The sequence below is a fragment of the Dromiciops gliroides genome, chromosome 6 (genome assembly GCF_019393635.1).
Source record: "Dromiciops gliroides isolate mDroGli1 chromosome 6, mDroGli1.pri, whole genome shotgun sequence".
Lineage (NCBI taxonomy): Eukaryota > Metazoa > Chordata > Mammalia > Microbiotheria > Microbiotheriidae > Dromiciops > Dromiciops gliroides.
Genome location: NC_057866.1, coordinates 79592266 through 79880623, shown reverse-complemented (window position 1 = coordinate 79880623; position 288358 = coordinate 79592266). Strand labels below are relative to the sequence as shown.

Here is a 288358-nt window from a genome sequence, read left to right as displayed (position 1 = left end):
TTTAACACAATGTAAAGCCCCCCCTCCCCCCGAAGAGATCTGTGATCCTTCAAAGGAGTTTGGTCTGCCCATCCATACACAGAAGACCAAGGGCATTCAGAGCTCCTATTGTTCAGAGTGTAACAAAGATCTAAACGCATACCTGCTGGAACTTGTCCCACAAAACGAATATCTGAGATAGACGGCACAGATGGATAGTGATCTAGGCACAGAGTCAAAAAGTCAGAGGGAGGTAGTAAAGATGGGCATAAAACAGAGGACTGCAGAAACACATATGATGATTATGACCAGGCTTGAACACACAATCAACAAGGAACTATGAGAAAATAATGGGCTTTGAGATGCCAAGAGGCCCCCACTCTAAGGGATAATATTAAGATTGATTGAATTGACTTTGCTGATTAACTCACTTAAAGTTAACTTAATTAAAACCACACCTACCTGAAAGCCTGGCCCTCAGAGGGTGTGTTATCTGAACTCTGACCTCAGCATGTTCTGCTCATAGACCACCCTCTAGTCCAGTAAACCAATAGATTCCAATGATGCTATCCAATTAGGTTGGAGCAGTGTGGAAGAGCCACCTCTCCTCCAGACCAGGAGCTTACACACACACACACACACACACACACACACACACACACACACACACACGCACGCACGCACGCGTGCGCGCTCTCAGATGCGCTCATGGTGGGGGACTTGGAGAAAGAAGGAAGCCATGCTGAGCTCTCTCTCTCTCCTCTAGTCTAGATAGGCCTTAACTTTCTGAGCCACATGTTCTCTCTTTACTAATATTTGGTATGCTTTAATAAATGCTTAGTGCCCAAAACGGGTGCTAAAGCTTCTAATTGATACTTAGCAATATATTAAAAACCCCAGCTAATTTTCCCCAAACTTGGGACAGAAATAAGGCAACCACGTAGAATTTGAAACTACACAGTTCTCTGAAGAAGACCAGGAAGAAAGGATGTCATCAAGGGATTATATGACAGAAGGAAGCAGGCTGGTCTCACGGAGAGAGCAAGGGAGGACAAGTGGATGGTCTGATACCTGTTGGTCTTAGGAGGAAGCTAGAAAGGCCTCCAGCATGTTGGGTGGATCTTGAGGATAACCTTGAGGAGCATATGGACCACACAGGATGGGCAGGCATAGACAGGATGGGAACTTCATCACAGAAGGGAACTCCTGAATCAACAATGTCACAGAATTATTTGATTATTTTGAGACTATCTTCAATTTTGGGTCTTAATATAAATGTGCTATGTGTGTACACACTAAGATTTGTCTTAGGGGCAGCTAGGTGGCACAGTGGATAGAGCACCGGCCCTGGAGTCAGGAGTACCTGAGTTCAAATCTGGCCTCAGACACTTAACACTTACTAGCTGTGTGACCCCAGGCAAGTCACTTAACTCCAACTGCCTCACTTAAAAAAAAAAAAAAAAGATTTGTCTTAGATTGTAAATTTCTTTGGACAACATCTGATTAACTTAGTCATTCACTTATTCAACAATTGTCTTTAAGTACCTACTCTGTAATAATATTAATAATAATAACCAACATTAATAACCCATATATTAGCTTGAAATTTTGTGAAGCTTTTTATATACATACTCTTTTTTAGTACTTTGAGGTAGGTATCATTATCCCCACATTACAACTGAGGGAACTGAGTCTCAGAAGAATTGAATGATTTGTTTTTTGTTTTTTGTTTTTTGTTTTTTTTGGTTTTTTGCAGGGCAATGGGGGTTAAGTGACTTGCCTGGGGTCACACAGCTAGTAGGTGTTAAGTGTCTGAGGCCAGATTTGAACTCAGGTACTACTGAATCCAGGGCTGGTGCTTTATCCACTACACCACCTAGCTGCCCACAAATGATTTGTTCATTATCACATAGCTGGTGAATATCTTAAGCAAGATTTAATCCTAGATCTTCCTGATGAGAACATCTCCCTCCCTCTGCTCCCTCACCCCTTCTTAGCATTCCAGGGATAAGACCAGGCTTGGGATATGAAGACAATGAAACAGTCCCTGCCCACAGGGAATTTACACACTGGACTTGGGAGATACAGCATGTACTTGGATAAGAAAATACAAGGGAATTTGAGGAAAGTGAGAACATGGGTACCTATGGATCTGGAGAAAGACTGGGACATCTGAGTTGAACATTGAAGGAAGGAAGATAAGCTTTCTGAAAGGTTGAAAGGAAAGGGGAATGAATTCTAGATGTCTGGGACAGCTTGTTCCATTGCTAAGAGGTAAAAGCAGGGATGTCTAGTGATCGTTCAGTTTGCCTGCTATACTATGGGCAAATAAGTGATGGAGTAGACGAAATTTAGGAATGGAAGTTAGGAGACCTGGATTCTATCCTCTAAATCTGTCATGAATTCATTGTGTGACTTTGGACAAGTCACCCCCTCCTTGGGTCTCAGTTTCCTTACAGTATCTGTAAAATAAGAGGGTTGGATTGCCTGTGGTTCCTTCCAGTTCTAACATTAATTCTATGTTCTATAGCCTAGTCTTTACCAGTCTATGCTCACTCTTTCTCTCCTCTCCTCTTCTCTCTCTCCTTATATATGTGTATATATACACATACATATATATAATTAATTTATATGGAAGATATCAGACTAGGCTATAGAGCCTAGAACTATAATAATATAGCAATATGTTATTATATTACATACTACAATATATCATTATATTGTATATAGTATATATAACAGCAATACACTATTATAAATTATTGTGTTATATAATGTATAGTACATACATTGCTATGTTATTATGATTCTAGGCTCTATAGCCTAGTCTTTGATATTTTCCACTCTATGTTCCAAGGTCACTTCAGATTCTGACATCCTGTTTTCTATATTCAGAAAACTCTTCTAGCTTTAACATTTGACTATGTTCTAAGGTCCCTTTAAGCTAAAATATTCTAAGTTTTATGTTTCTGATAAAAGTTTTTGATGATAATGGGGGAAATCCCTTTATTTATTTACTCCCCAGCTCTCTCCCTTCTGAGTGTTTGGTTTTTAAGGTTCATGACCTCAATTTATTTTTTCCTTGTCTCAAACATTATGGTTTTGATTTTTTCATTCTTCAAATGCGCAATCCCCTCTTTATCTGCAGTTTTTTTTTATCTGCATGGTTTTTAAGCAACAATAAGCCACAGAAAGAGAGACCTGAAGAGAAAGTTATAATACTGTTCTAATTCACAGGAGCAGGATACAGTTTAAAGGGACTTTTCACCCTTTTTCAGTGTTATTTTAACTTGGCCACAGGGATCAAGAAAATGACTGACTTAAAGGTCACTTGAACCTTGTCATTTCCTTTACCTACCCCAAAAGTAAATAACATTGCATTTTAAAAAAAATCCAACATGGAATATTCTTTTCTTTGCTTAAGTTCTTGGTGGTTGTCAAATGCACATTACTTTAAGCAAAGACCTTTAAATCGATGTTCAGAACACAAGTTTCTTATTTTTGCTCGAGCATTCCAATTTTAAATTGGCTTCTTGAAACAAGAGCCCACCACTAAGCTTGGACAAGTGGGTGTAAATGAAGTCAAGTACATATTTGATCCTCCTCTGGGAACTGGTGGTTATTGGTACACTCTTGGGACAGGATAAAATTCACATACTACACAGCCAATTCCACAGAGAAAACTCGAGGCCACACAGAAGTTATTCCTGGAGTAAAATGACAGGCCAACTCATATCTCAGCTCTGTTCTACCATCATCACTAGGACAGAGGTGGACTGCGCTGGTGGTAGTTGAAATTGCCCCAGAGATTTGAAGCTCATTATTTCCAAATGAAAGTGCTTCACTAGAATGGCAAAGAAAAGCGAATGTTCTTTCAGCACGGTTTGTGAAATGAGATTGTTTTGGTACTCAAAAACACTGTCTAAGTTTCTAACTGAGCCTACTATTCAAGCAAAACAAGGTAAAAACCTAGCTAGGGAACACAGGGAGATAGATAGCCTTTGGCATGTTGAGTGAAGGAAAGGCAAGTGTTAGCAACCTCTCTTCCTTGTACCACAAAATATATTGCATTGTGGCTTAGTGGGGAAAGACTCTGATTTTTTCTGTCAATTGCTTTCCATGTGGCCTGGAACTGGAACAAAACTTGTCTCTTTTTCTGCATCTCCTTTTTCTCCAATGTGAATTGAGGTGCTTAAGGTAGAAGCTGGATGAAGTGCTTTTCAAGCACTTCCTCCGAAAACTGCAACATTCTGAATGTCCTGAAGGGGGTGCCCCCATCCTTCCAAAGGACAAGAGAATCCCGAGCCCTTTGAAGACTTGTTTATGGGGGGAAATGGAGCTTTCTCCAAAGTAAGACTAAACTGGGGCAGACTTAAAATCTTTCTCAAAGGATCACAATTCTTGGAATATTTAGAGATGAAAGGGACTTTGGAAATCATTTAATTTCATCCCCTAAATTTATGTTGTTGTTTTTTTAATTGAGATTTTTGTTTTTATATCACTTTCATTTTGAAATAGACCTATCCTTATCCTCCTCCCCTACCTAGAGAGACACTCCTTGTTACAAAGAATAACAAAGGAAAGGGGTAAATGAGATAAGTCAGCAAAACTAATGTTTCTTTTAAAAATTAAATTAAAAAAATTTTCCTGAACAAAAATTTATTTTCTCTCCCAACTCTCCCCATTAATAAAAAAGAAAACAAAACCCCTGTAACAAATATATGTAATCAAGCAGAATAAATTTCTACATCTTCCATGTCAATCCATCAGACATTCGATAAAAATGTACTAAATACCTCTTATGTTCTAGGCACTGCACAATGGGCTACGGATACAAAGATTGGTAAAAAAAAGATAGTCCCTGACCTCAAGTATAATGGGGGAGATATTCTTATGGGGGAGACAACATACAAACAATTATGTACAAACAAACTACATATAGAACAAATGGAGATAATCAACAGAAGAAAATCACTAGAATTAAGAGGGACCTTCATCTGTCTGTCAGGAGATAGGTGCAATAGATTCTCCAGAATGTTGGTCAGAAAACCAACAAACATTTCTATGTGATCTAAGAATATTTGTAGTGTTCCTGCATGTCTGCAAAGAAGGAAGGATGTAAATTTTCTCATCTCTTCTTTGGGGCCAACCTTAGTTGGTCATTAGGATTGCAGAACATCAACTCCCCTTATTTACAGATAAAGAAACTGAGGCCGAGAGTGGCTGGATGATTTGCTCAAGGTCATACTGCAGATCTTTTCAGTAATCACTTGCACATTTTAGGGGTGTTGAGAGCTGGGATCTGCTTTTGCTATTTGTCAAAGTCTGGAAAGCTCCATGTGTCTGGGAGCCTGAGAGACCCAGAGCAGATGGGATGGGAAACCCAGTGCAGAGCCCTTGGAAATATGTCTTTGCCCAAAGATTCCTTGTCAGCTGCACCGCTATTCTCTCATAGCCATTATTCTGACCCTTTTATAGGAATTGTGCAGATACTAGCTTCCCTCATTTCTCAGCTGGGAAATCATGGTATCCCTCTGTTTCTTTTCCTTCCCATCTGACGTCCAAGTCCTGAAAATCACCTTATAAACAGTTACTATTCCGCTCGCTCCCTGTGTGTCCTTTATGTCTCCTGCTGGCTCCTTCCTTCCTGCAATGTCAACCTCTATGAGTTCTCATGCTTCTCTGTCTTAGAGTTCTCCCTTCTCCACAGACAATTGGATCACGGGATTTAGAGTTGAAAGGGGCCTTGGAGAACATGGAGTCCAAACGTTTCATTTCATATACTTATTTGGCACACAGGAGAGTTTGATATAGGGAGTTTCTTCTTCCAAAGTTGCCCATACCAATGAAATCACAAAATACTTACACATACACATATCAGTTGTAAGCTCCTAGAGCACAGAGTCTATTTTTTGTCTCTTTTTGTATCCCCAGAACTTCGCATAGTGCCTGGTACATAGTAGGTGCTTAATAAATGTTTATTGAACTTATATATAATATCACATATATACATACATATATTGATCATATATATATACATACATGCATACATACATAAATACATATATATTTTTAAGGTTTATTTCATGCCTTTGGATTTTATACTGCAGATGTTACAAGCAACTCCACCAAACATTCTTGTAACAAAGCATGATGCTTTGGAGAAATCACTGCATCTGGAGTCATAGGACCTGGGTCCAAATTCCATCTTTTCTCCTTGCTACTAACACAACTTTTGGCAAGGCACAATTATAAATTAGGGGGAGGGGGGCCAGAAGAGATTACTTATGAGGTCCCTCCCAGCTCTAAAATTATGAAAGGCGTAAAGTGCTGGACCTGGAGTCAGGAAGCCTTGATACTAATTACTAGCTGGACAATTTTCCTGATCTCTTCCAGTTTTTGTTCTGTTATCTGTAAAATGGGGATAATCATAGCATCTACCTTGAAGGGGTTTTGTGAAGGTCAAAAGAGAAAACATATATGAAGTACTTTGCAAACCTCAAAGCATTATGTAAGTGCTACCGCTTATTAATGGAAATAATGAAAATTATACTTATTATTGATTATGATGACAATGATCATCATCATCAATGAATTACATGACAAAAAGAGAAGATGGTCTGGTCACATGGAAAGAATGAGGGATAATAATAATTGGAATAGAATGATATTCTATATTATGAATATTAGGTAATATATTAACACTATATTATCATTCTAGTTATTATTCTAAGTCCTGTGAAAGAAAAAATATTTCAGCAAAACCTACTGACCCAGAATCACTTAGAACACATGTAACATTCCACACTCATCCCTCTCACTCTTCCCCTACCCCCGTCATCTACCAAGATGAGAAGTGTGGAGTGTGCTCCATTGTCTATTCTCTATCAATCCTGTCATTTTACAGAGGAGTCAATAAGTCAAGTTGCGTCAATAAGCATTTATTAAGAACTTACTATGTATGTTCCAGGCACTCCACTAGGCACTAGAAATAGAGAGAAGGGCAAAATACAGTCCCTGTTCTCAAGGAGCTCACAGTCTAATGGGGAAAGCAACATGCAACTACGTTCAAAGAAGATACAGTTGAAATATATAAAAAAAAATAAACTCAAAGAAGATTCAGGCAGGATAAAGTGGAGGGAATCTCAGAGAGAAGTTACTAGGAATTAGGGGGACTAGGAAAGGCTTCAGATGAGGATAAGCTAGCAACATGCTGTCAGGCAGAGAGATGGCTGAGGTCTAAAGTAAAGTCTATCTGGGGCTGGCTAGATGTAGTGGACAATATGAAGCAGCCTCCATTTTTTGGGGGGTGAGGCAATTGGGGTTAAGTGTCTTGCCCAGGGTCACACAGCTAGTAAGTGTTAAGTGTCTGAGGCTGGATTTCAACTCAGGTCCTCCTGACACCAGGGCCGGTGCTCTATCCACTGTGCCACCTAGCTGCCCCTGCAGCCTCCATTGAAGATGATGCAGGACCTAAGATAAACCTGCCAGAACTGAAAGTGTTATGACCCCAGGGCACCATTTTTGGTCCAGGCAAAGAGAGGAGAGACAGAGAGAGACAGAGAGACAGAGAGACAGAGAGAAAGAGATATTTTGAAGTGGAATTGAATTCAATTCTTCATTCCTTTGTGAGAATGTAAGCTCCTTGATATCAGCAGTTATTTTAGCTTCGGCTTTGTTTTCTAGTCTATGGGCACCTAGATGGTATAATGAATAGAGTGTAGGACCTGGAGCCAGAAAGACTCCTCTTCCTGAGTTCAAATCTGGCTTCATAGTCTTACCAACTATGTGATCCTATGCAAGTCGCTTAACCCTGTTTGCCTCAGTTTCTTCCTTTGTGAAATGAGCGAACCACTACACAGTCTTTGCCAAGAAAACCCCAAATAGGGTCACAAAGAGTTGGACATGCATTGTACAACACTACCTATATCCATACATGCTTATCTTCTTTGATAGAATGAAAGCTCCTTTAAGGCAGGTACTATTTTGACTTTTGCACCTGGAATAATAAATCAATCACTAATACTTTATTCAGCCCAGAATAGACAGGCCCTGAACAAATGCTTGTTGACTGATTGGTTCATTAGTAGATGTCCAGAATGGCTTCTTGGGAAGCTCCTGTGTCTCTGACACTATTCAGAAGATCCCTGGGTGCCAGACACTTTCTAAAGTTTTGCAAAGGAGGAGAAGGAGAAGGAGAAGGAGAAGGAGAAGGAGAAGGAGAAGGAGAAGGAGAAGGAGAAGGAGAAGTTGTATTTAAAAGGCTAGGAGGGGTATGGCTTGGTAGATTACCTGAGGGAACTTGTTCTAAATATGGGTAATGGCCTACTTAGAGCAGAGGGGATGTGAGGAGAGAGGATAAACAACGGCACCAGAAACTTTGCCTGACTGGAACAGAGGTTGTTTGCATGGAAGTAATGGAATTCTTTTCCCATGGGAGAGGTAGGTGATAGGAGGAAGCTTATGCAAGTTAATTTTGCAGAAGATCAAAACTGACAATTTTAGGGGCCTGCATAAAAAATGCAAAACAGTGCTGTTTTAAGAACATCTTTAAAATGGCAATAAATTCCCCCTGACAGAAACTCAGTCAAGTCCAGCCTATAATCTCCAGATGTCAGGAAGAGTAATGCAGTATAGTACACAGTGCCCAGTCTTTGGCATTCAGAAAAAAATTAAGCTACCTGGCCCAATGAAATGGTGTTTAGCTTGCCTGAGCCAGTTGTGGAAGTGTGAAGCATCTGCTCTAGTAGGAACCCTCAATCTCCAACCTTCTGACAAAGGATCCTCACACAGATAACTTTCAATATCCAGAGAACTGCTTTGGTGAACATTCAAAAACAATATAATCTCCATGTTAAAGGAGGCAACCAAAAATAGAACAGAAAAAATATTGATTGTGGGGGTGGTGGAGGAAGATTTGCTTATGAGACAAGCTACTTACAAGTTATATGACTTTGGGGAAATTCCTTCTCTTCTCTGACCCTCATTTTCCTCATCTCTAAATTGAGGATACCGGAGAAAGTATTATCAACCTCCTCCACGAAAGTTCTGCTCTAAACTTCTCTCATTTGTCATGGAGGTTTTCAGCTTGGATTCTCAAAGGACAAGCTATCAGGTTCTACCAAAGCTGAAGTGATTTGGACCCAATGATCACTTGTGTGTCTTTTAATGTCAACACCATGTCACTAAACTGGAAGAGCTTCATCACCCAGTTGACCATATGGAAAAAAAAATATTTTGGCTATGACAACTCCCCCTTTCTTTTTTTTAATCTTCTTTTATTGATTTATTTTTTTAAATTTAGTGATTTATTGTTTTTACATGTTCCTCTTTTCCAAACACAACAAGAAATCCATATCTTATAACAAAGAAATAAAAAAGAGAAAGAGGAGACAAAAAGCAATTTAGCAAAATTAACCAAATCTACTGGTATATGCAATCTTCCTCATCAATTTTCTCCTACCTCTGCAAAGAACAGAGGAGAATGAAGTTTCTAATTCCTTTTTCAAGGCCAGGCTCAGCCATGATAATCTTATAGCATTCAGTTTCAGGGTTTTTTTCTTGGTTTCCATTTACATTGTTGTCATAATTGTGTGTATTGCATAATTTGCATAGTATTTCCCTGATTTTGTTTATTTCATGTTGCATCAGTTCATACAAGTCTTCCTGTGTCTCTTTGTATTCTTCATATTCATTGTTTTTCACAGTTCAGATACAACAATATATTTAGCCATTATCTAACTAAGGGACCTCTACTTTGTTCCCACTTCTTTGCTTCTACCAAAAAAAAAGTGTTGATATAAATAGATGGTGCAATGATCTGGCCACTGTATTCGTATCCCTAGCACTCAGAATAGTGCCTGATAAATAAGAAACTCTTAATATAAGTTTTTTCATTTATTCATATCATATATAAGGTCATACAAATATGAAATTTAAAAAGTCAATTGTTCTCACCTTCAAGGAACTTAAATTACACTGGGTCCAGTTATACCATGTACACAAATAAGTCTAATACAAGAAAGGGAAGGGAATGGAGGCAATATTGGAGCATGGAAATGACCAACAACTGGGAGATTAGGGAAGAGTAGGCTCTCCTTAGGACCTCAGATGCCTCAATGCCAATGCACTTTGTTAATAAACAAAGTAAACTTTCAATTTTAACACAAAAGGTAAAAATATGATTAAGGAGGTATCATGAAGACTTGCTGGGATGACTAAAGTGCAGAAATGAAAAGACATTCATACACACATATACACATATACATACATACATAGCCCAACTCCTCAATGTAGAACCTAGCTTCTTAAACTGTGAATCATGATCCCATATGGGGTCATGTAATTGAATATGGGATTGCAAAAAATTTGGCAACAGTAAAAGGTTATGCATAACAATTTTATATACTTATGTACACAGAGTCACATCAAAATTTCTCAAGAGAAAATGGGGTAACAAGTGGAAAAAGTTTAAGAAGCCTTGGTGTAGACTACAGGTTCTTAACCTTTTGGCTTATGTCATGAACCTCTTTGGCAATCCAGTGAAGCTTATGAACCTCTTTCCAGAATAATGTTTTGAAATCCATAAAAATCCATAGGATTACAGAGGAAATCAAAGGTTAATGAAGACAATGATGTGATTTTTTTTTCTTTTTGAGATAGCTACTATAAATAGTGAATGGAATGCTAGATTTGGAATTAGGAAGACCTGAGTTTAAGTCCTGCCTCAGATGCTTGCTAGGTGGCCTAGTCACCTAACAGCTGTCTGCCTCAGTTTCCTCCTCTGTAAAATAAGGCTAATAATAGCACCCACCTTCCATGGTTGTTGTGAGAATCAGATTAGATGATATTTGTAAAGTGCTTTGCAAATCTTAAAGTGTCATATAAATTCTAATTTATCATCATCATCTTCATCCCTATTCAAGTTCACAGACCCCGCGAAATTTATCCAAAGACTCCTTGGATGTCTGTGGACCCAGGTTTGGAACTCCTTGGCTTAGAGCTTCTCTAAAAGAAGCAGCATCACAAATTCCATAAAGCCAAAAAAAAAAAAATACAGGAGCAAGTGGAAGCAGCTGGGAGGAATCTCATACCAGCCCAGGAGAAATAGAAATATAGGAATGGTCGACAACTCCCTTCGAAAGGAATTTGTAAGTAATATCAAGGTGACAGCCAATGTGAGCCAGTGGACAGAGAAGAAAGAAGAGCATGCCTGGATCTGAGAAATGATAGGGAGCCTTCCAAGACTCTTCTACCCCAGGACTACTGAATTATGTTCAAGTAATGGTGCCAGAAGAAACCTGGAATATATCTATAGTGACTCTGAAGTCCAGGGTAGAAAATCAAAGGATCAGGGGACCTCGGTGGTGGTTTTGTCTCCTGGCAGATGAGTTACATGCTATCAGGAAAATGGAGAACAGGTTGGCCAACTTGACCAAAATTTTTTTAATTTTTTTTATCTGAAATTTGAGGTGAAGGGAGAAGAATGTTGATTTTTTTAAAAAATTGGGTACCATGGAAGATAACAAGCATGACCTAGAAAGAAAAACAATATTGGAGTTGATACCCAGGAATTCTCAGTAGAAAATTCCAAGAGAGAATGAAGAACAATTCAATTGAACAAATACTTATCAAGCACTTACTATATATTCTACAGGCTGAGATTTGTTATTGTTCAGTTGTTTTAGCCTTGTCCAACTCTTCATGACCCCATTCAGGCTTTTCTTGGCAAAAATACTAGAGTGCTTTGACATTTCCTTCTCCAGATTATTTTACAGAAGAGGAAACTCTGTCAAACAGGGTTAAGTGACTGTGCCAGGGTCACACAGATAGTAAGTATCTGAGGTCAGATTTGAACTCAGGAGGGTGAGCCTTCCTGACTCCAGGACTAGCGCTCTATCCACTGGGCCACCTAGCTGCCCATAGCCTGGAATGCAAGGACAAAACCAAAATAATTGCTGACCTCAAGGACTTTATGTTCTCACAAAGGAATAAATAATTGAATCCAACTCAATTCCTTAAAAACATTTATTAAACACACTGTCCTTTCTTTGTCTGCCTCCTTCCTCTTTTCCCTTTGGACCATAGATGGTGCCCTGGGGTCCTAACACTTTCAGTTCTGGCAGGTTTATCCTAGGTCCTGTGTTATCTTTAATGGAGGCTGTTTCATATAGTGGACTATATCTAGCCAGCCCCAGCCATACTGTACTTTAGACCTTAGCCATGTCTTCACCTGACAACATTCTGCTACCTTACCACCTTCCACTCTGGAATCCTAATCAAATCAATACTGCCCTCCCAACAGGAAAGGGTGTGCCAGTCTTCTCCCCTATGCTCCAGTCCCTATCCCTGGGACTTTCCAAACCAAAACACCCCATATGTGGCTACCTCTTCCATATCTCTATTGTCTTCCCTTTCTTTATTAGAATGTAAGCTCTTAAATATAAAATAAAATATAATAAAACCAAACTGCAAGTTTCTTTAGGGAAGCAATGATCATGTTACTATAATTGTATCCCTAGCATTCGGCATAGTGTCTGATAGATAAGACGCTCTTAAAATAAGCTTTTTCATTTATTCATAATATGTGCAAGGCCACAGGAATATGAGATTTTTAAAAAGTCAACTATCCTCACCTTCAAGGAACTTAAATTACATCATGTACACAAATAAGTCTAATACAAGAAAGGGAAGGGAAGGGGGCACATGGGAGATCAGTGTTCTGGCAATATTGGAGCATGGAAAGAGCCAATAACTGAGAGATTGGGGAAGGCTAGGCTCTCCTTAGGACCTCAGATGCCTCAATGCCAATGCACTTTGTTAATGCACAAAGTAAACTTTCAATTTTAACACAAGAAGGTAAAAAATGATCAAGGAGGTATGATGACCAGAGTGCAGAAATGGAAAGATGTACTATGGTCAAAATAAAGACATTTAATAAGATATATAGTTGTGGAGTATTTAAGAATCATAGCTTATATTTGGAAGGAAACTACAATTAACTATATATGTGTGTATATATATACATGCACGAATAATGTGCATATATGTATATATAAATATATGTTGTGTTGTATATGTGCTTGCACACATGTATTGTGTATTTTTCTTTTGTACATACAAATACATGTACTCTATACACATCAATACACATATATACATGTATGTGTATGTATTATGTATATACACACCACATATATTTATATACATATGAAATTTAGATTAAACATGGTCCTTGTTTTCACAGAGTTTATGTTCTAGGAGAGAAACATGTCAAAGATCTATGATTTCATTTACCTTACAAAGCTTCTAGGCGTCCCTAACATAGTAAATGCATTTTAAGGAGTTGCCTGAGGCTTAGAGGATTAAATGCTAGACTTCTGGACTCTGACATTGATGTCCACCCTTAAATCCAATACAATACTCCAAATTTGATTTGACAAGGGCAGAATACAGTGGCACCATTCCCTATTTCACATTACTCTCTGTGAATCGAAGATGAAATCAGATTTTTTGGTGATCATATCACATTTTTTATTTATATTGAACTTTTAATCTACAAAAAGTCCTCAGTATCTACTACACTGGGAGTCCTCTTTAAGGCTCAAACACAGATAACTGTAATATGGAATATTACATGATTATTGTTTTAGAGGGATGAAAAACAAAGTACATTGTAAGTGTCCAACCCCTCCCTGAAGTATGAATCATTCCCTCTACAATATTCCCAACAAGCTGTCATCCGGCCTTTATTTAACACCTCTGGGGATGGGGAACTCATTACCCAATGAGGTAGCTCATAATGTTTTTTGGACAGCTCTAGACAATAGGCAGTTCATCCTTTTCATACCAAGTCAGAGTCTGCACCCTCCCCCAATAATTTTCACCCATTGGTCCCAGTCCTATCTTCTGGCATAATCATACAAAATAAATATAATCCTTCTTCCACATGTAAACACTTAAAATATCTGAAGACACCTCCCATGCCCTTGTTCCATCTTTTCTTTTCCATTCTAAACAATCTCAGTTGATTCAACCAAGTTTCTACTTTAGTCCTATGATTCTAAACACTAAAGTCCCCAAACGGAATTATGTTGGACAATGAGGCAAAAGCCTCGGAGCCTTCCAAGGCAGAGGCAGTGAAAGTCCTAACACCAGGCATTGCCATACTTATAAGAAGCAGGAGTGCCAAAGCACTCCTTGATTACAAACACATTGGCTAGAAAGTGATCATTCGCTCCAGAATGACTTTAGTGAGAACATTAGGATGCAGACAGGCTGATATGATTATAGCCAAAAGAACATCTCCCTGGTGTAAGATCTAGCCCTGCTGATTCTAAACAGCCAGCCGCAGACCTCCTTAACAGGGAGCATTCTTATCATCTCTTACACCATCATCCCCCAAGTTTCCCAGTGGGACCTCATTTGGGTTAATAAAATCCTCTTCAGTAGGTCTCTTGGAAACTGATGCCATTTCCATGAATTTGGGGCACCAATTTCTATACCAAAATGCAGTAATATAACCAGGAACAAGAGTACAACCTGACCGCGGAACACAGAAGAGTCTTTTTAAAAAATGCTAAAATGATTTTTCAAAAAATCAGTTGGGGCTTTTTTTCTCTCCTTTCTTCTGAAAGATGAAATTTCCCCAACTGGCAAGAAGCAATGGGACACACGTAGCCTGTTATTATACACACATTTGGTCTCTTTACAAGTAATGGGGCTAAAACGGAAATAATCTGGGTAAGTCATCAACTCTCCTGGTACTGACCAAATTTCTAAAAAAAAAAAATTGCTTAGCATAATAAGAGGAGAGGTGGAGTAGCTTTCTAAGTTAGAACCACAAAACTTTAGGAAGGGAGCAAAGATGTTCTCAATTTAAAGAGAGGGGCAGCTAGGTGGCACAATGGATAAAGCACAGGTCCTGGATTCAGGAGGACCTGAGTTCAAATCTGACCACAGACACTTGACAATAGCTGTGTGACCCTGGGCAAATCACATAACCCACATTGCCCTGTCCCCCTCCCCCCAAAAAATTTATAGATGAGTAAACAGACTCTGGTAGAGTGGAAAGAGTATGGAGTTTTTAGAATGAGAGGGCCTGAGTTGAGTTCCCAGCTCTATCTCAGTGTGATCTAGGGCAAGTAACTTCCTATCTTTAGGCCTCAGGTTCCCCTAAGATACCTCCTGGATCCAATGGCTAGAGAATGTTAGGATCATCCAAAGTGATTTGCTTTTTCTATGCTAAATGTTAGCAATTCCTCAACTAATCCATGAATGAGAAAATCTGGAGCCCCTAAATCATTCTTGTTTCTCACTTTGGGAGAAACAAAGCTCTCAAGCCCACCCTAAAATTCAGCAAATCCTCCAAATGCAGTTTGACAAGGGCCAAATTCAGTGGAACCATTCCCTATATCTAGTTCTCACACTACTCTCTGTGAATCTGAGATCAAATCAGATTTTTTTGGTGGTCATATCACATTGTTGATTTATACTGAACTTTTAATCTACAAAAAATACACAGATATTTTCAGATAAACTGCCATCTTGGCATGTCTCCCTCACTTTTTTGCCCCCCTCCCATACATCTTACAGCACATTTATAAGTGTATACTGAATTGAACTGAATTACCTGGTGATCATCTTATATTTGTGATATTAATTTTTTTGAAACCAAGTATAGGACTTGACATTTATAAATTCCAACTTAATAGGGGGCAGCTAGGTGGTGCAGTGGATAGAGCACCAGCCCTGGATTCAGGAGTACCTGAGTTCAAATCCGGCCTCAGACGCTTAACACTTACTAGCTGTGTGACCCTGGGCAAGTCACTTAACTCCAATTGCCTCACTAAAAAAAACAAAAACAAAAACAAAAACAAATAAATTCCAACTTAATAGATTCAACCTGTTTAGACCTTTTTTTAACCTCCTACTTCTTTCATCTAACATGATAACTATCTCCTAATTTCATGGTCTCTCTGAATTTAATGAGAATTTAAATAAGTTCATCAAAATCACTAATAAAAATGTGAAGCAGCACAGGGACAAAGACATCTCCCTGGAGGTCTTCACTAGAGACTGTTCTCTGAGTTGACATTGACACTTTGGTTATTAATCTTTGGGCTATTCAATAAATAAATTCTGAATCTGTGAACTTTATTATTGTGCAACTCCTATTTCTCCACCTTGTAGACAAGGATGGTAGGAGGAATTGTTTTGTCAGCAAATTTGTCAGCAAATCATTTGCTGAAAGCTAAATAAACTTTATCTGGGATTTCCCTTATCTCTAAGTCTTGTTCCAGTTATGGAGGAAAACTGGGTTAGTCTGGTATGACTTGAATACAATGGCCTTCAGCATTGGCTTCCATCCAGATTCTCATGCAACTCAGTGTTCTCATCTCTGCCTAGCGCTGACTTCCATCTTCATCTCATGCAGCCACTGCCTCCAGTTCCATATCATTCAATCTTTAGAATGTCACAATAATTTAGTATTTCTCTAACTTAGGAGGGGACTAGGTGCCAGAAAAATTCCTGGGTCAATAGGACTCTTCCAGCCAAATGGGGAAGTTTGATCATTTTACTTACTCCAATTCTGCCACTTACATTCTGTGTGGCTTTGGGCAAGTCACTTAACCTCAATCTCCTCTTCTGTAAAATGAGGTTGGACTAGCTGACCCCCAAGGTCCTTACCAACTCTAAGTCTATGATCAACTGCCGCCTCATGGAGATTGATTATTTTACGAGAAGCAAAGTAATATTATTTTGTGTGTGTATGTGAGGCAATGGGGGTTAAGTGACTTGCCCAGGGTCACACAGCTAGTAAGTGGTAAGTGTCTGAGGCTGGATTTGAACTCAGGTCCTCCTGAATACAAGGCCAGTGCTCTATCCATTGCGCCATCTAGCTGCCCCAAAGTAATATTATCTTAAAAACTAGACAAAGGAAGTGGAAATTAGATGGAAGTATAACAAATAATAATACCAACAATAATTAATTTAGGGTATTAAGATTTACAAAGTGCTTTGCATGCCTTATTTCATTTGATCTTCACAACTATGCCATGAAGGAGAGAATTGCAAGTGGTATAATCTAAACGTTATAGATGAGGGAACTCTGAGGTTCAGAGAAAGTTAAACAATTTGTTCATGACCACATAGTAAATATTTGAGAAAAGGATTTGAACCCAGTTTTGTCCTTCCTGGATTCTCTTGTCTAAAAGTAATTTCTCCTTCATATTTTCAAAGAGCATTTTAATCTCCCCTTTGCTCATGTCATATTTTACCTTGCAGCATAATAATTTGGTTCACAAAGAGCTAGATAGGACCTAGGAAATTAACTAGTTCAACTCTTTCATTTCATAGATGAAGAAATCAGAGTCCAGGGAAATGAAGAGATTGTTCCACGGTCATAAAGCTAGCAAGCAAATAGAGTCAGGATTCAAACCCTGGTCCTTTTATTCTAAATTCAATACTACTTCTACTACATCTAATAACCTGGGTTCCTTGGAAAAAGAGATTGTTTTTCATTTTTGTGTTACCCTAACTTTCCCTCTCTTGTTCCCCTACACTCCCTCAGCACATTTCCTTTCCTTCCTTCCTTCCTTTCTTTCTTTCTCTCTCTTCCTTCCTTCCTTCATTTTTTCCTTCCTTCCTTCATTTTTTCCTTCCTTCCTTCCTTTCTTCCTCCTTCTCTCCCTTTCTTTCTTTCTTTCTTTCCTTCCTGCCTTCCTTCCTTCTTCCTGTAAATGACTCGCCCAGGGTCACACAGATAGCAAGTATTTGAGGCTGGATTTGAACTCTGTTCTTCCTAACTCTAGGGCTGGTGCTCTATCAACTGTGCCATCTAGCTGCCCCTACTAAGCACATTTCGTAGCACACATTGAGTGTTTTATAAATGTATATTTAATTGAATTATCTAGTGAACATAAATGCTTTCATTGTAGAGTCAGAAAACCTTGTTTTAAATCTTGGCTATCCACTTAGAGCTCATAGGACTTAGAGCTGAAAGGCATTTCAGAGATGGGAGAATCCAACCCTCTTATTTTAAAGATGAGAGAACTCAACCTAACTTAGAGAAGGTGAGTGAATTGCCTAAGGTCACACATGCATAGTGGGGAAAAATATTTGACTTGGAGTCAGGAAGCTATAGTTTTAAAGCCTCCCCCTGACATCTACTAGCTTCATGAGGTAATTGATAACACCAGCATAGGAACTGTGCCTGTGATATTACCATTATAGGGAACTACTAAGATGAGGGGACTCCACCTATCAATGCAAATCAACACATTGAGAGGTCTAGTGACTCGTGTCAGAGGTGAGACTTGAACCCAGGGTTTTCTTTGTTCTGAGGCCAGTTCTTTATCCACTGTAACATACTGCATCTCTCTAGCCATGTGATCATAGGCAAGTCATTGATCTCTTTTCGTCTGTTTCCTCGTCTGCAGAATGAGGCTATTAAGACCTGCACTACAGATGCTGCAGTGTTGTTACAATGCTCACATGAGATAATGGATTTAAAGCACTTCACAAAACTTCAAGTGCCATATAAATGCCAAAGGCTCCTCCTCTTTCTCTGCTTCCCTTCTTTTTTCTCCTTCTCCTCCTCATTGTTATTACTGGGATTATTACTATTTAGCAGAATGCCGATTCTCTCACTCCAACTGTGCTTCACCAAGAGATCTCTACTCCCTTGGTGACACTGGGAGTGCGACTTCACCTCCCTGAAATTCATTTTTCTTATTCATAAAAGGTCTGGACTACATGATTTCTGAGGACTCTTCCACCTCTAAATTCTAAGATCTTTGAGAAGGAAAACATGAAATTTCAGGATTTGGGTTTTTTTAATCACCACAAGGGGGTGGTGATGTGTCAATAATGTCATAGTAACTATACTGGTTTTGGGGGGTTGTGTGGATTTGGTTTTCTGTCTCTTTTTAGATTTAAAAGAACAATAGCAACAATATGAATTAGTGAAGATGATGATGATAAGGACATGTTTTTAGTTCTCTAGAAATTGTCCAGATGAAAAAGGAATTTCACAGATGCTTCCAAACCATTTTTTTTTTGAGATGTATGTTTTGCTACCTTGGCTCAGCATTGTCAAATGTCAGATCTGGAAGGAACATTGGAGATCCCCAAGTCTAGCCTCATCATTTTACATATGAAGAAAATGAAGCTCTATCTGCTGTGTCACCTCATTGCCTACTAAACCTTTTCTTCTCCTGGCTGAGAACCACCTCTTTGAAGTCATCCTTGGGTAGCACGTGTTTGAGTTCCCATATTAAAGAAATGACTTCCAGACCAGTTGCTGTTTTCATAAATAGGATTTCTGGTTGATTTATATTTAATTCCTATTCATCAACAGAATACAGATAACATGATCACTAGGGATGGAGGGGGAAGAGAGATGTTGATCAGGATATAGATTCTTGTACAAATGGAGTCCAAGGATGAGGTCATGGGATCCTAAGATTTATCACTGGAAAGAGACCTTAAATAGAATCTTACAAAATCCTTTCATAATTAAGAATGTTTGGTTGAGGGGCAGCTAGGTGGCACAGTGGATAGAGTACTGGTCCTAGATTCAGGAGGACCTGAGTTCAAATCTGGCCTTAGACACTTGACACTTACTAGCTGTGTGACCCTGGTCAAGTCACTTAACCCTCATTGCCCCACAAAAAAATTCTTTCACTTTACAAAGGAGGAAACTGATACCCAAAGAGGGAATGTGACTTGTCCAGGGTCCTAAAAGCAATGAGTGGCAACAAGACTATAGCAAAGGTTCATAGGACCATCATCTGGAGGTGGAAGGGACCTTAAAGACCATCAAGTCCAACTTACTCATTTTGCAGGTGAGAAAATTGATTCCCATGGTCAAGTGACTTACCCAAAGTCACACAGGGAATAAAGATCAGAGGCAGGATTTGAATCTTGGTCTTCAGACTCTAGAGCCAGCTTTCTTCCCGCTGTCCTTTCTCCTAACTTCAGATAGTATGAGAGGCACAAATTACTTCCTTCATCCCCATCCAGTCAGTCCCTTCTCCCACCTATTTCCCTCCTCAAAACCAATGAATTAATCCCAGAGGAAAGAATCAGGAACAGTGGGAAGAAGTCACCAAGAAACAAATTGAGGCTTGATATGAGATGGCTACCAACTAGAGCTGTCCAAAAGTGAGACTGGCTGCCTCAGCAGGTGGTGAGCTCCCCATTATAAGAGGTTTTTAAGCAAAAATCAGGATGACTTTTGTGTGATGGAGGGAATTCTTTTTTTTTTCTTTTCAGGTAAAGATTGGAGTGGGTGGAAGGGAAGAAATAAACATTTATTAAGTGCTTACTATATGCCAGGCACTGGGCTAAGGGCTTTACAAATATGATATCATTTGATCCTCATAACAAACCTGCGACTGGGTGCTATTATTATATCCATTTTACAATGGAGAAAACTGAGGCAGACAGAGTTAAAGTGACAGCTAGGAGGAGAATATGACTATGAATTCAGGTCTTCCTGACTCCAGCCCCAGGAGGACCTGAGTTCACTGTACCACCTCAAAGCCTCTGTGAACCTTTCCAATTCTGAACTTCTGTGGTTTTGTACTAACTAGAAGAATTTCCATACAGCCCTTTAAGGCATACAAAGCACTTTCCTCATAGAAACCCATTGATATCAATACTGCAAGTATGACCCCCATTTTACAGGTGAAGAAACTGAGGCTCTTAGAGGGTATCTATGATTCTTGCCCACAGTGACTAGAAGTCAGAAACCATGTCTTTAGACTCCTGTGTCCTTTCGACCATGTTTATGTTTACCTAGGAACACTGGGTAACCTTTTCTCCCCTTATAACACACTTCAAGTTTAACAAGTCATCAGGAAAGAGGGAATTGTGATAATGCTATAATTGTCTTAGTGTATGAAAAATATATCTACCTTGGCTGTTTTCCACCTCTGATTTGGGGTAATCTGCCAAGATCATTTTTATTTTCTGGGAGTCTGCAGCTGAAAAGATTGCATTAATTGGCCAAGAGACAATAAACTGGATGAAAGACCTGGAAATCCTGCTTCCTTCTTTCTGGGTATTGCATTGCTTGTTCTGGAGTGGAGGGAGGCGTGGGTGGACTCTCAGAGGCTCCACTATTCTAGTCTAAACCGGGCAATGAACTGTAGTTACCTTTCATCGAAGAAGAAAAATTGTCTGTGAAAATTGGTTTGGGACATTTTCTTCTCTTGGAGAACAGGGCTCCCATGTAAGCTTGAATTCAGAGCTCCCTTTGGAAGTCAGGAGAAGAAAAGAAAATGAAAGGAATGAGAAGTAAGGTGATCTTTTTCTTTTTTAAGCTGTGGATTTGGGTACACATACATGTCTCTTCCCCTCCCACTGCCCACCCCTTTCTAGCATACATCTCATTTCTCTTTCCCCCCCTTCATTGAATGTGTGGTACTTTCAGAGAGGGTGAGAATGAATAGCTGGAAATGGTGTCCCGTCCCTCATTATTCATAGGAGCCCCTACCCTCTCTCAGGAACCTCACTACCCCCAAATCCCAATGAATCTTCTCAAAGTTTCAGGAAATAAAAAGTTTCTAATAAAGAAACAGTGCTCAGGGGCAGCTAGGTGGCACAGTGGATAAAACACCGGCCCTAGAGTCAGGAGGACCTGAGTTCAAATTTGTACTCAGACACTTGACACTGGCTGTGTGACCCTGGGCAAGTCATTGCCCTGCAAACAAACAAACAAAAAAAGAAATAGTGTTCTATCAGTAGAGATGGGATCCATGAATAGTTCTTCCATCCTAGCCTGAATGAAATAGTGAAACTATTTACAGAACAGATGATGTAGTATGGTGTGGCATGGTGCATTGCAGTGCAATGTGCTGTTAATAGTGAATGAAACTCACTTAATTTTTTTAATAATTAAGGGTTAAAGAAAAACAAGCAAAAGTAGATTACAGCTTGTTGTTGTTTAGTTATGTCTGACCCTCTGTGTTCCCATTTGAGATTTTCTTGGCAAAGATACTAGAATGGTTTGCCATTTCCTTCTAGAGCCTTTTACAGATGAGGAAATTGAGGCAAACAAGGATAAGTAACTTGCATGGGTCACACAGCTAGTATGTGTCTGAGGCCAGATTTGAAATCAAGAAGATGCGTCTTCTTGACTCCAGGCCTGGCACTCTATCCACTGTGGCACCTTGCTTCCACATAACAGTTTCAAAAGCAGAGTTGCTAGTTGATTCAAATGTGACTTGCCCACTCTTCTCTACAACAAGTCTGAAGAGCTCTGAAGAGCTGGTGCTTCTGATTATTGTAATCGCAACTCATATTTCTATAATGTTTAAGGTTGACAGAAGGGCATTCTTTAAGACAGCCCTATAGGCTAAATAGTACAAGGCTTACGATTCCTCTTTGCCTGATGCAGAAGTTCAAATGGTTGTCTAATAATTCCACAGTAAGGTCATGGAAGAGCCTGGCTCTTCTTCTACACTTGATCTTAGCCAAAAGGCCGAGAAGCGATCTGGCTCTTCTTCTAACTCCAATTTATATCATGCTTTAAGGTTTGCAAAGGAGTATTCCTCCCAAGAAAGGGTACAAATCTTATTGCTTCTATTTAACTGATGAGGAAACTGAGGCACAGAGAAGTCAGGTATCTTTTCTTGATGTGCCACAGCTGCCAAGCCTGGGAGAGGGGGTTTAAACACAGATCTCATGATATAATCTCTGTCTTTCAATTATATTTCTCTAGTTACAACTGGCCATAGGCAGGAATAAGAACTAACTTAAAAGTTAGTAGCTCTTAAAAGTTTGCAAAACACTTTACCTATTGCCTCATTGGAACTTTGCAACAACACAGCAAGGTAGAAGCTATTATTATCTTCATTTTATAGATGAGGTTAGGTGACCCGCCCAGAGTCTCACAGCTATTCAGGGTCAGAGGTGAAATTTGAACCCCGGTCCAGCATTCTTTCCACTCTATGGGCAGAACCCATTTTACTGCGCTTCACTTTTTTGTATTTTGTAGATATTGCATTTTTTTTTACAAGTTGAAGGTTTGTGGCAACCCTGCATCAAGCAAGTCTATGAGCACCATTTTTCCAACAGCATGTGTTCACATCATCTCTCTGTGTCACATTTTGGTCATTCTCACAATATTTCAAACTTTTGTCATTATTATTATTATATCTGTTATGGTGATCTGTGATCAGTGATTTTTTATGTTACTATTGTAATTGTTTTGGGGGTGCCACAAACTACACCCATATAAAACAGTGAACTTAATTGATAAATATTGTGTGTGTTCTCTCTCCCTCTCCTCAGGCCTCCCTTTTCCTTGAGATACAACAATATTGAAATCAGGCTAACCAATAACGCAACAATGGCCTCTAAGTATTCAAGTGAAAGGAAAAGTCAATCAACGAGGCAAACTTCATTGTTGTTTTATTTTACCAAATTGCCACAGCCACATCAACCTTTAGCACCCACCACCCTGATCAGCCAGCAGCTATCAAACTGAGGCAAGACCCTCTACCGGCAAAGAGATCATGACTAGCTGAAGACTTAATTGATACTTAGCATTTTTAAGCAATGAAATATTTTAAAGTATGCACATTTTAAAAGACATAATACTATTGCATACTTAATAGACTATAATATAGTGTAAATATAACTTTTATATGTACTGAGAAACCAAAAAAAATCATGTTACTTGCTTTATTTCAATGGCCTGGAACCAAACCCACAAGATCTCTGATATAGGCCTGTACAATGTAACATCTCTTTTCAGTTCTGTTTTCAGTGTTAAAAATGGGAACCTCAGAGCAAGAATCTTCCTAACCCTTTCAGAACACACAGATTTAAACTCTTTTATCTCTTTATTGCCTTCTGTCTCTGTCACTGTCCCTGTTTCTGTCTCTGTCTGTCTTTGTCTCTCTGTTTCTATGTCTCTGTCATTCTCCATTTCTGTATCTGTCTCCCTCTCTCTGTTTAATTAATCATTCGAAAAGAAGCCCCACATGAAAAAATTTCACAACCACCGCATGTAGAGCCATCCTTAGCTGCAATACAAAGGATATCTTCCCCAGTGAATCACTGTTACTGACAGAAGGACCAACCAGTTTCTGGGGCAAAGCTGAGAGAGGGGCTTAAGAGTGATAACAGAGAGGCCAAGGGGAAGCATGTCTGGGCCTGTTCTGTCCCACCTCCTGGCCAGTCCCCAATTTTGTCCCTGGACAATCTGACCAGAGACCAGGCTGTGGGGCTGCTTCTTAGGACTGCCTGGTCAGCCCCTCAGCCTCCACTGGATGCAGAGGAGATGAGAGGCCCAATTACTGAATGGCAGGTGGGTGTTAAGTAATAATCGAACTGTGAACTGCATGTTAAGCTTGGTGTTTGGAGCCAATGTCCCTGGCATTCTCTCCTGCAATGCAAAAAGGGATTGGCTCTTTCTGAATTAATAAATTCCACTCTTAAAATCCTTCTCCAAGGAAAACTCTAATTTAGGAAGGTCATCTGTTGCAGCCACGGCCAAAAACAGCACAATCCCAAAGAACGGTACATATTTTGCCATAGAAATCATTGGGCTCAAGAGATGAAGGAGAGCAGTTGTTGGGTTTTTCCCTAAGATCCCCTTTATTTTAGTTGTAACAGGATATACTGGAAGACCAAAGCCACCCTGTTCTCTGGCCTCGAAGAAGTATTTATGAAGGTATTTAAGGAAAAGTTCTTCTTCTCCAACTCTGCCCTCCCTCCACCTCATTTTTTTTTCAGCAAGGAAGACTCTCCAGCAATAATTTTATACCACAAATGGAAAGATTTTAGGCTCTTTGAGACCAGTGGAAAGAGCACAGTGTTGCAGTACAAGGATGCAAATTCAAATTCTACCTGTGTGATCTTGGTCAGGTCACTTCCCCACTCCTGGGTTTCAGCTTTATCATCTGTAAAATGAGGGAGTTGAACCATATGATCTCTAAACACCCTTCTGCCTCTAGCTCTAAGATCCTAGGAGCATAAGAATTCTAGAAAAGGTAGTATTTTTCTGTGGCGTAGCAGAAGGAGAATTAGGTTTAGTCACAGGTCCTGGGTTCAAATCCCAGGCCTACTGTCTATATGACTTCCCCTCTCAGGACCTCAGTTTTCTCTTCTATAAAATGAAGAGTTTCTTATACAGGATCATAGATCTAGAATTGAAAGAGACATCAGAGTCTATTTAGTTTAACCTACTTCATTTTATATTTGAGGAAATTGAAGCCCTCAGTGTAAGGGAGATTGTTGCCTGCTAAGGAAGTAGAATTAAAAGTCTGCCTGGAGAGTCTAGTTAGAAGACGAGGATGGGGACCAAAATTGGGAAAGAATAGGGATGGACGTACATGATGAAAAGTGGAAGAGATGTCTCAAATGGGAGAAAATGGCCAATATGAAGATATCAAGTTAGGAAGAATCGAGAGACAAAGAATCAGATTTGTCTTCCTGGGGTAGAGTCCAACTTAAATGGTCTTGGGAGAGGAGAGCTATTTGTTGTTCAGTAGTTTCAGTCACGTCCGACTCTTTGTGATCCCATTTGGGGTTTTCTTGGCAAAGATAATGGAGGAGTTTGCCATTTCCTTCTCCAGCTCATTTTACAGAAGAGGAACTGAGCCCTTACACATAGTAAACACTTAATAAATGCTCTCTATGTATCTTTCTATCTGTCTACCTAGCTAGCAAGCTATATGTTTGTCGATCATCTATTTTTTTTTTTTTGTGGGCCAATGAGGGTTAAGTGACTTGCCGAGGGTTACACATCTAGTAAGTGTCAAGTGTCTGAGTCTGGATTTGAACTCAGGTCCTCCTGAATCCAGGGCCAGTGCTTAATCCACTGTGCCACCTAGATGCCCCACTATCATCTATCTCTTTACAACATTGAGAGGTTAAGCCACTTGCCCAAGGTCACACAGCCAGTACACATCAGAGGCATGATTCAAATCCAGGTTTTTCCTTGGATAAGTCATTTCAATTAATTAAACCTAAAATTCTTTATCTTTATGATGAGATATTGAGCTACATGACCTCTAGGTTCCCTTCCAGCTCTAAATTAATTCTTTCATAGCTAATATGCTAGCTTAAAAAGACAAAAGGCAAAAATCAACAAAAAAAATCCACTTTCTTTTCACATATAGAGAAGGGAATTTTCATTTCTTATTTTGCATAACCCCAGTAAATATTGTAAAAGACATCACTGTACCTAAAAACATGTTACTATACAAGGAGCCTCAAATTATTTCTAAATAAAGAAGTTGAGAGGGCAGTTAGGTGGAACAGTTGCTTGAACACTTGACACTTACTAGCTGTGTGACCCTGGACAAGTCATTTAACCCTCACTATCCCATGCAAAAGGAAAGAGAGAGAGAGAGAGAAGAGAGAAAGAGAGAGAGAAAGGAAGGAAGGAAGGAAGGAAGGAAGGAAGGAAGGAAGGAAGGAAGGAAGGAAGGAAGGAAGGAAGGAAGGAAGGAAGGAAGGAAGGAAGGAAGGAAGGAAGGAAGAAAAGAAAGAAAGAAAGAAAGAAAGAAAGAAAGAAAGAAAGAAAGAAAGAAAGAAAGAAAGAAAGAAAGAAAGAAAGAAAGAAAGAAAGAAAGAAAGAAAGGAAGAAAGGAAGAAAGAAAGAAAGAAAGAAAGGAAGAAAGGAAGGAAGGAAGGAAGAAAGAAAGAAAGGAAGAAAGGAAGAAAGGAAGAAAGAAAGAAAGGAAGAAAGGAAGAAAGGAAGAAAGGAAGAAAGGAAGGAAGGAAGGAAGGAAGGAAGGAAGGAAGGAAGGAAGGAAGGAAGGAAGGAAGGAAGGAAGGAAGGAAGGAAGGAAGGAAGGAAGGAAGGAAGGAAGAAAGGAAGAAAGGAAGAAAGGAAGAAAGAAAGAAAGAAAGGAAGAAAGGAAGGAAGGAAGGAAGGAAGGAAGGAAGGAAGGAAGGAAGGAAGGAAGGAAGGAAGGAAGGAAGGAAGGAAGGAAGGAAGGAAGGAAGGAAGGAAGGAAGGAAGGAAGGAAGGAAGGAAGGAAGAAAGGAAGAAAGGAAGAAAGGAAGAAAGGAAGAAAGGAAGAAAGGAAGAAAGGAAGAAAGGAAGAAAGGAAGAAAGGAAGAAAGGAAGAAAGAAAGAAAGAAAGAAAGAAAGAAAGAAAGAAAGAAAGAAAGAAAGAAAGAAAGAAAGAAAGAAAGAAAGAAAGAAAGAAAGAAAGAAAGAAAGAAAGAAAGAAAGAAAGAAAGAAGCTGAGTCTTAGAGAGGAAGAAAAATTTATCTGTCTGTCACCATACAGGTCCTGGAGCTCAGGTTGTGGAATATTCTGAGCTATTCACTTCTAGTTGTGACTCTCATCATATTAACTGTGTTTTGAAAAACATAGTTAATGCCTTTCATTTGCCATGTGATCTCTCATCTTGGCAGATGTTCATTTTTAAAATTTTTGTTTTCATGTTAAGAACTAACACCAGAGGGCACTATCCTGCCAACATCTAAAACATCTGGAAATGATGGACAAATATTTTGTCTAGTGCCAATGTAAACCTGGCCTGCCACAGATGTGCCGCATCTCCCTCCTTGGTGAAATCAGTCATATAATTATGGAATGCTCTGCCTTGAAGGAACAAACTTCATATAGCTCAATTTCTTCATTTAATAGATTTTTTAAAATAGTTTTTTCCCCTCCAGGTCACACAACTATTTAGTATTAAAGAACCCAGAGTTCTCAGTTGAGTCATTTTTAGTTCATTCTGCTCACCTTCAGATGTGACTTTCATTGTTCTCACAGTGTTAGATTTGACAACTGCATTTCATTTTTTTTAAAAGTACCCTTGTCTCATCTATGTCTGGTTTCATTTTTTATTATTTTCATCTTCATGTCTAAAATTAATTCCAGAGATGAATATCCTGCTGAGTTCTGAAACATATGTAACTCCTGGAGTAAATATTTTGACTAGTGCCAATGGGACATGGCACATCGCAAATGTGTCACATCGCTCTACAGATGTGTCACATCTCCTTGTTGGAAAGCATCTGTTGCTTCCAGCAAGGATTTCTTATCAGTGAATATGTGTGTGTGTGTGTGTGTGTGTGTGTGTGTGTGTGGAGAAAACATTCATTTCCCAGCTGACCTTTTAGGTAGAAAAATAAAGAACTCTCCCCCAAGGGCCTTGAATTCCTTTCAGTGGACATTTTCAAAGTCCTGGGAGCCATGAACTAGCATGTATTATTGGTTATTTCACTTGGATATGTCCCAAAATCTCAAAGGAGATATTTCTGGATTGTCCTTCAAACTAAAAATGAGATTCTTTCTTGAAATCTATCATCTGAGATTAATTTGGAGATTTAGATATATCAAGCACCATCTGTGAGTCCAGGGGCCATATTTAATTAAACTTCTGTCTATATCTTTGACAGAAGTTCTCTAAGTTACCCCAACTTTGTTCATATCTTGATGGAGATGGTATCTCTTCTCTCAATGGAAAGGGGACAGAGCTAGTCAACCTTTATTTTGTTTGTTTCATTTTTGTTTTTTATTTTTACCAAGAGAGATGTTCTTTGGACCAGAAAAAATAGATTAAAAATACCTAAGAAGGGGACAGCTAGGTGGTACAGTGGATAAAGCACAAGCCCTGGATTCAGGAAGACCTGAGTTCAAATCCAGCCTCATACAATTGACACTTACTAGCTGTGTGACCCTGGGCAAGTCACTTAACCCTGATTGCCCTGCAAAAACAAAAACAAAAACAAACCAAAAAAAATATGCCTAAGAAGGAATGAAAATCTGAGATAATAAGGAGATAGCAAAAGAGATACTTGCTATCCTTAAAAACTTTAAGTTGCCAAGCCCAGATGAACTAAATTCCAGGATATGGCTAGAACTGGCATATGGGGTTGCTAAGCAAAAGTCAATGATTTGGGGAAGATCAGAGAGAGCAGACAAAATTCCATAGAAATGGAGAAAAGAAGTTTTTAAAAGGAGGAAGTCCACAAACTATAAGTCAGTAAGCTTGAGTTTAATTTCTTAGAATATTCTATAACACATGTACTATTCACAGAATCTCAGAATTTGAGTTGAAAAAGACTTCACCTACCACCTAGTCCAACCTAGATGCAAGAAGAATGCCGTTTATCACATACATACAAGTGATTGACTCCTTTTGAAGACCCTCAGGGAGGAAAAATTTACCACCTCCTGAGGAAACTCATTGCATTCTACTTTTGGAAAGTTGTCATCATCAGGAAGTTTTTCCTAAAATTAAGTCATGCTGTGAAAGAAGAATCTGAACCAAAAAAAAAAAAAACTTCAAAAAAACTTCAAAAAAGAAAAACAACAACAAAAAAGTAGAAATAGTATGGTTCATTCTGCATCTAGATTCCACAGTTTTTTTTTTCTGGGTTTGGACAACAATTTCCATCATGAGTCCTTTGGAATTATCTTGGACCATTGTATTGCTTAGAAGAGTCAACTCTATCACAGTTGATCATCACACAATATTTCAACCAAATGTTCTTTGTGGGATTTTGTTTGTTTGTTTTTGGTGACGGGGCAATGAGAGTTAAGTGACTTGCCCAGGGTCACACAGCTGGTAAGTGTCAAGTGTCTGAGGCCAGATTTGAACTCAGGTCCTCCTGAATCCAGGACAGGTGCTTTATCCACTGTGCCATCTAGCTGCCTCTCAACCAAACATTCTTAATTATGCTTCCCCATTTTGGTTTCTGTATTTCCTTGCATAAGTATGCCTTCTTAATATACAATACTCTTGTATCCTCTTTTAATTATCTTGTTTCTTTTGAATAAAGAATTCATTCAGAGCCAAAGTCCAATCATGGTTTTGATCAAACCAAATCTAAAGTGATGCCTTAGTGGTTTGGTTTCACCAAAATGGTATCATCTTGATGAGTGAGATGAGCAGAACCAGAAGAACATTGTACACAGTATCATCAACATTGAGTGTTGATCTACTGTGATGGACTATATTCTTCTCACCAATGCAATGGTACAGAAGAGTTCCAGGGAACTCATGATAGAAGAGGATCTCCAAATCCAAGGGAAAAAAAAAAAAGAACTGTGGAGTATAGAGGCTGAATGAACCATACTATTTCTTTTGTTTTTGGTGCTGTTGTTTTTTTTTTTCTATTTTGAGGTTTTTCATCATTGCTCTGATTTTTTCTCTTATAACAGGACTAATGCAGAAATAGGATTAATGTTATTATGTGTATATATATATGTGTATATGTATATATATTTATATATATGTATATGTATATAGATATATAGATATAACCTATATCAGATTACCTGCTATCTAGGGGAGGGGGGAGGGAGGGGAGGGAGGGAGAAAAATCTGAAATTGTAAAGCTTGTATAAACAAAAGTTGAGAACTATCTTTACATGTAACGGAAAAAATAAAATACCATATAAATAAATAAATAAGTAAACAAGTAAATAAATAAATAAATAAATAAATAAATAAATGGTATCATCTTTCATCGCAAGGCAAAATTTGCCACCTCATTTTTTTTTGAGAGCCGCTTGCTTTATTCAGCTTATTTAATACACAACAACACAACTCTGGCCCCAAAGTGTGCAAAGTTAAAGCCTTCAGCCGTGGCTGGGGATGGAGAAGGGGCTATGGGCTGGAGCAGCAAGGGAATGAGACTGAATGAGTTGCCTTTCCTCCCAGCAGTCTCTGCTCCCCATCACCTTCGAGGAGGGCAGACTTAAGACCAAGTCCCTATGGGCAGCTGCAAGGACCAGGGGAAGGGGACATCAACCTCATGTTAAGACCTGCAGTACTTCTTTTTTCCTAAACTTTGGACATTTGTGAATAGATACTTGAAGCCATGTTTTTATTACTGATCCCTTTCTTGGATTTTGTCTCCTGTAAAATTGTTGATGATCCAGCTGTTTTTTCTTCCTTCCTACTTTGTGACTACTCTCTATAGTATTGAACTTGGGGAATGTTCTTAGGCAATATTTTCCCTTCTCTATCCTTTTTAGTTTAAGGTCCCTCTGATTAGGTTTGCAAGCCACATGGAAAAGACATTCTGACCAGACTTTGTGATATGCATTCCATTTCTAGACAGGAAGTGTCAACCCTATGTTGTAAACCATGATCCAGAAATCCCCTTCTTAGCCAGCTGCTCATTCCCCATATTAATTATAAAAGGAACCATTAATCAAAAAGCTCCAACAGAGCTTCATCAAGAACAGGTTACACAGTAAGAATAGTCCCATAGCCTTTTTTGAAACAGTTATTACATTGACAGATAAGAATCCTATAGTCATGATATAGTTAGATTTTTGCAACGCATTTGATAGTCTTTTATGCTATTCTTATGGACAAGATGGGCTGTGTGATAGTACCATTAGATGATTTAGGGATTGATTGAATAGACAAACATAATGAATGGCATTAATTAATGGATAGATAACAACTTGAACAACAATTTCTCTAATAGAGAGATCTAGAACTCTGTCAGATATAGAACTCTCTGTTTGATTCTATGCCATTTAGCATTTCCCTCAATGATTTTGAAAAAAAATAGATGTAACATGTTGACCACAGTGCAGGTGTGGGGGACAAAATCTATACATGTAGCACAGTATCTACTGCTAGGTATAGAGAAACTCATGTGAGTCTATCAGGACATGGTCCTTTGATTTTGGAGGACACTCAAAATATCATTTGATAGGGGCATTGTGGAAGTGTAGGGATGTGGGTGGGTAAGTATGTCTAGAGGATTGAACATTTATTTATTTTATTTTATTTTGGGGGCAGGGTGAGGCAATTGAGGTTAAGTGACTTGCCCAGGGTCACACAGCTAGTAAGTGTCAAGTGTCTGAGGCTGGATTTGAACTCAGGTCTTCCTGAATCCAGGGCCAGTACTCTATCCACTGTGCCACCTAGTTGCCCCTGAAATTTTATTTTTGATAATTTCTCTGTGTATATGTCTCTCTGTGTCCATATATATCTCTGTCTCTGTCTCACTCTCTGTCCCTCTCTCTTTTTCTGTCTCAGTGTCACTCTTTTCCTCTTCCTCCTTCTTCTTCTGCCTTCCCTCCCCCTCTCACCTTCTCCACTGCCTCTCTCTCTCCTTTTTTCTCCTCTATTTCTCCTGCTGATCACAGTGGTCTGACTTAGAAAGAAGTATCTGCTAGTTCCACTGGGTTTGTGAGTTCTCCAAGAAAACCCATTGTTCAATTTCACCTCCTGGTTCCTGCCTCTATGGGAGGTACTGGATGTGTATACTTCTTTCATTCCAGTTGTACTTTATACCTGATCTATCCATTCTGGAACAAAGCAACAACAAAAGGCCAGTATTCTCTTTTAAAAAAAACCTGATGTGGGGCAGCTAGGTGGTGCAGTGGATAAAACACTGGCTTGGATTCAGGAAGACCTGAGTTCAAATCCAGACTCAGACACTTAACATTTAACCAGCTGTGTGACCCTGGGCAAGTCACTTAACCCTCATTGCCCTGCAAAAACAATAACAAAAAAACCCCACAAAAAACAAAATAAAAAACCTGATAGTATGGTATCCAATTTAAAGGGAGATAGAGACCAAAAGTACACAGGGAAAGGAAGTATGGGGAGCTGGCCAGCATAGTTCATTGGAAACATCACAGCCATTGCTAACCTTATTACTGAAATGGCAGGCATATCTTTCCTGCTTAGATGTGGGAGAAGATGCAGCACAGTTGCTACCACAGAATGGAAAATAATGAAAGGACAATCTCACCAGGCCAGATCTGTTAAGCCTTACATACACCACCTTATTGTCATTTTTCCTAGCATCAGTCACATCTGAATGAAGTGTGGGGAGGGTACCAGCCTAGAGATCCCAGCATCTTCCCACATGTTCCCAAGATTGAAGATTCATCTGAACGCCGGATCTACCTCATTCTCCTTCTTTAAGCTCCATGAACAATATAAGATAAGGGTAAACAGTATGGTTAAAAACCTCAATATCACACAATACGAGGATCAGTTGTAGGTATTGGGAATATCTACCCTGAAGAAGAGAGAGATTTAGAGGGATACATGATAGTTCTCTTAAAGAATTTGAAAGTTGTCATCACTGAACAAAATACTCACATCAGTGAAACCACAGATAACTCAAAGTATTGGACAGACCCAGAAGATTCACACGTACACCTAATACATGCAGTGTGTGCGCACGCGCGCGCGCGCGCACACACACACACACACACACACACACACCTTGCCTCTATCAGGATAGAATGGTAACTTCTCTTTCTGCCCACCAGAAAAACTGCCCACCAGTTACAAAATGGCTAAAGTCAGGGAGAAAAAGAATTGTGACTAGGTACCCTTCAGCCTACCAGAAAAGAGAGAATAAGAAAGAGAAAAAATGGAAGTCCCTGTGTTTTCTTCCCATTGTGCCTAGTCAGGTGGAGTTACCAATCATTTCCCTCCCTCTTTCCTTCCCTCCTTCCTTCCTTCCTTCCTGTTTGAATCTTTTGGGCCTTCTCCTAAGCCAAATATTCCAAGCTACAGGCCAAATTTGAAGGTCACTGGAGCTGCAAACTCTTTAACAGATACCATGCATTTTTGAATCCTGAAGGTCCATCTGCTCCTATTTATAAGAAAAAGCTGAAAAAATGTAATGTCCATATTATTTAAATTATGTATAATCTATTGTATATGTAATAAAACATTATATCATAAAACATTATATATAATACATTGTGTGATATAATGTATATATTATAGAAATAATATATATAATTCTATATAGTTTTACAAATCATTTTGACCCTTTGTTCCTATAATCCTAAACTTCTCCCAGTATCTTTCTTTCTCTCAGAGAGACATCCATTTTAACAAAGATTAAAAAAAACAGGAAGAAAAGAAAAAATGAGCAAAACTGATTTTTTAAAATCCGATAATGCAATATTCCATACCCATGGACCTACAGTCTCTGTGAAGGAATGGGGGCAGGGGAAACATCATACCATATTTCAAAGAATGGTTTTCATACTCTATCTCAAGCAGTCTTCAAACAATTGAGGCATGCAATGCAAATATTACAATCTCCATTTTACAGAGAGGAAAGAAGTTCAGTGACTCATCCAAAAGAATGTAGCTATTGCATGTCAGGACTCAGATTTAAATCTATTACATCCTGACAATAATTCCCAGGGTCTTCCCACTATACTTCGAAGCGAAAGCCTGATTCCTCTACTCTTTCATGTTCCATCAATATGTGTGGCTATTTATTGACTAACCATTCAGCAATTCCAACCCTTACATGACCCTCTCAGTGAGCCAACTGATTTTTGACTGTTCAACATTCCCTCTTGTCAGCAAGTTTAAAACCAATATTTCCTTGCATATCATCTACATTTTCTCTAGTTGTTTTCAAGCATACATTGGATGTTTGTTCACAGCAGGGAACCATAAATCATCCTAGGAAATCCTGAAGCATTTCTCTCTAAGTCTGCTTTGAAAGATCTACCATGTCAGGATAGAGTCATTGAGAGCTGAGCCTGCTGATGATTTACAACAGTATACTGTGAAGAGAGAACCATCCTTGTGACATGGGAGTCTTACAGAAAATAAATGCTCCTTTTCACAGTTGCTGAATATTTGGGTTTTTCTTTCTTATAAAATACATGTAATTGTTCTAGTTTAGTACTTAGTAAAGGAAAGGTAAATCTCTCCAACCATAAATTGAGTTCTTTTTCTTCTATTTGACAAGACAAATATCATGTACCCCTCAGTTGTTTCTTTTATATTATGGGATTTTAACCTTTTTTGCATATCATGGATGCCTTTGGCAGTCTTGTGAAACTGTGGACTCCTCAAAATCATGTTTTTAAATGTATAAAATAAAATATATAAAATTACAAAGGAAGACGTAACTAGGTGGCACAGTGGATAGAGCACCGGCCCTGGAGTCAGGAGGACCTGAGTTCAAATCCGGCCTCAGACACTTAACACTTACTAGCTATGTGACCCTGGGCAAGTCACTTAACCCCAATTGCCTCACCAAAAACATAAAAAAAATTTTTTTTAAATGTCTCTCATGATATTCTTGTGGACAAGATATAAAGATGTAAGTTGGGTAATAGTGTATTTAAGAAAATTCAGAACTGGCTTGATGGTAGGACTCATTAATAGTCTGATATAAGCTTGGAAGGAGGTCTGTAGGAAAGCGTTCCTGGTGTCTGTGTTTGAAAATTTTTATCCATGCAAAGTTGCAGGTAACAAACCAAAAGGAGTGATAGTTTATCACATGGGCGACAACAAAACAGGATTCAAAAAACTCCTTATAAGCTAGAATGTTGGAGAGAATCTAATTCAGTGAAATTTAATAAAGAAATGAAAAGATTTAGACTTTGGTTCAAAAACTCACTCCCCCATGTATCATATGGGGGTTGTGGGGCCATAAGGAATTTTATTTAAAACAGATCTTGGAGGGTTTTCAGGCTACATGTTCATTGGGAGTCAACAGTATACTCCGGCATAGGTACTCTACATCACTGAAGACAAATCCAACAAAGGTTGGTTAGACACTGGTCAGGGATTTTGTAGAGGGGATTCCTATTGAAATACTGATTGGATTTTCCACCTATGAGATTCTGTAAGTGACTATGTGTGGAATACAGTGAACAATGTTAGTATAGAATGATTAAAGTTAAAGTCAATGTCCTTTCTTTCTTCAACAAGTAGTCTACTCTAAGAGCGGAGGGTGACATGTGCTATTGAATACAGCGATTCTTTTAGATGCTTGTTGGAGTCTGTTTTATGGAGTTATTGAGGATCTGACTATATAAGCTAGTTGGAGCTAAAATAGTCCTTTTTATTGGAGCATCTAAAGACACATGGCTTAACTGGAGACACACAAGGAGAGAGCCTAAAACAAGGAAAGAGAAATGTCTGTCTCCCAATTTGGGATAGAAGCTAACATCATTAAAACTTTGTTAGCATGGCAGCCTGCCTAGACACTACCACAGAACTGGGACAGACACCTCCAAAGCAGGACCCAAGAAAGGTCACCTGGTCTCTGTTTGCCACAGTTTCTTTATCTGAAAAATGGGGATAATAATAGCACTAACTTCCTAGGGTTACTGTGAAGATCAAATGAGATAACATTTATAAAGCTGCTTAGGACAGTGCCTGGAACATAGTAGGCACTTAATAAATGCTTTTTCCTTCTAACTATATGCAAAAATACACATTAATCTGTACAGATTTTTCTTCATGTCATGCCATGTCTCCCCCCTACTCAAACTCTTTCACTGGGTTCTCATGGCCTACCTAATAAAATTTGAGTTCCTTAATCTTGGCATTCATGACCCTACATAATTTGGCCCCATACTATTTTTTCCAGTCTTATTTCCTCCTGTTCTTCCAAAATAAGCAATTGTTGGAGAGTTTATAGTGGGGTTTTGTGTTTCAATGGCCAGTTAAGGCTAGGTAACCTCAGAGATCCCTTCCAATTCAGATTTTATGATTCTAGAATTCAAACTTTCTGCTCCATCCAAACTATTCTCCTAAGACTTGCCAACATACCCCCTGCTTTGTGGGTCCTCCACCCTCTCTTCAGCCATTGCCCTGCTTCTTCTCTATTATCCAAATTCTATCATCTCTTCAAAGCCCAAAGCGAAGTGAATAGAGCACTGGCCCTGGATTCAGGAGAAACTGAGTTCAAATCCGGCCTCAGACACTTTACACACTTACTAGCTGTGTGACCCTGGGCAAGTCACTTAACCCCAATTGCCTCACCAAAGCCATCTTCTCCATGATTCATCTTGCAGTCTTCCCAACCACAGGCATCTTTCATTCCTTTAAATTCCCCTGCTTAATGTCAGTGACACTGCTTATTTTTTTCTATATTGATTATTTATATAAATATATATGTATATATACTATAAATATATCTATTTAGATATTTAGTTAATATACTTTATATAGTTAATATATAAACATATTTTATATAGCTAATATAAATAAATGTATATAAATTTCCATAAAGTACATATGTCTATGTATATATACATATATACACACACACACATATATATATATATACATACATACATACATGCACAGAGAGAGAGTATTCAGTCCCTAATTATGCTGACTGTAAACTAATATGCCTCTAGATCTCCCTCCTTCTAGACCTTGCTCACCACTAACATATCCAGCAGGCATTCAGCTTTTAGTAAATGCTTACTGTTTACTAGGTACTGCTAAGCACTGGTGATACAAAGAAATGGAGGGAAAACCCAATCCCTGTACTGAAGAATCTCCTATTCTAGTTGTGGAGAAAACATGTAAATAACTAACTATACACAAATTGATACAGTGTAAATAGAAAGCAGTCTTGGAGAGAAGGTATTAGCAGCTGGGGAATGGAAAGTGATCTCATGCAGATAAAAAGAATTTGAGCAGAATCTTGAAGGAAGTCAGTCAGGGCAGCTAAGTGAGAGGTGGGAAAGAAGAGCATTTTAGACATGAGGGCCACCCAATGCAAAGGGCTACAGGGTCAGGATGTGGAGTATCCTGTGTGAGGAATGGCAAGTAAGCCAGTCTAGCAGGATGGTAGAGTAGATGGAAGGAAGTCAAGTGTATAAAGCCTGGTAGGGGGGAAATTCCAATATTCATTGATTAACTGATTTATGCAAAGCAGTTTAACAAATTTCAGGGAAGTAGTTGGTCATTAAAAGCAAATAGGATGTTACTGTTTATAATATTCTAGATAATTGTTTTGACAGTCTTCTTCACTTTTCAGCTGTAGACAGTGAGAAAAGCCAAAGAGATATTCTCCAAGCTAAGGACTAGCTAGAGATTCTTATGTGAAGACAAGAACAAAAAAATAGCAATGACATCATTACCTTTCTCATTTGGTTGCTGGAAAAGCAGATTTCTCTCACATCCGTTCTTCCCAAATTTGAACCCTATCCCAGTAAGACAGAGGCCTGAATTACCAATATAAAGTGGAATCCTTCCTTCCTCCATGCTCTCTGATGGAACTCAGTCTCCATTTTATTAGTGTCAGTGGGGTTGCAACCTTAAGATAACAAGGAAAGAAGAAATTCAAATTCAGGATGGAAAGCAGACTAAAATTTGGCCAGACTGGTTGAGTTGACACCCCTTTTTCTTGGGGGGTTGTGAGGAGGAGTTGAGGAATGTGGTCTGGAATCATTCATGATTAGAAAAGGCTAGAATTATTTTGTTTAATGACTCCCTGGAAAGATATTTAACAGTCCATTTATTCCATTGTCCTATATATAAAGTATCCAGGGATAAAGCTATGTAAATGTTAGAACACTGATTTATTGTTATAAAATGTAAATGGTACTTCTCTTAATCTCCTTTTAAAGCTACTTTTAAAAAATATTCTGAAATTGCAGTTCATAGATCTTTGAGAAAAGTGAGCATACAGAAGAGATCTTAGAACTAGATGTTCTAGTAAGTTAGTCAATAAGCATTTGCTAAACACCTACTCTGCTTTAGGCACTGTGCTAAGTGATGGGGATACAAAACAAGGCAAAACAAAGTCCGAGCTCTCAAGGATCTCACAGTCTGATGGCAAGTCTAATATGTAGCAGACAGCTATATATAAACAAAATATAGACAGAATAAATTGGAGACAATCAACATAGGGAAGCCACTTGAATTAAAGTAGGTCAGGAAAGCCTTCCTATAGAAGGGAAGATTTTCGCTGGGACTGGAAATTAGGAAGTGGAGACAAAGAAGGAGAATATTCCAGTCATGGGGGACTGCCAGTGAAAATTCAGGAGTAAAGAGATGAAAAGTCTTATTGGTGGATCAGCAATGAAGCCAGTGTCATTAAATCATAGAGTACATTGTTGGGAGATTGGAGAAGTGAGGTGTTAGAAGACTAGACAGGTAGGAGTAGAAAGAACAATTTGTGAAGAACTTTCAATGTGAAGTAGAGGATTTTATATTATGTCCTGGAGGAAATAGGGAGCCACCGGAATTGGTTAAAGAAGGGTTACGGGGAGGTGACATGGTCAGATTTTTTTTGCTCTAGGAAGATCTATCTGATAGCAGAGCAGAGGCTGTATTGTGGTAGGGAGAAGGAAAACTAACCAGAAGGCTATTAAAACAGTACAGGAATGAGTGAATGAGAGTCTGCACCAGAGTGATAGCAATGTCAGAGAAGGGGGAGTATATGAGAGAAGTTTCGAGGGTAAATTGCTAGGATTTCACAAGAGATTGGATATGGGCAGTGAGGGAAAGTAAGGAGTTAAAGATGACTCCTCGGTTGTCAGCCTGGATGCTGGTGCACTCAACAGCAACAGGAAAATTTGGAAATGGGGAGGGTTTGGGAAGAAAGATAATGGCTAATGCTTTCTTTTTATAGCTGAAGAAACTAAGGGTTACAGAAGAGAAGCAACTTGTCTGAGTTCACACAAGTGAATGGTAAAAATGAGACTAGAACCCAATTCCCTGGACACCTAGGGCAATGTTCTTCCTGCTACATCATGCTGCCTCTTACTTCAAGGAACTATAATTTGGAATTCCCTGGTGTGTGTGTGTGTGTGTGTGTGTGTGTGTGTGTGTGTGTGTGTGTGTGTGTGTATACTATGTGGTTCCTGGGCTCTGTGTGTGTATGGTTGGCGAGTTATGATATGTTCATAGCTTTAAGGTTTGATAAAACATTTCACTCACAACAACTCTATGAGGTAGGGAGTATGATCCCATTTTACAAATGAAGAAAATGAGGCTCACCTTGTATACCTTGCAATAGATTGCCGTTGCAATAATGCCAAGAGAATGAAGGAATTCTAAAATGAGCCCGGGAAGTCTGCATCTCATTTGAGGAGTACCTCGTAGAACACAAGCTACATCAATATTCAGATGTCATCACCAACTGCAGAAAACAAAATGAAAAGGTAAGAAAATCAACCCCTAAATTAAAGTCAGGTTGCTGAAAAGGGGAACCCTTGATGTGGTTGTGAACACCAGTTATTTCAACCTTAATGTGAAGTAAAAGTCTATTTTAAAGGCTCATGCCTTTTGAAAGCAGGATCCATAAATGGATGCTGCTAAATGCTCAGCTTTTCCAATTGCTGTGATTTTAAAGTTTAATTTCCGTTTATATAAGAAAATAATTGGAGCCAGAATCATCATATAAGAGTGGCTGGAGAACCAGCTCAGAGTTAAGAAGATGTGGGTTTCAGTACCTTCTCTGACACATATTGGCAAGTAAGACTGTAAGTTATAGTCCAGCATTGGTAGAAGGAATGCCTTATATCAATCACAGGTCCACCCTGTTGTCTATCTCCACCCACCATCCTCCTACTAAAGGATTATATAGAAAAAAGAACACTCAGCAACAGTCCATTTATTTGGGCTTAGTATTACTTTTTCAAATAAACTTTTAAAAATCATTATAGCTCCCATTTCTCTAGAGCTTTACGTTTATAAAGTGCTTCCCTCACAACAATCCTGAGAGATTATTGATTCCATCTTATAGATGGGGAAAGTGGACCTCAGAGAAGTAAAGTAACTTCCTCAAGGATCCAGTAGTTTCAGAGTTGCAATCCCAGCCCCAGTCATCAAACTCTTAAATCCTCTACTCTTCTTACTACCTCATACAACCAGATGACCTCTGAACTCCCTTCCATAGTCCTGTAATTCAGTGACTGCTACTGAGAAAGGTAAACCAATCAACAAACATTTATTAAGTGTTTGTAAGAGTGGGAGTCTGATTGAGTCAATCAATTCACCCAACCCTACTTAAAGAAACTGGCTAGATTCTTTAGCCTAATGCCATTGTCAGGTGCAAACACTTCCATTGAATCAATTAATCAATTTGAGGTGTGAAGGAATTGCAGATGTAGGGAGGAGGATGAGACCAACTTGGAGGCCAACGTCAGTCTTCTTTTCCTCCACCCCGCGCTCCAACTCCAATTGGTTTTTTTTTCTTGGAGGCTTGACTGAATGAGCTCTGCCTCTCCACTGTCAAATGCTTGAACTCTTGGGTATCAAATTGGTTTGTTATTTTTAAAATATATAGTATTTTATTTTTCCTCAATCATATGTAAAAAAATTTAATATTTTTAAAGTTTTGAGTTCTAAATTCTATCCTTCCCTCCATCCTTTCCTTCCCCTTTCTCTGAGATGGTAAGCAATCAGACATAGGTTGTACATGTGCACAATGATGTAAAAATGTCCATGTTAGTCATTTTGTACAAGAAAACTTTAATAAAAGAAAGAAAAAAGTGAAAATGGCATGCTTCAGTCTATATTCAAACAATATCAGTTCTTTCTCTGGAGGTGGATAGTTTGCTTTCATTAGTCTTTTGGGATTGTCTTGGATCTTTGTATTACTGATAACATAGCTGAGTCATTCACAATTCTTAATCACATAATATTTTTGTCACTATGTACAATGTTCTCCTGGTTCTGCTCACTTCACTCTGCATCAGTTTACTTAAGTCTTTACAGGTTTTTTCTGGCAACATCTATAACATATAACCAAGCTTCCTTAACCAATTCAAATATATTTCCAAGTAATGTTACTCCATTTCATCCAATAAACTTCAAGGACTTTTAAATTGATCAAGGACTTTTTGAATCTAGTCTAACATCTTTGGTTGATTAATTAAAAAGAGAATTCTAGGCTTAGCTCACACCAAGTTCACATCTCAGGTAGATTAATTGACTGAAGGTGTTCTTGGTGTCAACACTGGCTTCTTTCAAGTTCCTTCTAGTGAGGTGGGAGTAATTTAATTAATTGTCTCAATCACAGACACTTTTCACATTTACAATGTTTCAGACATTAAACTAAGCACTGGGGGTGCACAGAAATGAAACAGGCTATGCCTGCCAGGAGCTTACATTCTAATATAACTGGTTAGCATAGTCCCATAACTAGTGAGTGGTGGAGTCAAGTCTCATCTTCACTCCGAATTCAATGATCTTTCCACTACCTTCATATTATTTATCTAAAGCCCTTGGTAAATCATGACATTTCATACATGTCATAAGCTATTATCATTATTTGTGTGATCACCAAAACTAATAAAAACCCAGCACTCTGTTGCAACATTAACTGAACAATTGTATAATCCTTAACATCACATTCAATTTTAATAAAGAATGCTTTCCCTTATAAGTCCTCCTATCCATTTGTTCACATACTTAAAGTTGAATGGAACTCCATCAGTCATCTAGTCCTGTTTCCTTATTTTACAGACCAAGTACAGAGAGAGTGAGTTGCTCAAGGTCATTCATAGTAGTCAGCAGAGGCAGAATTACAACCCAGGTCCCTCTAACCCTTGACCCAGTACTTTTTCCACTTCATGGTAGACGTGGTGGCCAAAAGTAGCCCTAGTTTAGAATAGAAAACTCATTTACAAAACCTTATGGAGGAGGAGGATGAAAGGTTAAGATCAATATTGTTTCATAAAATAGCGAATGAACAGTGGAGGGGAAGATTAATTGACAGATAATTGAGGCTCAGCTGTAATAATCCCAAGAGTGTTTAACAACAAAACTAGAAGGAAGACAACAGACAGAAAATGGAACAGATCTCTCTCAATATTTCTATAATTAACTATTTTCATCATTGACATTAGAACCATCACATTTGGACTCTAACATTCTGGTCCCCAAAATACCTCATGAGGAAATGGAAATGAAACCAGAGAAATAACGATGAGTAAAGAAGGTAAACCAAAACAAAAGCACACAAGAAATCTATGCTCGAGATTGTTTCATTTTACATGCATCAAAGGACTAATTCTCCATATATCTGAAAGTGAAAGATATTGGACTACTGAGAGACGGAGAGAATTACAGGTGATATTATTACTAGTAGGGTAGCTAGGTAGTACAGTGGATAGAGTGTCAGGCCTGGAGTCGGGAAGACCTGTGTTCAAATTTTACCTCAGCCACTTGCTAGCTGAGTGATCCTAAGCAAGTCACTTACTCTTTGCCTCAGTTTTCTCATCTGTAAAATGAGCTGGAAAAGGAAATGGCAAGCCATTCTAGTATCTTTGCCAAGAAAACCCCAAATAAGGTTATGAAGAATTAGACATGACTAAAACAACTAAATGATGACAAATTACTACTAAGGGAAAAAAAGATGATCAAGCTGTCACTAATAAACACTAACCCTAGATGGTGCACTTAATGAAATGCTCGATTTGGAGTCAGGAAGGTCTGAGGTCAAATCCAGCTATAGATGCTTACTAGTTGTGTTACCCTATCCAAGTCATTTGACCTCTGTCTGCTTCAATTTCTTCAACTGTAAAATGAGCATAATAATTGTACCTGTCTCCTAGGGTTGTTGTGGGGATCATATGTGATAGTATCTGTAAAACACTTTGCAAACTTTAAAGCTACTATTTCTCATCTCTACAGAATCTTAGCAAAATGTCTCTATATACACTATATCAGTGATGTCAATGTGAAATAAAAAATAGGTCCTGCCAGGCAGTATTTTGACTTAGAAAACCACAAATTAATATTTTTGTTTATTTTTAAATGTACTTTACTTTTAATTTATGGAATAAAACAAGCATTTCTACAACATAGGATAATGAAAAAGATGATTGCACATTAAATTGCTAATCTACTATATACAACTTGTTATTCCTTTTAAATATACAACAATTATTATGTATATATTTTTTCTTACCTTCCTAAACCCTGGTCACTATTAGCCACAAATAGGTATATATGTGTGTATGTATATACATATATACATATATATATACATGTATATATACACTCATGTATATATGTGTGTATATATGTGAATTATTCCATACATACTTTTGTTTACCAGTTCTTTCTCTGGATGAATATAATGTCTTTCTTCACATGTACTTTATAGTCAATTTGGGTATTTATAATAATCAAAATTATTTATTTGTTCAAAGTTATTCTTAAAACTATATTGCTGTTACTGTATACAATGTTCTCTTGGTTCTACTCATTTTGCTCTTCATTATTTTGTTGAGCTCATCATTTCTTATAGCACAGTAGTATTCCATCACAATCATACACCACAACTTGTTCAGCCATTTCCCAATTGATGGACATCCCTGCAATTTCCAGTTCTTTGCTACCACAAAGAGAGCTACTATAAACATTTTTTTTTGTTTTTTTGTTTTTTTTTTGTTTTTGGTGAGGCAATTGGGGTTAAGTGACTTGCCCAGGGTCACACAGCTAGTAAGTGTTAAGTGTCTGAGACCGGATTTGAACTCAGGTCCTCCTGAATCCAAGGCCGGTGCTCTATCCACTGCGCCACCTAGCTGCCCCTAAACATTTTAAAATATATAGATTCTTTTCCTTTTCCCCTAATCATCTTTGGAATTAGACCTAGTATTATTGTTTATTTTATTAAAAGTTTCCCAATTAATTTTTAATTTGATTTGGGAGTTTTGTGGGCCTCAAGTTTAAGTTTGATACCTCTGACACACACACACATACACACACATACACATATCTTCAGCATGAATAAAATGGGCAGGCTTATGCAAACAATTCTTCATAATAGATCTCATCTTCATGTAATTAACTGAAAGGTATATAAAATTGTTGATTATAAAAAAAACATTTGACTAGGGAGAGTTGAATCAAAAGAAACTTAAATGTTTTTCTCCAAGTTTCCTTCTATAAATATATTTATATTATATGAGATTCCTTGATAGATTCAACGAAAGAGATAATTTTTAAAGTGATGCTTAACTTACTAATATCAAGCAAGACAGAGAATAATAGCCCAATGTATGTATGCTCCCCAAAGATGTTTGCCATGGAGATTATTCAGTATAGAGTCCAAATGGAAAAGGAAGTCTGTTCATAGTAAAGACTTCCAGATGCATTCATTTTCAGTTGACACTGTGCTGAATGTATCAAGCCTCAGAACACAGAACCTCTTTAATGAATTATAAAACCACTCAAAAGATATTGGCCTAAAATTCTAGGTAGAAAGAAATCCGAATGGCTCAAGGAAACACTGTCAAGACTAGGATATGCCTTGGTATGGCCAGAACATTTACTTAGTTCATCAACATGTGAATGAATGAAAGAAAGGGCCTTTATTAAGCACTACCTTTGTACCAGACTTTGTGCTCAGTACAAAAAGTGAGACAATTCCTGTCCTCGGGGGAACTTATATTCTAATAGTTGGAAACAATACATAGAAGGGAATGGCAGCCAGGTAAGGGGAGTCACAAGAATGGTGAGTCGATTTATAAGGCCAGTCAACTGACAAGATCCTTCAACCAATGAATCAATCAATCAACAAAAAAATATATGGAGTGCTGACTACGCACATGCGCTATACAGGAAATACAAAAAGAAAATAAAAACAGTTCCTTCCCTCAAGGAGTTTGCATTCTAATGAGGGAGATGACATGAGTGTGTGTGTGTGTGTGTGTGTGTGTGTGTGTGTACTTGAGTACAAGGTAGTGTGGGCTTTCTGTACAAGATGATGTTAGAAGTGAATCTTGAGGGGGGCAGCTAGGTAGTGTAGTGGATAGAGCACCGGCCCTGGATTCAGGAGGACCTGAGTTCAAATCCAGCCTCAGACACTTAACATTTACTAGCTGCGTGACCCTGGGCAAGTCACTTAACCCCAATTGCCTCACTAAAAAAAAAAAAAAAGAAGTGAATCTTGAGGGAGCGGCTAGGTGGTGCAGTGGATAAAGCACCGGCCCTGGATTCAGGAGTACCTGAGTTCAAGTCTGGCCTCAGACACTTGACACTTACTAGCTGTGTGACCTTGGGCAAATCACTTAACCCTCATTGCCCCACAAAAAAAACCCCACAAAAAACAAAAACAAAAACAAAACAAAACAAAAAAAAGTGAATCTTGGGGCAGCTAGGTGGCACAATGGATAAAGCACCGGCCCTGGATTCGGGAGGACCTGAGTTTAAATCCGGCCTCAGACACTTTACACACTTACTAGCTGTGTAACCCTGGGCAAGTCACTTAACCCCAATTGCCTCACTAAAAAAAAAAAGAAGAAGAAGAAGTGAATCTTGAAGGAATCCCAGTATTACAAGAGGCAGAGGTTGCCGGCTGGGGAAAGACCGGTGAATTCCAGGCACAGAAACCAGCCAGTACAAAGGCACATGGACTTTAGTCAGACACTAAAGATAGAAAACTGAGCTGGGCCCAGAACTGAATAGGAGGAAGAGAACAAGCCAAATTACATTGGGAAACTGAACAGTTCTTTCAATGTTCCTAAGCTTACTTCCTGAAACAAAGATCCATCTTTTTAAGATTGGTATACTTCTGGTGGTGACATATGACTGTGAATCATGGAATACTACAAGTTCTGAAGAGTAATAATTGTGATTGATCCTAAGAGCAAGAAGAAGGGTATTCTGGTCCCAAAAGGCTCCAGAACATCACTGATAATGACTTGTGCAAGAAATAGTATAAGGGATGTTATTTGTTGTTGTTCAGTCATCCCTAATTTTTGTGATCCCATTTGGGTTTGGGGATTTTTTTTTTTGCAAAGATACTGGAGTGGTTTGCCATTTCCTTCTCCAGCTCATTTTACAGACAAGGAAACTGAGGCAAATAGGGTTAAGTGACTTGCCCAGGATCATATAGCCAAGAGGTATCTGAAGCCTGATTTGAACTCAGGTCTTCCTAACTCCAGACACAGCACTCTATCCACTTTGGCACCTGGCTGCCTAATAAAAGGGATGTTATCTAGGAAATAAATGTATAAGAAGAAAAGGAGACAGGCTAATCACATAGCAAGAGAGAGGGTGAATGAAGATATAGTCTTAGTACTATATAGGAAACATTTAAAGGCCTAGGAGGGGTTTCATAGTGCACTGGGTGAGTCAGGAAGACCTGAATTAAAATCCAGGCTCAGACACTTATTAGCTGTGTGATCCTGGGCAAGTCACTTGACCTGTGTTTATCTCAGTTTCCTCAACTGTGGGGCTAATGATAGCACCAACCTCCCAAAGTCGTTGTCCCAGGGTCGTTGTGAGGATCAAATGAGATAATATCTGTAAAGTACTTAGCACAGTGTCTGGCATATAGCAAGCACTCTATAAATGTTTATTCCTTTCCCTTCCCCTAATGAATATACTACTGTTGGCTAGAGGAAGGAGGACTGAACACATTAAAATACAGAGGGTTCCAGCTGGGACTCTGGCCGCTGACAAGTCCTCCAATCTCTTTAAACAGTTTCCCCACCTCTCAAAAGGTAAAAATAACAATCTTTATCTTGAAGGGCTGCTGGAAGAACCACATATTATAACATACTGGTTTTAATTTCTTCTCACTGTTTGGGAAAGAAGAGAAAGCACCGAACCTGATGTAATAAATACTTCTATCTTTCAGAGTCTGAACCCAGTCCTACTCTGCCCACTCAAGTGCAAGAAGTAATGAAAGATGTTCAAGCAACATAGAGGCAGAAAATGAGGCAGGCTAGTTGTGCAGTAAGTTAGGAACAAAATAGATAGATGGTGACCCTGGTGCTGTATCGGTACCCATTAGAAGTTTAAAGACCTAGAGTCAGTTAGTCAATCAGTCAATAGGTATTTACTAAGCACCTGCTATATACCAGGCACCATGCTAAGCACCAGGGACACAAAGATAGTCAAAAGACAGTTCTTACCCTCAGGCCACTTAAAATTGAATATGGGAGACCACATGCAGATAGATACATACAAACATGTTATATATAGGATAAATAGGAAATAATCAACTGAAGGAAGGCACTGGAATTAATCGGGGTTTGGAGAGACTTCTTGTAGAAGGTGGGATTTTGGCTGGTACTTGAAGGAGGCTGGGGAAGTCAGGAAATAGAGTTAAAGAAGCAGAGCACTCCAGGAAATGGCGACAGCCAGAGCTGGGAAATGGAACCTCTTATTCGTGGAACATCAAGGAGGCCACCATCACTGGATTCAAGGGCATATAATGGAGTGCGGGATAACACAGAAGGTATAAGGTGATTGTAAAGATCCGGGTTGGGGCAGTTTATGAACAGCTTTGAATGACAAAGAGGGAGGTCTCCATGCATTTCCACTGTAAGGGTAGGTTTCCACCCCAAACCCCAATTAATATAATTGCAAATTATTAAGTGGATGGGAGGCCAAACACAATTAAGTTTTAAATGTGTGAATGACATGGTTTATGCCCTATTAATTCTCTCTTTACAAGATGGGAACTCCTCTTTGGTTAGCCAATCACATTCCTGACACAATTAAACAAGCTAAACACAACCATGTGACTTTAAATAGTGGATGGATTCCATCACTTGGTAGTGGAGGCCAGGATCTGGAATGACTTGAGAAGTCAGGCATGTGAGCCTGTTCCAGAGGGTAGCAAGGTAGTGGAGAGTGAGCCCAGAGGGAGTATTATCCCATCTATTCCCATCCCATCCACCATGTTACTGGAGAGAATAACAGACAACATATCTAGGTGGGAGCAGAGAAGGCCACACTGGAGACAAACATGGACAAATTTGGACATTAACAGATTAAGAAAGGAAGGCATCAGAAGGAGGAGGCAGCTTGAAGGAATTTCACTATGAACTGTACAGGGAAATTGATTCCTGGTGCTCGGCAGAGAACTGCACCTAAGAGGACTTCATGTAGTCTGTGAAGGAGGAAGAGGAAAATGGAGTTGTGTCACCTTTTTTACCTCTACTTTTGTCATTTTAATCATCCCTGAATAGAGATCCTATAAATGCAAGGGAAGAATGAATCCACAGTTTGGGGGGGGGGGTGGTAACTATTTTTGTACCAACTCTGCTCTCTATACTTATTTGTAAATACATTTAGTAAAATCTAATTGAGACTCCTGATGGATAATCAATGGGAAGCACCCTGGTAGGACTCATAAGTGATAGAACTAGGAAACCTAGATCTTCAGGGTTAAGCCTAGAACCCTAAGTTAGCCACTGGCCCTGAAGTTGAGAAGGACCTGGGTTCAAATGTCACCTGAGACACTTACTAGCTGTGTGGTCCTGGGCAAGTCACTTAACCCCAATGGCCTTAAACATCTAGGGCCTTTACCAGTCATCCTGATACATCTTGCCACTGGACCCAGATGGCTCTGGAGGAGAGAGTGTGGATGGTGACTTTGCACAGCCCTTCCTCACACTATTATTAATAATAATAATTATTATAATAACTATTATTATTAATTATTATTATTTTGTGGGGCAATGGGGGTTAAGTGACTTGCCCAGGGTCACACAGCTAGTAAGTGTCAAGTGTCTGAGGCCAGATTTGAACTCAGGTCCTCCTGAATCCAAGGCCAGTGCTTTATCCATTGCACCTGAGCCCTCCCTCACTTAAATCCAATTTACTGCAAATCATGACGTCACCCTGATGTCATGGTCCTCTTTGGGAATGAAAGATAAACAACAAGAAGATTCCTAAGTTATAGTGGTTACTTTCTAAGGTCTTATGCCTACAAATCAGAGATGTGACTCCAGAGGGTTGCTATCACAGGATACCACAATTCCCTTTTCCTTTCTCTATTTGTCCATTGAATGACATTGAACTTTGTTTTCTTTGTTTCTTTAAAAAAGCTACTGGGACTTCTCTGTCTTGCTTTCTGCTGAAACTTCCTAGTTATGCTGTCTTCTCTATTAGAATGTGAGGATCTTGAGACCAAGGCCTTCCTTGCTTTTCTATTTGTAACCCCAGCACTTAGCCCAGTGTGTTTTGTACATATTAAATGCTTTCAAATGCTTTGTTTTCATTCACAGAAGATGAGAGGAAATCTTAAGGTTTAATAATAAAACACAGCTACTATCATCTGAGTGCAGTGTGGTAAAAGGGAATGAAGATTAGATTTGTAATCAGAAAAAAATGAAATGGAAACCTATGTCTTCTATCGACCTTGGCCAATCACTTCACCCTCTTGACCTCGATTGGCTCATCTGTATGATGGGAGAGGGTTGACCTAAAATTCTCTGATTCTATCTTAATTCGGATGATAGAGCCTAAGGATGCTGACAGAGAGAGAACAGTCTGATGCTACAGGAGCATGCAGTAGAATCACAGCAGTCAGTTATGCCCTGGGCCTGTTGAAGAAGCATTACAATGGATGTACATGGAACATGGAATATTCTCAACAGATGACGTGAGCAGCCTGTAGCTGATCCAAAGGAATGTGCCCGTGTTATCTTTTAATTGTGTATGATTAGTGTACTCTTTGCTCTGATACCTCTGAGCCTTTGTTCATGCTTTTCTCCATACCCAGAATGTTCTCCTTCTCTTCACTCATTGGATAAATGCCCATCCTTTAAAGCACCACTCCAGGAAGCCTTCCCCTATTAAGGGGCAGTGTGATCTAGTGTGACGGACCTGGAATGAGAAAGACCTGGCTTTATAATCTGCCTCTGACTAGTTCTCTGACCATAAGCAAGTTGTTTAACCTCTTAGGCCCCAGTTTCCTCATCTATAAAAGGAGAATCTTGAACTTGATGGACCTGAAGATGTCTTCTAGCTCAAAATCTATATAGTTCTGTAAATATATAGGCTTATAAATCCTTTATCATAGAAATCTATATAGTCCTACCAGCTAACACATGCAAGTCATTAATGACTTTGAACCTCATAAGACATGTTGCGTTGTACTTTTCTGATTAACTTATTGTAAAATGGTTGTATATTATAGTTGTCTATGTATGTTTCTTATCTCCTGAATTGGATTCTATCTTCCATGAGGGCAGGTACTCTGACTTATCTAGACTTTGTACCTCTCTCACCACCTGGATGATGATGATCATCATCATTTATAATTACTTATAATATATAGAATTTTATATATTATATACAATATAATATATTGTATATATATATATATATTTATAGTTGTTATTTAGTTGTTCAGCCATATCTGATTCTTTGTGACCCTCATGGACCACATCACACCAATACTGTCCATGAGGTTTTCTTGGCAATGATACTGGAGTGGTTTGTCATTTCCTTCTTCAGAAGTGAGCAGAGTTTAAATGACTTGCCCAGGATCACACAGCTAGTAAGTATCTGAGACTAGATTTGACTCGGATCTTCTTGACTATATGTCTAGTGCTCTATTCAATGTGCCATCTAGCTGCATCACATACATATATGTATATATACACACATATATGTGTATATATATACACCATGTATTATATATTTTATATACATATATTATATAATATTCTATAATTTTACTATATACAATACTACATGTATATACTATATAATTATAATGATATAAGTATGATAGATAATATATAATGATAAATATTGTATACAAATTTAATATTATATACAACTATAGTATATTGCATGATAATGTACTACACAAAATTATATAATGAAAATAAACAATATATAAATATATAGCATGTATAATTATTAATAATGTTATAATGATTATAAAAATCACATTTGCATGGTACCTAATATGTACAGGCATTGTGCAAAGCACTGAAAGGTTCCAACACACACATCCCAAGCCATACCCACGTGCTCACTCTCTTTTCTGACTTCACTCACCCTCTCACACCATCCTCATAATGACTTCAGTCCTTAAGCTCTTTCTCTGTCACCCACTATTAAGCCAGCTCCAAATAATAGCTAATATTTATATAGTCCATACTATGTTCTGGGTATTTCATAATTATTATCTACTTTGATCCTCACAACAACTCTGAGAGGCAGGTGTTATTATCATCCCCTTTTTTAGCTGAGGAAACTGAGGCAACAGTTAAGTGACTTGCCCGGGATCACACAGCTAGTAAATATCTGAGGTCAAATTTGAACTCAGGTTTCCCTGACTCCAGGCCTAGTGTTCCATTCACTGCACCTCCTAGTTGCCAGTGCTTTGGTTAAGGTGGGTGCTTAATGAATTTCAGAGAATGAATGAATGGTTCTAAAGCTACAGATAGAGAATTTCCAGTGACTCCATTCATTATTATCTTCCTGAGTAAGTTGCTATGTGCTGCTGAGAGTCAATGAAAAGAGGGTGTTTATTCTGCCTCCTGCTACCCTCATTCTTATTTTTTCTTCCAAACATCATTGTGAAAAGGAAAACAGATAAAAGATCTGCCCCATACCCACTCCCTGGAGCTAATGGCCCTTTCCACTTGACTTTCTTTAAAGCCTAGGAATTGTCGGATTCCTTAATCTATTTCTCAGAACAATTTGGACAAGTAACAGTCACCAGAGGTCAATCTGACACCAAGAAGATTCAACATGGGGAAATGTCCTGGTTTGTATATTTGCTCCCAATTAGAGCTGTAACTAGCAGTGTGTGTATGTGTGTGTGCGCACATATGTCTGCAGGTACACAAACTGCTCCTAGAGGAAGTGAGAGAGGCTATGTGCACACTGGCTGGTGGAGGTAGGGGGCACGCAGTGGCCACCCCTGGGAGGAATGAAGTTAGCAGAAAAAGGAAGCAAATGGATTAATCAATAGCCTACCATTTTAATTCGTGGTACTTCCCAACTAGACGCTATATGTTGTTTTTCTTCTGCTGAAGAACTGTTAAGAGCTTTCAATATTTAGTACCCTGTGATAAGCCCCTATCATTCTATCTCAGTTATGGATCTATTCCAATTTTATATCATGTGTGTACGCATGTGTATATGTATACATTTATATATGTATACAAGTACATGCATATGTGTATATGTATCTATATATACACACACATATACACACATACATGATATAAAATAGGAATCGATCCTTAACTGGGGTAGAGTGATATAGATATATAGATATATGTGTCTGTGTGTATACATACTCACATATACATATATATATACACACATATAGTGTCCCCAAAGCCAATTCAGTTTCAAGATTTAATAGGTGGTATATCTACTACTATTACAGTTACCCAAGCATAAAATTGCACTGAAACTTTTGGGACACAGAATCCCCTGCGCTTTGCCATATTGTTTCTCTGATTCATTTGTAAGAGCCATGCTTTCTATTACCCAAGTTAGTAAAAGAATACAGTTTTGAGAATGTGTTCCTAAGCTTTCCTCCCTTTACTGGTTTGCTGCATATGGTACTTCCAGAATTCATAGAAGTCAGGCTTTTGATCACTGTGGCTGGTTATGAATTTGAGACCAGTGTGTTTTCCTATCCAAGTTTCTTAGCTGTGTGTTTATTGGATAATGGTTTGGGAAATGTCAGCAAGTAGGCATGGAGTCTTAATGGTTAAGCTCTCCCAGTGTTTTTAATGAACAGGGATTTATATTCTGGTCCCAAAGGGAGCCTGAAACAACCATTTGTTCTGCTCCTAATCCAAAAATGGAGGAAAATCAAGAATTGGCTGGAACTGCAAATCGCTTCCTCTCCCTCTCATTTGATAGAAACTCTCCAGGACAGATCTACAGGGCTTTCCCCCTTTTTATTAGAAAATTGGAATGCTTGTATTATTCATCAAACTCATATGAACACAATGGCTGGAAAGATTTTCCAAGAAGAAAAGTTCTTTCACAGGAAATGAATTACTCAGCTCCTCGCTGCCTCTGGTCACAAAAGTGCTGCCAGTTTCTCTCTTGAAAGAGCAAAGCTGAATTCGGCAGCTTTCAGTTTTATTAATTCAGCTCAGTTCAATTTGAAAAATATTAAGTACCTGCTCTGTGTAGTGAGGTGTTTTCACTTTGTTTCAGTTTGAGAGATACAAGATGCAAAGCAGTTCCTCACTTCAAGGATCTTGCTGCCTACTGGGGTTACATAGTACATACACAAATGCAAAACTAAAAAGGATGGAGGAAGGAGAAAACTTCCCCTTTATATCCTTCAAGCCAGACATTGAAGGGAGTTTATACAATAAAGGAAGAACAGCAGTTCTGAGATAATCAAAGGTTAATAGGAGGCAAAAATCCAAGGAGCAAATAGGAAAACCATGGACTCAAAGATCTATACACAAATGCTCAAATTTTAGGCAACAAATAAGGGAACCTAGAGGTCCTAAGACAAGGGGGAAAACTTGTCCTCACAAGTATTCCTGCGACCTGGAGGGATGAAACTTATGTGACTTTGGATAGATACATTTCATCCAAAAGAAACAGGGTAGAGAAGTGATTGGGTACTAAGAAAGTATACTCACAAAAGGGAAACTCCAAACTAGAGGCAGTATGCTGGTGAACATTTGGGGAAAGAAACAGGTGATTTTGATATCAGCATATGAGGAATTTGAGACACTGGACATAACCTTGGAAAAAAGATATGGAGGGGTGCAGTGGTAGGAGAGACTAATCCTTGATCTCTCTTTTCTCTTTTTTTCCTCTCTATCTCATTCTTTCTCTTCTCTTTCATTTCTCTCTCTAATGTGTCTCTCTTCTTTCTTATCACTCTCAGCCTCTGTCTCTCTTTCTGTCTCTGTCTCTGTCTCTCCCTCTCCCCATTTTCCTTTCCCCAGGCTAAAAATGTCCAATTCCCTCAACCAGTTATCCTATAACATGAACTCAAGGTGCTTCACCATCATGTTCACTCTCCTCTGGACAATCTCCAGCCTATTAATGTCCTGACTAAACCACTGTGCCCAGAACTGAACAACCTACTCCTTATGATGTCTGACAAGGGCAGAGAACAGTGAGCTTTTCCCCTCCCTACACCTGGAATCTATGCCTTTCTTATGAAGTCCAAGATCAAATTAGCTCTCTTGACTGCCACATTACACTGCTAATGCATATCGAGTTCAAAGTCCACTAAGATCCTTTGAAGAACAAATTGTGGCTCTTTTTTCTCCCTCATCTATACTTGGGAAGTTAATTTTTGTATCCAAGTACAATGCTGTACAATTATACCTAATGAATTCCATCTTAGTAGATTCATTCCAGGGCTCTAGCCTGTGGAGATTCTTTTGGATACTGATTCTATCATCCTGTGCATTGGCTGCCTTTCCTAACTTTGTGACATCTGAAAATTTGATGAGCATAGTATCTATTCTCTTGTCTAACTCAGTGATAAATACATTAGACAGTGCAGGGCTTAGGTATCTTTGGGATACTTCACTGCCTTGTTGACACTGAACCATCAGCCAACCACAACTGTGAGACTGGCCATCCAATCACTTCTAAATCCACTTGATTATGTTATTATCTAATCAATATAGCATGAGATACTTTAATAGAATTTAGTAAAATTTCGGGAAATGAATATCCATAGTATTCCCCTTATCTAGTAATCAAGAAAAACAATTTTATCTCAGCTTCCATCACCATCTGAAGCTCATCCGAAGCTCAAGCACTCCTCACACATTCTTTTATGACCATAATCTACCCTTATATTCAATTTCTATTATCTGGCTTTGCTGCCATATTTTGTATATTTCTCTTTTTTTTGGTGAGGCAATTGGGGTTAAGTGACTTGCCTACTAGGATCACACAGCCAGTAAGTGTCTGAGGCCAGATTTGAACTCAGGTCCTCCTGACTCCAGGGCCGGTGCTGTATCCACTGCGCCACCTAGCTGCCCCTGTATATTTCTTTTAAGACTTTAAGTTGATTGATTAGTTCCATGTTCATCTACATCAGACTCTTCAGGTAAATCCCACCCCCCACCCCTATTCATTGGAATTGTTTTCCTTTCTGTCTTTATAATATTATTCTTAATCATTTCCTATCCTTCCTGGGCTGACTTCCCTTGAAGAATTTTAGTCCACAGAAGCCTATCCTTCCTCTGAGCCCTTTAAAATCTTCCTTCCCCAAACCTAGGGTACATATCAAACTATGCTCAGACTTCTGCTCCTTCTCTCTCACAAAGAAATTGGATTGAGTGGTCCCTTCTCCCAAGGTTCTCATCATTTCTACCCTGGAAATAAAGTTTCATGTTAGTGACAATCATATCCAGAATAATATTTCCATTTATTGATTCTTCCGCATTTTGAAGGATGAAATTACCACTAAGGAAATAGATGTCTGGATAATTGAATTCTTCCACCACTACTCTACTATGCCTTTTTCAGGCTTGTGTTCCATTTCCTAAATTCCTCATCAATTTCTTCTTTCTACTCAGGTCATCTATAGCAAATTTAAAACACAAAACCACTTAATTCCTCCCTCTCTGACCTTTACCCAAATACTCTTGTTTTCTACCTCTGATTACTGATTTTCTTTACAGGAGTAAATATCCTTAACAAACAATGCAACCCCAATCTTTTTTGGCTATCCTGTTTTTTGGTTTTTGGTTTTTGGGGTTTTTTGGTGGGGCAATGAGGGTTAAGTGACTTGCCCAGGGTCACACAGCTAGCAAGTGTCAAGCATCTGAGGTCGGATTTGAACTCAGGTCCTCCTGAATCCAGGGCCAGTGCTTTATCCACTCACTGCCTAGCTTCCCCTGCTATCCTGTTTCTTTAGAATAAGGTATACTTGTCCAGAGTCATATTGTAGTAATGGTTTTCATCCTATCAAATCTCAGGGATTCTTATGAGATCAAATTTGCCCCCCTTGTGGTAGAACCTATACTTAAAATACAGATAATAGTTATTCATCTGTCTCAGAAATAGCAATGTTGTAGACTTAGTTCTAATAATAGCTAGGATCTAGACCAGTATCTGGACCTAGAGATAGTTAATTGTTCAATGTCAAATTGGCAAGAGATCAAGGCATACCCTATGCTGTTTAACATTTTAAAAAATCAATGACTTAGATAAATGAACAGATGGTAAGCTCAACAAATTTGTAGGTCTAGATAGTACAATAAACATCAGTGTCAGAAACCCAAAAGTTTTTGATAAGTTAGAACATTGAGCTGACTATAATAAAATGCAATTCAATAAGACAATAAGAAGAAATGTCAAATCTTACACTTGGGTTCAAAAATCAACCCCATAAGTACAAGATGGAGAAGGCATGGTTAAACAGTCCACACAAAAAAAAAGAATTAGGAGTTTAAGTAAATTGTGAACTCAGCTTAATTATGAATTGGTGATGTGATGACAGACCAAAACAGTCAATACAATCTCAGGCTGAACTGAGAGGAATAAGGAGGTGATAATGCTTTATATTTTGTCAGATCACGTCTGATGTATTAAGTTGAGTTCTGATCCCCTCAGTTTAGGAAGAACTTGATAAATTGAGAGCCTTCTAGGGGAAGCCAATCAGAATGATGAGGGACCTTGTGTCCTGTAAGATGAGGGTTACTTGAAGGAAGTGGTTAGCATAGAGAGAATGTTGGGAGGGGAGGGAATGAGGGAGGGTACAAGTGTTTAAAGGGCTTTCCTGTGGAAGAGTGACTAGACTTGTTCTACAAGGTTCCAGAGGGTAGAACCAGGAGCAACAGATAGAAGAAAAGAGGAAAACTCAAGCTTGATGCCAGGAAAAACTTCCCAACATTTAGAGGTAGCCATAAGAAGAATTGGGCTGTCTGGGAAGGCTGTCGTTTTTCCTTCATCTGAATTCTCCATCAGAGTAGCCATGGACAACCACTTGCTGGGTGGACTCTAGTGTTGATTGTTACGGGCATTGCCTGGACTAGAAAGGTCTTAAGGCTCCCTTCTAGCTCTAAAACTCTGAGATTCTATAAAGCTGGATGCACAATAAAATGGAAAAGGGTGTGGGTGGGGTGGGGGAAAGCAGTGATCCAGACAAAGTTCTCTAAGTACCCTTATATCTTCCCCTTGCTTAATTTAAGCTCATGTTATATTTTTAATTTTTAATTTTCCCTTACCTTAATATAACATATATTATATACCTTGGTTCCAGAATGACGTATTAGAGGCAGCTAGATGGTGCGGTGGATAGAGCACCGGCCCTGGAGTCAGGAGTACCCGAGTTCAAATCCGGCCTCAGACACTTAACACTTACTAGCTGCGTGACCCTGGGCAAGTCACTTAACCCCAACTGCTTCATTGTAAAAAAAAAAAAAAGAATGACATATTGATGAGAGTTCTAGGCAGGGAAGCAAAAGGCTTGATATGCAGGACCCAGGATGCTACAGGGCTGAAGAAGACATGAGTATTACCTTAAGGATTTCCCCCCAATCTCCTGCTATTTTAGGTATAATGGGCACGCGGAGCAATGATTGCAATTATGTAGAGAGCATTTAGGGGCAACAGGGAGGAGCCAGAGTACTGGTGTACTCAGATGGCCTGAGGAGAAACAAGTACTCAGAAGTCTAGGAGCTATGGTTACATTGTTCATAGAGAGGCAGATAGGTGCTACAGTGTAGAGGGCCAGACCTGGAGTCATAAAGACTTGGTTTCAAATCCAACCTAAGATACTTACTAGCTTTGTGACCCTGGGCAAATCACTTAAACTCTGTCTGCTTCAGTCTCCTCAACTATAAAACGAGATAATAATTCTAAAGTACTCAGCACAGAGTAAGCACTATATAAATATTAGCTATTATTATTAGTCATTATTTGGGGCTACTGTAACAGTAGATGTCAGAGAGAGAGAGAGAGAGAGAGAGAGAGAGAGAGAGAGAGAGAGAGAGAGAGAGAGAAAAAGAGTAAAATCATTAGGAGGATGGTGTAAGAGGGTGAGTGAAGTCAGAAAAGAGACTGAGCATGTGGATATGGCTTGTGAGAGGTTTGCTAGAACCATCAAGGTTTCAGATTTGAAAGAAAAGGGGCTGGTGGGGGCAGCTAGGTAGCACAGTGGATAAAGCACCAGCCCTGGATTCAGGAGGACCTGAGTTTAAATCTGGCCTCAGATACTTGACACTTACTAGCTGTTTGACCCTGGACAAGTCACTTAATCCCCATTTCACTGCAAAAGAAGGGAAAGGGACAGGGAAAGGGACAGGGACAGGGACAAGGAAAGGGAAGGGAAGGGAAGGGAAGGGAAGGGAAGGGAAGGGAAGGGAAGGGAAGGGAAGGGAAGGGAAGGGAAGGGAAGGGAAGGGAAGGGAAGGGAAGGGAAGGGAAGGGAAGGGAAGGGAAGGGAAGGGAAGGGAAGGGAAGGGAAGGGAAGGGACAAGACAAGACAAGACAAGACAAGACAAGACAAGACAAGACAAGACAAGACAAGACAAGACAAGACAAGACAAGACAAGACAAGACAAGACAAGACAAGACAAGACAAGACAAGAGGCTGGCTAGGGAGAATGGCATCATGACCAGAACCAAAACTAGCCAAAACTACTTCTGGAGCAAATTCAGTTGAGGAAAGCTGGTGGTGGAGCAAGGAACACACAGTTCACTGTAGCAGGTAAGGGGAAGACGTGTAGACAAACCCAAGAAAGCTGCAGGAAAAAGGGGGTAGCTCACCTTTCGGAGATCCTAGCTTCTCCACCTGTTAGGGTTATGGGTGTGTAATTTAAATTTCTAAATGTAGGTTCTAATCTGTCCCTGCTGGTATCCCGGGACAAGGTCCCATTTGCCCTGTACTAGTTTCAGTTCTGATCACAGTCTTGGCTTTAGGACCGGCTCTGTCATTGTAGGATAACTTTGGGGGCTATTTCCTCTCCCTGAGCTTCTAGGTTCACTTCCAGCTCTAAAATTCTATGATCCTATTTTGAGGGCCCTATAAATTCATAGAATTGGGAAAACCAAAGCAAAAAATCAATTGAAGAGGAGTTAGTATGGCAAAAAAAAAAAAAAAGTGATCAAACCCGCTAAAGATTGGCTTGTTGGTTGTACACTATTGTTTTAAAGAGCTAGAAATGTTTTTTGTAGTGAATAAGCTGACCAGAAATAAGAGCAGCAGGCTGAGTTCAACCAGGAAAATGGGAGTATATTTTTTTAAAAATATATTTACCGAATAGTGACACGTAATAGCCTTGGCTTGCAATTGCATGAAAATTCAAGTTCCGGTTGTCTTCCTCTTTTGTGCTGTTTGCCTCCTGACAGACTTAAGTGATGATTGATTGCCTCCTGGCTATTTTCTCAAGGGATGGAATAAGAAGGTGTCTTGGAACAGATACTGAAATCATAAACCATTGTCTGCTTAGTTCAATACAGAGAGACACACATGGGGTCAATGCGTGGAATCCATCAAAAACCATTCTCCTTAACCTATTGCTCAGCCCATTAGAAAAGGATAAGCTTCACTGGGTGAACAAAGGGATTATAGAAGACTTGCTCCTGCTGACATGGAAGGAGTTGTGCAACAGAAATGTGGAAAGCAATGTCCAAAGCCTGTGACTGAAGTCTGTGTGTTCACGTGGGGATGATGGTTTATGATGTAAATGGAAAAAAAGACATCAATGGTAATGACTCAAAGGTTTTGAGAGAACTTGGATAGTGCTCAACATTTAACAGCAGGTTTGGGATGGAAATGAAGTTGGACTGATGTCATTATGCCCTCAATGGGCCTCGGGACCATTTTCCTTCTATAGTGCACACCCTCTTGTGTTAGGCTGTTTGGGGCACCGTGCCGACCCAAGGCAGCCCAGAGCAGTGTAGTTCATTACTGTAGTGGGTAAGTGTAGCCAGATAAGGAATCCAAAAAGGGAATCAGGATGGATCTGTCATTGATGGAGAGTTCCAGATGACTTCCCACATAATTATAGCTCATTCTCAAATAGCACTTTACCTTTTTTATAAAGTGTTTTCCTCAAAACAACTCTGTGGTATAAATTGAAATGATAATAATAACTTGAATTTAAAGAGTGATTTATGGTCTACTTCATCCAGAGATGAGGAAACTGAGGTTCAGAGTTTACCTGTCTTGTCAATACTCACATGTATAGAAATTTGTGGAATTGGGCCTATATCCCCAGACTTTTTAATTTTTTTTAGGGCAATGAGGGTTAAGTGACTTGCCCAGGGTCACACAGCTAGTACATGTCAAGTTTCTGAAGATTTGAACTCAGGCCCTCCTGAATCCAGGACTGGTGCTTTATCCACTGCGCCACCTTAGCTGCCCTATCCCAAGACTTTTGACCCCAAAGTCTTATGTCTTTCCAAAATACATCATTGTTTCATGACACTATGGCCTTTGGACAAGAAAGTCATTTTCCTTCATGAGTCTCACTTTATTGAAATGAAAATTGATGCCTAGACATCCATTCCACCAGGGTAGAGATGGTCATTTAGAGGAATTGGGGTCATTCTGTTATTGTAATTGAATTTGTGAAGTAGTGGGGAGAGGGAGTGACAAAGGGGGAGAGAGAAACAATGTGATACCCATATTGGAAAGAACCCTGAACTTTATTAAAGTCACACATCCCAGGTTCAAATCCCAAATCTGCTACTTAGAATTGGTACGGCTTCAAGTTCTCTCATCTGAAAAATGAAGGAATTGAATTAGATCATTCTTAATGTCAGCTAAATCATGAATTTAGAGCCAAAAGGAAGCCCAGAATCCAACTAGTCCAAGTCACCTAATCTTACAAATGAAAAAAGTGATGCTCAGAGTGGTTCACTGACTTAACCAAGGTCACCTAGATGATAACTGTCAGAGAGGGTATTTGAACCCTGGACTGCTGATTGCAGAATTAATACTTTCCCCACTGTACCATTCTAGTGTCTTACCTATAAATTTAAGTAATATTTCTCTTAGAACTGATGGATTCTCTTCTGGAAATGAACTCCAAACAAGAGAAAGAGCCTGAAGTTTCAAGAGTTTGAAGGTAGGGCAGCTAGGTGGCGCAGTGGATAGAGCACCGGCCCTGGAGTCAGGAGTACCTGAGTTCAAATCCGGCCTCAGACACTTAACACTTACTAGCTGTGTGACCCTGGGCAAGTCACCTAACCCCAACTGCCTCACTAAAAAAAAAAAAAAAAAAAAAAAAGAGTTTGAAGGTGATTTCATTTCATAAAGAATAATCTTCCCTCCCCTATTCATGTAATGTTGTTACCCAGGAATTGTATAATGCATTTAGGTTTCAATGCCTTAATCTTGATTTCCTTTTGTGATAGAAAACTCTCAACCTAAGAGCTGAAGAGTCTGAGGAATAGAGGCATTAAGTGTCTTCAACACTTAACAAACATTCAACAAATCCTGGGTGGAGTGCAGAATTGGTCCCAGATTTCCTGTTTCCCAATCTCAGAGTCTCTCTCCACAGGCATGTTATACAGTCCAAGGAGTGCTCTCACTGGAGAGAAATGGATATACATATGTATATGTATAAATATAAAACATATATTATATATAATACATTATATTTTATATAATGTGGGTATATATGTATATTTATTCCCCTTCTGTGATAGTCTGTTTGTGTATATGTCACCCCCTAATGAGAGTATGAGTGTTTATATATAGATTTATACCTATATCTATACACACACACCATAGTTAGCACTGAATTTCAGTTACCAGTGATGAAATTATTTTAGTGCATTCATCATTGAAGATGCTGAATATCCAAGGCAAATCCTGGAGGGTGGTTGAGGCTAAGATGGCATTTGGAAGCAATAGTTTCATATTGGAAATTACAATACTTGCTCTATCTACTTCACAAGGGTCTTGTGAGAAAAATCACCTGGAAATCTTAGCATTAGATAAATTTGAGTTAGCATGGTATAATGGATAGAGTGCTTGATTTTGGAGTTAAGAAGATATGGGTTCAAATCCTTCTGAGAGTTACTAGCTGTGTGACCCTGAGCAAGTCACTTAACTTCCCTCAGATTCAGTTTCCTCAGCTATATAATGAAGATTATAATACCTACAATGCCTATTTCTCAGGGTTGTTGCAAAGTGCAAATGAGATAACTTAAGGGAAATGCTTTGTAAACTATAAAGAGCTATATAAATCCCAGTTATTATTGACATTATTATTAGTCTTCCAGAGATTTTTTTTTATAGAACTCATATCCATGTGTGTGTTTTTAAAGAAATCTACTATTTCAAGTTCAGTGAAATGCCTCCTTCCTAGAGTTTTACCAGCTGAATCTTGAATGAATTATCTGAAAGTGACTGATACATTTTCAAACTGTACTTTTGTTTATGGAGATGGAGACAAGCATGGGCTATGGAAAGTCTCCCGTGCCGCATTATACATTTCTGTAGACCCTTGATGCATAACAATGTCATGTATATTTCAGTTCTGTACTCACTGACTTTTTTTTTTGTCAGCATTCCATAGCTGAGCCATTCCACACCCCTTAGTACAAGGAGAATAGGGTGAGTAATGAGACACAGGCATAGGAAAGGTGAAAATCATTAGCATTCTCGTTTTTTGTTTGTTTTAATTTGTTGTTTATTCAAACTTGTTCACTCTCAACAAAAAATATGCAATTCGCAAACAAAAATGTTAAAAGATGATACATGGTATCATGAAGTCCTTTTTTTACAATTTTTTCATGTTTATTAATCTTAGAATAAATGTCATACTTCTCTCTGCTTCTACATTGGGAATAGTTGATTAAGATTTAATGGGGGTTGGGGGCAGCTAGATGGCTCAGTTGATAAAATACTGGCCATGGATTCAGGAGGACCTGAGTTCAAATCTGACCTCAGACACTTGACACTTACTAGCTGTGTGACCCTGGGCAAGTCACTTTACCCTCACTGCCCTGAAAAAAAAAACCACCTCAATGGGGGACTTTTAAATAGGTCCTCAGTCATGAAAAGTTTGAATAGCTTACCTACAACTACAAGGAAACACTTTTGTTGAAGAGATCCCTTTTAGGATTCATATAAATGCTTACTTGATTAAATGTTCCATACTTCCTGCCCCAAATGCACCAAACAATTAAAATGAGTTTTTCTGTGTCTGATGTAACTACAAAAAGAAAATGCTCATTTGCTAGGTTCCACACCACTACCTCTGGCCCAATAAAAGAAATATGTGTAGGTGAAATACGTCTGTAAGGCTTTCATTTGCTTGGCAATATTCCTGACATATTCCTGAAAAGGTCCCATCTTATATAAGATAAGTTTTGCTAAGACTTAGCGAATTTTAGCTATATGCCAAGAGGCCATTCCATAAGCAAGGTCATGACCAAGCAAAAGGCAAAAAAATACCAAATAAAAATTCAGAAATGGGACAGAAGATTGTACCTCATGTCTCCACCAATGAAATCACCGGAAAGTCTGAAGACAAGGATTGCAAAATAAGTACTAGAGGCAGCACCCAATGAAGGATAACAGAAATGGGAAATTAAACCCATGTTTTCTCTTTGCTCATGGTCATGGCCCCATACATGTCATTCAACTTCACAAATCCAACAATCTCTCACAAATGGGGAGCACAAAACAGTCAATCTTTGCTGTGACCACTGACTCTGGAATATTGGTCCTCGTGAGAATCACTGAATCATCTAATCAATCAAATAACCATTATAAGTTCCTACTATGTGCTAAAGTCAAAGAATGTCATAACCTTTTACTCTTTTTCCATATAAATATTTTATTATTTTCCATTTACATTTAGAGATAGTTTTCAACATTTGTTTTTATATGATTTCTAGTTTCAATTTTTTTCCTTCTCTCCCCACCCCTCCCCCCTCCCCAAGACAGCAAGTAATCTGATATAGGTTATATATGTACAATCACATTAAACCTATTTCTGCATTGGTCATGTTATGAGAGAAGAATCAGAGCAAAAATGAAAAACAACAACAACAAAAACAATAGAAATAGTATGGTTCAATCTGCATCCAGATTCAACAGTTGTTGTTTTTTCTGGATTTGGAGAGCATTTTCCATCATGAGTCCTTTGGAACTATCTTAGACCATTGTATTGTTGAGAAGAATCAAGTCTATCACAGTTGATCAACACACAATGTTGCTGATACTGTGTACAATGTTCTCCTGGTTCTGCTCATCTTATTCATCATAAATTCATGCAAATCCTTCCAGGTTTCTCTGAAATCTGCCTGCTCATTATTTCTTACAGCACAATAGTATTCCATTACATTCATATACCAACTTGTTCAGCCATTCCCCAATTGATGGACAGCCCCTCAATTTCCAATTCCTTGCCATCACAAAAAGAGCAGCTATAAATATTTTTGTACATGTGGGTCCTTTTCCCTTTTTTATGATCTCTTTGGGAAAAAGAGCTAATAGTGGTATTGCTGGGTCAAAGGGTATGCACAGCTTTATAGCCCTTTGGGCATAATTCCAAATTGCTCTCCAGAATAGTTGGACCAGTTCACAGCTCCACCAACAATGCATTAGTGTTCCAACTTTTCCACAGCTTCTCCAACATTTATTATTTTTCCATTTTTGTCATATTAGCCAATCTGATAGGTGTCAGGTAGTACCTCAGAGTTGTTTTAATTTGAATCTCTCTAATCAATAGAAAACCTCTTACTCTTAATGAGTAATAGGAAAGATAGGTAACTATGCAAAGATGCACAGAACAAATGCAAAATAAAAACAAGGCATTTTACTGTAAATAAAACCAAGGATATATAAATATGTGTAGGGATCGGGGAAAGGTACTGTTTCTCTTCTAAGAAAAATCAGTTATTTTTCTTCTGAGTGAAGTGGAAGGAACTGAACACCTTAGTAGAAACTGAACAGGATGCTTGCCCTTTGTTCAGATGCTACAACCCAGCCTTTTTATCACCTTCAAGCCCCTTCTGATTTTTTTTCTTTTGTGTATTTTAAAATCTTGATTAACTTAACTGAAGTCCTACATGGCTGTTTCATCATGTTATAGAGAGTTCAAGAGTTCTTAAGGGCCATTTCAGTAGAGAACCAGGACTAAAAGTCCTACCAAGTTACAAAGTATGGGACTAACAATGAACATTATTTCTAACTTCTCTGTGCCAGCCAAATTAATGTGAGAAGCTTACCATTATATTGGCCATAGAGTGATATCAGTCAGAGCAACTCATTGAAACCATGAGGGGTTGCAACTTGAGTTATTTGAAGGAATCTATACACCATAAATTTACATACTTTTGAAGCATGTTATAGGATCATAGATATAGAGTTAGAAGTGGCCTCAGAGGTCATTGACTCTAATCCTTTCATTTTACATGTGAAGAAATTGAGGCCCAGAGAGCTAAAATAACTTTCCCAAGGTCAAACAGATAGTAAGCTTCAGATATGGGATTTGAATTCATGTCTTCTGATTCCAGAGCCAAGGCTCTTTCCAGTGTACCACCAATACCACCACTATCATTGTGGATGTTATTTTACATAATTGTAGTCAATATGCAATTTTTCTGGTTCTATTTTTTTCATTCTGAAGCATTTATGTCTTCCCATTTTTTCAGTATTCTTCCATTTTGTCATTTTCAAGACTTTGTAGCATTTTTTATCTTAGAAAAAGCATACTGGTATGACAAAGGTAAAAATGAAGCAGTCCCTGCCCTCAAAAGGCTGATATTCTATTTGGGGAGAATAACATAGCAATAGTGATTTGATGAGATCCCTATAAATGGAGAGAAGTGGATAGATGTAAAGTGTATTGTGAAGAAAGAATCTATAAAATATGGCAAATTATTTTATTTAGAGAAGTGAGGCAAAGGGAAGAATCATGGATAACTATGAGTTGCAAACCTGCATGACTATAAGGATGATGGCTCCCTCAACATTAGGAAAGTTAAGAAGATGGAAGGCCTTTGAGGGAAAGTCAATGAGTTCCACTGTATACATGTTGAATGCAAGATGTTTATGGGACACTCAGTTGGAAATATTCAATAGGTAATGGGCAATGTGGGATTTGAGCCCAGAAGTGAGCCTACAGTTGGAGATATATATATCTTGGAATCATCTGCCTAGAGATGATAGTTAAACTCATGGGACCTGATGAGATCACCAGAAGAGAGTGTGTAAAGAGAAGACACAAGCTGTCCTAGGATTGAGTCCTAGGGTGTGTATGTGCTACACACACACATGCACCATGATCCAACAAAGCAGACTGAGGAGTGGTGACCAGGTGGAAGGAAAACCAGTTAGGGTGATGTCATGAAAACCCAGGGAGGAGAGAATATCTAGTAGGAGGAGATGGTCAACTTGTATTGAATGCTGTATTGAAAGAGGTCTCAGCAAAATTTAACAGGTATATTTTACCGAGTCCCTAAAAGAAAAGAAGAAAACAAGCAAAGCTTTACAATTCAAGAAATTCACTTTGAACCTTGGAAGGAACATAAGGCTAGAAGAGAATGACTAAACTTATGGTGTTTTGCAGTTGCAAGTTATAATAGGGCACTGAGTTTATGAGTTGCTTTTTAAAACTCTATTTTTCCATGGAAAATAAGGAGAAAAACTTTTGGTACCCCACTACCATAAACACACTATGCAGTATCCACCTACTGTTTATCTGATAATCATGACACTTAAATATTTAACATTTCAGATGCTTTGAAAATGCACCCTGGGATATGGAAACTCTAGAACAGTACACTCTGTATTGTCAAATATCTTATAGTACAAATTCTTTATAAATGCAGAGACAAGCATAAAAAAGCATGGGGGACATCACCAAATTCAAAGCACTTACTTCCAGAGTCTTTTTCTCAGTAATAGTGATAGAATTTTGGAACTGGAAGACACATCAGAAGTCATTTTGGCTGACATCCTCAGGTGGATGACAGTGGAACAGAGGAAGATAGTGAGGCACAGAAAGATGATAACTTAGATAAGATTATAGTGCCGTCTTAAATTTAGAATGCCATTGATTATGAAGATGAAGCTAATCACATACTACCAGTAAAACTACTCTCTAAATAGTTAAGGAATTTCTAAAAGTAAACCCAAGCCGTCCATATTATGAGTTTTTACATAAGAGTTGCTAGAAGATAGAATTTTTCTGATCAAGCTACATTCTTCCCTATTTAATTACTTTGTATTTGTTGTTTGTGTGTAACATGTATATGTATGTGTGTATGCATATACATATATGTATGCATGTACATATATGCATGAGTATATGCATATGTATGTGCACATGTGTATAAGTATATATGTGTATATACACACTCACATGCATATAAGTATACACACACTATATATGTGTGTGTATACATATACATATATAAACATGTATATCTTTGTTTTCTCTCCCATTAGAACGTAAGCTATAAGCTCCTTAGAAGGTGGGATTCTTCCATTTATTGATATCCCCAGTGTCTCACTATCTATGGTGAATATACATAGTTTTTTCCAAGGAATTTGCCTGAGAAAGGGAAGAGAGATAAACATAAAGTCATCCATCACAGTATTTTACAGTTGGGAGGGACTTTAGAGATAATCGAGTACAACTTTCTTGTACAGATAAGAAAATTGAAACCCAGAGAAGTTCATTAATTTGATCTGCATCATCCAGCCAGTTAGTGGCAACACTTTGCCTATAACCTGAGCCCCTGGATTCTTAGTCCACTTCTTTTCCCATTAAACTAAGCTCTACCCTTGGATTGAAAAAATCAATTGCACTTTTTGGGTTGGGGAGATATGAGTAAAATGCAGTTCATATGAAAAAGACCTGCAGGCTTCTGTGAACTGCAAGCTCAGTAAAATTTATAGGCAACAGTATAATTTGGCAATATAAAAACTAATTTGATCTTAGACTGCATTACATATGGTATCCAGAATTAGGTTTCTTGATAGACTTGCTCTATTCTCCCCTTGTCAGATCAAAGGATATGAATAAATAGGAATCAATATAAAGAAGTGCAACCTGGTTGGTGAGGAATTTTTAACATGTAGAATGAATGCTTCTTGGGAAAGAATGAGAAACATAGCAGTAAGTACTGATAAGGCAGAGTGCAGATAAACCTTCTTCCTTGGATCTTATATTTGAAGCCATAAAGAACCCAATAAAGCATCTAATCTAAGTCCCTTATTTTAAAAGTGAGGGATGAAGTCACAGAGGTGAGGTTATTTGCCCAATCAGAGAAAGTAGCGGAGCTTTACCACTAATAGGTCTGTATATCAAATAAATTTTTGAAAGAAAAAATGGCCTATTTGTACAAAAATATTTATAGCAGCTCTTTTTGTGGTGGAAAAGAATTGGAAATTGAGGGGATGTCCATCAATTAGGGGATGGTTGAACAAGTTGTGGTATATGATTGTAATGGAAGACTGTTGTACTATAAGAAATGGCAAGCAGAATGATTTCAGAAAAACTTGGAAAGACATACATGGACTGATACAAAATGAAGTGAGCAGAACCAGGAGAACATCATACATAGTAACAGCAATATTGTCTGATGAACAATTGTAAATGACTTAGCTATTCTCAACAATACAATGATTCTAGACAATCCCAAAGCACTCAGTCTGAAAGATACTAACCACCTTCAGAGAAAGAACTGATGGAGTCAATGCACATCAAAGCATACTATTTTTCCTTTGGTTTTTTTTCTGTGTGTTTTTCTCCATGTTTTCTTTCACAACATGACTAATATGGAAGTATGTTTTGCATGATTTCATATGTATAACCTATATCAATTGCTTACCATCTCAGAGAGGAGACAGGGGTGAAGGGAAGGAGAGACTATAGAATTCAAAATTTTAAAAAATGAATGTTAAAATTGTTCTTACATGTAATTGGGGAAAATAAAATATATTTTTTAAAAGAAAGTAGCAGGGGCATCTAGGTGGCACAATGGATAAAGCACTGGCCCTGGATTCAGGAGTACCTGAGTTCAAATCCAGTCTCAGACACTTAACACTTACTAGCTGTGTGACTCTGGGCAAGTCACTTAGCCCTCCTTGCCCCACAAAAAACAAAACCAACAACAACAAAAAAGAAAGTAGCAGAACTGAGAGTTGAACCAAGGTCCCCTGACAGGAGACTTAGTCCTCTTTTTATGACACCACACTCTTCCTTGTCACCTTCCTTGGGTTTTTGTGGCTTGTGATGATGGTCTAACCAAAGAATGCCTTCATCCTTGTGTAATGAGAAATTACGTGGCAGGTTCACATCAAAATATAACCTGAGAGCCAAATACAATCATCTTCCTCTAACTCTAAAATATCTCTACTCACACCTGCATTTGTTTTTCTCATCCCATCCCAAATTATTAGAGTTTATTTTGGTCTTTCTAGTCCCAGATTCATCTACTTTGGTGTCTTTTAGGGGTCTTTCACGTGTTTAGACTGTGAACATGAGCTGTCACCGGTGACCATCTTAGATGATTCCACACATAGCTATATCTATCTCTTTGTCAATGAGGAAAGTTCACAGAGGTCTCTTTTTATGCTGGCTAAAACCAGAGCTGTCAAACATTTCCCCCACACTTAACCATTGCCAACTTTTCTGACCTTCTCACAAAGCTACATCTGCTATTATTACTTCTAAAGTTCTTCTATGATACAGTAAAAACTTTACTCAATGATATGAGCATAACTGATCATCATCTCTGTCAGATCACAGGCTGTTCATCTTATGAAAGACTTTAATGAGAATTTCACAACCCTTGAAGTCAAAAAGACTGAATTTTAACCTTGAGAGATCTGCTGCTCATTGACTTTGGCCATTGTTTCAGGTTTCTCCCTGTAATGATGATGAAGTACTTATAATCTTATAGAAAGAAGAAATAAGTGTCCCTTTGAAACCCTAATATCTCTTAGAGTCATAGAAAGAGTTTAATAGGACAAACAGAGAACCTGGAGGTGATTTTGTTCTGTTTTAATAGTCTTAGAGGAAAGAAAAGGGGTCAGATTATTATATTAGAGAAGAAAGAAAGATCTTAGAACTGATTATTTTTCATAATTGGGGAGCACAAGGAGAAGAATATACAGACATGAAGTAAGGAGTGGGAAGTGGATATCACATAAATCACCACATGAATTCAATCATCTCTCCTATCTGAACCAAAGGAGGATTGAACACAAACACACGCATATACAGGCACGCTCAAACACAAAGAGTTTGGAGAAGAACTATATGAAACAAAAGAGAAACAGATGGGGATAGGGAAAGAGCAGGAGGGATTAAAAGGGAGTGCAGAGTCAGGAAAGGAACAGTCACAAGCAAAATAAACATCAATTTAGAAAGTGGAGCACAAGGCAGGGAGGGGGCAAAAGGAAAGAAAGGAAGGATGAGAAACTGTGAAAAGGCTTCAAGGAGTATAAAGGAACATCAGTGATATGTAAATTTCAATTATAAATCAATAGAGATAATGACATTCCTTCTCTTTTTTTTTTTTTTTTGCGGGGCAATGGGGGTTAAGTGACTTGCCCACGGTCACACAGCTAGTAAGTGTCAAGTGTCTGAGGCCGGATTTGAACTCAGGTACTCCTGACTCCAGGGCCGGTGCTTTATCCACTGCGCCATCTAGCTGCCCCCATTCCTTCTCTTTCACTACCATCTCTGCAGCAAGTATTTTCATTAAAGGTCTGATATCCAAGATACATACATGTGTACATGTATCCATATATGATTATATGTATGTACACATGTATGAAACATCTATATACACATATATGAGATGGATTCAGAAAAACATGGGGAGACTTACATGACATAATCTAGAGAGAAGTCAGTGGAACCAGGAAGAAAAATTTACTAAATGAATACAACATTGTAAAGAAAAATGACTTTGAAAGGCTTAGGAACTTTGATCAATGAAATGACATCCCACCACTCCAGAGAAACAATGGTGAAGCATGCTACCCACCTCCTAACAGAGAGGTGATAGATGGCCTCAAGGGCACAATAGGGTATATATTTTATGACATGAATGACATGTGGATTTGTTTTGTTTGATATGTTTATTTGTTACAAGAGAGGTGGGTAAAGAAGGTAGTGATAGCGATGCAACAAAAAAGAAGATAATAAAGAAAAATATTACCGAAGCATTGTTTTAATTCCCAGAAGGAAGTTCAGAAAGAGACACATTAACTGGACAGCTTTAAAATAAGCATGTTACATTTATTATAGATAGATAGATGATAGATAGATAGACAGACAGAGATATTTTAAGTTCTATATAACAGAGATTCATGGTTTCATATACAACCCCTTTTTCCATTTGTCTTCATATAGGGAAATGTCAATGTTTGTCAAATTCAGAATAACAAAAAATTAAATTATAAAAGAAAGAGGTGGCAGGTATGATCACTAGTCCTTTCAGTGATCTTGCTAATATTGTGGGGAAAAGGGAAGGTACAACAGAATTTGATGGAGCAAATATCCTGATTTTCAAAAGTTGGAAGAGAATGGATACTGTAAGCTATAAGGCAGTGAATCTGATTCCTGAGTACCTGAGTTCAAATCCGGCCTCAGACACTTAACACTTACTAGCTGTGTGACCCTGGGCAAGTCACTTAACCCCAATTGCCCCGCAAAAAAAAAAGAAAAATGTAGCTATTGCAAAGAGCCAATGGAACTTAATCAAGAATAGGTTAGACCAAATTTTCTTCTTTTTTTTAATGGGGATACAAAAGTCAAAGGTATCCTAGAGATAATATTTGCCTGGATTTTAGCAAAATACTTGAGATGACCTCATTTGTTACTTTTGCAGAAAAGACAAAGTGATGTAGATAAGATGATAGTACAATTAGATGGATTCACCACTGGTGAATGGCCAGATCCAAATAGTAGAGTCATAAATGGTTTGTTGTCATCTTGAAAGTAGTTCTTTAGTGGAGTACCTCAGGAACCTATGATTGACTCTGTGATACTAAGTATTTTTTATCAGTGACTCAGATAAAAAGGCATGCTTATCAAAACTGCAAATAAAAAAATCTGGGACATTATTCTTGGATAAAAATTTTAATAGGCTTGACTGTTGGGGGAAAAATCTGATGAGATGAAATTCAGTAGTAATAAATTTAAATAACAATTGGATTACAAAAATCAACTCCACAAATATAATATGATGAGGATATTTTTAGTCAATAGTCCTCTTATAAAGACCTGGAAGCATAATGAACTTCAAGCTGACTATGAGTCACAAAAGATAATGCAAAACTCTTGTTCAGTCATTCAGATGTTGGACTCTTTGTAACCCTGTGAATCACAGCATGCCAATACTGTCCATGGGGTTTTCTTGGCAAGGATACTGGAGAGCTTTGCCATTTCCTTCCCCAATAGATTAAGAAAAACAGAGTCTAGGTGACTTTCCCAGGATTACACTGCTAGTCAGTGTCCAAGAACAGATTTGAACTCAGGTCTTCCTGGCTCCAGGTTCAGCATACTATCTATTGAGCCATCTAGCTGCTCTAATGCAAATTATGCTATATTAAAAGAAACATGGCATAGCAAAGGTGTCAAACTCTTGGCCTTCAGGACATATGCCACCCACAAAGCTCCCAAGAACCACCCAACTAGATTAATATGTAATTGGGAAATGCTCTAGACAACTATTAGAGAAATGCAAACTTAGAATTTGAAAACACACTTGAGGTTCTTTCTAACAAGGAGACAATGGGCTAATCTGGGGGGGGGGGGGAAGCTGTTTTCCCTCCCAAGAATGAGATAGTAGAACCACAGAAGAGATTATCCACTAAGGTGCAGAGACTTCCTGAGGCAATTCTGATAACAATAGAAAAAATTGCCATCTTTCTGGGGCCAAGTATGAAGGACTCAAGAAAAGAGATGTATCAAAACTTATCAAGGATGATAATTGCCCACTTCGGGTGATTTACATAGACACAAATGATCTTCCAGAAGGAACCTAAAATATATTGCCAAATTTTTTTGTGGAGCAATGGGGGTTAAGTGACTTCCCCAGGGTCACACAGCTAGTAAGTGTCAAGTGTCTGAGGCCGGATTTGAACTCAGGTACTCCTGAATCCAGGGCTGGTGCTTTATCCACTGCACCACCTAGCTGCCCTATTACCAATGTTTATAAAGCAAGAACCCAAACACAGAAGATAAGGGATTTAGAATAGATTGTTTAATTTGGAATATGAATATATGGCTAAGAAGGTGGTAAATGGAAATGGGATTTGGATTTCTGGATCACAGCTTACAACAGGGGTGTCAAAATTAAATAGAAACATGAACCATTAATCCATAATATAGAAACATACAGAGTACATATTGACTTAGTTTTAAAATGTAATATTATCTAATGTTTGATTGTATTTTTATTTATTTTGTTAAATATTTTCTAATTATATTTTAATCTTGTTCTAGCCCAGCTTAAGAGTCTTATGGGGCTACATGTTTGACAAGTCTGGCTTACAACATAAAGGTAGCAGATTTCTAGGCAGAAACAGGGTGTACCTCACATAGGCAAGCAAGAATATATTTGCCAAAGTTACTTGAAAAATCTAATCAAAAGGACTTTAAACTGAATGGTCTATATGCAAATTCCTCAAGCTTAGATAACAAATACCATGATCTAGAGGCCCTAATGCAATGGGGGTGAATCTGACTTCATAAATATCATTGATATTTGGTAGAATGAAAACAACTACTGGATTATGTCTCTGGATGGGTATATTTTATTCAAAAGAAACAAGATAGTCAAATCTGGCATGTTTTAGTGCATGATACAGTCATGATGGGTGACTTCAATTACTCATATTTCTACTGGAACTAAATTCCAACCCAAAGAAGAATAGCTAGCAACTTGCCTTAGTGATAAGTTTATCCCTCAGAAGGTGGAGGAACCAACAAAGGGAGATTCTGTGCTGAATCTGATTTTTGCTAATAAAAGGAACTAGTTGCTAGGGTGGAATAATAGAAACTTTTGGGGAAATGACTATTCCATCCTACAATTTGTGACAGGAAAGGATAGATAATCAACAACCAACTTAGATTTTAATAAGAAATGTTCAAAAGAGGAAAACAAGGCCAGGTAACAGAAGAAGAAGAGGAGAAAAAAAGTATGGTTCTATAAAAGTAGGGTTAGGAGTGTTAAAGCTCAGAACTAGGTAAAGGTGGTAAAGGGAGCTAGAGACAATAGAAAGGGTAGCTGTATTAAGAGGGGGGAAAGAGGATGAAAATGGTGATAGGGTTTTTACTTGGTGTGAATTGGATGATTCACTAAGGCAATTAGAGCTGAATTCAAATCCAGCATCACACACTTCCTGTGGGACCTTATCATTTAATCTCTTTTTGCCTCAGTTTCTTTATCTATAAAATGTAGATAACTATTATACCCACCTTCCAGTGCTATTGGGAAGTTCAAATGAGATAATTATAAAGACCTTAGCGCAGTACCTGGAACATCATAAATGCCATATAAATGGTAGTGATGATGATGATGACAACTGACAACAGAAAGAAGTCAGAGCTGCTCAATTCTGAGCTTTGTTTCTGCTTTCTCCACAGAGATGACCTTTATATTGGAAATGACAGAACAAAAATTATAAACAGAAAGTTGACAACACTACTAATTAAGAAGAGAATAAGAGAATACCTAGCTGCTCTTGAAGAAGTCAAGCCCCAGACCCAAATGAACTACATCCTGAAAGAATCAGCAGATATAATGTTTGAGATCCTAAAGTCAATGATACTTGAAAGGTCATAGAGATCAGGGGAGGTACCACAAGAGTAGGTAAGGGCATGTGTCCAGGCAGCTAGGTGGCACAGTGGATAGAGCACCAGTCCTGGAGCCAGGAGGACCTGAGTTCAAACCTGGTCTTGGACACTTGACACTTACTAGCTGTGTGACCCTGGGCAAGTCACTTAACCCCAATTGCCTCACAAAAAAACCCCAAAAAACAAAAAAGGAAACCATGCAAACTAAAGATAAATGAGCTTGACTTGGGTTCATGGGAAAATTCTAGAAAAGATCATTAAAGACATGGTTGATGAATAGCTCAAAAGGTTAGAGATGATTTAAAATGAGCCACCATGGTTTCATTAAGAACAGGTCACATCAGTCTAACTTCATCCCCATATTTTACCAGATTACTAAACTAATAGATGACTATAATCCCATGAATATAGTTTGCCTAGATTTTGTCAAAAGTTTTGATAAAGTATCCCATATTCTTCTTGTGGAGAATATGGAGAGATGGATTAAGTGACAGACAGATGGCATAGTGGATAGAGTGTTGGGCTTGGAATAAGACTCATCTTCCTGAGTTCAAATCCAGCCTCATACACTTAATATCTGTGTGACCCTGGGCAAGTGACTTCACCTTGTTTACTTCAGTTTTCTTATATATAAAATGAGCTGGAAAAAGAAATGACAAACCATTCCAATATCTTTGCCAAGAAAACCCCAAATGGGAACACAAAGAGTAGGACACAACTGAAATAACTAAACATTAATTAAATGGCAATATGCTGACTCTCAAAATCCACTAGTAAAGTCTTGCACTGGGGTCCAAAAAATAAACTTCACAAGTATAAGATTAAAAAAAAGATAAAGAAAGATAAAAAACAAAACAAAAAAACAGAACAAGTTAGAGGAAGCATACATAGAAAGCAGTTGGGTTTTTTTTCTGGAAAAGATCTGGGGATTTTAGTGGACTACAGTCTTAGTTTGAGTCAGTATTGTGAAATAACATTCAAAAAAAAGATAGTGGAATTTTAGCTTTCCTTTAGATGAAAAGGAAGACATCCATTCCACTGTGTTTTGCTTTCCTCAGACCTCATCTAGAGTATTGTGTTCAGTTCTGAGTACTTCAGTTTAAGAGGGAAGTTAATAAGCTGAAGACTGTCCACAGGTGGACAACCTAGATTGTGAATGGCCTTGAGTCTGTCATAGGAAGTTAATTTCAAGGAACTAGACATGTTTTGTTTAGAGAAAGGAAGACTCATGGGATATAGAACCCCTTTCAAGTATTTTAAGAACTGATATAGGATTAGACTTCTTTGGGTTTACCTCAGAAATAGAATGAAGAGCAATAAGGAAGAGTTCAAATGACAGAACAAAAATAGAAACCTTACAAAGAAGTTGAAATTTCCAAAATTAGTCTCTGTCAGGGAAAAAAAAACTCTCTAACAAATGGAGCTGACCAAAAGTGGACTGGGTTGCCTCAAGATGGGATGGGTTGTTTTTCCTTGGAGATCTTCAAGAAGAGGCTAGATCATCATTTCTTTGGTACGTTCTAGTGGGGATACCATTTGTGTATGATTTGAACTAGATGACCAATGAGTTTCCATCCGACTCTCCATTTCTGCTATTTTGTGACTAGATAACCTCTACATCTCCTTCCTTCTCTAGCTCTATGGTCCTATAATTAAAAATAAGCAAAGGTTTTGGGTTCCCTTCCAACTTTGAGATTTTTGCATTTGTGAAAGGCTTCCTGTCATGGGGACAGGAAGCACACAGATAACAAAACATTCTGTATGATGGTTTTTAAAGTCCAGAGTTCTTTTTCCATGAAGATGACAAAATTCTAGACATAAATCACATTGAAATTGAGACCATCCCAGGTTTTTACTAGTGGTAATTATGCCTCACATTACTATAGGTCTTTTCTTTAAACTAATTTCATTATGGGATGGATATCCCCTAAGAAAGTGCTTCATAACTGTAAAACGTTATGTAAATGTGAGATATCATAATTATACATCATTAGTGAAACTAATTGAGTTTTCTTGCTCTTTCAATGCCATTTGAGCTTTTAATAAAATTTATTGTATTGATACTTAAATTGGGTATGGTAGGAGGTGTTCTGGTTTTATGGTTTAGCTTAGGCCTGGTTCACAATAATAGGTCTATGACTTCACCACTGTGGGTACTTCTTCCATCCCCACATTTCCCAACTCCCCCATACCTTCCTACCCAGTATTACTGCTGTCTGGTTCTCTCCATAAATTTTGTCTAGAGAATGTACCCAATTTACTAGAGGAGGCCTTCCTATGGTTTTAATACTATTTCATGGGATTCAGTGTAACAGGCTAGTGGGCCATTTTTTTTTCTTTGTCATTAGCACATGTAATGAGAGTGAATACATTTTCTCATTTTTAGTTTAATATAGAGATAGATGGATAGAGGGATAGAGAGATATGTATATGTATATATACACATATGTGTGTGTAATAGCCCCTTCTTTCATGAAAGCTTAAGCAAAAATAATTTTGTAAGGGATTTGGAAATCTGACTTAGCAGAGCTCTCAATTTCCTAAATTTATGGATGGGGAGTTATATAAAAGAAGGATAAAGTCTTATTCGAAATTCAGCTTATTTTAATCACTCATTCTGAACTACAAAAAGTTTCAAAGTAGTTATTTTTTTACTGTTTATTATAAACTGGTATGACAATTTTACAGGACTCATATATGGGTGGCCTGGTAAAGGAGAAAGCATGTTGGAATTGGAGTCAGAAGACATGAATTCGAATCCCTATTTACTCTTCCCTTGGGTATGTCAAAACTCTTTCAACTTCTATAAAATACAGTTAAATATGTTAATATGTAACCACCGCACCCTCCAGGACTGTTATAAGGGAAGAATTTTGGTAAAGCACCATAAAAAAGGAAATTCTGTGGGGTTTTGTAAAGGGACTGCTCTCCCCCCCCCCACCCTCTCCTCTCCTCTCTCTCCCTCTCTTCTTCTTCTTCTTCTTCTTCTTCTTCTTCTTCTTCTTCTTCTTCTTCTTCTTCTTCTTCTTCTTCTTCTTCTTCTTCTTCTTCTTCTTCTTCTTCTTCTTCTTCTTCTTCTTCTTCTTCTTCTTCTTCTTCTTCTTCTTCTTCTTCTTCTTCTTCTTCTTCTTCTTCTTCTTCTTCTTCTTCTTCTTCTTCTTCTTCTTCTTCTTCTTCTTCTTCTTCTTCTTCTTCTTCTTCTTCTTCTTCTTCTTCTTCTTCTTCTTCTTCTTCTTCTTCTTCTTCTTCTTCTTCTTCTCTCTCTCTCTCTCTCTCTCTCTCTCTCTTCCCTGTCTCTGTCTCTCTATACCTCTAACTCTGTCTCTGTCTCTCCATCTTTCTAGAGAATGATAATGGCAACCAACTCATGGGGTTTTTATGAGGATCAAATGAAATAACATAGTGAGTGCTTTGCAAACCTTAAAGTTCTATATAAAAGCTAGCTATTATAAGTATGCATGCATTATGTGTGTATGTCTATATACATATATTCTCAAGCATACATATACATATATATGTGCATGCATCTGATATTTAATAGAAATGTTCTAGTTTCCAAATCTCTTTTACAGCACTATGGACTCACAGTTACAACACACGTGATCAGATGGCTCACAGCTAACTCAATAGTTATTGATTCAAGCTATAGGCTGGCCCATAAAACAGATGAATTTCTGATGGTTAGCCTTTCCAATTTTAACTAGGCTTATGCTCAAACCATACATAGATAGTCTACTATTGGACTAGTACCTATAATCACTGATCAAGAAATCAAAAGTAGCTAAGCAACAGGGGAAGTATTGGCACTTCTGTGATGTGAAAAGGAGCTCTTAAACCCAGGATTTACAATTTTGAGATCAAGTTTCATTTCCTTTGCAGATATGACCCAAGAGAAGAGAAGCTCAAACTGAGGACCTGGTGGGGTGATCTTGCTAAGGGCAATTCTCTCTATAGATGGGTCTCCATGAGGCTATGATTCTTTTTGTTTCTCCTCTGAGTATTTTGAATCAAGTAGCCTATGTATAGGTTCCTATCTCTCAGAACTATTGCTGAGAATCCACACTGGCTAAGGACCTTCTCTGAGAAAAATATCCCCTACATCTGGTTCTCCCTTAAAAACCGTATTGGAAAATACATGCCCTTCCCAGAGTCCTAGGGATCTTGACACATCCCACTGCCCAATCCTCTAGTTACCTGTGAGAGCATGTGACTAAGAAGGTTTATGGAACCATAAACCATTAGAACTGAAAGGGACTTTAAAGATCCTCTAGTTCAGAGGAAAATAAACTAGGGTACAAGGGTCAAATCCAGTCCATTGCCTATTTTTGTATGGTATGATGAGCTAAGAATGTTTTTTTACATTGAATTAAGAATTTTAACAAAAAATTAAATACTCAGATACATGAAGGCACTGAAATAGGTCTGGGGTGACTTGCTCTAAGTGGCCTTCAATTTTCAACATTGGAGAGTGGTTAAAATTTGCAGTCAAGAACACAAAATGGTCAAACTAAAAGACATATTCTCAAAATAACCACCTCTCATTCTAGAATCGCCACGTGTTTCTTCAAAGCAGCAGTGAATAGCACATGTGCACGTTTCTTCTTTTTCATATTAAATTTTCAGTTAAGATAATCATCTCACAAAAGAGTTGATGATAGCCTTCTTTTTCAATAAGATAATCAATTAAGGATTAGTTATTAACAACCCCTCTCCCTTTTTAAGATAGTCATTCAGAAGAAATAGAAGTATAACCTCAATCTTCTCTCAAACAGGGATATTTGCTAAAATGTATTATTCTCTTTTATAATTCAATCATGGTGCTGAACATATGTGTTTGTGTGTATAATTTGGCTTTTAAAAAGTGCTTTTGTCTTTTACTGAGCCAGTCATATCTTTCTCTCCTTCATTCCCAGCAAAGCAAACAAAAACCCTAAAAAGTCTATGTTTTCCTAATTTGTCTTATTATTAGAGAAACAGTCACTTCTTTCTCCTATATTAATCTAAATGCAAAGTCTGAGGAGAGCAACTTGATGACTCCTCAATTTAAAAAATGTTTTCCTAGCAGTTAATAAAATAGAATTCTTACTAAAGATCAATTAATTTCCTATATAACCCTTTTGCGCATATATATATATATATATGCATTATAGGCTAAGTGTGGCACCACTATGTCACCTGTGTATACATACACACACACACACACACACACACATACCCTTCACTTTGTATCTGTGTCTGTCTGTCTGTCTGTCTGTCTGTCTGTCTCTCTCTGCTGGCTTACTGCTCACAACATGACAGACTGGAGGGAGGGGAACATCCATGTCTAACACACTGCTACATTCCACTCTCAGGGTGATAGAGCTAACCTCAGTGTATAAATTTGAGTACATGCATGTATGTTTGTTTTGAGGAGATAGGAATATGCTCCTTTTTAAATTATTTTATTATTTTCCAATTACATATTATATATAAGGATAGTTTTCAACATTTGTTTTCACAGGATTTTTAGTTCCAAATTTTCTCTCTCCCCCTTCCTTCCCTCTTCCCCAAGACAGAAAGCAGTCTGATATAGGTTGTATATGTACAATCGCTTAAACATATTTCTACATTAGTCATCTCATGAAAGAAGAATCAGAACACAAGGGAAAACCCTCAAACAAGAAGGGGAAAAAACAGTTCAAAAGTAGAAACAGTATGGTTCAATCTGCATTCCATAATTCAAAGTTCTTTTTTCTGGATGTTGAGAACATTTTCTATCATGAGTTCTTTGAAACTATTTTGGATTGTTGCACTGCTGAGAAGAGCCAAGTCTATCCCCACTGTTCATCACAAAATGTTGCTGTTACTGTGTACAATGTTCTCCTGGTTCTGCTCCTCTCAGTCAGCATCAGTTCATGTAAGTCCTTCCAGGTTTCTCTGAACTCCTCCTGCTCATCGTTTCTTACAGCACAATAGTATTCCATTAAATTGATATACCACAACTTGTTTAGCCATTCCCCTATTTATGGGCATTCCCTCGATTTCCAATTCTTTGCCACCACAAAGAGAGCTGCTATAAATACTTTTGTACATATGGGTCCTTTTCCCTTTTCTATAGTCTCTTTGGGATACAGGCCTAGCAGTGGTACCACTGGGCAAAGGGTATGAACAGTCCCATAGCCCTTTGGACATAGTTTCAAATTGCTCTCCAGAATGGTTGGATCAGTTCACAGCTCCACCAACAATGCATTAGTGTTTGAATTTTTCCACAACTTCTCCAACATTTATTATTTTCCTTTATTGTCATATTAGCCAATCTGATAGGTTTCAAGTGGTATCTCAGAGTTGTTTTAATTTGCATTGCTCTGATCAATAGTGATTTAGAGCATTTTTTCATGTGACAATAGATAGCTCTGACTTCTTCATCAGAAAACCATTTAGGAATAAACTCCTAATATTGGCCACTATAACTTCTGAGCCCCCAACAGTGTTTCCTATTCAAAAAATCAGTTGCAATGGCATCTTTGACTCATACAGTAAACATTTACTAAAAATAAAAAAGACAAAAGAAAGAATAATCATAAAATTGTTTTCAATAAAAAGTAAAAGTAGAACTAATCAAAAACATAAACAGTGGACACAAAAACCTGCATCACATTCTCATGTACACAATGCCCATGGTGGGTGCAGGGGAAATAGTGGGTAAAGACCTATCACTAAGGCACATAAATACAGAAACCACATGCCCAGGACAACTCATGACTGTAGGCTACAGATCTAGATATTGGCAGTCAATTAGAGGGAAGAGTCTGCACCACATTCCATATTCTGGAGTGGAAACTAACAAGCCGCGAAAGGTACTTGTGAAAGAAGAACCATCCTGAGTTCTGACTCTGCAAGGTTAGATTCATTTTTCTTAATAGGCATTGAAAATAATCCTTGAGATTATTGGCCCAGTGGTAGGCTAAATACAAAGGCCTAAATGCATGACGAGTAAGCATCTCTTCCCTAAGACTTCTTGCTGGTAGAACAACATGACTAATACAGAGGCAGGGAAGCTACAATCAACTCAATGTTGTATCCTTACTGAGTATGTTTTACTTGCTATGGCTAAGTAAACCCCCATTTTAACTGTTAAATGGTCTATAAATGTCTCATTTCATTTTAGTTCCAAATTTGAAGCACCAGATCACTCTAAATCATTACTGTCCTATTATAGCGCCCATCTAGAGAGCATTTGCTGCTATCACTTGGTAGGGAAGCACAGTATGTCCTCCCAAATTCCTTTAGCTGTTCCAGCATACTGTCCATTCCAATGACACTTCCTCCTGCATTGAAAATAAAAACTGACCTGATACTCTCTATTAACCAAGCTCCCCTGCTGGAATGTCCTATGGTGTTTTTTTAATTCATTCAGGCTTCCAGTTTCCTCCAATGTTAAGTTATACTTCCATATCTGTCAAACATATTAGCCCCTTGGTTCTCAAGCAAGTATTTCCTGAAAGTGGCTAATGAGAGCATCATCGACATCATCATTTTTCTCAGAGTTACACGTTCTTCATGATAGCCCAACAATTGCTTTCAGATTTCCTTTACAGGAAAACTTGCTCTTTGGTTCCAATTCTATTGTTTGTGTTGGAAGTTAATCACATCCACTGCTGATCTTGATTGGAACCTGCTGTATCTCCAAATCCTTTGGACAGAAGGAAATATTAAGTCCAGCACCATGAAGCTACAGCTGAGGACCAAATGAGTGGAACGAAATAATTACTTTACAGAGAGGAGATTACTTGGAATCCTCAGTAAGTTCATATAATCACGAACTCAGTATAAACACTTGTTCATCTGCTATGAAGAGACCCTGAATCATCGTATTAGCACTTTTGAGATACTTCAAAAATGAATTTGTAGCACCAAATAATATATTTGAAAATAGAAGGGAACTTGGAGACCAATTAGTCTAGCATCCTTCCTTACAAATGAGAAAACAGGCCAAGCAAGGTAAAGTCACTCATCCAAGTTCACACAGGCACTAAGAAATAGGGCTGGAGTTTGAGCACAGGTCCCTGACTCCATGTCCAATAGTCTTTCCCTGTATACTATGCTGAAGCCTACCCAAAACACTCACAGAGTTCCCATGAGAAAGCAAGGTTGAATGCAAGTCAGCAAATTTGAGAGGCTTCACCATACTGTGACAGGAAATTAAATATGAAGAATCCAGTCCCTATCTTTATGGAGCATACCATCTATAAGGGGCATAAAACACAAACACAGATTACTATAACACATAAAACTATCCAAGTGCATTAGAGTTATAAAAAGAAATGCTTATGTGAGGTCCCAAGGAGGAAAGTTATCAACCTTGGGAAATGAGGGAAGGTTTACTGGAAAAGGTAGCATTTAAGATGGGCTTTAAAAGCCAGCTAAGAGTTCACCAGGTAAAGAGAGGGAGAGGGAGAAGGAGAGGGAAAGGAAGGAGAGGGAAAGGGAGAGGGAAAGGGAGAGGGAAAGGGAGAGGGAAAGGGAGAGGGAAAGGGAGAGGGAAAGGGAGAGGGAAAGGGAGAGGGAAAGGGGGAGGGAAAGGGGGAGGGGGAGGGACATAATATTTTGTGTGAACAAAACCAGATGCCAAAAAGCATAGTTCATTATGAGGGACAGAAAGTAGTTTAATTTGGCTGGAACATAGGAAAGGAGTCATTGGAAATCAATCTGGAAAGATAAGGTGGGGCCAGATTGCAGAGAGCCTTGGATGGCAGGGAGAAGGGTTTGAACTTTAATAAGGAGACAGTAGGGAGGCATAAGATTTTTAAGCAAAAGAAGAATAAGACCAGATCTCTGCATAAGAAAAATTATTTCAACAATGTTATACATGGTTTTATACAGAGGAAGAAGAAAGTAGATGTAAGAAAACCTATAAGGAGACTATTACAATAGACTAAATTGGCAATAATGAGGGCCTATACGAGAATAATCAGTTAATAATCATTTTTAGGGAGTAATGGACAGAATCAACAATGCTCTGAAAAATGTTGGCCATGCTCCATTGCTCCCAAGCAATAGCTATCCCCCAAAACAAAACAAGGGAGCACTTGGGAATAATAATAATAAAATAATAAACACTCATATAGCACCCATTCTGTGTCAGGTACCATGCTAAGTGCTTCTACAAATATTATCTCATTTGATCCTCACATCAACACTGGTAGATAGGTACTGTTATTATCCTCATTTGAAAGTTTAGTAAACTGAGGCAAAGAGAGGTTAAATGACTTGTCGAGTGTCGCACAGCTAGTAAGTGTCTGAGGTATAATTTGCATTCAGGTCTTCCTGACTCCAGACCCAGAGCTCTATCCACTGTGCTGCTTCATGGGACTCATATTTTAACAAGTCATTGTGGGAAGACATTCACCATAGTTTATTCCTACAGTATGGAGGTGAGAGACACTGGGAGTAGGGCATCACATTACTGCCATGTGTAATCTCTCTCAGAACCATTCCCCATTTGCCCTTTCACCCCCCCAATCATTTCCTTCAGTCACTTTCTCCTCTACATACTCACTGAACTCTTCCCATCTAAATTCCCTCTCTCCTTTCTCACTTTTCCCAAGCTCCCTTGATTAAGATCCTATCTAATATACTCTCTTTCTTGCACTCTTCCCAGGTTTTCTTAAACAAATCAGTCCATTACTGGTCAACAATCATTTATTAAGAACTTACTGTGTTCTAGATACTGTTCTAAGTGCCAGGGAGAAAAAGAAAGGCAAAACAAACAAAAACAACCAATCCCTGCTTGCAAAGTGTGTAGATTCTAATGGGGGAGACAGAATATAAATATCTAAGCACATACATAACATATAAAGTAGATGATAGTAATCTGAAAGGAGAAGACATAAGCAACTGAATGTCCCCTCGGTGCACATGCTCAATCTGCTTTACATTACCCTACCTTGACTACATCCAGGCTCTCATCATCAAAGAGCCAACTGACTGTGTGTTTCATGACATCTTTGAATATGCCCAGGGAATAGCTAATTCCTGCCTTCCTCCACAAACATGGACATACAGTTGCTCTTCCTTTCTTTTTCAGCCCCAGAGCATCTATGGAATCTGACAGTGTAGATCGACTCAATTAGACCCCATAACTGATTGCATATGAAACATAAGTCAGAGGGAGGAACAACTCACTGCTTCATGGAAGTAGGAGGTCCACAGGTATTACCAATTGTACATTTTTCAGATTTTTAAAAGTTTTCCTCTCTAAAAATATTTGTCATGTAGGATGTCTCTTGATGGGAAGGAAAAAGGGAGAGACACATGAGATACTATGGTGATGTAACATACAGAAAATATCAATAAAAACTTCTTTTTTCCTTCTTATTTTATTTTAAAGATAATAAACATTTTATTTATAGTTTGGGGTTCCAATTTTTATCCCTCTTTCCCTCCCTCCCCTTTCCCTTCCCTTAGGTGGCAAACAATCATATACATGTATGATTATGTAAAACATTACCATATTTGTCATTTTGCACAAGAAAATTTGATTAAAAGAAAAAAACAAAAGAAAGTGGAAAATAGCATGGGTCAGTCTGCTCCATCAAAATCAGTTCTTTCTTTTGGGGGGGGGTAATATGTTTCATCAGTAGTCCTTTGGGATTGTCTTGGATCATTGTATATTTTTAAAAAGAGTTAAATATAGTTAAATATAGCCCACAAAGTTCGAAACATGGAAGACAAAGAGAATGATAATGTTAGAAACAAAGTATAAAGTTGAAAGGAGGTGGTTTGAGGAGAAAATAGCTCACTTAAGGGCATATTGACTTTAAGATGACAGTGGGACCTACAGAGAGAGATAGCCTGTACGGAATAGGAAATTCACATATGGGAAAGGGATGGCAGGAATGGAGATAAAGATAGCCTCCCTGGAGATTCTTACCAAATCACATTTATTTGTTCTGCAAAGGGACTACATCAATCAAGCAATCAGAAAACATTTATTGTTTACTATGTTCCAGGCCCTGTCTAAACCTGGAAATGTAAAGAAAAGGCAAAATAAGCCTTGTTCTCATGGAGATTACAATCTAGTGAGGTAGACAATACATACATAAATAGTGCAGACAAGACACAGAGTAGATGGGAAATGATGATGCATGGAAGTTGGAGATGTCATTGCTAGTATTTGGCAATGGTAAGGAAGAAAATAGCCAATGTGGGTTTATTGGCAAGTAGATTGGGGACTGACAAGGGCTCATCAACAGTAGTTCACGATTTTTCAGCAACAGTCAGCCAAAGTGAATAAATTCTTTTTCTCCTTTCTCTAGGTATTGATCACATTCAGATATAACCCACAGACTGATTCATATATTATTAATTTTCAGACCTCACTTTGAGATTCATTAATTTCAAAGCCTAAACAAGTATAAGATGTACAAGAGTTGACCTTCAACAACTCACTTCTTGCCCCTTCCTTAGCTCCTGACCTGCCTGCATTTGGGAGCTTAGCTTGACCTATAGTCTAGGATCAGGGAACCATAAGAAATCTGGCCTGGCAGAAATTGAAGGCTTCAAACCATTCTTAGGGTCTAATGAATGGAAAAACTCATGGTTGCTTTGCTTTATTGAAGAATAGATGGACATAGAGAAGGAATTGGCAATCTCTAGCTAGCCCTAAAGCAACAACAACTGTTCCATATGACTCTCTCAGCCCCAGATATGTCTCAATTCATAACGGTACAATGGTCAGCTCCAGGAGTTTGCTTCATATATATTAGGTGACTCTAAGCCAAGTATCACATGTTGAAAGCTCACAGAATTTGAGAATTAAAAGAGACCTAAGCGGTCATCCAGACCAACCCACACACAATAGAAATCCCTACTAGAACATACTCAACAATTTCAGCTTCTGTCTGAAGACCTTCAAAGGGAAACCAAATACCTTTGCACTCAACTCAGTTCAAGTGTTATTTACTCCTAAAGAATGTTTTCTCCACCTTGGGTCAAGTACTAGGAACATTCCCAGGTTTTGTTGATTATCAGAGACTAGGGGAAACTATTAAGGCTCCTGACCTATAGTTACTTCTACAAGACCCAAGATTGGGATTCAACTTGCCCCCAGATCAGATTCCTATCTCAGTGCTTTGATTGTTAGCGGCTTGACTTGACTGTCTGCCTATATGTTAGACATATTTACCCTGACAGTCTCTGAACCAATGGCTTGCCTGCCTAGATTCCTGATCTCACACAGAATCCCAAAGCTGGGAGGGACTAAGGTCATTTAGTCCAATCAAACTATACCTGAACACCCCATGTAGCATCCTCCAAAAGTAATAGCTCTAGCTTCTACTAGAAGGCCTTCACTGATGAGGAGCACACTACCTTGTGCCCATTCACTATTTCAGACATCCAAGAAAAGCATAATATGTTTCTGATTGCATTTCATTTTTTACCTAATAAAAATCTATTTTCTTTTCCCTGCTCTTCTCCTCAAGCCCTTTTAATGAAAAAAGATAGAACCCTTGTTAATGTACATGGTCAAGCATAACAAATTCCTACATGAACCATGTCTAAAAATGTGTCATTCTGTACCCTGAATCCATCAGTTTTCTGTCAGAAGGTGAGTATCATGCATTATCATCTGTCGTCTAGAATCATGGTATGTCTTTGCTTTGATCAGATTTTGTAAATATTTCCAAGTTGTTTGTGCTTCAAATGTTGTTGTTGTTGGATAAATTGTTCTCATTCTGTTCACTCCATTCCAGCTGTCTTAGATCTTGGCTTTCTTGATTTCTGATCTCCTGTTTATCCAAAGGCTCTGGTGAGTTGCATTCCCCTCAGCTCATCTTAAGTCTGGACCTGAGATGATGCATGTAATGCTCTTGGCACACCTGAAAATGCTATATAAATGTGAGAATGCTAAATGAATGCATACTCCAATGATTTTGTATTTTTGTCAGTGAGGGTACCTCTGCCAATGATGCAGATCACAATGCACCCATGCCTTCCGATCCTTTGCAACATTTTTCCATTGCCTCACTTAAATTACTCACTAAAGTTCTTTCCAGTATGCTGGGGGTGAGGGGCTTCCTCACAATCTCTTGGTATTATGTGAATATTAATGTAAGCATATGAGCTGTCCATCCCTTCCTCTTGCTTTGTTCCAGTCACGTGTTTCTCTGATGATACCCCTTGTACTTCAGCATAATTCTTCACTTTTACCATGTTACACACAGCCTCTTTGTGCCCACAGTGAGTCTCCTAATTGCCCTTTGGGTGATCTCCAACCTTATTCCTTTGGATGATTGCAGCATGGCATGATTCAGCTATATAACAGCAATAGAATAATATTGGCACAAAAAAGATGAGCCTTTGTTTCATAGAGAAAATTGGAGTCATTAAAAGAATTGTGTAATTTCCCAAAGGCTCTCTGACTCCATCCTCTATTCAAATCTGGACTTGGCTTATTGTTTATTTTCCATGTCTTTCTAATATACAAACACGTATATATACATTCAAATGGGCAAACACTGTAGGTTATACATTCTAATGCATATCATAGCTTGGACAATGGACATTCTTCATCTACTTGATTATGCCTATGCAGAGACTTAGGATATACCTTTTGAGAGAAGGTTAGGAGGCTCAGCCATGATGAGGCTTGATTCAATCAGCAAAATATCATTCCCATGCAGGAAAATCAAGAGAACCTCAGCATCTACAGGGAATCTCTCTTTAAAATGTCCTTCAATTTCCTTTATAATAGCATCCATGAAATTCTTTAGAAAACCTCCATCTCCCAATATTAGACCTCACTTAATAATGAGCAGGTGATCAAAGGTCTCTGTTGTTATACATTTCACCAAATTATATATAATAGTAAGCTGCAATCCAACTCTGCCCTTTCCCCAAAGACTCCGGACTTAATAAACATTAGTTCCAATGATAGGTAGCTCCCAAAGGGTGCTTCTCTCTTGACTTAGTATGCCTCTGCACAGAGTTTAGTCCAGAGAAATCTCCAAATTAAAGCTTAGAAAGAATTTTGTATCTAGGTTTTCTGAATGTAGGGAAAAGATTTATCAGTTGTTCTATAAAGACCAAAGGTAACATGCTATGGGTAAAAGATATCCTTTATTTAACCCCATAAAAATGTAGAAAACAAATAGGACTCTCCGAGCCCATAAACAGCTACAGGATACATAGAACACTTTATAGGTCCAACTTTCCAGTAATTAGCTCCAGAAAAGATCCTCTGAGACCTTAGACACCCCTGAAGGGGAAAGACGTTTTTATAGTTGCCAAATAGCAACATCCCTTTCCAGACCTGCACTGTTCAAGTAACTCACTATAAAAGTGGCTGGGCATGACATGTAGGGAGGTATGGGTAAGAAAGTCCAGATCTTATAAAGGGAACAAACATTTATTAAGAACCTACTATGTTCCAGGAACTGTGTTAAGGTACTAGGGATATGGAGAAGGGCAAAAACGGTTTCTCCTTTCAGTAATCTTAGAGTCTAATGGAGAAAATAACATGAAGACCACTATGCACAAAGTACAGACAGAATGAATTGGAGACAAATTCAGAGGGAAAGCACTAATTTTAAGGGGGACCAAGAAAGGCTTCTTGCAGAAGGTGGGGCTTTAGTTAAGGCTTGAAGCTAGGAAAACCAAGAAGCAGAGATGAGGATGGAGAGAATTCAAGACAAGGGGAACAGCTAAGGCAGATTCCCATTGGTGGGAAATGGAGTGTCTTATTTAAGGAATAGTAAGGAAGTCAATGTCACTTGATGGAAGGGATTGGGTAAAAAGAATGATAAAAGGGACCAGGTTATGAAAGACTTTGAATGCCAAACAAAAGAACTATGTAGATAATCTTTCTCTAGAGCAGAATAGGCAGTCTATCTAATGGAATTGAACCAGAGCCTAGAAAAGCTGTGAACAGACTCCAAGGGATAGATAGTCAATAAAATGAAAGGTCACATTCAATTATCTCCATAGAAAATCCATCATGGGACTTGTCTCCAACACAACCACATCCACCCTTATTCTCCAACAATACCCAACTCTAATTCCTACCATTTCTATATAAATGCCTTAACTTCCCCACTTCTGAACTGGATGTGTCACTCTGGGCTCCCAAGAACCTATAGCAGCAACTTGTGCAGGTACCATTAGAAAAAGTCCATTTCCCACCCTCTCCCCTCAGATGATCTCTTGGCTGCTACAGGCACCCACAGAAGGCAGACTCTGTATCACTGGGAGGGGAGAGGAGAGAGGGAGAGAGAAAAATAGAGTAAGAGTCCTACCTTTCCCATTTTCATTTTAGGAAAGAGTGAGTCACACTTTATGAGCAGATGTGGATTGTGATCTGCATTGTGGATATCATTATATGATTTTTAGTTTTAAACCCAGTCCTGTCTCAAATTTCCCTATTATTATTAAAGGCACCATCATTTCTCCAGTCACCAAGGTTCTTATAATCTCATCGACTTAGAAGAGTCAATGATGATTCCTCATTTTTCTTTCATCTCCCATATCCCATCAGTCACTAAAGCCTGTCAATGATACCTCCATATCTCACATTTGTCCCCTTTTCTCTTCTTACAGTTACCACTCAAGTTCAAGCCCCCCCTCACTTCTCTCCTAGACTATGCAATTTCCTCCTAATCTTCCCTCTCCAATTGCCCTTCACACAACAGCCAAAGTGATTTTCCCAAAGCATGGATCTGATTATGCCATTTCCCTACTCAGTAAGCTCCAAGTGCTCCCTAATTTGTTTAATTTATAAGTCTTTGGCCTGGTTGACTCTTTCTCCCTGAACCATATTTTTCCAATATATTCGTTAACTGTACTCCCCTATGGTCACCTTTGCACTGAAGTCACCCATATGCAAGTACACGCACTTAATTTTATTTGGAAGATCTTTACAGAATTTGTTTCTCCCCATCTTCTGGAACCAATATTGGCACATAAGCTACCATTATTTTCATGGGGGTCTTTTAGCAAGTGCTTATCATTGTCATGAGATGAGCAAATATACCACAAAATGTTTCTTGTTGCCTTTTTACATACAATAAAGCCAACAAAATGAAGACAAAAATTTACCATGGAAAGAGCATTTATTCTAGAGTCAGGAGTCATAGGTTCAAATCCTGTATCTGAGATTCACTTATCTGTATGACCATGGACAAGTCATTTAACTTCTTAAGCTTCAGTTTCCCCATCTGTAAAATGTAGGCAAAAACTGTTTGGGGCTCTAAAGTTCCTTCTAACTGTAGTTCTGGGATGCTTAACTTGTGTATGTGTGCGTATGCGTGTATATATGTGCATTTGTGTGTATTGTGTGTAGTAGACCTCTTTAGTAATCTAGTGAAAACCATGCACCCCTTTCTAAGAATAATTTTTTTAATGCACAAAATAAAAACCTATAGAATTACAAAGGAAACCAAGGGTTAGTGAAATTAAAGATAACTTTTAAATTTTTTTTCACATCCAAATTCATAGACCCCCTGATATCTATCCATAGGCCACTCTAGTCTCCAGGTTAATAAACCTGTTCTCTAGGTCCATCATGCTCTGAATTCTTTTCCTTTCCAAGAAAAACCTACGCTACCGCACCTTTTAGGTGTGACTTTTTATTGTGTTCTAGCTTCATTCATAGTGAGAATTGTATGACTGATAAGATTCAGTTCTATTCTTAGGTCTACTTTGTTCATCACTAGACAAGGATATCACATTTAGAGGACCAAAAGATAAGTAAATATTTATGCATTGTCTAAAAATTTTGTGGTTCTTAGCATCTCTTATTCCTTTTCTGCCACTCAGCTCACAATCACTAAAGAAATGGAAGGAACCCCTAAAGGACTGAGGGCAATGTTTTATTTTTCTTTGTTTCTTTGGCTGCTATGGCCAAAGAATCCTTTACCAAGCAGTCAGATATCTGGGGCAACCAGGTAATAGAGTAGTTACAGTGTTGGACCTGGAGTCAATAAGACCTGAATTCAAAGCCTGCCTCAGACTCTTACTAGCTTTGTGACCTTACGCAAGTCACTTAACTTCTCTTAGCTTCAGTTCACTCATTTGTGAAACCTACCTCACAGGGTTGTCATGAGAGTCAAATGATAGGATATACATTAAGTACTATGTAAAGATTTAAGTGTTGTTAAAATTATAGTTGTTATTTTTGTTGATTATCCCCTTTGTCCTAAGTTTTTCCCAGAAAAAAATTTTTCCCAACATGGCAGAATCTGCCAGAGGTAGAGTTTTCATTAAGGCTTGAAGGAAGCCAGAAAAGCCCAGAGGTAGAAATGAGGAGGGAGAGAATTCAAGACAAGGGGAACAGCTAGGGGAGATTCCCATTAGTGGGAAATGGAGTGTTTTGTTTAAGGAATAGTAAGGAAGCCAGAGTATGCAAAGTCTACAAGAAAGCTAGATTACATTCATGCCATGATATGGTGTCAGTGTAGGGCATCATGGATATCATTTATTACTATTATTAATTATCAGCTCACATTTATAGCACATCTTAAATTCCACAAAACACTTTCTTTCCAAAACCCATATGAGATAAATAATGTCAGGATCAATTCTTCCACTCATATATGTCATCTTCCCCCATCCAAATGTAGGATCCTTGATGGCGGATACCATTTCTGCTTTTTCTGGAAATCTCCATCCCTTAGCAGAGCACCTGGCACATTGTTAAATGCCTTCCAATCCTTGTGGATTGATTGGTTGCATTCTGTAAATGACAAAATGAATCTCTGACAAGTGACTTGCGAAAGGTGAAACAGTTTGTGTCAGTCAGAATTCAAAACCAGAGTTCCTAAATACAGATTCAGCACTCTTTCTGTTATATCACATTGTCTTTCATGGAAGCAAAAGTAGATGCTTATGCCTGTGCTTGTCCCCTAATAATCCTGTGCTTTTAGTCCTCAGCTGGGCTCCATGTAGTCTTGACCTCTGTCTACTACTCCAACCCACAGTTCCAACTCTTCTGCATTATAATCACGTGCTTCTTCTGTATCATCTGCTTTGCCTACTTCGGCCAATGTCTGATGACTCATGTCCCCTTGCCACCCACAGGCCTGGCCTGACATCAAAGGTCTGTTGGTTCTTTGTGTTTTTATTGGTACTGAGTACTTTAATTCATAAGAGAGATTGATGGGCATTAATATTCACTTCACAAAACCCCTGTCAACAAAGGATAGTTTCATCACTGTGATTACTGTTTTTAAGATGGCAAAACATTGGCACAGAAAAAACGGATAACTCATAAAAGACTATGCAGTGAGTCTGTGCCATAACCAAAGCCAAATTTTATATGCCTCCAAGGAACTACACCTGGACAAAATTGTGAAGTGTTTCTCTTTGTTATGCTTCAGACTTCCCACCAGATGTGCTTCCTCCTCTTTGACTGTTGCCCTCTTTCTATGATAGGCTACTTTTCGGTTGTCCCTTGGCTACCCCCTGAAGAAGCTTCCCTGGACTTCTCCTCTTGAACATTGCCAAGCCTAAGCCCCATCAGAAGGAATCTTCCTTGTGTCAAGTTCCCATTGGAACATGATATGAGTGTAGGAAACTAGCAGGTGCCAGTGTAATGAATGAACTTCTGTTTGTGAGACCTCTTCCTGATATGGCTATTTGAACCTCAACAGAGTAAAAGAATGACTTTAGAACCAGCTAAAAGGAGAAATGGCTATTTCAGGAGGTAGTGGGTTTCCCCTCATTTGAGGTCTTCCAGAAGAAAACTTGCTGGTCACACTATTCAGGGGGTTTTATTCAGATAGGAGTTGGACTAGTTGGCTTCCAAGTCTCCTTCGAAAGCTGAAATTCTCTCATTTTCAAAGGGAACGATTAGTCACAAAACAAGAAGAAATAATGATTTCATGGTAAGAATTTTAGATACTGTACACAGGCATGTGGGAAGGGAAGATAGATTTAGGCCTAGAGAGGTAGATTTGATGTTCTTTAAATTATGCCACCAGTGATTCTAGCTATGTCACCAAAACAATGTTATCCAAGGCCTCCTTGCAAGTGACTATGGACCCTAACCATGTTTGGAGAACATGACCAGGAGTTAATCTTTCACTGAACCATCCAAGGTTAGAAGCGGAAAGGGCCTTGGATGTCATCTTTTCTAAACAACTCACACACTTTACCGAGAGAGAGAGAGAGAGAGAGAGAGAGAGAGAGAGGAAGTAATTTGTCTGTCCAAGGTTACACAGGTAGTTGGGGCATCTAGGTGGCATAGTAGATAGAGCACTGACTAACGTTGGGAGGACCTGAGTTCAAATCTGACCTCACACACTTACTCACTGTGTGACCTTGGGCAAGTCACTTAACCCCAATTGCCTTAAACATTTGGGTTCACCTCCAGTCATCCTGACTATATCTTGCCACTGGACCTAGATGGCTCTGGAGGAGATAGTAAGGTTGATGACCTTGCACAGCCCTCCCTCACTTAAATGCAATTCACTGCAAGTTATGACATCATCCCAATGTCATGGTCCTATCTGAGAATTAAGGACAAACAGCAACAACAGCTAGTTAGTAGCAAAGCCAAACTAGAACCCAGATCTCCCAACTCTCCGTCTGTCAATTTCTCCATCATAGCTTTTAGTATAGCCCTCCATTTTTCTTCTTCAGCTCTTATGTGACTTTGAAGTGCTCTCTATCCCCAACCTGATGGGGTGTTTAGAACCTACATACTACCTAGTACACCTATCTCCATGCCCTACCCAGGCCTGCTATTCCTGGGAAGATCCCTATGCTCCCAAAATATCCTTCCTGTCTTTCTCACATTGCATAAAATACATTCTCTGGAGGTAACTGATTTCAGCAATTAGGGGGAAATACCTCATGTGCCACTTTACTCATGTAGCCTTCTCTGACACTCTCAGCTAAAAGAGGTCTCTCCCCCATCAGGTATATTCCTAGAGCATATTATTTGGATCTCTCCTTGCCCGATCACTCTCCACCTTATATTATTCTGATCTTTGTTCATATTAAACCAGTATCCCAGCAGAATATAAGATCCTTGAGTGACTATTCATGTGTATATATCCTTAGCACTTATATATATATATCTCAACACACACGCACATGTGTGTATATATACATATATGTGTGATATATACATGTGTGTATATATGCATGTATATTATGTCTCTGTATATGCATGTATGTGCATGGATACACATACAGAGACATAATACATTCATGCATGCACATGTATGCATATATCACACACATTAAATGTTTGTGTACATGTTATAACATGTATGTGACTTTGTATATATACCCATCTTACAGATATACACATACCTATATCTATCCCTATCCCTATCTATCTTTCTATATTTCTATCTTGATAGGTGGATAGATGGATGGAGGGATGGATAGAGAGAAAGAGAGAGAGAGAGATGATAGAGAGAGAGATGATTGATAGAGAGATGATAGAGAGATGATAGAGAGATGATAGAGAGATGATAGAGAGATGATAGAGAGATGATAGAGAGATGATAGATATCCTTAATGCTTATCACAGTGCCTTGAACATAATAGAGGCCTAAACAGTGGTTGAGTTTAACTGTTAAGGAAAGCTTTTATCAAGTACATTTGCAAGAAGATGAATACAATAATTGGTCTAACAACATCAGGCCCCTCAGTGAGACTCATGTTTTGAACAAATAGCTTTTTAACCAAAGGAAAGAATCTCTAAGGGTAGAATTTCAGTGGAGACATTTCAGGCAGCACCAACTAAACCAGGCCAGCAGCTTCTCTGCCCATGCGTCAGTCAGGCTCCGTCAGTCAGGCTCTGATGACGTGAGCTGCACAGCACCTGGCTAAGCCCACTAGCACCCCTCAGTAGCAGCTTCCTCCAGGAAAGTTGTAATAGCCCACGTGAGAATGCGCTGAAGATGCCCAATTTAGGAAGCATTATGACCAGAATGACATAGTTAAATGATGCCACCTGTGGACTTTGTTTCATCCATGTGACTTTTTAAGGTTTTTTTTCCCCCAAAGGAAAAACAACAGCTGGTTGCCAGATGCCAATCTGTGTGACTTTGGTTGTGTTGGCTGCCTCAAGTTAGGAGGAGGTGATTTAATGGCCAATACTCACGTCATTCCCTGTCTTCGGTTACACACAGGCAGGATTCTCCTGATTTGGGGAAACTGAAGTGCATGATTGTGGTAAAGGGGGCAAAGGTGAGCCAGGAAAACAATGCCAGAGCATATATTTACTTGAGCCACAAAAAAAAAAAGAATAACTACTTGCCCAGATGAATTTGGAAGAAAAAAAGTCAGGATGAAAGAATAAACAGGGAATGTTAGAGCTGGAAGGATCTTTAGACCAAAAAATGTTAGAACTTAACTTTAGGACTTCAAACTTCTAGCTGGAAAGCCCCTTAAAGGTCATGCTTTCCAAGCCTCATCTGAAGCTCCAACTCCTTCTACAGGATCCCTGACAACTGCTCTTGGATATCCTACAGTAACCTTCAATTCAGCATCTCCTCAAACTATTCCTTTTACTCTAAGCCGGAATATCCTATTTCAATAATACCATCAGTGTCACCTGAAGTCATTCATTCTCAAAAACTTCCAACAACACACTAGTACTTCCCTCACTTCTCATTCTTCCTCCCTAAATGACTGATTCCAGAATTTTCTCCTCTCTACATTCTTTCTCCTTGATAAGCTAATCCTTTTTAGGTTTTCACTCTCACCCTCATCCAGGTGACTCTCAAACTCCTGTCTCTAGCCTCAATTTTGCTCCCAGGTTCCTATTCTAAATTTTTCAACTGAATGCTGGGAATATCCACATGAATGTCCTTCCAGTAGCTTACCCCAAAGTAAAGCCATCTTCTTTCCTCCAAAACCTGTTCTTCCCACTTCTTTATTTCATTTGATGGTTCCACCATTCTCTCTAGACCCAACCCCTTGAATCCATCTTTGACATTCCTCTTTTCTTCATATCCAGTTTCCAATAGCAAGAAACTGTGATACTATGAGGGTGGAAGTTGGGGGCAGGAGCAGGCTTTTGGAAGGATTATTTCTTACCTCAGTCTTCTAGTAGAGCCCACCACCTTGGGAATTCAAGAGAAGGAGGAAGACTTGCTGGGTTTTGCCAGGACTTATCTCTATCTAGGTTATGTGGGTACTGAATTGCAGGCAGCTGCTGGGAATCAATAAGGAGCAGGGAGTGCCTCTCAATTTACAAAATCATCAACAGCACCTGATAGATTTAGGTTTCATCAGTCTATGTGCTGGTCACAGAAAATGTATTGCTACAACTTCTATTAAGATGGCTAGGTGGTGCAGTGGATAGAGTGTCAGGTCTGGATCGAGGAAGACTCCTCTTCCCGAGTTCAAATCTGGCCTCAGACACTTACTAGCTTTGTGACCCTGGGCAAGCCACTTAACTGTTTACCTCAGTTTCCTCATCTGTGAAATGAACTGGAGAGGAAAAAGGAGAACCATTCCACTATCCTTGCCAAGAAAACCCCAAGTGGGGTCATTAAGAGTCACACATGACTGAAATACAATTAAACAAACAAAAAAAAACCTTCTACTAATGATACTGAGAAGACAAGTAAAACTTCAATATTATCTATAGTATACAAAGTATGGCTTGGGGCTTTACTTGGATTTTGTACAAGACAAATTTAGAAAAGATGTGTAGCCTATTGCAGACTAATATAGTATTTTAATTCAACTTTATTTTACTTTCAGGTCCATATTATCTTCCTCCCTCCTTCCCCTGAACCATCCCCATTGAGAAAGCTAGGAAAACAAAATCAATAATAATCACATGTCATCAAGCAGAACAAATTCCCACACTAGCCATATCCAAAAGAAAGTTATGTTTCACACTGCAAATCCATTGACTCTCTTTCTGGATGGAGATGGGTAGTATGTTTCACATCCAGAGAATTAATGTCCTCTTGAAACATGGAGATCATAATGCTGACCAGAGTTCCTAAGTCTTTCAAAGACATTTGTCTTTGAAATATTGTTGTGATTGTACAAATTGTCCTCCTGGATCTGTTTGCTTCACTTTGTATCATTTCATACAATTCTTCCTAGGTTTCTCTGAAACAATCTACTTTATCATTTCTTGTAGCACAATAGCATCCCATTTTATTCACATACCACAATTTGTTCATTCATTCCCTGATTGATAGGTACTCCCTCAGTTTCAAATTCTTTGCCACCTCATAAAAAGCTACTACAAATATTTTTGTAAATATCGGTCCTTTTTCTCCTTTAATTTCTTTGAGGGTTTGGAGCAAGTAGTGGTGACCCTGGGTCAAAAGGTATACACAGATCCATCCATTCTGGAGAGCCATTTGAAACTATGCCCAAAGGACTATAATACTGTATATGCCCTTTGACCCAGCAAAACCACTATTAGGCCTTTATCGCAAAGAGATCATAAAAAAGGGAAAAGGACCCACATGTACAAAAATATTTATAGCTGCTCTTTTTGTGGTGGCAAAGAACTGGAAAGTGAGAGGATGCGCTCAGTTGGGGAATGGCTAAACAAGTTGTGCTGTATGAATATAATGGAATACTATTGTGTGGTAAGAAATGATGAGCAGACAGAATTCAGAGAAACTTGGAAGGACTTACATGAACTAATGCTGAGTGAAATGAGCAGAAGCAGAACATTGTACACAGTTTCAACAACATTGTGTGATGACCAACTTTGATAGAAAACTCTTCTCAGCAATACAATGGTCTAAGATAATTCCAAAGGACTCATGATGTAAAATGCTCTCCACATCCAGAAGAAAGAACTGTGGAATCTAGCTGCAGATTGAACCATACTGTTTCTACTTTTTTGTTTTTCTTTTATTCTGATTCTTCTTTCACAACATGATTAATGCAGAAATATGTTTAATTTGATTACATATATAATCCATATATCAAATTGCTTGCTGTCTTGGGGAGGAGGGAGGGAAAAGATGGAGGGAGAAAAAGTTGGAAATAGAAATCTTATAAAAACAAATGTTGAAAACTATATCTACATGTAACTAGAAAATAATAAAATACTTTTATGATAAAAAACAAAAAATAAATAGATAAATAAATAAAAAGCTATACACATTTTAGTAGCCTTTGAGGCATAGTTACAAATTGCTTTCTAGAATGGCTGGACTCGTTTATAGTTCCAGCAACAGAGAATTAATATACCTGTTTTCCCACAGTTCCTTTGGCTATCATTTTCCATTAAAAAAATTAATTCTATTGTTATCTATCCTTCATTCCCAAAGAGGACCATGACATCAGGGTGATGTCATGACTTGCACTGAATTGGATTTAAGTGAGGGAGGATTGTGCAAAGTTGCCAGCCTCACTCTCTCCTCTAGAGCCATCTGGATCCAGTGGCAAGATATATATCAGGACAACTGGAGATGGCCTCAAATATTTGAGGCAAGTGAGGTTAAGTGACAAGGTTACACAGCTAGTAAGAGTCTGGAGGTGAGATTTGAACTTACATGGTGCAGTGGATAGAATTAACTATCACCCTGATGGGTATGAGCTAGTCAGAGTTATTTTAATTTGTATTTTCCAATTATTAGTGATATGGAGCATTTTTTTTCATATAGCTATTGAAAGCTTGGATTTCATCCCCTGAAAACCACCTATTCATATCCTTTGATCCAAGGTAGTATTATTATTATTTTAAAGATGAGGGCCTGAGGCTTGGAGAATTTAAGTGACTTGTCTGACGTCAAACAAAGTTGGTATCTAAGATGGGTCTTCTCACTATTAGTTCCATTATCTTTCTACTACACTAATTTTTTTTGGGGGGGGCAATGAGGGTTAAGTGACGTGCCCAGGGTCACACAGCTAGTGTGTCAAGTGTCTGAGGCTGAATTTGAACTCAGGTCCTCCTGAATCCAGAGACAGTGCTTTATCCACTGTGCCACCTAGCTGCCCCCGACTACACTAATTTTTAATGAATGAAAGATATTTTAAAAATAGAATTGATCAACTGTATTATGTCCAAAGGAGATACCAGGATGGCAAAAGGGTATAATCAAAATCTTCAAATAACCAAAAGTCTACCATATGTAAAGGAATTCTAAAGTAAGATTTGTTGGGGAGGAGAGTTCTCCCTTCCCCCAGTAAATGACCCTGGTATGACAAGTTTGAGCGAGACGACCTCTAACATGCCTTCCAGTTCTAGAACTATGATCCTGTGACAAGCAGAATCAATAATATATATATTATCAATACTTAGTAGCTGTGTAACTTTGAGCAATTCCTTTCTCTGTTTCTTCATCTGTGAAATGAACATGCTGGAGTACATGATATGAGGTTCTAAAATCACATTACAGAAAAGCATATCGTGGGTAAATGTAAGAAAGAATTTTCTACATATAAGAGTTCTTCAGTATTGGAAAGGGCTTCTCTGGAAAGGAAAAAAAACTTCAGTGTTTGATCAAGGCCAAATAACCATCTGTCAGGGATGCCATTAGATAGCTTTCCTACACTGAGTGAGAAATTGAACTAAATGATCTCTAATCGTTCCTAACGTAGGCAGTTTGCCCAAAAAGTGGCTTCTTTTGTTGGTGTTGACAATACAGTCCAGATAGGCAGGTATGCCACCTGAAAATATCAAAAAGGAGAAAATGATACCTTAGATTTTTCTGCTACAAACAAAAAGCTTCAAAAATGGGTCAGGGTGATAGGACTCAGAGGAATTGGATGCTTCTTTTATGACATGAATAGTGCCAAAATAGCTCTGGGCATATAGTAGGCACTCAATAAACATTTATTGCTTTGGGAGAAGGCCAGAGCCAACCGAGAAGACAAAGACCCAAAGAGATGACTTCACCTTTCAAGTCTAAATAACTTGGATAATTTCCACCACTTCCCAATATGAAACCCAATCTCCAAATCCCAAGATTTCTAATAAGAGATTAGATTGTAGCTCCAGAAGGAAGACTAAGCCACACAAGTGGGTTCATTTGGTCTTGGCCCTCTTCCTGAATGTCAGGATAGATTTGCTCGAACTGTGCAAAGGTTCTATTATAAAAACCAGATGAAGCCACCTGGGTCTCCATGTCTAATTTGAAACTTGGCTGCAACATACTACAAAAGGAAGAAGTCAAGTTAAGATTAGGGCAGAAAATATGATTTTTCCAGACTTTTCTAATTTAATGGCATTGTTCAGAGGTGTGCCTTGTCCAAGAAAAACAACCTGCTTCTTCAAAATGATTAGAGTTAGGAATAGCTATCAAAAGTCATCTTTCTTAATCTCGAGTGGAATGAAGGTTGTCAAGAAATATGTGTGAGCTTGCCTAAATTATGCTCTGTTTTGTTTGGTAGCTTCAATTTTTTTTTTAGAAGAAACCAGGTTGTACAATTCAGCAGGGTCCTACAGTCTCAGACTGTCATGCCAATAACCTCTGACCCAGGCACAGCCAAAAGAATAGGAAAGGCCTCCAAACTTGCAGCCCTTGCTGACCTTGGGAGTCAGAATCATCACTGCTCTCTCATGTTGGAGAATGCTGTTTCTTAAGGCCTTTAGCAGCTTGGAATAGAAACTATTAAAGTATTTAGTAGTGTGTCAGGCACTGTGCTAGGCATTGGGGATGTCAATATAAAAGCAAAATTTTCCTATCTTCCAGGAGTTTGTATTCTGCCAGGGGAATATTAACATTCTAGTGGGGGATATCATACATATGAGGAAAGGTGATCAGGGTAAGGAGCCTTGATATAGTCCAGTGATTTGTCACCTGGGGTCTCTAGATACAAATTCTAAAGGTTCTGTGAATACATTGCAGAGGGTCTATGAAGCTGAATAGGAAAAAAAATTAAATACTTTTACTAATCTCTTTTTTTCTTTCAATTTTCTTCCATAACAATTTCTCCAATAATTTAGAAACACTATTCTGAGAAGGGGTCCACAGGCTTTGCCAGACTTTCCAAGGGGTCCATGGCACACAAGAAAGGTCCATGGCATAAAAACAGGCTATTAATCCCTAGTTAGGTGGTAACAAGCAATGTGAGTGAAACCATAGTGGCAATGATAATATTACTTCTATTATTATTCCCTAAACAAATTTTCCAAAAGGGGATATCAAGGTATACATGGGTAAGATGCCCAGATGGCCAGGCCCAGTTGTCTTGGTGAATGAAGTGTGCTGTGGAGACTAGGGCTAGCAAGATACACTGGCCTGAAGAAAGCATCCACTCACCCCCTGACAAAGGCTATTCTACCCAAAGGCAAGGACAAAAGGACATATGACACAGTACAGCAGAAACTCAGACACAGAGGGAAAAGCTGCCCAACTAAACAAACTACCCAAGCCCATAGTGCTTGGGCACAAAGGGATCTGGGTCTCATCTGGCTCAGTTGCTCTCCCTCCTATCAACAGTCAACTCTTTAATCTAAGGTTGTTATTTAAGAACATTTGCTAGGCTAGTTTTGCTTGTATAAACAGGCAGTCTCAGAGTGGGCGAGAGGTTGGTGCACTCCTCTGTGTTACTGGCAACAACTGCTGCCTTCCTTTTATCTGGATTAATTGTCCTCTCTCCCTGATTACAATAACACAATGGAGAAATCATTTTCCAAGAGAAGCAGTGGGAATTAACTCCACTGGGAACACCATAGAGGACATTATTTTGAACAGATCAGGTAGAGAGAAATTTGGAACAATTAACATTCACCAAGTCAAAAAAAGAGAGAGAGGCATTAAGTGGGCAATTAACATTTTGTTTCATAATTGGCCTCTTCCAAATGGCAGGGCCAGGAATCTTGAATACTGGTTGTTAATGACCTTCCTACGGAAGCAGGCCAATTTATCTGATGATCATTTCTTCCAAAATTCATATTTCTTATAATAAGAAAGAAACTGGCCTTCTAAGAAGCTGGTAAGAAGTATTTATCTAATTTACTACATTTTATATCTGATACTTTCTCTTTTATAAATGTTTTATTGGTGTCCTCATCATGACCCCCTCCTATTCCCAGAACTGGGCTATGGACGCAGGATCAGTAAATTCCCACACTAAAATGAGGTCAAACTGGGGCCTTGTAGAGGAGACAATGGCCAAGGCATTGATCACAGGTGTGGATTAGGAAAGATTATAGTAATGGCCAATTTTTTTTCTATCCTCTCCTTCTACTTTGGCCTCTTCTGAGAAACTCATTTCAGGGAACTGGAGAGAAATCACTATGTCCACCTATTACAAGGGAACTGTGTCCAAATAAAAGATTGATTATTCTAGGTCATTCATGGAATTGGTGGCCAGGAGGTGAGGTGGGATGATATCATGTCCCAAGTGGGATTGGGATTCAAGGAGTTAACTGAATAGTGAAAACTGACAGGAAGCCTGTGGCATTAGCCATGGCCAGTAGAGGGTATCAGAGAGCCACCAAGGTCATTGATCAACACAGAGTCTCAACTGGAAATGGCAGCTCAGAAGACAACCCGGCTTCAAGAGAAGTCCCATTCATCTAGTCCAACCTCTGATGAAACAGAAATCCATTCTTAAACACCCCTGAATGGAAACCCTTAGTGAAGTACGACCTACTGCTCACTGAAGTTTTTTGTTGTTGTTTTAAGTGCTTTTATTTTTAACTTCCAAGCAATAATTATATGTGAGCTATTATCCTCATCAATATGACTAGCAGCAAACATTGTCCTAACAATTCCCAAATGCTACCTTGGATGATGGTGGTGGTGGTGATGGTGGTGGTGATGGTGGTGGTGCTAATAGTAGTGATGAATAAACACACACACGTGCAGTTTACACACCCACACAAACATACAACACTTTACCTTTGCCCTATTGGAATTAAGAAAAACATTTCTCAGGAAAGGTTGGTTGATGTAATGAAAAGAGCACTGGATTTGGGATCAGAGGACCTGCTTTAGAATCCTGGCTCTGCCACTTATCACATGGATAACATTAGACAAATCACTTCACCTCTCTGGGACACACCTCTCTTGTCCCTTCTAGCTTTAAACCTATGACCCTACAATGCAAGAACTATTATCTTTCCTAAAGTTCTACTGTTGAAGGAAGATCCCTGATCAACTTGGTGATCTGTCTCCATTTGATTCTATTTAGGCCATAACTTTTACTCTCTCCTCATTATAAAATGGGTTCTCTAACCCCCCTGGAAACAGTACCACTTTAGCCTTATTTGGTTCAGCTCCAGGTTTCCATAGCACCCCCCAAAATGTTTCCAGCCAAAGGAGCTTCACTTGACTCCATTTGGGTCATCATCTTCATTCCCACCCTACTAGAAAGTTGTATTCTGCTCTATTGTACCTCTTAGATATCTCTAGCTATTCCACTATGCAAGTACTCAACCTCCTGCCCAGCTCCCTCTTATGTATTGTTTTCTCCCATTAGAATGCAAGATCTTTGAAGGCTTGAACAGTGAGTGTTGGGCACATAGCATGCCCAGTTCTTTCAAAGTACCTAAACATAGTAGGTAATTGATAAATGCTTGTTCTATCTATCATCTACCTATATACTTATTTACTTATCTATAAGCTTACAGTTTGTTTGAATTTGTAGCCTTTATTTGCAGTGCTGGAACCTTCCAGTGGAGGTTAGACAGAGGTTTTTTCAAACCTCCTGAAGTATAGGTTATATCAATGGAAACTGCTCCCAAGATGAAGTTGATTTATCCAGTTATGAAATGAATTGTTGTGAGAAAAACCATTCCTTTGTATTAGCCTATTAAAGAGAGCTAAAAGATCTTTTAGGTGCTCCTCCCTCCTTCCCACACTTGTCCCACATCCTTCCCTTTTGCCTTCAGCAGACTACCTCTGACCAAGGTCCTGGAGATGTTAATGGCTTCCTCAGGAGGAAGGACATGGAAGCCACCATGCTCTCAACCATGTGGTAGCTGTGGAGAAGGGAACCACGTGGCTAAGTGCTCCAGAAATGATGGTCTCTCAGTTCAAGAGATAGCAGCAGTCAGAAAAGTGATGAATTATTGGGAGTTCCTAGAAGTAGCTCTGGAGAGATAGTGGCAGAGGCTCTTATACTTTTAACATGGACAAGTTAACCACATAGAGAAAATTCTTGAATCCCTGCTTTTGGAAGAAGATTGAGTTCTTTTCTCTTAAGAATTCTTCTTCTGAGGTTTCTTCTCTGCAGCATGAAATTCCAGAGTTTCAGAATCTAATCTTTTGTCAAAGAAGGGAAATTTTCTATAAATTACTGGGCAGTCCCTGCTTCTAGAATCTAAGATGAATGGGATTTCCTAGACAGTGCCTGCCCCAGGACTTGACTCTCTAGCAACTCTAGGTCTGACAGTCCTGAAATTCATCCCTCTATCGAGAGATATAAAGCTCTTGAGCAGAGCTAAGAAAAATTATGCATGTAACCTTCCAAACCTGAAAGAGTAGGAAACAACCAAAGCCAGTCAGGAAGACAAAGAGAAATGTGGACTTTAGACTTCTCTGTTGCCAAGAATGATCTAGATGGTTTCAGTCTCACAGGAAAGAGCTGGAAAAATTTCCTGTCTTCCAGACTCAGGTATGTTTACCTTCCAAAGCAGCCCACACCCTCAAAGTTATGCCCCTCTGCCCTCTTCTTTTCTCCCTTTATACTATTTCACTTGGTGATCTCATCAGTTTCCATGAATTCAACTATCATCTCTATGCAAATAATTCTCAGAGTTTCAGCCCTTACCTTTCTCCTGGCTTCCAGTCTTTAATCTCTAACTGCCTAATGGACATCTCGAACTGGATGTCTTATAAATGTCTTAAATGTATTATCTTTCCCTTTCAATGTTTCCTTCTTCCTAGCTTCTCTATTACTATAGAGAGTACCATCACAATCCCAGTCACCTAGGATTTCAACCTAGGGGGTCATGCTTGATTCTGCACTCTCACCACATGTATCCAATCGGATGCCAAATCCAGATATTTTTACTTTCATAACATCTTTCATATATGCTTCCTTCTCTCCTCAGATACAGCCAACCACCCTGGCACACTCATTGCCTCACACTTGAACTATTGCAATATCGTGTTGGTCACTCTCCTTGGCTCAAGTCTCACCCTATTCCAATCCATCCTCCACTCAGCTGTCAAGTGGATCTTCCTAAGATGCAAGTATCATGATCACCACCACCATCAATCACCATCATCAACACATATATATATTCAATCAACTCCAGTGACTCCCTATTCCTTCCAGGATCAAATATGAAATCATCTGTTTGGATTTTAAAGCCTTCCATAACCTAGCCTCTCCCTACCTTTCTAGTTTGTTTACATTTAATGCCCCCCCAGCTCCCACATACTCAATAATCCAGTGACACTGTCCTCTTTGCATATCTGACCACAAGATACTCCCAGTATTTTTACCGGCTGTCTCCCATGGCTAGAACTCTTCCTCCTAGCTTCCCTAGCCTCCTTCAAGTCCCACCTAAATCCCCACCTTCTATAAGAAGCCTTTCTCAGGGGCAGCTAGGTGGCACAGTGGATAGAGCACCGGCCCTGGAGTCAAGAGGACCTGAGTTCAAATCTGGCCTCAGATACTTAAACACTTACTAGCTGTGTGACCCTAGGCAAGTCACTTAACCCCAGTTGCCTCACCAAAAAAAAAAAAAGAAGTCTTTCTCAGACCTTTTCAATCTTAATGTCTTTCCTCTCAGACTATTTCCATTTACTTTGTATATATTTTGTTTATACATAGCCATTTGTTTGTTGCCTCTCCCACTGGACTGTTGTTTGCCTCTATGTTTCCAATGTTTAGAACAGTGCCCAGCACATAGTAAATGTTTAATAAGAATATGCTGACTGACTGACTGACTGAAAGTATATACAGGTTTCTTTGAAGGTTAAAGTGGGACTTACTGGAATTTTAGTCCCCTCTAGTCCAGGAACCCTATTGGTTTTCATTTTTATATAGGTGGTTGTTTTGAGTTTGGAGAGCTGCATATGTTCCTGTGGAAAATGGGACACATTGAAAAAAATGATGTTGGGACTATGGGACTTCCTTACTAGGAATTTCAAATTCATTTCTCTCCCAAAGAGAGCCAAAACCATAGGATAGCACAAGAGCTCAAAAAAATTCACACATCTCTATGGAAAAAGAGATACAGGCCAGAATATTGGGAACTACCAGTAACTTCAGATTTGTTTTCCTTTTTAAAAAAAAATCCAAATTACTATGAGACAGGTTCAGTGGCTATAGCCTTGGGACTATAGTCAGGAAGACCTGAGTTCAAATCTTCCCTCAGACACTTACGAGCTTTGTGACCCTGGGTAAATTACTTCAGCTCTGTTTGCCTTAATCCACTGGAGAAGGAAATAGCAAACCACTTCAGTATCTTTGCCAATAAAACCCCATAGTCAGTATAGTTGATGGGGTCACAAAGATCTAGGCATGACTGAACAAACAACAACTATGATAAGTGTGGAGGACTTTAAGATCTTTGAAAAGTAGGACTCCTCAGAGTGGGAAGAGAGCTATTTTCATTGTTTGGGGTCTAATTTGAAACTTTTGTTTTCTCCCTTATTTATAAGATCCTTCAAGTCTTTCTCATTTCCTACATTTTCTGTGGGGTAGAATACAGATAATATGTGTTATTATCTTGAATATTGAAATGTGATCTGGTAGGCCCTTTGATTCACGTACATGGAAACCTACACATTGCATTCAAGTGTCTTCTGAGGCCCCTTAGAGAAAGGAAAGAGACAGAATCTGTTCAAAAGAGTAATACTTTTGCCTACCTCCAAGATTGGACCCGGTCCACATAAGTCTGGAACTTGAGGTGTTGAGCTATGGGTTTCACTGTCATCTGGAAGTTAATTTTCTTGAACAGCAATACCTCACCTTGAGAAATTGCTATAGAACAGCTGTGACATAGTTTTTAGCTACATCATTATTCTCCATGCTCAAGGGTAATTGCAAGCTAGTGGTAATCACACATTGGTTATTTGCCATTATTAGGGAAACTCTTTTGGATCTAACTATTAAGTTCACATTAAACTTTAAGAACAAGATTTCCTTAAACTGTAAGAAAGAGAGATATTCCTAGAAACTGAAATGCTCCAAAGTGGAACACTACGATTTCTTTTAGTGGATTATACACTTTTGTAAATTAGATATTTCTTTCACTGATAGAAACCAAAGCTCTTTTGTGCAATGCCCATGTATCCTCATCAAACGTACAAAGAAAGTCTACCCAACTCACTAGAGGCATTTTTTTATTATCTCAGGGATACCCATGTAACATCTGAGTTATTGGCTGTCTCTCATTTTCACCAGGCATATTCTTTTCCAATCAAATACATCCTTAGAAATGGTTTTTGTGTCCCTTTTCATGTACAAGCCATCTCTAGCTATATGCTGTTTGGTCTAGAGCTTTTAAAGCATTTGGAGGCATAAGGCTTGAGTTGGCATTCTAGCTTTGCCACTGGGCAAATTCTTGATTGATTGAGGGCAGACACTATTTTGTCTTGTCTTTGGATCACCAAGTGCTGATCAAATGCTTGTGGCATGGAGCTCAAGTGTAATTCAGCAAACATTTGTTAAGCTTTGTTAAAGCTAAAATTCTAGCTATTCTGTCTGGTCGCCAATAAATTATAAGCTTTAGCAAGAGTTAGACTTTTAAGCATTTATTAAGGAGAATAAGAATTTGGTAAAGAGAGAGAGAAAGGCCTACATTCATCTATCTATTAAAGGGAGAGCACATTTCTAGCTCTGCTCTCCACCAGAGTCACCAGGAAAGAGAGTGAGTCAGAGTGCCCGGCTCCCCCTTCTTCCTCTCACCAGCAAACGTCACTTCCTGATGCCAAAGAAAAGACGCATGGTCTTGCCCTGAGAGATGTTCACCTCATTTCTACAGTAAGTCTCCAGCAGGTGGCGTCATTCCAATCGTTACAGCTTCTATAATGTGCAAAACACCATGTTAAATGTCAAAGATACAAAAATAAAATTGAAACAGTTCCTGCCTTCAAGCAGCTTATTACATTCTACAGAGGAGACAAAGTGGAGGCTCCACAGCACAGAGAGAGATCATGGAGTGGAGAAATCAGAGGACCTGGGTTCAAATTCCCTTCTGATACTGTGTGTATGACCTTGGGCAACTCATTTCACCTCTCTGGGCCTCAGTTTCCTCATCTGTTAAATGAGGGGGTTGAGCTATAGGGAACTTTTTGTGATCCTCCTTAATTCCCTTCCTTGTGCTGATTCTCTCTCATTTATCCAGTCCATGGCTTATTTGGACATAGTTGTTTGTATGTTGTCTCTCCATGTGACCATGAAATCCTTGAAAACTGCAACCACACAGCAGTTGCTTAATAAATGTTTATTGGCTAACTCACTGAGATGATCTTTGAGGTCTCTTCTGGCTCTAGATTTATGATCCTAAAAATAGGGTACATATATATGTATATACATGCTATTTGTAGGATCATATATATATATATATATATATATATATATATACATACATACATACACACACATATACATACATACAAATATATACATATACATATATATACACACACATATATACCCACATCTATATAGTATATATATATATACATGTATGTATGTATATAATGTAAATATAAAGTAATTTCAGGGGAAGAATACAATGTCACGCCTTTCCATTTCCAGATTAAGACTAGTAATGGTCCCACAACACTGATTTCCTCATTGTCTCTCATATACAGCACTCTATTTCCCATCTCTGTATCTTTTTATTGCCTGATTCCCATGGCCACAATTCTTTCCTTTCTCACCTCTTGGAATCTTTGGTTTCCTTTAAAACTCAATTTAGGGGCGGCTAGGTGGCTCAGTGGATAAAGCACTGGCCCTGGATTCAGGAGGACCTGAGTTCAAATCCGGCCTCAGACACTTAACACTTTGACCCTAGGCAAGTTACCAAAAAAAAAACCCAAACAAACAAAAAACCCCTCAATTTAAATATGACTTCCTCTATGAAGACTTTCCTGATCCCTCCCCTATCCCCCAGCTCCTAGTGACTTCCTCTGCAATGGTACCCTGCATCTGCTTCATATGAGTTTTGTATATATTTTAATATATGCCTGTTGTCTCCTCCATTAAAATGTCAGCTTCTTTGTCTCATACAGTGCTTGACACATAGCACATGCTTAATAGCTACTTGATTTACTGATAATAAAAATTATAATAATTGCTCATTTTTTATGTTGATTTGAGATTTAGAAGCATTTTAGTAGAGGATTGTCATCTTTAAAATAGGAATAATAATATCTATTCTGCTTGCTCCTATGAGCATTGCAGTAAATAATGGGTACAAAGCTCTTTGTAACTATAATGGGAAACATAAATGTAAATGATTGTTAGATGAATGGATTATTCAGTGAATTGACTTTAGTAATAGTGACCTAAAGCTCAGTAATATAATTGACTTGGTCTTAAAGTACTTTAAAAATATATTAGAAATAAATAAATGAATAAGCCTTAAAGAAATATATTAACAGAACCCAACAAACAATGGTCTAAGCATTCATAGGGACATTTAAAACAACTGAGAGAAAAAGAGGTGGTTTTTTTTAAATGTTAGAAACAAAATAGGAGAAGTGGGATTGTTTTACATTTCAAAATTGATGCATTTAGTATTTAAAATATTTAATTTCATATCTGATATTTTAGGATAGAGGTTCTAATCTTGGGATCCCCAAGAAGTCCATAGATTTCAAGAGGTCTTTGAACTTGGATGGGTGTGTATACATATATGTATGTATTGTAAATATATACTATGTACGTGTGTATGTATATAAGACATATGTGATGGGAATATTTGCATATATATACATATACATGTATGTGATGGGTATGCTTTGTAATCCCATGTATTTTGTTTTATGCCTTTAAAAACATGATTCTGAGAAGGGTCCCAAAGGTTTAACCAGATTGTCTAAGGGACTAGTAACACCCACATAAAGCCAAGAAATCAAACAACATCACAAAAGCACCTTCCTTGGTGTGTGGCACATAGGTGCTTATTCTTACGTGTTGAATTGAAATGAATGGTATTGAGTCATTGCCACTAGAATTTTCTTATAGAACTCAACAAGTACTGATTAAGTACCTCCCTTCCTAGGCACTGGAGATAGAAAGGCATAAATGAAAAACAATCCCTGCCCTCAAGAAGGTTCTACTTTAGGGAGAAGGGAGGGAAGAATTCAAACTTTTATGCGGATGAGTAAATACCAACAATGTTCCATAATGATGGACAATTTACACACACTTCCTGGATCACAGTTTGGGAAAAGCTAACCCAGAAGCCTCTTATTTGGGGTCCATGCCCTGAGATTGAGGGTAATGTAAACACAAAGAGGAGGTTTCCATTGCAGTCCCTGAAGAGACAGGGGATTCCCAAGAAAAGAAACAGCCTCTTGATTGTCCCAGGCCTGGGATCATGCCAGGAGACAGATGCAGACAGCATCTCACCTCTGCCCCAGCCATGACTTTGAACTTTTTCCTTTGAGATTCATCCCACTGATCCCCACCAGAAAGGAAGGCATAATCTCATTAAAAATGATTCAATGTGTTTATGCACCATGCTGCAGGGACACGGGTGAGTCCCTAAATAGATGTTCCCACCTGTAAATATGTTTGTTCCCCCGCCCTTTACCCTACAATGGGGCAATGCCCTTTTGTCTTTAAAAGGCATCTTGAAGTAATATGACCAGCAGAGTAATGGGTAAAGGAGGGGGCTGTGAAGCTTTGCATCCCTGGGACCCTTGACCCTGACTACTTCAGTCTGGGGTGCACAGGGACAACCTCACTCCTGCTCCTTCCTTCCTAAATAAGGCTCTTTGAAATGTGAGTTTTATGAGCAGGATCGCAGTTGCTTTAAATTATCGGAGTTGGCAAGTGCCTGAGAGAGTGAAGGAGTGGGAGGCTGTCTCAACTGGGGAAAGACAGTTGCAGAACTTAGTTCCACAACAGCATGAGCTCCTAGCTTCAAACGCCTTGCTGGGGCTCTGACAAGCACTGCCTTTTCTCCTCCAGAGCTTTTCTGAGACATTTCGAAGGGGCTTTGAAAAAATAAACGCCTCTTTCTGGCATCCAGTTGTTGCGTTGACCAAATTCATGGGACAATCAGTACGAGGGAATTTCATGTTCTTGTGGGCAATTTGATGTGCCAGCTCCTTGGAGGGAAGGTAAGCTGGCATTTTCCCTGAGCATGTTGAGGGGTAGGGGGAGGGAATGGAAGGAACTTGCAGTGGGTGCTTTGAGAGTTGCTACTGCTTCTTTGTTCCTGGTGTTTGGCCCTCATCAGGAGTGTTTAAGTGGAGGGAAGGGAAGGCAGCTGCTCCCAGAGAGATGGGATACTTCTAAAAAATTCTTATTATTTTAAGAGAGTGTGGGAGCAAATGATGAATTGACTGCTGAAAAGTTTCAGCGGTTGGTGTTTTTTGGTTCCTGTGGCTTTTGGGGTGTGAAGGGATCTTTGGGAAATAACTTTGGTTTTAGGAAAAAGCATTTCCTTCTTACAAAACAGTTCTTGAAAGCCCAACCTGAGCTGGGCAGGCTATGTGTGGCTCTCCTAATGAGTTTGTTTACTGCCTAGATATTCTAAGTCTCTCTCTCTCTCTCTCTCTCTCCCCCTCCCTCCCAACTTCCTGACACCCCCCCCCCCATCTCTCTCCTCTGCATCCATCAACAGCAACATCTTCCCTGTTGATGATTTTTGGTATCATTCTGAAAATTCGCCTCAGTTTTGTTGCTATGGCACCTGGTCAACTAGTTTCAGAGGCTGTTATTCTAAGAACACTAAGTAAGTAAAACATTTGACTCTTCCTTAGGCTTTGGAAACCAAATAGGAGGATATTATAACTGTGAATTTTCCCCACCAAAAATAGTAAAAAGTTCTACTTACATTTGTTAACTGGAATCACAATCCATTTTCAGGGTGACTGTGGGGGGGGGGGTATGGGTGTGTGTGTAGGGTGATCTGGCAGCCTCTCTTGCACAAGTTAGGAACAAAAGATATTCAGAGCATTTCCTTGTTTTGGTTTGGTTTTTTCTCATTAGGCCCATTATAGAAAAAGGTCCCTGCTGATGGAGGGTTTAGACCAGCAACTACATTAGGAGCTCTGTGACCACCACAGCTTCCTTAGCAAACTCCCTAGTTATCACTCTTCTGCCTGAGCCCAGCTGGATACCCAGGTGCACAGAAGGAGATAATCCCCTTGTCTGTGAATTCTATGGGCAGATGTAGCTCATACCAAATTCTTCATGCACAGGCACTTGGACTCTCTCAGCTTTGAGGAGTCTGTGGATAATTTTCAGCTGGTGAGATCTATGACATTCTTAGCTGGTCTATCTACCAACCTCTGGCAGTAGGCCCACTCCGGCAGAGAAATGGGCTTTTGGAGAAACCACCAGCAAACTAACATCCCTTGACATGCAGAAGAGGGTTGGGAGAGTTGGCTCAAGAGATGAGAACTCTTAGGCCAGAAATTCTACCTGCTTCATTGTAACAGGCAATTAAAATTATTCTTACTGTCTTATAGCCTATGGGAACAATTTAAATCGTAGGACCTTTTTTGAGCCTTGGGTCTAGAGTCTCTATTTGAACCTTGGATCTAGAGTCTTTTGTCCCTTTGGGAAGAAAGAGATTGGAGACAGGGACAAGACTTATTGGGAAGGCAGATGGGACAGAGGCAGAACGGTAGCTCATTCTAAAGAGGTAATATGGAACACCTTAAATTTTCTCTTCCTTTCCTTCTCCCTTTTCTTCAATCCATTTTTTTTTTTGGCGGCCTCCAAAGATCACCAGGCAGTGAAAGGTTCAGCAGAGAGTGAGTTTATGACCCCCCCTTTTTGCATCGTTTCCCCTCTGAGAGTCATTGGTCCAACTGGAGAAGACCCCACCCTATATTGAGCTGGAGGGGCCTTCCCACCAGCACCACCCCCACCACCCCATGACATCATTCTTGACAGCCTGATTGCTAGAAACATCCAGTAAGCTGCATGGCGCCTGTGGCTACCCAGGGGATGGGTGGGGCTGAGAACTGCGCAGTGTGGCATTACGTGACCACTCCAGCTTTCAGCCGGACTCCATGGCCATAGGGGCCAATGGCATTTCAGGAAGCCACACAACCCTCTGGGGCTCTTAATAGAATCATGCTCTGTTGCTACTCTTGTCCCTGCTGACTCATCAGAAGCACTTGTCACTGGGGGGCGTTTGGAGAGATTTAAAATGAAAACTGGACAAAATAGTGGAAAGCCCAGGTCAGGCACATTCCTCTACTGTCGGGGGAGGGACCCGATGAGCTAATCGGTTTTTTGTTTTGCTTTTTTTTTTTTTTCCTCATCTCTCATTCCCGACCTTATGAGATTTGCGCTCTATCGGCTAGCTAGAAGGTATAATCCCGGAGATGAAGCAGGTTACTGGTTAATAGCCTTGCTAAGCCGCCTTCACTTTGTGGTCACAATTCTGACATTCTGAGGCTGCAGGTCCGTTACAGTTTTCCAGACTCTACGGTCTTGAAAACAGCCCCATGTCCGCAAACTGAGATGTAAACATTACTTCTTTGGCCAGAAACCAAATCCTGGAGAAGGCAGGAAAGAGGAAAAGGGTCAAGTCAGGCACATTCTCTAATCTCTACTGGACAATCTTGTTAAAAAGATCTCCATGTATCCCAACTCCAGTAACCGAGACGCAGCGTAGTATACCTACAAGGAGAGGCAGCCATGTTTTTTGTGGTGGAAAGATCAGTGGCTTAAGAATTAGAGGACCTGGATTGAATACTAGTTCAGCCCTTTGCAATCTGTGAGAACTTGGGCGAGCCTTTTAACTTCCACAGGCTTCAGTTTCTTCCTCTACAAAATTGGACAAGGTGATCTCTAAAATCGGTGTCCAAGATGTGAACCTGGAAGGGACCTTCAAAGTCATCAAATTAGGGGGAAAATCATTATAAAACTCTTTTTCTCCTCTCTGCCCCTCTGCTGTAGGTATCTCCCTGTCTTCCATTTCTGACTAAGACAGCAGTGCAGTGCTGGGCATAAATAGAAAGACATTGCGTTTGAGTTTTTGAGACTTTCTTGTTGTGATCTACTGCTTCTGTATATGCATACAGTTAAGATCCTTATACTATCATTTGCTAATTCTGCCTGTTGGAAAAAAAAAGGATAAAACTAAAAAGTTCAACTATTTAGAGTATATTGTACTGAGGGAGAAGAAGAAAATGGCACTTTAAAAAAAAAATCTGATACTTTTTTTTTCCCCAGATAGATTTTTCCTTTAAATTGACAGTGTAGAAATTGAAATTGATGGAGTAAGAAGTGAAGTTTAGGAGCGCACATTGAAGACTGGGCAAAGGCTTTTTCCATAGAACGCTATCTGCTGATTTAGTAAAACACAGCTTGTACGATTGATTGACTGCCAAATTCTCTAAGAGTAATGATGTACAATATCACAAACTAAAACAAAGCAAAAGGAAACAACGTCATCTGGTCAAAGGCCACAAAGAGTCTGAGTGATTCAGCCAAGGTGACAGGCACTACAGTAAGTGGCAGAACTGCAATGCTGGCTTTAATTAATATTCTATGCTCCTCTGAATATTTGGATGCTTACCACACCACAACAAGAAAGAGAGGAGCAACCAAAACAAACTCCAAAACAAAAGCAAGCAAGTTATTATCTGGGGTTTCATTTGTTTGGAAAAAATAATCCAGTATGCAAATTTCTATAAATTTTTATTTAACAATATGCAAGGCACTGTATTGGTTACTTTAGGGAACCAATTCTCACCCTCAAGAAACTTGCAATCCATTTGGGGGAGATTGAACTAAATACAAATAATCATTTAGGCATATTTGAATATAATGAATACATATCAGAATGTAATAAATGTATTTTAGAAATGTAATAATAAACAAAATCAGAATGTAATAAAAGAAATACAAACTAAGTCTTAGGAGGATTAGGAGAAGGAAGGCATCCTGTCTAACTTGGGGACAAAGGTAAGACTTCCCCAAGAAGTGTCATTTGGATCTAACCAGGTAGCAATTGTGAGTGGAGAGCATTCCAGGTGGAAGGGATGAACTGAGTAGAGGCAAGAAAACCTTCCTGAGGTTTCCCTAAATAATGAATAGTCCATTTTGTTGGAGTGTGCTATCCATGTGGGCAGCTAGATGGCTCAGTGGATAGAGCACTAGGGCCTGTAGTGAGGAAGACCCGAGTTCAAATTCATCCTCAAACACTGACTAGCTGTGTGACCCTAGGCAAGTCACTTAACTTCAGTTTGCCTTAATCCACTAGAGAAGGAAATGGCAAACCACTCCGGTATCTTAGCCAAGAAAACCCCTTGGACAGTATAGTATGGTCCACAGGGTCATGAAGGGACTGAACATCAACAACAAGGCATCTATGTAGGGAAATTTAGTAGATAAAAGTGAAGAGTGAAATATAACTGAAAAGGAATGTGAGAGCCAAATTAGAGGGCTTTAAATGCTAAGCTAAGGGCTTTTAAAATATATATATTTATCTTGGAGGAAATAGTCACTGAATATTTTTTTAAGGAGTGGACATGATCAGATCTTTGTTTTAGTCGTGGCAATTTGTCAAGTGTGTGGAAGGTGGGAAAGGAAAGGAATAAACATTTATAAAGCACTATGTGCCAGATACTTTTTACCAATATGATGACATCTGACCGTGCTATTATTATCTCTATTTTACAGTTGAGGAAACTGAGACAAAGAGATGTTAACTGATTTGCACAGGTGACACAGTTATTGAGTGTCTGAGGTCACATTTGAATTCAGTTCTTCCAGATCTTAGGCCCAGTGTTTTATCTACTGTGTCTCTAGATGGATTAAAGAAGGAAGAGATGTCAGTCAAGGAGTCCAACTGGGTGGCTATAGTACAAGCCAAAAATCATGAGGACCCGAATTGGAGGTAGGAGACAAAAGGATGAGAATGAATATTGTGAATGAGAAAAGAGAAAGGATGTAAGAAATGTGAAGGTTAGATCAACAAAGCCCTATGTCATCTGATCTCTGCCTACCTTTCCAATCTTTTTTGTGGTTCAGTCATTTTTCAATCATGTCTCACTCTTTGTGACCCCATTCAAGGTTTTCTTGCCCAAAATAGGATTGGTTTCTTATTTCCTTCTTCAGCTTTTCTTACAAATTAGGAAACTGAGGAAAACAGGGTTAAATGATTTGCCCAAGATCACATAGCTAGTACATTTATCTGAGGTCACAGTTGAACTCAGGAAGATGAGTCTTCCTGACTCCAGAACTGGAATTCTAGCCCCTGCACCACTTAGCTGCCACATTATCTCTTTCCAGTTCAATTGTTTTTCAGTTATATCCAACTCTTTGTGATGCCATTTGGGTTACTTTATACCCTTGCTTCCTTCAGGGCCCAGTCCAAGCCCACCTCATACAAAAGACCTTTCCTGATCCCTATAGTTGCTAGCATTCTCCTTCTTGGAACTACTTTGCCTTAATTTACATATAACTTATATTGTGCATCTGCTGCATCTCCTTAGGCATAAGCTCCTTAAAGGCTTGTGCCTATTTCATTTTTATATTACCATTCTCAGCCACCAGTACTATACGTTGAATAATAGTAGAATTTAATCAATTTTTATTTACGGAGTTAAAATGGATGGAACTGAATGTCAGTCTAAGGAGATTGAAATATATTTAGTAGGAAATGGCGAGTCAATACCAATGAAAGTTTCTGAGCTGTAGTGACATGGCAGTGTCAGGAAGACTTTTCTGCTAGTACTATCAAAAACAGGTGGGAGGGCAGCAGGTAGCCCCCAAACACTCCCTAGCACTATCAAAAACAGATTAAAATATGGCTGAGAAATCATCAACAAAATAAATCAAAATACAATAAAGCAAGGATAATGTTAATTTGTGGTTTTCTAAGAGAACTTGCAGCCCACAGTGGCCCTGGTTTGAATTAGTGGCTCCGTTTCTATTTCTTTGACACCACTCATGTAAAGGATGGATTAGGAAAAGGAAACATTGGAAGCAGGAAGGGTAGTTAGGAGGCTATTGGCAGAATTGAAATCTAGAAATCCAGACAAAAGGGTTCAGAACTAGGGCTTATTCTTGCTTCAGTACACACGTCTCCTACACCTATAACTGGAAACAACCATAATTGTTGTTCAGAGGAATATCATGCAGAATTCTAACTCAGTGAAGGATTTTTTTTTTACTAAAGCAGAAAAATCAAATCATCAGTTTTCAAAATATTTGTGGCAAAATAGTTGGCTATGCTTTTATTTCCAGTTAACCTGAAATTTAATTAATCAAAATGCTGTATTCTTTAAGTGTCCTGGTTAATCACGGTTAATTTCTTAAGCATCATAATTAATCTAGGCTTTATAGTGGTGAAATATGACTCCATTGTTCCCTTAGCTACTTCTAGGATCAGAGGATCTGTTTGGGGGTAATAACTATTCAATTCATGACTTAAGGCCCCATCTGGTGAATTACTCTCTCGATGTCATGCTAAACATAGCAAAGACACACAAATCCAAAAGTGAAACATTTAAGATGTGACACAACATAAATTACAAAAAAGGAAACAAAATACTAAAATATTCTCTGTGCTCATATTAAAAGGGGTATAATGTCCTATACCACCAGGGAAATAGGTAATTTCTCTAATTCCCCTTTAATCTCCTTAACTTCCAGAAAAGCAGGTCACAGCTACTTCAAAACTCACAGTCACAGTGGGGAACTTTTCAATTGCTGTCCTATGTACTTAATGGAGTGTCTTTCCCAGGATTAGAGGCTCGAGAAAGCCAAACCCTCTCCTCTCGATTGTGCTTCAATTCCTCCTTGAACTATTTCTTCACACCACCCTTGCCTATGACCTCCCTCATATAAAAGTTGCTTGCATAGCCTGATACCAACCATAATCTTTACACATTTACCCCTGGTCCTCAAGGTCTTTGTGCCATAGCAACCACTTCAGGTTCCTAGACTGTACATGTGGAACCTGCCCAGTATATGTGAAACACATCAAAGACAACTCAAAGCTTAAGAACAGCACTATAATAATACCTATGATATGTGGAAAGAGTACAGGGAACCCTGAGTTCTCACCATGACTCTGCCAGTATCCGGGTATTTAACCTCAAGAAGTAACTGCACAGCTCTTCAATGGACCACAGTTTCCTTCTCTTAAAAAAATGAATTGTTGGGCTAGATGGTCTCCAAAAATCCCTCTCAACTCTTATGTTCTATAATCCTATCTCCTTAATCAGATGGGGGGAAAAGGTAAAGGGATGAGATTGTTGATGTGAACAGACTAATTCAATCATATAGCTTGATGTCCTTGGGCTGCCGTCACTAGTACTTAATTTTTTCCTAAGTTTTCAACCAGGCATCTTGAAAGCTTCATTAACTTGTTCTGGGCGTAAAGGCATCACATAGGTCACAGATGGAATAAATTACCAGAAGTACTTCCAAACCACGACCAACTGGAACAATTTTATAGCTAAAACTTGTAGCAATCACATAATTTGGGGGGGGGGAGGGGGAAGCAAGGGATGTGTGTTTGGTAATAGTTTTGCCTTTCAAAGTCTCGCACATGTTCCTTCCTGGACCTTAGCTTCCTTATCTGTGAAGGGAGGGGGCTGAACTGTTGTTGTTTATCCTTCATTCTTTTTTTTTTTTTTTTGCAGGGCAATGAGGGTTAAGTGACTTGCCCAGGGTCACACAGCTAGTTGAGTGTCAAGTGTCTGAGGCTGGATTTGAACTCAGGTCCTCCTGAATCCAAGGCCAGTGCTTTATCCACTGCACCACCTAGCTGCCCCCCTTGTCCTTCATTCTTGAAGAGGATCATGACATCAGAAGGTGATGTCATGATTTGCACTGAATTGGATTGAAGGGAGGGAGGGCTGTGCAAAGTCACCAACCTCACTCTCTCCTCCAGAGCCCTCTGGGTCCAATGGCAAAATATAGATCAGAATGACTGGCGATGGCCCTGGATGTTTAAGGCCAATTGGGGTTAAGTGACTTGCCCAGGGTCACACAGTTTTGAGGATAGATTTGAACTCAGATCCTCCCAACTTCAGAGCCAGTAACTCTATCCACTGCACCACCTAGTTGCCCCTGGGCAGGGGGGGTTGAGTGAACTAGGTTCCATCTGAGATCCCTTCCAGCTCTAGACCTGTCATCCTTATCTGGATCATCTTTGTGACTGGGGCCATGGAAGAGTGGTAGGAGGTAGAATTGTCTGTCTGTCTGCATTGTGAAGCTGAGACCTCATGTCACACTTTATATCAGCTACATAGAAGCAGCTGGTTGGATAGAGAGAGCAGACCTAGAGTCAGGAAGACATGAGTTCAAATCCAACTTCACATACTTAATAATTGTATGAGCTTAGGCAAGTCCACTTAAGCTCTGCTTGCCCCAGTTTCCTCAACTATAAAATGGGGGGTATTATGAGGTTAAATGAGATAATATTGGTAAAGTCCTGGCACGTAGTATGTGCTAAACAAATGCTAGCTATTAATGGATTCCTCTTGATGTTATTGTAATAATCATCACTCATACTACATACTACTCACATTCTGCCTCATACCTCAGTTATGAATGGACGTGTCTTATCTCCCTTGCTAGTCTGTAGCTTCTTGAGGACAAGGACTGTGTCTTGCATTGAACTGTATGGCTTAGGGAGGGTACTTTATACAGGAGGATAGGCTCCTGATAAATGTTTGGGAAAAGAACAAATGACTGAACAAGTTGTGGTAGGGGATCGTGATGCAATACTACTGTGCAATAAGAAACGATGAGCCCTATGATCTTAGAAAAACATGGATAGACTTGTATGAAATAGTGAAGAGTGAAACGATCAAAACCAAGAGAATATTATATATAGTGACAGCAATATTATTTTAAGAAGAAGTATGGGGGCAGCTAGATGGTGCAGTGGATAAAGCACTGGCCTTGGAATCAGGAGGACCTGAGTTCAAATCCAGTCTTCACTTGACACTTGACACTTGACATTTACTAACTGTGTGACCCTGGGTAAGTCACTTAACCCTCATTGCCCCACAAAAAAAAAAGAAAGAAAAGAAAAGAACTATGAGTAAGTCATTTTTGATTATAAGTGCCCAAATTAATTACAGAGGACATATGATGGACAATGTTATCTACATCCAGAGAAAGTACTGATAAATAAAAATATATAGAATAACTATACATATATACATATTGGTGTCTAATGATAGCCATCTCTGAAGGGGAAAAGGAAAAAAAGAAATTTACATGATAATTTTATTATATATTTTAAAGAAATAGCAAGTTGCACATAATAGATTTACAGTTTCATGTGCAATCATTTTTTAAAATTATACTGTTATGTAAATGCTTGTTTTATTACATAAATTAAAAAGAAAATAAATAATTTAAGAAGGGAAAGGAATGAATGACTTCATCTCAATGTACGTGCTACTCATAGAAATAGAAAATAGATTGTTTGCCTTATTTTCCTTTCCAATTTGTTTCACTAACATACTTTTCGAAGTCAGTACAAAGGTAAACTTTGCCAGATCCTACAAGAAATATTGAAGACTCTAAATTGGTGAAGTTTGAATGAATTATTTTGCCATTTCTAAATTAACTCCCCTGCTACCCCCCAACCCCCTTCCCACTTGCCCCACCTCCCACACATACTTTCATGGTTGTATTTACCAAACTCTTAGGACCTAAGAGTAGTTAAGGAGATTGTTTGGCATCTGTGTTCCTTGTGATCTCATCAAAACCTGTAATAAAGAGAAATTGATGCTCTGTACATGTAAACTTCCTCTGGAAATAATCCATAGCCTTATTCTAGTGTACAAAATGTGTTTTGCTTTCCTCCCAAGCAGAGTTGTCTCCAAAGATAAACTGGAATGGTATTCTTAGAGATCCCAATAGGAGAAAGGAACCTTAGAAGTAAGTCAGCTAGCCTCTGTCATGGTCAGCTCAAGCACCACCTTCTCTATGTGATCTTTTTGGATGCTGCCAGGTGCTAGTGTCTTCCCTTCAAAACAATCTATTTTATGTATGCATGATATGCCCACATATACCCATGTGTATGTATATAGGAACACACATGTATGTGTACATGTATACATGCATAAATGTGTGTTAATACACACACATATTCATTCATTCATTCATTCATTCATTCATTCATTCATTCATTCATTCCCCCAACTAGACTGTAAGCCTTTTGGGAGCAGTTGCTTACAGTTGTTTGTGTTATCTCTGGAGGCTAGCACAGTGCCTGGTATATATCAGGTGGCTTAAAAAAACACATCAATTGATTCCACCAAATACAAAAGTCTATTTGGGAGTATAGGGTGTCCCCAAAGTCTTAACATAGTTTTAAGCTATTAAAGTCAAACCGAGGCTTTTCTTCCATTCTGGTATCCCTTCGATCATTAAGATTAAAGATTCCATGATGCTATAGCCTGCAGTTTTAAGTCTAGTAGCTTAAAAACTACACTTAAGACATCGGGGACATCCTGTATTCCTGAAAAGTAGATATCCTCTGCCTGACCTTAGAAAGGCAGCATGCCATAGTGGATAGAGTGTTGGACATAGACTCAGCATGACCTGGGTTCAAGTCCTACCTCATACGTTTGCTAGTTGTGTGTCCTTGGACAAATCACTTAACTCCTCTGAGCCTTCATTTCTTCATCTATTTAACTGGGAACAATAAAAAGTTACCTCACAATATTGTTGTGAGAATAACATAAAATAAACAATATACCGTCTGTAAAGCACGTCGCAAAACATGAAATACTTTACAAATTTTAGGTAATGATAGAATGTGAGATATTTGAGGGCAGGGACTGACTCAGTGTTGTATTTGGAGCCTCAGGGCCTAGTGCAGTGCCTGGCATATAGTGCTTAAATGTTGACTCAGTATGAAGACTGGGACACAGCCAGGGTAGGGATTTGTTTTGCTTGATTATGCTTATTTGCTATGAAGACTTTGTTTTTCTTTTGTTTTTGTCTATGGAAGAAGGACATGAGAGGCTAAGAACATAGAGGGATAGGGTAGCAAGAGAGACACAGAGACGGAGACAGAAAGGAGAGAAAAGAAAATTGAATCATCGAGGCATCTTTGTAAAATTCAGAGAGAAGGACAAAAGGAACACCGGAAAGAAGCACAGACAACCCGGACAACTGTGAAAGCTATAGGTTGAATGTATTAGATGATTAAAAAAGAAAAGCAAGCTTTACATAATAAAGATCTCCAGTTTCATGTGTAATCCTTTTCTGTTTTACAGTTTATATGGAAGTGCCTATTTTATTTGGTTTTTTAATTCAGAATAAAAAGAAAATTTAAATTTAAAAAATCCTGCCCCAGACAGTTACTTGTTATATGTTCTTTAGCATATGACTCAAACTCTTTAAACTGTAGTTTCCTCATCTCCCAAATCGGGGTAATAATAATATCTATGTCAGGGTTGTTTTGAAAATCCCCTGATCTAATGTATGTAAAGCCCTTTACAAACTTTAAAGTGGTTTAGAAATTTGAGGCAGCTAGGTGGCACAGTGGATAGAGCATTGGCCTTGGATTCAGGAGGACCTGAGTTCAAATCCAGCCTCAGACACTTGACACTTACTAGCTGGGTGACCCTAGGCAAGTCACTTAACCCTAATTGCGTCACCAAAAAAAAAAAGAAAAGAAAATAGAAATATTAGGTAATAGTACAATATGAGATCTTGAGGGCAAGGACTGTTTCTCTTTGGGATTTTATCCTCAGGGCCCAGTTTAGAGCTTGGGACATAGCAGGCATTTAGAAAATGCTTGCTGATTGACTGAATGATAAGATGTCTTGTTCCTTTCTTGGACAGTTAAGGTTATTAGATTGTTTAGGTCAGGTTATTATATTGAATTGAAGCCAACCTCCCTTTAACCAGATGTGTTCTCCACCCTTTTCATTGCTAGCCCTTAAAATAATTGCTGCTATCATGTCCACGCCAACTTTTTTCTCCTCTAAGCTAAGGAAACCCAGTTCCTTTAAGTATTCCCTTATCTGACATGTTTTGGTATCCTCTCATAAGCTAGATTACCCTTCTCTAACCTTGTAATAATTGGTCATTACCCCTCCTTAAAATGTGGTGCCAAGAACAAAATATAATATTATGAAATTAGGGTAGTATAATAGAGCAGCTTGGTGGCACACTGGGAAACATCTTCCTGAGTTCAAATCTGAACTCATACACTTAAGCTGTGTGACCCTGGGCAAGTCACTTAACCCTGTTTGCCACAGTTTCCTTGTCTGTAAAATAATGTGAAGAAGGAAATGGCAAACCACTCCACTATCTTTACCAAGAAAACCCCAAATGGGTTCACAAAGAGTTAGACATGACTGATTAACCACAAAGTATAACATAATGTATAAAGCATAACATAGAGTCAGCACTCAAGTAATACTTGGGGAACTGAGCCAATGTGGTCTGACTTGCTCTATGAATTATATATTTTTATCAGGGAAGTTCTAAGTTATGGTCACTTTTTTAGCATCCTCATTAAAATGTTAGTCCATGTGAAAGCGATGATCATTATTGTCATCATTGTCCTCATAGTTAATATGGGATACTTTAAAAGTTTGCAAAGTGCTTTAAAGAGATTGTCTGAGGGGCAGCTAGGTGGCGCAGTGGATAAAGCACCAGCCCTGGATTCTAGAGGACCTGAATTCAAATCAAGCCTCAGACACTTGACACTTACTAGCTGTGTGACCTTGGGCAAGTCACTTAACCCAGACTGCCCCCCCAAAAAAAAGAAATAGATTGTCTCCTCTGATCCTTACAACCCTGTGGGATAGTAGTAGGCCTCCACCAGTCGCGGACAACCACGGATCAGTGCCTTGAAGAGCCACAGGCTACAGTGTGGCTGTGCAATCTGATACGGGAGCCGCAGCTCCTGAGTGACTTATAACCGGGAACTGCCACATCCCGTGTTGTATCTACCCCATGAGGAGTAGCTGGAGTGTCCTCTCCAGGGCGCTGGCCTGGGCGGATCAATATGGAAAGCAAGCTATTGCCCATGAAGCAGATTTTCCCTCTCTGCGACACTGGTGGATCCAAAGGAGAGGCAGAGCCAATACAGTTTGGCACCAGTGCCTCTGCAGGAGTTGCCAGAGGGATGTGATGTCCAACATCCAACTGCCTAAGGGACTCCGACTCCTGATTTTTCCTCAGGGTTAACTCCCGAAGCCTTTCTCATATGTGGGTATAGCCACAAGGCAGCGGAAGTTTAAAATCAGGGTTCCTTCCCCTAGGCGGGTTCCTGCCAAGGCTAACGAGCCCCACCTGCCCAAGATAAGTGCTATTATTATCCCAATCTTACAGATGAAGAAACTGAGAGATCAGACAGCCAGCAAGAGTCTTAGGTAGAATTCAAACCTTGGTCTTCCTGATTCCTCATCGTCCAGCTTTGAACAGTTGCCAAGCCCAGTCTTGTGTTTGTGCCTTCTCTGAGTCACACCTTACTCTTTTGCTCAAGTAATCTTGGCCCTATAGTAAACTCATTCTTGATTCTGTGGAACATGCTCAAGTGCAGTGACTTGTTTTTGCATTTCTGTTGGGATGGTCAAATATCATACCATTCATGCAATCATGCCACACCATTCAATGGCTTAGTTCAACTTATTATTGGAATTACAATTGCCTTCTTTTAAACCCAACAGTCATCGACTAATACATTTTTGGATGCTGTCTTTTTCATAATGGTAGTGTTATTATTATCATAAGCATCATTATTATTTATTCACATCTTCTTTGACAATGCACTATATTTTAATTCCCCTGCTATATGTATGCAAGATAGCACATGGAACTGAGATGATCCATGACTGGAAACCTTTAGGAATTCTGCGACTTAGGCAAACAGGCCAGAAGGTGGCAGTAGTGAGGGACAACCATGCCGACTCAGCAGTCAGGCATAAGTTTACCTCAGATTCCTCTATGCACCAGAAAGATGAAATTTATGTTTTTGTTTTGTTTTGGGTTTGGGGTTTTTTTTGGTGAGGCAATTGGGGTTAAGTGACTTGCCCAGGGACACACAGCTAGTAAGTGTTAAGTGTCTGCGGCTGGATTTGAACTCAGGTCCTCCTGACTCCAGGGCCGGTGCTCTATCCACTGCACCACCTAGCTGCCCCAAGAAAGATGAAATTTAACAGGAATAAAGTACTGCCATGCTTTGGTCCAGTGAAAGAACTATGTTCTCGCTGGCATGAAGAGGCCCTCCAGTGACAAAGACCACAGCCCCTCTGTGCCTTTGGAGGTGATCTTCATAATCTGTGTGCTTGGTTTTGGCCACAAAACTGCCCTCACCAGTGGCTCCCTCATAGATGACAAGCATCCTGTGCTTGGTACCAGCTTATCTTTGAAAAAGAGACAGTCTGTCACCAAGCCTTTGCGACTTGTCAGCACCTTTCAGGTCTTTCCCTTTTCAAACTTGGCTCTGAGAACCAAGTGTTCCTTCTGTGTCATAATGAGATTTCAGAGAAAAAAAGGAGTGGAGAAAAGTTCTGTCATTTGGTGGAGAGGGGAAGGAGAATCTATGGGAAAAGCACAGCAGAAATGGTGAAACTTTGCCTTGGAAATTAGTTCATGCCACTTTAGCAAGACCATGTACTTAGTGAGTCCAATTTGTATGATGTGGCTGCTAATAAAGAGAATGGGATTTTAGACTAAAGGAATCATAGTGTCCAGGTCACACAAACCACAGTCTCATTGTTCTCTCTGCTGCTCAAACCAGTACAGTGTTCCATTTTTAGAATGGACATTAATAGACTGGAGCATGTCTGAAGAAGGTCACCAGGAATGGTGATATCATAGCAGCTTATGATCATAAATTTAGAGCTGAAAGAGATCTCAAAGGTCATCTAATTCAGAGGTTCTTAACTTTTCTTGTGTCCTAGACCCCTTTGGCAGTCTGGTGAAATGGATGTGCCTTTTCTCCGACTGATGTTTTTAGATGAATAAAATATAATACATAGGACTACAAAGAAAAGCAATTACACTGAAATACTGTTATCAAGATTTTTGTGTTAAGAATACCTGATTGAATTCAACCTCCACACCATTTTTCAGATGAGAAAACAGAGAGATTACATGATTTGCCCAACACATTTAGTAAGTAAAAGTCAGAATTCGAACCCAGGTCTTCTGACTCAGTCAAGCAAGCAAGCATTTATTAATGCACCATGCAGCAGGCACTAATCTAGACACTGAAGATACAAAGACAAAGATTAAACTAAAACCTGCTTTCAAGAAGATTAGCTCATGGGAGAGAACACTGGAGAGGTTGGAAATGTTTAGACTGGAAAACATAATGAACATAAATTTAAGAGGGGTAGGATAAAGAAGAAGGAAATAGATTTCTGATTTATTGCTCCAAAAGACAGATGTAGGACCAACAGATTTTGGTGCAATGTTAGGAAGAATTTTTTCAATTAGAGTTGTCTGACAATAGAACAGATTGTCTCACATAAACGAACCGATTATAATTAAAGAGATTTATGTAGAGGCTATAGAATGACCTGTCAGGAGTGCTATAGAAAGGATTCCTGAAATGAATGGGTAGTTGAATGAAATTCACTCATTCAGCAACTACCAAGACACTACTGTTAATACAATGGTACAATGGGAAAAGACCTGCATTGGAACCCAAATGAACATGCAGGTTTCAAGGGCAGGTTGGTTACTTGCTAACTCTGTGACTTTGCATAAATCACTTAACCTCTCTGAGTCTCAATTTCCTGATCTGTAAAATAGCCCTAGTAATCCCTGCTGTTATCTACTTCACAAGGTTGCTGGGAAAATCAAGTGAAATATGGCCATGTTTTGCTTCATAACCATCTTAACATAGGTTGGATATCCGGTATTTACTTTCATTGATGCTTACCATGCCTGTATCTGAAAAGCCAGAATCCCATTTGTCCATCCTCCATAGTAATTTGTAGGCAGAGGGAGGCAAATACTTAATGGCCAACTTAGTCAAGGTCCTCACTTCTTGTATAGATATCTAGGCATCCAGATGGGTAAGGATATACGGAGGAAGTCAGGGCACTAAGCCAGAGACTAAACAAAAGCGCCTATCACAATACTGACCAGATAGGATCCGTAAAGACAAGATGATGCCAAAAAATCTGGACTGGAAAGCCAGCTTTCAGATAAGTATGAATCAGTAATAAGGTGGGTCTTATTAATAATTATTAATAAGGTGGGTCATTGACAAATCAATGGCAATCAAAAGGGGCTGCTAGGTGGCACAGTGGATAGAGCACCGGCCCTGGAGTCAGGAGTACCTGAGTTCAAATCCGGCCTCAGACACTTAACACTTACTAGCTGTGTGACCCTGGGCAAGTCACAATCCCAACCGCCTCACTAAAAAAAATAAAAAACAATGGCAATCAAAAGGTCTTCGCTTGACTTCCTTTCCATGGGCCATGCATTACATGTGACCTCCTCCTACCCAGTTTCCCACTTCCCTCAGCCTTCTGTGACAAAGAGGCCAGTCTAATTACAAAAACAACTCAAATTTCTAATTCTCACTGAGATTTACAAAGTAATTTCATCCTAACCACCTTGTAAGGTAAGTGATACAAATATTATTGCCCTGTTGTACATTACTCCCAATGTATATTCCCCATATGAGGAGAAAGAGGTCAGTAGAGTTAAAGGACCTTGTCAGAGTCACAGGAATGTTAAATATCAGAGGCAGAACTAGAATTCAAACTTAGGTCACCTTATCCAGGGTCTTTATGTTAATGCATGGGGGCAGCTAGGTGGCACAGTGAATAGAGCACCGGCCCTGGATTCAGGAGGACCTGAGTTCAAATCCAGACTCAGACCCTCAACACTTACTAGCTGTGTGACCCTGGGCAAGTCACTTAACCCCAATTTGCCTCACCAAAAAAAAGTGTTAATGCATGACAGCCAAATAGGATATGGGGGAGCACCCAATAATCTGAATATGCAAACATTTGTGTCTGAGGGGTACATAGTTGGTGGTTTGATTAGAATTCCCTCCACTTGCTCCTTTCCAGCTCATCATTTCTTTTTACTCTCTTGACATGTGGCACTCACTGCCCCAAGCCTGCCAACCCTGAATCTGTCACACATGCAAATCAGTTTGGCTGCCATTTCATCCCTAAACAGAATTCCCAAATCCCACACTTACCCCAAGAACTGATTTATGTTCCTTTCAAGCAATTCTTTATTTAATTGTGGGCGCACATGAGCTCATAATCTGGTCCACAGAGCTGCTTTCATTTCTAGGGTATTAGCTAGAGGAATAGGAAACCGAATAACAAATATAAAGTGAGTGCCAGGGTAGCTGCAAATTCTATTAAGAAAAGAAGTAGCTGTGATATAGGAGAAAGCGTATGTGGCATGAATCAGAAAACTTGTGTTCCACTATCAGACCTCTTATTTAACTAGATTAAAGTGAAAATTAAATGAAAAAATAGATAGGCAAGCAGTTTGCAAACTGTCAAAACTGCAAAAGTATGGTAGTTATTATTATTAATAAGCATTATCAGTTTTGGTCTCAGATTTATGGATTTTAGCATTTTCAATAGTTAAATGCAGCAAAACATACAATTCTTTCTCTAAAAATGCAGCATGTCTTGGAAGTGGTTTTAAATAATGACCACATAAAACAACAGATTTTTTTGTTTCTTTATTGTTGTTGTTATTATAAATAAACTGGACAGTACAGTTTTCCAGGGCAAACTGAATTCTTTGAAAATAATGTTGGATAATAACCTAACATAGAGTGTTTGGTTTGGATGGATAAATCACCAAATTCCCCTTCAAATGATGGATCTGCCGAGCCTTTTTTGGTGGTTCATGTAGGCTGACTTCCTTTTAAAAAAATCAATCCAAAAAAAAAAATCTGAGATAAGGCATGTGGTTTCTTCATGAATAACAAATATCCCCAAATAATGGGTTTCTTAAACCAAATAAACCCAGCAAGCATGTGATGAAGTAGCCATGCCTTCCTTTTTAGGATGGAAATGAAATGTTTGTCCTAATTTGTCGCAAAACATCTTATATTAGAAAAAAAACCTGATAGAGTAGAAAGAGGCTGGGATTTGAACTCAGGAGACTGGAATTGGAATACCACATCTGCCACTTCCTTTTTCTATACCTCCATTTCCTCATCTGGAGGAGAGAGAGGCTTTTGCACAGCTCTGCCTCACTTAATCCAATTCACTCTCAAGTCAATACACCACCCTCATGATGGCATTGATACTCTTTGAGAACAAAGAACAAACAACAATTTCCTCATCTCTAAATTAAAGAGTTTAGGGGATGGATGATATCTAAGACCCCTTCCTCATCTAACAGCCTATAATCTGAGCACCCCTAAGAAAGGGTAAGAATTTTAAAAGTAGAGTCTTTTTTTCAAACTTTCAGTTGAGTATTTGTTTGCCCACTTTGTAAATGTAAAATTTCTGTTGTCTGTTATGTGAGAGGGCTTGGGCAGGGAGGAGAGGGGAGTGGGAGAAATTCTGGTGATGTAAAAACCAAAGACATCAATAAAATCTATTTGAAAACTTCTATGATCTTGTATTTCTTCCAGTCTAAAATCTCCAGTCTCCCCTATCAAACCTGGTTGAATAGAGCTGATGGTTTACATAGGTCCTATGAGGATTCTCCTTCAATCAGAGAATATTTGCTTTACTTTGGGAAGTATGATATATATACATAATATTGTATATTGCATATATCCATATATTAGATATAATCCATATATGCCCATATATATGGATAGTGTGAGATAGAGAGATAGAGATGGATAGAGAGATAGAGAGATAGAGAGATAGAGAGAGAGAGAGAGAGAGAGAGAGAGAGAGAGAGAGAGAGAGATAGAGAGATAGAGAGATAGAGAGATAGAGAGATAGAGAGATAGAGAGATAGAGAGATAGATAGATAGATAGATAGATAGATAGATAGATAGATAGATAGATAGATAGATAGATGATGAATGGATGGAGACTGGACCTGTGATTTCATTGATATAGGGAACTCTCAGATGAGGAAATTCTCTCTAGTCAGACAATAACATTTATTAGATTTCTATTATGTACCAGGCACTGCGCTAAGTATTGGAGCTACAAAGGAAAACAAAAGACCACCCCTGCCCTCAAGAAGCACATAGTCTAATGGAAGAAATGCGCTGTATTTTTATATTTTAATTTATGAAGCCAAAACCAATGGAACTCTTCATTTGAAAGATTTTTTAAAATATCAGAAAATAAATTTTCACATTTTTTCTGGGTAGACATATGAGAGTTTATATAAGTGACATGTTAATATAATTTGTAGAATACAAATCATATAACAATGGAAAAATTTCCAAATATTCATTTTTGAAATGCTCTCTCCATAACATGTTTCTCTGGAAAAGCAGTTACTTTTTCACTGACTGTTAAAATGTCACCTTTACCTTGAAAAGACAAATTAATTGCATTAATTTTTTCTAAAATATCTGCTAGGTAGCACAGTTACTTGTCATCACAGAAAAGTTCAGCAAATGTAGAATGCTTGTCTTTTTAAAAAATAAAAATGCATAACTCATCTTTCAGTTTAACAGCTCTCTTAAGCACTTTGCCATGAGATAACCAGGAAAACCTTTGTAAATTATTAATTCATAATCATTTCCAATCTGACTTATCAGATTTGACTAGATCATCATTTTTTCTACGTGTGCCTGGCAAAGAGTTCATACTGGAAATAGAAATGTCTACTTGGCCATTTTCTTATTGTTGTCTTCTGATCACATGATGAGTCTTATCTTCAGTCCCTGGTCACTCTGTGGGAATTTTTTCAAACCACTTGTTCATTCTGCAAGGATTAATTTAGTTAAGGTAATGTCACCTGTAAATGTACTCGACTAAGCAAATAAATGCAGTACATCATGAGCTCTGAAAAAAAAAAAACACATGAATGAAGGTGCTTTTGTCAATTTTTTTGCATTGTGGAACTTCATCTCTTCCCAAGGTATACCTTCTGTACCATAAACAACATATCTGGTATTTAGGTCAAGTGAAGGCACTTGTGTCAATTTGTAAGTTAAATAGTAGTGCAGCTTTATTTTACTTTAGAATAAAAACTAATAGAACTACAAGTTGTATGGAATACTATTGTGCTATAAGAAATAGTGAGCCCCGGGGGCAGCTAGATGGCACAGTGGTAAAGCACCGGCCCTGGGTTCAGGAGTGCCTGAGTTCAGATCCGGTCTCAGACACTTGACACTTACTAGCTGTGTGACCCTGGGCAAGTCACTTAACCCTCATTCCCCTGTAAAAAGCAAAAAACAAAAGAAAAAAGAAAAAATAAATAGTGAGCTGGCTGGTTTAAAAAAAAACCATGGAAAGACTTGCACCTATGAAGGAAGATGCTATCCACCTCTAGAGAGAAAACTGATAAATAGAAGCATGTGTAGTATGGTTTTACATATTGTATATACATATGTATATGTATTTTTGTGTGTATACATATTCGTGCTTAATTGTAGCCTTCTCTAGGCAGGGGTGAGGAGAGGAGAAAAAAATGTTTTAAACTAAAAGAAAACAGCTTTGCTATTTCTTTCTGTAACTCACTTAACTTCTCTAAGAATTTGGATACTGTACCACTTGGTGCATACATGTTTAGTATCAATATTACTTCATGGTCTATGGTGCATTTTAGCAAGATGCAGTTTCCTTCCTCATCTCTTTTAATTAGGTCAATTTTTGCTTTTGATTTTGCTTTGTCTGAGATAAGGATTGCTACCCCTGCTTTTTTTTTTTTACTTCAGCTGAAGCATAATATATTCTGCTCCAGCCTTTTTACCTTTACTCTGTCTGTATCTCTCTGCTTCAAATGTTTTCTTGTAAACAACATATTGTAGGATTCTGGTTTTTAACCCACTCTGCTATCTGCTTCTGTTTTATAGGAGAGTTTATCCCATTCATATTCACACACATATTCACACAGTTATGATTACTAACTGTATTTCCCTGAATTCTATTTTTTCCCTTGTTTGTATTTTCTCTTTCTTTTCCCTCGTCCCTTCTCACTAGTGTTTTGTTTCCAGCCTCCTCAGTCTATCCTCCCTTCTATCAGCCCCACCTCCTGAGCAAAAGAAAACTTAGAAGAAAGCACAGAAAAGCTGGGTAGCTTTAAAAACAATGTGTAGTGTTTATTATATAGTTTTTTAAATCAGTCTGAAATGGAAAAATCATGATTTTATATTGAATCCTCTATGTTCTCCTGTGTAGATGGAAATATTGTTTTTTCTCTCATTTTGTATTTAAGTTGAAAATGAAAAAAGACATTGTAGTTGTAATATTTACTTCCCATATACCCAAAGTATCATTTTTGCACCCCTCACCCTGAAGACTATTGGTTTACATGGTAAGTGCAATAAAGAAGGAAAGGAGAGCACTAAAGACTGAAGTAAAAAAAAACTTCATGGAAAAGATTGTTGAAAAGATACATAGGACTAGATAAGCAGGGAGGATGAGACAGAGCTGTTCCTCTATGCCTGGAAATCTCTCCCTTCTTCCCTCTTCCTCTTGTCTTTCCTGGCTTACTTCAATTCTCATAAAATCTTGCTTTCTGGGGCAGCTAGGTGGCATAGTGGATAAAGCACTGGCCCTGGATTCAGGAGTACCTGAGTTCAAATCTGGCCTCAGACACTTGACGCTTAACTAGCTATGTGACCCTGGGCAAGTCACTTAACCCTCATTGCCCTGCAAAAAAAAAAATCTTACCTTCTGCACAAAGTCTTTCCCCATCTCACGTAATTCTGATGCTAAATACTCTACTGTATATGTCTTGTTTGTACTGGGCAGCTAGGGGGCACAGTCCTGGAGTCAAGAAGACTCATCTTCATGAGATCAAACATGGCCTCAGACATTACTAGCTACGGGATCCTGGGAAAGCTGTGGGATCCTGTTTGCCCTCAGTTTCCTCATCTGCAAAATGATTTGGAGAAGGAAATGGCAAATGACTCAGTATCTTTGCCAAGAGAACCCCAAATGGGGTCGTGAAGAGTTATATATGAATGAATAACAAGAAAAAATATCTTGTTTGTCCATAGTTGTTTGCATCTTGACTCCCCCATTAGACTATAAACTCCTTGAGGGTAGGGACTATTTTTCTTTTCTTTGCATTACCAGTACTTAGTACAGTGCCTGGCACAGAGAAGTTACTTAAAAAATGTTTCTTGACTTGACTTGAGTTGACTTGATTAGAAGCCTTCCAAGTTGGGAAATGATGTAAGTCGAGGTTGAGAATATGCATAATAATATGGTCAGTGAACAATGAGTGGGCCGGTTATCTGGGGCTAAAGGTTCATATAATAAAAAATAATAATAAATTTGATACTTACATATCACTTTAAGGTTTACAAAGTACTTTAAACAACATGGTTTCATTTTAGACTAACTACAGCTCTATGAAGCTGGCACTTTACATATGGGGGAACTGGGACTTAGAGAGTTTAGGTAACTTGCAGGTCATCCTGACCCCAAGCTTTGCACCCAATCCAGTGAGGGTTGGAAAAAAGCAACCAAATGATAAAGGGCCTTCCAGCTGAATAGTTTAGATGTAATTCCAATGGCCAATGGAAAGCTATTGCAGATTTCAAGCTGGTGAGGGCACAGGGAAGAGAAATCTGCAAAACCTTATTTCCAAAGTATTTTGGAGACCTTGATTATCAACTCTGAAGCTTTCCTTTTGGCATATAAGTTTTACTGCTTTGTGTTGTGGGTGTTAGAAGGCTCTTTTGATGAGGTAATCATGTTTAAAGCTGTGTTTATGTTATGCTCACATGTGGCTTACTATGGCAGAGACAAAGTTGCTGTGGTCTTTGATGTGGAAATATCACTGAGACAATGAATGAATTCTAGGAACTGTTCCAGTGATATACACACACTAAAAAGAAACTTCTTACTAGGTGCACATGTTAATTGTCAAAAACAAAGATGTTCAAAAAGGCTCATTAGCAGCATGGGGAAGATTAATAACAATGACTGAGGACAATCTCCTTTCTATAATGTATATATATATATGTGTGTGTGTGTGTGTGTGTATGTGTATGTATATGTACATATATATGTGTGTGTGTGTGTATATATATATATATATATATATGTATATGTGTATATCTCAGCTCCTTATCTTTAAGGTTCTTTGGGAGCATCAGTTTTCTTGCTAGGTCCCCAAACAAAAAATTAACAAAATAAGTAAATACTACAGTGAATTGACAAATACTTATTAAGTGCCTTGTATGTGCTAAACACTGTGCTGGCCCTGGGGATAGAAGTAGAAAGAAGCAAACAATCTCTACTCAAAATGAGCTTTCATTCTAATCAGAAAGATAATGGTATATATAAAAATATACACAGCATAAATGTAAAGTTGATAATTACATAAAGTGATTAAATTTAAGGTAAAGAGGGATGGCACTAGAGGTTGGGAGGACCAGAAAAGGCTTCATGAAGAAGATGGTGCCTGGGCTGTATTTTAATGAAAGAGTAGGATTCTTTGTGATGACAGTAAGTGGGGGGATATATTCCAGGCATGGGCATGGCCAATGAAAAGGCACAGAACTGAGAAGTAGAATAATATGAATCAGGAAGGCCAGTTGTTTGTATTGCAGAGTTCAAGTGAATGAATAATGTCTAGTGAATCTAGAAAGATAGGTTGGGGCCCCATTGTTTAATGCTTTAAAAGCTAAACATAGGAATTTCTATTTTATCATCAAGGCAACGAGAAGCCACTAAAGTTGGTTGAATAGAGGATTCATGTGATCAGATCTGCACTTAAGGAAAATTACTCTGACAGCAGTGTGCAGAATAGGCTGGAGTAGTAGAAGATTTGAGGCCAGCATACCAATTAAGAGGCTTTTGCAGTAATCTAGGTGAACAATGATAAGGGCCTGCCCTGAAATGATAACTGTGTGGATAAAGAGAAAGGGTCAGATGCAAGAGATTGTTGTGGATGAATAAATAACAAGATTTGGCGACTGGTTGGTTATGTGGAGTAAGTGAGATTGATGAGCCAGTGATAATGCCAAGATTTCAAACCAGAGACATTGGAAGAGGGTTGGTGCCTTCAACAGAAACTGGGAAATTTGTAAGAGTTTAGTGAGAAAAGTTCAGTTTGGGGTATGTTGAGTTTGATGAGTCTTTAGGAAATCAAGTTTGAAATGTCCTAGGAGCAATTGATAATCTGACTCTGAAGTTTGAAAGAAAGACTAGGGCTGGACATAAATATGTGGGAGTCATCTGCCTAAAGATGGCAGTTAAACCCTTGAGAACGAATGAGGTTACAAAGCTAGATAGTATAAAGGGAAAAGAGAAGTGGCCCCAGAACAGAACTTTAGTCAACACTCAGAGAACATAATATGAATGATAAACCATCAAAGGAGAAAGAGAAGGATTAGGAAGATAGGTAGGAAGCAGACCAGGAGAGGGTAATTTCATGAAAACCCAGAGAGAAAAGAGTATCCAGGAGAAGATGGTCAGCAGTGTCAAATGCAGCAAGTCAAGAAAGATAAAGAGCAAGAAAATATTTGGCATTGAAGAGCTATGGAGAGAGTAGTTTTATTTACATAATAAGGTTGGACATGAGAAGGTGTGATGTTTAAAATCTAAATTGTGGTCGCCTTAAATTAGAAGCTTTAGCACCAGTCCTTGGGCATTAAACATTTATTAAAGCATACAGATATTTACAAGGAGTTCAGAAAGTTAAGAAAAAGAAGTCCTACCTAGCCTAGAGTTCCAGCCTGGTCTGGTTCTTCCTCAAGTCCTCTGCCACAAACCTGCTTTAATCATGAACTCTCTCCAGAAAAATGATTGTGGAAGCTTTTTATAGGTCTGGAACAGAGGCAGTCCTTACACACTGCTTCAAGCTGATTGGTTGGCATCATCCAAATCCATTGGTTCTGAAGGTGTTCTCAAGGTGTGATTATAATCCAGTTAACTTGAAGTAGGCTAATCAGCAGTTAATCACTCTCACTTGATTCAATTAGTCTAGATTAATCTCCAGGTGGGTACTTGAGTATCTGCTAAATCTCATTAGTTCATCACATTCCCCCCTTTGTTTCTTCTAGGAACAGGTGTTCCTTGATGAAACAGTAAAAAATAATTAAGTCTTTGGAAGTCTTTTCTCAGTTTTCTTGTCTTCTTGGAGTGGTAAGATGATTCCTACAGTGACCTTCTAGCTGATCTGCTATAAGACCCTGATTGGTTGGCATCATCCAAATCCATTGGTTCTGAAGGTGTTCTCAAGGTGTGATTACAATCCAGTTAACTTGAAGTAGGCTAATCAGCAGTTAATCACTCTCACTTGATTCGATCAGTCTAGATTAATCTCCAGGTGGGTCTTTGAGTATCTGCTAACTCTCATTATTTCATCACAAAGGTCAGTGTTGAAGAGTGAGTGAGAGGAGAGGAAATGGAGACAATGAATGCAGACAAATTTTTAAGGAGTTTGGCTTTCAAGGAGAAGGAGAAGAGAGCTATAGGATGATAGCTTGAGGGGACATAAGGGTCTAATGAAGGTTTTTTAAAGATGGCAAAACTTGGGCATATTTAAAGGCAGTAGAGAAAGAACCAGTTGATAGGGAGAAGTTGAAGATTCAAGAAAGAAGATGATTGAGGATGCAATCAGCCGGAGAAGATGGGAAGGGATGTGATCAAGTACACTTGTAGAAAGAACATCCATGGCAAGGGAAAGGCCATATCTCTGTCAAAGGCTGGGGGAAAATAAAAGGAGAGTAGGAGATGGTTTCAAGAATTTTTGAAGTGAAGGGAATGGGCAAAGAGGAAGCTCACATCAAATGGCTTCAATTTTTCTAGTAAAGTAAGAGGGAAGGCTCTGAGATAGGTGAGGGGAAATGGAGTGTGGGGGAGATTTAGGAGGGAAAAGAAGGTTTAGAATAGCTTTCATGGGGAGTAAGATGGAGAATCAATTAAGGAATAATAAAAGTACACCTGGCTAAAGTGAAAACCCAGTTGAGGTTGGGTAGCATAAATTTGTAACATACCTAGCATGGTTGTAGAAATTCATTCAGCTTCATTCAGCAGCTTATGAGTAGGAGCAGGAAGTGAATAGTCCAAGGATCAGGGATGGCAAGATAAGAGTGGCAAGAGGACTTGAAGGATTCAAGAGTAGAATGGAAATGGAAGTGGAAATGGTAAACCATTGGGTTGAGGTGGGGGAGTGTGGAAAGTGAATTCAGATCAGGGAGGAAATGGTCTTAGACCTGAGAAGTTAGAGAGATAAGAAAAGGAAGGCAAAGAGGGGTGGAGCATAAGGAGAGTTAGAATGATAGGAGGTTATGGTCAGATAGAGGAATGTTAGAGTTTCTAATTAGAGAAATAGGACACTTGTAGGGAAGAGTGAGATCTAGGGTATGACCATCCCTAGGTGTGACCAAAGTGAAGGAAAAAGTCAAGGGATTTAAGAAGGCTGGAAAATTTGGAAGAAAGGTAGCTTAAGGGAGGCTCTGTGTAAATGGTAAAATTCCCTGATATATTAGCATAAGAGTTGGGAAAGAAAGAAAGATGATGGGGCAGAGGCTGAACTCCTTCAAAAAGGAGGGAGAATGACCTAGGGCAGGGGGCAGGGGGAGGAGTATATTACCATACTGCCTGGGTGTATTACCATTCTGACTGGGTAGAAAAAAATTTAATTTTGTGGACTTCAAGAAAGGAAATGTTCCTGAGTGAAGAAGGCAAAGGGAGAGTCTAGAAGAGGAAGGAGTATTCCAACTTTCTATCCATGGAAATCTTCAGGTAACCCTTTTACGTAGCTAAGTGATGCAGTGAAGACAGTGTTGGACCTGGAGTGAGGAAGACCTGAGCTGAAAGCCAGCTTCACACATTTAATTGCTGCGCGACCCTGGGCTAGTCTCAACCTCTTTCAGCTTCAGTTTCCTCATCTGTAAAATAGTATCTGTAAAATGGTAACTACGTCCCAGGATTGTTGGCAGGATAAAGGAAATAATATTTGAAAAATCACATTGCAAACCTTAAAGCACAATTAAAATTCTAGCTATGATGATGATGGTGGTGGTGGTGGTGATGATGACAATATGAGGATGATTTTCCCCTTCACAGCGGCATTTGATATTTTTTAACCTTATTTCACCTATATAAAAAGGTTGAGGATCAGGGCAGCAAATAGTATGAATTTCAATTACCCTATACCAAACCACATGGATTGTTCTGGATCTTTGTGTTTCTCTAGAAATGTCCCTAATTAAGGTGTATCTAAAATGTATTGTTTTGTATTCTCTTTTAAGAATAGAACACTTTAAGAATGAGAGTTACTAAATGATTTGTAATTTAATTGGGATGGGTGGGTGGCTGCCTGCTCCAATTGCACATACATGCATTCTGGGTAGAGGAGGGCAAAGTTCTCTCTGGGCCCCAGAGTCTCAAACTAAGCCCCCATCCAGCTGAGGCAATGGTGATCTCTCTGTAATTCTGTCCTCCTGCTTTTACTTGGAGGCTTCTTAAAAGTTTTTTTTTTGGGGGGGGGGCAGGGGGAGGTCACAGGAATGGAGGGGCAGGAGTGGCAGGGAGAGAGAGGAAAAGAGCACAGTACTGTACAGTAGTTAACATAGCTTTTTTTTTAATGTGATTTTCTTTCAGAATTCTTTATGTAAAGTCAAATTTACATAATGGGAATTTTCATAAAGAAAGACCTGTCTATACTTGCCAGCTATGTGACCTTAAACAAGTCATTTAACCTTTATCGACTTCAGACTCCTCGTCTACAAAGTGAAGGGAGTGGAACCCAATAACTTCTAAGGTCCTATCCAGCTTAAAATCCATTATCTGTGAAAGTGCTGGACATGTAGACTTGGCCCCTAATTCCCTGACACAGGAGCCAAGTTTGACATATAAAGCATCTCATCAGAGGCTAAACTAAAGAAATTAATGAAAATTTATATTTATATTAAACACAAAATCATTAGCCTTAAAAAATAAATCAACCAATCTGGTGGTAAAATAAAATGGTGGCCATGCTGGCTTAGAATCCGAGCAATGAACTTGATAGCTTACACTGCTAAAAGAATTCAACCAAAAATAAAACAAACCCAGAAAATGGTCACTGAAATAGACACACAAAACAAAAGATCCAAAACTTTGGTTTCAAGAACCATGTTTGTCTTTGACCTGTTGAGTGCCATTTCTATGGGTAGTGCTTCTAAGGAGGCACTATCAACTGCTCCAGTTAATACCTTGCATCTTTTTTGTTGTTGTTGTTTGGGGGGTTTTTTGTTTGTTTGTTTTTGCAGGGCAGTGGGGGTTAAGTGACTTGCCCAGGGTCACACGGCTAGTAAGTGTCAAGTGTCTGAGGCCAGGTTTGAACTCAGGGCTTCCTGAATCCAGGGCTGGTGCTTTATCCACTGCGCCACCTAGCTGCCCCCCTCCCCTTGCATCTTTTTAAACACTCTAATTTCACATAGGCCATTATTTTGGATCCCAAAACACTTGCCTCATATATCCAGATTTTACTAATGTGGCATATTTTGACTTTTTTTCTGTTGCCGTATAAGAATTTAATATTGAATTTCAAAACCAAAAGGCTCAAATAAGTTCCAGATGTCTTTTCAAATCCCTGAGTCATACATTAGAAAAAGGCATTGCCACATGAGTCAATGGTCATATTTTAATTCATTGAAACTCAAATGCACTGTTGGGAGAATTTTTCATCTTTCTCCCCTTCAAAGACCATATATTAATATTTTTGAGCAAGTTAAGAATCTAAAGAACATCTTTGAGACCAGTACCCAAACATAGAAGATTGATTATTATATTAATGTATCAGATCATACTTTGACATGAGGGATGCCTCCCTTTTCCTTTTCTGGAGCAGAATGCAATCTTACAACCTTCTTTCTGATGTGAACTTTAAACCGTGATTGCTATCTACCAGGGTTTCAGTGTCATGTGAAATGATAATGAAAAGTATCCACAATTGCATTAGTGTATGTGTGTATCCTCTTCATAAATACAGATCATAATACATCCAGACCTTCTCATCCTATCCGATTCATGTCCACACTCTCCTACAAATGACCTATAGAAGAGAAACCTTTGGAAGAACACCAGATACCTTCCTTTGGTTGCTTTAATATGTCTCATCTATCAGTGCTCAAGCAGTTCATCTTTCGTGCCTCACTTGCTATATGATTGGTTCACATACTTTTCTGGTTTTATATATTCTTAAAGATGTCTTTGGTATTCCTTCTCATGTACACATCATACTTTAGATAAGAGTTGGACCACTTTCTTCTTCCAACTAAGAGCCTGAAATTCAATGATATCATAACTGGAGAGGTAGACTTTGCAAAGAATGCTTTATTGTGAAAAAATGGTTTCACTATTAATTTTCAACAGATTATTCATAAGCCATATATCCGTCAACATTTTAGGCATATAACTACATATCTATGATTGCAAACTAGGGCAAGATGACAATATGGCTTAGGTTCTCATGTTTCAGACTGGATCTATGATTCTACCTGGGTAGGTGCCATTATGTATGATCCATTCTTTTGGACAAACTTTTGGGCTTCAAACTCACCCATCAGATGTGATATTTCCCATAATAGATTCTGATTTGCCATTTTGCCTGACCTCATGCTAGTTGGCAAAGTATGTCTTGGCATACTGACTCCAGCAGGTTGGGATAGGTTACTTAGTAGTATACTCTGGTTCTATGTCTATGTATTAGCCAAAAAATATAGAAGCAAGTTATTTTATTTTAGGCAGTGCTTTGTGTCACACTGTGGCCAAATGATGCCTCATCTTGAAAGAAAAATGAACGATTACAGAGAATTGGTTCATGATGAAGCCAAATATTTTGCAACAACTAAGTTATGTATACAAATCTGAAAACACTTGGGGGTTTTTTTGAGAAAGCAAAGGATCTCTCCCTTTTTCCTCTCTGTGGCAAAAATTCAGTCTTACAATCTTCTTTCTGATGTGGACTTCAAGTCACGATTGCCATCTACCAGGGTTTCAGTGTCAGGTGGGATGACAATGAAAAATGATCAGGTCTACCAAGCTCATTTACATCTAAGGAGATGAAGTTATGAGGTCAAAGCAATATCTTTGGAAGTCTGGAGAAATAATTACAAAGAGAAAAGTGCCCAAACAAGGAAAGACAGATGAAATCTGGCACAGCTTAAAAAAAAAGAGAAACTACCTCTGTGAAAGCTGCTAGATTTGATTAATATCACAGAGGGTCATTGGCCAGTAAAAGGACCTTGAGATCTCAAATAGAAGCTGATTATTGTACCTACATTTTTTGGAGGTCAGATGATAGGAGATCTGTAGGCATGGTTCTTAGGTATTTCTCTCCAAATGTATTTCTCTTCTTTTAAAGTCCTCCTCTGGTGTCATGAAATTGGCACTGGGTTCTCAAATGCTGTACCAGCAGAACATAAGATCTCATTATTTCTACCAAGTTGAAAAAGCTTCAACTGCAGGTTCAGTGGCACTCTCTTTGTTCCTCCTATCTTGAAGCTGTCTTGCTAAGTACAGAAAGACTTATCTCTAGAAAAAAGTATACTTCCTTTCCTCCTTTCCCTCCTTCCTTCCATCCCTAGTTCCTTCCCTCCCTTGCTCCTTCCCTCCCTCACTCCTTCCTTCCCTCCTTCCTTTCTTCCTTTATTTCCCCAGGGTTGCAACTCATTAAAATCATCTATAAAGGTAGTATAGTGGATGCTGCACACAGAATCAAGAAAATTTGGATTTAAATCCTGCCTTATTTATTAGCTGTGGGATTATAAGCACATCAAAACCTCTCTGAGTCCCAGTTTCCTCATATGTAACATGGGGATAATAATAGAACCTTCTCCACCAGGTTGTTGTGAGAATCAAATCAGATAATGTATTCAAAGTATGTTGTAAACTTTAAAAGTTCCATAAAAACAGGAGTTACTGGTAATATAATAGTCAATAACCACTCCAATCAAATTGGAGATCTTTTCCCCTGCTGAAGTGGATTTTTCCCCTTTTTAGAAGAAATTTTATTTACTTATATTTTGAAATATCAGTCTCACTGAATATATTATGAGGATGTTACATCTGCCTAGCTGATGATCATTTTGAGAGTCCTCTAAATTATCAGGTCTCACTTCTAGGTGGAAGGGAGTCAAGAATTAACAACCAAGAGTAGAAGCATCCATTGGGACTGGGAAGGGTAGGTTGTGGACCATGGAGCAAATGTATAACCATTTTTTTTGGTGAGGCAAAGTTAATAAATAGAAATTTTTAGAAAAAAAATAGACATTGTCTCAGGAACTTTTGGGGCAGCTAGGTGGTACAGTGGATAAAGCACTGGCCCTGGATTCAGGAGGACCTGAGTTCAAATCCAGCCTCAGACACTCGATACTTACTAGCTGTGTGACCTTGGGCAAGTCACTTAACCCTCAGTGCGCTGCCTCCCCCAAAAAGTTAATAAATACAAGGTAATTAGGGAGGTATCAACTGAAGATATCAGGAAACCCTTCATGCAGAAAACAATGCCTGAAGTGAATCCACTAGAAAACCCTGATCTTTTTCACATGAAGTTCTTTATGTTTAGACCTTCCCTATTCTGTACTGGTTCAGTTGACTTCTATTACCAAAGTGCAAAACTTTTCCTTTATTCCCATTCCACTATTCCCCCTTAGTTTACACAGCCTGGCTTAAACTTGCTGAGGGCAAGAACTGTTTTATATTTGTCATTGTATCACCATCCCCAAACATGGCACCTGGCACATAATAAGCACTTATAAGCATTGATTGATTGATTGATTGATTGATTGATTCAAGCCTAACAGAATTTTTTGAATGCTGATTTTGTACCCAAGTGAGCTTTGTATAAGCTGCAAAGTCAATGAAAATGCTAAGTGCCCCACTTCTACCAGCCATTAATCAAAATGTGCAGCACAACAGGACTAAATATAGGTCCCTGGAGGACTCCACTATATATGTTCCTTTAGTTTGACATCAGTCCACTAATTATCACTTTTTGGGCCTCTCCTCAGTTGACTAATCTTAAATCCCCTTACCTACGTGATCATACAGTTCACATGAAATTGAGAAAAGCAGGCCAGGTTCCAGTGAAAACCAGAAGTTGTGAAAGAGAGTATTAAGCCAAATAGACATCTGGAACAGAGATATAGAAAATATCAGACTCAGGTTGAAATCATTGAATGGGCAGCCAGGAGAGGAGCCAAGAAAATACAAGTGCCAAGAATAAGTCAGGGTCAAAACTACCTAACAAGTAGTTCAGCCAAAAAGCAGAATATTCAAGACAAATGAGGCCATTTGATTCAATTCAAGAAACATTTATTAATCCTCTGTTGTATGAAAAGTCCTACTAGATGCCAAGGAAGAGAGATTTAAATAAGCCATGTTCTTTGCCCTTATGGAGTTTATAATCTTTCCCCCCAAATACTCCCATCTTCCCAACTTCCCTATTACTGTGAAGGGCAGCACCAACCTCTCCATCACTCCAGCTTGCAAACTACATGTCTTCCTCAACTCCTCACTCATCCCACATATCTAATCTATTGCCAAGTCTTGTTGTTCATACCTTTCGTGTGAATGTCCTCTTCTCTACTCAATTAATCATTGCCCTTCTCTAGGACTTCATCAACTCACCCCTGAATGATTGGAAAAGCCCAATAATTGCCTCAAGTATCTTTCCCCTCCATTTTGTTTTCTTAGTTGTTAAATTGATCTTCCTAAAGGGTAGATCTGACCATGTAATGTCATCAACTGGGGTGGCTCCTAATACTGTCAGGATCAAATATGATGTCTTTTGTTGGACTTTTAAAGCCCTCTGCAGTCTGCTCCTTTCTTACCTTCCCATTCTTACAATTTACTCGCTCCCAGATACCCTATAATCCAATGGCACCAGCCTTGCTGTTTCTCGAGCACAGCACTCCACTGTCCCATTGTTTTGTACTGTCTCTTCCCTAAGAATGCTCTCCCTTTTCGCCTCTACCTGCTGTCTTCACCAAAACTCAGATCAAATCTCATCTCCTACAAGAGGTTTTTATCAGTCTTCTCCCACCCCATCCCCACATTGTGCCCTCTGTCTGAGGTTACGTTCCATCCACTCTCTACATATGTGTGTGATATGTACATATGTAAATAATTGTTTGTATCATGTATTGTCCCATACAATGTGAGCTCCTTAGGGGGAAAAACCGTGCTTTTAACTGCCTTTGTATCACTAGAGCTTATCATAGTGTCCAGCACATAGTAGGTATTTAATAAATGCCTTAAATTGACTAACTTAGCAACTTCATGAACGTAGAAGGTTAGGGAAAACGCAAATGTTTGTAACTATATTATAATATATAATCATGTAATTATAACATATAATATTACATGATAGTTGGACTAAGGAATTACCAAAAATGTTATATGAAGTCCCATAAGAAAGTTGATACACACCTGCTATACACCTGTCATCTAATACAACTTCTCTTTTGCATGGGACCTCCTCTTCATCCTGAAAAAGGAGATTGTCTTCTAGAAACCAGGATCTTGACACAAATAAGCCAGGTAAAGACTTTTCTTGGGACAGCTAGGTGGCCCAGTGGGTAGAGTACTGGGCCTGGAATCAAGAAGACTCATCTTCCTGAATTCAAATCTGGCCTCAAACACATACACTAGCTATGTGACCCTGAACAAATCCCTTAACCCTGACTGCCTCAGTTCTTCATCTGTAAAATGAACTGGAGAAGGGAATAGCAAAAGACTCCAGGATCTTTGATAAGAAAATCCCAATGGAGTCATGAAAAGTGAGACATGACTGAAATGGCTAAACAACAAAAAAGACCTTTCTTTAGAAAACTAAATTCAATTCAACTAGACCAATATTTACCAATATCCTTCACCAAAACTCAGGTCAAATCTCATCTCCTACAAGAGGTTTTTATCAGTCTTCTCCCACCCCATCCCCACATTGTGCCCTCTGTCTGAGGTTACCTTCCATCTACTCTGTACATATATGTGTGTGTGATATGTACGTATGTAAATAATTATTTGTATCATTATTGTCCCATACAATGTGAGCTCCTTAGGGGGAGCAATGTAGGGTAAGCAATGTAGAATCCACCTATCAGCAATGCTATATTGAAGATACTGGATAAAGCTAGATTCATTTTGAAATTCTACTTAATTTCATTTGTAATGGAAAATGATTTGAAGAGGATGCAATATATTCTCACAGGAATAGGCATACATGTGTCTTTCCTTCTGGGGGAACTAGTTGGTACTCAGTGATACAAATGTCTTTAGTACTGCCAGAGTCTAAAACTACTCATAGGAATCATTTCTATGACCAGAGGGATAAATGTGGTTCATATGGCTCCTTGGTCTCCACTTTGCTGTGCCTACCATAATACAAAGATTGTGCCAATTTCATGATGTTTTTTGAACAAATGCCACATTGTAACTTCATTAATATACATCTAGTGAGAGCTATCCCCTATATATAGCATGGGGGTGTCATTGTGTGCCTCAAAGAGAAACAGAATAGAGATCACTAGCCTCTTCTCTCCCCAGCTTTATCCAAGGGAAATTTTATTTCCCCCCGCCTTTATATAAGGGATATTTTATTTCTCTCCCACAATCCATGCTGGGAAGCAGGAGTTTGGGGCCAAAAGTCACAACTCTGCTCTTCTCAGAAAGAGGTACAAGACTGGAATTATATCTATCTGCTACCTTAAATATTATTAGTCTAGGGGGTATGATTTTCAGATTCAAGCTAACACTTCTGATTGTGGTTCATTAAGGGGAAAGGAGGCCCCAAAGTTTCTATCTAAGGTGTGACTTCCTTCCCACCAAATACCAGTTTTTCAATTAACACACTTAAGAAGTAGCAAAGAAATTAATTTGTTCAAGTTAATGGCAAAATACACAGAAAAAATAGACATAGGAGAATATATACAAGACAATACAGAGTAAGGAGCTCTCCCATTGGGAGTGAAATAGCTTGGCACAACCAAGAAAGAGATCTCAAACAAGGGGAGATTACCCCAAGTCTCTTACAGAGTAGAGTAAGCTGAGAAAAAGGACATGATGGAGACTGCTAGCTCCTCACATGTCAGCTTCTTCCCAGAGTCTTATTTTCCCTTCAGCAACCTGAAGTGGCATTGGCATCATCTATCTTCTCTCTTGAAGCTAGAAACCAAAAGTTCTGAAAGTAACTGCAGAACCCAAAGAGACTCAATAGAGTTTCCTCTCTCTTCTCTCCAATTCCACCCCATCCTTCAAGCAGGTGTGAGACACTGATCTCCACCAATTAAGAAGGAGTTCCATTCTAATGGACTTTCAGACTTGGATTATATACACTTAATAAATAGTACACAGTCATAAGTCATCTCTTCCTGGCACTGCTTATCTCCCTTTAAATTAGTTCACCTAAGTCTTTGATTACTATTCATACTCCCATTTATCCATTTCTTATAGAACAGTATATTACATTCCATTCATATGCAATAGATTATTTAGTTCTCCAGTGAATGGGCTAGATATCTACATTGTTATCTAGGGATTTTTTGTTTTGTTTTTTTTGTTTTTGCTACAACAACAAAAAAATGCTGATATAAATATTTTATTGTACATAGAGCCTTTCTTTTTTTTCTTTTCTTGAGCCTTTCTTTTTTTCCAATGACCTCCTTCAATGGGCTTTATGCCTATCAGTAGAAAGGAATTCCATAGTTATTTTCATGGAATAATTCCAAACTATTTTCCAAAATAGTTGTATCAATTCATAGCTCTACCAAAAATAGAACAATCTCCATAAAACGATAGGAATTCAATGTTCTGAACTTTTAAAATGCAAATTTAGCCCCAAGAAGAGATATGAGGATACCAACCTCCATCCCCACATCTCTTTGCAGAATTTGAAGTAAACAAGTGTGGGGCACTACATATAACATATTTTTTTTATGTGTCAATTGGTTTCCTAAATGATTTTGTTTCCCTTTTTCTTCTTTTTAAAAAAAAAAAATTAGGGGCAGCTAGGTGGCGCAGTGGATAAAGCACTGGCCCTGGATTCAGAAGTACCTGAGTTCAAGTCCTGCCTCAGACACTTGACAGTTACTAACTGTGTGACCCTGAGCAAGTCACTTAACCCTCATTGCCCCGCCCCCCCAAAAGTTCATAATTTTAAAAAATTATACCGTATTTTAACATGCTTTTAAAAAATTTTAGAGTTCCTAATTCTTTTTCCCTCAAGTCCCTCCCCCACCGATTGAGAAGGCAAGAAATACATCAATTAAAAATACGTGTAAAGTCACATAAAAAATATTTCCATATTAGCCATATTGCAAAAAAGCAAGAAAACTTAAGTTAAAAATATGTTTCAATCTGCATTCACAGTTAATCATTTCTTTCTCTGGACATAGATAGTGGGTTGTTTTTTTTTTAATTTGTGAGTGCTTTAGAATTATCTTAGATCATCATATTGATTAGAATAGCTAAGTCTTTCACCGTCCATTATCTATACTATTTCTGTTACTATGTACAATGTTCTTTTGTTCTCACTTAACTTTGCATCAGTTCTTAAAAGTCCTCCCAGGTTTTTCTGAAACCACATCTCTCCCCGCCTTCTTATTTCTTATAGCACAATAATGTTCCATCACAATCATATACCACTATTTACTCGGTCATTCCCCAATTGATGGGCATGCTCTCAGTTTCCAGTTTCCTCAGTTACCACAAAAGGAGCTGACATAAAGATTTTATACAAAAGCGTCCTTTCATTTTCCTTTGATCTCTTCATGATACAGACCCAGTAGTGATATTACTGGGATAAAGAGTATGCACAGTTTTATAGTCCTTTGGGCATACTTCCACATTGTTCTACAGAATGGTTGAACCAGTTCACAACTCCACAGACTATGCATTAGTATACCTTTTTTTGCACATCCCTTCCATCATCTGTCAGGTTAAATAATCTGATAGGTGTTAGGTGGTACCTAAGAGTTGTTTTAATTTGCATTTCTTTAATCAATAGTGATTTAGAACACTTTTTCATATGACTACAGATAGCTTTTATTTTTTTCTTCTAAAAATTGCCTGTTCACATCATTTGACCATCTATCAATTATGTAATGATAAATGTTGAAAGAGATGTGAGGGGACATGCACGGCACTAAATAAGTAATTTAATTTAGACAGAATTTTCATTTTTTATTTTATTGACAGCCTATTGATGATCCAACTGTTTAGATTTGTCTTTATTTCAGTGAAAAATGCTATGGAATTATGTTCATATAGTTCCTTGGTTGTCTTGACAGGTAGACTTGCAAGGATTTTATATTTTCTGCAGTTATTTTTTTTAAGTGAGGCAATTGGGGTTAAGTGACTTGCCCAGGGTCACGCAACTAGTAAGTGTTAAGTGTCTGAGGCCGGATTTGAACTCAGGTCCTCCTGACTCCAGGGCCAGTGCTCTATCCACTGTGCCACCTAGCTGCCCTGCAGTTATTTTTAAATGAAATTTCTCTATCTCTTCCTGATGGGATTTGTTGCTTTATTTTTATATCTAATAACTTTGATAAAATTGTTAGTTGTCTCAATTAGTTTTATAGTTGATTTTCTAGGCTTCTTTAAGTATAACATTGTATTATCTGCAAAGAGTGATAGTTTTGTTTCCTTATTACCTACTTTTATTCCTTCAATTTCTTTTTTTATCTTATTGCTACAGCTAACATTTCTAGTACAATATTAAATAATGGTGGTAATAATGGGCATCCTTCCTCCACCCCTGATCTTATTGGGAAGGCTTTTATTTTATCCCTATTACAGATAATGCTTCCTCTTGGTTTTAGATAGCTATTACTTGTCATTTTAAGAATGGCTCCATTTATTTCTATATTTTCTAGTGTTTTAATAAGAATTGGTGTTATGTTTTGACAAAAGCCTTTTTAGTGTCTATTGAGATAATCATATGATTTCTGTTGGTTTCAATATGGTTAATTATGCTTATATGGTCAATTATGCTGATAGTTTTCCTAATATATTTTTTTTAATTTTTAATTTTTTTGTGGGGCAATGGGGGTTAAGTGACTTGCCCAGGGTCACACAGCTAGTAAGTGTCAAGTGTCTGAGGCTGGATTTGAACTCAGGTCCTCCTGAATCCAGGGCTGGTGCTTTATCCACTGCACCACCTAGCCACCCCCGTTTTCCTAATATTCAACCAGCCCTATATTCCTTTTATAAATCCATCTTGGTCATAGTGTATGATCTTTGCGAAATATTACTATAATCTCCTTGCTGGAATTTTATTTAAAATTTTTGCATCAACATTCATTAGGGAAATCAGTCTATAGTTTTCTTTCTCTCTTTATAATTTTCTTATTTCTCTTGAGGATACCACTATCCTCAGGTTTATAACCTAGGTATCATCCTTAATTACTCATTTTCTCTCACCCCATTCATATCTGTCTTGTTACCAAATCCTCTTGACTTTACCTTCACAACTCTCTCATATATACCACCTTCTCTCCTCTAACATTGCCATCACCTTGGTGTAAGTTCTCATCATTTGCCTCAAGTCTCTCCCACTCCAATTCATCTTCCATTCCACTGTCAAACTGGTCTTCCTAAAGCAAAAGTTTGACCCTGTTATTCCTTTATTCAATCAACTCTAGTGACTCCTTATCACACCCAGGATCAAATATAAAATTCTCTGTTTGATCATCAAAATTCTTCATAATGTGCCTGCTCCTACCTTTCTAGTCTTCTTATACCTTCCCTCTCCAGTACCCCACCAATGTACTCTAATCCAGTGAGACTGGCCTCCTTGCTGATCCTGGCATAAGATAATTCATCCTCTCACTTCAGGAATTTTCAATGACTTTCTACCATTTTTGGAATTCTCTCCCTTCACATCTCTGCCTCCTGGCTTTCTTGACTTCCTCTAAGTTCCAGGTAAAATCACAAAATCTACAAGAAGCCTTTACTTAACCCCATAAAGGTAATGCCTTCCTTCTGGTGATCATCTCCAATCTATCCTGTATGTATCTTATTTGTGTGCTCTTTCCTTTGTTTATTGACTCCTCCATTTGACTATGAGGTCCTTGAAAGCAGAGACAATCTTTTACCTTTCTTTGTATAGTAGATGTTTATTTTTTGCACAACTAGGTGCTGACTGAATAACTTTTCTTTGTTAATTGCCCTCCACAGGGCTATTTTGGTCCAATAAGAGTGGATAAATGAAATCTTCATTTAGAATGGAAGCAATAAATCAGCTATGGTAAAGTAGAAAGAATATGTGAATAGGACCAGGAAGAACTAAGCTCTAATTCAAATCTTACAAAGAATTATGTGCTGCCTACCCTCCTATAAAACTTCCTAGGGACTTGATTCAATCCATTAGCAATGAGTGCTTACCCACTTTGCTCAGAATTGTGATTTGATCAGTGTTCTGAAGTGTTCCATCAATGTTTGTACCACTAACTAGCCAAGTGAGCTTCAAAAAGTTACATAAGTCTTCTGAGTCTCCAGTAAAAACTTCTAAGAATTAATATTAATAGTTCTAAAAATTTATATATGTTATATATATAATTTTATATCTAGTGTTAGAAGAGGCATCAGATAGGCTCATCAGATTCCTACCAGAAGCATGAAATCCTTTTATTACCTTCTGACCAGTGACCATCTAGAGTGTTTACCTCCAGTGATGGCAATCTTTTTTTTAACCTCACAGGACAATAATGTATTGGAAGGAATATTATATCTAGAACACAGTGAACTGGACTTATTGTACTACAAGCTTAATATGAGTCAAAATTACAATACAGCAGTCAAATAAGCTAATGGGATTTGGGGCTACACTGAGAGGCATAGTTTCCAGGAATGAAAAGATACAAGTAGCAATGAATTCTTCCCAGACTTCACTGGGGTATTGCACTCAGCCCTAGATAATACCTATTAAGAAGGATAGTAATAAGCTAAAAAGCATGAGTTGTGTCAGGGCTGGACAGGGAAACTGGGGGTGACATGATAACTACCTTCCAGTACCTGAAAGGCCATCACATAGAAATACAATTCGTCTCAGAAGGGAAAATTAGGAGTGGTGGGTTAAAGGTTCAAAGAGGATGATTTAGGCTGTCAGAGAAAACTTCCAAAGAATTAGAGCTGTACAAAAGTATGGCATCCTGCTTTGGGTGGTGATGTGTTCTCACATTTTGGAGGTCCTCAAGCAAAGATTGGATGACCCCTGCCCCGTCCATTATGTTGTAGGAGGGATTATTTTGTTAGATTTAGAATACATGACCATTTATGTATTCCATTATGAGGTTCATTTCAATGCTGAAACTCTGTGATTCAATGACTCATCTTTAAATGCCCACAAGATGATCCAGCTTTGCATCTCTTGCCAAGCTTTCTGTAAGTTTATTTTCCCTCTACTGCTTCTCATTGTTTTATGAGGTGATACTTCTCATGATATTCCAGTATCCTACTCTATAAAATTTTACAAATGAATTTACATTCTAAACTAGTGTTGCCCTTGGCTGCCATGTATCTCCTCTTTTGGGGTACTTTTGTTCTCCTTATTGTGGTGATTGATTTACATCAGTTAAACTTTCTCAAGAAATGGTCTTAGTATTTATGTCAGGTCTTTTAAAAATATTTCATTTTTTTCAATGATAGCAACAGGTTCTTCATTTAGATCAGTTTGTAGTTCACTTGATGCCATGCCATATATTCTCATTTTTAATTTTTTCTTGTATAATCGTAAATGTTGATCTGTACAGGACTTTAGAGATCATCTTGTCTAGTCCCCTTGATCCTAAACATGAAGATGAGTCCCTTTCCCCAAGTGTCAAAGCAATGATTCCACCTTGGGGCACCCCTGATTCCAAATCCACCTTTCTTTACACTTCATTCTTTTTGGTTTTAGTTTTTGATCTTTTCTCTAACAAGTCAATGATTTGGCAGCACCTTGATTTGGAGATGATTCTCACATAAATTGTGTGTGTGATACTTGTTGAGCACAGAACCTCTCCACTCTCTTAAAGACAATAGGCATGATATATAAGGATTAAGCTTCTCTATATAGTCTACAAGCATTTGGCCTCATTGCTTACTTCTGAGCTCTATCCTCCAACCTTATTTTTGCTGCCCTCCCCCCATGCCAACCTTTGCTTGGATTCCATTGATATTAAGTATGTGTTGATTTAATTTTTTATCAAGTTTCTCATAGAATTCCTCTATTCCATCATACTCTGCACATATTGGAAAACATGTGGCAATTACTCACTCATTTCATGTCCCAAAGTGGCCATGTTCTTACTTCTCCTCATGCATGGTACCCTATATCCTAGCTCCATGTCTTTGTACTTGATATGTCCCAATCTTGGAATGTGCCTTTTCCTTGCACATTTCTTAGAATCCCTAATTTTCCTTCAAGACTCCACTCAGGCATCACATTCTACATCAGGGGTTTTTAGCCTGGGCTTCACAGGTTCCCAAGAAGTCTATAAAGAGATTTCATCCTTATTTTCAGTAACCATTTGGGGTTTTTGGTAATTCAATGTATTTTATATTATGCATTTAAAAACATAATTTTGAGAAGGGGTCCATAAGTTTCATCAGACTGACAAAGGGATCCATAACACAAAAATTTTTAAAGCCCTCTTCTCCATGAAGCTTTTCCTGTTCCCTCCATTTGCCTGTACACTGTACCCCAACATTATCACTTACTCATTTTAATATATTTTGTGTATATGCATACAAATGCTCTCCCTAAAGAAAATATGTGCTCACCAAGCACAGGCAAGATGTGTTTCTTTTATGTCTTTGTTTTCTTAGCACCTCACACATAATAGGCTCTTTTTTTATTTTTGCGGGGCAATGGGGGTTAAGTGACTTGCCCAGGGTCACACAGCTAGTAAGTGTCAAGTGTCTGAGACCGGATTTGAACTCAGGTACTCCTGAATTCAGGGCCAGTGCTCTATCCACTGCGCCACCTGGCTGCTCCCATAATAGGCTCTTAATAAGCAGGTACACTCCTTTCAGGTAACCTCCCATCACTTTTCAGCATCCTTTTATGTATTGTCTTCCCTCTCTAGATTGTGAGCTCTTTGAAGTCAGGGACTGTGGTTTGCCTTTCTTTGCATCGCCTACATTTAGCATAGTGCCTGGCACACAGTAGGCACTTAATAAATGTTTATTAGCTAATTTAATAAATGCTTGTTAATTGATTGGTATATGCTGGCCTTTTGCAAATGCTTATCACAATACTGCAATATGAGATGGTTCAGTGTCTCATTTCATAAGATGTTCTTGTATGAATCTATCCAAAAACCTCATCAAAAAAAGAAATGAGGTTAGACTAGTAGCACTTCCTCTTGATAAAATCAGTCTGACTTTTCATGATCATGACTTCCCTTTCTAGACAATCAGTAATCACCCCTTTAATAAAATGTCCTACAATTACCCCCCAAGAATCAAAATAAAATTCAGTGCCCTGAAGTATTCCTACTTTACTTTCTTCTTTTTTTCTTTTTAAATTAAGCTATTTGCCCTTATCTAATCCTGTGCTGTCTCTCCAATTCTTGAAAACTGTTCGATGATCACTGACAGTGGTCCTGCAAGCATAAATGTCACTTATTTCAGTTTGCTGGGAAATTGTTTATATTTGAACCAAATCACTCAAACTCATCAAAGACAGCCAGTTGTTCATTTATTGTCTCACTCTTTGTTATGGACTCAATCCCCTGTGCATTTTTTTCTGTCCTTTCCAGTGGAAAGATAATTCTCTTGTGCATAGAAGAAAGAAGCAAAAAAGGACTGAGTGGCTCTTCTCTCTTTGTCCTCCCCCCTCCCAGAACCCCAAATAGTAATCCTTAACCTTTTTCATTTCTCCTCTTTTCAACAGTAAGCCCCTTTCTCTTTAGTTTTTCTCACCCTCCTCAGCCCATTCTCCATTTTTGCACTCCCACCACAATTCTTTCAGCATCGAGACATGCTTTTCCTCTGGTATTTGTCCCTGCTGCTATCTTCCACTTATATATTTTAGAAATCTCAGTTGGTTGGTGAGTTCCCTGTGCATCAACATGTGTATCTTTAGCCAACTCCCCTTTTCCTCTGCATCAGAATTGTTTCTCTTTGTGTCTTCAGAATTTTATTTTTCATAGTTTCCTATCTATACTGGGTCAACTTCCCCTGTAGGATTTTTAGTTCATGTTAGTTCATGGTATTATACCTATTCTTTTTTTGTAACATCTTGAAATCTACTCTCCCAAATATGGAGTGTATAACCAAATATGCTTGCTTTTTTGTCTCCTCTATCACAAATTTGAAGGAACTGAGCCAAGCCCTAGGGATACTAAGAAATGAAAAAACAAACAACCACCAAAAATATTTCTGCCCTAATAAAACTTACATTCGAAAGAGTAAATCAACTTGTAAAATGACTAAGTACATAAAGTGTGTGTATATATATATATATAGCATATATATACATATATAATATATACACAAAATAGATGTAATGCAATCCAATCACTTGCTAAATCTTGCTAATTCTACCTCTTTGATATGCTTTATATCTACCCCCCCTTCTCACTACTCACATGGCCATCACCCTAATTTAATTAATCAACCAACAATCATTTATTGAACACCTCATTTGTGCCAGGCATTGGGCAGAGTTCTGAGCAGAGAAACGCAAAAGCAAAACAGTCCCTGTCCTCAAGAAGTTAATATTCTAACCAGGGAAACAACATATAAATACATGTATCAGCTCCCCTTTTGACTCACTCTTCAAATCTCCATTCATTCAATTGTGGGGCCAGGTCCCCACTTGACTACTACCCTCTTAAGGGTTCTAGGAATAACTGTAAGGGGTTCAGGTTGTCAAAAGCTCAATTGCCCCCATCCAGTATGTTGCCCTTGGATTACCAATTAGCCAGCCAGAATTAGTTATTTTTTGTAAAGAATATTGAGTGAGGGACAGCTAGGTCGCGCAGTGGATAAAGCACCGGCCCTGGATTCAGGAAGACCTGAGTTCAAATCTGGCCTCAGACACTTGATACTTACTAGCTGTGTGACTCTGGGCAAATCACTTAATCTCCATTGCCCAGCAAAAAAAAAAAAAAAGGAAGAAAGAATATTGACTGAGGTGGTATACTAAGAATAGCTGGTATGAAAAATAATCTCCTCTAACATCTAGGACATACTTCACACAAGAATATATAAAGTCAAGGAGAAATTGGGCTCACACAAATACCACATGTTGTAAAGGGGGTAGCTCCTGGTTGTATGGAAGTCCCTTTTGCCCTTTGTGGAACCCTAATAAAATTCCCTTTAAGTCAGTATTGAGGGGGCAGCTAGGTGGTGCAGTGGATAGATAACTGGCCCTGGATTCAGGAGGACCTGAGTTCAAATCCGACCTCAGACACATGACACTTACTAGCTGTGTGACCCTGGACAAGTCACTTAACCCTCATTGCCCTGCAAAAAACAGTCAGTATTGATCTCTGCTGGTCTCCAAAGTTGGTGATGTCTCCCTTGTAGGGTACTGAATCTGCCTTTCCTCATCAGTGTGTCAAGTTTGGCTTTAGCATGTCCTCATTTCCTGCTTCAGGTGCCGCCTTCAGCCCTTGATGTTCCAAGAACATTTCTCATGACACAAATGGGAAATCCAACTCTTGCAAACTTTTGATGTTCACAAGGCTGTCCTCTAGTCAGTTTTGGGTGGGAGAGAAGAAAGACAATCTCCACCCTCACCCCCATTCCTGTCATCTGGTTACAGATACTAGTGTCTAGCACCTCAAATTGTTCCAAACCTTTATAGTCAAAACAGCTGCTGAAATATCTTCTCTAATATGCATAGTCCCCGAGCTAGGATGATCTCTTTCAATTGATGGGTCCCAATACACTGTGCAGCATTATATGATTTCATTTAAAAGCTCAAATTGCTTCACTCCTTCCAAACTGAATGAAGCCTTGTTCACACCTAATTTGCACCTTTGATTATTTTGTTCCATAACTGAATCAAAGAGGCGCTCTCATCTGGGTCCCCTGATTTCCCATATTCTGCTCATTCCACTAAATGCCATAAGATAGCAGGGTATATTGTGTCATCATCCTTCTTATGGATCATACAGAAAAATCACAGAAAATTAAGAGAAGTCATAATTTCTGGTCTGAAATGAACAAGTACAAACTGACAACAACTGCCAAGAATGTTTCCTGGGCAAACAATACCCTTATCCAGAAGTAGGCAAGTTCATGGCACATTGATAATAAAACAAAATGCCCAGAATGTGTGTCCCCTCCACTACCTCCAGCTTACACAGCTGTGTTATGTCTGCACTAGATTTGAGTTCTGGGAACAAACTAAACAGTCTGTATACACAGAGGGCAGAGTGTACATTGGTTCTTCCCTTTGTGTGGCAAAAATAGGATCCTTTGTTCAGCAATTTTTAAAAAAAGTTTTGATGAATTATTTTCTCTGAGGACTGAGACATGGTCTGATCCACACCCCAGAACATAATTATAGACTAAAATGTGGTTTTGTCTCTGACCTGTTACACTCACATATCTGGAATCAATTCCCAGAGTATCCATTATAGAGACATCTTTAAAGGCAAATAGCACATAGTTGGCACCCTATAAAAGTTTATTCACACCCTATTTAGGTCATAACCTAGTCTCTTTTTGAGGAATCTTGCCAAACAGTGATGGATATGGCCAAAGTATTTGACCTTTGGGGAGAGCATCCTCTTATTCAGTCTCCAAAGAATATTTAAAGAAATGTTTAGTGTCCCATCTCTAAATGAACCTAAACCAAAGGTTCTTAAAGTCTTCAGTTTCATGGAGCCCTTTGGCAATCTGGTGAAGCCTATGAATCCCTTCTCAGAATAACATTTTTAAGTGCACAAAATAAAATCAGCGGGATTGCAAAGGAAACCAGTTACATCGAAATAATTACCAAAATATTAAAAAACAAAAAATAAGTTAACAGTCCCCAGGTTAAGAACTCTTGCCCCAAAACCTTCCACAGGGTAACACTACTTCTTCAGTCTGCTCTTAGTAGTATACTTTAATGTAGGTATGAGCTGGTATGGAAAACACAAAGTAGTAGATAATGTCAAAGAATAGGTAATCCTTTTACACTTTCTCTCTCACACTGCTGTCTTCATGTGCTCTGGGCTCTCGTTGAGCTGTTCGCCATCTCTCATTCATAGCCTACCTCTCTAACTTTGCTTAAATATTTCCTGTGCCTGAAATGCCCATTCCCCAACCCCACCGCATGATCCTCTATGGTGTTCTGTGGTCATCTTTTCTACTCATCTTTCAAGTCTCAGATCTATTACCTCCTCCTCCAAGGAGCAATCTCTAGTATTGCCCAACCTTACCCTTTCCTCAGTTATAAATTACCTCTTTTCTGCACTCAGAGTACTCTGGATGCAGAGGACTTCTTGTGTATTCAGATTTTACTATTTTTATCTTTCTGCGTGTTCTACCATTTCCCACTAGATTGTAAGTTCTCTGAGGAAAATGTATGTTTTTATTTTTCTTTATATTTCCACATCATGAATAGTGCATTATACTTGAATAGGTATTCAATAAATGTTTCTTCACTGAATGAATGATTTACTAGTCCTTTCTGTTTGACTTTGGTTGAGGTTATTTTTACTTCTTTGTTGGCAAAATGTTTACCTTCTTAATTATTTTTTTCTTTGGATTAATTTGTATTCAGTGATTATTAACTGGGGCCTGGGTATGTCTTGAGTAAGGAATGCTAGTTTCAGTTAAAGAATTTGCTCTAATTTGGAACTATGCCCAAAGGGCTATAGAACTGTACATACCCTTTGATCCAGCAATACCACTGCTAGGTTCATATCCCAAAGACAGCACCCAAAAGAGAAAAAGACCTATTTTTACAAAAATATTTAAAGCAGCTTTTTTTGTGGTGGTTAAGAATTGGAAATCAAAGGAATGCCCATCAATTGGGGAATGGCTAAAAAAGCTGTGGTATATGGTGGTGATAGAATATTACTGTGCTATGAGAAATGACAAGCAGAATGATTTCAGAAAGGCCCAGAAAGACTTGTATGAACTGATGTATAGTGAAATGAGCAGAACCAAGAAATGCTGTGCACAGAGACAGCAATATTGTTTGATGTGAATGACTTGACTATTCTCAACAATACAATGATCCAAGACAATCCCAAAGGACTATTGATGAAACATACTATCCACCTCCAAAGAAAGAACTGATATTGATAGAACACAGATTGAAGCAGGCCATTTTTCACTTTCATTTTTCCTTTTATTCAAGTTTTCTTGAACAAATTGTCTAATATGATCATGTTTTACATAATTATGCATGTATAACCCATATCTGATTGCTTGTTGCCTCAGGGAGGGGCAGGGGAGTGAGGGAAGGAGGGATAAAAATTGGAACTGAAAACTATAAATAAAGATGCTTATCATTTTAAAAAAAGAATCTTCTTAGGGCAGCTAGGTGGCACAGTGGATAGATAGAGCACTGGCCCTGGAGTTAGGAGGACCTGAGTTCAAATCCAGATTCAGACACTTAATACTTACTAGCTGTGTGACCTTGAGCAAGTCACTTAACCCCAATTGCCCAGTCAAAAAAGAAAAAAAGAAAAGAATCTTCCACCCCCAGTCCCAAAGAAAGAAGGACAACTATATCCTTGGATGGGTCACTGAGGAAAACCTGTATGGACTCTGCTCTTGAACCCACTATTGGATCACTTTCATGACTTTTTTGAAGCTTATAAACTTCTCCAAATACCTTCACCTAAAAAGCAAAAAAGAATAGACATAAAAAGACAAAATCAATAACAAGATCATAGACTCATAAGCTACATTGCAGCAGTACAAATAGGGAGATAAAAGACTGTGAGGCCTCTTTTAACTGAGAGCTAGGTATTTAGTAGCTGTGGCCACAATGCCTTGCCTGTTCTATCACTAGCTAATCTGGGAAGAATCAGAGACAAGACACTGGCCTTAGCCCTTTTTTGCTGCCTCACTCCCAGTTCTGGCCAAACAAACAAAAAGCATTATCTTTACCATGTGGTTTATGCACCATGCTCAAGTCCACACAATGGTTGAATCATCTGAACATGTTATACATGTTCACAAGGACTGGGTTCATTGACTAGTCCCCGTTATACCATGATAATGCTCAGTTCCAGTGATTTATTTGTTGAGTTATTAAGCATATTTTGGAGAGTAGAACGGGAATTTATAATTTGTTAGTTTATGAGAGATAGCAACCTTCTTGTATATAATTCTGGTCACTTGATCATCTCTTTTTAAGTATTTTGTGGGTGCTAAATTTTTACCATTTCCATACAAAATCTCCATTAATCAGAAAAAAATCTTAAGATCCTTAAGGATAAAGTTTCTGTAATTTCTGCTAACAATGGTCTGTTCTTGTATTGCTATCATGAACCTCTAGAAACAAATATGCTTGATTTGATTCTGTCGTTGTTAGACCAAGGGTATAATACTCCTTTGTCAACATATTGTTGATCAAATAGCCTCCATCTAGAGATAAATTTAGATTAGTTCTTTCAATAAGTCTAGTGCTATGTATGCATTATCTGTCTATTCTTCTGTGAAGTGCTTTATGTTCCTGAAGAATTTCTATAAGTTCTTAATTTGTTTATCATACAACCTAAGAACATTTATTAGTATTCCTTCTTTCTGAAGAGGAAGTGATAACCATTCCATGTGGTAGGCTCTGTGTTTTGTTAATAGCATATGAGTTTTTGCTTGAATTATTATTTGTAGTCATAATTATAATAACAACAAAGTATTAGCTACAAATACATGTACTAATTTTTTTTTCCTCATAGCATCCTGCTGGAAGATCCAAATAGGGAAAATGTCTCTAAAAGGTATTGAGGGTTGGGGGTTGGGTGGGAACGATCTCTTAGAATTGCATTCTTTTCAAAGGGATTTTTCATTTTTATTTTTAGCCTTTTACAAAACCACTCTTAGAAATGGAAACTGGTGAGAATTCCAAGCTCTTTTTTTTAGCTCTTAGTATTAATTTTAAGTAAGCTGTGTAAACCAGGAAAGGCATCTCAATTACAAACAAACTATGCTTTGAAGCAGTGCCCATATTTTAATGTTTTCAATAAAAATCTTAAAATACATTTAGAAAGAAGGCATTTTCCAGTCTTCAAAGGAAAGCTATAGTCAGATAAAGTAGAGTCTCTTGAAATACAGTGTTTGGAATGCTGTGAATTGTCTTGCTTATGTTTAAGTGATGAGTTCTTCTGAATTGAGTCTATTTTTGTGTCAGATCCAATAGCTTTAGGCAAGATAGGATTTCCACTAAAAGTCAAAAATTAATAATTGGACTTTCAGTAGAAGATAGGTTTTCACAGAATTATTTAAAGAACATAGAGCAGGAAAAACAACACACACACACACACACACACCACAAAAGTCTGATAACAGTAATAGTGCAGATTACCAGTTCACCAAGACCGCTTCCAACCAAGGCCCACTGAATGGAGGAAAACTATTGAAGAAGGGTTCTACCTTCCTCATTACCACCAGTGACAACTGCTAACCAATCACCACCAACACTCAGACATGGGAAGTCTGGAAACATTGAGACAGGAGGCAGCATGTGCCAAGCAAGTCAAACCACCACCATCACCACCTTAACCACCATCTCTCCTCACATCCTAGTGGAGATGACCCAGGACCTTGAACCCAAGAGCCTCAGTAATGGTCATGCTTCCAGACCACTGTCCTCAGCTGTCTTATGGGAAGCAACTCCTGTGGAGAGAAAGCTTGGCAAATGCTTCTGCAGGCGCTGTGGCCACAACTACTAAATACCCAGAACAGAAGGTTGTTGCCACCAAAGTTTTTGGCACTTTTAAATGGTTCTACATCAGAAACTCATATCATTCTATCAGTGATGTTGTTTTGTCATTCAGGCATGTCCAACTCTTCATGACTGTATCCTTAACTGAAGGAAAGCCACAAAAGGTTGAGATCCTCCTCAACTTTTTCTTCCTGTGCCTGGTCATCTAAAAGGTGTTATATTTGTTTTCTTAGCATTCCCTTTAAAAAAAAAAACTTGTTTCTCTAGCCCGATGTTTTCACTTCCTCAAAAAAATGATCAATTATGAATGACGGGTACTACTTTTTCCATATATTTTTGAGTCCCAAGGGAACAAAGAGGAGAAAGGCATGGGCTATTATTAGGAATACACAAAGATTTTAAAAGGACAAAGTTTGATGCTACCCTGGGTATCCATGATTACTCCAACCTGAGAGCTTAAGCTTTTGTTGTTTAATTAATAATTAATCATCTCCATAAGCTTCTCAAAATAGGAGAGAAAAAACCACGTGGACATGAGAATTAATTGACTTTTAGCCTCAAACAGTGGGTCTGTAGCCAAAGCAGGTCATTTTAAAAGGGCACCCTGGGGGGTGGCTAGGTGGCACAGTGGATAAAGCACTGGCCCTGGATTCAGGAGTACCTGAGTTCAAATCTGGCCTCAGACACTTGACATTTACTAGCTGTGTGACCCTGGGCAAGTCACTTAACCCCCATTGCCCTGCAAAAAAAAATAAAATAAAAAAAATAAAATAAAAGGGCAGCCTGAGTATTCTTCCCCACCCCACCCCCAATGAGAGAGGAAAGGGTATGGGACTAGGGGAAAGAGTAGAAGCAGTGACCAAAAGGGAAGATTATATTGCACTGAGCCAGCCCTAGAGGGAAGAAACTGGAATCATTTGGGAGGAATCTATCCCTCTTCTGTTCTGGAGGAAAGAAGGAAAGTTCTTGGACAAACTTTGCCCACCACAGAGATAGTTGCTGATTCAAGCATAAAACAAAGAACAGATTTCTGAGGTACTGCACTTGAGACATACCTTTGAAATTAACATTGAGCCATGAACAACTACTCTCTGTGGGTAGTCATTCAGTCCAGCTAATTCTCATGTCATGTAACCCACATTGTTCCATCTTGTCCACAAGAACTGCCATAAGAACCTTTGTCAAATGCTTCACTTCAAATGTAGGTAAAATATATGAACCCATAGTCCCTTGATATTATTGTTATTGTTGTTGAGTCATTTCAACTGCATTCAACTCTCTGTAGCCCCATTTGGGTTTTTCTTGGCAAAGATACTGGGGTGGTTTGCCATTTCCTTCTCCAGATCATTTTATAGATGAGGAACTGAAACAAACACAGTTAAGTGACTTGCCCAGGGTCACACAGCTAGTAAGTGTCTGAATAAGTCAAATAATTTAATACTTCAGTGGATCCATGATCTCACTGATGTGAGTACTGTCTCTAACAGTGAACATTCAAACCTATTCACCATCTTCTTATCCTCTTGACAGTCAAATATCCCTATAAACAAACAAAATAAGGCTGGTCTAGCCAAACCTTTTTCTTGATTAAACCATTGTGGGTCTTTGTGATTACTGCTTCCTTCTAGATGTTCCTTAACAATTCCTTTAACAATACATTCTAGAGGGGGCAGCTAGGAGGCAGTGGATAAAGCACCAGCCCTGGATTCAGGAGGAGCTGAGTTCAAATCCAGCCTCAGACACTTAACATTTACTAGCTATGTGACCTTAGGCAAGTCACTTAACCCTCATTGCCCTGCAAAAAAAAAAAAAACAAAAAAGAAATAAAACAAAAAAAAGCTTACATAAAAACAATACATCCTAGAATTTTGCCAAGAATCTAAGTCAGGTTTACAGACTTTTAGTTTATAATCTATTATTTTACCTTTTTTGTAAAGAGGATGATATTTTCCTTTCTCCACTCTTATATCACCTCTCCTATCTCTACAATATTTCAAACATCACTGACCATGGGTCAGCAATCACATCCCCCAATTTTTTCATTGCCCTGGGATATAGTTCATCTGGGCAGGATGACAGGAACTCCTAAAGGATCTAGGTACCTATTATTATCACCCTTATCCACCTTGGATTTCAAATATATATTAGATATTTTCATTTCATCCTTTTTAGACCAAAGAAGACTCCCTTTGATATAAAATATAGAAGCAAAATAAGAGTTGAGTAGTTCAACTTTCTCTAAATTTACTAATATTATACTATTCTCTCTGAACAGTGCCACTCTTTTCTCCAATATAATTTTGTAGAAAAGCAATTTGTGGTTTTCTTTGGTTTTCTTGACAACTTAATTCATGCTGACCTTGAGTACTTCTGACACTATTCTTAAAGGACTGTATTATGTTTTCATATTCATCTTCTATTATCTACCCTTATTTGCATCTTCTATGCATGCTTTTTTATCTGAAAGCCAATGAGTTTCTTGTGCATGAATATCAATTTCTTAAGAGAAATTCCTATTTTTCACCTCATTGGAATAGTTTTTCTTTGTGCCTTAAGAACATTATTCTTGATGGTTTTCCATTCCTCCCAGACTGACTTCTCTTGTAGAATTTTAGATCACGCAACAGTGATAGACTCAATTCTTCTCAGCAATACAATGGTCCAAGATAGTTCCAAAGGATTCATGATGGAAAATGCTCTCCAAATCCAGAAAAAAAGAACTGTGGAAGCTAGATGCAGATCGAACCATACTATTTCTGTTGTTTTTTGTTGTTGTTTTGCTTTTTTGAGGTTTTTCCTTTCTGCTCTGATTCTTCTCTCATAGCATAACTAATGCAGAAATATGTTTAATGTGATTGTACAGATTACTTGCTGTCTTGGGGAGGAGGAAGGGAGAGGAGGGAGAGAGAGGAGGGAGGGAGAAAATTTGAAGCTAGAAATCTTATAAAAACAAATGTTGAAAACAATCTCTAAATGTAACTGGAAAATAATAAAATATTTATATGGAAAAAATGAATTTTAGATCATGACATCCTGAAACCTTTGAAATTTGTTCTTCAAAATAGGGTAGATACTGGACTTCTGCCTGGCTTCTATTATGAATTATAAAAAAGAGTGATCACTTCTTATCAAAGTTCTGATCATTTCCACAGGCTTTTTTTACTTGTTAGTCAGAAAAGGGTCCAAGATGTTAGTTACTTCTGAAATTTACCTTTTGAAGATTGGGATTCTATTTAAGATGTCTTAAAATTAGTTACCCTGCTTCAGAGAGTAAAAGAGGAGAGAGAAAGAAAGAGAGAGAAAGAGAGATAGAGACAGAGACAGAGACAGAGACAAACAGAAAGACAGAGAGAGAACTCCACCAGATTTGGCTAATGAAATCTTCCATTAGTACTAAATCATGCCTCCAAGTCAGGTTTGTGATTAATCTCCTCAATTCCTCATTAATTTACTTCTTCTGTTTTGGTGGTCTATATAGAATATTCTAATTTCAGTATCACTTCTGTTAATCGCCTAAATGTTGTTTATCATACTATTTTCCCTTTGGGCTCCTGGATTTTTCCACATGAGAATATATTGATTACTTATAATGCTATTCCACTCATCCCTTTTTTCCTATTCTATAACTTTTGAATGATAAATATGCTTCCACACCCATGTTCCTGTCATCAGTTCAATATAGCTAAGTCTCAGCAATACCTATGAGATCAAATTTGGCCCCTTACTTTAAGATACCTTACATTAAGATCAACTTTGCTTGGTGCATGTATTTTTTACATAAATAAGGTTATCAGATTTATTGCTGGCCTCTCTGAAATTAATCTCTCTGGAATTTCTTTTACCTTTCTTCCTATGTTATAGCTACCGTGTATAACATTTAGCTTGAGGGATATGTATAGGTATTTTTCCCTCTACTTTTCAAAGATTCCCATGGCTCACTGTCCTGACTTCCATATTAATCTCCTTCACTTAAAACAGAAAAGGACAAAAGCAAAGGCCAGTGCCCGAGTTCTTTTTCCAGAACCCCAGAGCCTCAGAGGACAGAAAGACCTACAACCTATCCCTTTTCAACATTGTCTCTCACTAGACACTGAGGAAAGGAGTCACATTATCGTAGCACAGATGAAGGAAAAATGGCCTGAAAAGACTGATGCTAAGGTCGATAGTCATTTTAGATGCCTCTATAGACAATCAAAGAGCCTCCTTTTTCACCATGTGGTTAGCCAACTAAAACCAGAAAAATAATATCTGTACATACTACATAGTTTCTTCAGGCATTTCCATTCCCCATCATCATGACTCACCCAGAAGCAGGCTTTTCAGCTTCTCTCCATGGGGAATCACTATCCCAAGGGCTTGGCCAGACCCTCATTACATTTTTCTTCATCTTGATTAATACACACCAACTCCCCACCCCACATAAAAGGCTTCTTTAGTAATAAGAATATAATCAAGCAAAGCAGTTCTTTGCTCATGTAAGTTTCATAATCAGTCTTCTTAAGCCATGATTGATAGTGAATTGCCTTGTTCAGAGTTGTGAAGCTTTTTAAAGTTGTTTCCCTTTACATTATTTTGGTCCTTTTGTAAGGTTGATTTCCTGGTTCTGCTCATTTTACTGCATCAGTTCATTCCCTTATTTCCCAGTTCTTTGCTAGAAAGAGGGAAGAAAGGTCTTTTTTATCTCTGTTGGGTATATATCTAGTATTGGTATTACTGGTTCAAAGAGTATGTACAACTTGCTGACTAATTGGATATAGTTTCAAATTGCTTTCCAGTATGGTTGGACCAATTTATCAGTCTACTAACTATGCATTAGTGTGTCTTTGATTGGTTAATTTCCCATGTTTCTTTCTTGTTTAAATTCAGCCAAGGAAACAACTTCCCAAATTGCCAACATTCCATTTTTCTCTACTTCCCATTTTATGAATTTCCCATGCCTATTGCATGACCATAACTTCATCTCCCTTTCCTTTATTCTGGTCAGCTTTATTCTTCCCCAGGCTCATTTAAAACCAAGTTGCCCATCTTCTACCACATTCCACTATTTCCTTTGGGGTTTCTTACTCAATTTTCAATAAACTCCCTTGCACCCTGGAACTGTTAAACCAATGCTTCTTTTACCTCCTTACTTCAGCAACAATATTTCTTTAAGAACCCTACAGCCTTTTTCTTTGGAGACAACACCTTCTCCCCAAACCCCTAACTCACAGGGCTGAGAAAATCGATTGGCATACTCTTTCATCACTACTGCCACTTGTAAGCCATTTCTCTAACATCATTTTCAATTACCATTCCTTTTTAAATGTATTAAGTCAATTAATCTGCCTTCTTCTCTTTTTACTGACATGTATCAGCTTGCAAGCCACTTGTCTGCATTTCTCAATAACATTAGCACCAAGTAAACAGTCTTCTTCCCTTCCTTATATCATTCCAATGCTCTTCTAAAATCTTGACCACACAGTCCTTGAACCTCCTTATCTACAATGACATCCTTCTCCATCCCCAGATCAGCTGCATACCAAAAGGTGTATTATACCTTAGACTTCATCATTTCATGGAATTGCTCCTCTTCTTTGATCCTAAACTTGGATATTTTTCCTATCTTTCCACTTCTCTTACTCACACTAAATTTATTTTTTGTCCCTATCATACAGTTAAAAAAAAAAAGATCAGAGGATCTGGGTTCAAATCCTAGCTATGCCACATATTACCTGTGTTACTTTGGGCATGTCACTTCACAGAATTCATGAGTTGAAAGGGACTTCAGTAGCCATGTAGTCCAACCTACACAAAAGAAAAAAATTAATCCTTACTATAAAATACTGAAAAAAAAATTTTAGTCCAATCTCTGCTCAAAGACCTCCAAGCAGGGGGAAACCTGTCCTCTTTTGGGGATAGTTCATCCCATTTTCCAGATAACTCTAATTATTTGAAATTTTGTCTTGATATTGACCTAAATTGGCCTCTTGACCTCAGACCAAATAGAATAGCTTAATCCCTTCCTTCCTGAAGACAGCCATTCGAATATTTGAAGACAGCTACCATTTCTCCCTTAAATCTGCCTTTCTTCAGGCTACACATGCCCAGTTGCTTCAACAGATCCTTATATGACAAGAACTCAATGCCCTTCACCAGTCTGATTGCCCTCTTCTAATCCCTTTATTAGATCAATTTCCTCATCCTGAAAGAGAAGTTTGCACTAAATTTATCCTAAGGCCCTTCTCTCTCTAACTCCACAGCCCTATGATTCACCTCATCCCCTTGACCAATTTATTCTTGCTGACCATCTCTCCCAGTGTGGTCTCACTTACTTCCATAGCTAGCATTGATACCATGATCTATCATATTACTGTTTTGCTAGCTCTTATTTTAAAATTATTTGCCCCTCTTACCTTCTATAATCCCTGAACTATTCATTCTGAATACAAAGTAACTCCCTGCCATCTTGTTCCTCCAATCCTGATTCCAGGATGCAAGGTGTTGCTAGAGCAAATTGTAAAACAGAGCTGATTGTATAAAGGTTAGGGAAGATCTGGATCAGGGGATTCCTGGTGTGGGAACTCCCTTTATCGAGGCAGATTTTAATTAGATCTGCAATTTATAGTGTTAAAGCATTGCCTGGGACATTGAAAGCATAAATAATTTACCCAGGATCACACCGACATCATGTTTCAGAAGAAAGACTGACACACAGGTTTTCCCAACTCAATGGCCAGCATTTTATCCACTAAGTCATTCCTCTGATTTTACCCACCATAAATTGTGCTTCATAACTCAGCAGTGCCTCCACTGCTGCCTTTGCCCAATAAATTGTGGTATATAAATGGAACTTTATTGGGCCATAAGAAATAACATGAAGAATTCTGAGAAACCTGAGGAAACTTATCTGAACTGTTACAGAATGAAATAAGCAGAACCAGAAGAAGAATATATGCAATAACTGAAATGAGATTATGCAAACAACACTAATAGGCAACTAGACTCTAATTAGTTGCATTGATTGACCAGTCTTGGTCCTGGAGAATAAGTAATGATATATACTTCCCTCCTCTTAGTGATAGGTATGGGACTAAAGGAGCATAATATATGTGCTGTCGGACAAAGGTCGTTTTTTAAAGGCATTTTGCTTAATTGTTTTCTTTGGCAGGTAGTTGGTGCAGAGCTGGTCCTGGAGTCAGGAAGACCTAAGTTCATATCCAACCTCAGATGCTTGCCTGTGTAACCTTGGGCAAGTCACTTAACTTCTGTCTGCCTCATTTTTTTCAACTGTACAATTAGGATAATAAAAACACCCACCTCCTAGGGTTGTTGTGAGGATCAAATGAGATAATATTTGTAAAGCTCTTAGAACAGTGCCTGGCAGTAGGAGCTTGTCCCTTTCTTTGTTGCAAGGTAGGATTCAATTGGAAATGACTATAATGTAAAAAAAAGAAAAGGCTTCAATAATTTTTTTTTAAATCAGTGGAATGGGGGCAGCTAGGTGGCACAGTGGATAAAGCACCAGTCCTGGATTCAGGAGTACCTGAGTTCAAATCCGGCCTCAGACACTTGACACATATTAGCTGTGTGACCCTGGGCAAGTCACTTAACCCCCATTGCCCCGCAAAAAAAAAAAGAAAAGAAAAGAAAAGAAATCAATGAAATGGGATCATGGGGAAACTTTAAAATATTTGGGAGAGAATGTTGGCTTTGAAGTCAGAAGACTTAGGTGCAAAGCCTCACTCAATCATTTACTCTCTATGACCAGGGGCAGGTTATTTAACCCCTCTTAGCTTCAATTTCCTTAACTGTAAATTGGGAGGCTAGCCAAGATGATCCGTGTCATTTACAACTCTAAATCTGTCACCCTTTGAAAAAAAGTTAAATAAGGGAATGGATTAAATAATCTCTAACATCCTTTCTTAACTCTGACATGTTGTAATAACGTGAAATGCTTCCTAAAAAAGCAAGCAAAATGATCCTTGGAGATCTGTCAAAAACAGAATTGTGGTTATTTGGGGGTTTCTTTGGGTATTTTTCATGCCAAAGAGATCAGAGTGGTGTTTAACTTGAAGTATTACGGTTTGCTAATGTCAATGGTGCAGACGGTCTGTGTTGTTGCTCAAGGAGGAATTCAGTAATGAGCCAACAGATATAGTAGGATATTTACTCTCGTTAGAGTGTTCAAGGAATGCTTCTTTGGGACTCAACCCGTCGGGAAGTTTTTGTCAGTGGAGCTGAGCCCTATGCCGCCTGCTTTACAATCTCTCAACAACGTGTGCCCCTCCTCCCCCAGGGTCTGGGGGAATTCTTTGGAGAGAAAATCAGGAAATTACTTATCATTCGGAACCAGTGGAGAGTTATGAGTGCCTGCCTGATGACATGAAGGGCTTTTGAACCAAAGCGTCACATCTGCACGCACTATAATTCAAAGGCTTCAGAAACTGAAAAGTCTTGGGAGCCATGTAAGTAAACAGCTAAAAGAAAACTTCTTCCGGTATTTATTTGGGGAGACGTGTTCAAGAATGAAGCCTTCTGACTAACATCTATGGTACTTCTGCTTTGCTCTTCTGAGAATATGGGATAGTATTTTTTGAGGAGGGGGGGTTTGCATGTACTCTAGGGCTCAATCAGTGGAATGAATACCTCCATAAGGAAAGTACTACTGGTCATCCGCAATAGACATAGAGATGGGGGGGGCAGGAACTGAAAACTTCCCCCCTTTTATTTCCTGCGATCCAATTTCGTGAGCTACTCTCCTTTCGGCAGCCAATTCTCCTCACTTCTGACCCAGGAAAGGGACACTTTGCATTTAACAAGACTGTGATGGAGGGCCAAGGACCCATGAAAGTAACCAACAGTGGCTTATTACACAGACTATGATATATTGAGTAGTCAGTGAGTCAGAAACAGAGGGATCCAAGGTGGAAAAGAAAGGGCATGACATCCTTTCTATGCCGTAAGAGATCTACAAAATGTTTTTCTAATTTACCAATAAAATAGTCCTTTTTTAGACAGTATCTGTATATTCCCCCACAATATAGAACAGATGTCTGACCTCCTTTTCTGTACCTTGGATTCCTATTTTAGACTCACTGACAGCTCAATAGATCAGTGTCTATGTAATAACTCTATCACTTGCTCTTATATATAATGTCCCCCAAGTGGTGTCACTTCTGCCCTGGGAAAACATAAGCAAAGGAAGGCCCATTGAATTTTCCCTCTCATCATGGAGTCCCATTTTTTTTCCATGTATCTCACTGTACACATGCATTTGTACCTCCTGACATTCATGGGTAGATCATCACATGTAGTAGAGATGCCTGTGATCATCTAAAGCCTGCGAAGCTTTTTAAAAATTAAAACACACCATGTATAGTTATTAATATAAATGATATAGATTATCAAAGGGCACCATTATTATTTCCCTAATGATATGGTGCATAATAGTACATTTCCTTCCCATGTTATCGCAAGGTAGAGTGTGGTAGTTGTTGAGTTTCTACTGGAAATAAGGATTGGACCCAGGATTGAATTGGATTAAGGACTTCCCAGGTAAGGAGACTCCATCTACCAATAAAAGTCAACATCTTTTCTGCAACTAATAGCTAGATTCTAATTAGGGTCACATTGCTATTCAATTCTGCACTGCATATTTCCATGGGGCCGGACATGATTACCATATTTTATATATATACAAATTTCAATGATATGAATTTGAATACATAGGACCCCTTCATGGGATTCCTTGTCCACACAAGTCAAGAACAAGCTGTATAATCTTAGGGAATTCCCTAAAGTACCAAGAGGTTAAATAAATTTGCTCAGGCTCACAAGCCCAGCTTGTACTGAAGCAATGTCTTCCTGGCATTGAGGATACTTCTCTATCAACTATTCCACACTGCTTCTCACATTATTCTTTTTAGTAATCAATTTACTTAAAGGGTCGGAAAGGCTGTGTATGTAGGTAACAATTAGGAATACAGTAGATTTTTAAGAACATCAATGAGTCTTTGTAACTTTCCTAAAAACTTATTTTCTTTCCCTATACCTGTCCAACTGAATAGCCATACCTCTGTCTCAAACTTATATCTCTCCCTTGTCTCCCTATAAACCTTTCAAAACATCTTGATCTTTCCCAGATTTAATTCCAGTTGACATTGGGCTTTTTTTCCCCTTAACATTCTAACTTCTGGCTCACACTCCCACACACCCCGTGGTGATGATGTTTGGCTTTCTCCTTGTATGTTAGTAATTGCCAGTGGGAGCCTAAGGCCTATTGGAGGGTGGGAGGCTTGAAAATGTGTTCCATTTAAGTTTGGCATAATGAGCAATAGCATATTGCTAACCAGCTCATGGGCTGGTTAATTCCATAGGCTAATGTTCACTAGTAGTAGTAGACTATATGCCTGTAGAATATCTAATCATTTCCAAAATGTTTTCCTCACGGCAATCTCATGAGGTATATAGGGCAAACATGATTTTCACCATTTTACAAATGAAAAGACTGAAGCTCAAGGGACTTATCCAAGGTCACACAACTAGGTAAGTGTCAAGGCTGAGACTTGAGTTCATGTCTCCTTATTCTACAACCAGCTCTCTTGGCATTTGCATGGTACCATACAAACAGTCTTCATTCACAATGAATATAAACACTAAGATATCATTCTAAGACAGACAATCAGGTTGATTGATCATGGTTTAAATGGGTAAAACATTCTATGTCAGATCTTACTCAACTTTTTATCCCCAGCATATCATGGAGTGCTTTATAAATACTTTATTGGTTTTGTAGTTTTGTTTGTGTGAGCACTTCTTTCAGGGTGTACCTCACAACTCATTTTCCATTCTCAGACCCTTTATGGTTCTTGCCTATGTGTTTCTCTAAGTTCTCTTTAAAGGAGCTACCCAACACACCATAGTCTTTCCTCTGGTTCTTTTTGAGTGTGTGTATACAGCATTTGATTTATCCATCTATCCAACTCTCACCTAGTATCTCTGTGCTATTTCTTCATACCTCATTTTCACTATACATAATAGCCTTATATATTTATTTTAATTTATGTGTACATTATCTGGATAATGTTGAACATTAGCCTGTGAGATAACAATAGTAGAAATAGTAATGGAGTATATTTGTATTACTCTAGAAAGGTTACAGAGCCCCGTCATACAAAGCCCTTTCTTATTTGTGTCTTATTTGAGCTTCATGATAACCCTGTGATGTAGAGAGGGCTATTGGCTTTGTTGTTTGTTGTTCAGTTGTTTCAGTTGTCTTCAATTATTCCTGGCCCCACTTGGGGTTTTCATGGCAAAGATAACTGGAGAAGGGTGCCATTTTCTTCTCCATCTCATTTGACAGATGAGGAAACTGGGGCAAATAGGATTAAGTGACTTGTCCAGAGTCACACAGCTAGTATACATTTGAGGTCACTGACTCTAGGCCCAGAATACTATCCACTGTGCCACTTAGCTGCACTTTTGATTTTACAAGTAAGGAAAATGGTGTTGAGACCAATTTAGTGGCTTGCCTCATAAATTTTGGAAACAAGACTATTATATTAAATCTCTGAGATTTTTGGTGCGGACCATCAAGAAATAGTTAAGAGTATGAATGTGCAAAAAGGCAGTTATTTTGAGAATTATAAGGAGAGGGAATGATAAGGAATGTATTTTTATAATTAGGGACTTTTTCTTCCTTATATATTCTTCCCAATCATAAGGACATGAGCTTATGTGTTAACAAACTGATAAGGTGCCTGGCCCAAAGGGTAAAATCCCAACTCTCAGGAATTCCCAGGAGGTAATCCCATAAAGGCGAGTATTCTGTGGGATTCTGCTGAATCTTGATTCCCATTTTGGCTGTGGAAGATCTTCATACTGCCTGGGTTTAAGACCTGGTTCTGCCACTTCTGTGACTTTTTGCAAGTCACATAATATTTTGGGCCTCATCTAGAAGATGAAGAGGTAGGAAGAGATGAACTCTAACAGCTCCTCCAGCTCTGGATATCTGCTCCTTTCTGTAGCCCTTCATGTCTGGACCTGCTGTATGAGTGACCATACCCTTGGCCTCAGGCCCCCATGACTCCAGGGGAGTTTTGCTCTGAAGCTTTCACAGACCTTTGTCCTGACTGCAAGGGGCAAGACAGAGGGAGTCAGACACCTGGCAGAACCAGCTGTGGCTGCAGTCAAGGGGAGGAGAGGAAATATCTTTTCTCAAGATTATTTTAACCTGAAGGAAGAAAAAACAAAAAGCTCAGAGACTGTGTTGATTCTAGCATCTTGGTTTTTTTTATCTGAACTTGTGGTCTTCTCTAAGATCATTTATATTTCTAGGATCAAACAAAACATTTTATCAACCCCTTATGGGAAGCAGTATAAGGAAAGTTATCATAATCTGACAGATGAGATGTCTGAGGCTCAGAGAGGAAAAGTAATTGGACCACAGTTACATGACTTAGGGGCAGCTAGATGGCTCAGTGGGTAGACTTCCAGGCCTGGTGTCAGGAGGACCTGAGTAAAAATCTGGTCTCAGATAGTTACTAGCTGGGTAACTCTGGGCAAGTCACTTAAACCTGTTTGCCTCAGTTTCCTCATCTGTAAAGTGAGCTGGAGAAGAAAATGGCAAACTACTCCAGTATCTTTGCCAAGAAAACTACAGAAGGCGTCACAAAGAGTTAGACATAACTGAAAAATGACTGAACAGAAACAACAACAAACATGGCTAATCGTGGTCAGAGCCAAGATTCAAAAGTAGGTCTAACTCCATGTTCAGCACTTTCTGTTATTCAACTAGGCTATTCTTGTCTTCTCATACATTATTTTTTTCCATAAAAGTATTTTATTATTTTCCAGTTACATGTAGAGATGGTTTGCAACGTTTGTTTTTATAAGATTTCTAGTTTCAATCTTTTCTCCTTCCCTCCCCCCTCCCCAAGACAGCAAGCAATCTGATATAGGTTATACACGTACAATCACATCAAACACATTTCTGCATCAGACATGCTGTGCAAGAAGAATCAGAGCAAATAGGAAAAACCTCAAAAAACAAAAACAAAAACAAAAAAATAGAGATAGTATGGTTCAATCAGCATCTAGATTCCATAGTTTGTTTGTTTGTTTTTTTCTGGATTTGGAGAGCATTTTCCATCATGAGTCCTTTGAAACAATCTTGGACCATTGTATTGCTGAGAAGAATCAAGTCTATCACAGTTGATCAACACACAATGTTGTTGATACTGTGTACAATGTTCTCCTGGTTCTGCTAATCTCACTCAGCATCAGTTCATGTAAATCCTTCCACATTTCTCTGAAATTCACCTGCTCATTGTTTCTTACAGCACAATAGTATTCCATTACATTCATATACCACAACTTGTTCAGCCATTCCCCAATTGATGGACAGTCCCTCAATTTCCAATTCCTTGCCACCACAAAAAGAGTAGCTATAAATATTTTTGTACATGTGGGTCCTTTTCCCTTTTTTATGATCTCTTTGGGAAAAAGAGCTAATAGTGGTATTGCTGGGTCAAAGGGTATGCACAGCTTTATAGCCCTTCGAGCATAGTTCCAAACGGCTCTCCAGAATGGCTGGATCAGTTCACAACTCCACCAGCAATGCATTAGTGTTCCAATTTTTCACAGCTTCTCCAATATTTATTATTTTCCTTTTTTGTCATATTAGCCAATCTGATAGGTGTCAGGTCGTGTACCTCAGAGTTGTTTTAATTTGCATTTCTCTAATCAATAGTGATTTAGAGCATTTTTCATGACAATAGATAACTTTGATTTCTTCATCAGAAAACTGCCTGTTCACCTCTTATATATTCTTATCCAAAGTTTCCCAAACTGTGTTCCACAGATCAATGGAACTCTATATTGTGTGCCTACGGATTTGGGAGGGGTCACAGAAATGGGGAAATGTTAGTATTATTTTTACTTCTAAGATGTTAAATATGAAAGTATGTGTGTGAATCAAAACAAGCTTATTACATGTGGCAGAATTTTAGTTTGAAAATTGGTTCAGATTGATCTATTTTGCTCCAAAGCCTCCCAGGGGTATAGGTATTCCAACAACTCCATTTTCACTCCACCCCTACATTTATAGATTCTGTCAAAATGTTTCAAGCCCAAAAGTGCCCTGTGGCCAAATTAGTTTGGGAAACTCTGTTTTATTCTTTGTTTTGCTCTGCTCTTGGTCCATATCGCCTCCAAAGCATGACAACCTTCTGACCTATCCTCCTAAGTATGACAACATCCATCACTTTGACTGCATTTGGTCCTTTCAACACAATGAAATTGATGGAACTATGCCATGCGATATGTAAGCCGTAAACTTTCCTCACGGAACCCAGCAATTTGTAGTTGATGCTGTGTTATATGATATTTACTGGGTTTTATTTCTTGGGGGAAACAAATTCAGCAAACATTATTTATGCACCTTTGGTATACAGTTCTGTGGTAAGCACTGTTGTTCAGTCATGTCCAACTCTTCATGACCCCATTTGGGGTTTTCTTGGCAAAGATACTGGAGTAGTTTGCCATTTCCTTCTTCAGTTCATTTTACAGATGAGGAAACTAAGGCAAATGAAGTTAAGTGACTTTGTCCATGGTCATACAACTAGTAAGAATTCAGGTCTTCCTGACTCCAAGCCCAGCACTCTATCTACTGTGCCACCTAGCTGTTCAGATGGAAGCCCTGCCCTTGCTAAATTTACATTCTAATAAGGAATATAAAATATTCATAGATAATGTCATATAAGAATATAAACTATTATTACCTTATGTATAGGTAACTATTTATATTAATATAAGCTATTATTACCTTAGAGTCTTCTATGAACTGTTACCTATGCAGGTCTCATATCCCTTATTAGAATGTTGTTTCTATAAGGGGAGAGACCGTATCTTACTCTTTCTTCTATTGCTCTCAGTGTCTAGCATAGGGCTATACACCAAAAGTACATTATAAATGCTGAATTTGATGTTTTAGTCATACATGATACAAACATGAATTATGAAATATGAGCATGAATTATGCAGGTTAACTGCCTAAATACAAAGTATCAAATGGGATCTAGAAAAACATGGATAAACAACAGTTTGTGTGGAAAAGGTTGGTGGGTTTTAGTTGACTGTGAGCTCAATGTGAATTAACCATAATGCAAGGCAGCCATCAAAGAAGTTATTGAAATTTTAAACTGTGTTAAAGGAGATAGTGTTCCCATAAGGGAAGATGTAATTCTACTGTACTCTTCTGTCCTGATCTGGACATATCTGGAGGGAACATTATGTTCTGTTTTGAGTATCACATGAAATCAGTGGCTGAAGTATCCTCAAAGCTCTCTGGACTCACCCATTCTGGGTCCAATCCTAGGAGATGATCCAAAAGAGTCATTTTCTTGATTTGGCTTTTTCTACCTAGAGTTTATTGGGAAACAAGAGTTCTTAATTTGGGGTCCATGAACATGTGTTTTAAAACTATTTTGACTTCAACATCATTGGTTTCCTTTGTAATCCTACATACTTTATGTAAAATGTGTCCCTAGCACCAAAAAAAGGTTAAGAACTTCTACTTTAGTAAATCTCCAAATATAATTCCCATATAATCAAGCATAGTAAGAAATACATATCAGGTATGGGACTACCTTTATTTCACCCCACAGAAAATGCAGAAGACTTGTCTAACCAAGAATGGAATACATTATAGACTTGTATCAAGTCCCTATACAAAAAATTCATAGGAGCCCATAAAGAGATAAAAAATAGAAACTCAAAGGACACACAGGAATTTATAAGTAGACAGAGAATACATAAATCACTCAGAGAAGTACATACACTCCCCTCAGAAAGCAAATGCATTTTGAGGTACTAAACAAGCAATCACTTTCCCATTATAGACCTTAATTGTTCAAATAAATCACTGTAGGGGCAGCTAGGTGGCGCAATGGATAAAGCACTGGCCCTGGATATAGGAGGACCTGAGTTCAGATATGACCTCGGACACTTCACACTTACTAGCTGTGTTACCTGGGCAAATCACTTAACCCTCATCATCCCACAAATTAATAAATAAATAAATAGAGAAATGAATGAATGAATGGATAGATGAATGAATGAATGAATAAAAATAAGCAAACAAGTAAATAAATATAATAATGAATGGATAAATAAATAAATGGATGAATGGATAGATGGGTGAATAAATAAATAAATAAATGGCTGGATAACTGAATGAATGGATAAATAAATCAATAAATAGATGATAGATAAATGATTTTTAATTTAAAAAATAAATCACTGTAATAGTTGTAGGTCTGCAAAATCCAAACCCTTTGTTTCCCTAAATTACTGGTCCCCTTCAATGTTCTCTTAGCTAAGGAGACTGTATGGATAATACTCCTCTTTCTCCAAAAGAAAGCATTGTTAAAGAAATTCACTTTTTTTCTTCTAGAAGTGCTAATCAGCACACTCTAACAGTTGGGTACTGGCCAAGGTTGGCATCACTCAGTAAATCTCCATTCACTGTCTAGAAGAATAGATGTAAAGAGCATGATGCCAAGAATATAAAAACTCCTATTACACACGAGGTTGTGGTTTAGGAGTATCACACAAGAGTTTCTCTCTCAAGGTAAGTGGGCACAGACATGTTTATTTCTGGCATCTGCTTCTGTAGGAATTTGTTAGTGATGTCATCTCTCAGAATGAGAAGGTTCACTCTCAGGACCTCTCATCTCAAACCTCTTGAGTAAGATCATGCAAATCTCATGTGTTTTTGTCCCAAAGCAGCCACTACCAGTTCCTTGGATTTAGGATGGGAAGGGAGAAGACCACATATGTACAAGGTTCCTTCTCTTCCAAACCTCAATAACTTAGGTCTGCTCTATTCAACTCTAATCTATTCACTACATGTGGGGAAATGGGGAAAAAAAAGGCAAAAGGGGCTGAGAATAGGATTTTATTTTCCTTTGTAGACCAGTACACAGAGCATATCCTTATGTGTCCCAAGAAGCCAATCGCTCTGGGGGCAACCCTTATCCCTGAAAACCGACAAGAAATATAGTAATAGTCTATTCCATACATATATCACAGTTTGTTCAGAAATTCACCATTCAGTGGGCATATTTTGTTTCCAGCATTCTTATTCAAAATAATTTTAACATTTTGGTAGATATAGGTCTTTTACTGCTCCATGGGATATAATCCCAGAAGTCAAATAATTTAGGTTAAAGAATATGGACAATTTGGGGGCAGCCAAGTGGCTCAGTGGATAAAGCACCACCCCTGGATTCAGGAAGACCTGAATTCAAATCTGGTCTGAGACACTTGACACTTACTAGCTGTATGACTCAGGGCAAGTCATTTAACCCTCATTACCCGAAAAAAAAAAAAAAAAGAACAATTCAGTACTTTTCTTGCATAGTTCCAGATTCTTTTCCAGAATGACAGAACTAAAAAATTTCACCAACTATATATCAGTATGACTGTTTTCCTACAACCCTGACAACAATGAATTTTTCTCTTTTACCATCTTTGTCAACTGGAAAGGTATGGGATTATCCCTCAGAGTTGCTTTAATTTGTAAGTCTCTTATTTATGATTTTGAAAATGTGTCAGATGCTTGTAATATAGTTTGTATTCATCCTTTCGAAAAAAATTATATAATTTGACTACTTTTCTAACAGAGAATGGAGTAAATTATAGATTTATATCCATCCCCTATAGGGTCAGGATATTTAATATAATGTTTTTAATCTATATTTTATAATTCTAGATTAATTATTTTATTTACATAGCACAGCTTTTTAATCTTATATGGTAAAAAGTGACTAGTCTTTAATGGTCTCCTCCATCATAGTTATGGTTATTTCTTTTTCTAACTATAGTTTAAAAGAAACAACTTTTCATTCTTTTCTAATTTTTATGCTATAATTTTATGTTTAGAGCATATATGCATCTAGAATTTATTGTGGTATATGCAGTATAAGGTATTAGTTTAAATTTATCTTCTACCAAACTGTTATCTGGTTTTCCTAGCAGTTATTGTTGAATAAAGAATATCTTCCTCAGTAGTTCAAGTTCTTGGCTTTAAGGATACTAGACGGGGCAGCTAGGTGGCACAGTGGATAAAGCACTGGCCCTGGATTCAGGAGTACCTGAGTTCAAATCCGGCCTCAGAAACTTGACACTTACTAGCTGTGTGACTCCGGGCAAGTCACTTAACCCCCATTGCCCTGCAAAAAAAAAAAAAAGAGGATACTAGACAATTATATACATTTATTTCTAATTCTTATCTTACCTAGTCCAATGATTTACTTTTTTTATTTTTGTAAATATGGTTGTTTTAATTTCTTCTTTGTAATGTAATGTAAAATCTGATAACACCTAGCTCCTTTCATTCCTGTTTTTCCATTTTTCTGTTTGAAAATTTTTATTATTATTCACCTTTGTTAATTATATTATTTAAATAGCATTGTCATTTTTACTATACTAGTATGATCCACATGTAAATACTAAATATTTCCCTAATTACTCAGATCTCCCTTTAATGGAAAAAGAAAGTTGTTTGGCAGTTGAATATATTGGCATCTTGTATGTTGATAGGAAGTAATAGATTTTTTAAAAATACTTTGTTATTTTAAGTGTAATTTCTTTAACTTTTCTACCAAGTTCTTGTTAATGAAATCCGGAACTATCATATCCATGGATTTTGATTCCAGCTACTTTACTACACACATACATACATACACATAATTCTCCAGGGTATTCTAAGTAAACCATATTGTCCACAAGCAAAACATCTTGAATGTTCTTTACCTGTTCTTTTCTCTTTATTTTTTCCTTGTTTCTATAGCTCTCATTTCAAGTACTGTGTTGGATAACAGTGGAAATAGCAGGCATCCTGGTTTCATCCCAGTTTTATTGGGAAAACTTCCAGTTTTTTCTATTACAAATAATGCTAACACTTGGTTTTGGATAAAGCATTTTTATCATATTAAAAAACAATCCTTCAAATTTTTAATATTTTGAAACATTTTAGCATAAATGTTATATCTTTTCTAACTCTTTCTGCATCTATTGATATAATCATGAATTTGTTGTTTTCCTTATTTATCTGATTTATTATGCTAATAGTCTTGCCAGTGTTGAATCATCCATGCATTCCTGTTAAAAATCCAACTGGGTCATAATGAATAATTTTTGGACATATTTCTGTATCCTCTTTGTTAACATTTTTTCTTCAGTATCTACTAATGATCTTAAGCTATATGACTCTCTTTCTCCATTTTATCCCTACCTAGTTTGGATATCAGGACCATATTTGTTTCATAAAAGTTTGATAGGGTTTCCTCTTTCCTTCTCTTGTCTTTCTTTTGAATAGCATAGATATTATTTGGTCTTTAAATGCTTGGGAGAATTCATTTTTAAATCTATTTGGAACCTGATTTTTTTCCCCTTTGGAAGATAATTTAAAGATTGCTAAATTTATTTTCTGAGATTAGATTATTTAGATTTTCACTTTCCTTTCCTGTTAATCTGAGTATTTTATAGTTTTGTAAATATTCAATTATTTTGCTTAACTTTTCAATTTTTGATATATACTTGGACTTATTAATTTATGATAATATTATTATTTCCTTTCTATTTATTGTTAGTTCCATATTCTTATTTTTTATCTTGGTAATTTGCTTTCATTAGGATTTTAGTATGTTTCATATACAATACTTGGGTCCCAGTATTGGACTGACTTCAAGGAAAATCCTCTATCTACCATACCACATTGTCTGTCCTAATTATAACTTTATTTAAATCTATTATCAATTTCCACACTTGACACTTACTAGCTATGTGACCCTGGGTAAGTCACTTAACCTCAATTGTCTCACAAAAAAATCTATTATTGATTTCCTCCACTTACATTATGGGGGAAATCTAATTGTTACTTCAGCATTACTAATTTTTTCTAAAGATTTCTCATTTTACTTTATTTGATTATTTCCTCCTTTTAAGAAGGTCTTTTTTTCTTTGCTCATTTCTTAAGTTTCTCTGCTAGGTTTTCCATGAGGCTTTCCCCACGGTGATTTTTTCCTCCTTTCCCTACCATTTTTGTTCTTCTTTATGTTATTCAACATTTTTTTTTATTTTAAGGTGATTCACACTGTCATTTTCTCAGAAAACCATTGACACTCAAAGAGAGGTGATCAGAACAATGAGAACTAAAGATGATAGTTTATGAAAATAGGTCTTAAGGACTAGTCATGTAGAGTCAGGAAAAGATAAGTCTTAGGGGGAGGAGAGCATCATAAGTGTTTTCAAGCACTTGAAAAATAGTCACATGAAAGATAAATTAGATTCATTCAACTTGTCCCCAGAGGGTGGAAATATGAGTAATAAGTTGAAGTTACAGGAACCAATAATTGGACATAATGAAAACTTCCTAATAATTATAACTTTCCCAAAAGAGAATGAGCTCCCCGTCCCTAAATATCTTCAAGTGTAAGCTATATGACTACTTGTCAAACACATTATAGAGGAGACTACTGCTCAAATATATTTTAGATGAGATGACCCCTAAGCTATCTCCAATTCTTTGAGAGAAAAAAAAAATTTCTGAGTAATGAGGGCTTCATGAAGCAAGCATCATTTGAACTGGTTCTTTAAAGATGGTTAGGATTTTAAAATGCAACCAAGAGGGGTAGGAAAGTAGGGAGAGTATTCCACATGCTGAGAATGACATGAGTATACTTAAAGGAGGAAGAATATGCTGGATACAGAAAACATGTAGTAGTCCAGTTTGGTTAGAGTACATAGATAAAGATATAAAATACTATTATTTCCTTTTTTAAATTAACACACTAATTGGGCTAGCAATTTTACCCTACACAATCATATATATATATATATATATATATATATGTATGTGTGTGTGTGTGTGTGTGTGTGTGTGTGTATATATATATATGTATGTGTGTGTGTGTGTGTGTGTGTGTGTGTGTATATATATATATATATATATATATATATATATATATATATATATATGATTGTGTAGGGTAAAATTGCTAGCCCAATTAGTGTGTTAATTTAAAAAAGGAAATAATAGTATTTTATATCTTTATCTATGTACTCTAACCAAACTGGACTACTACATGTTTTCTGTATCCAGAAATATATATATTGGGCAGGGCAATGATGGTTAAGTGGCTTGCCCAGGGTCACACAGCTAGTTAAGTGTCAAGGGTCTGAGGCTGGATTTGAACTCAGGTCCTCCTGAATTCAAGGCCAGTGCTTTATCCACTGCACCACCTAGCTGCCTCCAATCCTATATATTTTTTAAATTAGCTAAACCAATTCTTATTGCAATTAATCTTCACTTCCATTTTATTAAGCTTTCCCATATTTTCTCTGTCATCAAAGATGAATAAAGATTTCCTGGATTGAAATTAGAATCAAACAAGACCTTAGACATCTTTTTTGTTTATTATAACATGTTGTATTGGGGAAAATATTGATTTTTTTGAATCATATGAACTGTCTGTGAATCCCATTTTTTTCACTTACCCTATACTTCTATATAGCCCTCACTAAATCACTTGGTTTCTCTGAGTCTCAGTTTCCTCATATGTAAAATGAAGGGTTTGAACAGTGCTATCTCTAAGGTCCCTTTCAACTCTAAATTACTGAATCCTTGCCCAATATGCATATTTCACAGGGGAGGAAATTGAGTTCCTGACAGGGTAAATGACTTGCCGATGGCCAAGTGTACACACTTCCTAAGAATCACATTGTTTAGAGAATATGAGGCATTATGTGTCATTTTTAGGGCTAAATTTTGAGTCCTCTACTTTATTACTTCATGTGTGGTTTCAAGTTAGACATTGTACATATGGTAATGAAGCCAATGTGTAACTGCCAGCATTTGGTTGATCCAACATTCTGTTACATGAGAGTCATTTGTATTCCTTTAAAAAACAATTCATGTTTTGAGCTTTCCATTTTTGGAAAGTGTTACATAGCATCTCACTTGTTTCTTTCTGCAGATAGTGAAGTACCGAAGATTAAAATAATTCATGCCAAGGTTGTCTTTTCTTATGAAATGTCCAGATAATTGAGGAAAAACATGTTTTGGGCTTCATATTTGCCAATAATTGATTAAATATTTCATTTGGTTTTTGTAATCACAGTCTGAATGCCTAACCCTACAAAACACAACCACTATCAAGAAATGGCATTTTATCCATAAGTGAACACACACACACACACACACACACACACACACACACACACACACAAATAATAGAAACCATTCTTCTTGTTTGGGATTTGGGGGTACGTGAGTATGTGTTTATGTTTTTGCTTTTATTATACACTTGTGGGTTTTTTTTTCATTATTTGATTCCCTAATTAAAAATGAAGCAAGATTTTCCCCAGAATGCTTCATTTTAGACCCTAAGGCCCTCAATGATTTTAAAATGAACTACAAAATAAAATGTCCCCCAAAATGATTTAAGGGCTAGAAAAGAAATTGCAATAGATAATAGATTGTAAACTTCAAAGGGAAAACAAGAGTTGAATTCAGAAATTCTAGGAAGAGGAAGGGGCCTCTTTGTGTTGATGATTATGGGGCAACTGATAGAGCCCAAGGGAAAAAATAGGGCCTTTGGAAAGAGGACATAACCCTGTCATATCCCCCGAGATGAAAAAGGATGTCATGCCCAGTTACAATGGAGTTTATGGAATCATCAAATCAAAGGGGCCAGTAGACACTGAAAAAGGTGTTTATTGCAAAGCAAAAAATACAGGATATTCAATATACAAGATGACTCTATGAGGGGGACTTTTAAATATTGGAGGGATGATGGCTAGTCTCACATAAAATCATCTACAGCTTCAGTGTAAAAGAAGGTGTTACAACTAATTAGGAGGAGACTTAATATATCAAGGACTGATTATCAACAATTAGAAGGGACAGATGAAATAAAGATATCATAAACATATGTAAAATGGCTTACACTCCAAAATGTTTATCTGAAAAACTGATCATCCTCCTATATGAAAAAATGGGCCTTCACCATGCTGAGATATCCTTAATCATACTTTCATAGAAAACTAGAGATGTGCCTGTGTGACCCTGGGCAAGTCACTTAATCTTCATTGCCCCACCAAAAAAAGAAAGAAAGAAAGAAAGAAAGAAAGAAAGAAAGAAAGAAAGAAAGAAAGAAAGAAAGAAAGAAAGAAAGAAAGAAAGAAAGAAAGAAAGAAAGAAAGAAAGAAAGAAAGAAAGAAAGAAAGAAAGAAAGAAAGAGAAAGAAAGAAAGAAGAAAAAGAAAAGAAAAATCTAGAGATGTTCAGGACCTTTTAAGTACAAGTACAACAAATAAAGGAAGCATACTACAGGTAATAAAAGCTAAAAAGAAATCTATGTAGCATGAAAAAGATAGATGATTACCCAGTGTTTACATGTTACAAAGAAGAAAAAAGACTATTACCCTTTGGAAGGCCTGTTAGCCTCACCCCATCTTTTCTCAGTTGACTCAGAGTTGCCTTGGTCCCAGATAATAAAAACTATATTGTGTTTATCTTTGTATCTCCACTAAGGCCTAGCATAATGTCCTGCACATGAATACAAAGACAAGCTTAGGGAATTTTTTTTATCCCAGCAAAGAGAAGAGTGTGGGACAATTATTAGTGGTTTTTCTTTGTATCTCCCTCAGCAGTAGATACAGTGATCTATACACAGAGAACACCTTCTAAATGCTTGTTGAATTGAAAATTGCATTGAATGTTCATGAAAGGCTTTTGCACAGAGCTCTGACCAACTGTTCTCATTTTTCATTGAGAACCAATATGGAGAAAAATGAACTTTTTAACTCATGCTCTGATAAAAGGATATGAGTTAAATGAAAAGAATAACTTGATAAAGGAATATGAGATAAATGAAAAGAACAACTTGCTGAAAATTACTATTAGACACGAAAATGAATTTCTGGGAGAAGATGTGGAAATTTTTTCTTTGAAGGTCTATGAAATATATTATCACATACTTGATATGGCTGTGTCCATAGTCTTTCATGAAAGAGAAGAGACTATCACATCTCTAAAGCCAAATTTTTTACAGCCTTCAGAAAGATTATAGAATAATTGTCAGTTCAATTCAATCATCTTAACCACCAGGACAAAATAAGCACATACTATTAGAAAAAAAAAACACATCTAGATTGTGTAGATGGACACTGGCCAGCCAAACTAACAGGTTAGATAATAATCCCTTACTTCTATATGTAACACTTTAGAGCTTTCAAAACATTTTCAGATGTACTGATTTATTTTTGCCTCATAATAATACTGTGAGATAGATACAGGAAGTATCATTACATCCATTTAAAAAATGAGAAAACAAAAGCTAAACTAGGTGGAATAGATGATAGATAGATATACAGATAGATAGATAAGGATCTGGTCAATGTTTCAAGTCATTAATAATAATTAACATAGCATCTTAAAGTTTACAAAGTGCTTTCTGTACATTATCTCATTCTAGAATCATAACAATTATATTAGGCATCGAGTTGGTACAGTGGATTGAGTGCCAAGCCTGGAGTCAGGAAGACCTCACACACTTGCTAACTGTGTGACCCAGAGCAAGACACTTAACCCTGTTTACCTCAATGTTCTAATCCATAAAATGAGCTGGAGAAGGAAATGACAAACCACTCCAGTATCTATGCCAAGAAAACCCCAAATGAGGGGGCCAAGGAGTTGGATGCAATCAAAACTACAAACAACAGGCATTCCAATTTTATGGCCAAGAATACTGATTTGCCCATGGTCACACAGCCAGTAACCATGACGAACAAGATTTGAATACAGATTTTCATAACTGAGTTTAACACTCTTACCAATTATGCTATACTGTTGTTTGACTTGGTATACACACACAGAGTGTACATCACATATATGAGGTGTGACTTTTATTTTATTTTTCTTTTCAGTGCAACATATTTTATTTTTCCCAGTTACATGTAAGGGTAGTTTTCAACATTCATTTTCATAAGATTTAGAGTTCCACATTTTTCTCCCTCCCTCCCTTTCTTCCCCCCTCCACAAGACATCAACCAATCTGATATAGGTTATATATGTACAATCCACAAGTGCTGTTTTTATCAGTTCTTTCTATGGGAATAGAAGGTATATTTCATCATTAGTACCTTGGGATTGTCTTGGTATGTTGTATTGCTGAGAGTACTTAAGTCATTCACAATTGCTCACTGAACAATACTGATGTTACTATGCACAATGTCCTCCCAGTTCTGCTCACCTCACTGTACATCAGTTCATTTGAATCTTTCCAGGTTTTTCTGGGATCATCCGGTTTGTCATTTCCTATAGCACAATACCATTCCACTACAGTCATATACTGCAGCTTTCTCAGTCATTCCTCAATTGATGGACATGCCCTTGATTCCCAGTTCTTAGCCACCACAAAGAATTGCTATAAATATTTTTTGTACAATTTTCCCCCCTTTTCTTTCTCATGATTACTATTGTTAACTGTTTCCCTCTATCCAATTCCCTTCCCCATGAAATTAACTCTATTGTCTATCTTCTTTCACCCTATCTATCCCTCTTCAAAAGGGATTTGCTTCTGTCTGTCCCCTCCCCCAATCTGCCCTCTCTCTTTATCCCCTTCCACTCCTATTTTCCTTCAGGGTTAGATAGATTACTCCACTCAATTGAGTGTATATGTTATTCCCTCCTTGAGCCAATTCTGATGAGATTAAGGTCTTTGAGCCAATTCTGATGAGCGTTAGGCTCATTTACTGCCCAGATTAAATAGATTACTCCACCCAATTGTGTGTGTGTGTGTTAATCTCTCCTGGAGCCAACTCTGATGAGATTAAGGTCTTTGAGCCTATTCTGATGAGTGTTAAGTTCATTTATTACCCTGCTCCTCCCCCATCTCTTCCCCCACTCCATTAAGCCCTTACATGTTTCTTTCATGTGGGATTTCACCCATTGCTACCTCTACCCTTCCCTAGTGCATTCCTCTCACCCCTCAATTTTACTCTAAAGATAAGATGTCATCATGGGGCAGCTAGGTGACACAGTGGACAAAGCATCCACCCCAGACCCAGGAGGACCCCAGCCAAAACCTGGCCTCAGGCACAAGACAGTCACCCACTGCACAACCCCAGGTATGTTCCCCAACTCCAGTTTTTTATGGTTCTCCAGGGTCTTGTATTTGAAAGTCAAATTTGCCATTCAGTTCAGGTCTTTTCATCACAAATACCTGAAAGTTCTCTTTTTCATTGAAGTCCCATTTTTCCTCTGAAAGATTATAATCAGTTTTGCTGGATACATGATTCTTGGTTGTAATCCCAATTCTTTTGCCCGCTGGAATATTATATTCCATCCCCTCCAGTCCTTTAATGTAGAAGCTGCTAGACCTTGTGCTATCCTGACTGGGGCTCCATAGTATTTGAATTCTTTCTTTTGGGCAACTTGCAATATTTCCTCCTTGACCTGGGAGCTCTGGAATTTGGCTATAATATTCCTGGGAGTTTTCCTTTGGGGATCTCTTTCAGGAGGTGATCGGTAGATTCTTTCAATTTCTATTTTGCCTTCTGCTTCTAGAATATCAGGGAAATTTTCCCTGAAAATATCTTGGAAGATGACATCTAAGCTCTTTCCTTGATCATGGTTTTCAAATTATCTCTCCTGGATCTATTTTCCAGGTCTGCTGTTTTTCCAAGAAGATATTTCACATTGCCCTCTATTTTTTTATTCATTTGGATTTGCTTTATTGTGTCTTTGTTTCTCATAAAATCACTAGCTTCCATTTGTTTAATCCTAATTCTTAGGCAATTATTTTCATCAGAATGCTTTTCCATTTGGCTTTTCGAGCTGTTGACTTTTTTCTCATGTCTTTCCTGCATCACCCTCATTTCTCTTTCCATTTTTTCCTCTACCTCTCTAATTTTATCTTTAACATCCTTTTTGAGCGCCTCTATGGCCTGAGACCAATTCATATTTTTCTTGGAAGTTTTAGATATAGGGGCCCTGGCATTGCCATCCTCCTCTGAGGGTGCACCTTGATCTTCCTTGTCACTAAAGAAACTTTCTATGGTTCTCACCTTTCTCTGTCTGCTCATCTTGCCTATCTTTTACTTGACTTTTAGCTCTTTGAAGTGGGGCACTGTTTCCAGGCTACAATATCCCAAGCTTCAAAAAGTCCCAGGTGGTATGATTTAAGGAGGAGTAGGTTCTTCACTCGCCTGGCCTGTTTCCTGGTCCATAGATGACCCAAGACCAATTTGCTAATCAGCCAGCTTTGTATGCTGTGGTTGTCAACTCTGACGAGCCAATGCCCTTCCCCTACCTGGGCCACTGCTACTCAAGCCTAACTCCTGGTTCCCAGCAGGGGTGAAAGACCCAAATTCTGCCTCAGCACCAGCAGAGACCCCTGTAATCTCCCCCCTGCCAAGGCCTGAGCCCTGTCACCAGACTGTGAGCTTAGTTTCAGATGCCACTGACATTATAGCTGATTTAGAGACTCTGGGGGTCTCTTTCTCTGGCGAAGCCTTCCTGGGACTGGATCTGTGTCAGTATGACTGTGGGGTTGGGTTCTACTCCTGTCTCAGCACAGTGGCTCCTTCCTTCTGACCTTCCAAGCCATCCTTGGTTGGAAAATGATTGAAGCACCTTCTTCTGTGGATTTTGCTGCTCCAGGAATTTTCCTATGGCATTATTTGGATGTTTTTTGAAGCAATCATGTCATGAGTTTGAGGGCTCACTGCCTTTCCTCCACTATTTTGGCTCCCAGGTGTGACTTTTAAAGACTGAATTGAACCACAGTGGTTTCTGTCAGTTATTCTTGTTCTTCAGTCATTTTCAGTCATGTCTGACTCTTTGTGACCCCATTTGGTTTTCTTGGCAAAGATATTGGAGTAGTTTGTCATTTTCTTCTTGATCTCATTTGACAGAAAAGGAAACTAATGAAAAGAAGGTTAAGTGATTTGCCCAGGGTCACACAGCTAGTAAATGTCTGAGGCCAGATCTGAACTCAGGAAGATGAGCACTTTGTCCACAAGTGCCTCCTACTTTCATTTATATTCACTTGGGTTTCTAAGTGTAACATTCTACCTAATTTTTGCTATTGCCTTTGTAAATACACACAGATCCTTAAAGTCCCAAGTTGTCAGTATGAGTCCACTGAAGAATAAACCCATTGGCTATAAAATTGGAGAGCAAATCTCCTCTGTTGGGTGCAGTTGTTATTCACATGCATATGCCAAGATCCTTTCATTTTAGTCCTCATCACATTATCTTAGCAAACCTTACAAAAATGTCTGAAAAGTGTTTGTTTTTCAAGCTGTGCCATGCCATCTGCTTGCGAGTTGTTACAAAACAGCATCAACATTGTTGTTTAGGGACATGAGGAAAAAAGTGACTTTAGTATTTGCTGTTGAAGTATAAAATTCTTAGAATTTGTACAATGTGTCCTATTTGGGAGAACTGCAAAATTAAGCATTTATTATATTACCTCTCACATTTAAGCTACAAAAACCAAGATTTAATAGATTAAAAAATAAAAGAGTACTATCTCTCTGTATCATGTCTCAAAGTTGTATGTCTATATATCTTATAATCGTTCCACACATTAAAAAGTTATCAGACCTCTGTCTGAATCTTCCTCTCCATCTCTTAAGACCTATCTCAGGTCGCATATTATCCATGAAGGCTCCCCCAACTACCTTTCTAAAATCATAGATGTAGAGCTGCAAGGGCCATTAAAATTCATCTATTCCAACCCTCTCATTTTACCCAAAGCCTAGAAAAGTCAACTTACCCAAGGTCATACAGAGTAGGAGTGGCAAAGCTGAGATGCAAACTGATTTCCTTTTACCCCAATGTACACAATTTCTTTTGATCTTTTCCTTTTCCAGACACTAACTACATTTTAAACATTTCAATTTAGTACTTAGTTATCACCACTGACTTTTCTAGTTTGCAATCTATTTCTTTCTATTCACTGCCAATATTCTGGAAGATATAATTCAATTTGATGCACATTTATTAAGTGCCAACCATGTGCAAGGCACTGTGATGAACACATATTGCCCCAATTTTCCCACTACCCATTCTCTTTTCAACCCCATAAAATCTGGCTTATGTCAATACCAATCTGCTGAAACTTACTAGTGAGTCACTATTTTCCTTGACCTCTCTATAGTACTTGGTGCCATTTATCTCTCTGTAGCCTCTGACACCACCAACCATATCTTCCTTTAAACTGTATTCCCATGGCCTCTTTGTAATCATACTGCCAAGTTTCTGTTCTTCTGTCTTTCTGCTAACTACTCTGACAGCTCTCTCCTTCATTCTTTCCTCTTCTTCCTCCCCATCCTTAGTTACAGATTCAGTTCAATTCAGCAATTGTTTATTGTGTCTACTATATGGGTGGGCATTATACCAAATGCTGGGGGTACAATAACAAAGGAGAAACAGTGCCTGTGCTCGAGGAGTTTACATTCTCCTGGGGGATACAGCATGTACATAGAAAAGCGAATACAAGGTGATCTAAGGAACAGAGACCATTGACCACTAGGAAAATTGAGGAAGGCTTCCCAGAGGGGACCTGAAATGAACCTCAAATGACTATTAGCATTCTGAGAGGTAGAGGTGAGGAAGGAGTACATTATAGGTATTGAAAACAGTGTGTGCAAGAACATGGAATGAAGAAATGGGATGTCAAGTTCAGGAAATAACTAGCAGTCCAATTTGACTAGAATACAGCATACGTGACGGGGAATAATCTGCCTGATACATTTCTATATCCTAGTGGCAATAGGGAGCCACTGAGGGTCATGAGGAGGAGAATAACATGGTTAGAACTTTAACCTTAAGAAAACTATTTTACCAATTGTTTGGAGGTTAAATTGAAGAGGGGGAAGATTGGAGGCAGGAAGATCCATTAGGAAGTTATTACTTTAGTCCACATGAAAAGTAGTGAAGGTTTTGAACTATAATGGAGTCCATGTGAGTGTAGAGATTTAAGGGAAGAAACAGAAATTCTCTACAGGTAAATTGAATTTCCACAACCATTGAATTTTGGTTTTGGTTTTGATTATATTTGGAAGACTTCTTAGCCCAAATGATTCTCAGGGGTCTGGAGAAGAATGTGATCACATTGTGGGATTTTCCAGGAGGCTTTCCTGATAGATGTATTACATGTTCCTGTCTTGAAATGTTAGCTGCTAGGAAGGTGGTACAGAGAGCTGTGTGGTCTTAGATACCCAGCCTGGGGTATCTTCTGTTGGGTATTTATATTTGATAATAGAGAGACACCGTGAAATAATGTATTGTAAACTGGAATTGAAGCAAGGAAGATGTTGATTCAGATCTTTCATCAGATAATTCCTAGCTTAACCATTAACTTAACCATTCTGTGCCTCAGTTTGCCCATGAATAGTCCATAAATGGGTGCTTTGGCCTCAATGGACTTTGAGATCCCTTCCAACCGTAAATCTATTTTCTTATGACCCTATGTTGGCAAAGCTTTAGGCAAAGTCCATGGCAATACAGTCTACCCAAGACATTTAAGAGATATATATATCTGAAGCAGCATTGTTCTGTGTAACATTGAGACAGAAGGAGGGAATAGGCAAGGAACTGGGGAAACAATTCACAAACCTGGCACAAAGTCTTTATTTTTGTGGGGCAATGAGAGTCAAGTGACCTGCCCAAGGTCACACAGCCAGTAAGTGTCAAGTGTCTGAGACCGGATTTGAACTCAGGTCCTCCTGAATCCAGGGCCGGTGCTTTATCCACTGCACCACCTAGCTGCCTCCCACAAAGTCTTGATGGAGTAGCGATGGGGAACTTTGACCAGCTGGACATCTGCTGGAGCTCTCTATGCCAAAATCAGGGTAATGACATAGATATACACATATATGTACATATTTGTATATTATAGATAGATAGATGATAGATAGAGATTTCATTTTATATATCAAGTCTCTAATGTTACCCTTGGGACAAGAAGATAATATGTGGAATGCATCACTTTATAGCTAGGTAGATTTAGATCTGGTTGAATGACTAGATTCAATAGTTGTCATTAATGGATTAATGTCAACTTAGAGGAAAATCTTTATCAGAGAATCCAAAGAGCTTTATAAATTTTGGATGTCAAAACTGGAACTGATGATATATTTACAATACAGTTGAGTTTTTTACACCCAACTATAGAGCTCAACATATAGGATATCCCAAAATTCTTAGGAAATATATAAGCTATTCAAAGTTACAAATTTCCTAAGATTTTTGGGACACTGTATTCCTATTAAATTTCATCTTCTTAACTCTAGCTCTTTGTTCTAACCCATCATCATCAATATGCATTCTGATTCAGCCATTTAGTATGTTAGCTATGCATCTGAGCCACATCTGTAAAAATGTATAAATATATACATGTATATATGTCTGTGTATATGTCTACATATACATATGAAAGCTTTGCTTTAATCCAAATCAATGATTTTTTTTAAAAGTTCAAAAGCTGAAAGCTAATAACAACACAAAGCACATGTAGAGTTGTCACTTTGAATACAAATTATATATTCAATTGAAGCAGTAAATGCTGGAGATTCCACAGCATGGTGTGCCCTAGATCGAGGTGCTTCTGCCTTCTCTTTCTACCTCAAAAAGAATAATCAGTCCATCCTATTTGAGAAAAAACCAAGATCTAAAGAATATCACAAGGGTGCTGTCAGGTTCCCTGGAGGGAGATATATCTCCAGATTCACTTCAAGACAGAAAGCAGAAGATAAGAACAGACACACTGAGAGTCAGTGAAGGTTTTTATTACAGCATGTTCGGGAAGGCCATGGGAAAGATCAGTGGGAGGACATGAGGATGGAGAATGGCCCTGCATAAAATGAACTCTGAAAGCTTTACCATCTACAGTGCTCATGCAATTAAAACAAAAAGGAGGTCCTAAGTCTACTTTGATCTTGCTCAGCTGTAGGGCTGTATTTCCTTTTTGTTAGCAGAAATTTTAAGTAAATAAAATTATAATTTTTAAAAGGCAGTTAAACCATGATACAATAATACTCTAGGCCACCAACAAAAGTGTAATAGATAATACTATAAGCCCTCCAACTTTAACTTGTAACATAACTTTGTTCTCAAAGCCAATTCCGTTTTTTCTTCTCTTTCCTTATGTGTAATAGTTTCCTTCCATGCCCGAACCAGCCTTTTTTTGCATTTTGACAAAGAACCCCAAGACTCTAATATGATGGATACTAGACTCAGGACTGAAAAATCTTTTAGTTAGCTGTATGATTAGGGTCTCTCTGCTAGTGCCTGATTCTAGGATCCACTCCCCTGCACTCCAGAGAGAATCAGTTCCAAATAATGTTCACTCAGCCACTTTTCCTCTAGAGTTTTTAATTTGATATCTTTGAACTTTTTAATGTATGTTTTGACAACTTTGTTTCTTTTGCAATCTTATGATTTTTTTTTTTGCGGGGCAATGGAGGTTAAGTGACTTGCCCAGGGTCACACAGCTAGTAAGTGTCAAGTGTCTGAGGCCGGATTTGAACGCAGGTCCTCCTGAATCCAGGGCCGGTGCTCTATCCACTGCACCACCTAGCTGTCCCCAATCCTATGATTTTTAATGCATATAAAAATATCATTCTGTTAATGAGTCCTTAGGCTTCCAAATTCAGCTAAGAGGGTCCATGATCCCCACAAAATAATCTTCTGCTTTAAATGAAGAAATGGATCCAAGGGTCCACATATGAACACCATTCCTTAATGCTTTCAAGTATCTGAAATCATCAATAGTCAATGTTCCATTCTTTCTCTTTTTTGTCTTTCTCCATTCTACTTTTTCTTACTCAAAAACTGTTTCACACTTGACAACAAACATACCCAAGGCGAGACCTCATTATAACATCATCTATAAGAAGAGAATATCTTGATTTTCTTTTGTGGTCCAACATTTCAGACAGCTATTCAAATGATATGGGGTTTTTTTCCCCCACATAGCTAGCTATTTCCTTTTCCCTGCGTTTCTCAGCCTTAACACTCAATTTTAAGTGTGCTATATATGTGAGGAAATGGAAATAGCACTCAAGGAGATGAAGTAAGATAAGTATCTAGATCTGACCAAAGAAACACAGAAGAAATCTATACTGAAGGTTGAAAATATAAATATACTCAGAAATCGGCTTTTGAGATGTCTCAAAGAAGGGAAGATTCCAATAAAATAGAAAAGATCATGAAAGTACTATAACCCAAAAAGACATCAACAACCAACAGCCCATATTTTCTCAACTCTGTAAATCTGAATGAGAATATTCTATGTGTGGATTGAAGGTATCCTTGATGAAAATATATGAAGAAAACCAACAGGTTGTCACAGATTATTGTCTATAGCAGATCATATGCTCAGACTCATACAGCTGACAGAAAGGTAGAGAATATGAGACCCCACTGTGCTGATTGTTTTAATGTTGATCATTAAAAAATGTGTTTGACTTGGTACAATAAAATGTATTCTTACAAGATGTCAGCTATACATATATTCAGGAAGGAAGGAAGGGAGAGAGGGAGGGAGGAAGATGAAAAGGAGAGAGAGGGAGGAAAGAAAAGAGAAAGGAGAAAGAAAATAGCAAATCAATAAAACACTTTTTAAAACATGGAAAATAAAAAGTTCAGAAGAAAAATGGCAAATTTTGAACTATCTTGTTAAACTTAGCATATATTTTAATGGTAAATAACAAGTTCACAGTTTTATATGAACTCTATTTTTTGTTTTTGTATATTGGAATGTTTGTATTTACTGAATATTGTTAAGTTCATAATGAAAGCTACCTTTTGAAAAGAAAGACACATGTCAGGTAAATGTAGGTTATCAATTACTCAATGTGTATTTGTTACTCACCTGCTACATTCCAGGCACCACACTGGGCACTGGGAATACCAGTACAAAAAATGAAATGATCCCTACTCTCCACTTGCCTATGCAATATGTACATAAAAGGATATGCATAAATGAAGAAGAAAATAGACATTTTTGTAGGAAAGGGGAGGGCATACTACCAATAGGTAGATAGCCTGAGGTCTGAGCTCCTCTATTCAGTCTCCTAAAAGTCCCAGAGGAAGGTCTTCTGGCACACATCATTAGATTTATGGAAGACCATTGACAAGAATTGTACAGGATGAAAAGCCATGCATGAGATAAGATTTGTAAAGCATTTTGCAAACTTTAAAGCATCATATAAATGTCAGTTACTATTATTTTTATTAGATGAAATCTCCTTAGATGAAGGAAGTTCCGACATCAATGAGATCACAAGTCTATGAAAGTATTATTACATGAAACTTCCATTTGCGATAAAATGGCCTGTTGTCTCCTGAACATGGCCTGAGCATTCTCACCTCAGTTCTGTTGCTCAAATAATTTCCTTCTTCCAGAATACCCTCCCTCAGGGCAGCTAGGTGGCACAGTGGATAGAGCACTGGCCCTGGAGTCAGGAGGACCTGAGTTCAAATCCAGCCTCAGACACTTAACACTTACTAGCTGTGTGACCCTAGGCAAGTCACTTAACCCCAATTGCCTCACAAAAAAAAAAAAAGGAATACCCTCCCTCTTCCATACAGTTTATTGAAATGGGACCTTGTCCTTTGATATTCCATATAAACTCATCTCTTTTTTCAACCATTGCCTTGCTTCCTGACCCCACAGTGACTGCACCCCTTCTCTCAGCTTCTTCAGTGTGCACTTCATTCATTTGGCATGCTGCCTTCCATTTTTAGTGGTGTATGTCTAATCTCCCTTGAAAGTAGAAAGGGTTTTTTATCTCTCATATTGTCTAGCGGTAAAAAAAAATTTTTTTTTTAATCCACTGTTCTATTGACTCAAATCTGGCCAACTCTGGCCAACTCTGGCCTCGGGAAAACATTACATAAACATCATCCTGCTAGAATTATCTCCAAACTGAGGATCAACAATCACAGGATTTTCGAGCTGAAGAAAACTGCAGGTCCCATGATATGATTCATATAATTCTAGAATCATAGAAGGGGCCTCAAAAGTGATTCAGTTCAACCTCTTAGAAACAAGAATCCCCTCATTAACCAACAGTTATTCAACCTTCCATTGAAGCTCTCCAGTGATGGAAATCTCACTACCTTACCCAGAGAACTCCATATCCTTCAAATTCCAAAAGAGGAAAATGAAAGTCCAAAGAGGGAAAATGTCTTCCCAGATTTTGTCTGTTTTTCCTTTTAAAAAAATGAAACTTTAAAAATTTTATTCAAGGAAGTTCTCTGGCCTTGTGTGTATGCCTTCCCTTACTCCATGGCCTGCAGGCTGAGATAATTTCCAGGAAATTAGAGAGGTGTGTGGTAGGGCGATGGAATTCCAGTGTTCTTGTGTTCATTGGTGTTAAGATGTTTTCTGGCATGGCCAGTTAATTGTAGAATCCCAGTCATCAACTATTCATATATCTGGTTTGGCAAGTTTTTAAATAAATGTAAGCTTTCCCAGGCACATTTTTATGCCCATCTTCCAAATGTTACAACTTTGGCTGGATTCCCTTTGTTTTTTCCTTATTTGTCCCTGGAAGGGGATGGGCTTGGTACTTTTGTTTGTCATGCTAAGTGTTGGCAGGCCGGTATTTGGCAAAGGGATCTCACACTACATCATTAATGTAGATGATTCTTTTTAAGAGGTTTCTCTGGGCCACTCTTACTGTGGCCTGTCTACCACTGAGTGATACATATTCATAATAACAATTTGCTTGAGGGCTTCTCAAATGTTTTCCTCATAGCTACCCTGTGAAGCAGGTCATCCAACCATGAATAGCCCTGTTCTAGAGGCAAGGAAAAAGTGAAGTTCAGAGGTTGAGTGACTTATCTAAGACCACCCAACAAGTAATAATAACAAAAATTATATAGCATTTGGAAGTTTCTAAAATATTTTACATCCTATCTCATTTGATCCTTAGTACCCTATGATGTCAATACTATGGGAATAAATATCCCTACTTTACATACAGATGAGGAAACTGAGGCTCAAAGAACTAAAGTGGCTTACCCATGGATTCATGATTAGTAAGTGTTAAACTTGATCCATTTAGAGCTAGAATTAAGACCCAGGTACCCAGATTCAGAATCCATTCTATTAGACAGTGCTCCCCTATAGAACAGCATTCCTTGACATCCTTGGCCCCTGAGGACTATCTCCCAGTTTTATTCTTATTCCTAGAAAACCTTTTCCACAAAAAAGCATTTATTAAGTGCCTAGTAGGTTGTAGTAGGTGGAGAGAAACTGAATCATAGAGTCACAAATCATGGGATCTGAGAGTCAAGACACTTTAACAGCTATCTGGTCCAAACCCTACGTGAAAGGAATCTCCATTATGATCTAGTCCAACCCATACAATAAGGCATACCTACATACAGGTAGGTAGCACAGTGAATAGAGTACTGGCCTAGAGTTGGGAAGACCTGAATTCAAATCTAACCTCAAATTCTTACTAGCTGTGTGACCCTAGACAAGTCACTTAACCAATATCTGCCTCACTTTCCTCAACTGTAAAATAGGAATCATAATGGCATCTATTTCTCAGAGTTAATGGGAGGATTAAAAGTAATAATACTTGTAAAGCATTTAGCACAGCACCTGACACATAGTCAGCTCTTAATAAATGTTTATTTCCTTCCTTCCTATGAAATGTGGTCCTCTAGCTTCTCCTAGAAGACTTCCATGGAGGGAGAGCCCATCACCTCCCAAGGCAATCCATTCTACTTTTGAATAACTGTAATAGTTGAGAAGGATGTTTTTAATGAATCAACCTTAAACTTTTTTATTTCCAAGTTCTACCTATTTCTCCTGGGCTCTGAGGCCAAACAGAGCCTCTCTAAATCCCTATTCTAACACCTGAAGAGAGTTATCATGTCTCTCTTAAGTCTTCTCTTCTCCAAGGTGACATTCCCAGATCCTCACTTGACAAGGACTCAAGTCAGTTCACCATTCTAGTTGCTCTCTTCTGGCTACTCTCCAACTTATTAACAGGCTTTTTAGACTATGGGGTGGAGAACCTAACACAATACCCAAGATTAGCTTTGATAAGAACTGATTTCAATGAGACCGGTGCTGTGCTACTCCAAGAAGCTACACCCCTCTTTCTGCAGCCCACATCACATTGCTAATTCTTTGTATCTATGCTGTATATATTTTTATATGTATTGTCTCTTCTGTTATACCTCAAACTTAAGCTTACCTAACCTTAAGGTGAAAAAGTTTTAGAGGTAGTTCTCAAGTTAACTTCCCATCCTTAACCTCCATAGCTTCAACCAACTCTAATTCTTAAGATTTGTTTTGTTTGGTCCTGATATGAAACTTGAACTTTTTTGTACCGATTTCCAACCCATATGGTCAATTTTCTTTGCCCTCCAATTTTTCCTTTTCCTTACTTCCATTTTCTTACTTAGTCTTATTTCCTTCCTTCTTTCTGTAAAGAATTGTTATTTGAGGTTTTTATGCCTTCTAGAATGCCGGACAAAAAAAAAAAAAACCCTTCTCCCAGCACCCCCACACAGTCCCCAGCCAATTGGATGGCCACTCTGATAGTCACATGACTACCCTCACTAGGCTTCCAATCATTATAATTTTGCCAGGCCCATGTAGGCGTCAGTGAGTAGTGATGACATGAGATGCTAGCACCATGGCAACGGCTACAACCAGTGGGTGGAGCACCATGTGGTTTGCGGAGCCCCAGGCCAGTGCTTGCTGAGGCATAAAAATCTCAAATAACAATTAATTCTTTTCCCTCCCTCCGTCCCTTCCTTCGTCCTTTCCATTTCCTTACTTCCATTTTCTTACTTTCTCTATCTTGTCTTGCCAACTACTTTTCTTTCTTAAATCTTCCTGTATAGGCACTACTACATCCTTGATCCTCTTTAGTTCTCCTTGATACTGCACCTTCTTAACCCAGAAGTAGAAATGGACTGGTAGTTAGTTTTAAATATTTTTCTCCTCTGATTTTTAAAAATTTCCCCCAGGTTTCTCTTCCCAAAATTTAATTTCTTACCTAGTTCACTAGACCAAATCTCTCTAAATCACCTCTAAATCTAAATCAAGTCTTTCTAAATCTTCTTTTTCTCAGCTCAGAATTCTACCACTATTCCATGATTAATTACAATCTAACATTAATTAGTTATTTCATAGGATAAATGTGACTAAAATGCTGTGCAAGGCCTGACAAAAGAAAGATCACTTTTGCCTAAGGAGATTAGAGAAGGCTTCATAAAGGAAAAGGTATTTAAGCTGGGTATTTGGTGGTTCTGTAACCCATTCCATAAGGGAGGGAGATACATGTGAGAAAAGCAGAGGATCTCTCGCTTCTATGGTCTGGACATGAACGGCAACTTTGCTGGCATGTTACCAGTGGTCCTTACTTATTGGGAGGGTAACTGGATCTCTGAAACAATGTTTTTCCATAGGTGATTCCCCTCTGTCTGTGATGTACTCCTTCCTTGCCTCAGCTTTTCAGTCTTTCTAGTTTCTTTCCAAACACAAGATCAGGTGCCACTTGCTGCCTGAGGCTTTTCCTGATTCCTTTTGATAGAATTCTCCCCATCTTACAATTATCTTGGTTATGTATAGACTTGAGATTACTTACCTATGTACATGCTATCTCCCTTCACCCATCCCTAAACAGAATGTGAACCCTTTGTAGGAACTATTGCATTTTCAACCTTGTATTACTAGTCCTGAGCATGCAGATCCTGTTGACTGGCTGGACATTCTTGTCTAGATGAGAGGAAATTACCTAAGAGTTTGTACAAACACTTCTCTAAAAATAAAATAATATTTTATCTAATCCAATTGTGTGAATTACATTTGGTCTCAATGGAAATAAGAGAGCTTGGCAGTCTTAGGGAACATTATCAAACATAATTCTAAGGGCTCTCTGTCTAGTCCAATATGTAAATATATAGTCAGTACGTGAAGAATTTAAAGTCTCGCTTGCCCATAACTCACTATTCCCCTGGAGAAACTCATAACCAATCAATGTTCAAGGGTTGTACAACCCCTGTACCTTTTAACCACAGACTTGTATCTACTTGAGAATGGATTTTGTTCTTTGAAAAGTGCTATAAGGAATGAATAAGAAAAATACGATACAGATCCTGCCCACAAGTTTAGTAGCTTAAATCACTCCTCTTCCATGAAGTCTTCCATGATTCCCCTATGAAACAGTGATCTCTCTTTCCTCTTGTATCTCACCTAGAACTTGGTTTGAAATTCTCTCAGGAACTTAGGGTAATTTTTCTGTCATAGTTCTTTTGGGACAAGTCATTTCCCTACTAGATCATAAGCTCCTTACCAGTCAAAGACTATCACTAATTCATTATTTTATCCCCCACACCACCACCATTATCACTGCCAAGCACCAAACATGGTGTTTGGCACATAGCTGGCACTTAGTTAAATTGAACTCAAAATTGCAAATGGAGTAATTAATCCAGGAATGCTTCTTAGAGGTAGGGATTTGGAATGGACTTCAGAGGATGGGTTGGATTGGAACAGGACAACACAGAAAACAGTATAAGCATAGGCATCAGTGTGGTACTATGCACTCTAACTGATGTATCCTGGAGAAGTATATTATGTGTATATCAATTGACAAGTATTTAAGCATCTAACTATGCACAAGGGACTGTGCTAAATACCAGGGATACAAGCAAAGGGATATAAAAACTGCCCAAGCCCTCAGGAAGCCTACATTCTTTAGCCTGCTAACAATGTTGTGAAGCAGGTACCACAGGCATTATTATCCCCCTGTTACCTCCAAGGAAACAGCAGATCAGAGAAGGAAATAACTTGTCCATAGTCACAGAGCTGGGAAGTTTCAGAGGTGGCATTTGGGTCCCGGTCTTCCTCACTCACACCATACTCCTATACCTCTCCCCCAGGGGGAAAAAAGTACTTTAATGAAGGGTTAGACAAGGGCTAGCATTTTTATCCAGCCTTGGAATGAGTAGAAATAATAATCATAACTTCAATTTATATAGTGCTTTAAGGCTTACAAAGTGCTTTATTTCCAACAAGCCTTGAGACATCTCTGATCCAAGGCACACGTAAAATGTCCGAGTCATGTAAAAGGCACTCGAAGAAGATGTACGTATTTGTGTCTAATGGCAGCAGTCTCTTGGGTGGGGAGGGAGGAAGGAAGAAAAACAGAAGAAAAAAAAATGTACACAATAACTTTATTACCTATTTAAAAGGACTATAAGTTGTACATAATCAATTTGTGGTTTCATGTGCAATCATTTTTTATTGTACTGTGTTATGGAAATGCTTATTTTCTTCCATAACTCAAAAATAAAATAAATAAGTAACATTTTTAAGGAGGATAGACATTCTGCCCATCTGTCTGGGAGCATTTCACTCCATTCTCTAACTTTCCTACGTTATAACCTCTTCATGCAATCTTCATGCTCATCTCTCCATTCAGTGTTCCCGTCAAACACCCCAGAGGTTCAAGCAGGTCCAACCATGTTTCCTTCTCCTGTTTCCAAATTGAAACAAATCATGGAAAGCAGCCATGTGGTGTTAACATCCTGGCAGAGTCAGTGGAGGATGTGGACAGAGAAGTGTTTCTAGGCAGCAACTCAAGGGGAATTTGTTTTGTCTCCAATTAGAATCTCCTGTTGTGCATGTTTTCTTTTTCAATTTTCAGTTTATAAACAGCCATAGGAACTGGATATGCTGAAGGAATATTGTAATTTCAGGAGGGTTTCCATGGAAATGTAAGGTCATAGGTGAGAATAACCAGAATGAAGATAGACATCCCAAATCAGCAGGATTTCACCATTCACAAACTTCAATAACACTCACTCGGATCAAACAATTTACCCATTTAAAATGCATTTTTCTCAGGGTTTTCATACATTCTTTTCACAACAGCCCTGTGAGATAGAGAAATTATGATTATCTCAATTTTACAGATTAGGCAGATGAAATTGGAGTAGGTCTTCAATGGAAAAAGTATTGGAATTAAACTCCAAAGATCTGAGTTCAAATCTCAGTTCTATTTTTATTCAAGTCAACAAGCATTTATTAAGTACCCACCATATATCAGGCAATATGCTAAGTGCTGGAGATAAAAAAAAGAAAAAATAATAATCCCTGCCCTCGGGTAGTTCACATTCTAATGAAGGGGACAAATTGCAACCAACTATATACAAACAAGATGTATAAAAGATAAATTGAAGATACCACCTTGTGAACTTGGGCAAGTTACATCCTTCTCTGTGTTTCAGATAAAACAAGGATGTTAGAGTAAAAGTTCTATATAATATGCTTATTCTTCCTGATTCCCCAACTGCCTTGCTAAAGAATACTCTTTCTTTTTTTTGTTTGTTTTTTGAGGTTTTATTTTGTAGTCTGTGATTTTTTTTTACATATAAGGTATTTTATTTTTTCCGTTACATGTAAAGATAGTTCTCAACTTTTGTTTATACAAGCTTTACAATTTCAGATTTTTCTCCCTCCCTCCCCTCCCTCCCCCCTCCCCTAGACAGCAGGCAATCTGATATAGGTTATATCTATATATCTATATACATGTACATATATAGAAAGATATATACATGTACATATATAGATAGATATATCTATACACACATATATATACATAATAACATTAATCCTATTTCTGCATTAGTCCTGTTATAAGAGAAAAAATCAGAGCAATGATGAAAAACCTCAAAATAGAAAAAAAAACAGCACCAAAAAGAAAAGAAATAGTATTGGGGGCAGCTAGGTTGCACAGTGGTTAGAGCACCGGCCCTGGATTCAGGAGGACCTGAGTTCAAATCCGGCCTCAGACACTTAACACTTACTAGCTGTGTGACCCTGGGCAAGTCACTTAACCCCAACTGCCTCACTAAAAAAAAAAAAAAAGAAATAGTATTGTTCATTCAGCATCTATACTCCACAGTTCTTTTTTTTTTTCTTGGATTTGGAGATCCTCTTCTATCATGAGTTCCCTGGAACTCTTCTGTGCCATTGCATTGGTGAGAAGAGTATAGTTCATCACAGTAGATCAACACTCAATGTTGATGATACTGTGTACAATGTTCTTCTGGTTCTGATCATCTCACTCATCATCAGCTCACGCAAGACCCTCCAGGTTTCTCTGAACTCCTCCTGCTCATAATTTCTTACAGCACAATAGTATTCCATTGTGTTCATATACCACAACTTGTCCAGCCATTCCCCAATTGATGGGCACTCCCTCAACTTCCAATTCCTTGCTACCATGTAAAGAGCAGCTATAAATATTTTTGTACATGTGGGTCCCTTTCCCCTTTCCATGATTTCTTTGGGAAGAAGACCTAAAAGTGGTATTTCTGGGTCAAAGGGTATGCACAGCTTTATCACCCTTTGGGCATAAAAAGAATACTCTTTCTTAAACCAATAGAAGGAAATGCTCTACGCAGTAACAGAGAAATCATGATATGATGGAGAGAACTAGACTTGCTGTCATTACATGATCTGTATGTGAGCTCTATTGCTTATTAGATCTTAAGTTCATCAATTAATTTCTCTTGGCTTCAGTTTCTTTATCTATAAAATGGAAATAATAGTCTATTTTCTGCTCTGCAAGTAGGGTTGTTGCAAAGTTAAAATTAAATAATGTGTATAAAAGAAATTTCAAGTTAATACACATTTATTAAGCCTCCTAATAGACAGAAGACACTATGTGCCAAGCAATGGATACATTCAGATGTATGCACTCTCCAAGGAAGAGTTACAATCCTATGTAATTCTTGTCCAAGTTCTGCCATACAACTGCCAAAGAGAATTTTTGTTAATAATGAACATTTTTATTTAAAGTTTTGATATCCAAATTCTATCCCTCTTTCCCTCCCTCCCTTCTTCCCTCCCTGAGGTGGTAAGCAATCAGATATAGGTTATACATGTATGATTATGTAACATTACCATATTAGTCCTTCTGTATAAGAAAACTTGAAAAAAATGAAATAGTGAAAAATAGCATGCTCCAGTCTGTGTTAATCAATATCAGTTCTTTCTTTAGAGGTGGATAGTATGCTTCATCATTAGTCTTTTGGGATTGTCTTGGCTCATTTTATTGCTAAGAATAGTTAAGTCATCTCCAAGGGGAATTTATTCAGTATAGAGGAGGAGTTTATCTCGATCAGGGGTTCTTAACCTGGTGATCCATGAATAGATTTCAGGGAGTCTATGAACTTGGATGGGAGAATTACATTATTATTTCAATATAATTGGTTTCCTTTGTCATGCTATATATTTTATTTTATGCATTTAGAAACATTATTGTGAGATAGGGTCCATAGTGTTCACCAGACTGACAATAAGGTCCAAAACACCAAAGTGGGTCCTATTCAAGATGTTGAAATATTTCCTAATTCCTAACAACACTAAAGCTATGATTCCCTCTTTCCTCCTTTTCTTATCATACGTTCTATAGATAATACCCCTTACTTTTTGCCTACAAGTGATCATTGGTAATATGCTCCAGAGACTAGCATACAGTAAGTGCTTAATAAATGCTTGTTTACTGACTGACTGCAGCCTACTTACATTTACCACTCATTTTCCATTGGCCTTCGGTTTACCTATAATCCTCAGAGACTATTTGTTATGGTCCATAATTTGCAGCCAGGAGAATATTCAACTTAAAAGATGGGTTTTTGCCTCTGAGATGATAGCTTGGACGATTGAAAGCATTTCACAGCAAATGGCCAGCCTGTTCTCTTTCTGCTATTATTCAGTTTCTGGACAAATTTCTTACCCATCTGCAATGCCTTTTCAGAATATAAATGTTGATAGGCTGTCAATGGCCTTCCAACTCAAATCCAGACAATAGAGATTCTTCATCTATTTAGTTTTTCTTTTCCCGTGTGTATTGCTAGGTCAGTCTCTTGAATGACTCTAAATGAGGAGGCTATGTAATCCTCTGGATGTTGATGCAACCAGCACAAAGACATCTGCAAACAGGAGCATCTGGAGAACCTCAAAAATGTTTGGGGGATCTCCCATTCATTTAGAGTCTGTGCAGGACATCCTGCTTAAAAGCAATGAACACTTTTGGCAAAAAAAAAATGTCTGCTTTAAGCTTCATTGTATTAATAAACAGGCTCACTGAGCAAAGTTCTCTTGGTGATTGCATCTACCCAAGATTCTTGTATGATCTTAATTTATGCATGGGAGAGCCTTTGGGGCTGAATTCTTACTACTAAATTGAATGTTTTTTGAACCATAGATATAGTGGGATCTTCCATTTTTCTCATCTTTTACTCAATTGTATAATTGTGAAGATATGATCCACTCAGGAACTTATCTGGGAAAGCCTTCCTGTTCTCTCTTCATATTTTTCTAAAGGATGCCATCAATAAGGATAATTCTCCTTAAAGTTTTAAAGCAATAAGAAAGATAGGTCAGAAGTATTGTTGCCTTCTTGATAGTACTTGGGAGCTGGAAGGGAGTGATAATAATATTCTATGTCATATTTTCAAACCATTTGGCATATTTATCTCTTTGAGTTATCTTGAACAATGATCTCTCAATGCCCTTAAACCTCTGTTGTACCAGGCACAGATTTCTTATGTATATATTGGTAAGGTTTTGATTTCATCTTCTTAATTGCCATTGGCATTCCATTATTATTATTATTATTATTATTATTATTATTATTATTATTATTATTATTATTCCCATATGTGGCATACTGGCAATTGAAGAGGTATTTAATGAGATGGTTCCCTGCCAATAGTAGTAAGAATAGAACACAGAGTCTCAGAATCAAACGGGACCTCATACAAACAGGGACAACAAAAATGTCTTCTAAATATGCCCAATAAATGATCATTTAGCCTTTTATAAAGACCTCCAATGATAGGAACCCATTGCCTCTGAAGAAATCTATGCTTCAAGCCTAAATTTATTTCTTCCCAATATCTAGCCATTGCTCCAACTAAAATCAAGCAGTACGAGTCTATTCCTTTTTCCAATATAGCAGCTCTTGATACTTACTAGCTGTGTAAACCTGAGCAAGTCATTTAACCCTCATTGCTCCACAGATATATACATATACACATATAAATATAGATACATAATCAGCTCTTCACATTCTTGAAGAGAGCTATCACAATCCATGTTGTTTCCTCTTGTCTGGGTTAAACATTCCTAGTTTCTTCAACCAATGCTTTTAGACATGAATTTAAGGACCCACACAATCCTTGAGGTTATACAGCTTACCCGTGTCCTGTCCAAAATGTGGCATCCAGAACTGAACACAACCCTTCAGATGGGTTTTTATCAGAACTATCACTTCCCAAGTCCTTCACAGTATGTCTCTGCTAGTACAAGCTGAGTGCAATGGTTTCCTTAGCTGCTGTAGCTCACTGTTGGCTTGGATTTAGTTTGTAGCCTACCCACCCACACAGACCATTTTCATACAAACCGCAAACTAGCTTACAGCTATTATTAGTGACTTTTTTTAACCTAAGTATAAAACTTTACAATTTTATCAATTCAATTTCATCTTGTGATATTTGGCCTATTGTCATAAACCTGTCAAGCTGTTTGGATTATGGCTATTATCTGATATGTTAGCTGTCCCAGCTATGAGTCATCTGCAAATATGAGAAGCATACCATCTTATGCCTTTGTCCAAGTCATTGGTAATATTAAATCGCATTTGGCCAAGCAGAGATCTCTAGAGTGCTGTACTGAAGGCCTCCTTCCAAGTTGACATTCAAACACTAATGATTGTTCTTTGAAGTTTGCCGTTCAACCAGTCTACCCAATCATATGATATAGTCTATATCTTTTTGTCTTCTCTTCAAGAAAAGTATGACTGACTCTTCAACAGATCTGAAATTCTCACCTCCTCAGTACCTCATGCCTCTAAGACCTCTCTTTCCCTCTGACTGGAGTGAATGGAGAGTAGAGCCCTTCCCAGAGTCTCCATTTCAGGAAGGTACTCAGGGCAAACATCCCATCATTTCCCACTCAGCTGAACTCTTCTGAACTATCATCATACTCTCTCATTAGGAACCCTCCTTTGTAACCCTTCACCCACTTTTCAACTTCTTTTTTAATGTGTTGTTTTGAAGGCAAGGACTGCCTTTTGTCTTTCTTTGTATTCCCAGCACTTAGCACAATATGTGGCAAGTAGGAGGTGCTTAGTAAATGTCTATTGACTGATTATTATTATCTCCCATACATCCTGAGCAGTAGTTCTATTCTTTCTTTGAGCTTCCTCTTAACTCCAACATAGATTTTTAAATCTTCCTTTTTATTGTCCTAAGCATTCTTTCTCACACCATTGTCATATTTTTGCATTTGTCTTTTATAATCTCCCTTTGCTTCCATCTCCTGTACACTTTAAAAAATATAAAAGTTGGTGAATGAGTACCTTGTGCATCCACGTTGGTGTTTCTAGATACTTCCCACTTTTTTCTCCCCATCAGAATTATTTCTCTTTATTTCTTCAGAATTTCATTCTTAAGAGCTCCCTATCTCTCCTTATAGAATTTTAGGACATGGAGTCTTAGCAGCCCTTTCTCTTATCCTTTTGAAATCTGATTTCCCAAAATTAAGTGTGCATGTTTGACTATTTGCCACTTTCTTCTGTTATTATTATCGGGCCAGCACTTCACTCTTATTACCCATCAGTGGGTAACCGTTGACCATTATTGCACTTTTCTTCCTCCTTTTAACTTTACAGTTCTCTGTGGATAAGAAGCAGCTTGTTCTTAAGTCTACAGCACCCTACTCTTCAGGAAGAGCCTCATATTTGTTTCTTAGTTCCACATAGTTGATGGTCCTTCTTAAAATTCCCTTCTTTTTTCCTCTCTATATAAAAGATTTCCAAACTGCTTACACAGGTTCACATTTCTGTTATTTTTTTCTTTGTTTTCATGAAAGAACACATTATTCTCCTTGAATACCTGGGTGAGGGAGAGATCATTCCTGGTTTTCTACCCTTTCTTCTAGGAGAGATACCAGCCTTTGCTTTGAGCATAGAGAGCAATTACTTGGCTGTGGTGGATATACAAACAGTACACAGTTCTTTAGAAATTTCTCTATTCTTCAAACTTATTGGAAGTGAATCATTGTTCTTTTTTGTTTCTAATAACTTTTTAATAACAATTGCTCTGGAATATTGTGTTGGAGTAGGAGGAGGGTATGAATTCTGGTATTATCACTCTTAACTAGTTAGCATATTATTAAAACACTTCTAAAGGCACTCCCAACTTCCTTTCACTACTATTAGTATCCTCTTACCTTGTCTTATCCATCACTTTTACTTCTCCTCCTGCTCAAGTCCCCCAGGTTCTCCTTTTGTCAATTCCCCTCAAGTTCTTCTGCTTAAGTCTTCCTTCAGCTGTAATTGAATATTTTTCCTTCTTTAGCTTGCATACTTAAACTCAAGTTCTACTTAATTTCTTCTCTTTAAATTCAAGTCTCTGTCCTTTAGAGTTCATGTCTACCAAATCACTTTGCAAATTCCTTCTCCATCTTTTCCTTCTTATTCTGATACAACTTTTTCCCACTCAAACTAGAATTGGAGAAACATTGACAAATCAGATCCACTCTCCATCTATCTGTTGTCTTTCTGGTTTTGTATTTGGGGGATGTTGCAGTTTAGTTGAACCTGATGCCAAAATCTCTGTAAGCCTGTTTTCCCTCCACATTTTACAATGTTGGTGAGATTACTGCTCTTGTAATATTCTGCCACCATCCTCAAAAATCTATTACTAGTGAATTGTACTCTAAACGAGTATTGTCCTGGCACTTGTTAGGAGATTAATCACTACTCTATGTAAGTATATTAATATTGTCTAAAACCCACATCTGCCAGAATATTTATATGAACCCATAAATGCATTCAAACAAGCCAAATCATCTTCAAATATGAAGTGCTACAAGGTATCCAAACTCTGGCTTTAGTGTGAAAAGATTCAATGCTATGATGAAAACAGGCAAAGTACTTTTGTGCCAGGGTGTGCAAGGGTGCATAATTTTTTTATTTTAAAAAATAACTTTTTTACACAGTGTTATCTTTTAGAAGACAAGAAGCCATAACTATGTTGACATTTGATATCAGATTAAACTCTAGAAATTCTGAGTTAAAAGTTAGCATCATAGACTTAGGGCTGAAAGCAACCTCATAGGTCATATAGTTCAATGCCCTTATTTTACTGATTAGAAAGCTGAAGTCTTCAGAGATCAAATGACTTGCTTAGAATCACACACTTAGTATTAACACAGCTGGAGTTTCAATTCAGGTCCTGAGTCCAAATTCAGTATTCTTTGCACTGTACCACAATTGTGTGGGGATTTTTTAAGAGAGAGAGAGAGAGAGAAACGGAGAGGGAGGGAGGGAGAGAAAGAGAGAGAGAGAGAGAGAGAGAGAGAGAGAGAGAGAGAGAGAGAGAGAGAGAGAGAGAGAGAGAGAGATTGAGAGAGAGAGAGATTGATTGAGAGAGAGAGAGAGGCAGCAAGGAGACATAGGCAATAGGTATTATATTCCATCAAATGGTTAAAAAAATTACTTCACCTGATACTCAACTTATAACAAGTCACAAATTAGCCATGTTTGTTCATCAGGCACTAATTTTGTCAGCCTAAATGGCTGCTGATACAAAAAGAGATATTTACTTAAGTGGAAACAGGGGAGATATAGGGAAGGGTGGGGTTTCACCACTTGGTTTTCCAGTCAACAAAGACAATCTGAAAAGTTCTGAAAAGCATGTTTCTTTCTTCCTGGATGTTTATAATATTAGCTTTATAGGGCCTAAAGAGAAAAGCATGAGTAGCTTTTTGGGTGAATTAATGGGTTGCAATGACTATCTGCTTCCTACAGCCTTTTTAATGTCTCTTTCTTCCTCCTGCCCTTCCCTGAGATCCCATGAAATTACGGTAAAATTTCATGCTTCTGGTAGCTTCTGTTATCTGATAGTGTAATTGCTTGCATTTTTTTCTCCTAATATACTCTCTCCCTGCATTTTATGCTTTTTATTCCCATTCCTTCTTCCTCCATTTTTTCCCATTAATTTTCAGTAGTTTGAATTAATCCAGCAATGAAGAGATCTTCATAAATGATTTTTGGAGGATTTTTGGTTTGGTTTTGCTTTTATTTTTAGTAAAAAAAAAAAAAGAAATAGTGAAGTTTAAAAGTCACAGACTCCTTCAGAGGTGGTAGGAATATTGGATCTCTGTTGGTAATTCGCTTGGCTCCCATAGGGACATGGCAGTTGTCAAGTCAGAGGTAATAGAGCATAGCACAGAAGTATCAGAAGACTTGAATTCAAATTCCTTATCAGCTGCTTGTTATTACTTGTGTGCCTATGGGCAAACCATTTCCCTTCTCTGGGTTTGTAGTATTTCTCATTACAAAGAATGTTTGTTCTCAATTGATTTTTTGATTGACTGATCTTTTATCCTTTTTCTGTAAAAACAGGAGAATGTTTTGTTGTCATTGTTGTTGGGAGGGAATGGAAAGAAATTGAAATGTTAATGGAGAAAATATTTTCTCAAAGATAAGGGGTTTGGATATTTTTGAAAAGCTCTAAGATCCCTTCTAGCTCTTAATCCTATAAAACAGACTGAACTGTGGGGGAAAAAATGTGAACTGGGATTCAGGTCATTGTTCCTACTGGCTAAGGTGACTGGAAATTATCCCTTATTACAAAGGCTTTCAATGATTATTTAAAATGCTCACTGCAAAAAATGTATCCTCTGACTTGAGATTTAATGACTTTCACTTTCCCACCAGCACTATCACTACACACATGTGAGATGATGGGTAGGGTCAGTAGATCTACAGCTAATAGGGATCTGTGGCAGGATTCAAACCAGGTCTCCTCACTGCCTACCCAGGGCACTATCACCATATCAAACTACCTCTGCCTCTGTCTCTCTGTCTCTCTCCATATACACAATCTATTGGGGGTGGGGGGAATTGAATAGATGTTTTATAGAGATGATTCTTGCATTTGTTGCCTTGTTTTCTCTTTTGGCTTATTGCAATAATTAGAATTTCTAAAACTATATCAAATGATAGCTCAGAAAAGAAGACATGTTCTTAAACTCTTCCAGCTGCTAAAGGGCAGAGCTAAATCCCAGCCTCTAAACTCCAAAGTCTAGTATTTTTTTTCCTTCAGGGCCATCTTTAGGAAAGAGGTAAGCTTTATTTGTATATTGCTGGAGCAGATGACAGAGTTGGGGAAAACAGAGGAAGGTCACATGCTTACTGGTCTGAATAATTTCACAAGCATAGACCTTCCCTAAAAAGAAAACAATTGTATATTTTTGATGAAAACTTGTTATGCATTAAATAAAATCTCTTTTGAGAGAAGTGAAAGGAAAACACAGAATATGCCATCATTTCCAGACTAGTCTTTATTCCTACATCTTAATGAATGATAGGTCATTTTGAAGGGCATGTTTTGTTGTCGTTGTTGTTGTTACTGAAATAGCCATCAGATTTCCTGAAATGACATTTTTAATTTTATTTGGTCATGTTACGAGCTACATCTTGGTAGAGAAATAGCAAGACCAACGACCTCCAAGTGTGCAGAGGCATGTGGGTACGAGCAAGAGTCAGAGAGAAAGGGCACCTGTGAAATTCAGTAGCCTGGGCTTTTAAAAGGCATGTCCATTAATTTCACAGATCTGTGTTAAGTTTGCCCAAAGCTTTACTTGATGTAGCTCGCACTCACAATGTGCATGTGATATAGTATGATTATAATAGAATACTTTTTCTAAGAGACTGGAGACCTGGGTTTGAGTCAAGAATTCAAACTTCCTTTTGTGTATTGTCTTCCCCCATTAGATTGTAAGCTCCTTGTGAACAAGGATTGTCGTGTGTGTGTGTGTGTGTGTGTGTGTGTGTGTGTGTGTGTGGTGTGAGTGTGAGAGTGGGTGGGTGTGGGTGGGTGTATTCCCAGCACACAGTGCTTGGCACATAACAGGAATGTAATAAATGTTAGTTGAATTGAATTGAGGTCCACTGAATTGGGTCTACCAACTATGGATAGATATACCTTCCTTACTTTTGTTGGCTTGAACACCTTAAGAAGCCCTATAACTGTGAACTCTTACACACAACTGGTTATTGTGAAGGAAAGAGGAGACTGTGTGAAAGAATCATCCAAATGTCTTTGAGAAATGACCTAGCCCATTGGAAAGAACACTAGACAGGCAAAGTTCACAGACTCGGGTCTCAGTCTTAGCTCTGAAATTTGCTCTCGCACTCTCGCACTCTCGCTCTCACTTGCTCTCTCGCTCGCTCTCTCTCTCTCTCTCTGTCTCTATCTCTGTCTCTCTCTGTCTCTGTCTCTCTGTCTCTTGCTCTCTCTTTGTCTCTGTCTCTATCTCTGTCTCTCTGTCTCTGTCTCTCTATCTCTGTCTCTCTCCATATATATCTATGTATGTATGTATGTATGTGTATGTGTCTGTGTCTATGTCTATGTGTGTATGTGTGTATATGTCTATATATGCATATATTCATTCATTTATTCATTCACTTATTTACTTGTTTATTTATTCATTCATTCGTCTAATTGTTTATTCATTTACCTGATCATTTATTTATTTATTTATTTGGTTAGTTGTTTGTTTGACTGTTTCTTTTTTTTTTTTTGCTTCTTAATTTATTTGTTTGTTTGTTTGCTCCTACCCAAAAACCATATTTCTAAATGGAGTTCTCCCTATATTCTCCAAGGCTAAGGCACCAGAGAACAAGATTTCCTGCACTTTGTCAAGCTACAAAGGCTTCAAGTGTGTCACAAAAACAGATTGTGCCTGCTATCCAAGGACCATACATTTCAAGCTGGAAGGGACATCAAGTCCAATCCCTTCATTTTGCAGGAGGAAACTGAGGCTGAGGAGAGGTTTAGTAACTTGTTCATGGCCACACAGTGAGTATATGAGTCAGGATTTGAATTCAGGTCTCAAAACCCACCACCACCAAGCCACCTCAGCATGAGCACCTTAACTAAGAATAGAAAGGTTAATTACCAGAACATTTTCCAGTAATTAATTTTTTTTTTTTTGGTCATGACAGCCCACACGAAGTGCAAAACTAAATGTGATCTGAAAGGCTGGATGGACTTACTAAAGCAAGTACAAGGGGTGGCCAGTTCTTAAAGTTCCAGAAATTCCAACTCACCCCCAGAATAAAACAGCCTAACCTTCCAGAAAACTATTTCAATGACCTAAATCGGGGCAAATTTATCTTGGAACTTTATCTTTATCTTGGAACTCGGCGACCAAGCCACCTTCATTCAGCCCCTTGAATAGAAATGTGGGACACAATCCCTCCATGAGGAAACTGAAACCCACAGAGGTGACTTGACGTGCTCAACCCTAGGCACAAAGCCCTTCATACAGTCGGTACTTTTTAATAATTGTTTCTAGAAGGAATGACTTGCCCAAGGTCTCGCAGACAATAAGTAGCAGAGCAATCTGCCTCCAAATCTGTGGTCCTTCCACCACACTCCAGCTAAGCTTTGCTTAGCTCCTTACTCGCCTAAGCTACACCTGATAGCCAAGAACAGGATGTTCTCTACCCGTTGCTTTTCAGTTATTGTTGTTGTTGAGTTACTTTCAGTCGCGTCCAACTCTTCATGACCCCATTTGGGGTTTTCTTGTCAGAGACCCTGGGGTGGTTTGCCATTTCCTTCTGCAGCTCATTTCACAGACAAGGAAATCAAGGCAAACAGGGTTAAGTGACTTGCCCAGGGTCACACATCTAGCAAGCGTCTGAGGCCAGATTTGAACTCAAGAAGATGTCTTTCAGACTCCAGGCCTGGCATCCTACCCATTGTGCCACCTGGCTGCCTCCATTGCTTTTCATGTATGTGGCTAAATGACATTTACTCTCCTATAGACATTTCTCTGTAGGGGCAGAGAGGTCTGTGGGTTTGATGCGTTTCACTGTATATTAAAACAGACTTTGGTTTTTCAAAAATACACTGAATTTTATAGCAAACATATTTCCCTAACTAGATGAAAGCATTCACTCAACGAAGTCATAAAGTTGTTATCTGAATGAGACACTTCCTGGTTTCAGACCTGTCCGGGGGATTCCTCCCCAAAAACAGCCACTCGGGTCCTTGCACTCAGAAGGTGAAAGGGTTTTGTTTAACTTGGCTAATGCAGCAGCAGCAGCAACAGCAACAGTTTAAAGAGCAATCAAACGGAGAGGCCTAGTTTTGAATTGTGTTTTCCGTCAACATAAATCTAGAAGTCAAGGAAAGTGAAACCCAGGCTGACTGGAGTCCTCATCCAAGAAACCAGCTCTTTGGAAGCAGGAGCATTGGTTGTTTGAGCTGGGGAGAAGCCTTAGAAATTGTGTAGTCGGGGCAGCTAGGTGGTGCAGTGGATAGAGCACCGCCCTGGAGTCAGGAGTACCTGAGTTCAAATCCGGCCTCAGACACTTAACACTTACTAGCTGTGTGACCCTGGGCAAGTCACTTAACCCCAATTGCCTCACTAAAAAAAAAAAAAAAAAAAAGAAATTGTGTTGTCAAAACCTCTCATTTTACAGATAAGGAAACTGAGGCTGAGAAAGGTTAAGTAACTTGCCCAAGATCAGAAAGAAAGTAACAAATTAGGGATCCAGATTCAAGTCTTCTAACTTTAAACTGGGCGTTCTCTCTGCCTTCACACAGAAGATAAAAATTATATAATAATTGTCATAATCTACCGTATAAACAAAACTATTACCTTCCATTATGCTAAGGATTCTAGGTCCCATTTCTGCATCCCCTGAGCCTTAATCTCTCTGACTCAATTTTTCCCTGTCTATGAAACAGGTCTTAGCTTCTTTTTTTTTTTTTTTTTTTTTTTTTTTGCTGGGCAATGGGGGTTAAGTGACTTGCCCAGGGTCACACAGCAAGTAAGTGTCAAGTGTCTGAGGGCCATATTTGAACTCAAGTCCTTCTGAGTCCAGGGTTGGTGCTTTATCCATTGCACCACCTAACTGCCCCCAAGTTTTAGCTTCTAATGAGACTTTTAGGAACCCCTCAATTGTCTTTATTCTCTGTCTCTTTGCAGCTCTAAGTTCCACATCCCTTCTCCCAGAGGAGGACTTATTCATTTAAATCCCTTCACCCATCAAGGGCAAGCCAATTCATTTTAGGCCCTTCTCTTCAGCCCTGTCTTATATCCTGCCCCCGGGAGCAGCTGGGTGGCACAGTGGATAAAGCACTGGCCCTGGAGTCAGGAGGACCTGAGTTCAAATCTCACCTAAGACACTTACTAGCTATGTGACCCTGGGCAAGTCACTTAACCTCAGTTGCCTTAAACATCCATGGCCATCTCCAGTGGTCCTGATCTATATCTATATCTAGTACACTAGATCCAGATGGCTCTGGAGAAGAGAGTGAGGTCAATGACCTTGCACAGCCCTCCCTCACTTCAATCCAATTCAGTGCAAATCATGACCTCATCCTGATGTCCCAGTCCTCTTTGAGAACAAAGGACAAGCAACAGCAATATCCTGGTCCTAGAAAGTTCTCTTCCCTCAGAGAATAAGCGGAGTGTCGCAGTCCTATCCTGCTTACAAGGTCCTCCTGGTTCAAAATATCTGAGAGGGAGTTTCAAGATAAAAGGATTTTTCTTCCCTAAACAGACTACCTCAATTTCCACCTTCTTATAACTACGATAATATTAATATTTATGTCATGCTGCATGGTTTACAAAAATGCTTCATAAATAGGATCTCATTTGATCCTCACAATGATGTTGGAAAGTAGGTTCTGCCAATATTCCCATTTTACAGATGAGGAAACTGAGGTAGATGGAGACTGAGTAACTTGCCCAGGGTCACACAGCTAGTGTTTGAGGTAGCATTGAACTCAGGTCTTCCGAACTTCCAGCCTAGTGCTATATGCACCATGCCAAACTTCTCATTTAAGAACCCAGACACATTCAGTAGTACAACTAATATAATAAATAGGAGTCTCTCTGTGAAGTTATTAAGTTTAAGTTTCAGCATCCTTCTCTAAGCTTTGCTCTAGAGGATTCTTTAAAACCCTAAATGGGAGAGAAGATGCCAACTTGCATTGGAAGAAGAGTGTCCTCATCTTATAGCTCCCTATGCTGATGTCACTGGGAGCACAGGTCCACTCCATCTCCTGTTCTAAAAGATCTATATGCTTGGCAAGGTCCAGGTGAGAGTAAGGAGAGATCACTGAGTTTGGACTTTTAAAAAATAGCTAAAAATCAGGGCAGCTAGGTGGCGCAGTGGATAGAGCACCAGCCCTGGTTTCAGGAGTACCTGAGTTCAAATCCAGCCTCAAACACTTAACACTTACTAGCTGTGTGACCCTGGGCAAGTCACTTAACCCCAATTGCCTCACCAAAAAAAAAATAGCTAGAAATCAATATGCAGGTAGGGAAAATGGTATTTCTGAAGTAATAAATAGCATAAGCAAAAGCTCAGTGGTAGAAAAGCACAGGGTGCATATTGGGCATGGTGAGAAATTCTTGTATTATATGTGGATGGGGAATAGTTAGAGATAAGGGTGCGAATCTTGAAGGCCACATAAAGGAGTCTGAACTTTAATCAGGAAACAATGGGAGGGGGTGTCAAACAATGGCTAAGAAAAGAGATGGGATTGGAACCTCTTTAAGCATAAGGAAAAATAGCCTGGCATTATTCTAATTAACTTTAATTAGAGGTAAAGGGAACAGAGGCCACAATGCCTTCCAAGCTCTAAATGCTAAGAACCATGATATTCTAACAGATTAGAGACCAACCAGTACAGTAGTCCTGGTAGATAGTAAATGGGGGCCTATGCTAGCATGATGGCAGTGAGATTAGAGAGAAAAGAATAGAAGTGAGAGATCAATCAATAAAAAAGCATTTATCCAGTGCCTACTGTGTACATGGAGATGATGTAGAGCAGGATTGTTATAGGATGAGGATAAAAAGATAATCTCTGTAAACTTCAGGGTTGTGAGCCCTAACACCCAAAAGGCAACTCTACACATGGACATCACCTGATGGTCAGTACCATGATCAGATTGATTATATACTTTGCAGCCAAAGGTGGAGAAACTCTATAGTTGGTTAAAACAAGACCTGAAGCTGACTGTGGCTCCAATCATGAACTTATCACCAAATTGAGACTTAAATTGAAAAAAGAAGGGAAAACCATCAGACAATATAGATATGACATAAATAACATCCCTTATGAATATGAAGTGGAAGTGATGAATAGATATAAACGATTAGATCTGGTAGAGTGTCCAAAGAACTCTAGACAGAGTTTGCAATATTATACAGGAGGAAGCAGCAAAAAAAGAAAAAGAAAGAAAAAAGAAAAAAACATTCCAAAGAAAAAGAGGAAGAAAGCAAAATATCTATCTGATGAGACTTTACAAATAGCTAGGGAAAGAAAAAAAGGGAAAAGGAAAGGAGAAAGGGGAAAATATACAAATGCAGAATCCCAAGGAGAGATAAGGAGGTTCCTAAATGAGCAATGCAAAGAAATAGAAGAAAACAATAGAATGGGAAAGACGAGATCTCTTTTGAAAAAAAATCAGATATCAGGCTATTTACTGGAAGGTCGGATACTAAAGCCAAAGCTTAAATGCTTTGGCCACATAATGAGAAGACAGAACTCACTGGAAAAACCCTGATGTTGGGAAAGACTGAAGGCAAAAGGAAAAGAGGATGGCAGGAGATGAGATGGAGAAATAGTATCTTGGAAGCAACAAACATGAGTTTGAACAGACATAAGGAGAGACTGGCGGACAGAAAGGCCTGGCGCACTATGGTCCATGAGTCATGGTCAGTCATGACTGAATGACTGAACAACAACAAATGTGCCATATAAATACTAGCTATTATTAATTGGAAAGGAAGGTATCCTTTGACTCATCCATTTAAAGAAAAGATCTACTTTTAGCCCTGATCTTCTTAAATAAGTCCCTGCTATTGACTGTACACTTATCCCTTCCCCATCGAGGGGGTTAAGGGCATGGTGCCCCCTGTGATCTGGAAAAATCCAAATAAAATTTTCCCCTCCCTTCGTACCAGAGAAGAAGTCTGAATTACTATGGTATTAAAAGATAAAATATGTGGATTTTCTACAATACTATACATATATTCTGTGCATTTCTGAGTTTCTAAACTTTTTCTGTGTCATCAACTGGCCTTCATGTATCACCTGCAGCTTCTGCGAAATTCCCAAAAAATTTCCCATTTAATTTCTTATGCTGGCCCATAATATATGGAAGCCAAGATGGAGAAAGTTGAGATGTGGAAGGAATAACCGTCTAATTTATTTTCAAGAAAATGTGCAAACACATAGGAATGCATATGAAAAATAATGATGAAAGACAACTAGAGGGCAATAATGTATGTGCATTACTGTTGTCCTGGAGCCTACTCTTGGATGAGGCCATTAACTCAGCAGAAATAATAATAGAATTAGAAAGCTTGGCTGGGATAACAGAATTTCTCTCTAAGGTTCCCTCCAGCCCTAAATCCTTTGATCCCATGGGGTTGGAGGCCACATCACTTGTTGGCCTTTTGTTTCCTCATCTATAAAATTACAGGGGGTGGACTCCATGGGGTGGAGGAAAGTGCACTGGATTTGTCATCAGAAAATCTTTCATTTCATTCTTGGCTCCAATATTAACTAATCACGTGGTCTCAGTTTTCTTATAAAATAGATATACTAATACTTGTATTATCTGCTTTGTAAACTTTAAAGTCCTTGATAAATGTCATTTATTACTACCACCACCACCACCACCACCACCACCACCATTACTACTCTACTTCTACTACTACTACTGCAACTACTGTGATAGTACTACTACCACTATTTCTACTACTACCACTACCTCTTCTTCTTCTTCTTCTACTACTACTACCACCACCACCACCACCACCACCACTACTACTACTACTGCTATTACTAGAATTAGGCAGCTAGATAGCACAAGATGCTGGGCCTGGATTCAGGAAGACCCGAGTTCAAATCTGGCCTCAGACTTTACATTCTGAGTGACCCTTGCAAGTCACTTAACCTCTGTTTGCTTGTTTCCTCAACTACAAAATGGGACTAATAATAGCATTTACTTCCCAAGGTTATTGTTTTTGTTTTTGTTTTAGTGAGGCAATTGGGGTTAAGTGACTTGCCCAGGGTCACGCAGCTAGTAAGTGTTAAGTGTCTGAGGTCAGATTTGAACTCAGGTACTCCTGACTCCAGGGCTGGTGCTCTATCCACTGCGCCACCTAGTTGCCCTTCCCAAGGTTATTGTGAGGATGAAATAAGATAATATTTGGAAAGTGCTTTACAAACCTTAAAATGCTATCTAAATTCTATGATCCTAGAACTTAGCCAGAGAATGAGGGACTCTGAAAGAGTGAGATAAGACAATTGTAAGCAAATAAGATTGAAGTTGATGGGGCCTTTCGGGACAGAATGCAATATTAGGTAGATATCCATACATAAACAAGCTGTGACTGAGAATCAAGGAAGAGTAAATATCGACACTAAGCAGCCAAAATATGTGACACAAAGTCTGTATGATAAAGCTCATGCATATGTCTCAGCACCTTGTTTCTCTTACTTAATACACAATACCAACAAACTTGTTTCTGAGTCCACAACAGTTTATAAGGGGGCAAAGGGGAAAGGGACAGCAGAGCTATTAGAGGCAATGAGAAGTGATAGCTAAAAGCCTAACAACAAAGGAGAAGACACAATTATAAAAAGTAAGTACAAAAATTCAGAAGGTGCAACATATTTGAGTTGTTTACTTTATAGAAAGGACGTCTTATATGCCTCAGTACTTCCCCCAAACCACTCTACTGTAGCACAATAATTGGTCCCCATAGAGGTGGCCTGAGAATGTTCAGAATACTTACAGTGCATAAAACAGGGAAATTTGTAATCCAACACACACACACAGAGTACAAAGACTGAGGACTTGAAAGAAATAAGCTTCACTTCTACTAAAAAAGAAAAAGTTCATTCTCTCCAAAATTGAATAAATAAGTCATTACTGTGTAGAATTCAAAAACAACCTCAGACCTCATTCAACTCAAATGGGAACAAAAACTTAAGTTAGCCAAACTGTACTTTGGTTCAAATAATCAACTTCACAAAAACACAAGATGATGGATGTGTGGTTGAACAACAGTTCCTATGACAAAGATCTGAGATTTTTAGTGGACCCCAAGCTAGGCAATGGTGTACATGGTCACCAAAAATGTTAATGTTATCTTCAACCACATTAAGAGAAGTATAGAGTCTAGTTAATAGGGAGTAGAGGGCAACTAGGTAGTGCAATGGCCTAGAATCAGGAAGACTGATCTTCCTGAATTCAAATCCAGCCCCAGAAACTTACTAGCTGTGTGACTCTGGGCATGTCACTTTACCTTGTTTATCTCGATTTTTTTCATCTGTAAAAGGAGCTGGAGAAGGAAATGGCCAACCACTCCAGTATCTTTGCCAAGAAAACCCCAAAGAGCATCATAAAAAATTGGACGCGACTGAAAAACAACTGAACAACAGTCCCTGTAAACTCTACCTTTATCAAATCATATCTAGAAGATCATGTTCAGTTCGAGGAAGAACATTTAAGAGATGCCATTGACAGGTAGCAGAAGATCAGGAAGGGGAGTTTTAGCCTGGAAAAGAGAAGGGTTAGGGAAGACATGATACTTATCTACAAGCAATGGAAGGATCATCGTGGGTAAGAGGGATCAGACTTGTTTAACAGGGCCCTGCAGAGAAGAACTAGGAGCAGGGGGTGGAAGTTGGAATGAATCAGATCAAGGCTTTATGCCAGGAAAAACTTCCTAGCAATTAGAGCAGCCCAAAATGGAATGTGCTGCCACAGGAGCAAGGGAACAGAGACTTAGGATTGCAACAAGCCTCCAAGGTCATCTAGTCTGACCTTTTCTTTTGACACATGAAGAAGTTGAAGTCTAGCTCAGAGATGTGGCTTATCCCAGCTCCCATGGCAAAGGGAGCGGCAGAACTGGTATTCAAATTCAGGTCCTCTGATTCCAAGGATTTCTGCTTACTGTATGTATGACAGGGTGGGCTTCTTTTAGCTGGTCATTTTCAATTTTACCAGATAAGGGGTATAGTGGATAGAGCACTGAGCCTGGAGTCTAGAAGATCTGAGTTCAAGTGGCCTTAAACACTTACCAGCTACGTGATCTTGGGCAAGTCACTTCACCCTGTGGGATCTAGTTTCCTCATCTGTAAAATGAACTGCAAGGGCAGCTAGATGGCTCAGTGGATAGAACACCAGCCCTGGAGTCAGGAGTACCTGAGTTCAAATCCGGCCTCAGACACAACACTTACTAGCTTTGTGACCCTGGGCAAGTCACTTAACCCCAATTGCCTCACAAAAAAACCCCAAAACAAGCAAACAAAATGAACTGCAGAAGGAAATGGCAAAACTGCTCCAGTTTCTTTGTCAAGAAAACCCCAAATGGCAGAAACTAGGCGTAGACCAACGTCTTACACCTTATACTAAAATAAGGTCAAAATGGGTACATGATTTAGACATAAAAGGTGATACCATAGGTAAATTAGGAGAGGAAGGAAGAGTTTACCTCTCAGATTTATGGAAAGGAGAACAGTTTATGACCAAACAAGAGACAGAGAATATTATGAAATGCAAAATGGATGGTTTTGATTACATTAAATTAAAAAGGTTTTGTACAAACAGAAGCAATGCATCCAAAATTAGAAGGGAGGCAGAAAGCTGGGAAACAATTTTTATAGGCTGTATTTCTGATAAAGGCCACATTTCTAAAATATATCGGGAACTAAATCAAATTTATAAGAATCCAAGTCATTCCCCAATTGAGAAATGATCAAAGGATATGAACAGACAGATTTCTGATGAAGAAATCAAAGCTATCTATCTATTGCCATATGAAAAATGTTCTAAATCACTATTGATTAGAGAAATGCAAATTAAAACAACTCTGAGATACTACCTGACACCTATCAGATTGGCTAATATGACAAAAAAAAAAAGGAAAATAATAAATGTTGGAGAAGCTGTGGAAAAATTGGAACACTAATGCATTGGTGGTGGAGTTGTGAACTGATCCAACCTTTCTGGAGAGCAATTTCGAACTATACCCAAAGGGCTATAAAGGTGTGGATACCCTTTGACCCAGAAATACCAATATTAGGCCTTTTTCCCAAAGAGATCATAAAAAAGGGAAAAGGACCCACATGTACAAAAAATATTTATAGCTGCTCTTTTTGTGGTAGCAAGGAATTAGAAATTGAGAGGATTCCCATCAACTGGGGAATGGCTGAACAAGGTGTGGTATATGAATGTAATGGAATACTATTGTGCTGTAAGAAACAATGAGCAGGCAGATTTCAAAGAAACCTGGAAGGACTTACCTGAACTGATGCTGAGTGAGATTAGCAGAAGGAGGAGAACATTGTACATAGTATCAACAACATTGTGTGTTGATCAACTGTGATAGACTTCACTCTTCTCAGCAATACAATGGTTCAAGATAGTTCCAAAGGACTTATGATGGAAAATGCTCTCCAAATCCAGAAAAAAAAAAGAACTATGGAATCTAGATGCAGATTGAACCATAATATTTCTATTTGGGGGGGGGTGAGGTTTTTCCTTTTTGCTCTGATTCTTCTTTCACAGCATGACTAATGCAGAAATATGTTTAATGTGATTGTACATATATAACCTATACCAGATTGCTTGCTGTCTTGGGGAGGGGGAAGGGAGGGAGAAAAATTTGAAACTAGAAATCTTATAAAAACAAATGTTGGAAACTATCTCTACATGTAACTGGACATAATAAAATACTTTTATGGAAAAAAAAAACCAAATGGGCCATGAAGAGTCAAACACAACTGAAAAGCAACTGAACAAAGTTTTCAATTAGAGACTCAATGACCACCTGTTGGCAATATGGTTAAAAGTGATTCTTGTTCAAGTATGAGTAGAACAAAATGGCTTCTGAACTCCCTTCCAGCACCATGAGTATAGAATTCTGTGAAGGGAGTGATTTGGGCACAATAGGCAGCATTGGTCCTGGGGTTCAGCGAGGTTTGGTTCAAATCTCAGACCTTCTTCTAACCAGCTGCATGGCTATGAGAAGGTCACTAGACCTCTCTGGGGCTTAATTTCCTTATCTATAAAAGGAAGAAGGTTGAACAATAATGATGATGGGACTGATAATATCAGTGAAAATGATGAAGGTAGCTAGTGTTCTTACAGCACTTTACACTGGATCCTCATAACAACCCTGAGAGATAGATGCCAATATTATCCCCATTTAACAGATGAGAAAATTGAGGCAGAGAAAAGTCCATTGATTTGCCTAGGGTCTCACAGCTAGTGTCTGAAGTGAGATTTGAACTCAGATCTCCCTGACTCCAAGTGCAGCAAAACATTCATTGTGCTACCCAGCTGCTTTAGGATCTCTAAGTTCCTCTTTGGCTCTGAATTTTATTACTTTGGAAAAGTTACTTCCCCTCTTTGGGCCTCAGTTCCCTGATTTGTAAAATAAAGGGTCTAGGGGCAGCTAGGTGGCACAGTGGATACAGCACAGGCCCTGGAGTCAGGAGGACCTGAGTTCAAATCCAGCCTCAGACACTTAACACTTACAAGCTGTGTGACCCTGGGCAAGTCACTTAACCCCAATTGCCTCACTAAAAATAAATAAATAAACAAACAAACAAACAAACAAATAAATAAATAAATAAAGGGTCTAGAACTGAAAGAATTGGGGTTTTTCCCAATTTAACTTTCCACAGATTCATAGAATGAGTCTCTGAATCTATTTAAGGTAACTTCTGTCAAGTTGAATGATCCACATTTTTAGGTCCAAGGTAGAAGTTCTCAAACTTTTTTTTCAAAAATTATTGAGAATACAAAAGAGTTTTTCTTTACATGGGTCATATTTAGTGATGCTTACCATATTAGAAATTAAAGCTGATACATTTTTAAATGTTTTCATTCATTTTAAAATAAAAATCAAAGCCATTACATGTTAACAAAGCTGGCATTTTTATGAACAATAACCATATTTTCCAAAACAATATTTGGTGACAAGAATGGCATTGTTTTGCCTATTTTTGCAAATCTCTTTAATGTTCAAATTAATAGGAGACAGCTGGATTCTCCATATCTGCTTCTGCGTTGAATTTGTTGAATTTGTTGACATATTGTTTTGGTGGAAGTATATGAAGAAAATCCAGCCTCACACAGATACATAGAGCTGGAAAAGGGAGGAATATTTTAATAGGCAAATAACATCTTTGTACCAGTGTAAAAATAGTTTTGACCTCTCAGGCCCCTGAAAAACTCTTGGGATCCCACTGAGAATTGTTCGTCTAAGGCTGTCAGTGACAACTTAGATTAAAAAAAGAGAAAGAGAAACATTAAAAAAAGGAGAAAGAAAACAGTTTTCTTTCCTGTGTGCAAGATTCCACTTTGATGTGATGCGTTTAATGACTCTAAAACATGACTTGAAGATAATTAAACCCTTACCTTGGAATTTTGCAAAATACTCTTTTGGGGTTGAGAGTCTTAAGGGAGTGGACTTCATTATGACATGGGTAAATTGTTTAATATATTTACCTCTTGATCCAAAGAGACTCTGGCATTCGTACAAGGCTTTTAAATCAAGCATAAGTTTTTCAAACTTTTCCAAAAATCCCCACATTTTGCCATTTAAAATTTTAAATGGAAATTGAGATATCTCCAATATCATCTCGCCACAATAGCTAGTCAAGGACAAACAGACATCTAAATCTGTCACTAAGAACTCCAGGCTGATCATCCCTTGGCAGAAATGTCTATTTGGCACACTATTTCTAATATTTTTTTGTTTCTGTTATGTAAAAAAAATATTTTTGTTAACTCACAAAATGGACTCAGTTGCACTGCCTTTTCAAATTAAGTCCCTAACCCTCTCAGGACTTCAGTTTCCTGATCTCTAAAATTAGGAGGTTGGACAAGATCATCTCTACCATCCCTTCCAGCTTCAATATTTTATGGCCTGTCTCCTAAGATCTCTTCCAGAAAAAACATTCTTATAGGGTATGGCCCCTTTCAGTTAGAATACTTTATAGTCTGTTTTTAGGTCCTTCCAGTCCTGACATTACATATCCTATCTTCTAAGGACCCTCAGGTCTAGTATTATACACTCAAAGCTTTTCCATCATGATTCTATGTAAGTTTGTAAGCCATCTCTGCCACTGCCTAATTTCAGCGAATAAGAGAAAAATCTAGATGGTAAAAAGAAGCCTCAGTGAAATTGAAGATGCAAAACATACTCCAAATATGTCCTTACTTAGAGAACTTGCAACAGCCAGCCCACTTTAAACTAAACACATTTAAGTCAAACCAAACGTTATAAAACCTGACTGAGTATTGTTCTTACATCACTGGAGCTGCAAAGATTAATAGACATGCTGAATTCATTTGTTTCTCACTTGGTTCACTAAAACAAATACATCTTTTCACCGAACAAGTCCAAAGCCTTGGCAAGTCCAAAATGTCTGAAACCCAGGGCTTTTCTTACTGATATTCCTCAATTCAAAACCTTATGGTTAGAAGGGAATGTTGGCCTGTGGATAATGAATGACCTTCCCTTCAGTTGCTTGCTCAAATTTAGCCCCGGGAAGAAAAAGACTTCAAAAAAGCCAAACTAGGAATGATGAGGGTGAACAAAGCAAGAAAAGCAAATAATGAGGAAAAGAGCCAAGAAAGAGGTAGAAGCCTTGTTTCTTGAGGCAAGTTGAGCTTATTTAAATGGTGTTTTGATGGTAGAAGACAAACTTGACTTATTCTTGTCTTCATTATTTCAGTCTGCTTCACAACAGAAGAACTGGGAATTAGGAATTTTGAAATCTAACTTTGATGCATTAGGTCTACGTTGCCATAGTATCAGACCAGTTTAGAAAGCTATCCATACTCCCATCCATCCTCATCCTCCCCAGAGCTAAGGAAATGGTTTTCCTGAAGAATGGCTCTGACCATCTCAATCCCTCATACAATAAACCCTGTGGCTTTCTATTGCCTTTGCAATTAAAAATAAATTCCTCTCTCACTTTTAGGGCTCTTCACAAACCAGCCTCTTCCTATTGTTCTAGTTCTCTTTGACTTTACTTCACTCTATTGATTATCTCCAATTTATCCTTGTATCCTTGTATCCTTTGTACCTTGTATGTATGTAGCTGTTTGCATGTTATTTCCCCCATTAAACTGAGTTCCTTGAGATCAGGGACTGTCTTTTGCCTTAGCACTCAGAACAGTGACTGGCATGTAGTAGGCAATTAAAATTATTAAAATAAATGCTTATTGACTGACTCGTGATACTCTGTCATCCAACCACACTCTTCTTTTTTATTTTTTTTTAATTTTTTTATTTTTGGGGGGGGCAATGGGGGTTAAGTGACTTGCCCAGGGTCACCAACCACACTCTTCTGATGAGTATGTTCATCCCCACAAAACACTCCACCCCTTATCTCAATGCCTTTGCATAGCTTCTTCCATACCTGAAATGGTCTCCTTCATCCTTTAGAATCCTTGGCTTCCTTCAAGACTCAATTCAAGCTGAACCTTGTGTAGGAGAACTTGCCAAGGTCCCCCAGCTACTATTACCTCCTCTCTTGTATCTATTTTGTATGTTTCTTTACATAATTATATAGTTATCCCTTCCACACCATTAGGGGTAGGGGGTGCAGTGCCCCCATGATCTGGAAAATCCTTGTAAAATTTTGTGGAAAGGAATACACTAAATTAAGAGTAAATGTTGGGGGGCAGCTAGATGGTGCAGTGGATAGAGCACCGGTCCTGGAGTCAGGAGTACCTGAGTTCAAATCCGACCTCAGACACTTAACACTTACTAGCTGTGTGACCCTGGGCAAGTCACTTAACCCCAATTGCCTCACTAAAAAAAAAAAAAAAAGAATAAATGTTGGGGCAGCTAGGTGGTGCAGTGGATAAAGCACCAGCCCTGGAATCAGGAGGACCTGAATTCAAATCTAGCCTCAGACACTTGACACTTACTAGCTGTGTGACCTTGGGCAAGTCACTTAACCCTCATTGCCCCACAAAACTAAAAGAAAAACAAAAAATAAATTAAAAATTAAAAAATAAGAATAAATGTTACCTTCATTTTTAGGTATCAAGTACAGTGAAAAAATGATGAGTCTGAGTTTGAAAAACATCCTTCAGATTGTTAATTAGAAATAATAGATTTGCAGCTTCATGTGCAATCATCTTTTTTGTTATACTATATTGTGGAAATGTTTGTTTTAGTCCATAAATTAAAAACTAAATAAATTAATGAATAGATATATAGAAAAATAAATTGATAAATGAAATAGACTAGCACCTGGGCAAACAGATTTTATTCTCAACCATAGCAATAATGTATATGTCATCTTCATTTCAGTGGAAGGAAGGAGGGCAACCCTCACAATATGATATTTAAAGGTAGAGAGATTCCTGTGTCTGAAGGTCTTCATGGCTAATGGCTGTATGCTCTGGATAGCTTAAAGAAGATTCCCCAGTGGATAGAGCCAGACTGGCCCTGGATTCAGAAGTACCTGAGTTCAAATCCGGCCTCAGACCTTTAACACTTACTAGCTGTGTGACCCTGGGCAAGTCACTTAATCCCAACTGCCTCACTAAAAAAAAAAAAAAGAAGAAGATTCCCCACTTCAGAAAGAGGTTAAACAAGATGATTTGGGACCTCGAGTTCATGCCATAGGAGGATGAGGTGAAGGAACTGAGGGTGTTAGGCTTGAAGAAAAGGAGATTTAGTGGTGACATGATGACCATCTTCAAGTATCCAGAGGGCTGTCCAGTGACTTAGCCCCAGAGGGCAGAACTGGGAAAAGTGGGTGAAAGTTGCCTTTGTGAGTAGACTTACTCAGTGGAGAGACATTGATTATATCATCCTTTCTCACTTGAGGTCTTAAAGCAAATGTTGGAGGACCATTTATTTGGTCCATTGTAAAGACCATTCTTGTTCAGGGATGGGTTGGATAAGATGAGGGCCTTCTTTTTGTTTTTTCTTGGTGAGGCAATTGGGGTTAAGTGACTTGCCCAGGGTCACACAGCTAGTAAGTGTTAAGTGTCTGAGGCTGGATTTGAACTCAGGTACTCCTGACTCCAGGGCCAGTGGTTTATCCACTGCGCCATCTAGCTGCCCCTGATGAGGGCCTTCTAATGCTGAGAGATTGTGATTCTATGGCCTTTCAACTCCATAATTCTGTAACTCATGGGTATCCCTCCCCACTGAGTCCTCCTTGGATCTCCCTGGACAAAGGTTTGAAAGTAGGCCAGTTCTGCCTCAGATACTTCCAGATTATCCTTTTTCTATCCCATGTGGTGACTCTTCAGCTCTCTTGGAATCCCTAATGCTCTCTTATGATTTTAATCCTTTACTCTCTCTAAGCCTTATTTTCCACATTTATAAAATAAGGAGATTGAATCACTAAAGACCTTTTCCAAATTTAACATCCCATGACTGGTGGCAACACTCATCCTCTAACCCAGGTCTTCCGGTTTATGGGCCTGGGCTTCCTCCAGCACTGCCTCAGACTCTATTGATCCAGTTGGGTGGGTTAGTTAGCAGATGTTGTTACCTTCCCAGGCCACTTAATTCCTTACCCCGGTAAAAATGTGCAGGTCCCAGGGTGTCCCTTAAGGAGGGTTTCTCTTGCTGAGGAATTTCAGACGCCACATCAAAAGGAGATACTTGGGGTAGAAAGCTTTCCAGTGTTCCATAAACTGCATCTCAAAGCCTCCCTATGCATTGAGAACCAGCTTTGGTTCTGACATTCCAATGCCGGTCAGCCCCAGGGGGAAAAAATAATGCTAATCACTCACATTTATATGGTGTTTTAAATTTTTCAAAAAGGCTTTAAATATGTTATTTCCCTTGATCCTCCTAAAAACCTGATGTGGGTTATTATCCCCATTTTGCAGAGCACTTCATTCCAAATCCAGCCCTGTATCCATGAAGCCATGGTGCCTTTTTCTAAGTCACGCTTCCTCAGATGAGGGGACAATGATGACAATGAAGCTAATGATAATGGTCCATTACATTTGCAAAGCACTTTGCAATTTACAAGATCAGCATTACTCCCTTCATTTTATAGATGAGAGACCTGAGACTCAAAAAGGTGGAGGTTAAGGCCTTTGCCTAATGAGCCCCTTATCAAATAAGGTAACACATGTCAAGTGCTTTGCGAACCTTAAGACACCATATATATACTAGCCATTATTATATATTACAGCTAGTAAGTGATGCCGCCTTAACACCTTCCACAAATTCTTTCTGAACACTATGAGACTTGTCCTTGTATTGTTATTGCAATGTGGACTCAGAGTGAATGTGTTGAGAGGCATGAAAATACGATAGGCTTTTATGAAAAACGTGATTGTTAATGTAAAATTGTATCCCACGTTTTGGCTGAATGAGAGCATTCCCATCTACCCTAATTCAGTATTTTGTCCCATAATGTCATTGATTATTGCCCCTGAAACAAGTGACCTGGGGAAAACACATGTGCCGATCCATCACTGCCTTCAATAACTGAGACTTGTCTGATTGATTTTAATTTCATTTCTAATGACTTACAAGTGACATTAACATTACAGTCTGTAGAGCCTGCAAAGTCAATAACCTCATTTTCTCCTCTTGTTGGCACCTTTAGCCCTTATGGGAAACTGCTTTTTGATGTAAACGTGGGCCTGATTTTTTTAGACCTAATCAGAATATAACAATATGAGGGCAGCAGCTCATTTGAATTTTATTGCAATAATTGCCATTTTTCCTGCTGGACAACTTTCTCATTGCCCTCCATTCTGCCCCCCTCCTTGGATGCTAGAGCCTTCCCTGATTACTTTACATCAGCTCTGGATGTATCTTGTCTGTACCTAATTATATATACTTCTTCCCCACTAGACTGTAAGCTCCTTGAGGGGAGGAATTATTTTTGCATTTATTTGTATCCTCATCATTTAGCATAACACCTGACAATTAGTGAGCACTTAAATACTTGTCAACTGATTGATCACCATCAGTCCCTTGTTGATAACATTGTCCTTAATTTATTTCATTTATATATTTTCTGACCCTCAAAAAGAGCAAGCATGGTATCTTTATGAGATACACTGTCTCCTAGTCAGAAGTGATGTTTCCTTCCTTCCCTTCAACTCTCAGAGCCCAGAGGGGTAGGGAAAGAGCCCTAGATTTTGAGTCAGAAGATTTGACTTTTCTTTCATTCTTGTTTGTTTGTTTGTTTGCGGGGCAATGAGGGTTAAGTGACTTGCCCAGGGTCACACAGCTAGTAAATGTCAAGTGTCTGAGGCTGGTTTTGAACTGAGGTCCTCCTGAATCCAGAGCCAGTGTTTTATCCACTGTGCCACCTAGCTGCCCCCAAAACCTGACTTTTAATCTCAGTCTTCTTACATGTATGGCTCTTCTGGGCTTCAGTTCCTTCTTCTGTAAAAGAAGCTTTTAAAGCAATACTTGCTAAGTACTATATTTTTGTCTTGTCTTTTGACCATTGTTTTAAAAAAGAAAAATCAAGACTCATGGTCTGACAAGGGATGTTGCTTTTACAAAGCTTCATTAAAAGTGAAATTTCTTTTCCTGAAAAAAGAATTAGCTGGTGGTTCATTTATTTGATTTCTTTCAAATTACTTTTTCTTGGTTTTGTTTGTTTATTCAGTGGCTGTTTTGCTTTAGATTTTGTTGATCCCTAGTTTGATTTCTAGAATTTTTATTTTTGGTATTCAATTGGCATTTTAACATTTTGCTTACTTTCTTTTTATTTGTTTAGTCTCCAATTAATTTTAATTTTTATTCAGGGGGCCTTTATTGCATATAATTTTATTGCATTGTGATAAATAATGTGCTTGACTTTTTCCAAAAGAAATGAAGGAATTATAATAGGTTATCTCAAAGGTCACTATTACTTAGGAACTTTATTGCAATGTCCCTCATGAAATTTTGCACTGTACTTTTTATCATAGTTAATCCTGTTCAAACCTTGATCTCCCTCAATAGTAGTGGATAGGATGCTGGAGGCAGGAAGTCAAGGTTTCAACCCCTACCTCAGATACAAGATGTGTGACCCTGGGCAAACCACTGTGAACCTGTGAAAGCCCTAGTTTCCTAGTCTGCAAAACAAAGGGATTAATAGCATTTACTTCTCAGGTTTATGTAAAGATTAGATGAGATAACATACACAAAGAAAATCGCAAACCTCAAAGCACCATATAAGGTTGAGTTATTACCATGTTTCATACTAAATTGTAAGCTTTTGGAGGACATCCCTAATTCCCTCTTTACCCTTAGGAGAGTATTTGACAATACTGGACGAGATACCAGATTATAGCACTAGAGCTGAGTTATACTTTAGAAGTAAAAGGATCTAGACCTTGCCAGCTTACAAAAGCATTCTCACATATGTGATTTTCTCTGATCCTTACAATAATCCTGTAAAATATGTTGATTTTATACCTATTTTATGGATAAAGAAACTGAGTCTCAAAGCAATAAATGAATGGCCCAAGACCACACAGCTGTTTAATGGTGAAGCCAGAATCCCTAGATTCAAGATTCATACACTTTCTCCCACACTAAGCTACCTCCAGTCCAGGGTTCAAGAATAAATTCCAAATTGTACAGTTTTCCATGTTTCTGTAGATCTTAAAAACTCAACTAGAAAGGAATTGGGTGTTTCTCTTTATACTTATCCCAGCCATTTTAGATAGGAGGAAGGGGGGAGGTTAGTGAAGAAAAACTAAACCCAGCTAATTTAGGATTTACGGTAATATTAAATTGGCTTAGTACTTTTGCCAAAAATCACTAGTCTCAATTTTCCTCCCCTGATATGTTATGAGTCATTTTTTGGATTCCCAGCCCTTTCTCCACAACTAGGGACTCTAGGGAAAAGATTGTTTTGGCTGGAATGAGATGTATACAAGTGGTACCACCTGCTGCTCAAGCTTTGGTTTCTGTTTGGTCTACAATAGCTCTTGGCATAAGTCTGGTAACAGGTCGTTCAGCCATCTCTTCAAGAAGTCCTATAGTTCCTTTATCAAAACGCCTACAAGTTTTCAAGATGATTATAATATTTTCATGAAGAAACAGAATAGGGGACATGGAGCCTATGTTAGTAAGCCAACAAAAGACAAGGCTTTTGTGAACACCCATATTTAACCTAATCTAGGATGGCCCTGAAAAGAAATGAGTTTGGTTCTTCCCCTAAATACTTTTGTATGAAACAATTGATCAAAGCTTCAAAGATTAAAAAGGGGGTGCTATTTGAACGATAAAGATAGAGGACACCAAGACACAAGGGACTACAGGCTAGAATGATGGATGTAGTATGCTGAGATTCCATAGGAATAAATGCAGTGTCTTATACTTTAATTCAAAAAGTCAAGTGTGTAAGTATAGGGTCATGAAAGGTTTCACTATATATCAGTTTATCTTTTTAAAAAAGGAGCTGGGGGCTTTAGTGGATTATCAACTCAAGATGAATCGTGTAAATGTGGAGGAGTATGTGTGTATGTGTGTGTATATATGTCTGTGTCTGTGTCTGTTTTAAGTTAACTTGACTTTAAGCTGATTTGAGCCACACAGTATCCAGACTGAAAGAGGCACTAGTCCTGATCTCTCTCTCTTCTTCTGTATTTGGGGTATTGTGTTCAGTTCTGGTGGTGACATTTTTAGGGAGGACAGAGACAGAGCTCATTCAGAAGAAGATGCCCAGCATCCTGGGAAGACTATACAAAGGGTGAGGTGAAGGAACTATGGAAGTTTATGGCCTGGAGAAGAAAAAAAACTTCAGGTGACATCCTGATTGTTCTCAAGCATGTGGTAGAATGAATAGCCTTCTTATATTTCCCTAGGGGAAAGACTATGAGGTTGAGGTTACAGATAGGCAGGTCTGAGCTCAGTGTAAGAAATGTCTTCCTAACAACGAGAGCTATCTAGAAACAGCACATGCTGCTTCAGCAGGGAATTCAAAAAGGGGATCGACTATCAATGTATTTGTCAGGATTATTGTAGAGAGAAAGTGGATTTTCAGGGTATCCATGAACTTGGATGGCAAAAAAAAAAATCATCTCTATTTTTGCTTATCTTTGATTTACTTTGAAAATTTTCTGTATTTTATTTTATGCATTTAAAAGTATTATTCTGAGAATGAATCCATTGGCTTCCCCAGCGCCTTCCCTCCAACTACCCTGTACAATATCTTGTTTAACTCTAGTCATTTTCGTGTTGTCTCCCCCATTAGAAAGTGAGCTCTTTGAGGGTAGAGATTGTTTTTGCCTTTCTTTGTATTCCCAGCCTTTAGCAGGGTTTCTGACTCATAATAAGCACTTTAAAGATGTTTATGGACTGATGGATAGCCAAAGAAGTCAGTGACACACACACAAAAGGTGAAGAACCTCTGGATTAGAAGATCCCAGACATCCCTAACCATCCTGAGATTGTTCTGCAAACCCCCTGCTTGAATTATGAATTCCCTTATTAGATTGTTGTCTTTATAATGTTGAGCATAGAGAATAAAAGCTACAGTGTCCTCCTGTTTTTCTACCTTTGTCCAGGCTGTCCCCTGTGCCTGGAAAGTGCTCCTCCCTCACCTCTGCCCCATCAGATCCCTATGTCCCTTCAAGGTTCAGTTCACATGCTGTCTCCTATAGGTAGCTTTTCCTGGTCTCATTTGTTGCTAATGATTTCTCTGTCCTCCTCAAACTTTCTCTCTCATGCCATATGATATCTTCCAAATAGAATGTAAGTTCCTTGAGAGCAGAGACTATATTTTGTATTGTTATTGTATCCCCAACACCTGGTACGTTGCCTTACAAATGGTAGGCTTTGCCACTTGCTAATCATGTGACTTTGGACAAGTAACAATAGTCTAAAAACAACAAATAGTCAATAAACATTTATCAAGCACCTATTCTGTGCCAGGAATTGTGCTAAGAGATGGAGATACAAATAAGAAAAAGAAATTCCCTGTCTTCCAGATAAAATGCAAAAGGAAGCTTCTTGGGAAAGAGTGGAAAAGTCAGTCAGAGAAGACCCAAAGTAGCCCAGTCAGGCGAGAAACAAAATATAATGGAAATAATAATTATATATATGCAATTACAATAGCTAGCATTTATATAAACCTTCAAGATTTGCAACATGCTTTACGACGTTCATTCATTTGTACCTCACAACAATCCTGTGAGGTAGGGGCTACGATTATTCCTATTTTTCTGATGAGGAAACGGATACTCCAAGATGTTGTGACTTACCCTGGAGTGTTTGAAGGAGGATTCCAAATCAAGTCTGACTCCGCTGCACCTCCCAACTCTTTGGCCTTCAGTTTTCCTTATCTGTAAAATGGGAATGATAACACCTGCTCTGCCTGCTCACGGGATTAGCCATGTCCAATTCTTCGTGACCCCATTTAGGTTTTCTTGGCAAGGATGCTGGAGTGGTTTGCCATTTCCTTCCCCAGCTCATTTTACAGATGAGGAAACTGAGGCAAACAGGGTTACGATGGGATGATATACATAAAAGTGCTTTATAGGAAAAGCTTTATACGAACATGAGCTATTTATCATCTTTGCTTTAGACCCAAAGCCTTCCTTCCTCCAATTGATTTAAGCAGGTTAAGGTTGGGGACAGTTACCAGCTGCAAACCAGATGGGTACAGAGTACATGAGAGGGAGCATGATACTAATCCACCACCATAAGGGTCCTTTCCCATTCACAGCCTTCACATTAAGAGTCACAGCCAGTGGGTTCTTTGGCCCCAGCTGCAATGCTTCTGACTCAGGCCCATTTACATTATATTGCTGTTGATCCTGCTGGAGATGACAAATATGTATATCTCTGTGGCTACGCCTGCCTGTCAGAGAATTCCAGCCTTCTGGGCCAGCTGGAAGTTGAAGAAGATTTTTTTGGCCACTGGCTCTCTCTGGGAATCCAAGTGCACTGAGGTAGGTCCCTTCTGTCCAAATTCTGTCCCCTCGTTTATGGGTAAATAATTCTTCTCTCCTCTTTTGCTAATTTCACCTTACCCCATTTGGTGACCACTGATCTTTCCTTCATCCCCATATCTGAGCCAAGTGCTGCATAATTTAGATTCTTTGATCTAGTCCTTTATTGTTCTTAACAAGCTGAAGGTTATTGTTAGCCTGTTGCCAGAAGCAGCCTCTTTCCTCTACAAGCAAGGCTATGGGTCCTACTCCTGCATTTGTCTTCCTGGCTCCTTTCTCCTTTTCCAGCCTCTCCCTTTTCCCTTCACAGTGGGAAGCAGTGGTCAACAAAGCTTCTTAGAAGATCAGTCATCTCCTCCAAACCTTCCCCCTTTAGAAGCAATGCCTGCCCATTTGACCTCAGGGGCTCACTCCTTCCTTCACACTTTATTCCAAATAAACCACCGGCCTCTAGAGTCAGTCGAAGTCCTAGCAGACATTCTTAGCCTTTTCCCCTGATCACATCAAGTTGGATTTTTAAGGGAAGAAATTACTAGATCAACTTGGGACTTTAGAAAATTTTAGTCTCAATGGAATATAAGGATTTCTTCAGTGCTGCCCTAATTTTAGTAAAGAACTGAAGAGAAATGAAAAGTGGCATTTATGGATGTGTGTCACCATTAGGGAGTGGTTTTATTCTTTTTGAGCTTTTTCCCTTTTTAATTCCTGCTGGGAGATGTAATGATTTCTATAGTAGATTCTACACCAAAAATTGCAGTCCACACTTTGGATGCCTGATTGTCTTTTGCCTATGAATACTACATTATGAGCTCCTTACAGCCAGAGAACACATGTAAATTTTTTAATCTCCTTCAGGTCCTAAAATATGGGTATGATAAATTATTGTTGAGTGAATGAACAAATGAATGAATAAGATGGAATCCAGTTTCTGGAATGGGGATGAATATAGGAAACTGTTAAAGACAAATGCAGGTAATGTAGATGTACTTTAAAATGCTAATAATAAAGAACTGGATAAGACATTATTCTTAGAACCAGCGTAGACATTATGCTCGAAATAGATACTTTGGGCTCTATTGAAGAATTTTATGTCAGCCAGTATCCTGGGACACTTTGAGAGAAAGAGACAGAGACAGGCACAGAGGGACAGTCAGAGAGAGAGAAAGAGAGAGAGCTTGCAATTTTAGACAATAAGGAGTCACTGAAACTTCTTGAACAAGGGAATGATATGGTCAGACTTATGCTTCATCAATTTGTCAACTAGGTGGGTTGTGAATTGAGGAAAAGAGAGACTGGAAGCTGAGAGACCAATTACTAGGCTACTGGGATATTCTAGTCAAGAAGTTTTGAAGGTCCAAGCAAAGGTGATGGTTATGTGAATAGAAAGAAGGATACAGATATGAGAGATATGGTGAAGATAGCATCCACAAGACTTGGCAACTGATTGGAAAGTAAAGAGTCACAAACCTAGGTGATTGGAAGGATGAATTTCTCCTCAACAGAAACAAGGACATTAGAAGGAGACGTCAGATAAAGATGGTGAGTTCTATTTTGCGCATGTTGGGTTTGAGATACTTATAAAGCAGTTGTTGATACAGGACTGAAACCAAGCAGGATGAGGGATGGATATATAGATTTGGGAGTAATCTGCATAGATGGGATAACTGAACCCATGGACATTGATAAGATCATGAAATAAGAGAGTACAGATAGAAAAAAAAGAGGGTCTAGACTAGAATCCTGATGTATGATATGGAGGATGATCCAACAAAGGAGGCTGAGAAGTTGCCAAACAGGTAGGGAGAGAACAGTGCCACAAAAACCCAAAAGGAAGCAATATTCAAGAGGAAGGGGTGGTCGTTTGAGCCAAAAGCACCAGAGCGGTCAAAAAGGATGACTGAGCACTGAAAAAATACCAATGGATCTGGCACATAAGCAATGGTTGATTTTGTCCAGTGTGGGCATTCCTTCCACTGACATGGATTCCAAACCTTACACATTTTGGTGGTCAGTGCTCAAGAATGACTAAGTCCCGGGGGCAGCTAGGTAGCACAGTGGATAAAGCACCAGTTCTGGATTCAGGAGTACCTGAATTCAAATCCAGCCTCAGACACTTGACACTTACTAGCTTGTGACCCTGGGCAAGTCACTTAACCCTCATTGCCCTGCAAAAAAAAAAAAAAAGAATGGCTAAGACCCTGTGGCCACCCTAGAAGAAGAATCTGAATTTAACAAGTGGATTACAGGAATGAACATGCTACCCTCATGCCTTCCCAGACTTTCTGGCTTGGTAGTAGAGCCTTCCAAAGCTTTCCTTTTACTAGTATGCCTTTTCTAAAATGGGGGTCACTTCTGTGTCATGATGAAGAATTGGTGTAGGACTTTGCTGGATGGATATAAATAATCAAGAGTTAAAACATATATGGCACTTTATACAGCATATTATAAAGCTCTTAGTTCAGTTTGAAGCTATTAAAGTTTTAAACATCTTATATTCACAATAGCCCTGGGTGGTAGGTGCTATAGTTCCCTATATTTTATGGCTGTGAAAACTGAAGCAGGGGTAAAATGACTTGCACAAGGTCATACAATTGGTTAATGTCTGAACCTAAATTGGAACTCAAGTCTTACTGACTCAAAGTCCAGTACTCCATCCACAATGCCACCAGCTGCCTATATAGAGGGGATTATTACTTTGGGAACAAAGTTAGATTGTTGTTTATTCGATTAGCTATATCCAATTCTTCATGACCCCATTTGGGTTTTCTTGGCAAAGATGCTAGTGTGGTTTGTTATTTCCTTGCCCATCTCATTTTACAGATGAGAAAACTGAGGCAAACAGGGTTAAGTGACTTGCCCAGGGTCACACAGCTAGTACGTGTCTGAGGTCAAATTTGAACTCAAATCCTATTGACTCCAGAGCCAGCACTCTATGCACTGCACCACCGGTTTATACAGATTCTCTGCAAAGTCCTTTTCAGTTATAAATTTCAAGGATCCAATGTTCAAGTAGCTTCAAAACTAGTCAAAAAAAATCTTATTTTGGTGCAAAGAATAACCCTCTTGACTGTATTCCAAGGGCCTGTATTCAAATCCCTACTTTATCACTCTTTAGAAATATAACCACGGGGCAGCTAGGTGGTGCAGTGGATAGAGCACCGGCCCTGGAGTCAGGAGGACCTGAGTTCAAATCCGGCCTCAGACACTTAACACTTACTAGCTGTGTGACCCTGGGCAAGTCATTTAACCCCAACTGCCTCACAAAAAAGAAAGAAAGAAAGAAAGAAAGAAAGAAAGAAAGAAAGAAAGAAAGAAAGAAAGAAAGAAAGAAAGAAAGAAAGAAAGAAAGAAAGAAAGAAATATAACTACATAACCACTCTACGTCTGTTACCTTCTATGTCAAATATGAGGGTTGAACTAGACAGGTTTGAAAGTCCCTGTAAATGCTTACAAAGCTTCAAGAAATTCTGAAAACAAACCATGCATGGAAGAGAACCTATATAAACCAATTAAAGTAATAGATACTATTGAAATCACTTCAAAAGGCGTTCAGATAAATGAATGGATGATGGCTTCTCAAGGACCAGTTATAGGGCACTAGTGTATTTGGGAACATGTCTAACCTTTTCAAAATTGACCCCAATGATTAGAGTGGGGCTCAATAGTCAAAGGACCTGGGTTTAAATCGCGCCTCTGCCACTTATTTTGTAACCTTTTACCTATGTAACCTCTAGGATTCAGGTTTTTTTGTTTTGTTTTGTTTTGTTTTGTCTATAACATGAGGGTACTGAAGTAGATCATCATTAAGCTTCATTCCAGCTCAAATTCTATGACTCCATAGGCCACCTCACGATAGGAAATTGGGCTGGATGAGCCATGGGTCTGACAAAGTAAAGGATTACTTCTCAGGGGTATTACAAATCAGATAGGAAAGCCTACTAAAGCAGGTGGAAAAAAGTTGCCTGAGTGGAATAATGAAGAGTATTCTCTACTCTTTTTCTATATGCCTCAGAATGTCAGAGCTGGACAGGACTTCATCATACCATCTAATGACTCGTTTTTTTATAGTTGAGCAAATTGTTGTTCAGTCCTGTCTGCCTGCTCATGACCCCGTTTGGGGTTTTCTTGGCATAAATACTGAAGTGGTTTGCCATTTCCTTCTCCAGTGGATTAAGGCAAACAGAGATTAAATGACTTGCCCAGTCACACATCTAGTGAGTGTCTGAGGCCAGATTTGAACTCAGGTCTTCCTGACTCTAGGCCCAATGCTCTAACCTCTGAGCTACCTATCTGCCTCCAAGGCAAACAGAGGCAAACAATCTAACTCAAAAGATTGCTGTGAGGAAATTACTTCGTTAACCTTTAATATGCTCTAGAAATGTAAGCTATTATTATACCGCATTGCCTCTCGTCTCTTCCCATCTTTGTGGTCTTTAGCCAAATAGAGAAGGAGGAGGTAGTTTAGAGCAATATGTCAAATCTGGGAGGAGTGCTGAGAAAAGAAAATGGACCGAGATACACACAAAAGATCGAATTGCAGCTGAAGAAACAGCACATTCCACACTATGGGATCCTACTCCATTTAGTCACTTAAGAGGTCAGCATTGCTCTCCTCTTCTTAGAGGTTACAAAACCAGTGGTTTCCCTCCCAATTATCACTGGGGGTGTCAGGAAATTCACAGACCTTTGCAAGCAAAATTAGTTCCAATTTTTAAAAGCATATGGATTTGTCTCAAAGCACAGCAGGACAGTATTTAAAACTAGAAATTACCTTGGAGATCATCGAATCCGGTCCTCATTTTGCAGAGGAAGGGGCTGAGACCCAGCAACGAGTGACTTGCCCAAGACATACAGCTATAAAATGTCAGAACCAGGCTTCAAATTTGGGTCCTCTGGCTTTTGCCCTGCCATGGACTACAGAGATCAGACAATTCTTTTATTGTTAGGAACCAGGATTTAAGTTTATGTAAGAGAAGCAGAGCTTTATGGTGGAAAGAGTTGTGACCCTGAGCAAGTAACTTAACCTCTCTATCTATCCAGCACTTCACACAGTGCCTGGTATATATCAAGTACTTAGTAAATGCTTGTTCTTCCCCTCTCCAGCACCCCACCCCATGATTTCTAAGACCCTTTCAGCTCTTTCATACAGTGATTCTCGGGGCATATCTGGGACACAAATGAAAATCCCAGCCCCAGGTTGCTTATACTTTTATATGACTCATAACTGACTCATAACTTTATCTGGAACCCCATTACACCATAAGTCCTGCATATGACTCTAGGTAATACCCACACTATCAGGTTTAGTTCTAGGGCTTATATTTGGACTTTTTCACTGGCCCCAAATCTCCTTAAAGCTTATAGATTAGCAGTTCACATAGATCTAAGGACTTACTGGGATTTGGGCCCAATGGATTCTCAGAACGCAAATAAGATAGGCATTAAAGGCTCTGCTTTCATAATCATAGTTTGGATTCCCATAGTGCCTTTCTTCCAAAAAGCTAGCAAGTGTTTAATAATCTCTCTCTACCTTTGAAATTGTTATTCTCTGCTTCAGAAAACAAAGAGGGTGTACCCTCCCCAGTTGACATAAACTACTGAGATTTGGTGTTGAAGTATCACTCTAAAGGTATAGATGGGAAGCACACTGAACTTGGAGATACATGACCAGTGCTAGAAGCCCAGTTCTGATACTTACTCCTTGTATGTCCTTAAGTAAGCTACTTGGTCACTCTATGCCTCAGTTTCCTTATCTGTAAAATGAGGAGGTTGGAACAGATGGTCACTAAGGATCCTTCCTGCTCTGACATCCCAGGGTTTCATGGTAATTAAACATCCATTGTTGTTTACTGTTTCTTGAAGTGCTCTCCAGTTTGTCAATCAATGACTTTCATAAAATTTCCCACCCAGAAATGAAACAAGTTTTGATCTGTTTCTTTATGAAATAATGAAGTTCCCTGACCAAACAAAATAAGAGTGTTGTGTTCATTCCTGGGTATCACATTTTAAGAAAGACAGTGATGAGCTGAAGAGCACTGAGAGAAACCAGGATGATAAGAAGATTACAGACTATTCCATATGTTGTTGTTGTTATTCATTCATTTCAGTTGTCTCTGACTCTTCATGATCCCATTTGGGGTTTTCTTGGTAAAGATGCTGGAGTGGTTTGCCATTTCCCTCTCCAGCTCATTTTACAAATGAAGAAACCGAAGCAAACAGGGATAAGTGACTGGCCCAGGGTCACGTGCCTAGTAAGTGTCTGAGGTCAGATATGAAGATGAATGTCATATGAGAATCAATTAAAGGAACTGGAGCTGTTTAGACATGTGGGGAGAGAAGAGAATGAAGTGGAGGGGGAGGAAGAAGAAGAAGGAAGAGAAGAAGATGACAATGATGAGGAGACAATAGAAGAGATAAGAAAAAGAAGAGGAAATGAAAAAGAAGAGGAAACAGCAATGGAGTTGGAGATGGAGATAGAGAGGAAGACCAGAGACATATAGATATATCCTGGACAGACACTGCAAACAGATACATATGTATATACTGAGACAGATATCAATATATATTATATGGATGGAGTTATAGATATAGCTGGATAGATATAGAGATGGATTTGGAATTAGCAATACATGGAAAAGGACATTACAGCTAGAGATAAAGACTTAGAAATATACATATTCTGGACAGACACCACAAATAGATAAAATATTGATATAGCTATACATAAATTCTACAAGTTAATCAATAAATAAATATTTAGTAGGCACCTCCTATGTGCCCAGAACTTCTCTGGGCACTGGAGTTACAAAGATAAAGATGAAACAATCCCTGACCTCTAAAAACCCACTCTAGCCAATGAGATCATTTGTATACACAGACATTTATATACAAAATATTAAAAGGGGTAACAAAGTATTGACACCTTATTAATACATTAACCCCTCATCATCTGGAATTATATTCTTTGATTATGTCAGCTGATTTGGTGGGGAGGGGTAAGGAGGAATAAGATCTCCACTTCTTACACAAGGATAAAATCTTTCTCTACCCACTGTCTAAATTATGTTGACGTCTTACCCAGAATCAAAAAGATTTTTTTTTTTTTGCGGGGCAATGAGGGTTAAGTGACTTGCCCAGGGTCACACAGCTAGTAAGTGTCAAGTGTTTGAAGTCACATTTGAACTCAGGTCCTCCTGAATCCAGGGCCAGTACTTTATCCTCTGCGTCAACTAGCTGCCCTCAAAAAGATTTTTTCAAAGCCCTCAAATTACTGTCCTCTGTGTATTTTCTTCTACCAGGAAATTCCTAGGAAGAATATTCTACACCAAAGGTGTCAAACATCGAGCCCACAGTACTCCTGAGGGGCTGCCCAAACCAGATTAAAATGTAATTGGAAAATACTTTTAAAAATAAATAAAAATGCAACAAGGCTTTAACCCATGTTTGGTGACATAGAAACATGGCTTTAAGACAAAATTTTGAAAGAATCCTTTAATCTCACTTTTAATATATAGGTTTGCCATCCTGCAAAGGATATATTACTTTGACACTTCTGTTTTCTATATTGTATATTATTTTAATTAGCTGCCATTAGCAAATATAAGTACTATTTTGAAAATCAGGTGTAATAGTGACTCTGCGACCTCCACTACCTGAGTGCCAGATGGGTTCCGTTTCACGCCTCCTCCTAGGGTTCTCCAGTACCCTTAAAGAAGTTAGAGTATGTTTAATATTTTGCCGGCTCAAGTCCTCTGATTGTTTTCCCTTAATTTTAGGAAACCAAGTACCACAGGCCCATTTAGCCACTTAACAATTAGATTAACTTTTACAAAAGAATTTTGGATTCAAAGATATAGCAAGAATAAACATAAAGACATTTTCCCCCAACATCTGGAGTGGATGGATGAGAACATAATCCTTCCTATACCACCTTGGACTCAGAAAAAGAGGGAGATTAGATTCACAGTTTAACTAAATCCCATAAGGTCACTCAGAACCCTGGCTTCATAGTTACATAGGTATCACCTAGGTTTCTTTCTGAGTTTATATTTTCTTGTTCGTCATTCTTAGAATATGAGATCTTGCTTTCATTTCCCCATCTGGAAATTGGGTGGAGAAGAGAAGGGAGACGTGGTTACTGGATTACAGCTTTGAGCTCTAATGTTTTGTGTTCTATATTCTAAGGTTCATTGCAGGTTTAACATTCAATGTTCTAAGGTTCCCTCCAGCTCAAACATTCTATATTCCAAAGATCCTTATAACTCTCCCACTCTATGTTATGTTCCCTTCCAGGCATAACCTTCTATGTTCTACAAACAAATCCAAATCAACATTCTGTCCTTTGTATTCTAATTGTCCTAGCTTTAACATTCTAAGTTCTATAACTGAAGATTTTATCCAGCACTAATATTCTTTACTTCCAAAATTCTATGATTATTCAAGACTTTAAAATAAACAGCAAGCTTCCCAAGATCTCCTGTGCTTAGTAAACTGTTTTGGAGTTCCGTAGCAAGCATTCTCCATTCTACACTTTTTGCAGATTTTAGTTTCAGTCTATACTACATTCCTTCCCTAAATCACTAGTGAGCAAGTATCTGTTTTCTGGAGTGGGCAGCTACTTTGAATTTTTCTAACACATTTTAGAAGGTTTTCTTATGACCCCTGGAAAAATGCTGATATTAATTTAAAATATATTTAACGTAAACAGACAGATAGATAAATGAAGTCTGTGAATAAATTGCTTCATAGCCAAATTTGGCTTACCTAACTAAAGTTAGTCAATTTTAGGTTACAAGGCCTTAAAGACCATGAAGTTTCATGGTGCCAGGCAAATTGTTGTAATCCAACGCCATTAGAATTCCTGTGTTTTGAAATAGTTGGAAGTGACCTTTTGTAAATAAGGCAAAAGAGAGAGTATTATGCTTTTAGAAAACAATGAATGCTAAGCTCTGGATTATTCTCATTAAGATATAGCTGACATGTTGTTCTTGTTGTTCAGTCGTTTTCAGTTGTGTCCAACTCTTTGTGACCCCATTTGGGTGTTGTTGTTGTTGTTGTTGTTGTTGTTGTTGTTGTTTTGCAGAGATACTAGAGTGATTTGCCACTTCCTTCTCCAGCTCATTTTACAGATGGGGAAACTGAGGCAAACTAGGTTAAGCGATTTGCCTAGCTCACAGAGCTATTAAGTGTCTGAGACCTGAGACCAAATTAGAACTCAGGGAGATGAGTCTTCCTGACTCCAAGCCTGGCACTCTATCTACTGTGCCATCTAGCTGAACAACTGACATGTACTCATCAAAAATAGTACCATATAAAAGTATATGAAAGTTATTTTGTTAATCATAATTTTGACTTGAAAGTAGAAAGATAATATACTATGTTCTTCTTAAATACATAAGTCCTATTCAGATGCCTTATTATCGCATGGAAGGTGACCTTGGGTTATGAAAAACTATGGCAGCAAAGTAATAGGTTTTTGAAAGGCAGAAAGGTTTCAACTATAAACCTGGCAATAGACTATGAGTCTTTCATCTGAGGACAGAGGTTGCCAGGAATATGGACATCAGAATATGAATTTATTCAGCCACTCATGAAGAGTATGTACTACAACCTGGCAGTAGATAATCTGCATTGGTGGAGTAGTATATATACCAATGATGGACTGAAGGTATTCATAAAATTCTACCATCATCATTTTCTTAATCAATAGAATCAGAGTCTTGGAAGAAACCAAAGTGTTTATTTAGTCCAGTGTCCTTTCCCTAGCATAAATACATCTTATAATTTCCTCAACAATAAATCAATCACGAAGCACTTATTAAGGGCCTACTGGGTACTGTTCTGGGTGTTTAAAAGACAAGAACCAAAAAAATTGAACAATCCTCTGTGATGAGACACTTGCCTCCTATGGAGGTGATATAGTCCATTTTCATCCAGCTTGAATTGTTACAAGGATCTTCCTTTCATTCATTCCCAAAACATTAAGTGCATTGCATACTGTGCTATATGCTAAGGAAAGTTGTTGATGTTCATACTTCATTCTCGAAGAGGACCATATCATCAGAAGGTGATGTCATGATTTGCAGTGAATTGGATTAAAGTGAGGGAGGGTTATGCAAAGTTACCAACCTCACTCTCTCCTCCAGAGCCATCTGGGTTCAGTGTCAAGATATACATCAGGACAACCAGAGATGGCCCCAAATGCTTGAGGTAATCAGGGTTAATTGACTTGTCTAGGGTCACACAGCTAATAAGTGTCAAGTGTCTGAGGCCGGATTTGAACTCAAATCCTCCCGACTCCAAGGGCCTGTGCTCTATCCACTGAGCCACCTAATTTCCCTTAAGGAAAGTACAAAGTTTAAATAAAAGCCTTTTCCTAATAGAACTTACTGTTTAGCGGGGAGAGCAGATACACAGCTAACTTTAATACACAATAAAACATTAAAATTTAATTAGAGAAGTGCCAAAAAAGGATGAAAATCATTCTCAACCAGGGAAGGTTTAATAAATGAGGCATCATATGAGTAATAAATCTGAAATTTTCATAAAGAATATTTTGAAATGTTTATAAGAATTTAGCAAGCCATGGAGGGAAAGGAAGATATTGCAAGAAGGGTTGGAAACAGTCTACATAAAACCCCAGAGGCAAGAGAGCACAAGAGATTCCATAGGGACAAAGAACACTCTGGTTTTGATCAAAGATAGAGTATGCAAAGAGATAAATGTAGCAAGGTAAGAGGAGCAACAGACTGAAGAGGCCTTGAATGCCAGGCAAGGGTATTTGAGCTTTACCCAGAAGGCAACTGCAAGTCCCTAAGATTTTTGAGCAAGAGTGATGATGTCACTAGATCTACACATGAGAAAGACTTTTCTAGTTTGATACATGTGGATTTGCATGTGATGGTGGAATATTCAGGTATGAATGTCTTGTAGGCAATTGGAGATATGGGTTTGGAACTAAGAAGGAAGCACTGGTCATAGTAGCTTTGGAAGTTATCTGCTTAGAAGTTGTAGCCAATAGCATGGAAGTGAATGAAATTGCCAAAGCAGAGAGTATAGAGATAGACGTATATAGAGGACAGACTTTGGGGAAATATCTAACTTAAGGGGGCACAACACAACTCAAGAGTTAGAAAGAAAGTAAGAAAAATCCAAGGAAAGCCAGAAGAGGGCTGTGTTTCTGAAATCAAGGGATGGAGTTTGGTGGCCAACAACTTCAAAGGCTGCAGATAAAGAGACCTAAAAAAAATTGGCATTAGCAGGTCATTGGTGCCTTTAGAGGGTGGAACTTCAGAGGTAATAGCAATGATAGTGACAGCAACCCAATTACAAGCATTTGAAGAGAGAGCAACTAGTAAGGAAGTAGAGGTACAGGGAACAGGCAACTTTTTCAAGAAGTTTAGTGGTGAGAGGGAGTAAAGAGATAAACTAAAAGTTGAATATGATAAAAGAATCAAACAAGGTTGAGTTACTTGGGGGTGGGGGGTTGTTGTTATTGTAGTTTTTAAGTATTGGGAAAACCTGAGCCTGTTTGTAGGCAGAAGGAAAGCATCTAATGGAATGGAAGAGTTAAATGAGGTAAGACTGGAGTAATTGTATTTGCTGAAGCTAATTCCTCAAGGTGGTGAGGTGGAGAACATGATCAAATGTGCCAAGAAATGGATTAGCCTTGATGATTAGTGGATATGAAAGGAGGAGAAAGAAGCTGGTGATGCTGAGAAAATTTGAGGAATTAGGAGATGGGGGAGTTTACATTTATCTTCTCATGAGAAAACAAATGATAGTATGATTAAAAAGTAAAGGATAAATATGAAACTGGATCATCTACTACAAGGGTAGAGAATGGAGATTTAATTGATGAAAGGAAAGGAGAAACAATCTGTGGGAACTTACATAAAGAGGAAATAAAGGTAAATTCAAAGGACTGTCAAGCAGCAATAAAGGCCCACCTAAGTCAAAATTTACTTTCCCATAATTTCTACCTCTTTGGTTTTTTGTTTGTTTGTTTTTAGTGAGGAAATTGGGGTTAAGTGAGTTGCCCAGGGCCAAACAGCTAGTAAGTGTTAAGTGTCTAAGGCCAGATTTGAACTCAGGTACTCCCAACTCCAGGGCCAGTGCTCTATCCACCGTACCACCTAGCTGTCCCAATTTCTACCTCTTGATCCTAGCTATCTCTGTTCTCTGGAGCCAGAGAACAAGTCTAATCCCTTTCCACAAGCCATTCTTGAAGACAGTTATCATGTTCCCTGCCCTCTCTCCCTTCTCTAAGTCTCCAAGCTACAACATCCCAACACCTCCAGATTTCTTCAAATAGCATTGTGTTAAATATCCTCACCACTGTGATCCCTCCTCTCTATTGTTTTTATTGTTCAGTCATGCCCAATCCTTCATGATCCTATTTGGGGTTTTCTTGGCAAAGATACTGGAGTGGTTTGTCATTTTCTTCTGCGTTCGTTTTACAGATGAGGAAACTGAGACAGAGTTAAGTGACCTGCCTAAGGTCACACAATTAGTAAATGTCCAAAGCCAGATGTGAACTCAGAAAGACCAAGTCTTCCTAACTCCAGGTGCAGCAATCTATCCACTGTACCATGTAGCTGCCTCTTCTCTATACAGCCTGTCAATAACCTTCCTAAAATGTGATGAAAGAACTGAATAAACTGCTTCAAGGGTGGGCTGTCCCAGAGAGAGTCCAGCAACACCATCACCACCCACACTCTGCCTGCTATACTTTTACAAATACTATCTAAGTATGCTTTGGCTTCTGAGTAGCCATATCATACTGTCAACTTGACGATGAGTTAGGTGTCTACATATATAATCATAAAATTATCTTCCACAGGGAGTTCCCCAGATTCAATCTGAACATCAAGATGAATTCCTTTTGGGATTCCAGCTTTAAAGAAAGGAATATTTGAGAGTAGTGGGAAGAGCACTGGTCTTGAAGTCAGAGCACTAAGGTTTCTAGACTTGGCTCTCCCACCATCACCATCCGCCACCACTACCACCACCATAGGCAGCAGCAGCAGCATACTCTTCAGATTTTCCAGACAAGATAAAACACAATAGGTAGCCAGCAATAGTTATATAAAGGATTTCCCCCACCATTTCAGATCTGGGCTGAGAAGTAATCACAAATCCGTCTGGAAACTAGGAGTTAGTTTGAGTAAAAAGACCAGGATAATAATATTTGGCACCATTTTCCCCCTCCTCATTCAGACCAAGTTTGTCTTTGGTCATTTCTCCCCTGGGTTGGGTTTTTTTTTTTTTTTTGGCCTTTCATCTTCCAATCCCCTTTCCTCCTACCCCCCATTTCTGGCCCTTCAGCTGACTCCTGCCACTATCTCATTTCTATTGAGTCTTACTCCCAGATGGTTGTCATAATTCCAAATATGTTATTAGCTGGCTCAAAGTGTTATTCCTCTCAGAAGTATTTGCATTTTGTATAGTTACCTACCTACTACCAATAATTACTAAATAATAAAAATAACAGCTGACATTTTATGAGAGTTTATAATTCCACTTAACTAAACATACATATAATAAGACCTGAGTTCAAGTCCCATTTCTGATATACTGGTGGTGGGACCATAGGCAAATCATTTTACTTCTTAGTGCTAGCTAGGCGATTCTTTCTAACTGTAAGGTAGACAAAGAACCTATAAGGTAGAGAGAGGGACTAACCTTACCTGGGAGTTTGCTATATGAATAAAATCGCAGGTCAAGTCCCTATCGCCTAAGAGGAACCCAAAGGAATGAATTTTTAATGGTGAAATTTCAAGAGTGACTACAGGAAGAGTTATTTTGCCACTGTCCTGAAGCCTCCCTCCATTGAGTTTTCAGATGTTATCAGGAAGCCACCAACAAAGGTGGGAACATCATTTCTAAGAGAGTAATTCTTCAATCTTCCCCTGGAACATCATTTTCTAAATCTGTTCATTTTTCAGCTAGATGAAAGTAATATGCCAGTCTCAAGAAAAGAAAAACCGGAGAGTAATGGAGGAAGCATTGCCACTGGAGGCAGCAGCCCTAAGTGGAGAAAGATTATACTTAGTAGTATCAAAACACCTGTGTTTAGGGGGCAGCTAGGTGGTGCAGTGGATGGAGCACCGGCCCTGGATTCAGGAGGACCTGAGTTCAAATCCAGCCCCAGACACTTGACGCTTACTGGCTGTATGACCCTGAGCAAGTCACTTAACCCTCATTGCCCAACCAAAAACAAAAAAACAACAACAACAACAAAAAACACCTGTTTGGGTCCTGACCCTGCTACCTAACTATACTAACTAGGACTATACTAAATGACCTTGGACAAGTCATAGAATCTCCCTAAGTCTCAGTTCCTTCATCTGTAAAAAGAGAAAAAAATATTTGTATGACTCACCTTATACAGTTGTATCAAATGAAACAACGTACGTAAGGCTCAATGGAATCATGAAGTACCATTGCAATGTGAGCTATTATTATGAATTATCATTACTATTACCATTTTATTAATAGAATATTATAATTTCATAACACAGAGATTGCTATGTAAACATAGAAGGGACCATAGCCTTAAAATGGTTTTAAAATAGATCATTTATGTAATATAAACACCATGTTATTGAATACTAAATAACCTTATAAATTGTCATAAGCTATAGAAAGCATACTAGTGCTATGACAAAAATGAATAAAGAGATAATATTTAAAATAATAATTAAGGCAATGGTTCTGTTTTCCTTCTACTTTCTTCTACTTAATACAAAGTTAATGTACTAATAATTAATTAACTTAAATACAGCTATATTTCACCTAACCACAGTTAGGTGAAGAGAGAATGTTAAGAAATTATTTCCACAGCACTTATATTGGTAAATAGGAAGTAAACCAACACTTAGGAATGTAAGGCATCAGGGCTCAAGAGCTAGTCTGAGTTATCCTTAATCATTCGCTTTGACTCAAGGGATTGACAAAATGTTGTTAAGGTGGGTTTTGTGATACCACAGTGAAGTTTGTCACCATGACTAATGAAGCTTTTGGCTGAAGGACCCTATTGTCAGCGCCTCCAGTCTTATCTGGAATTTAATCTGGTGACCCAAAACAGCCATTATCATGCCCATTCTATAGACAAGGGATATGTGGCTCTGGTGACCAGTGTTCCCCACACACAGTGATTGTCAGAGCCAGGATTCAAATCCATGCGTCTATTGACTCCAAGTAAAGCTCTGTCTATTCACTATCACACAGCTGCCTCATAACACTAAATTGCAAAGGGGGAATGCAGATTCTAATCTAGAACAAAGTCCAGAAATCAATATTTCAGGAGATCTGTTACCAAACTTAGGGCTGGGAATTTAGAGAAGTAAGAAGGCAGAAATGTAGAAGCCCAGGGAACTAGGTACGTGAATGAGTAGGAGAAGAGTCTGTGGGAGTCATTGACTACCTGGGTACCAATGGATCTCTGGTTTTTAACTCTGTCCCTTCACACCATGGCTGCGGCTTTAGCCCATGTCTGTGGCACAGATACTTTCACAGGAAGTTCCCGTAAAAACAAAGTTGAAAGAGATTTTTTACTCTATAATGTGGTAGAAAAAATACTTAATTTGGAGTCAGAATATCTAGATATTCTGATACTAGATATTCGTTCAACACTTAGTTCTGCTATTTAGTACCAGCTGTGTTTTCTTGGTCCAGTCACTTAAAATTCCCTCCTTTGCAAAATATGACGGGTGAACTAAATGAGCTTCAAGTATCTGAACTTTACATATAAGCATTTCTAATGCTCATTCTCTACTGGCAGAGAGTTCATAATCAAGTATCCATGATGAAAACAGATGGAACAAGAAGAAAACCAACCTAGCGGTCCACATTCCAGCACAGAAACAAATATATAATCCTTTTTGTCTGTAATGCAGCATTCCTTACATCATCAGCCCCCATAGTAAATTCAACATTTAAAGGAAGTAAGAAAGCTATAAATTATACTCACAACCAATATGAATTGGTCGTAGAGATAATCTGGCCAAGGCACAAAAAGACGTAAGGAAATCTCTCATGGATGTCAAACATCTCATTCATTTCCAAGTTCTTCCGCAGAGAATGGGCTGTTTTAAAGAAAGGAGAAATGAACAATGGATGTAATTGAACAGAAGCTATTCTTAAATGAATGAACATATTTAAAGTAATGCTTAACTCTGAAATTAACTCCTTGGATCATGACAAGTTTTTTGTTGGAACCTCTTCCAATACTACCAATAATTAGAGCTGTCCAAAAATGGAATGGGATTCCCTGAAAGGGAGAGAATTCTCTGCCATTAGAGGTGCCCAAGCAGAGGCTGGAGAAGCATTTATTTTGTGTGTTGTCAATGGGATTCAAGATTTGGGTAGGAGGTAGTCTAGACAATGACCTCCAACTTCTTCCAACTTAAAGTCTATGATTCTATCCCCATTCTACTGATGAGAAAACTGAAGGTCAGAAAGATTAAAAAACTTAGGGGCAGCTAGGTGGTGCAATGGATAAAGCACTGGCCCTGGATTCAGGAGGACCTGAGTTCAAATCCAGCCTCAGACACTTGACACTTACTAGCTATGTGACCCTGGGCAAGTCACTTAACCCCCATTGCTCCGAAAAAAAAAAAAAAAAAAAAAAAAAAAAAAAAAAAGATTAAAAAACTTGCCAATGTCATCCAGCTTTTAGGTATCAGAGAAAGATGGGAACCCAGGTTTCTTAAGTCCATGGCCTGTGAACTCTCTACCAAACCAATAGGTTGCTGTTTAGTAATCAGGCTAGCTTCTAAGTGCTTTATATAAAACCAGTTTTGGGTTTTTTTTTGTTTGTTTGTTTTGTTAGTGAGGCAATTGGGGTTAAGTGACTTAGCCCAGGGTCACACAGCTGGTAAGTGTTAGAGTGTCTGAGGTCGGATTTTGAATTCAGGTCCTCCTGACTCCAGGGCCAGTGCTCTATCCATTGCACCACCTAGCTGCCCCGATATCAGTTCTTAATCAGGCATCGAGAAGGCACAATGGATAGAGTGCTGGACCTGAAGTCAGGAAGATCTGAATTCAATCCAGCCTCAGACGCTTACTTGGGTTTCACCATGGTCAAGTCTTTTTAACCTCTGTCTGCCTTAGTTTACCTCAACTGTAAAACGGAGATAAGTAGCACCGTACCTCTAAGGTATGTTGTGAGGATCAAAATTATATAGATCTGGTAAAGTTAGTGTCTGGTACCTAATAGGCTCTTAGGAAATACTTGTTCCCTCCTTAGAATGACATTTGCCCATATTAATAAATGTTTGCCAAGTAAAACACAAGAGTCGATATAACAGTAATAAAACAAACTATGGAAGTGACCATGAACAAGAAGGGATTATCTTAAGAAAAATAATAGAAAGTGATGGGGCAGATATATACTTGTTGTCATTCAGTTGGAGGGAAAAAGGTTAATGGCCAGCCTGATGTGGATATAGACAGAAGATCTAATGCAGACAGAATATGATTGTTAGAAGGGCCAAAGAAGAGAGGGAAGTCCAGAGTAAATGTAAAATCCCATGGGAGCAAGAGGAGATTACAGAAGAGCCAGGTTGGAAACCAGAAAGCAAAATGTCAGCTCACCAGGTATGCATGATGTTCTGGGAAGCCAGTCAGACAGTTTGGTATGCAACAGCATGGGCCTCGATATTTTTCTTATAATGGAAGAGGGGCCTTTTCCATTTTAGAGGGAATGACCATTTGGGGCTCTAGCACTGAATAGCATGAGGAACAGCTATAGGTCATAACAAATTAGCATAATTATATTCCAGTTAAATTTAAACTCCTTTAAAGCTTGTTTTGTTTTGTTTTTGTCTCTGTGTTCCCAATTACTAGCACAGTACCTTGCACACAGTAGGTACTTAATAAATGCTTATTGAAATTAATTCAACCAAGCTCACTTGTGTCCCTTAGGTAAATTGTTTCACCATCCCTCCATTTTGTCAAGTTTCAATACCAGGAAATTAATTGCTAAGGGCCCTTTCAGCTCCAGGTATGAAAGATTTCTTATCTTTTTTAGTCTAATGAATAATTTCTTTCAAGGACTTCTTCCCTTTTTCTCCATTTCTCTTGTGCTGACTATTGTCAAGGAAATATTGACTATAATATTCCTACAAGTAGCATCCCTGTCTCTAATCTCTCCCCTCTCCAATTCATCCTTCATAACACCAAATAAATAATCTTCATAATGCACTCTAACCATGGATTTAGAGCTATAAGGGACCTGAGAATCTGTCTAGTTTAATTTCTTCATAGGTGAGGTGACCAAGGTCTAGAGAAGAACAGCTAGGACAGAGTGCTAGACTTAAAGTAAGGAAAACCTGAAATAAAATCTTGCTACACTGTGAGCCCCTGACAAAGTCAATAATTCTCTCTTAGCCTTTGTTTTCTTATCTGTAAAATGGGGATAATAATGGCACCTATATTACAAGGGTTAAGGATCAAATTAGAAATATATGTAAAGCAGGTTGTAAATCTTGAAGCTCTATATAAATTTTAATGATGATGAAGGTGGTGTTAGCGGTGTTGGTAATGATGTCAGTGATGATAATGGTGGTGGTGGATGGTGATTATGATGTGACCTGCCCAAGACCCCACAGTTCATAACTGGCATGTAGAATTCAAACCCAAGTCCCCTGTCTCCAAAACTAAAACTCTTTATACTGTTCCAATACTACCTTACCACATAAACTAGATTTTAGTTTCTTGGAAGGTAAAGATGTTGTCTTACACTTTTCTGCATCTTTCATGAAATCTAACACAATTTTCTCAATAGTAAAGAAAGCTTGTCTGTTGAATTGGTGAAGTCCCATAGTGTTAGCAGCCTCCATTAACAATTTAATGTTCTCTCTCCTCATCTTCACCTTCTGGCTTCCCTGGCTTTCTTCAAGTTCCAGATAAAATCTCATCTTCCACAGGAAGCCTCTTGATCCCCTTTAATTCTAGTCCCTTCTTTCTGTTAATTATTTCCAATTTATTCTGTGTGTGTGTGGGTGTATGTGTGTGTATTTTTGTACACCATAGTTTTCATGTTGACTCCCTTATTAGATTGTGAGCACTTTGAGAACAGGGGTTGTCTTTTGCCTTTCTTTGTGCCATTCACTGGGCTTCACACAATGCTTGGCACATAGTACGTGCTTAATAAATATTTACTCATTGAATGACAAAGTATTATTTTAAATCTTCCCCATCTATACATTTTTCTAGCATCATTTTAACATATTTTGTTGTTCAGTTGTTTACAGTTGTGTCCAAACTCTTCATGACCTCATGTTGAGGTTTTCTTGGCAAAGATACTGGAATGGGTTTGCCTTTTCTCCTCCAGATAGCTACCACCAGGGCCTCATTATTTCAGCCTGGGACCAGCCTCCTAACTGATCTCTGGGACAGTCCCTCCTCTCTTAATTTCACATATCCTTTTTACATATATCAGCAACTAAAGTTAACATAAGAAGGATTAGTGTCTGTATATTTTGTCCTTAAATATGTTCTCTTCCTCTATGTTTTGACCTCCATTTGGTAATTCGTTCTCGGCTCATTTTTTAAACACGCAATCTTGACATTCTCATTTTGTAAGCATACAGTCTTGTCATCCTTTTCAGCTTCTCCCTTTCAGCACCTCTTTGCCCCTGTCACTAAGGATTACTATTTCTTCCTTGATAATATCTTTTAAAATTCATCTTACTCCCTAGAACTAAAATCCTTTTTGCATACAAGTACCCTTTGTTATTATAACTTTCTTTTCTTCTTCCCTAAATTTATGACAGTCCATGTAAACAGCATTGCCTAAATAATCGCCTTAGATTATTTCCTGTATCTTTCTTTTGATCTGACTTCCCTATTTTGGGTTTAGATACTGACTTTCCCTTCATTCTAATTATTCAAGCTGAGACTACTACTAAATGATGATAATACATTTCATATTAGAAAAACAGTATGGTATAATGGATAGAGATCAAGTCTTGCCTCATAGAACATCTAGGTGATTATGGACAAGTGCCCCAAATGAACTTTTTTTTTGTGCGGCAATGAGGGTTAAGTGACTTGTCTAAGGTCACACAGCTAGTAAGTGTCAAGTGTCTGAGGCCGGATTTGAACTCAGGTCCTCCTGAATCCAGGGCTGGTGCTTTATCCACTGTACCACCTAGCTGCCCCCCCCATTAACTTTTGACCTATTTTTATTATTTTGTTGTTTTCAGTCATGTCTGACTCTTTATGACCCTATTTGGGATTTTCTTGGCAAAGATACTTTTGTGGTTTGTCATTTCCTTTTCCTGCTCATTTTACAAATGAGGAAACTGATACAGAGTTAAGTGACTTGCCCAAGGTCACACAGCTAGTAAATGTCTGAGGCCAGATTTGAACTCAAGTCTTCTGATGTCAGGCCCAGTGCTCTATCCACTGTGCCACCTAGCTGCCCCACTGATGTATAGAAATACAGTTTCCACACTGATAATTCCCCACATCAGTGAAATTGCAAGTAGAAACCAGAACAAATGAATGGGGAAAAAATTCTCACATTCATATAGAGCCTTAACATTGTCACAGTTTTCCTTACCAAAACTCTAAAAGATATGTAGTTCAAAAGATAACTAAGACTCGATGATGTAAAGTGACTTATCATCACATAACTAGTGTCTGTGCTAGAATTCAAACCCAGGGTAACTTTACTACAAGTTCTCTTCCCTTTCCATTGTACCACATTGCCTAAACCTATACATTATGCACTAGAGAATATCTAATGTCCCTTCCCACTTTGATATTACCAGATTCCATGATTGTTTATACAATGGACCATTTCATCCATTCTCAGCCTCTATTTTCCTCCTGACAGGTTCTCATTTTATGCCTGTGCTAAAAACAGCTTCATTGTATTAATCCAAGTCAGCCTGTTTTCCTCTTTCAAATACCTTGTCAAAGCCTACTTAGTCTGTTAAGTCTTTTAGAAGGGAAAAAAAAAACCCTAATCATCTGACATCTAAGGGATTCCTACCTTTTAACCAAAGGTTTTTCATCTCATTGTTTTGAAAACCTGTTTCCTCATATTTATTTAGTCTGGAACCCCTTTGGGAATGTCTTTTGTTTTATAAATGATAAACAATACAGAGCAAATCTAAGAGTTTATTTAGTGAAAGGATGTCAATATAATCTCAAACCAGCAATGCAACAAGTATTTTGGGGTCTTGTTTTTGGCTAAACTATACAGCCAATGAAGAAATATATTTTCTGGACTAGTATGATTGGATTTGGTCAGGTAGATAGTTTTGGTCACATTTAATTGTGTTCCATCCAATTAAATAATCATTTCTCATCAGAACTTCTTAATTAAATTATAATGCTAAAAAAAACAATTTGGTGGATCTTCCTCTGTTATTGAATGATGGTGCTGACACCACATAGACACAAAATGCCACAATATCAGAATTAGGAGGGACTTCAGAGGATCACTGACAAATAATTGCCAAATTTTTGCTTAAAGATCTCTAGGGAAAGAGGCCCACTGCTTCCTGAAACAGTAAATTCTACTTCTAGAAAGCTTTCATTGTAGAAAGTTTTTCCTTTCTATCAAGACCAAATTCGCATGCCTTCCATCCTTCATTCTGAGGTCTGCCTTCTGGGATCCAGCAGGACAATTTAAATCCTACTTTTGTGTTTTTGTTGTTGTTCAGTTATTTCAGTTGTGTCTGACTCTCCATGACCCCGGTTGAGGGTTTTCTTGGCAAAGATACTGGAGTGGTTTGTCGTTTTCTTCTCCAGTTCATTTTACAGATGAGAAAAGTGAGGGAAAGGGGGTTAAGTGACTTGCCCAGGGTCACATAGCTAGTAAGTGTCTAAGGTTGGATTTGAACTCATGAAGATGAGTCTTCCTGACTCTAATCCCAGTGCTCTAGCCACCATGCCACCTAGCTGTCCTCTAACTTTCATGTTACAGTCTTTGTATCCTTGAAGGCAGCTCTTAAGTCCTTGCTTTGTGTTTGCTTCTACAGGCTAAATTCCTAGTTATGTCAATCTGTTATGTTATGGTGTGCAATCAAGGCCTTTCTTCATCCTAATTGCTCTTCTCTAGATACTCTGACTTGTTGATATACTTCCTAAAATGTGGCAACCAGAACTGAACACATTACATCAAATACGGTCAGACCAGAACATAGAAAACCTTTCCCTCCCTCGTCCTAGACACTATGACTTGCTGCTTAATGCAATTGAAGATTGCTTTTGTTTGGACTATTATATCACAATATTAACTCCTATTTAGCTTGCAATCCATTAAAAGCCCCCAAAACTATTTCAGTAAGGTTGTTGTCTAGTCATGCCTTCTTCATTTTATACTTCTGAAGTTGATTTGTTGAACCAAATGTAAGACTTTATACTTACTAAATACATTTCACCTAGTTAGATTTATCTCAGCATTCTGATCTGTTATGATCCTTTTGGAATCTGACACGATCATCCAGTATGTTAACTACCCCCTACCAACTCTGTGCCATCTGCAGCATTGATAAGCATGTATGTGATATTAATATCCAAGTCACCCATAAGATTATTGATTAGGAAGTATTTTTGAAAATCTATGCTTCCCTTGACTTGTTTCTTCCATTTGATTTCATGGATAGATCACATTTGTAGGCACATATTGTAAGTATTACAAAGTCCCCATTGGCACTAGGAAAGTGTAGGTAGCCCTTGTTCTTCCGGACAGCTGGTTGTCAAAAATAAAAGTGGTCTGTGCTGATGTGCTTTTAGGAGTCGTATGGTTTCCTTATTGCCAAGTCAATCACAGGATGTACCCATTACTAGCTGAGGCCCAAGCTGACAGGCTCCCTCCTTTAGGAAGAGCCAGAGCCACCTGTAGTCTTTGAGGTTAAAAAAAAAAAATCACAAAGCTCTGGGACCATTCCAGTTAAACTATCTGAAAGCTGCCCCTCCCTTTTTTCCTGAGAGTCAAGCTAATGATGAAAGTAATGAAGTCAAGCCTTCCAGTCTCAGATATTTGCAAAGGAAAAGGATCCCATTAGATCAGAGCTGAGGGGAAAGAACATCTATTTCATCGAGAAGTCACAGCACAGCTCCATTGTTTTAATTGAGTCTTGCTTTTTAGTTTTGCTTGGTAAAAAGGCTCCAGCAGCTTAATGTGCAAAACACTGTGGTATTATAGCCTAAGGATTTTAGATGAGAGGTTGATTCTCCCCTTAGGAGACACATATCACTCCAATTATCATTAATTGGAGTAATATACGAATATCATGGAGGGGGACAGTAATAGGATTTCTTTTTTTAAAACTCCCTTTTTTCTCCAGTTGTATCCTAAAGATCAAGGGTAACATAGATCCTGCTAAATTATTTTTGAAGCTTCTAAACAGGCCTCCAACTCTATGGTCATTGGATATATAGCCAAGAATTCTTTATCAATAATAAGTTCTTTGTTGTCTAAGAAATTGGGGAGGGAGAGATTTTTTTTTAATTGGGGGATATAATGTTTTGAATATTCAGTCGCCTCTCAAATAGAATCAATAAGCTAAGTAAGACCTGAGAAGATGCATTTATGCTCATCTGTGTCTCTTCCAGAGCCAAAGATGTTTGTCTTGCTCTATGTTACAAGTTTTGTCATCTGGGCAAGTGGACAACATCGGGGTAATCAGTTCAAAGGAGAAAGTCACTCCCCGAGGTATATCTGTAGCATACCTGGTTTGCCTGGGCCTCCTGGTCCCCCAGGAGCTAATGGATCACCTGGGCCCCACGGTCGTATTGGCCTTCCAGGAAGAGATGGTAGAGATGGCAGGAAAGGTGAAAAAGGTGAAAAGGGGACTGCAGGTAATGAAAGTTAATCTTCCATGAAGTACCTCCCTCATCCACACCCCCTTCCCTTTTTTCTCCTACCCCCAAACCTGGAAAAATTACCCTGCTTTTCTTTTGCTCTTGCTTTTGTTTGTTTTAATCATCATGATCTTATGAGAATAATGTGTTTGTCAGACATAGCCATTAGGAGCCTCTGTTTCTGACTCTGTTCCAAATTTTTGAGGGGAGTTATATAAGTTGCTGAGTTTTTGCTGGATTTCATTTTTCTTGTCTGAAACAGCAACACTATAAATAATAGAGCTTAACTGTCTAATCGTATTCTTCATTGTCAGTCCACATTAGCTCTGTGCTATAGCTATCAAAAAGTAGATTTCTTGTGGCACCATAGAAAAGCCTTATTATTTTCTTACTTTTTTTATAACCAGAAGACTAGATGGATACCACATAGTAAACTGTGCACTGTCCTACAGTGGAAAGAGTTTTAAATTTGGAATAAGAGGATCCAGGTTCCAATACTGACTCTGCTATTTGCTACCTGCATGACTTTAAGCAAGTTAATTGCCTTTCTGAGTCTCATTTGACTCATTTGTAAAATGATGAGTTTGGTTTACATGATCTCTAAGGTCCCTTCCAACTCTACATCTTATAATCAAGCCATCTTGTTGGCAAAGTCAATTGAAAATTTTGGTTAAGGGACACTATATGAATGAGTGATTCTGTATTAAATGCCACTTTGTATTTCTGCCTCCACCAAGGTCCTACTCTGATGCTCTTTCGTGGCATGAAGATGACCCTGGATTCTCAAAGAATATGTTAGCAACTTGCATGCTCTGGCAGCTTCGATCAAACTAGAAGGGCTGCCATGATGGACTATGTGTTGTCCAAGGACCAACCTAGCTAAATTCAGAAAATCTCCAGAAAATTTGACTTGAAAATGGTAGATTTCTTTTGATTTTAGCAACCCATGAAAATAATATAGAACATGAAATTGATGCCAGTATAGATTTTTTAAAAAATAGAACCTTGAAGCAATGAGCAGACATATATTGCTGAGTGTAATACCTTGAAAAAATATGAATAAATCCAAATCCTGGCATCAAGGGCATGGCAGTCTAGTAAAACCTCGGAGGATCTATTAGGTCCACCTCCTGGAGTCTTGGTTACTTTAGCTATAAAATGAAACCTTTAGGTTTAGGACTCTATAAATCTATGGTTTTAGAAGAAAATAGAAATCAATATTTAGGGATGTGTTAACAGCTAAACTTTGTAACAATACAAAATAATATGTTAATATCTATTTAAATAACACAGCATGAATATCTTATCTATTTGCCATGATGAAATGTTTTATAATTCAGAATCTATGAAAACCATCAGATACTTAATATGGTATATACTTCTACTATACTTCAACTATGAATTGAGATCTCTGCATTTCAAGAGATCTTGTGATGCAAACTTTGTAGATATAAATTATTGTAAATATGATGGGGGATCATGGATATGAGTACAGTTGAACTCCTTTGTAATGATAATAGCCCTGATACTTGCCTCCTTGGCTAATCAAACTTTTACTACATGTAGTTAAGTTTCATGGATATCATTTTGGCCAATAGAATACAAAAGTCATTTTCTATTAAGATTAATAAGTGGGATTCTAGCATATGGAAATAGTTGCAGTATGACTTATCTGCAGATGTCAATTACATTACAGAAACATTTATGTCAGTTCAAACCGTGTTAACAATTCTGAATTATTATGATTTCAACCTGATCTGGATCTAATTTCGTCCCTATGTGCAGAAAGGTTGTATTGCCCTTATAATCAATGATAAGAAGGGAATGAGGGAAACACTTCTTATTAGCCCAAGCAACGGGTACATCAACAAGTCCTTGACTTACTAAATTAGCATAGTTTGGGACGTGGTGGTCCAAACCCAGTGACCAGAACAAAATGCAGTTAGGTTAAATGACTTGTTCAGGGTCAAATCGCTATTTAGTGGCAGAGCAAGGACAAAATAAGATTCGGTTTTTCTGACTCCCATCTGGAAAGTCTGAGGTTAATAATAATCATCATTATTATTATTTTATATAGCACTTACTCTGGGCCAAGCACTGTGCTAAGTACTTTACAAATATAGTCTCAATTATAGTTGATCCTAACAACAACTCTGGGAGTGAGGTGCTATTATCACTCCATTTTACAGATGCAGAAAATGAGGCAAACTGTGTTTAGATTTCTTGTGGAGTGACATAGCTTGGAAGTGTCTGAGGCTGGATATGATCTCAGGTCTTCCTGACTCAAGGTCCAGTACTCTATCCATTTTGCCACCCAGCTGCTAGAGTCAGGAGATTCTTCATCCTGTCTCTGCCATTTGTTTGTTGTAGGACTTCAGCCAAGTCATTTGGCCTCCTGGGGCCTTGTTTTCCACATATGTAAAATAATGAAATTGGATCTTACCTAGAGTCCTTTTTAGTTCTAGACCTTCAACTAGCTTGCAGATAAGAAGATGGTATTATTATGCAGAGAGAATTTTCATTGCAGGTAATGGGAGCTCTTTGTAAATGTGTAAATAGTAGCAGACCTTCCATCAAAATAATAGCCAATCACTTTAAATTACTGGGGGCAATGACAGAAAAAGCCCTTAGATTTTAAATTCACAGCTATTTGCTTTCATTTTTTTAAATGTGTACCCATAGTTTTAGAAGAACCCATTGACTTGGTACTATATAATTAAAGCTATGCCTAAAAGGTGTATTGTTAATGACACGGGCTTTATAAGATTGCTGTTTGCTCATCTCTCATTTGCATGATAACTAAACTTATAAATATTTTTGAAGGTTTAAGAGGAAAAGCTGGACCAATAGGACCAGCTGGAGAGAAAGGAGACCAAGGAGAGACTGGTAAAAAAGGACCTACGGGACCAGGTGGAGACAAAGGAGATGTAGGTCCAATTGGACTTCCTGGACCAAAGGGAGATCGAGGAGATCAAGGTGATCGAGGGGCACCTGGTGTCTGCAGGTGTGGGAGCATAGTGCTCAAATCTGCTTTTTCTGTTGGCATTACCACCAGTTACCCAGAAGAAAGATTACCCATTGTGTTCAACAAGGTCCTTTTCAATGAAGGGGAGCACTACAATCCCTCAACAGGAAAGTTCATATGTGCATTTCCAGGAATCTATTATTTCTCTTATGATATCACATTAGCCAATAAACATCTGGCAATTGGGCTGGTACACAATGGGCAATTCAAGATAAAAACTTTTGATGCTAACACAGGGAACCATGATGTGGCCTCTGGATCCACAGTGATCTACCTTCAACCAGAAGATGAGGTATGGCTTGAGATCTTCTTCACAGACCAAAATGGCCTTTTCTCAGATCCAAGTTGGGCAGACAGTTTATTTTCTGGATTTCTCTTATATGTTGACACAGACTACCTTGACTCCTTATCTGAAGAGGATGAACTATGAAAGTAGTTAACAATCCAGAAATTTCCCTCCCTCATTATACAGACTGACATTGGATCTGATCTGGGAGCCAAAGATGGCGGATGGACCAGCACTGCTATGATCTGAATTAACTGCCAGCCAGATTCTAAAGGGAACGATGGATGTTTTCAACAGAATCCATTGAAGCAAGATGCTGCACCAAACAGCTGGGACCACACAGAATGAATTATGTAAAACAATAACCCCAGATATGAATTCCCTTGAAAGCAATGTTCATAAATATTTAAACAAATTAAAGATAATGTCAACAAATTTTATATTAAATACATTGAGTGATAAAACCAGCTGGCAGTAGTATTGTCTTATTAAGCTTGTTGGAATTACTTGTTTTTATCAGTTATTTAAAAGAATCATAACATACAGTGTAATGTCTTGGGTAATTCTCAGAAGGAAAAAAATGCATGTCAAAAACAAAAGATAAGAGACACGAAGCATTTTCTGCAATGCAAAGCAGCAAGTTAAAAACTGCTGGTACAGAGACTGCTGAGCTCTACTATAAAGTCTAGTGGGAGGAAGAATGTCTCACCATTTTGTCTTCCCTCATTTACCCCAACTAAAACCAGCATCTCTACCTTGCATGCAGTGAGGTATTAGGATCCGGGACTCAGGGGGAAGTATGATGAATTTCCAAACTGCTTTGACATGAAGTAGCCACTGCACCTGTTTTCCCTGAGATTTCTTACAAATAAAGGCAACCTTCCAACTTAGTAATTCTTCCTCTGTGTTAACTTAGGTCTTCAACTCAACCCTAAGCAAAGTCTACCAGCTTAATAAAAATCCTCTATCAGTCATATGCTTTTTTCCTTCTGCTCTTTTTTCACTGCCAGAATCTCTCTCTACACCATTCCCCTGCGATCTCCAGCCAATCGGGTCAATAATTTTCCACCACTACTCTCTTGGACCACATTAATGGAGTTTCCATTTTTCCCCTCTTCTGGCAATATCTTGTGATATTCAGCTGCCTCACCTACTTCCCTTCTATTCATCAGTTCCATTACTCTATCCATTTGTGGAAATTTATTTTGATTTGGGGACCCTACCTTTAGGCTGAGATTAGAAAGCCTTAGGCCCTCGGGGTCTCTCCCCCTCCTCCTCAGCTTCAGAGGAGCGAAAAAGCCCCGTGGGCTATACAAGACGCCAAGTCAGACAGCTGGGGGGAAAAAAGCCCCCAGCTCCCTCTGACCTGAGCGGAGCTATCTGAAGGATCCCGGATGGCCTGGGCTGAGGCATGAGGCTCCTCGAGAGCACCCCCCCACACACACCAGCTGCAGCTCTGGCTGGCTGATTAGCTTGGTCTGTGGGGGTGAAGGAAGCCCCGAGATTTGAGTGGAGAGAAGAAAAGGTATATATAGACCCAGATGAGATTAAGGAGAGAGGCTGACTAGAGGAGGACGGAATAGATAGAGAGACAAGATTGGAGGGGGCGGGGCTGACTAGGAGGAGGGACTAGATAGACGTGACTAGAGGGGAGCACGGACAAGGACGGAGAGTTTGGTTCAGAAAAGGAGAGATGGGGCTGACAAGGTTACAGGCCTTATTACAAACCAGGGAAAGTGTAATGTGCCCTGAGGCCGGAGGCAGCTAAGGCCCTTATTGTATTCAAGAAGTTCTTCAAGGCGCAGCAGGTGGGAAAGAGAGGCAGTGGAAAGAGACCGCAGGAAAGCAGTCAGATTGTACATTTTATTTCCCTGTATTCTTAATTTTAAATAGTATCTCATAAATAAACTCTGCTTTGATTATTTAGTTAAGAGGCTTCTTAATCTTTAGATTATCAATAGCGGAGCAGTGTGGTGGAACTTTATAAACTGCCCACATTAAATTAACGAAGTCAGATAGCCAGTTAGTCAAAAGTCCCCAGACTAGTCCTCCATAGGTCAGTCCCCCCAAATTTAAGCTAGTCCATTTAAAAATATTCTAACACATTTATATAGTTCTCCCTTTTCCCTTTCAGTCTTTCTTCTTATCTAAGTAATTTTCCTTTGGAAACCAGTTGCCTTCTCTGATTTTTTTCTTCCATCCTCTTTTACTCCCAAATATTCATACTCTGCCTCACTTCTCCTACCTCAGGTCAAGAAATCTGGTAGATGGGGAAATAGAGACCTAGAGAGAAGAAAATTTAAGGGATCATCTATATTTAGACAATAGTTGAAACCATAGATATCTACAATACAATTTCTCTGACTCCTATAAAGAAAAACTCAGAAGACTGAGTCCTTGGGACAACCACAGCCATCAGGAAATGGAACTTCAAAAGAAGCTGCTAGAGATTTAGCTAGATAAAAGGGAATCCAATTGAGAGTCAGTGGCAAAGAAAATAATAATTTTATAGCACCATAAGATTTGCAAAGTACTTTACATACATTATCTGATTTGGCTAATAAATCACATAACCATGGTAGAAATTTAAAGCTAGAAGAGACTTTAGAACTCATCTAGTTGAACCTCTTCATTTTACAAATGGAAAACTAAGAATCGAAAATGTGAAAATAGCTTTCACAAAGTCACACAGCTAGCTAGTAGCTGTGAAGGCAAGATGAGGACCCAAGTATTCTGATTTCACTGTCCAGGTGGTCTTTTTCCACAACATTCTTACTATAAAGATACACATTGTGGTTGATGTGTGTGCATGTGTATATGTATATAATATAACTATATGTATATTAAATATATACATTTAAAACATAATGCCTATGTATTGTATTATGTATATAATTTTAATTTATCTTGATTGTAATTTGCTAATGCATTTTTGTTACTCAAAACTATTTTTTTAAAAAAAACATATTTGCTTTAAAACCTATTTTATTCATTTTCAAGTTCAAGTTTCTTTTGCTAGTTCTTAATCCAGAGGTGCATTTTGTTTTGAGAAACCTAGTTGGGGGGAGGGGGAGGGACAGGGGGAGCTATTCCAGTTTTTTAAACAAATGAATGTGTTTTGTGCTTTTTTTCCAAAAGAATTTCCAAAGCACTCTTTTCTCTGTGCAAAAAAATTAACCCAGTGGAAGAGATTTTAATAAAAAAATAATACCCAGTCATAATTATTTATGAAAGCTGCCTTATTATGCACACCACACAATTTTTCTATTTTAATAAAAAAAACAGTCATAGTTATTTCTGAGAACTGCCTTGTTTTACACACCACACAAACACATTTCCTATAAATACATATTTTCATATAGCCATAAAAGGGTAGGAAATTCCAACAATATGAATGGCATTGTTTATGAAGTAAGACTCTATTAAGAAACAATCTGGGTTTTTTGTCTGTAACTCTGTTATTAGGATTGGAGACATAAATTTTAGGTGGTGCTTTTTCAAATACATTTTCTCCTTATTGTGTCATATTTTATTAGCATAAAAGATTCAGTTTGCCTAGCATGTATTCAATCCCTACTATGTGCAAGGCTCTATGCTGCATTCTGATATGAGATATGAAGTTAAGATGAGACATATTCCCTGCCCACAAAGGAGTTTACATTATAATTGGTGGATAAAATTCAAAATAAAGTCTTCTGTGAGGCCATGGGGAAGGTCATACTGGCAGAGGGGGTGTGGTCAGGAAATGAAAAACTCAGGCTACATCAACAGAATCTCAAAATAGCTGGTTTAAAGAGTCAAAAAATTCAAACACTGTTGTTATGTGATTCTACATGATTTCAAACAGCTGTTTTGATGGAACAATTTTCCCCCCACTGGAGTGATTGATTTTTTTAATAACTGAATTGGCTGGTTATTTTTATGTTATGTAGATGTGGCCTGCTTGTAAATTTTTCAAACTGAATGCCATCATGATCCTAGTTCCTTATCTTTAATTTTAATAAGTGAATAGATTATTCTCAGATAAAATGCTTTCATTTTTCTCCAGACCAAATGATCCTTAATAGCAATACTATTGTACATGTAACAATATAAGCAATCATCTTTCATAATTACAGAGAAAGAGTAACTTTGAAAAACATTAGTTCCAAAAGAGAAGAAAAAATTTAATTATTCATTCCTAGCTAACATAATGAAATCACAGAAATAGGAGATTGAAAAGATATCATAGGTCACTTGCTATATTTCTCTCTTTATGTTTCCTTCTCATCCCTTTGAAATACATAAACTAGTGCCAGTTGAAATCAGTCAGGGTGGTTTCCTTCATTTTTATTAGGAGACAATCATTCCCACTTTTATAAAAGTGTTTGCTTTCTTTCTTTTTTGGCGTGGGGGGTTGGGGGAGCAGGGCAATGGGAGTTAAGTGACTTGCCCAGGGTCACACAGCTAGTAAGTGTCAAGTGTCTGAAGCCAGATTTGAAATCGGGTCCTCTTGAATCCAGAGCCAGTGCTTTATCCACTGCACCACCTAGCTGCCCCCAAGTGTTTGCTTTCTTAATGCTAACCTACTGTTTCCAGTTAATTTCCCCCCTCCCTTTGTTGCTCATACATTGGTTAACAACATACATCCATTATACAATAGGTCATAACCAGATCATTCCATGGGTCCAATTAATTTCCTGCATCCAATAGCCATGGAGCTCTTCCCAAACATTACATGTCATTTCCTGCCTCCATATTTTTGGACTACACATGGTCCCCTCAGACATTCTCCCTCCTCACCTCCACCTGTTATAATTCTCTCCAAGCAGAGCTCAAGTATTACCCCCTATAGGAGGCTTTCCCTGATTCTTCCAAGTTGTTGGGGCTCTCCTTCTTTAAATGACTTTGAATTATTCTGTCCTGTATTGATATTTTCTGACATTTTGTATATTTCTCCAATATAATGTAATTTCCATTAGGGTAGGTACTATTTTAACTTTATCTTTGTACCTCTGATGCCTAACACAATATCTTGCATATAACAGATGTTCCATTAATGTCGCTGAATTTAATTGAAGTATATTATATTCAGGAGCAATACAGACAGGCCCTGTTGACTTGGGCCTATGGGATCTCTTGTTCAGTTCTATTTTATGGGGAGTTGTAAAACTAGCTATTTATTTTCCTGTCTCCACTCCATTTTGCAAAGTTAAGCATCCTGTGTCCCTTTTTTATCTCCTATGAATCATTTTCCTATAATATCAAAAGGAAAAAGTTTTGGAATTGCCTCATAGCTTTCTCTTCAGAGGTAAATCCAAGAGAAGCTGAGATCTTTACGCAGTCCATATGCTCCCAAAATGTGTATATAGATTGTATGTTCAATGCATTAAGGAAGCTAGCCATCTAAAGGGGTGAATCCTTGGGGCAGCTCAAAAAAAATCTTTTGAAATCAAATAATCAATAATTCAGCAACCATTCATTAAGTGACCAATCTATGGAAGGTGCTAGTTGATACAAAAAGATGACAAGTAATACAGCATTTGCCCTTGGAGTTTACAATCACCCCCTGTATTAATTTCATAGTCAAAGAATTTCAAGTCAGAAGAAATCTTAAAATCATCTAGTCTTGCAACTTTTTGTTGCTCAGAGGAAACAAATCCATAGAAATGAAATGACTTGGCCCCAAATCATAAAAGTAGAATCACAGATTTAGATCAGGAGGACACCTTAGAGAAGTCATGGAGTATGTGGCAAAGTCAGAATTAGAAGCCAGGTCCTCTATACTGGATCACATAACCTCTCCTAACAAAGTAATAGCATCAGAATTTGAACTCAAGTCTTCTCACTCCAAGTCCAATGTTAGGATTTTTTAAAAAATAAAGTGTTCTTAAAGGAAAGCATGTAACCTGTACTTGCTTTTGCTTCTAGGGTCAAAGTAAGGGGTAAATCTAAGAATCATACAGCATCACAGCAATAGGGGTTTGGTTTTGGTTTTGTTGTTGTCATTTGGAGGGGAGGGTTAATAGCTCAGATAGTGACTGAGGGAATATTTAGTCTACACAATGTCAAGTAACCATCATAGTTTTGGGTTTTTTTTTTACATAAGTAGTTGTCTTGGTGTCATATAGATTTATTGTAATTACCCACACTAGTCATCCCTTAGGGAGAGAACGGGGTGGCCTGTTGTGAGGACACCAGCCAAATTTACCCACCTTCCTTACAGGCAGTCCAGAAGCCTCCAAGGGGCATTCCCTTGCCCCAACTCCTTCATATAATGGCTATTGCCATTCTGTTTACTTCTGCCACGAATCAGGGCACAAAGTTCAAGGAGGCATCTTGGGAATCATCTAATCCAACTTCATCATGCTAGAGGTGGAAGCTGTGAGACCCAAATAAGTATAACCATCTACCAAAGTCACACCATAAGCTGATGGCAGACCCAGGATGCCAAACCAATGTTCCTGACTTCTCACCCCGATGCTCTTTCTATTCACAGAAGCATAAGATTTGAGAGTTGGAAGGGACCTCAGTATTTTTAAAGCACTTGCCCCAATGCCTGTCATGATATATATATGTGTGTGTGTGTGTGTGTGTGTGATGCTGTATACATGCACATTCCCTTCCCTTCCCATCTAGTCCAGCTCATACTTGATAAGGAATACCTACTTCCACACACTCAACAAGTGGTCATTCAAGTAGTCTCTGCTTGATGACCTTCGATGAGGGAGATCATAGAACCAAAGTAAGAAGAATCTTCAGGTTCACCTAGTCTGGTGTTACAATGACAGGATTGGAATTTCAAGGCCCCCAACTCCATGTTTTATTAATAATGGACAAGTCATTTACCTTCTCAGCACTCTAAGCAGCTCTCAGACCGGAAGCTACAGAGCAGACACTGATCTCCTTTGGTAGAGGAAGGTTCTTTCCCGGGGAATTTCCTATGCCAATGAAATCTCAGTTCTGATCCCAACCCAAAAAGGTGACATGACATACAGTTATTAAGATTGTTATTAAGTTATCAAGAGGATGAGTTTCTTCCATGTCAGAGACATTTCTGATTGGCCGCTGTTAGAATGGTATGCTAGAATTTAAAATACATACAAATGATACAAGAAGGAGGAATGTCCTGGGCACTTTTTAAATTGGGATTTTTTTTACTTGCCTCTGCTTTTCTTGGATAGAGTGCTTTGAGTTTTGTGGAAATTTATTTTGATTTGGGGACCCTACCTTTGGGCTGAGATTGGAAAGCCTTAGGCCCTCAGGGTCTCTTCTGTGTGGGAGGGGCTGGTGCCCCTCCCCCTCTGCTTCAGCTGAGTCAAAGAGCCCCGTGGGCTGTACAAGTCGCCAGATCAGACAGCTGGGGGGAAAAAGCCCCCCCGCTCCCTCCAACCTGAGCGGAGCTATCCGAGAGATCCCGGATAGCCTATGCTGAGGCACAAGCTGCTTGAGCACACCCCACCCCACCAGCCACAGCCCTGGCTAGCGGATTAGCTTGGTCTGTGGGGGCGCAGGAAGCCCCAAGATTTGAGTGGAGAGAAGAAAAGGTATATATAGACCTGGGGGTTAGACTCAGGGGGGACTGACAAGGTACAGGGGCTGACAGGAGGACTGGAGGCCTGCGGAGGAGACTTGGAGCGGTTTGGACTGACAAGATTAGGGGGGCGGACAAGGACGGACGAGAAGAGGTCAAGAGGCTGCTGAGGAGACGGCTAAGGTTGGAGAAGACAGACAGGGGGCTACAAGGACGCAGGAGAAGACGAGAAGGACTAGGAGCAGGGAAAAGAGAGGCCAGAGGGCAGACTGACGGAGCAGACAGACAGAAGGTCGGTGAGAAACACAGGGGTTCCGCAGTGGCAGTAAGGAGAGGAAAGTTAGAAGCAGCAGGATTTACAAAGTGAAAGGGGCTCGGAGTTAGAATAAAGGACCTGAGTGCCCTGAGGGAGGCGTGGCTAAGGCCCTCATTGTATTAAAAAGGTTACAGGCCTTATTACAAACAAGGGAAAGTGTAACGTGCCCTGAGGCAGGAGGCGGCTAAGGCCCTTATTGTATTCAAAAAGTTCAAAAAGGTGGGAAAGAGAAGCAGTGGTCAGGTTGTACATTTTATTTCCCTGTATTCTTAATTTGAAATAGTATCTCATAAATAAACTCTGCTTTGATTATTTAGTTAAGAGGCTTCTTAATCTTTAGTTATCAATTTTGGGAGTGGAGCAGTGTGGGGGTACTTTAAACGGCCCATACTAAATTAAACGCAGTCAGATAGCGAAACAGTCAAAGGTCCCCAGATGAGTCCTCCAGTCAGATTAGCCCCAAAATTAGGCTAATCACTTAAAATATTTTTACATTTTAATGGCGACCGATTAGACCCCCCAAAATTGGCCCCAATCATCCAAAAATATTTCCTACAGTTTAAACTGACCAAGTAGTTTGCATAATGGAAATAAGAGCTGGATTTGAAGTCCAGAGCACCAAGTTCAAGCCCCGGCTCCAACATACAATATGTGCTTTATGGTGAATAAGTTCTTTTTCCTCATATTTCAAATAGAGATACAGATACTTGAACTAAGTACTTCACAGGGCTGTTCTGAGGAAAGAACTTTGCAAACTTGGAAACACTATAAAATTGAATTGTTTTCAGAGGGATGGGAGATAGGGAAGTTTCTTTTCAAGCAAGCCTTTTCTAATTTCGATAGAAGTCACATATACTTAATGGAACTGAAACTTTGAATGACTATTAAAGCCATAGTAATTATTGTATGTGAACAAGGGCCCCCCAAATTATGAGACAAATGAAAAGATAGTGAAAAGACACTATTCCCTCTTTCTCTTTTTACCAATTGTGGGCCAGTGCTTTCTTAATGAAGCTTTCCTTGATCTCCTTAACTGCTAGCATCTTCCCTTTCAGATTACTTTGTATTTTACTTCGTATTTATTTTCTTTATGCTTATTCTGTATGTACTTATATATGCTCTTGTCTCTCCAATTAGGATGTGAGCTCTTTGCCAGTAGAGTTTATTTCATTCATTGTACTTATATATGCAGAACCTGGAAGAGTGTCTGACCCAAAGTAGGCTTAATAAATATTTGACTAATTAATTGATTGGCTTATTGATCAATTAACATCAGATCATCTATCAGTGATTTTGACTGACCGTTGTAGCCTCTTTTTTGAGGCTGACTGATATCTGAGGTAGCTAATGAAAAGGGACAAAAGAACCTTGAAGGATACTTTGTTGTTTGATCGTTTCAGTCATGTACAACTCTGTGATCCCATTTGGAGTTTTCTTGGCCAAGATCCTGGAGCCATTTGCCGTTTCCTTCTCCAATTCATTTTTACAGATGAGGAAACTGAGGCAAACAGGGTTAAGTGATTTGCCCGGGGTCACACAGCTACTAAATGTCTGAGGCTTTATCTCTCTGCTGGTTTAACACAAGAAGGTCTTGGTCCATAGCCTATATGGTCCCTGTGTAAGAAGAATGTTAAGTCCCAGTTTTGGAGTATTTATAAGGTTTATAAAGTGCATTAAAATTTATAAAATCTCTCTTCCCACGTCATATGTGGGAACTTGAATGTGAGGTCAGAAGTAGGAAATCTTGTTATTCCTATTTTACAAAATGCAGATACTCAGAGAACATGTTTCTATAACTATTAAATGTTGAAGCTAGAATTGAAATCTAGGTCTTTTGACCAGGTCCAGTGCTTTTTTCTCCTGTACTGCCCAGCCTCTCCTAAGCGATTTCAGAAATACAGGAACAATGGTGGGCACAACCACATCCTCAATGTCTCCATTAACGATCTCATCAGAAATCTGTGGGAAGTGAAAGGTTTTACAGCTGGGACTCTAGTGATCTAGTGATCTAATGACTCTAGTGATCTCTCATGGGGCAACGACCCCCACCCCCCTTCACCCCCCACCCCCGTAGCTTGGGGTAGCAATAGCCCCAGGAATTCTGTCCTCACTTTTAAAAGGTCTGCCACCTTTTATTATGCAGTAACTGGACAAATCATGTGCTGAATTCCCTGCTCTAAGGAACAGTGTGATCTCAATGAATTGCTGTTGAATTTTTAAACTCCAGACCTACCAGATCTGCAGGATAGTTACGTGGTTAACACTTGCTAAAAGATTAGGGACACATGAAGTAAAGACGGAGTTAGAGACGATAATCTTAAATTGTCAGTTCATCAGGCTAGTGTGCAAAAATGTCTTTGAAGTTGGCCTTTGGCATTAACTCAAGAGTAGATTTCAAGGGAACCTTAAAAGCAAAATAAGGATGAATGTAGTCCTATATTAAAAAAAAAAAAGTCTAACCCTGAACAAAAGAAAAGAGAATGGTTGTAAAGACTCAAATGACATCATTTTATTGAGATTTTATTAGACTTTGACTATATGGGCTTGGAATTATTAACTCAATGGGTTAGTTACTTATGAGGTAATGTGAAAACCAATCCAGTCAAATCAAACCTTCCTAATATATGAAAAAGATTCAGAGGTTCCTAACCTGGGTTAAAGTACTTGATTTTTAAAAAAAAAAAATATATATATATATATATATATAGACAAATGACCTTCAATATAATACCTTTTGCAATCCTATGTATTCTATTTTAGTATTTAAAAACATCATTTTTAAAAGGGGTTCATAGGCTTCGCCGGTTTACCAGAGGTCCATGGTACAAAATAAGTGAAGAATCCTATTCTGATTTTTCTACCTAAGTGGCAGAATTTTTTTCAAAAACAAGATTTGAGTAAGTTTATTTAACTGCTTTTAAAAGTGATCTGGAGGGATCATGAAAGGATGGGGCAGGGAGGGTATTAAGCTATTAAACATATTTTATTTTGGTTTTTTGTTTGTTTGTATTTTGGGTGTGAGGCAATGGGGGTCAAGTGACTTGCCCAGGGTCACACAGCTAGTAAGTGTTAGGTGTCTGAGGCCGGATCTGAACTCAGGTCCTCCTGAATCCAGGGCCGGTGCTTTAACCACTGCACCATCTAGCTGCCTCTGTTAAACATATTTTAAATGCATATTATGATTACAAGTAAAATGACATGGGCAACTAGATGGTGCAGTGTCTAGAGCAGCAGCTCTGGAGTAAGAAAGACTTGTCTTGGTGAGTTCAAATCTGACCTCAGATACTTACGAGCTATGTGAGCCTGGGCAAGTCACTTAAACTTATTTGCCTCAGTTTTCTCATCGGTAAAATGAGCTGGAGAAGGAAATGACAAACCACTCCAGTATCTTTGCCAAGAAAACCCCAAATGCAGTCATGAAGAGTCAGACATGATTGAAACAACTGAATGACAACAGTATAGCATAATGGAAGAAGCATCAGTGTGGGAATCCAGGGACCTGGATTTGAATGCCGGATCTGCCACTAGTTAGCCATATGAGGCAGAATCGTCGCAATGAAAAGGGCATAGATTTGGGGTCAGGAGAATGAGCTTCAAATCTTGTCTCCTTCCTATACTTTCTGGGTGACTTATGGAATCCATTAATACTTTCTGAGTCTCAGTTTCATCACCATTTATATGAAGGAATTGGATTAGAGGATCTCTAAGGTCCTTTCCAGATCTAAATCTATGACCCTATGACCCTAAATCATTCACTTGCCCAATCTGGACCTCATTTTTCTCCCCTGTAAAATTAATTAGTTGGACTCAGTGATCTCAAAGGTCCCTTCCAAATCCAGCAGTTCATGCTCCTAAGACTCTATACTGCTGCAATAATGGGAGGAAACAGCCAACATCCCCATCCTAAGAAAGGCATGACATCTTTATTTTACCCCATTCACAATGAAAAACATCAGAGAATGCATTTGGCTTTGTTTTATATCTCCATTGGAAGGATAGGGGGGAGACAAGAGTTTGCCAAAAAAAACACCCAGTCCTTATTTTCAAAACAAAAATGTAAGTAGACTCACATTAGGCGTCTTCAACTGGTCTGAACTACTGGCAAACAACATTTTAGATAGATGGCATGCTAGACTGTCAGGGCCCATCTAGCCTTTGCTTATTCTAAGTTTGGACTGATCTAACTGGTAGGAAATTTTTTCTTATACCCACCTTAAAATACGCCTCTTTATACCTTCCCCCTATGGCTCCTATATCTGTTCTCTGGGTCCGTGAAGAACAAACTAAACCCTTTTCCATGTAACAGCCCTTTAAATAGTCGAACATAGCTGTCATGTTTCCTCTAAGCCCTCTCCAGATTAAACATCCCAAATTCCTTCAACCAATGCTCCCATGACATAATTCAGAAGCCTCTCTCCATCTTGACCATGCTCTTCCAGATGCTTTCCAGTGTATCAATGTCCTTTCAGAAATGTGATGCCCAAACCTGAACAAAGTACCATAGCTATGGGCTGACCTAGGCAGAGCACAGTAATATAATCTCCTCTCTTAGATCTGAGCACTTTAGGCCCCAGTCCAGGGCAGTGTTAACCAAAATCTTATCTAGACTTTCCCCTTATACTTAACACATTTGGCCTGTAACACAGATATTGATGTATCTATATGGTAACAGGTATTTGAATGAGCATAGATGTTCGTATAATTACATGGCATTTGCAAATATTTTAAATATATAGTATGGTAAGAAAGTAGCATGGTTTAGTGGGGGGAGGACTATTTAGAGCCAGAAAATTTGGGTTCAAATTCTAGATCTGCTATTTAATACTTCTATGAGACTTTGGATGGGCAGCTAGGTAATGCAATAGATAGAACATCAGGCCTGGAATCAAGAAAACCTGAGTTCAAATCCAGCCTCAGACACTTAGTAGCTTGGTCACCCAGGGCAAGTCATTTAACCCTGTTTGCCTCAGTTTCCTCATCTATAAAAAATGAGCTGGAGAAGGAAATGGCAAACCATTCCAGTATCTTTGCCAAAAAAATCCTAAATTGGGGCACAAAGAGTTGGACATGACTGAAAGACTGAGCAACAATGACAACAATAATGACCTTGGGAAAGGACTTTTACTTCCCTGGGCCTCAGTTTCTTCATATATGCAATGAGGTATAATAGATTATCTTTAAAGGCCCTCTCAGAATAAGTGCCTTCTGACTTCTAACTTGGAAAAGATAGGGAAACTAAATCTCAAAAAAAAAAAGGACTACCCTAGCTCAGAGATGGAGCTGTTTTTCAAAGTATGGAAGAACATATGATATTCCTTCTTTTAATATAAACTAAAAAAGGGCATGGGCCATGAAGAGTTTGTAACTTTCTTGAGGGACAGTATGATTTTAGAGTTATGCAATCCTCAGTGTGCAGAACTGTGCCTTAAAATTATAAAGTGCTTACTATAATGTTGTTTGGTTGCTATATTGGAGCTTACCATATTTGCTGAATTGAATTAGGTGAATTGCTCTAGCCTAAAAGTTGAGATCACACAATCAGTGAATTTCAGAGTTAAAAGAACCTTGAATATTATCTAGTACCTAGATCCTTGACCTCTTTTGTATCATGGAGCCCCCTGGTAGTCTGGCAAGGTCTAGGAACCCCCTTCTTAGAATGATGCTTATAAATTCATTAAACAAAATACATGGGATTCCAAAGGAAGCCAAATTAGATAAAAATTAAATTATCAAAATATTTTAGAAATACGTACATGAATTGTAAAAATAAAAACAAGTTCACAGACACTAGGCTCTCTGATCATCCAATCTCATTGTACAGTTCCAGAACTTGAGGTCATGGAAGGAAAAATAACTCAAGAGAAGTCATTCAGTGAGTCATTGGCAACGTCAGGACCAGAGTAGTAGATGACAAAAACAAGATTGATTCCAGCAATCTGGAATTTCTCTAGTAGAAAATCTATCAGCTGAGCAACAATGACAACAATAATGACCTTGGGAAAGTACTTTTACTTCCCTGGGCCTCTGTTTCTTCATACATACAATGAAGTAGAATAGATTATCTTTAAAGGCCCTCTCAGAATAAGTGGCTTCTGACTTCCAGCTTTACTGGATGACAGTGTTTAGCCGCTCAGAGAACCAAGTCCTTCTCCCCTGCCCAATGGATCAAAGGTCTCAAAAGCCTGAATTTTGAAAATCCACTAAATTTTGGGAAGAGCTTCTGCCCTACATTTTGGAAAGTATCCATACTGCTCACAGTAGTCAGAAATAGAAGGTGGGGCTACAATTTGGGGCCTTAAAAAAAGAGCAGAGGCTTTTCAAAATTCTAAGGTCTGCCCCCATCACCAATATAAAATATGTGTAACTTTGCACACATCTTGCAAGCTGCCCTTTTGTGGTCCCTCGGTCCCCTTCAAGACTTCCCTCGATGCTTATTTATCCTAACACCAGATTTTTAAATGTTTGAGACTCTGGTGGTATTTTTAGGAAGCTTGTACAAAAGGTGACTTGCATTGGGCCCACATCCCAAAAGGTTGTCCCTGGGGCCCACTCTCCATAAAGGCAACCAGGTAAAAGGAGTAAATATTATAAAGGTTAATTGTAACAGATTTCTGTTAGGGGAATAGTTGATCATAAAGTATCATTTCCACTTCATTTTTTTCTTTTTGTGAGGGATAATAAATAGGTGAGAGCAAGTTCTGTGACTTTGTGCTGGGAGCTATTCAATTCTTAGCTGCGTGTTGAGTCGTTGAGTGCCAAAGATGCAGAATACTGGCTTTAGACTCACAGAACCTGCCACTCGCTGTGTGCAGGAGTCACTTTTCCTCTCTAAGCCTCAGTTTCCTCATCTGTTAAATGAGGGGGTTGAGCTAAAAGGCTTTTTATTTCCCTTCCAACTATCTCAGATCCTATGATGTAAATACAGAAATGATGAATCATGATGTTCTTCCTTCATTATGCCTCAAAAAAAGTCTACAATTTAAAATGCATTTAGGATGGCCTGTTAAGACAATGTGTTACATAGTTGAGAGTATAAATTGTGGAAAGAGCAATGAACTGAGTATAACCGAGTTTGAGTCCTGATTTGAAACCTTACTAGCAGTGGATAAGTGACTTCCCCTTCCTGAGCCTCAGTTTCCTTACCTGTAAAATAGAAATATAATGCTTACAATAGCTGTCTCACAGGGTTGTTATAAGAAAAGCACTTTATAAACTGCAAAGCAGATACATGGACACACATGTATATGTATATGTATATATACATATACATGCGTGTCTGCATCTCTAAATAAAATCAGTTGCCATGTCACACTAATTCTACCTCCCTAGCATTTCTCAAATCCATCACCCCTCCATTCAAACAGCTAACAATCTAGTTCAGCCTAGTCTATATCCCCTCTCTTTTGCACCATTTAAGAGCCTTCTCATTGGACCCTGTCGCCAATCCATCCTCCACATAACTGCCAAATTAGTCTTCCTAAAGCACACGTGTAACCATATCACTCTCCTAGTCAAAGAAATTTCCATCGTCTCCCTTTCACCTCTGACTCTGGTCCACCTTTCCTGACTTGTTTCACACTGTTCCCCTTCATGACTTCTGTGTTCCAGCCAATACAGCTTGCTTGCTCTTCCCAGACTGGACATCCCCCTGTCTGCCTCCATGCAGTTTGCTTCCTCAGTCTGGAAAGTCCTCCTTAGTCACTTCTGCCTCTTTGAATCCTGAGCATCCTTCCAGGTTCAACTCAGTTGCTAATTCCTACAGGAAGCCTTGTTCTTAACTGCTAATATTTAATAACTTTCTCTTTCCTCCAACTGATCTTGTACTTACTTATCCGTATAAATGTCATGACACTGTTTTTGGCTTTGTCCTTGCATCCCCAACATAGTGCCTTGCAGTGCTTAAGAGATACTCATTGAATGAATGATGGATTAAAGGTAAATATGAATTCTTGCTATAATTACACATGTTTTACCTTATACCCACCAATGGTCACTTACTGCCACACTATATGTATTCGATAATAATATTTAACATTTATATAATACTTTCAAGTTTGCAAATAGCTTTCCAAATATTATTTCATTTGATCCTCATAATAACCCTATGAAGTAGATGTTATCATTATCCTCATTTTACAGATGAGGAAACTGAGACACAGAGCACTTAATAACTTGCCCAGGGTCAAACAGCTAGTGTGTGTCCTTGGTAGGGTTTGAACTCAAGTCTTCCTGAGTATAAGTCTAACATATTCCATTGTCTCACTTAACTGCCTAAGTGTTTAATGCATATTCCTTATGCTCAGAAGAGTTTTAAATATACTCAGAGTGGGGACTCAATATTTCAAAAGACAGAATGTTCCCATAAATGTTTACTTCTAAATCAAAGTAAGGTTTAAAATTTTTGTTTCTCTCAAGAACCATGTTCAACAGACCTGTTTTTTGTAGTTTTTAGTTTGTTGAAATACTGACCTCTAGTGGACAAAAAGAATAACCATACAGATTGGTTTTGACAAAATTTCATAAAAATCAGAATTTTAGGGTCAAAGGAACCCTTTCATATCATCTAATCCAAGCTCTATTTTTTATAAATGAAAAAACTGAGGCCTGGACTGGGGAAGTTATTTGCCCAAGATCTTTGACTTACTGTCAAAACTGATCTGTCCCTAATCTACAATGTTATGTACTACAGTGTTCCAAACCATTGGACATGTGTAAAGAGTCATTAAAAGTTCAGGTGGAAAAATAAATGAAATTGGCAATGGAGGCTTCATTAGGATTCTCCAAAAAAAATAATGCAGAGTTTGATGCTAAAGCAACTATTTTAAGATAGTAATGATGATATGCTACATTCACTGCTTTTTTGTGTGTGTCTACAACTAAGGCATTGTGACATAGTAAAAAGAGCACTGGATTTCTCAGAATATATGAGTTTGAATGACAATGTTGACATGTACTATATGAGCCTATCACCAGGAACAAATGACTTAATCTCTATGCGCCAAAATGTTCTCATCTATAAAATGGGGACAATACTGCTTATACTGCCCTAAAAGACTGTTGTGAGGAAATTACCTTATAATCCTTGAAGTACCATTGAATGATTACCTTTCATTTTTATTCACTGAAAATAAAATGTTTAAAAGGTATAACTTTGATCAGATGAATATACAAATACAAACATATAAAGGCACTCTGATGCACTGGTTTGGCAAATTGTTACAACTGAGTCAGTAACCTTCCTGTCCCAACTTATTTATAATCGCTTCAAAAATAATATTGCACAAGAAGGTTGAAGTCCCTCCAGGTCTTAGATATCAAAGGAACATAAACTCAGGAGAAGCATTATGATTTCAAGGACAACAATTCATCATTTTCCATAATCTGGTGTGGCAAAAGAGTGTCAGTCTACAGGTGCTGGCCTCTTGATTTCTGTCACCAGAGGGCATTCTCAATGATTATGACATTTGCTCTCATCTATAAATTTTGTCTCATACTATGACCCATTAGAGCCCCCTAAAAGTGTTTCTTAACTTCTAAGCTCCTTGAGGTCAGGGTCTGTGTCTTTTCAACACCTCCAAAACTTTGCACATGGTCTTGTCCAGAATAGGTTCTTGCTAAAAGCTCCTTGAATGAGCTTGAATGGAGTCAATGATTTCTGTTCTCTCCTGAGTTTTTGGTTGGGCATAAGACTGGAAAGCACTACTAAAGGTGCTTTTTAGATTTAAAAAAATTGTTGATATACTATGTTTTTAAAATCACCTTCATTTCTGAATATATCCCTCTCCTCTACCTAGTGACACACCTAGAAACAAAAAAATGAAAAAGAAAGAGAAAAAAGCAGTTTAGCAAAATCAACCAACATATAAACTGAGTTTGATTTATATATATATATATATATATGAGATTCCATAATAACAGATCCCCCCACCTCTCTACTAATAGGAGGAAGATTCATTTTCTCATCTCTTCTGCAGGGACAAATAGTATTATAATTACATATCATTCAATTGTGTTGGTTTAGGTTTTGTTATTGCTCTTTTCATTTATATTGTTTCAGTCATTGTGTATATCAGCTGGTTCTGCTTACTTTACTTTGCATCAGTTTGTATATGTCTTGTCCTATTTATCTGAATTCTTCCTATTCATAGTTTCTTATGGCACAGTGATTTTGCATTATATTCATGTACTACAGTTTATTTGGTCATTCTACAATCAATGAGTATTTTCTGTGCTCCCACTACTTTGCAAGCACACACACATGCACATACACGTACACACACACAGGCAAAAAAAAGAATATACATATTCACACTTTAAGGAGAAGTCACCCACTTTAGATTTCTCTTAAGAATGTTCTTTCTTTTTATTTAAAAAAGTACAAAGCTTTCTTCAGAGAAACCACTGCCTTCTTTTTCATGGGGCAAGCTTTATAGCAAATCATCCAAATGTTTGCAGTCCCCAACTCACATATAGGTCTTATCCCAGGAGTTTGCTCATAAATTGGTTGTTTTAGAATTAGATAGCAATTTTCCAAAGGGACATTATCCATGGAGATTATCTTCCCAAACCATCTTCCAAAAGCTTTTTAATTCATAGTATATCTAACTTTAAGCACAGTATTTATACTATTTCCACTCTACCTATCCATTTGGTGTAGTGGAAAGGATACTTTTTGGCTCTGTGATTAGACCATATATGTTCATATGTTACCTCTAAGTCTTACTGCTTGTATGACCCTGGACAAGTCATTTAACTTCCTTGATCTTCAGTTTTTTTTCATCTGTAAAAGGATGGGGTTGGTCTCAGTGGCCTATGAGATCCCATCCATCTCTACACTTATGAACATATGCACCTGTGAACCATTTAAGACATTGTTTATATGGGAAATTTCATCTCATGCTCTATCTCAGGAAGATTTCTTCTCCCCTGCTCCTTGGTGACTCCTCAAGAGACAACACTGGAAAAGAGGGACTCTTTGGGGAAGCATAGGGAAGGATGCAGGGACACATAAGCATAAATAACTTGTTAACTCTACATATTTATAAGAAAAGGCACTGTCAGCACCACAGCCAGCGGTTGGGGCAAAACTAAGCAATCTTTGGCTGGTTCAGCACTGACATTTGCGGATAGCGCTGCAAATCCCTGCCTAAAACGGGGCTACTTTCCCCCAGGAAGAATGACATTGCTGTACCAAGAATTCTTAAGGAGAAAGGTCTGTGACTAGAGTCCATAACTTTCATTAGGCTTGTTCACTTCCAGGTTTTGGGGCAATCTGGCCAGATCAAGAATGAGAGGGAAATCCAGGTAAGACTTTGGGATGTGATAAGGATTTCTCTAGTCCTTGTATCTCTTCCCCTGAGTCCTATTCTGCAGGTAAACAGCCAGGGAAGAGTATGTAGGTTGGTACATTCCTTTTTTGGTTTTGGTGCCAGAAACAATAGTATCCATGTGGCTAAGGGTCAGTGTTACACTAAGAGCTGAATCTTTTTGTTTTGGTTTGGTTTTGGGTTTTTGTGAGGTTTTTGTTTTTGTTTTGGGGGTTTTGTTTTTTGTTTTTTTTTTTTGGTTTGGTTTGGTTTGGTTTTTTTGCGGGGCAATGAGGGTTAAGTGACTTGCCCAGGGTCACACAACTAGTAAGTGTCAAGTGTCTGAGGCCGGCTTTGAACTCAGATCCTCCTGAATCCAGGGCCAGTACTTTATCCACTGCACCACCTAGCTGCCTCCCAGCTGAATCTATTTTGAGAAGGCTTTTTGGAGAAAGGTTTCTTTATATTTCTTATTGATTATTGATCACAAGACTTCACCCTAACATTCTATTTTTTGTCTGTAGAGCCAGAAATAATAGTCACTTCTCTAGATCATTCTCCAAGGGTTCTGAATTGGAGAACAAAGATGAGTTACTCCTGTGATTAGGGACTGAATGCTTATGACTTGAGAGTCACAAATATAATTCACTTATAAGTTGGAAATTACCTACATTTAATAATAACTTGAGAAAATGAGTGAAAATTGCAGGAAACAATGAAATTTTTCAAAATCCATGCAATTACCAACATAATAAATTTAAAGGCTCTTAGAAGAAATGTGTAAATTTCCAGAGAAAATGTGTATTTCACTGTATTCACTAAATCAGAGATCTTCAGCTCTGATTTTTCTTCATACTAGAATATCTCCACTTATCTTGTTTGGTGGCATGAATTTTTTAAGTAAATTAATTTAAATTAATTTTATTTTTAAAATAATATCAGATCACATTTTGGAAGAGAGAAGAGGTGTTACAAAATCAAACATCTGTCAGAGGATGTGAGAACTCAAAAAAGGTTTGTAAATAACTGAAGAATATGAAAATTTTATATGTTAGCAGCTATAAAGTAAAAGATGCAAATATAGGCATAACTCAGATAATTGTAGGTTCAGTTCTAGACCACTTCAAAAAAGTAAATATCACATTAGAGTGAGTAACATGAATTTTTTGGTTTCCTGATACATATAAAAGTTATGTTTATACTATACTGTAGTCTACTAAGTGTACAATAGTATTATGTCTAAAAAATGTGCATACTTTAATTTTTAAATATTACTAAAAATGCCAGCCATCATCTGAGCCTTCAGTGAGTCATCATCTTTTTGTTAGTGAAGGGTATTGACTCAGTGTTGATGGCTGCTGACTGATCAGGGTGGTGGTTCCTGAAGGTTGAGGTGGCTGTGAAAATTCCTTAAAATAAGACCATAATGAAATTTGCAGCATTGATTCTTCCTTCAACTTGAACACTTATTGTCGGGTTATTAACTGGTCTAATTTCAACATTGTTGTGTCTCAGAGAATAGGGAGGCCTGAGGTAAGGGAGAGAGACTGGGGAATGGCCAGTTGGTAAATCAGTCAGAATGCACAACATGTATTGATTAAGTGCATCATCTTATATGGGCACTGTTTCATGGTGCCCCAAAACAATTATAATAGTAATATCAAAGATCACCGATCACAGATCACCACAACAGATATAATAATAATGAAAAAGTTTGGAGGCATCTAGATGGCTCAGTGGATAAAGCACTAGTCCTGGATTCAGGAGGACCTGAGTTGAAATATGACCTCAGACACTTGACACTTACTAGCTATGTGACCCTGGGCAAGTTACTGAACCCTCATTGCCCTGCAAAAAATAAATAAATGAACAAATGAATGAATGAATGGGTGAATTAATTAATTAATAGATGAATTAATAGATAAATAAATGAACAAATTAATAAATAAATGAATGGATGGATGAATAAATAAATAATTGGATGAATGAGTAGATGAGTGAGTGAGTGAATGAATGAATGAATAATGAAAAAGTTTGAGATATTGAGAAAATCATTAAAATGTCACACAAAGACATGGTGTAAGCACATGCTGTTGGAAAAATGATATGAATAGACTTGCACAATACAGGGTTGTCAGAAACCTTCAATTTGTAAAACAAGAATTCTAAAAAACATAGTATTTGTGAAATACAATAAAGGAAAGTGCAATAAAACAAGGTATGCCTGCATCCATATTTTAATTTTTCTAATATTTAGATTAATAAGGACCCATGAAAATTTATTCTTTAAACATTGAGTTCTGGTTGTTTGAATGATTTGAATGATTATAACTTGGCAGGTGATACAAATGCATCAGTACCTTAGTCATAACCCTACATACCAGGAAATGATGAATCTGATATGGTGAAACACAAGATTCAATAGGTAATTCTTCAATAAGAGGCTGGTTACCAGCCCAATCCTTATTTCACTGATTTGTTCACAATTATAATATATTAGTATTTACTGGTGATGCATCTATTACAGTATATTAAGAATGTGTGTATATATATATATATATATATACACACACATATATATATATATTACACACATCCGTAATACTTTATATATATATATATATATATATATATATAAAGTATTACGGATTTAAATGCAACCATTATATCAACCACCTTTACCTAGAAATAGCAAATTTTGAAATATTAATAAACTAAACAATGCTTTATTGTGGCTTTTCTCCAAATAGAATATAGCATAGCATTTTCCTTTCCAAAGCGCTGACCTGGCAAGGGCTATCCTTGCCCACCTAATCTCTTAACTAAGCTGCTAAACAGACAAGACACTTTAATGAGATTATTCTTGGTGGTTGCCTTAGTTGCATTTACATTTTTAAAAAGCATCAGTGTAAGATTTTGTGTTTAGGTCCTATATCTATAAATCACAGTATATGTGTATGTATCTCACTACAGTATGTGCATTACTTAGGATATTTAAATTCATATTTATCCATCTTTGGTGTAGCAAATATAGTCTTCCTTTTCTTAACCTTCTTTTCTCTTGTAGTCTCATTGCTGTGCTGGAAATAGTGCTTGAGAATAAGGGAGTTCTAATACTGGGTATATTGCCAAGTGAACTTGGGCAAATTACTCAGTCTCTCTGGATTCCTCCATTTCCTCATCTATAAAATGGCCATAATAAAACCCATAATATTATAGATATCTATAGATAGATTGCTAGCCTCACAGTCAGGAAGACCTGGGATCAAGTTCTTCTCACACATATGGGCTGTGTGACCCTGGGTAAGTTACTTAAATTCTCTGTGCCACAGGAAAATCTCTAAAACTTTAAAAATACACAGTAGATGATAATCTGTATTGATAGAGGGAGTTGCCTCACTGGGGGGGGGGGTCCCTGACATTACTGAAATCAGAAATCTGGTCCCCCAAAAAATATCCATAGTACAAAACTCACAGTGTTGTTGAGAGGCTCAGTTAAAATAACCAACCCATATAAAATGCTTTGCAAACTTTAAAGTATTATAAAATGTCAGCTGTTTTCTCTTCCTTCCCCAACTTCATTTTCTCTCTCCTTTCTCTGCCTTCCCCTTATGCTTTCCCACAATTTTGGCTTTTTTCCTGTCATTTTGTTCTCTTATTCCACTTCTCTTGTTGCCATGTTAGGTCTGCCAATAGCATCCTTGGCACTTACAGTGCTTATGTGAATGAAGGAGGGACAGGAGAGAGAATGCCAAATTAGGTGAATAACTCAGATTCTAGTTCAGTAGGGATGAACAGCATGTGAAAGAGGGAAATGAGAATGAAAAGATAGACTACAGCCAGAATGAAAAGATAAAATACAGCCAGATTGAGGAATGCCATCCTCAATGCCGCCCCGACTATTGGGCTCTTTTAACCCAAGTGTAAGGCTTTAGATCTATATCCCTAGGGGCAGCTAGGTGGTGCAGTGGATAGAGCACCGGCCCTGGATTCAGGAGGACCTGAGTTCAAATCTGGCCTCAGACACTTAACACTTACTAGCTGTGTGACCCTAGGCAAGTCACTTAACCCCAATTGCCTCACCAAAAAAAAAAAGGAAAAGAAAGGAAAAATATCTATATCCCTATAAAAATTTCATCTCATTATGTTTAATCCAACATTCTATTTTCTTATTAATTCTAATTAACCACAACTGCCTCACACACACAAAAAAAGAAAAAAAAGAGCCAATGACAGACCCCTGTGAAACTCTGCTTGAGATCTCTTTCTAGATTAACATCAAAATGTCAATGATGATTCTTTGGATACAGCCATTCAGCCAGTTCCAAATACATGCAATTCTACCATCATCCATCCCATATATCTCCATCTTGACTATAAGAACAGCTTACAGGGTTTTGTCACTCTTCTTAATTCTAGGTAAATAGCAACTAGGATTTCCCAGATCCGAGAGACTTATAACCTTGTTAACCTTGTAAAAAAAAAAAAAAAAGGTGGGGGTGGGGGTGGGGGGGTTGGCTTAGCCGGACCTATTTTTGAGGCACTCATCTTAGCCATTATAACTACTTCTTCCATTTCTAGGTACACTAACCACATCTCTAATAATTTATGTTATAATTTCACCAAGATTTGAACTGCTGAGAGGAGGAGCATCAACATGTCTTGGATCATTGCATTGCTGACAATCGTTAAGTTCATTCACAATTTTTCATCAAACAATATTGCTGTCACTGTGTACAGTGTTCTCTTGGTTCTAGTCACTTCACTATATATACATCGATTCATATAAGTCTTTTGGGGCCTCTCTGAGGTCGTCCTGCTTGTCCTTTCTTATAGCACAATATCATTCTAAAGTAGTCTCCAGGACCAAGGAAAAACACCTCTCTTTTTTGTTTTGTTTTGTTTTAGTGAGGCAATTGGGGTTAAGTGACTTGCCCAGGGTCACACAGCTAGTAAGTGTTAAGCGTCTGAGGCCAGATTTGAACTCAGGTACTCCTGACTCCAGGGTCAGTGCTCTATCCACTGCGCCACCTAGCTGCCCCAAGCTCTTGTTTTTACATGTAGAAACCATCAGTCTGTATTTTCTTCTCCTTCTTACTGGCAACAAGATAGTACAAACTGATTCTATCTTGAAAGAGGCCTCCACTATCTTAAAGATTACCAACTACAGAGAAATGCGTTTTCCCATAGGAACAAGCCTGATCTTTATTAACTCCTATAACTCGATAGCTTTCACACTCACCCCCCTCCATTGCTTTTCTCTGGTGGGCTGTATATTTTAAGTGAATCTAACAAGATATAAGTACTCAAACTTTACCCTGGGAAGTTGAAGCTGCTATCAGCCTGGGCAGTATTCCTTAGCTGGCTAATATATGTCTTTTACTTTCTAGTTTAGCTACTCACTTTACTTGACTTCCAATTACATAGACCTACTGGTAAGTCCAATTCTCCTTGGGCTGAGAAAACTGCCACAATAGTGGCTTGTAGTTTACAGACTCCATTCTCTTTCTTTTTCTTTTTTTTTTTTGATAAATCCAGACATTTTCCTTCTCCAGAAAAGCAGCATCTCCTTCACTTTCCCTGATAGTTCAAATATTACTGACAAACCTTCCAAAAATCTGCACTTTCAAAAAATATATTGGTCAGGGAGTGGGTGATAATAGCTAACATTTAACATAGCATTTACTATCTCACAGACATTGTGCTAAGCATTTTACAATAACGATCTCATTTAATCTTTCCAACAACTCTTTGGGAAAGGGCTAGTATTATCCCCATTTTACTGATATAAAAACTGAGGCAGAGTTTAAGCAATTTGCCCAGGGTTGCATAGCTACTAAGTTTCTGAGGGTACATCTGAACTCAGTTCTTCTTTGTTTTGTTTTTGTTTTTGAGGATTTCTTGCGTGTTTTTTTTTTCAGGGCAATGAGGGTTAAATGACTTGCCCAGGGTCACACAGCTAGTGTCAAGTGTCTGAGGTCACATTTGAAGTCAGGTCCTCCTGTATCCAGGGCCAGTGCTTTATCCACTATGC

At 38.4% G+C, this 288358-nt stretch overlaps 1 protein-coding gene across 3 annotated transcripts; it reads left to right on the top strand.

Annotated features, from left to right (window-relative positions):
- The first annotated feature begins 112201 nt into the window (after positions 1–112201).
- Positions 112202–264366, top strand: C1QTNF7 (C1q and TNF related 7). Of its 3 annotated transcripts, none has more exons than XM_043971970.1 (3): positions 112202–112273; positions 259630–259875; positions 262702–264366. In XM_043971970.1, exons 2-3 carry the CDS (start codon positions 259638–259640, stop codon positions 263331–263333), a joined length of 870 nt encoding a protein of 289 aa, XP_043827905.1. In that variant the 5' UTR covers positions 112202–112273; positions 259630–259637; the 3' UTR covers positions 263334–264366. The 3 variants fall into 3 exon arrangements, with proteins under 3 accessions (XP_043827905.1, XP_043827903.1, XP_043827904.1); XM_043971968.1 differs by lacking the exon at positions 112202–112273 and adding an exon at positions 170117–170416; XM_043971969.1 differs by lacking the exon at positions 112202–112273 and adding an exon at positions 170398–170502.
- Positions 264367–288358: the final 23992 nt, after the last annotated feature.

Coding starts and splice junctions, on each gene's coding strand:
- C1QTNF7 (XM_043971970.1), top strand. CDS start 259,638: ATGTTTGTCTTGCTCTATGTTACAAGTTTTGTCATCTGGGCAAGTGGA. Junction 259,876..262,701: donor AGGTGAAAAGGGGACTGCAG/GTAATGAAAGTT, acceptor ATATTTTTGAAG/GTTTAAGAGGAAAAGCTGGA.